This window comes from Tachyglossus aculeatus, chromosome X3 (genome assembly GCF_015852505.1).
Source record: "Tachyglossus aculeatus isolate mTacAcu1 chromosome X3, mTacAcu1.pri, whole genome shotgun sequence".
Classification (NCBI taxonomy): domain Eukaryota; kingdom Metazoa; phylum Chordata; class Mammalia; order Monotremata; family Tachyglossidae; genus Tachyglossus; species Tachyglossus aculeatus.
The window spans coordinates 10,290,877-10,579,234 of NC_052099.1; the positions used below are offsets into that span (position 1 = coordinate 10,290,877).

A 288,358-nucleotide genomic window follows, 5' to 3' on the forward strand; every position below is an offset into this window, starting at 1 on the left:
CTTGTTTGCCTCCCCATGTATAGTAGTTGCATTTGTATGTGTCCGTGTATTTCTACGAATGTCTCTTTGCCTTTGAAATTCTGCCCTGGGTGGGGGAGAGGAGGGATTTCTTCCCGCCTCCAGCCTTTCCATCCTCTAATCCAACCCCCTTCCGTCTTTCCGGTGTTCAACCCTCCAAAAATCCCACCTTTCCCGCTAAACTCTGAACAGCCCCACAGCCACCTTCAGCACTCTTGACTTCTCCATAACACTATGTTGTGGGTATAGGACAGGTGTATGCCTCATTATATCACATTATTCATTCTGATTCCCTCTATTTGTTGTTTTTTATGTCTGTGTGTCTCCCTCCTTCCCCCCATTAGTCAGCTTCTTGTAGGCAGGGAATACATCATTTGCTTCTGTTGTACTGTGTGTTGCACCCATTGGATGCTCAATAAATACAATTACTGCTAATGATCGTTTCTGAAAAGTGACCTGGAGCAAAGGTTGAGGAACCTGGTCTCCTGTGCTCTTCCTGCTTCTAACACTCTGGATTTGGGTCAGGGCATGAGTTAAGTTCACCAGCGTGGGCACAGAGACCCTCTTCTAGACCTTATGCTGATTGTGGGCAGGGAATGTATCAGTTGTACTGTTGTACTCTCCCAAGTGCTTAGTACAGTGTTCTGCACACAGTAAGTTCTCAATAAATACGATTGACTGACCATCAATTATCGATTTGTTTCAGAGGGATAAATGTGCGTATGTGCTAGGATTTAGCAATCAATCGATAGGGTTTACTGGGAGCTCAGCCCATCATATCCCTTGGAGTAAAGCCTTTCCTTTCTTCCTTATCTTGGGAAAACTCCACTGGCTCTCTAGAAATTTGCATTTTTGGAAAAAACACAGGTAAAGGGGTTTTCTTCGATTTCCAAGAACCAAAATGTTTATGCACTGAGCTGCAGCTCCGTTTTAATATGTTACTAATGGGTTCGAAGGCTACCTCCTCCCCCGCGGCCCCCCAATTTGGTTTTTATCAGGTTATTTCGTAATATTACTGAATCCTGTTCCTTCGCTGCGAGGGTGTTCTCGTTTGGCATTCCGATGAGAAGAGTCTAGTTACAACCTTCCCTTGGAGCGGGGAATCTTCGTGCCAGTCACCTACCGCTTTTCCCCTTGATCCTCAAAACATTAGTTACGCCAACTGGGAATTGAGGCGCAGCTCATTCACCCCGCTCCACGGCATGGTATTGTTCTTTTGCCTTTATCTTTACTCCTACAAGTTCGGCGGGGAGAGTTATGGTTCAGAGGAGCTTCTCTGCCCGCTCGATCCTTTTTTTTGTTTTTCTTTCCTCCCAAGTGGGGGGAGGGAGAGAGACCCAACCCGCAGCTGCGGGGTAGCAACATTGTAATCTCTAGGAGGACAAGACCCGCGTGCAACCTTGATCCAGGCGGCTGGGAACAGCCGCCCCTCCGCGCTCCTTATCAAGCCTAAGCGATTGTTCCTGAGAAATGGGAACGGAAGGGGAAAAGGCAGCTGCCCCATTGCCCCTTCCCGCACAAGGGTTTCCTAGGCCTCCCCCGGAGTCGGGAGGGCCGGGAAGGGGGCGGGATCTGGGAAGGGAGCGTTGTCATTGGCCAGCCTTCCCCCCCACTTGGGCTGGCCCCGCCCCGCCCCCCGTGCGTCGTTATAGGAGGAAGGGGGTGGGCCGTGGCGCTGCTCGCCAGCAGCCGGAGCCGACCGAGTGAACGGCCGTGGCTCCACCCGGGCCGCCACTGCCCTCTCCTCTTGTCTGGGCAGCAGGACCAAAGCCCGATTGCCCGCACCGGGGAGAAGGAAGAGTTTCCTTCTCTTCTTGGCGCCGCCGCCGCGGGGGAAGCAAGGTCCCCGAGGAGCGACAGCTGAAACGGGGCGTCTAGCGTCCCCGTACCCGGCGCTCTCTCTCTCGCTCGCCCGCCCCACGGGGGGTTTCCCCCCGTCTCTAGAGTGGCGGAACCGATCCTCTCCGAGGAGGAGACGGAAGAGGACGGCAGAGAGTCGGCGGGGTGACGGTCGGTTGAGCTCCGGGACCCTCCTGGGTGGCTCCCCTGGCGAGGGGACCCCGGAGCTGCTTTGCCGGCCGGAGAGCGGGGCGGGGGCTCAGCTCCCGGACAAGCGCCACGAAGTTGACGGCTCGGATCCTTCCGGGGGTCCCCCCGGCGCGCGCGGGCTGGGGGTGGGGGGCGGTTAACGGTTGGTTTCCCCACCGGGGGCGGGAGGCGAAGAGCGGGCCGGAGCGGCGAAAACTTTTCCTTCCGATCTCGGCGGGGCGACGAGGGCAGGAAATCCGGGATCGACCTCCCCACCAACCCTCCCCTTTCTGCTTTCTTCTCCTCCTCCTCCCTGCCTTTTTCCGTCTCCCTTCCCCCGCCGCCCCGCTCTCGGGGGCAGAAGTTTGCTGCGGGGGCCGCTGTTTGGTTCCGGTAGTTGGGGGGAAAGGGGAGAAGGCGGCGGCGGCGGTTCCCGGGACTCCGGTTCTGCGGCGTCCGGAATTCGCCCCTCTCCGGCCGGGGGAGGAGCGGAGCCTCCCGTTGGAAGATGAAATTGAGCCGCCAGTTCACCGTGTTCGGCAGCGCGATTTTCTGCGTCGTGATCTTTTCCCTCTACCTGATGTTGGACCGAGGCCACTTCGACCATCCCAAGAGCCCCCGGCGGGAGGGCACTTTTCCCAAGGTAAAGGACGGCCGAGATCCTCTAGGGGAAGGAAGAGAAATGGGGTTACTGCAGGGGACTGTATCTCTGGGTCCCGAGAGGAGTGACTAGGGTGGGGGAAGGAATGAATCTCGAGGTTGCCGCGTGTGTTTGTGTGTTTTTTTTTTGGGGGGGGAGGTTAGTCTAGGCTTACTAAGAGGTGGGGGACGTCCAAGAATTCCGGGACATGTGTAGTTCTCTTGGGGGAAGGAGGGGGTTTCAGGGTTTTTTTCTGGGTCTCGGGGAGTTTGTGGGTTGGGGTGATCTGGGTCTCTGCGGGGGTTAGGGGTCTCGGCCTCGGGGGGCTTGGAGATTTGGGGGAGTGAGTCTGTGGGAAAGACTCTAGGTCTGTTTTAATGTGGGTTAAACGGAAGAACGAGATCTTCTGCCTTTTAGTGACCACCTGTTGTAGTGGGCATACCACTCCCAAGAGCTGTTGGGGTGGGAAGTGTGTTACTAGGGCATTGAGGAAGAAGTGGTGTGTGTGTGGGGGGGGGGGGGGAAGGGATGAGGTCTATGGACACCCTCCAGGCTGGGGGGGGGAGTCTGGATTTTTTTTTTTTCTTTAACTCCTATCCCTCTGGAAAGGAAGGGAGGTGCAGCCATTTGTCTCCATCTCCAGGTGCAGGAAGGTGGTGCCTATTGAGGGGGTCAGAGAGACAGGGTGATTCAGGCAACTTGCAAGAAATGTCACTGCCTCTTTGTGGCCTTTTGGGGAAGAGTGGGACAGAGTTGTAATTTGGAGAAGCGTTGGGGTAAGGGGGAACCTGCATGCTCGGTGAGTGAGTGCACTGAGGGATTTAGCCATGGCCCCCGATTTTCTCCTATTCCTTGGGGCTGTCCGTTGCCTTGGGGAGTTGCATTTGCGGCCAAGGACAAGGAGTGTGGCCGCTTTGCTTTGCCTGTCAAAGCCAAGCGAACAACCCTCTCCATCTGCAATGAACAAACGGTTAATCCTACAGCCTGAAGCTAAAGCCCGTTCCCTGAGAGTACCTTGAAATGGATCAATGAAACTAAACCACTGTCAATGGAGACAGGTTTGTTTTTTAAAGAACATTTGGGTTGTAGGAAGGGCTATGAACCTATTCGATTTTAACAATCTGCTGGGGGTGGATTCTTGTGTCGTCAGCTTTTTTTTAAATCACCTCTAGGTTACATTTGTGGTAGAGTGTGAATTAGGAAGAAAGCTTTGCTATACTTCACTTTGAAGCTATGGGGCGCTCAAACCTATGCTGTTTTCAAATTGACTCAAGTTTCTTTAAGGATGTGAGTTCAGACTCTTCAAGTCAGTAACGGAAATGTAGAAAAAACCCACTTTGGTTTCGAGATGTAAAAACTTCATGCTGTGGCTGGGGTGCAATGACCGAACTGTGGTGTACAAATTCAGTCTCAAGTAATTTACCATTAGAGTAAATTCCGTAGGACTAAAACTGGGGAGTTTCTAGTCCTTTGAAGGAATCAAAATAACTTGAATCTATTTTTTTATTAGCTGTAAATTGATCCAGAAGACTTCATTTGGAAAAGAGGGAGGGACTCTTTTTGTGTGGGTACTTATGGTGCTGAGAAACAACAATCAAGCTTCTTGTGGGCAGGGAACATGTCTACCACCTCTGCCCCAAGCGTTTAGTACAGTGCTCTGCACACAGTGAATGCTCAGTATGTAGTGGGAAATCCTTGCATGAACGGATGGGAGGTAGGATGGAGCTCCTCTCTGTCCACTGCCCTTGAAAATGGCCCACTCTGTAGTGTACTCTCTGAAGTGCCCTGCACATAGTAAGTGCTCTGTAAATACTACTGATTGACAGTCCAGCCCATATGAAATCTTTAAATTTACTGTCCATAGGAGTCCCTACAGAGCACTGATGCATTTTTTGGTAGAACCGATTCAAATGATTTTCCAATTAGTGAATGATGCAGAACCTTGCTATCTCTTGGCTTTGCCCCAAAGAGCAATGTGAGGGGAAGATGTGCTTGATACTTTTTAAATAGTTGATTGCCTACCAAATGAAATGATCATGTGTGAAGTAACATTTAAGTCAGGAATCTTGATGTGAATCAAGTGTGTGGGTTGTTTTTTTTTTAAATTACCTCACCCTTGTAGCATATGGTAAGGTAGAGGGGTGGATGTGAAAAGAAATAGTAGCTGGAATAGGGGAGGAGAGAGAGATAAATCAGTGTGTAGAAAAGCACTGTGTTCCAGTTAGGTGAAGAGAAAAAGGCTAATGCTAGATGACTTGTGGTTTAATAAGTTAGTCACTTTAATAGTATAACTTGCATACTTCTGTGCTCTTTAAGGAATCTCTAAAGTGCCCTCACATATCTTTTGTAATTATCTCTGAAGTAGATCTCATTTCTTAAGTTTTCTAATTACATTATTTAGCAGTTTAGGTGACTTTCATTTAGTGACCATCACTTAAAATGGAATTCAAAATATATCGATTGAACACTGCTCCAAAACATAAAATTTGGCTTAAATTCTCCATCGTTCACTCGTTTTTATAGTTCTCTCTTCTCAGAATTCTTTTTCTGGGGCTATGTCCAGAAAACATGCTAGCTGACCTGAGGGAGCACTTGATGATGATGATGACAATGATAATTGTGGTATTTGAGTGTTCACTATGCACCAAGCACTGTACTGAGTGCTGGGGTAGATAAAACAATCAGGTTCCACATGGGGCTCACAGTCTATGGGAGGGAGAAGAGGTATTGAAAACCCATTTTACAGATGAGAGAACTGACGCCCAGAGAAATTGTGATTTGCTTCAGGTCAGCCAGCAGGCAAGTGGCAGAGGGAGGTTTGAACCCAGGTCCCTTGATTCCCTGCCTAGACTCTTTCCACTAGGCCATGCTACTTCCCTGGAGGAATAATGGTCGACCTCTTTATAATTTAGGAATGATAATGCAGTTTGTGGCCCTTGTTCCTCCTTTTCCCTCTGGTTTCCTGTCTTTCAATACACCCTGAGGGTAAACTGGGGAAAGGACAATACATTATATTTGCTACTTTGATTAAAAACCTCTTCCTATTCTTTTGTAGCACTGTTCCCATCTCTCATTCTTGCAACTCCTCATCCTTGTGTTCCAGCCTTATGTGTCATTTAGCAGACATTGGAGAAACTGTAGTATCGAGGTCTAGTGGGAAGAGCATGGGCCTGAGTTCTAATCCCGGCTCTGCTGCTTGTAGGCCCTGTGACCTTGGCAAAGTCGCTTAACTCCTCTGCCTGTTGCCTCATCTGTAAAATGGGGATTGACTGTGAGCCCCATGTGGGATATGGAATATGGACTGTGTCCAACTTAGTGCTTAGTACAGGGCCTGGCACATACTGACACCCCCCCCCCCCCCCACCACCACACACACACACACACACAAAGACTTAAAAAAATAACTACAGGAACTTGAGGAAAGAAGAGCTGTCATCACTAAAGATGGAGCCAAAGGAATAGCCTTCTGCTCCTAAGGGATAGTAGTATGTTTTGGGGGAATAGGAAGGCTATTGTATGCTTTATCCAGAAGACCATTCCTTTGGATCCAACAGTGGCAGTGGCTTTGTAGCAGGATCAGCTCAGGGAACGAGCTTTGGATCCAAAGCAGTGGCTTTACCTTGCTACCTAGCAAGACTCTGTCTTCTCTTAGGAATGGAAAGTCATTTGGTCTTCGGGAGCATCCCTTCTCTTCTGGTTCTCTGGAGAAAATGGTAGAAGTAAATAACTGGAAGCTATTCACTTCCTGGCAGGAGCTGTATGAAGCTGAAGGAGATACAGCTGGTGCCATCTGGAGTCTGTAAATTCTTTGACATAAGTCTTGCACCTGCACAGTAGATTATAGCTACCTGGCTACCCAGCACACATCAGGTTTCGGGGAACCACTTTGTATATATAAATATTTTCTGCCTCGAGTACAAGATAAAAATGGAAAGGAAGCTAGCCTTCATGAATTCGTATTAAAGAAACAAAAACTCCAATTTCTTGATTGATGCCTCCTGGTTTTGTACAGCTGCAGGCTTTTAGACAGATGGCAGTTTTTCATTTTGAAAGGAGGGCTGAACTTGAGGTGACCCAGGACAGGGCATTGGGGAGTGAGGAAGGCAAAGGGGGAGAAGGAGGGGAGAAAGGAAGGACACTTGAAAGCAGGGACTGTCCTGTTTTAATTATGGTATTTGTTAAGCACTTGCTTAGTACAGTGCCTGGTACATAGTACTGGGTTGGCTACAAGCAAATCAGGTTGGACAATGACCTAAGTTGATACTTAACTAGTATTACAAATTGGAAAGAATAGCAACAACAGAAAGCTCATGTGGGGCTCATTCATTCAATTGTATTGAGCACTTACTGTGTGCAGAGCACTGTACTAAGCACTTGGGAAGTACAAATTGGCAACATATAGAGACAGTCCCTACCCAACAATGGGCTCACAGTCTAGAAGGGGGAGACAGACAACAAAACAAAACATGTGGACAGGTGTCAAGTCATCAGAATAAATAGAAATGAAGCTAGATGCACATTATTAACAAAATAAATAGAATAGTAAATATGTAGAAGTAAAATAGAGTAATCTGTACAAACATATACAGGTGCTGTGGGGAGGGGAAAGAGGTAGGGTGGGGGGATGGGGAGGAGGAGAGGAAAAAGGGGCTCAGTCTGGGAAGGCCTCTTGGAGGAGGTGAGCTCTCCGTAGGGCTTTGAAGGGCGGAAGAGAGCTAGCTTGGCGGATGTGTGGAGGGAGGGCATTCCATGCCAGGGGGAGGACGTGGGCTGGGAGTGGATGGTGGGACAGGTGAGAACGAGGTACAATGAGGAGGTTAGTGGCAGAGGAGTGGAGGGTGCGGGCTGGGCTATAGAAGGAGAGAAGGGAGGTGAGGTAGGAGGGGGTGAGGTGATGGAGAGCCTTGAAGCTGAGAGTGAGAAGTTTTTACTTGATGCGTAGGTTGACTGGCAGCCACTGGAGATTTTTGAGGAGGGGAATAACATGCCCAGAGTGTTTCTGCACAAAGATGATCTGGGCAGCATTGTGAAGTATAGACTGAAGTGGGTCACTCTCAATCCCCATTTTACTGATGAGGTAGCTGAGGCACAGAAAAGCAAAGTGACTTGCCCCAGGTCACACAGCAGATAAGTGGCAGAGCTGGAATTAGAGAACCCATGACCTTCTGACTCTCCTGTGCTCTAACCACTAGCCATGCTGCTTATTAGTCTCTCCCAAATGTTTAGTGTGATGCTCTGAACACAGCAGGTGCTCAATGACTGTGGAGAGAAGTTGACAACTTTTCCTCCTGTTGAGGTGAGGATGAATCTCACAGGTGCTGGGGATGGCTTGGGTTATATAGGGCAGGGGGCAAAAAGGGGAGTTGATAACTCAAACTTATTTTGGCCTTTGTATGTCATTCTTTTAGGAACGCATTGCAGGGTCAAGCTTGCTTTTGAATTACAATATTGTATTGTTCGTTCACAAAATTATAGTATACCACAGAGCTTGTCTATTGTGACCTCTCATATTTCTGCTGTAGTTTGGTTTTTGGTCCTCATATATTGCTTTGTATTTGTCCGTATCGATCTTCATCCTCTTGCTTTAATTCATCAAGGATAATACGTCACCTTTTAGATATTAGGTAGCGGTTTGTCCTGTTACGGAAGCAATCCATAGCATCACTTGGAAACCCTCTAGACTGTAAGCTTATTGTGGGCAGGGAACGAGTCTACCAACTCTGTACTGTACTTACTCAGGCGCTTAGTACTGTGCTCTACACACAGTAAGTGCTCACTAAGTGTCATTGATTGCAACCTAGATCCATTTAACCTTGTTTTCAGGAGAGATTTTGAACATATTCTAATCTGATATTTTTGGATTACTGTACAGTATCGCCAATGATGCGTAGTGCTTTAACCATCCCATTGTCTGTTCAGGTAGCTCTTCTCATCCCAGGGTCTGTCAAAACTCCAAGGTACCCTCATGGATTTTGAGAGACTCCTATAGTTCGCCATTTGAGTTGCACAGTCATATTGAATGAAGATAATCAAATCTCTTCTGATCAGTACCAGACTCTGTATATTTGCATGTGTAAGGAAAGCAGTTTTATTCTAATTATTTCCCAAATCCCTAGGATACATTTTGACTATGCCCTAAGCTAAGGTGCAGTATTTCAAAGTCCTTGCAACTGAAAAGAAAAAAAATAACTTTTGACCCCCTTCTAGTGGAGAAGAAAAAAACCTGATTGTCAACTTTTTTTTTTCTGTTTAAGGTAGTGAAATTCCAAAACACCGTGCTTGGCTATTCCACTCTTTCCATTGTGTTAAAAATACCTCTGTGCACTTATCTGTTTATTCTTTCTTCAGATCAGTGATGTAGAGGTTAAAAATTTTCTTTGATAGTCATCTTGATAGAGCCATCAAGCTCTTTAATGGGGTGTTTAAATATTGTACACCTCTGGATCGTATAGCTAATAACATTGGGTGGATGAGTTTCAGCTGGCTTATTGCATATGAAATACCTTAATTCTTTGGCTGTATGTTCAATTAATAGTTTTAAAATAACAGTAAAGATTGACTTCAAGGTCTCTTTATTGAGTCATGACAGATAGCTCTGAGCCAATTACCATAGTTGGAATTTGGGATTGTTTTTCCCTAGGTGTTTTATCTTGTACATGCTCACATTGATGCTCATCTGCCTTTTTTTCAGTTCACCCACTCAGCTTTGACATCTTCATGCAGTTTATTCCCCACTTTCATGAGGTTTCTCTTAGAACAGCTTGGGGTCATCTAAATACAGTCTTGGAGGCTTCTCTGCACACTTGCTCTTCCAGATCCTTTATGAAGATGCTAAAAAAAGGAAAAAAAACCACCCAGAACAAAATATTGGTCCTAGCACAAGTCCTTGGGAGACCACAGCAGAAGTAGTGGGATCTCAACTTTTCAGAACTCTTATCATTTTTTTGGATGTCTTTGCAGGGCATTCCAAGCTGCTTTTTTCCTTCTGCTTTCATCTGTGCTCTTCTTGCCTTCCATTTTTTTTTGTATTTCTTCCTTAACCCTTTTTGTTTCTTCATGATCTTTTCACTTTTGCCTTATTTGCTGACAAGGCTATGTAGGAACATATTTCTGTAAATTGCTTCATGTGATTGAAATTGGGGCCACTTAGCTGCCTAACACTGAACTAAGACCAAAATTAGCCATTCAAGGAAGTGGAGTGATGAGAAATTCCAGCCAGTTGAAAGCTCTGTGAAAGCCACAGTAATTATGGCCAAACCAGATTCTCAAACAGGACAATGTCCAAAGTTTATATTTAATCAATATTACAAATTGGAAAGAATAGCAACCAAAATTAAAACTGCAATTGTCAGGCTTGATTGAGAAAGCAATCACTGTGGTCACCTTAACCTTTCCTGGGGGGAAGTGACTGGAAAAGACCGCAAATTAACTCATCTTAGCTTCCTTTCACCCCAGGTGTAAGTTGAGATCAGTACTTTACCAATGAAACTCTTCTAGTGTGGTCTCATCCAAGAGTGGCTTTGAAGCACCACATAACACAGGAACCTCAGCTAACTGCTTTTTCTTGAAGGTCCTCAAGATAACTCCTAGGCAGAGGAGCCAGTTGCCTCCCAGGATGTCCCAATAGCTTCTGAGGAGTGTAGGGGAAACCAGCTCCTTTGAGCTATGGGTACTGTAGTTTGAGCATCTGTTTGCTTCTGGGCAATTCTTCTGCCAAGCATATTTTGAAATGGTTTTAAAACACAGTGCTTTGGCTGTGACCTTGCCGTCTAACAATTCCTCTCGTACGGTTGTATTTGAAGCATGGTAGATAGTCTGCATCATGCTTTGAAATCGATATTTCCACAATTATTTCTAGGCTTCTGTTGGCAAGGACTTGGTTTTTTTTTTTTTCTGTTTGTTTTTTTTGAATTTTGATTGCAGCAGTGTTCTGACCTGGTGCAAATAGCTCTTTCCCTTATTGTTGTGATGTTGAAAAAGACTTTTTGCGTGTTGGTGCATAATCAATCTGTTTTGGGTGACTCCGATGGGACTTTTTCATGTCCAATAACATCATTTTAATATATTGAGATTATCCTAGACAGAGAGCAATTGGGATTTTCAGCTTTCTTTTCACAAATTTGGTAATGAAGTGTTCTTGATCACTCTTTCTCTCTCATTACACGAGTAAAGTTCCCTTGTGTCTTTTTGGAAGAATATTTTCTACTTCCTGTTAATGTAGAGGCTGTGTCGAGGCTCACAGCATGACCTAGTGGAAGGAGCACAGGCCTAGGAACCAGAGTACCTGGGTTCTAATCCTGGCTCTGCCACTTACCTGCTATGTCATCTTGGACAATCACTGAAATTCCCTGTGCCTGTTTTCTCATCTGGAGAATGACTATTAAATATTTGTTCTCCCTCCTTCTTTGACTCCGAGCCCCATATGGGATAGGAAGTGTCTGACCTGATTATCTTGTATCTACCCCAGTGCTTGGCAAATAGTAAACACTCATCAAATGCCACAATAATAATGGTAACTCTTATTAATGTACTGACTGTGGCAAATGTGTTGCTATTCAGAGAAATATAGCTACCAGTGCCACTACATCCTTCGAGATAGATCCAGTGTAGATTCAAGATAGCTCCAAGTCTCCTTGCTTTACTGAGGAATACAGTTGTCCTTAATAGTGGGTTTTCAATCTGTGTTTTGGATAGACTGCTATTGCAGAATTAGGGAATGTTCTTTCAACAGTATGCATTTGTCTGCGTAGAATACTGTATACTAGCTGAAGAAGCAGCTGTATGCGTGTCTGGCGTTGGGAAGCAGCGTGGCCTAGTGGCTAGAGCACGGGTTTGGGAGTCAGAGGTCGTCCACCACTTGTCTGCTGTGTGACCTTGGGCAAATCACTTCACTTCTCTGTGTCTTATCTCATCTGTAAAATGGGGATTAAGAGCATGAGCCCCATGTGGAACAGGGACTGTGTCCAACCTGATTACCTTGTATCTACCCCAGAGCTTAGAATAGTGCTTGGCACATAGTAAGTGCTTAACAAATACCATTATTATTATTATCATCATTATTATGATTATTATTACTGGTAAGTAAACAGCAAGGATCTTTCGATTGTATTTGAGTGCTTACTGTGTGCAAAGCACTGTACTAAGTGCTTAGCACTGTACTTTAAGAATGTAACCCCTTGCTAGCTATCCTTCTTTGGGCAATAAATTCTCTAAACCTCCTAATTTCGTAGATGCTGTTTGCTTTCACTTTCACAATTAAGATAGCAAGTCGTAGGTATCAAGATGTGTGTGTTCCTCTAGGCTTATTCTTAGCATACACTGTCGCCCCAGAGGATGACTCTTTTTTGACCCAGAAATCTGCTCCTGTTCTTTTTTCAATTTATGCTATTTTGGTGTTTTGGGCAATGTAGTGGAACATTCAGTTTGCCAGTCTTAATGGCCTCTGGTTGCAATGTCCCCTCCATTTTGTCCAGGATGACTCTTGCATAATTCCCTACTACCCTGATCCCTGGTTTGACACAGTTTCAGCTTGGCTAACCCTACAAGAGCATGTACCCCATTGTACTTCACTACTGAGCACCCATTCATAGCTACACTAAAGTAGGGAGAAAGGATTTTGAGTGGCACTGCACAGGCAAAACTGTTCAGTCAGAAGGAAGCCAAATCCAACTAAATCAATCAATTGCATTTATTAAACTCTTATAGTGGGCAGATTACAACACAACAGAGTTGGTAGATACATTCCGTACCCACAAGGGATTTACAATCTAGAGCAGGAGACATAATTTAAATTCAGTCACAGATATGTACAGAAATGCCGAAGGATGGAGACACGGTATAAACCCAAGTTCAGGGGTGATGCACAAGGGAGAGGGAGTAGGGGAAATGAATTGGGGAAGGCCTCTTGGAGATATGATTTTTATTAAAGGTTTTTGAGTGGGGAGAATGATAGTCTGTCGTGACAGGGGAAGGAGAGGCAGGATAATAGTTACAGTATTTAAGCGCTTACTATGTGCCCCTCACTACTAAGTGCTGGGGTAAATTGAAGCAGATCAGGTTGGACATAGTCCCTGTCCCACGTGGGGCTCACAGTCTCAATCCCCATTTTACAGATGAGATAACTGAAGCATAGAGACATGAAGTGACTTGCTCAAGGTCACATAGTAGACAAGTGGCGGAGCTGGGATTAGAACCCATGACCTTCTGACTCCCAGGCCTGTGCTCAGGATGTAGGCAAGGGGTTGGTGGAGGCTGTGAGCCTGTTGTTGGGTAGGAACCATCTTTATATGTTGCTGATTTGTACTTCCCAAGTGCTTAGTGCAGTGCTCTGCACACAGTAAGTGCTCATTAAATACAATTGAATGAATGAGATAAAGATGGAGGTACAGTGAGCAGGTTGACATTCCAGGAGCCAAACAGGCATGCTGTGTTGTAGGAAGAAATCGATGAGGTAAGATGGGGGGGGGTCGAGGTGACTGAGTGCTTTAAAGCTGCTGGCAAAAAGTTTCTGTTTGTGGAGGTGGATGGGCAGCCACTAGAGGCTCTTGAGGAATGGAGAGACATGGAGGGAACAGTTTGGAGTGGGGGAAGAGAAAGGAGGTAGGGAGGTCAGCAAGGAGACTGATGCAGTAGTCAAGAGAGCAAAGGATGAGTGCTTGGATCAATGTGGTTGCAGTTTGGATGGAGAAGAAAGAACAGATTTTAGTGATGTTGTGAATGTTGAACCAACAGGATTTGGTGACAGATGGAATGTGTGGGTTGAATGAGAGAGGTGAGTTGAGGATAATGCCAAGGTTATGGGCTTATGAGACAGGGAGGATGGTGGTGCTGTCTAAAGTGATGGGAAAGTCAGGGGAGGACAGAGTTTGGGAATATGAGTTCTGAATGGAAAGGAATAATAGTGGTGGCATTTGTTCTTACTGTGTGTCTAGCACTGTACTAAGCGCTGGGGTAGATATAATATTAGCAAGCTGGATACATTCCCCATTCCACATGGAGATCACCCTCTAAGGGGGAAGGTGAACAGGTAAAGAATCCCTATTTTTACAGATGAGGATACCGAGAAGTGATATTCCTAAGGTCACACAACAGACTCTTTTCACTAAGCCGAACTGCTTTTAAGAGACAATACTGTTGATAAAGAAGACTTCAAGATCTTGAAAACCTACCATCCATTAACTTTCCTCACACAATTATATCATCTTCATCAATGTCATAGTAAGCCACATAAAAAATGATCTCACATTGCATTACAAACTGAGAACAAACCAGATTTTGCTCAGAATACTTGACTACTGAGCACATTCTCTCCCTCATCCAGCTAAGAGAAAATATTGAAAGTACCAAATCTAAGTTTGCTTAATGGCCTATTATAAGAACTCAATGATGTTTTCAATGAGCTCAGTGAACCCAAAACCAACTTGACTGAAATAAATCAACCGGGGGAGATGAGCTGCAATTGCAAAATAGAAATCATGGTGTTCAACAACAATATGCTGTGTAAATCTATATGAAAGAGTCAAGCCGGGAGACAGTCTTGTTGTGGTTGTTGAAGAGTGAACCAACAGCCTTATTGGGAAGAAGAAATGGTATCCAGTACCGAGGGCATAGGATTGATCAGTTGAACTTTGAGTGCTTAGTGTGTGCAGAACACTGTACTAAATGGTATTTAAGTGCTTACTTTGTGCCAGGCACTGTACTAAGTGATAGGGTTGGAGACAAGCAAATTGGGTTGGACACAGTCTCACTTCCCAATTTGTAGATGAGGTAACTGAGGCACAGAAAAGTGAAGAGCCTTGCCCAAGGTCACACAGCAGACAAGTGGCAGAGCTGGGATTAGACCCCACAACCTTCTGATTCCCACACCCGTGATCTATCCACTAATGCCATGCTGCTTCCAGTTGCTTGGGGGAGAGTACCATATAATGGAGTTGGTAGGTCCGTTCCCTTCCCACAGTGAACTTACAGTCTAGAGGGAGCTTGCAGTCTAGAACTGATTTAGTTCTCCCCTTCCAGATGTACTTCAGGACAAGTCTAGAGGAGGATGACTAACATGCTCCTTCAGCATGCAGATATAGGTATGTTGAGGAATTAGGATTGGTGTTGCCAAAGTCTTTTATAAAAATGTCTGATTGGGCAGCTGGGACAGAGAATTGGTAGCCAGAGACCAGCCTCAACTCATTTCTTAACTGTATTCCTGGACAGGATTATTTCATTGCAAATGAATGTTGATTTCACTGACTTTTATTTTTCCCTCTTTGTAGAAGTCCGATTTTTTCTTACCTGATTCTCATGAGAAAACAGTCAAATGTTTTGGCAAGTCCTTGTCTAGAAAATCTTGGAATGCTCAAGACAATGCTTGAATTTTTGTTGTTAGCAGTATTTAAGGCAATAGAAATGCTACGTTTTGATGGAAGCTTTTGTACTAATAAAATCTATGGCATCCAGTTCTACCTCTTAAGTCAGCCTCAGTGGTTCTTGGGAACTGCAGTACAATAGAGTAGGTAAACATGATCCCTGCCCTTTCATTCATTCATTCATTGTCATATTTATTAAGTGCTTACTGAACAGAGCACTGTACTGCTTGGAAGGCACAATTCAGCCCTCTGGGAGCTTACAGACTAGAAGGGGGTTTACAAACTGTAATCTGTAATGGTACTCCACATCTGAACAACAGATGAGGAGCAGTGCAATCAATCAATCATATTTATTGAGTGCTTACTGTGTGCAGAGCACTGTACTAAGCGCTTGGGAAGTACAAGTTGGCAACATATAGAGACAGTCCCTACGCAACAGTGGGCTCACAGTCTAAAAGGGGGAGACAGAGAACAAAACCAACCATACTAACAAAATAAAATAAATAGAATAGATATGTACAAGTTAAATAGAGTAATAAATATGTACAAACATATACATATATACAGGTGCTGTGGGGAAGGAAAGGAGGTAAGATGGGATGGAGAGGGGGACGAGGGGGAGAGGAAGGAAGGGGCTCAGTCTGGGAAGGCAATCTACTGGATAGGGCACAGGCCCAGGAGTCAGAAGGACCTGGGTTCTAATCCTGGTTCCTCCACTTGTCTGCTGTGACCTTGGGTAAGTCCCTTAATTTCTCTGTGCCTGTTACCTCATCTGTAAAATGGGGATTAAAACTGTGAACCCCATGTGGGACAGAGACTGGATCCAACCTGATTACCTTGAATCTATCCCAGCATTTAATACAGTGCCTGGAACATAGTAAGTGCTTAATAAATATCATAAAAAAAATATAGGTTTCAGGAATGCCATTTTCAGGTACAAAAGTATTGCTATCAATGTCTACCAGTTTGAGTGAAAAGCCCAATGGTTAACCTGCATTTTTTTTTTTAATTCTTAATAGGCATTTTGAATTTTCAGTTAGCAAGCATGAAACTTTCCTCCTATCTGTACTCTTTTGCAAGGATGTTTAGGAGGAATAATTTAGGAGCATTAAAACCTGTCTTTGCATGCCCATTAACAAACTTGGATGTAGATCAGAAAGTAATTTGGAAGTCAGTTTCCTACTTGTTGGTTGGCACAGATCTCTGAAACTTTTTCCTTATAACTAAAATGAACACCACCATTGTGTGTGCTAGACTGTTTCAAGGAAGAGCAACTTCAGGAAGATTTTTCTTTTTTTCAATGGGGCTGTGGAGAGAGTTTTTTGTTTCTTTTGTTTTTTTTAAATTGAGGAAGGGTGGGAGTCTGCTCTGTTTAGTTGGGGTGACCTTGGAGTAAGTTAAATTGGATCAGAAGTATAGTTTGAAATGGAGAGTAGCTTGGCAGGTATGAAGCTATTAGGCTCTGAAGCTTTTCTTTCATGAGTGGTGATAAATAGGTGAAAAGCCTAAATATCTAATTAGGACCAAAATTAGGCTTTCTGTGCTTGGAGCATTACAGTGGAGGTGTGTGATATGAGATTCCAGTCACGACCTAGTTTAAAGCTGTAAATGCTAAGCTTGACTGTTGGATTACTAGAAACCAGTCACCATAGGTTAACTAATACAGCCATTTTAAGGCCTTGCCCTGCTGGAAAAGGGTTTAAGGGTTTGCTCTAAAAATAACTCCAAAATAGCACACCCTATCTTCCCTTCACCCAGATATAGCTGAAGAAGAGAAATACTGTGCCACATGGAAGTCTTTTTCTGTTGTGGTCTTAGCTGGGAGCAGAAAATCAGCATGGCTTAGTGGATAGAGCACGTGCCTGGGAGTCAGAAGCACCTGGGTTCTAATCCCAGCTCCCCACTTGTCTGTTGTGTGACTGACCTTGGGGAAGTCACTTAACTTCTCTGTGCCTGTTACCTCATCTATGAAATAGGGCACACAGTCTTAATCCCCATGTGGGACAAGGACTTTGTCCAACTTGACTGACTTGTATCTACCCCAGTGCTTAGTACAATGCCTGGCACAAGCAGCATGGCTTAGTGGAAAGAGCCCAGGCTTGGGAGTCAGAGGTCATGGATTCGAATCCCACCTCTGCCACTTGCTGGCTGTGTGACCTTGGGCAAGTCACTTCTCTGTGCCTCATGAATGAAGACTGTGAGCCCCATGTGGGACAACCTGATGACCTTGTATCTACCCCGGTGCTTAGAACAGTGCTTGGCGCATGTAGTAAGTGCTGAACAAATATCAATATCATTATTATAAAGTGCTTCACAAATACTAAAAAAAAAAAGCAGATCAGAAATATAGTTTAACAGGAACCTCAACTAACTGCTTTTTGAAGCTCTTCCTAAGAGCTATTCCACCTCCTTCCCAAGGGGAGGACTTTCATACTCTTGGCAGAGGAGCTCAACTTCTCTCAAAATGTCCCAATAGTGTTTGGGTTTTTTTTTTTTTTCGGTACAGTATTTGAGCTTATGTGCCAGGCACAGTACTAAGAGCCGGGGTAGATACAAGTGGATTGAATTGGATACAGTCTTAATCCCCGTTTTACAGAGGAGGAAACTGAGGCACAGCACAGTGAAGTGACTCACCCAAGGTCCCATCTGACAAGCGGCAGAGCCAGGATCAATACCCAGGTCCTCTGCCTCCCTGGCATGTGCTTTTTCATTAGGCCATGCTGCTTCTCTGTTCATTTGGGGGAGTTTTGTGCTTGAACTTTAATTTTCCTGTTAGACCGGTTTTGAACGGGTTTTAAGCTATGCTGCTTCGTCCGTGACCTTGCTGTCTAACAAGTAGAAAATTGATTGAAATATAAGTAGTTGCATGGGGTTGGAAGTGGGAGAAGTGAATAAATAAAAAAAAATAGGAGGTTACTTTCCATGGAACAAAAAGACTGGACAGAGAATTGGGGAAACATGAGTGATGAAGAAGGCTAGGTTCCAAAGGGAACCTAGAAGATTAAGTAGTTGTCTTTCTACTGTATCATTTTCACTTCTAAAACGTGTTAGATTTGTTGCGGGCAGGTAATGTTTCCTGAAACTAATTATACAGAGGCACTAGTTGAGCCTGGACAACTTTATTTCTTTTTTTTTTCCTTTTTTTTCCCCCCTTCCCCCTTTTTTTGGTTTCATTCACTCATTTTAGCCAGGGTATTTGCTGGCGAGGTATGGGGTCAGTTGATAGTTTGGAGTCATTTGTTCGGGAGGAAGAAAGCTTATGCTCTGCACCTAGTGAGCGCTCAAATACCATTGATTGGTTAAAGAGCCAAAGTTATCTTAAATTCTTCTCTCTTCCCCCCCCCCCCCCCCCCACCAAATAATAATAATAATTATGGTATTTAAGTGCTTACTGTGTGCCAAACACTTTTCTAAGTGCTGGAAGTAGACACAAGGTAATCAGGTTGGACACAGTCCCTGTCCCACATGGGGCTCGCAGTCTTCAGCCCCATTTTACAGAAGAGTTGACTGAGACACAGAGAAATTAAGTGACTTGCCTAAGGTCATACAGCAGACATGTGGCGGACATTATGCTGCTGCCTCCTCACACCTTTTGATTCAGTCATATTTATTGAGCACTTACTGTGTGCAGAGCACTGTACTAAGCACTTGGGAAGTACAAGTTGGCAACATATAGAGACGGTTCCTACCCAACAGCGGGCTCACAGTCTAGAAGGGGGAGACAGACAACAAAACATAAACAAAATAAAATAAATAGAATAGTAAATATGTACAAGTAAAATAGAGTAATAAATCTGTACAAACATATATACAGGTGGGGAGGGGAAGGAGGTAGGGCGAGGGGGATGAGGAGGGGGAGAGGAAGGAGGGGGCTCAGTCTGGGAAGGCCTTCTATAGGAGGTGAGCTCTCAGTAGGGCTTTGAAGGGAAGAAGAGAGCTAGCTTGGCAGATGTGTGGAGGGAGGGCATTCCAGGCCAGGGGGAGGAACCTGATAGAGGGTCCCCTCCCCATGTCACCATGAGGGTGGAAGGACAGTACTCAGTCAATCAATGCTACTTATTGAGCACTTGTGTACAGAACACTGTACCAAGTGCTTGGAAGAGTACAGTATGATAGTCGGTAGACAGTAGATGCACAAATGGGACCGGTCTCTCTGAGATACCCACTCCCCTCCTCTTACTGGGAATGCTAAACCCTTTATTTGCCTCAATTTCCATTGTTAATGGAATCCCAGAAACTTGCACCTGGAGCAGAGGATGTCATCCTGTGGATGACAGCCTATTTGGACAGTAGTGGTAATGGTATTTATCAGTTGATTACTGTGAGCAGGGCATTGTACTGAGTACTGGGAAAAGTACACAGGTGAGAATTAGACATAGTGCCTGGTCTTGCCATTGCTTACCGTCTACAAATAAGGTGAGGTAAGGTTTGGTGCCAAATACAAGGAAGGGTGAGATAATGTACATCATACCCTAAGGATGACTATTATTATTATGTATATGCCAACTCCAGTTCTAAGCACTGGGGTAGATACAAGATGATAAGGTCAGACATAGTCTTGGTTCCACAAGGGGCTCACAGTCTGAGGGAGAACAGGTATTGACTCCCCATATTACAGATGAGGAAACTGAGGCACAGAGAAGTTGTGTCCAAAAGTCAAGTAGCAGAGAAGCAGCATGGTGTAGTGGATAGAGCATGGGCCTGGGAGTCAGAAGGTCAAGGGTTCTAATCCCGGCTCTGCCACTTGTCTGCTGTGTGACTGTGGGCAAGTCACTTCATTTCTCTAGGCCTTGGTTCCCTCATCCATAAATGGGGATTAACACTGTGAGGCTTAAGACTGTGAGACTGTGTGGGACAGGGACTGTGTTCAACCCAGTTTGTATCCAACCTGATTTGCTTGTATCCACCCCAGCGATTAGTACAGTGGGCACGTCACTTCACTGTGCTTCAGTTCCCTCATCTGGAAAATGGGGATTAAAAGAGTGAGCCCAGTGCTTGGTACATAGTGAGCGCTTAACAAATATCAATTATTTTTTTATTACAGTGCCTGGCACACAGTAAGCGCTTAGCAAGTACTACAGTTATCATCATTAGCAGAGCTGGGAGTAGAACCCAGGTCCTTTGACTCCTAAACCCAGTCTTTCCACTAGACCATGCCGCATATCCAAAAACAACTGAAAAGACAATTTTTAAATTTATATTTAAGCGCCTACTATATATCAGCCACAGTAATAAGTGCTGGGGTAGATACAGGATAATAGGGTTGGACCCAGTCCCTCTCCCACTTTAGAGATCACAGTCTTAATCCGCATTTTCCAGATGATGTAATGGAGACCCAAAGAGGTGAAGTGACTTATCCAAGGTCACACCCAAACAAGTGGCAGAGCTGGGATTAGAACTCAGGTCCTCTGACACCCAGGCCAGTGCTCTCGCCACAGGCCATGCTGCTTCATTGGGAGTGGGAGCCCTGAGGGTAGAAATAGGAAGGTGGCAGAGCTGTCCAGTAGTTTTCCTCAGCATTTTGGCAAGAAGAGAGGGTGGAGCCCCTCTGCTGCCCTGTGAGAACTAGTTGGTGAGAATTATCTGCATGGCTTATCCAAATCATATTTTGTGTGCTTTCTTATCTTGAATACAGGGTCAGCTTTCAATATTGCAAGAGAAAATAGACCATTTGGAGCGCTTACTGGCTGAAAATAATGAGATTATCTCAAACATTAGAGACTCTGTCATCAATCTGAGTGAATCCGTGAAGGATGGTCAAAAAACCCCAGAAGCTAATAACTTCAGTCAAGGATCCTTCTCTGAGCTTCTGCCATCTGCTCCAGTCTCTCTCCCAGTTGATCCCAAGGATTGTTTATTTGCATCAAAAAGTGGAAGTCAGGATTCCGATGTGCAGGTAAGATACAAGAGGATAATTTCCCTGAACTTGCTCATCTTTAGGACTTGTAAGAAGCTTCTCCTTTCCTCCCTATACTGTGTATTTTTTTTATTTCCACTTGAATTGAAGCCCTTTCTTAGCTGCTATTTCTGTTTCCTAGAAGGCTGTAAGAGCTTTAGTGATATTTTTAAAATGACTTTCCCCAAAGTCTTCCTTTGTGGGGGGGGGGGGGAGAGGGGAATGTTGTCTCCTTAGCACTTTGATCTTTTGCTCTGCCACTAGGAATATCTGAATTCTCCTCCTAAAATATGAATGTTAACTAGGTTGAGGTATCTTCTATTTTGGGGTCTGTCATTAACAGGCATTTAATTGAATGCAGGAGATTTGTTATATTGATCTTCAAATATGGAAAGGATAAGTGAATATATAGGTGTGGTGAAGTTATTTTCACTCTTTTCAGTTTTCCTAAATAGAAAAATGCCCTTAGCAATACTCTTGACTGTTTTTTTGAAATGTACCAAATAACTGAAACGTTAGAAAAACTTTCAGCACTATTCTAATTTTAAAAACTTCATAATAATCAACCTTTTCCTTTGTGTTTATATATAGTTTATATCCCACAAACAACCCTCCAGCTCTAATACCTGAGTATATAAAGTGGAATACATCTCAGATGGTGAACCTCCATGAGGGAATGTAATTTAATCCTCCATTGTACTCTTCCCCAATGCTCAGTGTTCTGTGTATAGATGCTCAATAAATATTATTGAATGAAGGAAAACCATAAAATATATAAAAGACTAGTTTTGTAGTGTGGTCTTGGAAGCACAAATATATATATAAAAGAAATTTTTTTGTGCCAAGAGGCTTTTATCCGATGACCCAGAGTAGGTAACTTTATTCAAAAAGAAAGAGCCACATACGAAAGTGTTGAGAAGCTCCAAGATGGTGAAGATGTATCTGCCTAAAACTACGAACCCAGTCACTTTCCCAAATTCTAGCATTCTCATTGTGTAAAAATGCATGACTAGCATGTAAAACCGAAATTGCTGAAGTTTTCAGTGAACTTAAACATTGGATGTGACATGCAAATTTGTGAGATGGTGCTAATTTGTGAAAAGCAGCTTTGCCTGGGAATCAGAAGACCTGGATCTTCTCGGATCTGCCGCTGGTCTGTGTGACCCTGAGCAAGTCATTTCACTTTCCTGTTCCTGTTACCTCATCTGTAAAATGGGGATTAAGACTGTGAACCCTTTGTGGGACAGGGATTGTGTCCAACCCAATTATCTTGTATCTACCCCAGCATGTAGTACAGTGCCTGGCATATAATAAGTGCTTAATAAATTCCATGATACAAAAACACAAAAATCAAAAACACAGACCTCCATCAGCATATGTTTTGTATAATTCAGGTTGATCGGATTGAAGATGAGTGGTTGGCTGCGATACTGTATACCATAGATTGGGAAAAGCACACTCATCCAAGCACACAGAATTTATTGGACTCATCTTTTTTGATGGTTCAAGTGATGACTTGTTTATGAAGCCTTCAGCTCCTACTAGGTGGAAAATAAACCTTACTGAATCTCATCCATGATAACACTTCAATGAATCTGAGTTATTGGGATCACAGACTTTTTGGGGATTTTTTTTGTTTGTTTTTTTTGCTTCACCCTATCAAGATAATTGCTTAAATTGACCTTTGATCTTTTTAGATGTTGGATGTCTACAGCCTTCTTCCATTTGACAATCCAGATGGAGGAGTTTGGAAACAAGGATTTGATATTACATATGATGAAAATGAATGGGATAGTGAACCACTTCAAGTGTTCGTCGTACCTCATTCACATAATGACCCAGGTAAAAAAAAAAAATAATAATAAATTTGACATTTTCTTGTTAAGCAATTTAAAATCTTCTGGGGGTGTCTTCTCCAAAGACTTCCCAAATTTTGATCTTTGGTGTTAAAATGTGTTCCATTTATTATTGGTAATCTTCATTAGTGTATGACAGTTATGAGAATTGAGGATCCCAAGAAGACTAAGCTCCTTGTGGGCAGGGAACGTTTCTACAAATACTGTTACGTTGTACTCTCCCAAGCGCTTAGTAAAGTGCTCTGTGCACAGTAAGCTCTCTAATACCACCGATTGAGGGGGGTGGTTCCAGAGTCCCCTTGAGTTCTCAACAGAGATCCTAGACCAAGGGTGGCAACCTGTGGTTCTGGTTCTTCTTGGAGACCAATTTGGCTCTTGGGCTTACTATGTGCCAAGCACTATTCTAAAGTACTGGGGTAGATACAAGGTTATCAGGTTGTCCCATGTGGAGCTCACAATCTTAATCCCCATTTTACAGATGAGGTAACTGAGGCACAGAGTAGTGAAGTAACTTGCCCAATAACACACAGCTGACAACTGGAGGAGCTGGGATTTGAACCCACAACCTCTGACTCTGACACAACCTGTCCTGCCGTCGACCCCCGGCCCACGTCATCCCCCTGGCCTGGAATGCCCTCCCTCCCCACATCTGCCAAGCTAGCTCTCTTCCTCCCTTCAAGGCCCTACTGAGAGCTCACCTCCTCCAGGAGGCCTTCCCAGACTGAGCCCCCTCCTTCCTCTCCCCCTCCTCCCCCTTTCCATTCCCCCTGCCTTACTTCCTTCCCTTCCCCACAGCACCTGTATATATGTATATTTGTGTGTGTGTGTGTATGTATTTATTACTCTATTTTACTTGTACATATCTATTCTGTTTTATTTTGTTAATATGTTTTGTTCTCTGTCTCCCCCTTCTAGACTGTGAGCCCACTGTTGGGTAGGGACCATCTCTATATGTTGCCAACTTGTACTTCCCAAGCGCTTAGTACAGTGCTCTGCACACAGTAAGCGCTCAATAAATACAATTGATTAATTGACTCCCAAGCCTGTGCTCTTCCCACTAAGCCATGCTCTATTGACCCCCTGCTCCGTGGAGGCCATAGACCCTGGGCTTGAGGAAGTTGCCATTTATTTTGCTCCCATAGCTTTTTTGGGCAGGAAATAACTGTCCCCGGCCAACCCCTCTGAGCTTAGGTAGAGCCAAAATAAGACTCCTCTCCCTAACTTGGTGGGGTTCCCCATCTTCAATCTATGGCTTTACCTCTGTACCCCAACCCCCAGCCATGGGATCAACCTCTTTCCTTCCCTGCCATTGAGCTGCTCCCCTTCCCCTACCATGACACAAGAAGAGGAGGATGTGAGATTGACTTAATTTCACCTAGGAAGTGGTGGCCCAAATTGGCAGTCCCTTTCTCATCCCCTTTGAGAGGGAAGAGGCATTTGGGTAAATCAGTTGCCTCCCTTCTTCCTTCCTCCACCTACTTACAAGCACAGCTGTTTTGATTTGTTAGATCCACAGGTTCCCCTGCTCCCAAGACCACCTCCCCTCCAGCTGAATGCCAGCTAAGTTTTCATTCATGTTGTATAGACACCTTTCAGCAAATCTGTTTCATGTGTAAGCATGCTGCTTTGTAACTCTTAGCCTGCCCTCACCCCTTTAGAAATAAAAGTAACTAGGAATAAGTTGCTCCCTTTCCCCTCTCCATTATTCCCTCGATGGAATGTCATTGGATTAGTAGGAGCCTTTTAAGGATGCTACACTATCCTCCACAAGGAGAACTTCAAAGAGCTTCTCTCCTAGCTCTAGTTCGAGTCCTGGAAGACTTAAGCTAAACCAGTGGAAGCAGAAACTGTCATTCATGTTCCTAAAATGGGGGTGGGGTGTGCAACAGCATCAGTGGTATGAAGTGCTTACTGTGTGCAGAGCACTGTACAGTACAACAGAAGTGGTAGACATGTTCCCTGCCCACCAGGAGCATATAGTCCTAGAGGGGGAGACAGGTATTAAAATACGTTACAGGTATGTTCACAAGGGCTTTGGGGCTGAAGGTGGGGTGAATACCAAGTGCTGAAAGGGTACAGATCCAAGGGCATAGATGATGCAGATGGGAGAGGGAATAGTGGGGGATGAGGGTTAATTGGGGAAAGACTTTCATTTTGTGACTCTACATGTATGATGTTTTGCCCCACTCCTTTCTCTCACTCATTCAATTGTATTTAACGCTTACTGTGTGCAGGGCATCATATGAAGTGCTGGGGAAAGTACAGTATAACAATAAGCAGACACATCCTCTGCCTATAGTGAGTTTACTGCATAGCTTACAGTTCATCCCACTTTGCTCCATAACCCCCAACTCACTGCATCTTTGTGACCTATTTTTTTCTCCTTGTATGTTCCCCTGCTCCCTTCATCCCCCACCCCCCCGGTCTGCCCCATGCCCCAAATGGTCCTACTCATCTTTTCCCCCGCCTGCCCCCCCCGCCCTTTTTTAAATAATAAATATTGTCTTGTCCTGGTCACTCAATCAGTGGTATTGATGGAGCACTTACTGTGTACAGAGCTTTGTACTCAGCACTTGGGTGAGTACAATACAGCAGAGTTGGTAGACACATTCCCTGTCCCAATCCAGACCCCAGTCAGGACCCCAAAATCTGTGGAGTGGTTCAGGTAGGGGAGGATAACTGAGAAGGAGCTACCATAGCTCTTGCTCAGCTGATGTCCCCCCACGTCCTCCACCCCGCCCATATGTAACAGATGTGGGTAGCAGCAAATGAAAAAAGATAATGCCCATTGTTGGGGCCCAGGTACTTTTCACGAGCGGTAATGTAAACTCTTGACACTAAATTATTTTTGTTTAGTACTTTTCTTCCTAGAAACTCTTGTAAGATACTGTATATGAATCCTGACCTCTACATAAATTAGAGGCAGGAGGCATTTTTTACGTTAGGGCTATTGAGGCATAGACAAGTATCTAGATTTGTTTGTAGTCACATAGTGAACTAACTTAAAATGGGTTCAGAACCGAAGTTTACTAATCTTCTTCTGTTCCTTTTGCTCTTCCTGCTAGATCACTTTGCCACCTGCCTTGATCAGACAGTTTGGCTCACATAATGGCCCTGTTTTCTGAAGCAGATTTAACTTTGTCCATATTTTGACATTAGAAAAAGCTTCTTAACTAAACCCAGAATTTGCACAGATGGTTTAAAGTAATTATCCTTGGTAATTATATTTCAAACTTAAATACCAAATCACCTGCAGGACTTGAATCATGTAGATTTCAGTTCCTCAGTGTTTTGAGGGGCAAACAAAATGGAAGCCATATTAAAAAAAAATCAGTAAATACCTTTGAAAATAGGGTTACTGCATTCAAAAAAATTCTTTTTCAATTGACAGAGGTCCTGGGATTTTTTTTTAATGTCCTAAAATAGTTTTTGCACAATAGTAGATAAGCCACCAGGAGCCAGGATGGCTTGGTGGAAAGATTTCTAGTCAGGCTCCACCCCTTTCCTCCTGTATGCCTTGGGCAAGTCACTTCTCAGTGCCTCAATTTCCTCTGTACTGTAAGCTTTTTGTGGCCAGGGAATGTCTGTTGTACTCTCCCAAGCACTTAATACAGTGCTCCATACACAGTAAGTGCTTGATAAATAAAATGGACTCATCTGTAAAGTGAGGATAAAATAGCTCTTCTCTCTCTTTGACTGTTACCCTTTTGTAGAACATAGACTGCTGGATCTGGTTACCTTGTGGCCACCCTAGTGTTTAGCATATAGTAAGGACTTCATAAATACCATTATTATGAATGGGATAATGAACCACTATGGGACTGGAGTTTTATAAAGATTCTCAGCTAGCATGAGTCACCCTCTAGACTGCAAGTTCTTGGGGGGAGAACATTTCTAACAACTCTATTGTATTGTACTCTTCCAAGTAATTAGTACAGTGCTCTGCACAAAGTAGGCACTCAGTAAATTTGATTGAATGAATTCAAGCTCCACCCCTTCTATGGGGTTGTCCTGGACCCTGGATTGGGTTGAGAGGGACTAGAATTGGGCTGGCTTTTGTTTCCTGTAGCTGGGTCTAGCAAACATGTCTGTGCCGTCATTATCAGCAGCAGTGGTAACATGTATTGAGCACCTTGGGCTGGTGGATAGAGCACAGGCCTGGGCGTTGGAAAGATCTGGGTTCTTATCACAGGTCTGCTGTGTAATCTCGGGCAAATCACTTCCCTTCTTTGAGCCTCAGTTACCTCATCTGTAAGCCCTATGTGGGACAGGGACTGTTTCCAACCTTATTAGCTTTTATCTACCTCAGTGCTTAGTACAGTGCTTAGCACATAGAAAGTGCTTGATTGATACCATAAAAAAAAACAACTGAAGGGCATAGAATCTTTAATGCTTTAAGCCCACTACTGGATTTTCATTTTTGTTGATGAGCTGGGGATGAGCCAGTGCTTATTTTCATGAATGTCTTAAATACTATTTGAATTTTTTTTTTTTTTGTTCTCATTGGAAATCTGTATGTATAATGTTTTCCTCCTGCACCCCCTCCCCACCCAAAATTGTTATACAGTCTGGTATTATTGAAAACTAGATGTAACCCAGAATTCTTCAAAGCTGTTTGAGTGTCTGAAGTGGAGATAATGTAGAATTCAAGGAAACAATTATTCTGTGAAAAATAAAGCCATCATTTTCTTCATAAAAAAATTCATCAAGAAAATGAAAAGAATGTGCTCAAACATTCCAAGGCAAATGTTGATCTTTTTAACTTCTCTTCCTTGTAAAATACTGCTAAATGAATGTGTAATTAGGCAATTTACTCTCTAAATGAGATTTATGAGATTTGTTTGAGTTTTCTACAGCAACAATTTAAAGCAAGTTTCAGCTCAGACTGTCTCAGTATTGCATTGCTGTCCAATCCAGATGGAGATGCTTTTCACAGATTTGTTTAAAATCCAAAGTTTTCATTCATTCAATCATATTGAGTGCTTACTGTGTGCAGAGCTCTGTACTAACTGCTTGGAAAGTACCATTTGGCAACAGATACAGTCCCTACCCAACAATGGGCTCACAGTCTAGGAGTTTTGGCCTTGTGCCGCAGATAGGTGCAATAAGGCACTTTTTGAACTGTGTGCATGACTTCAATGTATGCACTTGTTCATTTTAAATTTATGAATATTTATGAAAAAAATATTCAAACTTTTCTGATTTTTTTTGGAGTGACATTACTATAGCAGGTGTCTTTCAAGCAGCCAATTTGTTATTGCCTGAAATTTATTGAATTCATTTAAAATGTGCCCTCTTTCAAAACACACTTGGCATTCTGATCTACATGGCAGAGTATGAATTTTTTTTTCCATACATAAGCCTATGTAAACTAAGATAATGCAAGACTGAAAAAGTCAGCAGGAAAACTGCTGGTAACTTTGTTTAATATTACCTTTGTGAAAAATTTCAAACCATTGACCATGAAATTGAAAGCTAGTTGATATATGTTCATGTTGCATTTAATAAGGTGATTAAAACACAATTACCACACCTTTGTATCTACAGTCTACTTCTCTATTTTGTTTTAGATAAACAGCTGAAATATTTAATTTTCTTGTCAAGAAAGGACATTGGGAACAGAATAGATAAGAAATACATGAATTAGAGGGTGGGCAGTGAATTGTCCTTTATACATCTTTTAATATTCATAGCATATTAATTTGGAGGTGAATGGATTGTTCCAGTTTTCAAAAGTGGATGACTCCAAATTTTCCATTTTTGGAGGATTGTTAAACGAATTTGATATTTTTACAGGTCGTCATACTTCACAACTTCCAGGAGAATAATCCTTTTGAAATAAGAATATGTGGGCAATGTGGCCTGATGGGAAAATCATGGCACAGGGAGACAGGAGACCTGGAGTCTTGCCCTGGCTCGGCCATTTGCATGCCGTGTGATGAACAAGCCATTTAACATCTCAATGCCTCAGTTTCCCCATCTGTAAAATGGGGATAAAATACCTGTTTAGACTGTGAGCCCCTTGTGGGACAGGGGCTGTGAATGACCCGATTATCTTGTATCTAACCCAGCCCATAGTAAGGCCTTGGCACATAGTAAGATGCCTGTCTACTTACTTTGTTTTGTTGTCTGTCTCCCTCTTCTAGACTGAGCCCGTTGTTGGGTAGGGATTGTCTTTATCTGTTGCTGAATTGTACTTTCCAAGTGCTTAGTACAGTGCTCTGCACACAGTAAGTGCTCAATAAATACAAATGAATGAATGCATGAAAGTGCTCAATAAATGCCATTATTGTCACTGTATGGAAACAGTATTTAAGGACCTCAAAATGTTTAGGGTCTGTAATTCATAATCATAATTTGTATTAATGTCTGTCTCCTCCTCTGGACTATAAGCTCCTTGTGGGCAGGGAATGTGTCTACCAACTCTCTTATATTGTGCTCTAAGTGCATAGTGCACCGCACACAGTAAGTCACTCACTGAACTCCTTATCTTCCCTCCCAAACCCTGCCCACTCCCTGACTTTCCTGTCACTGTAGACAGCACTACCATCCTTCCCATCTCAAGCCCGCAACCTTGGCTTCATCCTCGACTCCACTCTCTCATTCACCCCTCACATCCAGTCCATCACCAAAACCTGCTGGTCTCACCTCCACAACATCGCCAAGATCCACCCTTCCTCTGCATCCAAACCGATACCTTGCTGGCTTAATCTCTCATCCTATCCCGACTGGATTACTGCATCAGCCTCCTCTCTGATCTCCCATCCTCCTGTCTCTCCCCATTTCAGTCTATACTTCACACTGCTGCCCAGACCATCTTTGTGCAGAAGCGCTCTGGGCATGTTACTCCCCTCCTCAAAAATCTCCAGTGGCTGCCTGTCAACCTACGCATCAAGCAAAAACTCCTCACTCTCAGCTTCAAGGCTCTCCATCACCTCGCCCTCTCCTACCTCACCTCCCTTCTCTCCTACAGCCCAGCCCGAACCCTCCACTCCTCTGCCACTAACCTCCTTACTGTACCTCGTTCTCGCCCATCCCACCGTCGACCCCTAGCCTGGAATGCCCTCCCTCTGCACATCCGCCAAGCTAGCTCTCTTCCTCCCTTCAAAGCCCTACTGAGAGCTCACCTCCTCCAGGAGGCCTTCCCAGACTGAGCCCCCCTTTTCCTCTCCTCCTCCCCATCTCCCCACCCTATCTCCTTCCCCTCCCCACAGCACCTGTGTATATGTTTGTACAGACTTTTTTACTCTATTTTACTTGTACATATTTACTATTCTATTTATTTTGATAATGATGTGCATTTAGCTTTATTTCTACTTGTTCTGATGACTTGACACCTGTCCACATGTTTTGTTTTGTTGCCTGTCTCCCCCTGTCTAGACTGTGAGCCCGCTGTTGGGTAGGGACCGTGTCTATATGTTACCAACTTGTACTTCCCAAGCGCTTAGTACGGTGCTCTGCACACAGTAAGCGCTCAAATATGATTGAAAGAATGATTGTGCTGTGATTGTTTCAGCAATGAGAATACCCCTGACCTTAATCTTACCAACTGTAGTGGTGGTTTTTCCTCTTCCGCAGCCCTCCCTTGTTTTTGTTGTTGCAAATATCAACTACTACTTTTCTTGTCATCTGCTCAAACCATAGGACCAAAGGCTATTTTAATCTATTTGATGTTTAGACATTTTAGGCAACTTGAGTAAAAACCAGTAAGATGGGTTTGGCTGCTGCAAAGGATAGCTGACTTGCTAATATGATTATGGTACTTGTTAAGTGCTTACTATGTGCCAAGCACTGTTCTAAGCACTGGGTTAGGTACAAGTTAATCAGGTTGGACACGGTCCCTGTCCCTCATGGGGCTCACCGTCTTAGTCCCCATTTTACAGATGAGGGAACTGAGGCCCGGATAAGTGAAGTGACTTGCCCAAGGTCACAGAGCAGGTAGGTGGTGGAGCTGGGATTAGAACCTGTGACCTTCTGCCTCCCAAGCCCATGCTCTATCCACTAAGCCATACTGCTGCTACATAATAGAAAACTGGGTAATGCAGGACAGCACGTAGAATAATTTAATAGGCCCCAGCACTGCACAATAAATTACTCTTGCTAACAGGAAATGTAACCACAGTCAGTTTTCAAATTGGAAAGAGTCTCCATGTATAGTAAGTGAGCTGAATTCAGTATAAATGCTAGTTTTCAACTATTTGGAAAGGAAATTGCTGCAATGATTATGTGAGCACCAGTGCATGTGCCTTTCTAATGCTGTCCCGAGAAAGCTGGCAGATTTCGTCTTATGATGTGGCTTTGTGGGGAGCCTGTATGGGCTATTTTAATAAGTAGCTTGTGACATTTTTTTTTAGATGACCACTTGGATTTCAAAAACACAGTGCACAGAAATCATAAGCAAATTGGGGAGTTTGGAAATGAATGCTGGAGGCAGTCAGGAATAGCTTTGTCCGGTTCTAATTCTTAATCAAAAATTAGTCGTCTTTGATTCGGGCATTGAAGACCATTTTAAAAAGGTTACCTTAAAGAAAATGAGTCAACACCAGTATTTCTCACCTCTTCAAATGGGGTTTCAGAGGACGTTTTGAGAACTGATGACACATTTCATTGAGGAGTAATGGATCTATATGGGGCTATTTAAATGCCTGCATATGTTAGGTGTAGAAAAAATATATTGCTTTGGGCTCTATTTTCAAAAGGACATAGTGGTCCCCAAGGAAACAAGCTTTAATTGAAATCTTGAAAAAAATATGCATTTGAGCCAGAGTAGAGTGTTTTTTAAAAATAAATATGGTTCTTTGGAAAATGTCACATTAGGGGGTGGGGGGAGCCCGGTGGTGGAGGGACTCTGAATTGAATGACAGTCCTGGACTAAGAACTTTAATATTTAAAAGCTCAAGATGGGGGGTGGGAAAGAAAGGATGACTGTATTTTGCTTCCCAGGATCTATATCACTCAATGGTATATAGTGAGCATTTCCTGTGCACAGAGCACTGTACCAAGTGCTTGGGAGAGTACACTATAACAGAGTTGGTAGACATGTTCCCTGCTTTGCCAAAACCTGTTCCTATGTGTGCAGGATTTTTTTTTTTTAAATGGTATTAGTTAAGCACTAACTATGTGCCAGGCATTGTACTAAGTGCTGGGGTAGATACAAGCTAATCAGGTTGAACACAGTCCCTTGTCCCACACGGGGATCACAGTCTTTACCCTACTTTACAGATGAAGTTACTGAGGCACAGAGTAGTGAAGTGACTTACCAAAGGTCACCCTGCAGACAAGTGGCAGAGCTGGGATTAGAACTCAGGTCCTCTGACTCCCAGGCCTGAGCTCTCACATCATGCCCATGATAATATTGCAGTGCACATTGGTGCATCATTTCTAACCTCTTGCCCTCAGGGGGTGATGTTCAGAAAGCATATGCGAATAGTTTTGAAACCTTAGTAACAGATTTGAGGGAGGTTCACCATTCACTTAAAAGAATGGGAGGGGTCTTTAGCCCCTTTCTGTCTGATTTTTTTGGGGGGGGGGGGGCCCTTTATCTGGTCTTGGCCCCTGCCTTCTCTGTTTGGTCTTGCCCACCCCCCACCCCCCTTCTAACTAAAGCTCTCTAGTGAAGTCATTAATCAATTGATGGTGTTTGAGGGCTTGCTGTGTTACAGGCACTATATTAAGCACGTGAGATACCATACCATAGATTTGGTAGACACGATCCCTACCCCCAAGGAGCCATTACAATAGCCAGATTGAATTTTCAGTGGCTCTCTTCATTAGTCCACACAATATGTGGGTAAATGGAGATTCTAAAAAGAGATCTTCCGTGACTAAGCCTTCATTTCCCCTACTCCCTCTCCGTTCAGTGTTGCAACTCACACTTGAATTTGCACCCTTTAAGCCCTCGATACTCACCCTACCCTCTGTCCCACGGCACTTATTTATGAATCTCTAATTTATTTTAATGGCTGTCTTCTCTCCCTCTAGACTATAAATTCCTTCTGGGAAGGCAAGATTTCTACCAACTCTTGTTAAATCGTACTCTCCCAAGAGCTTAGTACAGTGTCCTGGACCCAGAAAGCACTCAATAAATGTGATGGATTGATTAAACATTTTTCTGAGTACAAGAAATGTAAAATGATTATTCCACAAGCAAAAAGAAATATTGTATTTGCTATAAAGTGGTAAATATCTTTAATTCTGTTATTTGAAGGATTCCAAGGACTCAAAATTGTGCATAACTAACTAGTTACTCTGAGCTCAAAAACTGTTTGAAGGGAATTCCACTTCTGCTCATCTCCACTTTCCTATGCAGTGCTTAGAACAGTGCTTGGCACATAGTAAGTGCTTAACAAATACCATCATTATTATCATTATTATTATATGCCACCTAAAGCTTAGTAGTAAATTCAAATTTCTGGCTGAATTTTAAAGAACTGTTTAAATTAGGGATATCCTAAATTGTCAATAATTGCAGTTGACAATTTTTAATGTAGTAAAATTATATTAAGCCAGAAATTGTTGGGAAAATGATAGTTGTGGTCACTGAATGGCCATCTGGCTTAATTTTATATAAAGCATAATACTCTCATGCATAAAACCTAGAGCTTCAGTTTTTCAGTACAAATGTCATTTAAAAATAGTATTAAAGTATAATTTAGTCAGATGAAAATTAAATTAAAGAAAATATATTTATTTTAGTTAACCCTTGCTAATACGTAATTAATATAAAAGATGTCATCTCGATTCAGTAGGTTATAAGTAAAGCATCCATCACATTTTAAATCCTTCCAGGTTTTCTTAAATTTTAGTGCTCATGTATCCTTTGTGGGAAATTAAGACTTAATATTAAATTAGGAATAGCCAAGATTTTTGTTTATTCTGGGTATTAAAATCCTGGAAGCTTTATCTTTTACTCACATTGTAAGCCTTTCATAATTACTCATAGCTCATATACCTTAAGTACCCGGGATTGGATTAAAATAGAAAAAGCCAGTAAAAAAATTTGATTTTGAGACTTTAGAAATTCAGAAATCTGTGGCGTAGCTTGTTTTAGTTTGCTACTGAATTTCCCATAGTAAGAATTGTAGTTCATATGTTCACCATTCAACCAATCCTACCTCTTTAAAAAAAAAAAAAAATCACCTTTTGCTCGGTTATACACCAATGGCTAATTGCAGTTTTATAATAATTTACAAAAAGAAAAAGCAAATTCAGCATAAAATGGACTTCTTGATTACCCTATTGTGTAGCAGCAATAAAAGCTAATTTACTGTTATATTGCACAATATAGAAAACTGTATGAGGCTGTCTTTCAGTTAATTCTCCATTAATTGTGTTTTATTATGATAGTATCTATTACAGATGAGTTTCATGGTAGTTTTTAATTCATAGCTCTGCTTGTATTTCTCTCAAATGTCATTGAAATATTTTGTGTGATTATTGAAGGGCAAATGAAGTGTTGAAGGTAGAATGAATTCATCAATCTAGCCAAATTCCTGGTGGAAACTCTCCAGTACAAAACACCTGAAATGGACTCGACTCACAGCAAATTATAGCTCTGATAAATACAGCATACATGGGAAATAAAAGAAATGGTCCAGTTGAATTTATTTTATTTTTCAGCTCCCTTGAAGCTAGTGTCTTTTGTATTATCCCATGTAATCTAAAAAATTGTTCATTTTGAAAATAATTCCAACGTAATTTTTTCTTAATTCTTAATTTCTTAATTCTTAATTTTTTCTTAATCCAAGTGCCCAACGATGCATTAATTTTGGGCTTTAGATTAAATGTCATCATCAGCTCAACATGTCGAAGACTGAGCTCCTTGTCTTCCCTCCCAAACCTTGTCCTCTCCCTGACTTTCCCATCTCTGTTGACGGCACTACCATCCTTCCCGTCTCACAAGCCCGCAACCTTGGTGTCATCCTCGACTCCGCTCTCTCATTCACCCCTCACATCCAAGCCATCACCAAAACCTGCCGGTCTGAGCTCCACAACATTGTCAAGATCCGCCCTTTCCTCTCCATCCAAACCGCTACCCTGCTCGTTCAAGCTCTCATCCTATCCCGTCTGGACTACTGCATCAGCCTTCTCTCTGATCTCCCATCCTCGTGTCTCTCTCCACTTCAATCCATACTTCATGCTGCTGCCCGGATTATCTTTGTCCAGAAACGCTCTGGACATATTACTCCCCTCCTCAAAAACCTCCAATGGCTACCGATCAATCTGCGCATCAGGCAGAAACTCCTCACCCTGGGCTTCAAGGCTCTCCATCACCTCGCCCCCCCCTACCTCACCTCCCTTCTCTCCTTCTACTGCCCAGCCCGCACCCTCCGCTCCTCCACCACTAATCTCCTCACTGTACCTCGCTCTCGCCTGTCCCGCCATCGACCCCCGGCCCACGTCATCCCCCGGGCCTGGAATGCCCTCCCTCTGCCCATCCGCCAAGCTAGTTCTCTTCCTCCCTTTAAGGCCCTGCTGAGAGCTCACCTCCTCCAGGAGGCCTTCCCAGACTGAGCCCCTTCTTTCCTCTCCCCCTCGTCCCCCTCTCCATCCCCCCGTCTTACCTCCTTCCCTTCCCCACAGCACCTGTATATATGTATATATGGTTGTACATATTTATTACTCTATTTATTTATTTATTTATTTATTTATTTTACTTGTACATTTCTATCCTACTTATTTTATTTTGTTGGTATGTTTGGTTCTGTTCTCTGTCTCCCCCTTTTAGACTGTGAGCCCACTGTTGGGTAGGGACTGTCTCTATGTGATGCCAATTTGTACTTCCCAAGCGCTTAGTACAGTGCTCTGCACATAGTAAGCGCTCAATAAATACGATTGATTGATTGATCTGTGCAGTAAGACCTTGAGTACCCAATCATGATAATTCAGATAATTGATAATCCAAAGAGACACTTAAATGAGGTGTAATACTGAATAATCTGTATTAAACTAAACAGCCTAATCATAGTAGTGGTAGAGAAGGATTGAGAATGAGTGAAAAGTGACTTGGGTTTCCTTAGCATACAAACCAGAGTCCAATCTTTAGACTATGATGAATTCATTAATTGAATAGCATTTTTTTTGGAGAACCTGCTGAGTGCAGAATACGGTACTAGGCACCTAAGAGAATATCATGGTTTCTGCCTCTGAGTACCTTAGCATCTATTGGGGTAGATCTTTGAAAGAACCCAGTTCCCCAAACTCTGGCATGGATTTCTCCAATCCACGAAATTGAACTGTTCCCCATGGCTGCATTTTTTGCTGCGATAGAAATCTATCTGGCTTTTTGCAAATACTTAGTCCCACTGATAGCTTCTGAGAATAGAAGGGCACGGAAAGAGGAGGGTGGTCATGTCAACTTTTGCCTTTAAAAACCCATAAACTTATTCAACTCATTATCATCATCAATCGTATTTGTTGAGCGCTTACTGTGTGCAGAGCACTGTACTAAACGCTTGGGAAGTACAAGTTGGCAATATGTAGAGACAGTCCCTACCCAGCAGTGGGCTCACAGTCTCATTCTCAAACCTATTTATACTTCTGCCTACATAACATCCACTGGTAATGGATTCCATAAAATTACCACCTGGGCCACTCTAACCACTCCAGCCAAGCACTAATGTTCATATCTATCCTCTCATGCATATATTCATTAACTACGTATTTGCACTTATCTTGTATTTTAGTGGTGTTTTTCCTTATTCCCTTAGTTCATAGAGCAGGAATTTTGTCTTGTTCTTTTGTCAATTCTGAGTTTTACGGGGATGTTTTCACCAAGTAAACATTCATAGTAAAATCTAGATTGTCTAGCTGTTTTAGGCTATAAGATCGTTGTAGGCAAGTAATGTGTCTGTTTACTGTTATATTGTACTATCCCAAGTGCTTAGTACAGTGCTCAAATACAAATGACTTTAATATAGACAATTTGGGGTTTCTGGTTGAGGCTCCAAACCTTACTGCCACCCTTCCCTTGTCAGACTCCACCACCATTTGCTTGGTGTGAGACTAATTGAGAAATTATACCTCACCTACCTTCTCTCCTTCTACAGCCCAGCCCGTACCCTCCATTGCTCCTCTGCTGCTAATCTCCTCACTGTACCTCGTTCTCACCTGTCCCGCCGTTGACCCCCGGCCCATGTCATCCCCCTGGCCTGGAATGCCCTCCCTCCACACATCTGCCATCTCTCTTCCTCCCTTCAAAGCCCTACTGAGAGCTCACCTCTTCCAGGAGGCCTTCCCAGACTGAGCCCCCTCCTTCCTCTCCCTCTTCTCCCCCTCCCCATCCCCCCCCACCTTACCACCTCCTCCTCCCCACAGCACCTGTATATATGTATATATGTTTGTATGTATTTATTACTCTATTTTATTTGTACGTATTCTATTTTATTTTGTTAATGTGTTTTGTTGTCTATCTCCCCCTTCTAGACTGTGAGCCCGTTGTTGGGTAGGGACTGTCTCTATATGTTGCCAACTTGTACTTCCCAAGCGCTTAGTACAGTGCTCTGCACACAGTAAGTGCTCAAATATGATTGAATGAATTATATAATAAGTCAATTAGCCATACCTTACTTTCAAGGAGCAGACACTCTTATAGTGGGGGGAATGACAAATTACTTAGGAAGTAGTAGTAGTAATAGCAATATGGTATTTAAGTATTTACTATATACCAGGCTCTGTTCTGCACTGGGGTAGATGCAAGATAATCAGGTTGGACACAGTCCCCCTCCCACATGGTGCTCACAATCTTAATCCCTATTCTGCAGATGAGGTAACTGAGGCACAGAGAAGTGAAGTGACTTGCCCAAGGTCATACAACAGACTAGTGGCAGAGGCAGGATTAGAACCCAGTTCTTTCTGACTCCCAGGCTCATGCACTCTACACTAGGCCACGCTGCTTCTCTGTAACAGTTCTCTATAATAGTAATAGTGTTTAAGTGCTTTCCATGTGCAGAAGGATAAACTAAGCAGTGGGGTGGAGATACATGGTTGAGAATTGGACATAGGCTCTGGCCCTCCAGGAGCTCACTATCGGTAAGGTTGGGAAGGGCTTGGGGGCAAAGTAGTTGAAATGAAACTGTGTAAGTATAAAAAAGCATAGAAGACAAAGCTGAGTAGATCAATTGTATTTATTGAGCACTTACTATGTGCAGAGCACTGTACTGAGCACTGGGGATGATTACAGTACAACAGAGTTGGTAGACACGTTCCTTTCCCAAAATGAGTTTACAGACTATTAATGATTATTATGGTACTTGTTGAGCACTTAAGTATGTGTCAAGCACTGTTCTAGGCACTAGGGTAGATAAAATTTTAATCAGGTTGGACACAGCATGGCCTAGTGGCAAGAGCTCAGACTTGGGAGTCAGAGGATGTGGGTTCTAATCCTGGCTCCTCCACTTGTTTTCTGTGACCTTGGGTAAGTCACTTAACCTCTCTGTGCCCGTTACCTCATCTGTAAAATGGGGACTAAGACTGTGAGCCCCATGTGGGACAGGGACTGTGTCCAACCTGATCACCTTGTATGTACCTCAGGGCTTAGGACAGTGCTTGGCACATAGTAAGTGCTTAACAAATACCATTATTTTTTTTTTAATCCCCATCTTACAGATGAGGTAACTGAGGCCCAGAGAAGTTGTGACTCACCCGAGGACACAGCAGCTATTGCCTCATGGTCCCTTAGGCACAGAGCATATCAAATGCCAGACACCTGGTGGCATAATAGAACAAATACGAAGCAGTACCAACACTTATAGTAATAATTGAGGTATTAAGTGCTTAGATGCTAAGCATAGTTTCTTGTTGTTTTAGCAATGACAAAATGTTCTATTAATGCTGAAATACGTACCTTATTTCATTTAGGAATGTAAAACGTGTGAAGATTTCATCAAATGGAAGCCAATGTAGACTTAATTCCATCCAGATTTATGTGGTGAATTTCCTTTTAATTTAGGTTGGTTGAAGACTTTTGATGACTACTTTAGAGACCAGACTCAACATATTCTCAATAACATGGTGATAAAGCTGCAAGAAGACAACAGAAGGAAATTCATGTGGTCTGAAATTTCTTACTTTTCAAAATGGTGGGATGGAATAGATATTCAGAAAAAGGATGCTGTTAAAAGGTTTGTTTTAAGAAACCAACTTGAAACTATCAATATTCATGGGGTTGTGAGGTTATTTGGCAAAATTAATTTTATACTTATGCTCTCTGACTATGCTTTGTGCTATAGAGAAGCAGCGTGGCTCAGTGGAAAGAACATGGGCTTGGGAGTCAGAGGTCATGGGTTCTAATCCTGACTCCACCGCTTAGCTGTGTGACTTTGGGCAAGTCACTTCACTTCTCTGTGCCTCAGTTCCCTCATCTGTAAAATGGGGACTAAGACTGTGAGCCCCATGTGGGAAAACCTGATCACTTTGTATCCTCCCCAGTGCTTAGAATAGTGCTTTGCACATAGTAAGCGCTTAACAAATACCATCATCATCATCATTATTATTATTATTAATAATTGAAAACTTTTTTGGGGAAACATGTCTTTTCAGAGAGAGGTGGTGGTTGACTTCTTTTGTTCAGCTTGGAGTGTCAGTACATTTTTAAAAAGCCGTCCTTCATTCCGGTTGTGAAGTTGATATTGGTTGCAACCCTCCTTCAGTTGGATCATTCATTCATTCATTCAATCGTATTTATTGAGCGCTTACTGTGTGCAGAGCACTGTACTAAGCGCTTGGGAAGTACAAGTTGGCAACATATAGAGATGGTCCTTACCAAACAGTGGACTTCCAACCTAGTCTTATTTCTCTTCTTTCATGGGAGCTATTTTGGGCATTGGTTTAGTTCTTTGATACGCAGAAGCATGGCTGAATATAGATCTTCCTTCAGTTTATTCTAGTGGGATTATTCTAAAGCTAAAACTTTGTCCAATTCAAACCAGTCTTTCATTTAGGTTCAGAAAACCTTTGGACCCATCAACATTTTCCACTGGCCCAGGGCAATTTATAGCCATCCTACCAGTATAGGTTCACCCCATCCCTCTCTTGGCTACAGCCACCATTATTCTTGCTCCTGGTTAAATGAATCCTAGAATGCCAGTGTATGTCCTTTAAAAATGCAGATTCCTATGAAAATCTGACAAGCCATAATAAAAAAGAGTTTAAATGCTTTTTTTGGACTGCTGCCAAGCTCCAGGTGTTAGGCAAGGACTAATTTGCACTCCATAGCTAACTGTAGAACTGGTAGTATGTGTAGTTTGCCCTGTTCTGTTTTTCTTTGTATTCAAATAAATGGAAGTAAATATTTGATGTGTAACTAAAATCCTGTTTGCAGAGGAGCTAACTTTTGAATTCCATAGCTAACTTTTCTTTAAAATCAGTTCTCCTATTGGAGCACAGAGCTTACATGAAGCATTCTTTAAATACTCAACAGAAACACAGTTTAATTGATCAGTATAATTTGTTCTGTTTGACTTATTTGACTTTTAAACTCCACCTGAATTCCTGTGTTTATTTCAATAGATTTGGAATAACTAAAAACATTTAAAGTTGTATCTGGTGGTTTTTAATCAGTGACATTTGGAATGAAAACATCTGTGATTGTCTTAGAAGCACCTTCTCTCTAAAGCTCTTCAATGAACCTCACTGAAAATTCATTTCAGTAGAGATTTAAATCCATGTTTGTCAGAAAATTTTGCATTCACTTCTCAAACACTTGTTTTTCTGAGAGTAACAGGTAGGTTGGTGAACAGTAAATTGTGAACAGTCTGGGAATGGTCTTGAAAATAAGAATCGTTAAATACATCATGACATAGACCTGAGTGCCAACTTTTCATCTGGATCTGGGAAGAATGGGGAGGAAAGGGGTTGAAATAGGAGAGCCAGGGAGCGGAAGACTAGGGAGAGGGAAGAGAAAGGCAGACCAGGAGGGAGAATTTGGAAGTGGGGAGGAAGAGGAAGAAAAAGGGATATTATTCACCTTGGCTGCTCTTCAGTGAATGACCACTGTTTCATCCGCAGTGGATAGCCAAGGTTGCCTTGGCAGATTTGGGTATCGGGGGGGAGGGTAAGTGTTCACCTCTTCCTGGTGCTTTGGGCAGAACTCTGAGGAAACCTTCACCCCTAGTCCTGGTGCCTGTAGAAGACTCAGAAAATGACAACGGTGGGGCTGGTATCCTTTTCTTCCTCCTGCTGTTGGCAGTGGGCAGATGGTGGCATGTCTATCTCTACTCCATCTCTGAACTTTTTGGGGCTCTGTGGGGGGCGGGGGTGGGGACTAGCTATGGGTGTCCAAAAAGCTTTGGGGATGAATTCATTAACTTTGCCCCTTAGATGTCAAACCCAAGAGGGTAATCGCCTCTGTCCTGCATGAAGCCAATTCTTGTGGTATAGACTAGGGTGGCCAGGCCTCACAAACTGGAGAGATGTAAACCAAAAACATAAAATGGCTGAGAGCCACAGATCGACCAAAATTCCTAGAGCCCAAATGGCCGGTAGGCATTCCGGAGGGAAAGGAGGTGGGTGTGTATGGTGACATTGAGCAAGAGATGGCTGGGACTTGTTCCACATGTGGGGGCTGAAGGAACAGCAATCAAACGTGTTAATTGTATTGTGTGCAGAACACTATATTAAGCACTTGGGAGAGTACGTGCAACAGAGTTGGTAGACATGTTCCCTGCCCACAATGAGTTTGCAGCCTAGAGGAGACAGACGTAAATAGCCGCACATAAGCCTTTAGTTTGATTCTGATGGTATCCAATACTCATATTCATTATCCCACTGAAGAGCCCACTAAGAAGTTACAGCAGGTTGAAATATTGCAGCAACTTGGAAGTTGGGGCATGTGCTCAGTGAAGGAATGTTTTGAATACTGAAACAACTGATTTGTCTCGCTTAAATAGGCCTTTACCAATGTCTCTCTTGTGCAGGCTTTTCAGACAACACAGGATAAAACTAAAAAGAGTGTGATCCCAAGCATGCGGTCCCAGACTTGCTATCATCAATCAGTAAGGGTACCCTATCTCAATTGTTCCAAATACGTGCTGCTTCTTTCTCCAAAAGGCAAATTTAACCTTCTCGGTCCTATCGCATCCTGGGTGACAGGACTTTTGTCCTCACACTTAGATGATATTTTTCTAGGACACTCACCTGATCTTAAAATTTAAAGAAAAACGAATAAAAAAGAAAATTAATCAAATTAAGGGTAAATACACTAAAAGCAGTATGGTGGAAATCTACCTTGAAGAGAAATCAACTTTTTGCATCCTGGCTATCAAGGAGGATAAACTTCAATTACCCTTCAAGTATTTTATTTCCACTGTTAAAGACAGACTACCGAGTTGGCTGAACTATCAGCCTGACCCAATCATGGCATTTATGTCATTATAACTTTAGAATAAATTAGATTTTATAAAGCCACACTTGATTTGCAGACCTTTGGAAAATGGTGGTATCCATTTTTCAAAAGTTACTGTAAAATCCTGAAAATGCAAAATGAAGTAAGTTGAAAACCATTGAATCTTATGAAGAAAACCAGCAGGATGTTGCAGTTTGACAAAAGCCATTTGTATGTGCATTTTTATTAGGGGTTAATATGAATCCAGCTTCTTAAACATTTTTTTTTAATTCCCTTTGAGGTCAGGTTTCTGCAGCCAAAGTTAAATACAGAATTGATGCAATTATCAGGATTCATTGCTTTCCACCAATTATCTCCTTAAGTATCTGCTCTCTTTATATCCCAGTTCTTGCTCTTTGCTCCTCCCACGCTAACCTTATTAATCTCTCTCTCTCTCTCCCCCTCCCTCTCCCCCTCTCCCCCTCTCCCCCTCTCCCCCTCTCCCCCTCTCCCCCTCTCCCCCTCTCCCCCTCTCCCCCTCTCCCCCTCTCCCCCTCTCCCCCTCTCCCCCTCTCCCCCTCTCCCCCTCTCCCCCTCTCCCCCTCTCCCCTCCCTCTTTCTCTCTCTCTCTCTCTCTCTCTCTCTCTCTCTCTCACACACACCATGTCATTACAACAGCTACCTTCAGCACTTATATGTGTAGTGACATAGTTCATAATATACATAGTAAGCACTTAACAAATATCATCAGTAAAAGTGAAGTACAGCTTCCCATAGAAAATAGTGTAAAGTGTATTACTGTTTCCAAGTTCAAAACATAATACAATACACACACACAGACAGATTCAGGTCACCTACAGCACCAGAGTTGTGTTCTTGTGAAATGTCATGAAAGGAAAAAATTGGGCTGTAGTGCTTACCTGTTCCTGACACCAGGCATGTACACATAAGCAGTTTGTCATGCAGCGCACCAGGCACAGTGTCATTGTCAAAAGACTGGTTTTTCATTCCCTAATCACATCTTAGCATTAACATTTTTGAAAACATGCATTATAATAGGAGTGTTTGTGTTTAATAAAAAAAAAGTAAGACTGTGGTAAGAAAACAATGTAGCTTCATGGTCAAATTGGGTCTTCCAAGTCGTGTGCTTGGGGTGACTTTTTTGCTATTTAAGCTACTTTTATAGTAGTTCTAAAACCATTGAATTAACTGGAAACGAGTCTTGGTAAGAACAGTAAATATCATTTGGCTCCAACTGCTTTATCCATATTTGAATTTTTATTTCTTAATTCACCTCTAAAAATGATTCCTAGTTCATCCTTTTCCCCTTCCTTATTATCCTGGATATGTGATTACACATTCATATGGTTTTCTCATGTGAAATTAATTTGTCTCTGAAGCTCACTTAATGATGCATTATTTGCTAATAAATTGCCTGTTGCAACTTCCCCATTAGGGAAAAGCTCTGTGATAATCATGTACCTGTGATGAAACTCTAAATCAGTGATCATGGTATTTAGGAAAAATAGGAATGATTAGGATAAAAAAATTGCTAATTTTGTAATGTAATCTTTGTAATCTTGACCCAATCACAGAAGTTTTGAGGGGACTGTGACAGAACATTGCCTGGGAAGTAGTGACTTGCACTCTGGAGTCCTAGTAATGTGATGAATTTGGGGTCCTGGGGAACGGGACTGGGCTTTCATATTGTTTTTTCCTCTAAATTTAATTAAAAAAATTCTCAAAGTCATGAGACATCCTCCAGAACAACTTAAATTTAGGAGAAAACATTAGACAGCTTCATCCTTCTGTGTAAACAGTAGGGAATCTATTCTGTTTTTCTAGATCAGTGGTGGCCAAACTGTGATTTGCCTTCACTTGCTGGGCAGCTTGAGCACATATGCTTTTTTTATTTATTATTTTGCCATTGTGACAGGCTACAGTGTGCTGCTGTTCTAGCCCATTTGGTGTGGGCCTGGGCACAGTAAAGGTGCAGTGAATGACCTCAGCCCCTACCCTGGGTGTCTCTTGATTGCCACTGCTGCTTAACAGCACTCTTCTCATTCATTCATTCAGTTGTATTTACTGAACACTTACTGTGTGAAAAGCACTATACTAAGCCCTTGGGAGAGTACAATACAGCAACAGGCACATTCCTGCCCACGATGAGCTCAAAGTCAATAGAGGGGGAGACTGACATTAATATAACTATTATATTATTATATTAGTCTTCTAGACTTTGAGCCCATTGTAGGCAGGGATTGTCTCTGTTGCTGAATTGTACTTTTCAAGCGTTTAGTATAGTGCTCTGCACACAGTAAGCGCTCAAATACAATTGAATGAATAAATAGATTAAATAAGTTTTAGACATATGTGTGCTGTAGAATTGGGAGGGAGGATGAATGAAGGAGCAAGTAAGAGAGGCACAGAAGGGAGTGGGAGAAGGAGAGGAGGGCTCAATCAGGGAAGACTTCTTGGTGGTGATGTGCATTCAATAAGGTTTTGAAGTGGGGGAGAGTAGTTATCTATCCAATAGGGAGGAGGGTGTTTCAGGCCAGAGGTCGCCAGTTAGATAAATGAGATCAAGGTATAGTGAGAAGGTTAGCAATAGACTCTCCCCACCACCTTCTCTCCCCTCACCCCGCACACACACACACACAAACACACACCTCTCCCAAGATCTCCCACTCAGTGACATCACCCTCACTCTCCCAAGCATACCTCTTTACCCTTTAGGTTAAATAATTTTTTTTTCCCCATCTGCTACTTTTGACCATACTATGTTTCTGGCTTATGACTCTTCAGTTCATGAGCCTTGGACATCCATGTTCTGGATCCTATGCAAGTCACCCCTTCCCCCCTTAGAAATCATAAGTAGATTTTCATGGATGGGCAGCCTTTTTCCCCTTCAGATCTAACATTTCTTATCCCTTTCTGTATTATGACGTGTATATCTATATCAAAAGCTGGTCAACTATTGGCTAGAATCCTGATGAAAGGACAGGAGTAGGATCTAAAAGCATCAGGGCCATCGATTATCAAAAAGCAGACTTATTCCAAGAACTGTAATCAGTGATGATGATAGTCCTCTAGAAGGTCTCCGGAAGTATGCCTTTGTAAATATTTTGAAGTGAGCTGCTTTTAAATATTAGCTTTATAGAAGTGTGAATTCCTGGGGAGTACCTTTTAATCCAGTTCAGAGAAATTGGTTTAAATGAAGGTGTTCTCTAGGGAGAAAACCCAGTGTAATAGTACTCTGACAAACCACTGATTGTGATCAGTTAGTGTGGTTTTATACCCTAGGTCATATCCATTAAGGTTCACTTAGGCTATCTGCACTTACTGTGGTTAAAAGAAAACCAACAAACTTACCACAGAAAAGTGTTGTTTAATTTTTCAACTATTAAATGGTGCTGTAATGTATGGCTCAATCAGTGTGTTTTTTATTGAGTTCTTACTCTATGCAGAGCACTATACTAATGTTTTGCTGGTATTTTAAACTCATTTCTAAAACTGGCATCTTCTGTCTCAATTCCGTGCCTCCACCTGGCTTTCCCATCATAATGGATACAACCACTATGCTCCCTGTCTTTAAAACCTGGAATCTCCTTCTTGTCCATGACACTTTGCACTCTCTAGTTTATTGCTAAATCCTGCTGATTTTTTTCCTCCACCACACTTCTTAGATCCACCCATTCCTCACCGAGTCTCTGCGCTGGTCACATTAGCCTCCTTACCGGTCTCCCTATTTCCAGGTGTTATTGCTCTAGTCCTTGCTCCAATCAATCAGTTGTATTTATTGAGTGCATACTGTGTGCAGAGCACTATCCTAAGTGCTTGGGAGAGTACAATATGAGAGTTGGTAGATATGTTTCCTGCTCACAATGAGCTATCTAGAGGGGGAATCAGACATAAACTACTGATGTACATAAGTCCTGTGGGGCTGAGGGATGGGTGAAGAGGTGGATGGGCAACCACTGGAGATTCTTGAGGAGTGGTTAGGGGAGACATGACCATGTTTGAAAGCAGAAGGGGGGAAAAGTCATTGGAGAGTGAACAGTTGAAGATGGCAGTACTGGAGGGGGCAAAGGCTTTGATAAGGTGTGAAGGGATGGTGTCGGAGTTGCAGATAGAAAGGGTGGATTTTGAGAGGTTGCAAGAGATTTCTTGAGATGTTGCTGGGAAAGATGGGAGAGTTGAAAAAGAGGCAGGAGGAGGGAGAGACTGAAGAGCAGGGGAAACTTTGAGGAATTTGAAACCAGGCGTGATCTCCCTAAAATGCATGGCTAGATCATTAAGGCAAGAAATGGGGGCAGTAGGGGGGCAAGGGTGTTCATGCTTCATTTCCTGACCGTTAGTTTTAAGGTACTCTGGCTCTCTCCCTTTAACTTATCAACACTTTGCACTCACTGCACTTTTTATTTCTCCATACAAGCCTTCTCACTTTGCCTTGTTCTCGACTCTCCTACCTCTGACCCTTTGTCCACACCCTTCCTCCTGCTTCTATCACCTCCATCACTTATATCAAAGTTTATGTTTTCTGAATAGATCTTTCGGATTGTTATAAACTGGATTGTTCTAATCCCAGCTCCTCCACTGTCTGCTGTGTGACCTTGGGAAAGTCACTTAACTTCTCTGTGCCTCAGTTACCTCATCTATAAAATGGGGATTGAGACTGTGAGCCCCATGTGGGACAACCTGATAGCCTTGTATCTACCCCAGTGCTTAGAACAGTGTTTGGCACATAGTGAGTGCTTAACAAATACCATCATTATTATTCTAAACTACACACTTAGTTTTTGATGGGTGAAGCTGGTGAGTCTTAAATGTTTGATCAGTTCAAGTAGCATGCCTAGTCATCTCTTCTCAATAGAATCTTTTTTATGATAGAGGAGGGAACTGCGATGTGACATTAGCCCTCTTTCATTTCAGAAGACTGATTTCTTTGTGGTAATAGTTAGGATTCTGGTACTCTAATAGATTTGGCTACTGGGCTTACATATATCAGTTTCCTCAGGAAGCTTTTAAGTAATAGTTGAAATTACCAATCATTTTTGCTATATTACCTTCCATTGTAATTATTTTGAAAATAGCCATTATAATTGTCACAGATGACTTTTCAATGGTGGAGAATATTACCAATTCATAAGCTCGTTACATTGGCTGTATAGTCATATTGTCAATCACTCACTAAATTCTGACACCTAGGGAGAAAGAGGCTAGAAAGAGGAGGAACTAATTTAATTTTGTACTGCTCATAAAATAGTGCATTCTGGTATACAATTGTCTCTTTTCTTTTTTTTCCTTCCTCTTAGAAAAGAGCATTTTCTTAGTGGTCCTTAATATCATTTCTGGCATGCAGTAGAAACCCTCTGCTCTCAAATTAGTCTACATTGGTTCCTATTTTTCTATTGTATAGTTCCTACTACTAATAGTGTTTAAACTGCCTTTTGGTTTTGAAAATTGGAGTGATTTTTTTCTTATCAAAGCATCTTCCAATTTTTTCTCCCACTCCAACATAACTGAAACAGCATTAGTGACTTTGTAGGTCTTAAAAGGGTTGTGCCCCCATCTGCCAGTTTTTCACTTCCCTCCCTTTTAAATCTATTTTAGAGCAATCCTATAAATCATATTTTTCAAGTTCTGTACAAAGCTTGATTAATCCTTTTGTAGGAATTAGTGGTGAAATCATGCAGAGCACTTTATCAAGCTCTTGGGAAGGTACAGTTGAGTTAGTAAATAGTATCCCCCTGCCCTCAAGGAGCTGACAATCTAGCAGGGGAGACCGACAATAAAATAAAATACAGGTAGGGCAGCAAAGATAGATTATTGAATTTGATAACTAGATGAGGCTTCAGCAGCACTGAGCACAAACACCAGACCAGCCTGCTAGGGGTAAGTATTTATATTTGTCTGTATCCCCCACTAGACTAAGCTGGTTGTGGACCAGGAACCTGTCTCATACAATCCCAAGCACATAGTACAGTGCTCTGCACACAGTAAGAACTAAGTAAATGATTGACTGGCTAGTAGTAATCAGTATTTAGTGAGCTCTCATGGGGTGCCTGTACCTTACCCTTTTACACCAGGTCCCTGCAGAGCAGCATGGAAATCAATCAATCAGTGGTATTTATTGAGTGCTTACTGTGTGCAGACCGCTGTAAGCACTTGGGAGAGTAAAGTATAACAGATATGGTAGATAAATTCCCTGCCCACAAGGAGCTTCATTTGCAAACTGTGGAAACCAAACAAAAAATTGGATGTAGAATCGAACATGCATGTTACTTGGGTACACCCAAGTCCTGAGGATGGCTCAGAACTAAAGGGTGGGTATAATAAATATATATGCCATTGGGCTGGTGCATCTCAGAGTGACGGGGATTTATTGGGGAAGGCTTGTGGGAGGAGATGCGATTTTAGAAGGTTTTTGACAAAGGGGAGAACTGTGATCTGGTGCATTTGTGGGGAGTAGAAGCTGTAGGCTGACGGAACCACATGAGTGAGGAGACAGACAGGAGAGTGGGAAGTGAGGTACTGTCAGAAGGCAGGCAGTCCATCATGGTTGGCGAGCAAGCCTCTGGACTAGAGTGCCCCTGAAAGAGCTACTTCTAGTTGAGGTTGCTACTCCTGATGTCTACCTAATGTTCCCAGTCTCACTGCCACTTTGCCTATCACCACTTGAACCGCAGGGGTATCATGGAAGATGTATAATCATAGTCAAAATCGTATGGGTGATTCAAATCCTTAAGTGGTGTCAGTGGAGGTGGCAGCTGCATCATGGCTGCCCCTTCCTTTTAGGAGTCTGACAGGAATTTGACTCCCTTCACCTCCCTCTCAGAGCCCCGTGGATCAACACGGAAGCCATTTTCGACTACCGTGCCTGCACTGTCACTTTTACTTTCTTAGACGAAGTTGTTCTATGACTGAAAGGCAAAGGCGAAAAGGAAATTTGTTTGATCATTTTAAAAACAATCAAACCCAAAGTATGTTTTAGGTTTGTTAATTGAAAGTCTGAATCTATTCAGGTTAATAGTGTGGAAACATGGGAATTCTTGGAAGGAATTGTAGATGAAATTGGAAAGCATGCTTAAGTATTTTCTAAAGGAGGTTGAGGGTTGAACATCAATCAAATGCATGATCTCCAACCTCCAGGAGAAATGGAACAAATATAAGGGTAATAATTCCTAAATGTGTCTGTCAAATTGCATATTTAAAATTTCTCCACCTCTACCCCAACTTGGCCCCTTAGGTTTCAATTGCTGAAAAAGAAGGACCCATGCTAATGAGCCCTTAGCAGCCTGATTAGTCTGTTCTGTTTATCTTCTGGAAGTAAGCACAAGAAATAAGCACAAAAGAATCTCATTGACCAGATGGCAGTTTTTGAAACTTTTCACAGCACAGTCAGCTCTCATTTTCATAAACATTTTATTTTTTCATTTTTAAAAACAAAGTCTATTTGTGTGTGCTCCTAAATGAGTCTGAGGTGATTTTAGGACAACAACCTTTCAAATAAAAGCATACAGCTGGCTCCCTTCTGATTATTTAAAATAAGTTACTTTGGATTTGGTCTTTTTAAAAGTAAATTCTTCATTTTCTTCTGGTGAAGTTTACCTGACCTATAGTAATTTTTGCTGAATCCATTAGGGATTCTGATAGAATGTATAGACACTAATGACACTATGGTGTATGAAATCCAACTAGGCAATATACATTTTAGTTGTTGTCCTTCATGTCCAAAGATGCCAGTGATGGTGAAACTCACCTAATGAATTTCTGTGTGAAAGATTCAATGTGGGTCCACAATCCCAGCCATATTGTGTGCACAAAATGCTGCCCCTTGTCACATCCGATAGTTATAGGTGCCTGGCGAGTTCTTGCTTTTTGCTCCCAAAGAGCTGCTCCTATCTTAATTGCAGTGCTCCAGGCTGGTCTGTCTACAGCAGTTGACTTCTAGTTTTCAGCAGCATTGTTTGAGGCTTTTTTTTTTTTTTACCATGTCCTAAAACATTTCCTCTGTTCTTCTAGCTTTCCATTTCCCATTTTCAGCTCCCCATACAGCTGTATCCTGCTGTCCCTTCCTCTTCATATCCAACAGATGATCACTCTTCCGATCTTCAAAGCCTTATGGAAGGCATATCTCCAAGAGGCTCTCCCTCCCCGCCTAGGCCCTCATTTCCTCTTTTCTAATTCCCTTCTGTGTCACCCTTGCGGTGGAATCGCACCCTTTATTCATCTCTCCCTCAGCTCCAAAACACTTATGTACATATCTGTAATCTATATGTATTGTCTCCCCATCTAGACTATAAACTTGTGGGCAAGGAATGTGTCTACCAAATCAGTTATATTGTACTCTCTGACAAACTTAGTACAGTACTCTACAAACAATAAGCATTTAATAAATATGATTTTCAGAAAGTCATTTTACACTCTCCTCTGGAGTACATTTGTTCAGCCCAGTTTTCATCTTGGTTATGTAGAAGGATAGTGTACGTAATTCAAAGATAGAGGACCACCAAATATAACATTTGCTAACTTCTCTTAATATGTTTTTCTATGCATATGTATCCATATCTATGATGGAGTAACATATTGAGTATCGTATTTGATCGTTGTGGGTAGGGAATGTAACAACTCCGTTACATTGTACTCTCCAAAGTACTTAGTACAGTGCTCAATAAATATGGTTGATTTGGCTGTGTATCTATTGGAACAAGTGAGTTTTGTAGGATTTAGTCATTCTTGCAGCAATATTTGAAGTGGATGGCTGTTTTATTTTTTAAGTAAAATTTCTAAAATGTACATTTCATATTTCCTTTTCCCCAGGCTAATAGAAACCGGACAACTTGAAATAGTGACAGGTGGCTGGGTCATGCCTGATGAAGCTTCTCCACATTATTATGCTTTAATTGACCAACTTATTGAAGGACATCAGTGGCTAGAAAAGAATTTAGGTATGCTTATTATCCCCTCTTCCAGTTGGGTATTTTCTTCTATCACGCATTCAGGATCTTATTTTGTTATACATATTAAAAAACATGGGAGGATGCATTAAGATTATCAGAGCTACATAAAAAAAATCGATATTTTGCACAATGAAGTCCCTGAAGGTGGCACTAAAATAAGCTCCTAAAATTAAAAAAAAAAATCAAGCTGGTTTTGTGAAATTCATTTGTAAGAAATAGTGTCCAAAAGTTGGGTGGATTTTTTTTTTCTCTTAAGGTCAAGCTTGGTTGCAAGGTAGGTGTATCAATTTTTTTTACCCCCCCAAAAAAAGGCTTGGTTGCAAAAACCTATACTTCTACCCCTTCTGAGTAACTGCTTCAAATGCCTAACATTCTCTCCACCCATTTGCAGAATGGGGGTTCATCTCTCTTCGTCACTTAGGAGGCATATGATTATTGTATCGAAGGGAAGAATAGAGGTGAATGGGATGTCTCTGTCTGGGCTAAAAGGCAATGTTTGATTTTTGATCTCCTTTTAAAAATACTAAATTTCTGTTTGTCAACAGGAGTGAAACCTCGATCTGGTTGGGCTATTGATCCTTTTGGACATTCGCCGACAATGGCTTATCTTTTGAAACGCTCAGGATTTTCCAGCATGCTTATTCAGAGAGTTCATTACTCAGTTAAAAAATACTTTGCTACCCAAAAGACCCTGGAATTTTTTTGGAGACAGAATTGGGGTATGTAGAGCTCATTTAGAGAGAAAAAATTTCTTAAACTGCTGAATGTGCTGTTTAACAAAGTACGAATATTTGTGACTAAAACTTAAGAAATATGCGATTTTATTGGCTAGGTCTGAATAGCTATAAAGTCGACTTGGCAAAGGATGTCTTTAAGGGGTATGCACATTTAATAGAGATTATGATCTGCACATGCTGTAATCTGACACTTTGATTGCCGGCTTGAGACTTCAAGTAGGACTTTCCAATGAAAATGATTAATGGGCATAATTTTTAATTAACACTCAATATTTGACCATTTAAATAGTTATTTGGTATTAGGTACAACTCTGTGAAAATCATTGTAAAGTCAGGGGGCAAATTGGGAGATCTCAGAGTAAAAAGAATCCAAGACCTAGAAGCATATCCCAATATCAATCATGGTGTTTATTGAGCACTTACCGTGTGCAGAGCATTGTACTAAGTACTGGGAAGAGAACAGTACAACAGACACATTTCCTCCTGTCCACAAGGAGCTTACAATCTAGTGGGGGAGATTGACAATAAAATGAATTACAGATACGTACATAAGTGCTGTGGGGTTGAAGTGGCATGAATATCAAGTGCTTAAAGGGTACAGATCCAAGTGCATAGGCAATGCAGAAGGAAGAGGGAGTAGGAGAAATGAGGGCTTAATTGGAGCAGGTGTCTTGGAGATGTGATTTGAATAAGGCTTTTTAGGTGGGGAGAGTGGTGGTGTGTTGTATATGAAAGGGGAGGGACTTCCTGATCAGAGGCAAGATGTTGGAGAGGGTTTGGCGATGAGATAAATGAGCTACAGTGAGTAGGTGGGCAATAGAGGAGTATAGCTTATGGGACTGGGTGGTAGTAGTAGGAAATTAGTGAAGTAAGGGAGGAGTATTGTATTGTACTTTCCCAAGCTCTTAATACAGTGCTCTGCACACAGTAAGCACTCAATAAATATAATTGAATGAATGAATAAAAGGGAATGGGCTGATTGCTTTAAAGCCGATGGTAAGGAGTTTCTGTTTGATGCAGAGGTGGATGGACAATGATTGGAGGCTCTTGAAGAGAGGGGAGGGTTTTTTTTTTTTTTTTTAAGAAAAATGATCTGGGCGGTAGGGGGGTCGGCGAGGAGGCTGCTGCAGCAGTCAAGGCAGGATTTGATAGGTGCTTGGATCAGTGTAGTAGTAGTTTGGAAACACTCAAATACCCATGAAGCTCATAGTGGGCAGGGAATGTCTGCTAATTCTGTTGTACTCTCCCAAGCGCGTAGTACAGGGCACACTGCATTGTAAGCGCTCAGTAAATACCGTGAATTGAATGTGTTCATTTATTCATTTTTCCATACTCTTGCAGTTACCAGTTGCTTTCCCTGTTGTTGCTGCATGTATACAATTTGTCTGCTTCCCATAGATTGTAAACTCTGCAGTTGAAGGGACCATATCTTGTACTCTCAGGGGCCTATTGAATTATTTGAAAGAATGCCTCCATCTATGGTATTTTTTTTTGAGCACCTACTATATGTTGAACACTGCATTAGTCATTTAAGAGAACACAACAGAATTAGTAGATATACCTACCTTCACCGGGCTTACAATCTAGCAAATGAAAGGGAAGCTGAGGTACAGGTCAGATGTGCACCACAAATATTGTTCCTGAATGAGATCCACCTGATTTCTCCATTCATTCGATCGTATTTATTGAGCGCTTACTGTGTGCAGAGCACTGTACCAAGTGCTTGGTAAGTACAAGTTGGCAACATATAGAGACGGTCCCTACCCAACAGTGGGCTCACAGTCTAGAAGGGGGAGACAGACAACAAAACAAAACATATTAATAAAATAAATAGAATAGTAAATATGTACAAGTAAAATAGAGTAATAAATATGTACAAATAGACAGACGTTGGCAATTATTAACTTGTGTTGTAGTGGAAAGATCATGGGCCTGGGAGTCAGGACCTGGGTTCTAATCCCAGTTCTGCCACTAGTGTGCTGTATGGTCTTAGGCACGGAGAAGTTAGGAGATTTCCTCATCTGTAAAATGGGGATTCAATACTTCCTCCCTCTTAAACAGTGGTATGGGGACTGTTTCTGATCTGATTAACTTGTATGAATCCCAGCACTTAGAACAGTGCTTGGCACACAGTAAGCACCTAATAAATGCCACTTTATGAAATGACCGTCTTAACTGTGCCGAAGCCCCGTATTATGGTGACTGCATGAACCTGTGCAAGGCCTAAAGGAGACCCTCACGTCTGGAGGTGGTCCCACAGAAACATAGTACCCCTGAGGCTGCAGGAACTTGGAGCTGGTTGAGGGTGCTGGGGATCATGCCCCTGTTTTTCCGGCAGCCCATGGGGGCCTTCATGCCTCCACAAATTCTGTGGTGGATATGTAGGCTGTGCTCTAGCCACCACAGTGCCTTGACCCACTTTCCAGGAGCTCAAGCGCTTAGTACAGTGCTCTGCACACAGTAATCAATAAATACGATTGAATGAATAAAGATCTCTAGTTTGGGGGTTGTTAGCCTGCTTAGAATGTGACCAAACTCCCCTGTGTATGTGGAGGAACTGCCACAAGGCTGTTGTGAAATAAATTGAAATTCCTCTCCTAGTTTAACAGGTGGGGAAAACATGAGGCACAAGTTAGCTGATTTCAATGGTGAGATGATTATACTACATTGTTGGCTGAGTAGGACTGAGAATGGTGAGCTCTATCAGGACTACAAATTGCTGAATTTGAGGGGGGAATTAAAATTAATTTTGATTGTGTGAGATTTTCTTGGATAGTTCCTAAGGCTTTCCTGGGCAACTTTATATTTGGTAACAGTTTTCATTTGGATTGTTAAATTGTGTTCAGTTTTCTTAGCCAGATTTGGCCAAACATTTCTTATTCCTGAAGATGGAGGCAGTGGGACACTTTACAATTTAGATGTAGCATGAAGGAATGTCATTGTCAGTCTGGTTTTGTGTATTATTTGAGTTAGACTATATAGGGGGTGAAAAGTATATCTTTGTGACTCATGCTTTTGACTAATAAAAAATGATTCATAAGATGCATTTGCTTTAACCATGAATGATCTTTCTCTTGCTTTCTTAGAATGCACAGAATGGTAGTTCCTGCCAAATACGGCATGAAAATTGCTATGTAAAATTCCCAACCCTCTGTTTATAAAAAATATTGACATTTTTGGAAAGGAATGGGAGACAGCCTAGGCTATGGTCAGTGTACTGGGAGTTGAGTTGGTGAAATGTCCTTGGAGGGGGAAAAAACATAGCTATGCTTGCTAATCATTTCTAAAATTGGAAGACTGCCTTCCTTTCGTTGCTGAATTTAACATGTAAAAATGTAAGCAGCGCTTTTGCTCCTTGAAGCTTTTCTTATTTCCAAATAACGCTCTGAGAACAATGTTCCATGAACAAAAATCACAAATGACTTGTTGTACAAGTTGACCATGAATTGGAATGTAAATGAAATGTTTTATTTTTCTCCCTATTACTCTTTCATATATTATTTATGGCTTCTGCATCATTTATGGACTTCTTAGGTTTGTAAGATTGTCATGAAACAACCAGTCATATTTATTGAATGTCTACTGTGTGCAGAGTCCTGTACTTTGGTGAATAAAATAGAGTAAATAGATATGATCCTTACCCTCAAAGAGTTTATTATAGTGTCTGGGAGACAGACACTGGTAAACTCCTTGAGGACAGAGATATTGTCCATTTACCTTATTGTGTTTATAGACAAGAGGAAAATGGAAAAGGGGATATGTACACAAGTCCTTAAGTAATAGGGTAGGTTTGATTATGAAGTGCCAAAGGAGGTTTTGAGTCCAAAGAGCTGATGTGGCAGTTTGAGAACACTGCTTTGCATATAGTAAGTGCTCAAATACCATTGATTGAGAGCTATAACCTGGGGAGATAAGGGATTAATTGGGAAAAGGCGTTTTGGAGGAGATGTGATTTCAGAACCAAATAAGTATTCTTGACAAATTTCATCAAATAGGCTATCCTGTTAAGTATGTAAGTGCTTGTAATGAATCATTTCTAGGTATAGAAAATGATTTATTTCTGTCATGGTCTTTAGTCCCTTCAAGGCCCTACTGAGAGCTCACCTCCTCCAGGAGGCCTTCCCAGACTGAGCCCCCGCCTTACCTCCTTCCCTTCCCCACAGCACCTGTATATATGTTTGTACATATTTATTACTCTATTTATTTTACCTGTACATATCTATTCTATTTTATTTTGTTAATATGTTTTGTTTTGTTCTCTGTCTCCCCCTTCTAGACTGTGAGCCCACTGTTGGGTAGGGACCGTCTCTATATGTTGCCAACTTGTACTTCCCAAGCGCTTAGTACAGTGCTCTGCACACAGTAAGCGCTCAATAAATACGATTGATTGGTCCTATAAGGAAGGTACCTTAGCAATAGCTAAACAGAATTCTCACCAATCAATTAACCTGGCAGGAAAATGAGTAATATGTCATATGTCAAAATTGCAGGATAAATACTTTAACTTCAGAAACCCTTTAATCTGGAAAATTTTATTTGATTTGTAGTCTTTTTAAAATTAACACCAAATGAAGATCATTAATTTTAAATCCAGATATGTGGAAAAAATGGCTAATAGTCTATATTTCATTGAAAATGGAGTTCAGACGGGGAATGGGATTGGAATGTTTTGGTGCTGGAAATAATTGACCTTTCAAGATTGCTTTTAGAATCCTTGTCCAACATATGGGTTTTCTGGGCTGTTAATGTGGACTGCACCCGAATCAAAACTAAATGATGAAGTTGTCAAAGGCCATATCTTATGCTTTGGCAATGGACTGGCTTCTTGAGGTGTTCTCTCCCAAGCGCTCAGTACAGTGCTCTGCACATAAGCAGTCAATAAATACCATTAAGAGCAGAGAGTTGGGTTGAGGCAGTGGTTGGGTCCTGCCTAGCTTATAAGCATCAATTACAGGGGATAACAAATTATAATACTAAACAAACCCTTTACTTCAGAGACTCCGGTGGTTTTTAGAGCAAACTGAGTAAGCAAACACTACTCTGTTCTTCCCCTAGTAAAGCAAACACGACAGTGATTTTGCCAATGGGCTTGAGCCAGGATTGCCTGGTTTGCTAGTAATACTAGAGCCACAAGTTGAAAAGCATTGCTTTTTGTCGGTAGTTGAACTTCCTCAAAATTGATGTTTTGCTTTGATGTCAGTTGAATTTGCCTACATTTTTTTTTTTTAAAAAAAGGTAACTGCATAGACAAGTTTCTTTTCAGGTGAATATTAGATATGAGTTCATTAATTCATATTTGAGGGCTTACTGTATGCAGAGCACTGTACTAAACGCTTGGAAAGTGCAATTCCAGTCTTTGGTAAGAAACACCACAACTTGGAGATAGGAATGTTGTAGTCCAGGCTCCGCCACTCATATGCCTTGTGACCTTGGGCAAGTCTCCCCGGCTCTCAACACTCTCTGCTACTCCCATCCTTTCCAGCAGTATCCTCAGAGGAGCTCTCCTCCCTCCTCTCATGTGCTACTCCGGCCACCTGTGCTTCTGACCCCATTCCCTCTCATCTCATGAAATCTCTCACTCCGTCCCTTCTCCCCTCCTTAACTTCCATCTTCAACCGCTCACTTTCCACTGGTTCCTTCCCCTCTGCCTTCAAACATGCCCATGTCTCTCCCATCCTAAAAAAACCCTCTCTTGACCCCACCTCACCTTCTAGTTATCGCCCCATCTCCCTCCTACCATTCCTTTCCAAACTCCTTGAACGAGTTGCCTACACACGCTGCCTCGAATTCCTCAACACCAACTTTCTCCTCGACCCCCTCCAGTCTGGCTTCCGTCCCCTACATTCCATGGAAACTGCCCTCTCAAAGGTCACCAATGACCTCCTGCTTGCCAAATCCAACGGCTCATACTCTATCCTAATCCTCCTCGACCTCTCAGCTGCCTTCGACACTGTGGACCACCCCCTTCTCCTCAACACGCTATCCAACCTTGGCTTCACAGACTCCGTTCTCTCCTGGTTCTCCTCTTATCTCTCCGGTCGTTCATTCTCAGTCTCTTTTGCAGGCTCCTCCTCCCCCTCCCATCCCCTTACTGTAGGGGTTCCTCATTCTTGGTCCCCTTCTGTTCTCGATCTACACTCACTCCCTTGGTGACCTCATTCACTCCCACAGCTTCACCTATCATCTCTACACTGATGACACCCAGATCTACATCTCTGCCCCTGCTCTCTCCCCCTCCCTCCAGGCTCGCATCTCCTCTTGCCTTCAGGACATCTCCATCTGGTTGTCTGCCCGCCACCTAAAACTCAACATGTCCAAGACTGAACTTCTTGTCTTCCCTCCCAAACCCTTCCCTCTCCCTGACTTTCCCATCACTGTTGACGGCACTACCATCCTTCCCGTCTCACAAGCCCGCAACCTTGGTGTCATCCTCGACTCCGCTCTCTCATTCACCCCTCACATCCAAGCCATCACCAAAACCTGCCGGTCTGAGCTCCACAACATTGTCAAGATCCGCCCTTTCCTCTCCATCCAAACCGCTACCCTGCTCGTTCAAGCTCTCATCCTATCCCGTCTGGACTACTGCATCAGCCTTCTCTCTGATCTCCCATCCTCGTGTCTCTCCCCACTTCAATCAATACTTCATGCTGCTGCCCAGATTGTCTTTGTCCAGAAACGCTCTGGGCATGTTACTCCCCTCCTCAAAAATCTCCAGTGGCTACCAATCAATCTGCACATCAGGCAGAAACTCCTCACCCTGGGCTTCAAGGCTCTCCATCACCTCGCCCCTTCCTACCTCACCTCCCTTCTCTCCTTCTACAGCCCAGCCAGAACCCTCCGCTCCCCTGCTGCTAATCTCCTCACTGTCCCTCGTTCTCGCCTGTCCCGCCGTCGACCCCCGGCCCACGTCATCCCCCTGGCCTGGAATGCCCTCCCTCTGCCCATCCACCAAGCTAGCTCTCTTCCTCCCTCCAAGGCCCTACTGAGAGCCCACCTCCTCCAGGAGGCCTTCCCAGTCTCAGCTCCCTCCTTCCTCTCCCCCTCGTCCCCCTCTCCATCCCCCCCGTCTTACCTCTTTCCCTTCCCCACAGCACCTGTATATATGTATATGTTTGTACATATTTATTCCTCTATTTATTTATTTTACTTGTACATATTTATTCTGTTTTATTTTGTTAAGATGTTTGGTTTTGTTGTCTGTCTCCCCCTTCTAGACTGTGAGCCCACTGTTGGGTAAGGACTGTCTCTGTATGTTGCCAACTTGTACTTCCCAAGCGCTTAGTACAGTGCTCTGCACACAGTAAGCGCTCAATAAATATGATTGATTATTAACTTTTCTGTGCCTGTTACCTCAACTGTAAAATGGGGATTAAGACTGTGAGCCCCACATGAGCCATGGACTGTTTCCAAATTGATTAACTTGTACCTAACCCAGAGCTTAGTACAGTGTCTGACACAAGTGCTTAACAAATACCAATAAAAGAAAAAAATACATGTTGTTTTGTGTCTCATTTTAGATTTGGGATCTAGCACAGATATCCTTTGCCATATGATGCCCTTCTACAGCTATGACGTCCCTCACACTTGTGGACCCGATCCCAAAATATGCTGCCAGTTTGATTTCAAACGACTTCCCGGAGGCAGAGTCAGTTGTCCCTGGAGAGTTCCTCCCGAAGCAATTCACCCTGAAAATATCAAACACAGGTAGGAAAACTTGTATGTAATTTTACATTGGATAAGTTTTTTGTCCCCCCCCAACTGCAGCTGATGGCGGTGGTTGTTCTGGATGGCCACCAAGGTTGCCAGGCAACTAAAGAATGTCAGATAGCATGTGACTACTGAAAGTTTTAATAAAGTTTTATTGGTAAGGCCGAAGACCGAATAGGGGGTAATGCACCCGGCGGGCTCATTTCTTTAAGGGAAAAGGCCTCGAGTGCCCAATGCAGTGAGCTCATATACTACTGTTTCTGATCGCAGTGATTGGTAGATTTGAAAACAGCGGGGACTGGATTGGTGAAGATTTGGTGCACATTTGGTGCAGAGCTGGGTGGAGTCTATCTCCTTATTTGGTTTGGTTCCCTGACCCAGCCCATGGGCTGCAGGGTCTAAGGCCCATACCAAATATGGCAACAGGACCGCGTACATTCAAACAATATCTGCAACCTATCCATGGTGCATGGGGTTCCCATCACAGCAACATTCATGGCATAAGTATGTTAATTGAAAACTATTACAATGCGGTTAATTGCATCATGAATTAGGCTGTCCAGGATAATCAAAGTGCATCTTTTGCACGGTAGGTACTGCATTTCATTTTGCAATTGGTACTCTACAATTTGCTTGTATCCACCCCAGCGCTTAGTACAGTGCCTGGCAATAGCACTTAACAAATGCCACGCATGTTATTATTGCATTGCAATGTTGATGTCATCTCAGTCTCACAATACACAGTAAAAGCTGGGTTATCTGGCCTTTTACCAACTAGAAAACTCTAGTAACTAGCATTACTGATAGCCCCATCATAGGAGTGATCTTGGCAGAACAATATATTGTGGTGATTGCTTTCACCTAAAAGGCAGGGTTTACAATGACCAGCATATGAGTTATTTATATGGGATTTTCCTGGAACCTCCATAAATTCTCCAGAATATAAGATTTCTTTTCCCCCCCACATCTGGATTTTCAGTGTGCATTTCCACCAGATATCTGAACTTTAAGCATGGCTCAGAAGTAACTAACAAGCTTCTTTAAGGACTTTTATTCTGGATCATATAGTTTTCATTCACCCTCTGGATCACTATGCAAAGTCCTCTCCCAGGGGTGGTTCTCTGGGTCAGCTCTGACTTGGCAGCCCTGCTTCCCAGTTTATCAGCACCTCCCATTCTCCCTGCATGTGGTATAGCAAAGCTCTTACTGTACAAAATTCCACTGCCCAAGATTTTTTTCCACACATACCTTTTTGGTTTGTGTGATGGAGTCTCGTGACAGGAAGGTCAGGTGAGCCTCAGTCTTGAGAATTCAGGACCAAGTACCTACGCAGAAAAACTGATTGTTATTTTAGTGGCTTGTGGAAAAAGATTCGCACTCTCTCGTCCCTTCTGGTCCATGTTTGGTCTAGGGTACGGAGTGCAGCGAACAAGTGCTTGGGCTAATTGAGAAGTGCACGTGCAGTCTTTGCCCTTATTTGTCTCTAGCTTCCAATTGGACATAAAGCTCATATAAAATGGGGAAGTAGGGCTTCTCTGACTTGTAGGGGCTAAATATTCCAATTTGAGCCTAGAGTCCCAGTTCCTCTACTGGCCTTGGAAACCATTTGTGGGCACAAGAAGACATGGCTGGCTCACCCAGCCGATCAGTCATCTTTGGAGGCATGCTTTGGAGCATTTGGGTAATAGCTTGAATCTGTAAGAACAGATCGGTAAACTCAGTACTTCTAAAGAGAAATGGAATGGAAAAATGTAAACTGGTCAACTCATTTGTAGTTCTTCAGGATGATCTTAGTTCACAATGGCTTCATGTACAATCTGTGACAGGCATACACAAAATTTACCCATGTTCCTTTACTATTAGTGGTAGTTTTGAGGGGGAGGTGGGTGAAAGCATAGTTGTGGTGAGAGATGTTTTGTAGTTCACTTGATTCTGGGTTCTCAGCCACTTCTGCCTATTCCTGCCCCACTTTTGGTTTGAAACCATCTCCAGAGCAGTGGTTGATTAAGATTTTTCAGAACATCTTTTCAGGATGAAGTTTTGACACTGTAGGGAAAGGAATATTTGTTTATATGAAGAGCAAACACTGCACCAAGTTTGAGTTAAGTAAATATCTATTGTAATGAAAACAGGGACAAATGTTGTATTTAAAGAGCAGACCTAAGTTTTGTAGCTGCAGTTTTTATTAAGCACCAAAATAGAGAACAAACTATTTCCTAACAATCTACAATCAGAAGTGAAATTATATGCAATATGTACCTTTAAATGGGCATTTAATTTCCAGATGAAAGCGAGGTTTCAGAAATGCTGTATCGTGGTTCCCCCCCCCCCCCCCGATAATGATCAGATCATTTCATTTGATATGGCCCTAGTTTTCTCTCCTCTTCTCCCACCTTTCAGCATTATTCTGTCTGCTTTGCAGATAGGTGAAAATGGTAGTCTTTGTAAAGCTTGTAAAATTGGGGGCTTAAGCTAAAGTATATCATTACTTATGTTTCTGACGGGAAAAATATATGACCTAAATTTGGAGGAAAGAGGAAATAGCTTTAGACCTTTTTTCTAGAACTAATCACTTTGCTCTGGGTAATTTGATCCTTGTGTTATTTTTACTTTTATCTTTACTGTTAAGAGTTTCTGAATTTAAAAGCTGGCCTGTGTTAATGTCTCCTATTATAAACGTGCATTCAGAATTCCAGCAACTATTTTCCTTTGACTTTTGTTACAACATAAAATGTTAATTTCATTAACAAAGCCCCTTTGAAATTCACAGGGGCCAGATCTTTTGAGCGTTAGATTATTAAAGTGATCCAAAGTTGCATAAAATAATTCTTAACTGCTGGTGTATTTAGAGAAAGCTAATTTAGGGTTCAACTCCACTGTGTTTTTATTACCCTGTTATTGTTAGGCATTACATATAGCTGAAAGGCATATGTTTTCTTTGAAAGACTAAGCAAGGTTAGTATATGTTTTTCAGAATTGTAATAGGTCAGAACTGAATGCACACTAGGTTGCGTGTGTGTGTGGCAATCTCTGTGTTGGATATGGTATATTGAAGCTACCTCAGTCATGCAGCTACTTGAGAGAAGATGGGATGCTATTGTACAGTCAAGGTCAAAAGGGAATGTAGATGGGATCTAGAAAAAACTGGTAGTGCTATTCTTGTTCTGAGTAATGGGAATTAGTTTATCAACCCTTATTTCAAATCAGGATTATTTTGCTTTTCTCATCTTATTGACTCATAGAAGAGCTAGGGGTATGTCATTTTTGGCAAACATGTTTGAGCACAGTAAATATATAAAATAAACTTTGAACATCACTGAGCACTTATATTGAAAGTTTTACATTAGAAATTTGAGGACTTTATGGAAGATTATATTCATTGTCATATTTAGCGAGTGCTTACTGTGTGTGGAGCACTGTTACCAAGCGTTTGGGAGAGTACAGTATAACAAACCGACATTCCCTGCCCACAGCAAGTTTACAGTCTAGAGATTATCCTATATCTAAGGTAATCTAAAGAGCATATAATATCATTCAAGTGAGCTCCTGAGCAGGGATTGTCACTGTTTATTGTTGTACTCTCCAAGTGCTTAGTACAGTGCTCTGCACACAGTAATTGCTTAATATGATTGAATTAATTCAATACTTTGTCTTGTTTTCCCTCTAGTAAGTCACCCCACTGGTTCATTCTAAATTTTATGTTCATATTTTTTTTAAAGGGCCTGGATGATTTTAGATCAATACAGAAAGAAGTCAAAGCTTTTTCGTACAAAGGTGCTCTTGGCCCCACTAGGAGACGATTTCCGTTACAGTGAGAGCTCAGAATGGGATCAGCAGTACCAGAATTACCAGAAGCTTTTTGATTATTTGAACGCACATCCTGAACTCCACATTAAGGTAATGTGAAAAATTTACTTAATGATCGATTTTAATGTTGACCATTCTTAGGTAAAGGTGCTCTTAAATATGGTGCCCCTAATTTGCGTATTTTTTTTCTAATTCCTACATCATTTAGAATGTGTAAATTTTACTAAATTGGTAATACACTAAGGTAAAAGCTAGCATGTGTGTAAACTTGAGTTTGAGGTTTTTTGTTTTGTCACGTAATCAAGGCTTTACTGTCATAGCTGAACTGTTACACAATCTAAATCTAGATTGTGTTTCTGGAAGCATGTTGTTAATGATTTCCTTCTGAGGATCCAGACTAGGTTCTTATCAGCAATGGATAGCAGACCCTTGGTTTTGTGTTTTGGGTTTTTTTTTTCCACTTGCTGAATATGGTGATGGAATTCAGTAGCCTTTTTTTTCAATATTCCATATGCTGTGGAAAAGCCTTTGCAGATGTCTGAGTTCTGTTTCCTCTCCATGCTTTATTGACTGTGATGCCATCAGATATGGGAAGCCTGACCAGCTCTTTACATATTAGCCTTCACTAGATCTTCACCCATTGTGGTCTGCAGTGTATTCAGGATATTTTTGAAGTATTGTTGGTACATATATAAAATTCCTTCCTTGCCCATGATAGGGTGGGGTTATAGCTCTTAAGAGCATGAATCCGTGTGTGAGTCCTTGAAGAGTTTATTCAGAGATTTATAAAATGCTGTAGTTTGTTTTGCAAAGCCCTGGAAATCCCTTAGCCTTGGCAGTCCACCACTCATTTTTTTTTTTATGGTATTTAAGCACTTACTTTGTTCCAGTAACTGTACTAAACCCTGGGGCAGATATAAGCTAATCAGGTTGGACACAGCCTGTGATCCACATGGGGCTTACACTTTTAACTCCCATTTTACAAGGTGAGGTGATTGAGGCACAGAGTAGTTAAATGACTGCTCAAGGTCACATAGATAAATGGTAGCGCTGGGATTGGAACCCAGGTCCTCTACTCCCAGGCCTGTGCTTCATCCACTAGGCCACATTTCATATGTTCTTTACTTTGATTTATAGACTTCAGTATGCATCTTTTATATTAGTATCTCAAGGAGCCATAAGGTGTTGACAGTGCATTGCTTTCTTTACTGCAAGTGATTTTTTTTTCCAATCGTGAGTCCTTTTCATTGAAAATATACATGTATTTTTGGTTGTAGAGGTCATTTTTCCTTTGCATGGAATTATTTGATTACAAGCATATCTACTGCATGTTTTATGTAGTGAGTTTTTATTGAATGCATTGTTTCTCATCACATAGTTGAAAAATCGTATTACCTCTAGTTATGCTTTAAGTGAAGTATAAAATTCCACAGATTTGAAGAAATCCATATGTACAGTATTCCCCTTTCTAGTAGCATAATCCAGGTATTAACTTTAGGTTCCTTTTGGGTCTCTTCTATATATCTGATGTCATATAGCTGGTCACATGTTCAAGCACTGAATATTTCCTGATTACAAAGTCATGGTTCTCCTAGGGATAAGGCAATATTGCTCTTTGGAAATGGTAATTTTCTTTACCAGACCTTCATTGGAAAAAATAAAAATAAAAGCTTTGTATATTTCCTGAAGGACAGGCACATAAATCTGCCATGGTTTATTTGATATGCAGTCCAATGAATGAATTGGAATCTGTTGATTTTGGTGAAAATAAGTGTGGGATATAGTAGCCCAAATCACTCCTTGGATATAAAAATTTTTACCACCATAATTTTATTTCCCATATAAATGGTCAGCAATTGGAAATTGGAGATAATTGGTTTCTAACCTGTTGTTACAGATACGCTTTGGAACATTATCAGATTATTTTGATGCCTTGAGTAAAACAGTAACTTTGGATGAAAACAATAAATCAGCATTTCCGGTATTAAGTGGGGATTTCTTCACTTATGCTGACAGAGATGATCATTACTGGAGTGGATATTTTACATCGAGACCTTTCTACAAACGAATGGATAGGATTTTGGAGTCCTATTTAAGGTAAAGGCAACCACCCTGAAAGAGCTCTTTGCAAGTTAAATACCAATAAAGCAAATTAGTTTCATGCTATTGTGACGATTTTATCTGAAAAGTAACATCAAAAACCCCCTCATCATTACAGTATACAATGAAGCAGATTATAAAGCATCTTTTAGGAGATCTGGATCCCCTCTCTTGCCCCTGGTCACTACTCAACAGTGTAAAAACATCATCAGAAGCTGGGATTAATTAAAAAAAAATAATACTTATGCTATTAAAGCACTTACTATGTGTCAAGCACTGTTCTAAACACTGGGGTGGATACAAGGTTATCAGATTGGACACAGCCCCTGTCCCACATGGGACTTGGTCTCAATCCCCATTTTACAGATGAGGTAACTGAGGCACAGAGAGGTGAAGTGACTTGCCCAAAGTCATACCGCAGACAAGTGGCAGTGCTGGAATTAGAACCCAGTTCTTCCTGGATCCCAGGCCCATAAACTCTGACAAGAATCAATTTGTAGGGAGTAAAACAACGTTTCTCTAAATTATGGAATATTCATTCAATTGTATTTGAGTGCTTAATGTATGCAAAGCACTGTACTAAGCACTTGTACAATAGAAAAATAAACAGACACATTCCCTGCCCACAATGAGCTTACAGTCTCAAGCTGTAATGAAATCTAGAGACACTTATGTGCCCCTTGGAAAATTCATTTTTTGATATAGTTCAGAGCTATGTAAGCTTGATGGCTGGTCGAAATACCACATTGGTGTGCCTAAAGTGGATTTACCTTTCTTCCTCGGCCGCCTCCTGGCCCATATAGTTGTACCATAGGGGACATGCTCCATTTTAGCATTGTGCTAAAATTTACTCTGACTCGCTTTCTTGGGAATTGCTGGGTGAATGTATGTGTTAATGAACTTCGATTCACTCAGGGAAACCTCAGGACTTTGTGTATTCATTCATTCATTCAATTGTATGGAGCGCTGACTGTGTGCAGAGCACTGTACTAAGCGCTTAGGGAGTACAGCGTGGCTCAGTGGAAAGAGCCCGGGCTTTGGAGTCAGAGGTCGGGTTCGAATCCCGGCTCTGCCACATGTCTGCTGTGTGACCTTGGGCAAGTCACTTAACTTCTCTGGGCCTCAGTTACCTCATCTGTAAAATGGGGATTAAGACTGGGAGCCCCCCGTGGGACAACCTGATCCCCTTGTAACCTCCCCAGTGCTTAGAACAGTGCTTTGCACATAGTAAGCGCGTAATAAATATTATTATTATTATTACAAGTTGGCAACATATAGAGACAGTCCCTACCCAACAGCGGGCTCACAGTCTAGAAGGGGGAGACAGACAACAAAACAAAACATATTAACAAAATAAATAGAATAATAAATATGTACAAGTAAAATAGAGTAATAAATCTGTACAAACATATATACAGGTTCTGTGGGGAGGGGAAGAAGGTAGGGTGGGAGGGATGGGGAGAGGGAGGGGAAGGAGGTAGGGGGAGGGGAATGAGGTAGGGCGGGGGAGAGGGGAAGGAGGGGAGTCAGTCTGGAAAGGCCTCCTGAAGGAGGTGAGCTTTCAGTAGGGCATTGAAGGGAGGAAGAGAGCTAGCTTGGAGGATATGCGGAGGGAGGACATTCCAGGCCAGGGGGAGGATGTGGGCTGGGGGTCGATGGCGGGATAGGCAAGAACGAGGCACAGTGAGGAGGTTAGCGGCAGAGGAGTGGAGGGTGGGGGCTGGGCAGTAGAAGGAAAGAAGGGAGGTGAGGTAGGAGGGGGTGAGGTGATGGAGAGCCTTGAAGCCGAGAGTGAGGAGTTGTTGCCTGATGTGTAGGTTGATTGGTAGCCACTGGAGATTTTTGAGGAGGGGAGTAACATGCCCAGAGCGTTTCTGCACAAAGATGATCCGGTCAGCAGCGTGAAGTATAGATTGAAGTGGGGAGAGACAGGAGGATGGGAGATCAGAGAGGAGGCTGATGCAGTAATCCAGTCGGGATAGGATGAGAGATTGAATGAGCAGGGTAGTGGTTTGGATGGAGAGGAAAGGGCGGATCTTGGCGATGTTGCGGAGGTGAGACTGGCAGGTTTTGGTGACAGATTGGATGTGAGGGGTGAACAAGAGAGAGGAGTTGAGGATGACACCAAGGTTGCGGCCTTGTGAGATGGGAAGGATGTTAGTGCCGTCAACAGTGATGGGAAAGTCAGGGAGAGGGCGGGGTTTGGGAGGGAAGATAAGGAGTTCAGTCTTGGACATATTGAGTTTTAGATGGCGGGCAGACATCCAGATGGAGATGTCTTGAAGGCAGGAGGAGACACAAGCTGAAGGGAGGGAGAGAGAGCAGGGGCAGAGATGTAGATTTGGGTGTCATCAGCATAGAGATGATAGTTGAAGCCGTGGAAGCAAATGAGTTCACCAAAGGAGTGAGTGTAGATAGAGAACAGAAGGGGACCAAGAACTGACCCTTGAGGAACCCCTACAGTAAGGGGATGGGAGGGGGAGGAGGAGCCCGCAAAAGAGACTGAAAATGAATGGCTGGACAGATAAGAGGAGAGCCAGGAGAACAACTAGATTGTGTATAATCTAGTATCCACAGGAATCTGCTGACTGTAAACTTTAGACTGTAAGCTCCTTTAGGACAGGGATTGTCAACCAATTCTGTAGTGTACCCCTCAAGCACTTAGTACAGTGCTTTGCACACGTTAAGCGCTCAAATACCATCGATTCAACTGAATCAATCACCCGTACTGCCTTTGGGCCTGGAATCTATCCCAAAGGTGATTTTTGGAGTTAGGGTATCCCGCAACTTATCCAACTGATTGGCATTCACTCTTTTTTTGCTGTGGGATGCATCCCCATCTGGTAGGTTCCCAGCATATGCCAAGTGGAAAATAAACTGAGATTTCATACCTTCTGGAAGTCTGAAAAACATTATTCAACCCCTTGAACACCCTTGTCGTATTCAGATAATTCTAAAATCTTGTGTTCACCTCTTTTTTTGGGTTCCGGAGCAATTCATGAGCTGTTTTCTCATTGTTAAAGTACTCACTGCTTTGTGTTTTCCAATATTGTTAATATTATTTTAAGTGGAATTATTATGGATTTGTGTTTCACAAGAGACCTTGGACCTTGCAGAAGCATTCTGGACGTTCTTGAGTGGTGTCAAACATTTTTGAAAAATATATAAGCTTTCTAGTATGAACTCAGGAGAAATGTTAAATTGTACATGAAGTTGTTGTTTTTTTTTTTCTTTGATATATCATTAGGGCTGCTGAGATTATTTATTCTTTGGCATTAATACAGTCCCAAAAGTACAAAATGAACGTATTTCCTTCATCAGCACATTATAAATTATTGACAGAGGCCAGAAGAAATCTTGGACTATTTCAACATCATGATGCAATCACAGGAACATCTAAAGACTGGGTGGTTGTGGATTATGGCACTAGGTAATGTACTGAATAAAAGGTGATTCTTTGATTATTTTAAGTCGATTCAACAATTTTCTAGTTTTCTGTTTTAGAAATGTCTTCAATATAGCTGCCAAAATGCTTATCAGGCAGCTGCTTTAGTAATGATAATACAAAGACATGCTTCATCAGAGGCCTGACAGTGCCAGAATCATCTCTCAAGAAACCCAAGCTGACAGAGTACAAGATTAAGAAAATCTTTTGTGCTCAATAGCTTCCCATTTCACCCAAACATTTTCCTTCACTATTAAGCTTTGTCATTGACTCTATGTATCTGGTTGTAAACCTGTAGGATTGTGATACAAATAAAAATCCTGTGAATATTGAAATACAAAAAGATTTTCACAGGTTTCTTCGTTAACTTTAGTCCCAGCCTGCAGGCCATATTTTGTGCACTGCTACACTAGAAATTCAATTAAAATTCACATGAATTGGCTAAAGGACTTCATATAATTAAATCATAATAATAGATTTAAAAATTAGACAAAGCATTTGCTGTTTTTTTAAAAAATGAGCATTCCATATGCCAGTTCACACCAGTGATCCATACAGCCCGGTATTCTGTCTCTGCCTGGAGGAACCCTGTGTTGGTTGTTTTGTCTTAACGTCCATTCTGATATTTAATAATCTAATGTCTTTAGTTTCCCCTTTCTACATTCCCACCCATTCTTCTAGTATCTACATATTTGTCTAAATCTCTCTTGAATGCACTGATGTTTTTTCACTTGCATGGTTTCTAGTATGCCAGGTGTACCATTGTTTTATATAATGACAGAACTTTGCTTTTGCTTTCTCTTCCTTCCCTGATGTTGCCCAACACTTTATCAACTGCACTGGGTCGTTGATTTAAAAACACAGTTGACAGACTTTGAAATCTCTTTCCTACATCATGAAAGGATTGTGGATTATATTTTCTCCAGGTGCAATATCTTGGACTTGCTCGCACAGAAACTCATCCACCCTTTTTGGGCCATTCACTTTTTTGTTATGGTATTTGTGAAGTGCTTACTATGTGCCAGGCACTGTACTAAGTGCTGGAGTAGACGCAAGTTAATCAGGAGGGACAAAATTCATGGTCCTACAAGGGGCTGACAGTCTTAATCCCCATTTTGCAGATGAGGTAACTGAGGCCCAGAGAAGTTAAGTGATTTGCCCAAAGTCACCCAGCAAACAAGTGGCAGAGCCAGGATTAGAACCAAGGTCCTTTTCACTCCTTTTACAGGTTTCGCTCTATCCACTAGGCAATGCTTCTTCTTGTAGTTTATCTCCATTTGCCTGGCATTTCAACACTAAGAGCTTCGTGTCACCTGCCAATTTAGAGATTTCCCTGCTCAGTGTTGATTCCAGATTATGAGGCTGTTAAACAAAACCATTCAATTACCCATCAGTGGGGGACCCCACTATTTATTTAACCTTTTCCATTTTTAACAGCAGCATTTACCCCCACTCTTTGTTTCCTATCTCTCAGCTTAGTTTTCTGTCCATAACAGACTGTTCCCTCCAATCCCATGATTATTCAGTTTTTTTAAAGCCATTGGAATGAAACACTTGTCTACTGGTTTCCTTCTACCCTCATGTTAATCGATACCTTTGAACAACTCCTTTACATAAACCATGTTGTCTTTCCCTAGTAGGTTGTGCCTTTCTAAGTGCCCACTACTTCTAGACATATTTATTCTACTAATTTGCCACCACTTATGACATGAAATAGTGCTTCGACTTCCCCAGAGGTGGTTAGAATTTAGTAGTGAATCCTGTCAGTAGTGTGCAAATGTACTTCAAGAAAAAAATAACAATTTTGTAAAGGAACCTGAACTTTGGGTGGCTCAAAGCAATTTGGCTTTAGTCTTGCCCTGTGATTTTCTTTTTTTCATTTTTCCCTTTGTACTCTTTACTTTGAGTAAATGTATCAGGAAAAATGTTTACTATTCTTGAGATTTGTCAGAAGTGATTTAAGGATGAATTAAAAGCAGAGATGCCATGAGAAGGATTGCTTGCTCCCTGAGCAGAGGCTTTGGGAAGATTGGGATACCAAGAGGCAGATTGAAAATCATCTACAAGCATTATAAGTGACAAATGCATCCCCGAACCCAAGGACGATCTTTATATCGACAGACCATTGAGTGAATTGAGGAATCGTTAGTAAAGGATATGACCTGCTTCCTTGCTAACTGAGATATCATTGCAACACTTTACTCTCCTCCCTGGCTACTTAGAATAAAAGATCTAGTTAAGGATTTCAAAAATCTATATTTCTTTCCAATCTGACAACAATGGCATCTGCGGGTGGTAAGAGAAAGCCAAGCAACCTGACCAATCAACCTCGGAACAGATAGGAGAGGATCAAGTGGGTGAGGTGGTGTTTTTCTCCACTCCCATCAACTGTCCACTCCCTTCTGACTCATTTCAAAGTTGATCGGTCATATCTTTTTTTTTGCCATGCTGCCTCAGGTGACTTTTCAAGGTTCATTATTCAGTGGCTCAGTGGAAACAGCCCGGGCTTTGGAGTCAGAGGTCATGAGTTCAAATCCCGGTTCTGCCACTTGTCTGCAGTGTGACCTTGGGCAAGTCACTTAACTTCTCTGGGCCTCAGTTTCCTCATCTGTAAAATGGGGATGAAGACAGTGAGCCCCACGTGGGACAACGTGATGACCTTGTATCTCCCTCAGCGCTTAGAACAGTGCTTGGCACATAGTAAGCACTTAACAAATACCAGAATTATTATTAATATTCTGCCTTTTTTTCTAATTAAATATAGGTGCATTGGGCTCAGTGTCATGGAAGCACATTTGTAATTCTATAGATCCTTGATGAAATATTAGACTGAAATAAATTTTTTGCAAAACTGAAGTTGTCAACTGAAGTTCCTCAAGTGATGAAACTTTGGTGTTAATTCTATACAATTTTCCATTTGACATGATTTTATCAAAACCAAAACATTGGAATTGTATTTTCCCAAGCACTTAGTTTAGTGCTCTGCATACAGTAATCACTCAATAAATACCACTGAAGAATTGATTGACTTGGAAAAATCCAAGCATTTTGGTTTCTTCGTCAATGTGCTGACTACTAAAATCAGTCATTGGTATTTGAGGGCTTAACAGTAAGCACTTGGGAGGTGTACAACATTCATTCATTAAATCGTATTTACTGAGCACTTACTGTGTGCAGAGCACTGTACTAAGCTCTTGGGGAGTACAAGTTGGCAACATATAGAGACGGTCCCTACCCAAAGTACAATACGGTAAACAGTATCTGCCCACAGCGAGCTTATAGGCTGGAGGATAGCTTACAGTCTAGAGGTGCATGACAGTTTGAAGACATGGTCCCTACCCATGCTGAGTTTACCAACTGAAAGAAAAGGTTTCATTTCTGTTGATTCAATTTAGACATGATGTACAAAAAAGATAAGTACTCCTTTAGGAATGCTCAAGGTTTAAGTAGGCTATATATACTGGAGCATCTAAGGGTTTTCCTCCAGATTACATTCTGGGTAATGATTCATCCTTGGTGGACAAGTAAAAAGGAACATGATATTGGGAGAAAAATTAGCTGGCCTGGCAAAGGGTTTTTAAGAATTGATCTGCATCATATTCAAACAAGTCTTTCATCCCTCAAAGGCACAGCATACAATATGGGTACATTCGGGCCTGCCATAGCATGTGTTTTCACTATGCTTTTTGGCTAAAATGATGTTAGGCAATTAGAGAATGCTCTTCCAACTGCATGATCCAGTTTGGACGCAGCGTGTCCCCTTATCAGAAGGAGCTGCCTGTGCGCACGCCTGTGAAGCTGGCTTCGGTTTCACTCAATGCGAGGTTTTGCAAGAAAGCATCTCTTGCGTTCTAGGACAACTGGATGTACTGTTGCTATTGCAGTGAGAGTTAATATGTACTGGGAAAATCTTGGAAAGGGGGAGATTTCCTTACTCGGATCTTCATACTTGCATTCATATAGGTTGCAGTTTTCATGATCATCTTAAATGCTAGTCAAACTTGCCAATGGGAAAACTTATTTATTTCCTTAATAATTTAGTCATCTAGTTCTGTGATTTTTTTTTTAAAGGTGGTGCAATTAAATGGTAAAAAGATTGTTTTAACTTTTAAATTTTTTCAACAGAACCTAATTTCTTTTAACAGACTTCTTCATTCATTAATGAATTTGAAGAGGGTAATCAGAGAGTCTGCTCATATTCTCATTCTGAAGGACAAAGAGACCTATTCCTATAATCCCTCAACTGAATTCCTGAAAATGGTGAGTTGACTATCTCGTAGCTTTGCACTCTCTCACAAAAATATATTATTTTATTTTTGGCTTGGAGTGGGAAGCTTTGGTGTGAAGCTTTGGGCAAAGAAATACATTGAAGTAAAACAACTGTTTGACTGCATTACTTAAAAAATTTGCCTTGTAAATATGCTTTCTCCCCATGAATTCTGTGGTAAAAGTGCATATAGCTCTTCATTTGAATTACTTTCTGCCTGCCCTGGAATAGATAGACCTCAGATACTGAGGTAGGTATGAGGGAGGGCAATAAGCTGAGAGGTCAGGTGGAGTGTAAGAAAGGAGAGAGCTGGGCAGAGTGGGAGGGGGACAAATAAGGAAGAGAAGCCAGCAATTATGAGATAAGCAAAAGCATGGAGCAGGACAAAGGTTGACAAAAGATAGGCAAAGACAGGGAGGAAAATTGAGAGCTGCTAAGAGAGGAATTCGAGGTAGAATTGAGGGGAGGCACAGAGAGAGGACAAAGAGACCAGATTGTTGAGGGAAAAGATGAGGGGACAGAATGAGAGATAAGTGTGTCTGTGTATATATAGAGAGACTTGTAAAAGATGAGAGGAAGAGATAGACAAACAGAAGGGTTGAAAGCCATATGGTGAGAGGAGAGTGGGAGGGAGTTTCAGAAAGTGAAGGAAAGAAAAGGGACGGAGAAGAGGAGAAGGAAAACTAGATTGGGCATTACTCATAATAACAACATGGTCCTGAGCTTTCAAAATTGATATTTCTGATATTTGAGATACGGTTTTGAGTTACATCTGATTGTGACAATGGACAATCTCTACTTCATATGCACATGTAAATATTGTCTCATAACAGCATTGCAAATTAGTTCTTCTCAATTTATTTTCTATCATGCCCCTTGGTTTCATGATCTTCCAGAAGCCTCTGCTCTAAAAAGAATTAGTCCTTTCCTGAATGTTGCATTCTAGGTTAATCATCTTCCGCTGTTGTTTCCCAGAAGTCTGTTGCTGTGCTGCATCATTTGAGGTTGCTCTTCAGTCCACATCTCCCCACTCCCCAAGAATCTCCAGTGGGTGCCCATCTACTTTGGCATCAAACAGAGACTCCTTACCATTGGCTAGAAAGCACTCAATAAGATCACCCCCTCCTCCATTATCTCGCAAATCTCCTATTACACCCCAGCCTGTAGGCTTCACTCCTGATACCAACCTACTCGCTGTATCTTGATCTTTCCATCTTGCTGAATTCCCTTGCCCTCACCCTGCTTCTGACCTGGAACTCCCTCTCTATATGCAACAGGCCACCACTCCTCCCCACCTTCAAAGCCTTATTCAAATCACATATCCTCCAAGAGGCCTTCCCCAACTAAGTCCTTATTTCCCCTACTCCTCCTCCCTTCTGCATCACCTGTGCACTTGAATTGTACTCTTGAAAGACTTGATATTCACCCCACCCTTGGCCCTACAGGATTTATGTACACATCCTTAATTTATTTTGATGTCTGTCTTCCTCTCTAGATTGGATGCTCCTTGTGGGCAGGGAATGTACCTACTAGTTCTGTTTTATTTTCCCAATCACTTAGTACATGCTCTGAACACCATAAGTATTTAAATACCATTGATTGCAGAGCACTGTAGGAAGCATTTGGAAAAGTACATGTAGTATGAATGTGACTATATATGTATATGTATGTGTGTGTGTATATATATACGTATGGGCACACATACACACAGAGTTTCTTTAATTTTCCTAGAGAATTTTGATCTATAATGCTGGTTATTTGGATTTCTATCATGACAGTATGTTGCATTTTTTTTTCCTACTTGGTTTACCGCTAAACTGAAAGGAAATTCTTCAGATGATTTTTTTTTTTTCTCAAAATGACATGGAGGGTTAGCCAGCCTCTTTTTAAATAAATAGATAATAATTATGGTATTTAAGTGCTTACTATGTGCACTTGTTACAACACTGTTCTAAGCACTGGGGTGGATACAAGGTAATCAGGTTATCCCATGAAGGGCTCACAGTCTTAATCCCCATTTTACAGATGAGATAACTGAGGCACAAAGAAGTTAAGCAGCTGGCCCAAGGTCGCAGAGCGGGGATTAGAACCCACGTCTTCTGACTCCCAAGCCCATGCTCTTTCCACTAAGCCATGCTGCTTCTTTAGCGGTTGCAGGAAAAATAAGTGCCTGGCACACAGTACTTAACAAATGCCATAATTACTATTATTACTATTAAAAATAAAGTGAGTGGTAGGCAACTAAAATTGCACAATTGATTGCATTAGCAAAGAGTGAGGGCCAGGTTGAACCAGGCTAGAGCCGTAGCTGATATTTAATTCTGTTACATTGATATGGAACTGGTCCATCCTGCTCTTCTGCTCCAACTTGATATCAACGGCAGGCTGAGCACAACTGTTCCCAAGAATGGCAGTAATCCATGCCAGATAATCTACTGGCTAGAAATGTTCCAGGGTTTTCTTTCTTTGGCAATAGTCATTGTAAAGCTTACTGCCTGGGTTATTTAAAATAAAGGAAAATATATATTGATGAAATGGCTCTCTGCAATCCACCCAATTTTCTTGTTTCTGCCAGAGGTATGTGTAGTTGGTGATAATATCAATCAGGGTAGATACCCCTTGTTTTCTCAGTGTGTTATTTTTTTTTTCCTATAGCATTTGCTGGGTTTTGCTTATTGGATCAGTCTCACGACCAAGGATCTATGAAGATTTCATTTTTAGTGGTAGATGAGGTGTTTCTCATCACTTCATGCCTTAAATTCTAAAATGCGCAGAAGAAATTTGCCCAGAGATTAGTTTTACTATGGCTCTTGGTATAAAAATACTTCTCTAAAAATTCCTGACATCAGAGAATTCTGAGTAGTTGTTGATCTTTGAGCTTGACATGAAGAGGTTAGTGTCTGTATCTGCTTATGATAAGGGAAAAGCTACATTTCTGAATGGTGTTGTTGGGCATTGCCTAAGATTGTTACTCTCTAATGTACAAGTCCGTAATCTAAAATTGATTCCTTCTTATAGGAGGATGATCAACTTTCACAGGATTCTCTGCCTCACAAGACTGTTATAAAACTGAGTAATGAACCAAGGTAATATATTTTTCTCAAATTCCTATGTAATCACTTAATGGTTACTTTTTGGGTGGTTTTGTTTTCTTAATACTATGGCTTAGTGTATAGGAAAAAAAATGTGCAGCACAACTCTTTCACCAGGGTAATGGTTTTGTTGGTTTCTATGGGAATAAAATTAATTTAGGTGACTTTATATTCTATTAACTTCTGGCTTCACTAATTTTAGTGATCTGGGAAAGGAGCATAAACATTTTTCTCCTTTTAGAGGAGTTGAGAAGCATGAGGTAAAGATGATTTGTCCCTTTCCTTTCTCTTATGTTTTTTTATGAAATGAAATTATATTGGCGGTAAATTGAGTTATTTTTGAAAGTTTCCACAGGCGGGTTTTGTTAGTTAACGTTTTTATTTGAGAAGCAAAGGCTACAATAAGCTCCATTTTGTATATGCATTTTCTCCTCATTGACACATCACTATTGATTTACTGTGGTCAATGTGGAAGGTCAGGTTTGGCAGAAACGAAGTGGAACAGATAGAATATTCTGTTTGCATGGTGGTGATATTTTTGTTGTCTGTGTATATTTTGGAGTTGTTAAACATTCTGTACCTGATCAGTATCCCCAGAATTATTTCATTAGTTTGATTTTTTTTTTTTTTTTTGTCCGCGTAGCAAATCAAATAGAAATTTTGTCAGGAATTGGTGTAAGTGTTTTTTTGCAATCAGTCATATTTATTGAGTGCTTACTATGTGCCGAGAACTGTACTGAGCACTTGGGAAATTGCAGTATGACAAAGTGTAAGACGTTCTCTGCCCACAAGGAGCTTGCAATCTAGAGGAGAGGACAGATAGTAAAATAAATGATAGATATGTACATAAGTGTTAAGGGGCTGAGGGTGAAGTGAATATCAAAGTTGGCATAAGGGAGAGGGAGTAGGGGAATGAAGGCAGCTGAGAGGTTGAAGAGAATTAGCATGGAGTAGAAGCCATTAGAGTTAGCAAGAAGTTGATCATTGGTGACCTTTGAAAGGGTAGTTTCTGTGGATTAAAGTGGGCAGATTGAAGGGGATCAAGGAGATAATTGGAGGAGAGGAAGTGGAGGCAGCAGTTGTAGACAAGTTGCTAAGGGAGTTTGGAGAGGAGTGGTAGGAGGGAGATGGGGTGATAAGTGAACAGTTGAAGAAGGCAGTCAGGGAGGAAAGAAGGGAGGGAGTATATTTTGAGAGGAGGTAGGAGATATCTTGAGATACTGCTGGGAAAGTCAAAGAAGCAGCAGGAGGATGAAGAGGAGCATGGGAAGTTTTAGGACGATCATGCCTAATGCTTTCAATTTTATCAGGAAAGTATGTAGCCAGGTCGTTAGAGACAAGAGATGGGGGATGTGGGTTGACAGGAGGTTTGAGGAAGGATTTAAACATCTGACACAATTGGTGAGGGTAGTCAATAAGGATAGAGAAATAATGTTGTCTGGTGGAGCAGAGAGCAGAGTTCAAGCATGTGAGCATGTATTTGAGGTGGATGAAGTCAGCCAGATATCTGGATTCCGGAGAGCAGTGCTCTGTAGATCGTTCATAGGAGCAGAGGGAGAGTATTGTGGAAGTGATCCAGGGCAGTGGATCAGTGGTATGAGATTAAAAAGGTAGTGGAGTGAATGAGTTAAGTAGAGAGGGTGGTGTTAAGGGTGTCAATTTGTGTATCAGAGGAAGGTAGTTTAGGTGTGGAGACTAAATGGGGCATGATGACTAGAAAATTGGTGGGAGTTAAGGTGGGAAATCTCTGTAGGAGAACAGGGCAGAGAAGCAGCATCGCCTAGTAGACAGAGCGCGGGTCTGGGCATCAGAAGGACCTGGGTTCTAATCCAACTCTGCCACTTATCTGCTTTGTGACATTGGACAAGTCACTTCACACCTGTCTGTGCTTCAGTCCCCTCACCGGTAAAATGGGGATTAGGACTGTGAGCCCCATGTGGGACAGAGATGGTGTCCAACCTGATTACTTTGTGTCTACCCCAGCACTTAGAATGGAGCCTGGCATATAGTAAATGCTTAACAAATACCATTATTATTTTAAGCAAATTCAATTGAAAAGCTAATCATTACATTGGAAGTTTACAGTCACTTGAAAAATTTTGGTATTGAATATGAGACAAAAAGTAAGGCATGGATCTTAAAAGAAGAGTCTATTGTATATTGACTAAAAGTCCAGGGCCTAAACAATAGGCTAGTAACTCTGCAGAATTGGCTGTTAAATGAGGAATTAAAACCAGAAAGACCAAATGAGGCTTGTCAACTGTTTTTGTTTTTTTTTTAACCACAATACCATGGTTTTCAGCAGGACCAAACAGCCTCCAAAATAAGTTTTCATGGGTCAGGCTTGAAAATGTTCATTAAGCTGACGGTCAATATGAGTTCAAGGTAAAAGATAGGAATGCTGAAGCTGTACCCTAATTGAAAATAATTTGCTAAATACTGAATAGGAACAATATTTCTGTGCTGTTAAGAAAATCTATTTGCATCTAAATAGGACAACTCCCATGGCCACCTTTATGAACAGATATAAATAAGCATGTGTCCTGTCCCTTCTGTTTCCTGCCTTTCATAGCTTTTGACTGCTGCCCAAGATCTCCATATTGTTGGGAGACTAGGGAGCAGAGCAACAATGGCCTCTCCATTCATTGCCTCCCTCTCTCTTCTTCTTTCTTCAGCACGTTCCTCTTTCCTCAAAATATCCCAAATCTTTAACTGCCTGAAATACTTTAATTGCATTCTTAGTTCGAACAAAGTGAACTAGTAGGTGATAATGAAGAATTCATCTACAGAAATGATTTGGGCTGCTTGTGAATCTTATATATTGAACATATGATGAGTAAACTAAAATGGAAATTAGAATGTTTTTCATTAAAATTAGCCAGTTGGAATTTTCCCTGTTTTAGAACACAGCACATCTAGTTCTTTGGAATAAAAGTGGATAGCATTTTCCTCTGCAGTTTTTCCATGACTACTTTCACCTTGGCTTTCTAGGAGTTTATAATAGGTTGGGACCATTTTTTGTACTCTCAAACTCCTAACTATTGATGATCATATTCATTTTTTTAGCCACCAGAGCAGATTTTTTAAGTATTTGTTGTAATAGTAGTAGTAATATTTGAGTGACCACATAGTGCAGTGCACTTTACTAGGCACTTGGGAAGTACAAACTGAACATGCCTGTTCAAAAAGAGTTCCACACTAACGGGAAGCAAACATAAAAGACATTTGCAACTACAGTGGTCAGAATAATTAACTGAAAAAACATCTATGGACTCTTTCCCAATCCTCCTAGATCTCTCAGCTGCCTTTGACACAGTGGCCTATCCCCTTCTGCTGGAAACTCCATCTAACTTGGTTTCACTGACACTATCCCCTCCTGGTTCTCCTGCTATCTCTCTGGCCACCCCTTCTCAGTTTCTTTCTCAGGCTCCTCCTTTGCCTCCCACTTTCTGACTGTGCAGGTGTCTCAAGGTTCATTCTGGATCCCCTCTTAGTCTCCATCTCTAACCACTCCTTTGGGAAGCTCATCCACAACCATGACTTTACTATTTCTATTCTGGTGGAGTCCCAAATCCACCTTTTCAACCCTCACTTTTTTCTTTCCCTGAAGTCTCGCATTTCCTCCTGCCTTCAGGACGTCTCTATTTGGATGTGCTGCCTACACCTCAAACTTCCAGAGAAGCAGTGTGGCTTAGTAGGTGAAGACAGGCCTGGGAGTCAGGAGAACTTGGAGTCCAATCCCTGCTCCACCACTTGTCTGCTGTGTGACCTTGGGTAGTCACTTCAGTGGGCCTCAGTTACCTCATCTATAAAATGGGGATTGAGACTGTGAGCCCCATGTGGGACAGAGATCGTGTCCAACCTGATTTGCTTGTATGCATCCCAACGCTTAGTACAGTGCCTGGCACATAGTAAGTGCTTAACAAATACCACAGTAATCACTAGTATTACTGTTATTATTTGCCTGTTCTAGTAAGAGTATTGAGCACTTACTAAGAGCTTTGAAAGAATACACAGGAGGGGAAGTAGACAAAGCCCCTGTCCCTCAATTACATTCCAAAACAACTTAGCTGGAAAAATAGTTGAATGAATCAAATAGTCGATTTGCTCTTTCCTTAAAGAGGCCAAGATATTGGGGAGCCATCAGTAGGACTTTGTGAAGAGCATTTGTGCTGGACCTTATTCATTTCCTCCTAGGATAGTTCTAGTGACCTGTACAGTTGTCATTAAAGACTTGGATTCCATGCCATGTGACATTCTCAAAAACAGCTAAGTTGTCAATTCCCTTTTTGGTGATCTAGAGGATGCTGGAAAGTTTTAAGAGAATCAGAGATTGAGCTCCTGAACTCTGGTGAGCCATTTGGTAATGGGGATGAGTCACAGAGCATGGGGCAGGGAGACAGAAGGTCATGGGTTCTAATCCCAGCTCCACCACTTGTCTGCTGTGTGACTTTGGGCAAGTCACTTAACTTCTCTGTGCCTCAGTGACTTCATCTGTAAAAAAAAAAAAAAGGGGGGGGGTGAAGAGTGTGAACCCACTGTAGGACAGGGACTGTGTCCAACCTGATTAACTTGTGTCTACCCCAGTGCTTAGAACAGTGCTTGACATATAGTAAGCACTTAGCAAGTACCATAATTATTGTTAATAGCAAAATAGTGCCTCCATCGCTCCTCTCTTTGTGGTCACTTGTGTTCCTTCTTCTTATCCACCATCAACAACAAGATGAAATGCCCATTCCAAAAGTTTTTCATAGCATGGTAGTAAGCACTTGGGAGAGTACAATAGAACAAAGTTGGGAGACACGTTCTTTTACCACAACGAGTTTACAGTCTAGAGGGCTTTCTCTCATTCTCCATTATCGTTTTGTTTCCCGCTCACCCCTCCATTCAATCAATTGATCAATTAGTGGTATTTATTGAGCACTTGTATGCAGAGCACTGTACCTAATGCTTGGGAGAGTACAATATAACAGAAGTAGGGCAGAGTATAAAGATATGTCCATGATTTAGGGGTGGGGTGTAGATCAAGGCATAGATGACACAGAAGGAAGAACAAATAAAACTGGTCTAAGCGCAAATTCTGAAGAAATCCCTTCTCCATCCTGAAGAGCGACCATTTATCGCCATCATTTATTCTTACCATTTATACACTTTTCTATTCATATCTGAGCATTCCTTCCAGTCCCAGCATTGTTCAATTTTATTTAGATTGCAAAATTGAAATGTAGTTTTAGTGTGTTTATGTTTATCCATGTGCTTATTTACCCTTTCAAAAGTCCCTAGCAGATTATAGAGGTGAGATTTCTCCCTTCAAGAAGCCATCTTATCTTTCCTCCAGTAGATTTTGTTTTTCTGAGTGTCACTGATCCTAGAATCACTGATTCTATTGAATTTCCCAGGTATGGAAGTGAGATTTACTAGTCTTTAATTTCTAGGATCATCTCTCAATGGTGTTACTTTGGCAATCTGCTAGTCTTCTGGTTCCATTTGTAAAATGTTGCCGGAAATTCCACAGTTTCTTGTTCAAATTCCCTCAGGCCTCTTGGGTGGATGCCATCTGGTTCTGGTGATTGATGTGATATCTGTATTATTAATTTGGCTTAAAACATCCTGTATTGTCACCACAATCTGATCCAGCTCCTCTGACCTGTCTGCTGCAAAAAGCAATTTGGAAAGAACCTCCATAATATTTTTTGCAGGAGGTACCAAACAAGATAATTTACGATATCTTCTTTTCATCCCCGGTACATTTTTCTGCCCCACAGTCATTAATTGGCCCCATGATTGCTTAGTCAGCTTCTAGGTTTTGATGTAGTTGATATATTTGGAGAGTCATTTGATATTAGATTTTAGCTCTTCAAACTCTTTTTTTAATGATGGTATTAAGCACTATGCCAAAAGATGGGGTAGACATGAGATAATCTTGTATCTTGGGAAGCATATGGCCTAATGGAAGAAGCATGGTCTAGGAGTCAGAGCACCTGGGTTCTAATCCCTGCTCTGCCACTTGCCTGTTGTGTGACATTGTGCCTTCATTCATTCAGTAGTACTAAATGCTTGGGAGAGTCACTTAACTTCTCTGTGTCTATTTTCTCAGCTGTAAAATGGGGATACAATACCAGTTCTCCCTCCTACTTTAACTGTGAGCCCCATGTGGGACAGGGACTGTATCCAACTTGATTAGCTGGTACTACTCCATACTTAAAACAATGCTTGACACATAGTAAGTGCTTAACAAATGCAATAGTTAAAAAAAATTGCCCCTCATTTCCCAAACATTTCTATGCTTTAATAATAATAATAATGATATTTGTTAAGCACTTACTATGTGCCAAGCACTGTTCAAAGCACTGGGGTAGATATAGGGTAATCAGATTGTCACACGTAGGGCTCAGTCTTCATCCCCATTTTACAGATGAGGTAACTGAAGCACAGAGAAATGAAGTGTCTTGCCCAAAGTCACACAGCTGACAAGTGGTGGAGCTGGGATTAGAACCCATGATCTCTGACTCCCAAGCCTGTGCTCTTCCCACTAAGCCATGCTGAAAAATTCTTCATCACCTAAGCTCTGAAAGTAACTTGCTAATTGTTTCCAGAATTTCAATAATCTGGAATTGATAATAATAATAATAATAGAGAAGCAGCATTGTCTAATGGAGAGAGCATAGCCCTGGGAACCAGAAGGCCATAGGTTCTAATCCTGGTTCCATCTGTAAAATGGGGAATAAGACTGTGTCCAAGCTGATTAGCTTGTATCTACCCCAGTGCTTAGTATAGTGCCTGGCATGGAGTAAGTGATTAACAAATACCATAAAAAAAATCAGAATACTCTGTTTTTGCTAAGTGCGTCAGGCCTTTGGCAGTTGAATAGCCACTGTGGATTTCTTTATCAAGTTTCACAGTGCAGTCAATTCTTCTATAAACCTGGTGATGCTTCAAGCATGATAGACTTTCCAAAGCAGCAGCCACTTGATCATTCTGAGGTGAGGTGGCTGGGTTAAAAAAGAACTTCAGTGGTGATGTACCTGATCCTCTCCGAGCATTCCAATTGCTCTTTTCAGGCAAAACATGCTGACTCAGATCTCCTCCTCAGTGGCTGACATTGATATCACATCAGCACAAGCCGCAGGATGCACAGTGCGCTCTCTCTTGGATTTCTGTTATGAAGTCATGACCATTCTGGATTGAATGATGCCTTTTGGTTTGGCATTTGGAGTGAGAATTTGAAACTAAGTGAACCGCTGTCACTTGAATCATAGCACAAACAACAGATATAATGCCAAATGGTGGTGGGGCAGAGGCAGGTTACAAGGGTACAGCGTGTGCACACACATGTGCAAAGTGGCTCTGAAGGAATTCACAGAACTTATATAATTGCAATTAAATGGAGTACAATGATGATAACACAGTGTTCATTTGTGTTTCTCTCACCTATTTGTGTTGTTGCCCCAGCTTGGAACTCCCTCCACCCCACTTCTCAAATCTCTGTCATAGCTTTTCTCATCTTCAAAATGCTTCTGAAATTCAGCATCCTTCAGGAAGCCTTCCTGGGTTAATTCATGACACTTTAGTCATTTCAACCCAACAACCACCCTTAATACTTGTGTATTTTATTTTATTCCTCAGCCCATGTGTGTATACAAGTATATATATTTTTATTTATACATTCAATTATTTATTCAGCTGGTTCACCCTGCCTTACTTGTGCTTCTTCCTGTTAGATCCTTGTTCTTCCTCCTGCTCCAACTGTTTGTAAGTAATTTTGATCTGTGCGTCTCCCCCATTGGATTGTAAGTTCCTAGAGGGTTGAGAACATGTATCCTGCTTCTGTTGTACTCACCCAGGTGCCTATCCCAGCATTTAGCACTCATCAAATGCTCAGTAAATTCCATTGATTTGATTCATTTGACTGAGGTCACCTATTAATGCCCATTCCAACTATATGATTCCGGGATTTACTTTCCACTGCTTAATTTAAGAATGCTAGTAATTTTGAAGTGAAATAAATGAAAATAGTCTTTATTAAGCCAAATTAATTTACAGAGCAATTTCACTTTGCAAATAGAATTTTTCACACTCCAGAAAGTCTTAGAATGTTAGTTAAGTAGACTCCCCGCTACTTTATTTTTTCCGGTACTTCCTAAGCAGTTTCTAAAAATGCTTTTTTTAATCAAATGTTTGATTTCAGCCCTTTTTGAGTGTTAATTCTCCCAGACAAATCTAAAAATATCTGTTATTGGAAGCCTGCACCTGTGAAAATTTTGGAGGGGAATGCTTCTTGAGGGCCAGGATGGGGCCAGCTTCCTATTTTCATCATACATTCCCAGGCATGTAGAACAGTGCTCTTCCAAATATATGAAAATAAATACTGATTTTGATGATACATAAGAATTGGGGAAGGTTCAAGTGAAGTTCTCCATTATCCTTGATTTTTCACCTGTACTATACCTTGTGAGACTCAACTGCTACCTTTCTGGTCAAAGTATTCAGAATAGAGCTGGTAGTAATCTTTATGGTATTCATTAAGCACGTATTATGTGTCAAACACTGTTCTAAGCACAAGGGTAGGTACAAATTGTCGGACACAGTCCCTTTTCTGCATGGGGTTCACAGTCTAAATAGGAGGGAGAACAGGTATTTAATCCCCATTTTACAGTGGAGGAAACTGAGGCACAGAGAAGCTATAACTTGTCCAAGGTCACACACCAAGCAGTTGGCAGAGCTGGGATTAGAACCCCAGGCCTCTTGAGTCCCAGGCCCATGCTCTTTCCAAAAGGTCATGCTGCCTCTCAGTATTATTCTAGTAATAGTATTTATGATGCACTTAGTGTGTGCAGAGCATTGTACTAAGCACTGGGCAAGGGTATACAGTGAGAATAAGACAACGAATCCTGTCCCTCTAGGGCTTACAATCTATTTTATTTTGTTAGTATGTTTGGTTTTGTTCTCTGTCTCCCCCTTTTAGACTGTGAGCCCACTGTTGGGTAGGGACTGTCTCTATATGTTGCCAATTTGTACTTCCCAAGCGCTTAGTACAGTGCTCTGCACATAGTAAGTGCTCAATAATTATGATTGATGATGATGATGATGATGAATATAGTTGGGGGGGGGGACTGGAGACAGACACAGCTGGAGCAATGAAATGATAAAGCATGATAAAACATCATCCAAGTCAAATACACAGCTCACACAATTCAGTAAGGAACTGTGGTTAGAAAAACAGCATTTCAGGTTCCTCATGATTCGGTGTCGAAGGCATACCCGTAGCCACAGCAACAGCTACCGTGGCCACTAGCCTCCCTGGATTTATATGAGGCCTTAAGTTGGAGGTGCGTTCTCTCTCCCATTGGGGTGGTAGAAAGCAGGGTGGGATGGGGTCTCCTTGATGATACCCCTTTGCCAAAAACTCAAGGATTCCCTGGCTTCAGCTCTTGCTGGAGGAGCGAAGGGGTTGTGCTGAACATGCCTACTAGCGTGGTGATCTTGCATTTCAATAGGAGGATTGGGTATGGTGTCCAAAGAAGGCAAACTGTTCCTTTTGCTAAGAGATGGAGAAAGTTGGGTTTATAACATTTGGAATTTCAGGAAAAACAAGTTCTAATCAATGTAGAACTACAAGTGTAGAATTATTGGGGAAATCACAGTGAGATTTTGCAAAGTTTCCACTGGAAAATATTAAGTGCTTTTTGAAAAAATCCCAAAAGGAGATGATTATTTAGCTCAAATCTAGGTGATGAGCCTTTTCATATGGCATATTATTTCAGTAGCCCAAGAACCTGGTGATTCATGAGAATCAAAGTTGCCAGGGTAAATTACTGTGATTAAGTAGTTATGTTTTAATTTTCCCTGACACATTCAACGTTAAACACTTAAACTGTCAGGAAGTTGATGCTGAGTATTGATTTTTGAAATGCTTAGATTTTGCTTTAACCTCAATCTCTAAATGACTGACTTGGGAAAAAAAAAAGTTTTTTTCTGTATTAAAAGCTTTCTCACACAGTTGTCCAGTCAATCAAATGTTGAAAAAAGCCAAAGTGGTTGGTTACCCAGTTCTAAAGCATGGAGTTAGAATAGTCTTGATATGGTTGTGCAGTCATACATCTTAATTCATGTTTTTTTTCTCTGTTCTACAAGTGGATGTGGATTAAAAAAAATGTAGCATGTAAATAGGTATGAGGCTGAAGGAGGAATGATGAGGGACACATTACACCTTTGCCAGGACTTATACTGTTGTACCTATTTGATAACAAAATAGGTTCCTCATGATTCAGTGTCGAAGGCATACCCATAGCCACAGCAATGGCTACTGTGGTCACTAGCCTCCCTGGGTGTACATGAGGCCTTAAGTTGGAGGTGTATAACATTTTGAGGTTATACAGTGTTGTTAAAAGTTAGAGGGGAAAAAAAAGCTGTGTTCATGATCTGGTCCTGAGTAGGGTAAAGGACTAAATAACCTTTTGAGGTTCCCTTGATTTCTTTAACAAGGCACCAATGTTTAGTGCATTTATGTTCAACTGTTGTGTTTCAAAAGCTTAACTTGATTTTAAAATATAAATTTATCTGCTACCTTTGCTTAGTTATGTTTCCTTATTCTACTTCAATCTGTTTGTTTTTGTTCCTCTCCCTTCTTATATGTTGAAGCAGTGGAGAATAAAGAGCACATTTTGTATACCCTAGTTATTCCAACTATAAGGAGGACAGTAATAGAAGCCATACCTTGAAAATGGCAACTCTGGCTATGTAATCCAGCAGCATGGCTCAGTGGAAAAAGCACGGGCTTTGGAGTCAGAGGTCATGGGTTCAAATCCCAGCTCCACCAATTGTCAGCTGTGTGACTTTGGGCAAGTCACTTAACTTGTCTGTGCCTCAGTTACCTCAAATGTAAAATGGGGATTAAGACTGTGAGCCCCCTGTGGGACAACCTTATCACCTTGTAACCTCCCCAGCACTTAGGACAGTGATTTGCACATAGTAAGCGCTTAATAAATGTCATTATTATTATTGTTACTATGAAATCTTACTCATGTTATGACCTGGAGTTATGCCTACATTAAATCAATAGTTAAGCTTACTCATTGATGAGTAGAATGCTGTTAAGCATTTCATCATGCTTCATAAAAGTGCACATGGACAGAGAGAAATAAGGGCTGATTGAAGAATTATCAGTTGGGGAGAAGGTGCCGGGGGAAGATAGAAAAATTCCCCAAATTAATGTTCCTCATGAGGGGGAAAGTTGATACATCTACAGAATTATTAAAGATCAATGGAGTTTCAATAATCTGTTAAACACTTTATGAATATATTTTAACATAGTTTGTAATAGATTGGTCAGTCATGTGGTTTTATACAGTTACAGCCTGGCTTTCAACTAGCTTGTCTCCTGTCCCATTCTAATGTGGATCCAGATGCTCTTTTGTGTCCACTGAAAAATATTCAACAATAAGCCTCCCTTGGCTGTGGTTTCTGCCCTTGAGTTCCATGGCTCAGATGCTGCATCAGACTTCAAGCTGACCTGGAAGGGAAGCGACTTTGCCACTAATGACCTGGCCGGTGTATTTTATTGATAAAATTGAAAGCATCAGGTGTGATCTCCCTCAAATCTCCCCTCCTCCACTCCAGTCCCTCCTTCCTCCTGGCCCCTCTTCAACGCTGCCCATCTTTCCCAGCAGTATCTCAAGAGAACTCCCTCCTCTTGTCAAAATCAACCCCCTCTACCTGTACCTCTGACCCCATCCCTTCATTCCTTATCAAAACATTTGCCCCTCTCCCTGACTGCCATCTTCAACCATTCACTTTTCACTGGCTTCTTCCCCATGCTTTTAAATCTGCTTATCTATCCCCTATCCCTTTGCCCCATTGGCTCCTTCTAGTTATTGCCCTATTTCCCTCCTACGATTCCTCTTCAATCTCCTTGAGTAAGTTGTCTACACCTGCTGTCTCAAGTTCCTCCTCCTTCAATTTCCCCTCCTCCAGTTGCAGATTATTAAAATGTGCCTTATAAATGGAACAAGGAAAATCATTTTAGCAAAAGTACTTCTTGATCCTGAAAAGTCAGGAAGGACTACAAGCCCACCTTAGACTTGAGAATATTTCACAACTCTATGGTGACACAAATTTTAAAGAGACCCTTTGGGCTTAATTATTTCCTTAATTGGAGAGGAGTCTGTCTTATAGATTTAAAAAATTATTACAGTAATAATGATGGTATTCATTAAGCGCTTACTTTGTGCAAGGCACTGTTCTAACACCTTAATCTCAGATTTGCTGAAAATGTATGACTAATTGAAAGAATTGTTGAAAGAGGGCTTTGGCCCACTGTTTTTCCTCATTCTTTGTAATGTATGTTCCTTGTTCCCTCTAGTACCAATTCAGGTAGCTGATTTGGATTGGTATGCCATCACCGGGATCATGTGAACACATTAAGAAAAAATTGCTTTTGAAGATGGAAAGTGCTTCTATATTCATGTCAACAGTTTTTCATTATATAAACTTCTCATGTGGTAATTTATTAGGAGAGCTAGATGAGCTCTAGTAATAGTTTTTCTGCTAGATTCACCAAGAAATTTTAGAAGGGAAAACATTTTGATCAACAGAAATACAGGTTAAAGCTCATTAACAAAGAATATCATGATTTGTTATATACTATCATTACTAATTTTTAATTCCAGTAAACTTTCATTAACTTTAATATATATTCCTATCCCATTATAGCCAACCCCAAATAGGTAGTAGGAGTGATGCTGTTTATTGCCCATCTATTTGGTGCAGCGCACAGTACTTTGCACTTGGGAAATACAGTATAAAGAAGTGACACATTCCCGCCCACAAGGAGCTTGCTAGGAGAGAGAACTATGAAAATGTTCACAACTGGCGTGGTCAGAAAAAAATGAGTACCCAGATATACATATGTGCTAAGAGGCTTGTTTCCCTTTCTTATTTTAACCCCAACATCCAAAAAATTCTGAAATTGAAGATTCTTGAAATGAGGATACCTGTAACTTTAAAGAACAACTTGGTGCAACATGAACCAAAATGATGAATTAAAAAATTTGGAAGGAACACTTAGAACATTGATATTTCTTTTGTACCAACACTGGAAAAATCCCCTCAAAATACAAAACTTTCCAGAAGTCAAAAGCCCCAGTTAAGAGCTTATTGATGTAAACGAAACTCATGGGATTTTCAAATATTTGGAGGCAAATATGGCATCTTATGAGATTTATTTCTATTAGTGTCTGTCTCCCCCTCTAGACTCCTTGTGGGGAGGGAATGTATCTGCCGACTCTTTGTTGTACTCCTCCAAGTGCTTAATACAGTGATCTGCACTCAATAAATACAACTGATTGATAGACCGAATGAATTAATGTATGCCTGAGTTGGTAGGATGATCTGGCTCAGGTGCTAGGAAATTAATTGGGGCAGAATTGGTAGACTAAGTGGAATTTTAGGAGGGCTTGGAATGTAGGGAGTTCTGTACTCTGCCTGCTGTAGGGAGGGAAGAAATCCCAGCACGAATGTGGGAATTGAAGCCAGAGTATCAAAAGCAAACCACAGCTAGAAGGCTAACTTGAGAGTGACTGAAGACAGCAAATTGGGGAATAGCTGATAAGGACAACAGATAGGTAAGAATGGGCCCAGATAGAGAACCTCCAAGACAATTGTGAGGAGTTTTTGTTTGCGGAGAGACATGCAGCAGCATGTTTGATTGACTAGAGGGGAGACAGGCACGGAGCTCGGAGACCAGCAAGGAACGTAATGCAATAGTGCCATAGTCGTAAGTGTGATAAGACCAGAGCTTCTACCAGGGTGGCATCAGTTTTGATGGAGCGGTAGGGGCAGATCTCTAACAAAGAATTCTCCAATTCTGATAATTGCGTTTATAATCTGTTCTCATTTACTGACTCCTGGTCTTCCTTAAGGCCATCTACAATTCTTTTTGAAAAGCATTAGTTTTAAAATTCAGTGCTGGCAATCATTTTTAGCCTCCATTTTCAAGATTGCAGGTTAACATACATAAGTATGTTGTTCACGTGCTCTCACTGAAAGGACATTGTTGTCCCTTTGCTCTGCCTTCACTGAGTGTATTACAAACCTGAGAGTTCAGCATGGCTTGAAGGCATTTGTTTGAGAGCAGTATTATTAGAGATCCTAGAACCCATTGTAACAAGTTCATTAAAAAAAAAAATGTGGGTGCTATGATGATTTTTATTCATTATAAAGGAGGTTTAACTGAGTCCTGAATTCTGGAATTACTATCCATTTTTACCTTTAAAGGAAAATATGGCCCTGGTTTTATTAAGGTATAGGGGTACCCAGCTCTGATGACAGCTCTGATTGTAGCTTGTTGCGGGGGAAGAGTTAAGTGAAGAGCTCTGCTCCTCTTAGATTCTCCCAGCCACCAGTAAGGAATCTCCAGGCCGATTGGAGTTTAAAAACTACAGTCAGATATGTCAGTCTCAGCTCGGCCACTTACATGCTGGGTGACCTTGAACAAGTCACTTAACTTCTCAGTTTCCTCATCTATAAATGGGGATTAAATACCCATTCTACCTGCTACTCCATGCGGTATGGGGACTGTTGGATAATCAGACCTGATTACCCTGTGTCTACCCCAATGCTTAATACAGTGCCTGACACACAGGAAGTGCTTAATACCACAGTTATTATATAATATTATTCTATTTGCCATTTGCCTCCATTCAGCTACAGAGCCTTCTGCTACTACTCACTGCTAGTCTTCATTGTAGCTGAACACACAGGACACAGTCTCTGGGTAGAAATATATTATATCCCATGGAGGCTCACCAGGATCAAGTGGTTTGTAGTTGTATGCCTTGAGAGATTGGTAAATTTTGAAAGTATATTTCTAACTGAACGAGTAATCCAGAAAAAGGCTATATGTTCCTAAATAGTTTGAGATCAGATAAGAAATGTATTTTCATTTATTCAGACAAAAATACCATCTTGACAGAAAAGCGTGTCTCATCCAATTACTCATAACTTAGACATCTCTTTCTGTCACTTGAGAAAATGGCTGTCCATATGATTTCTGAATTGATAGAAATAGAATATTTGAAAATCTCAAACTGTCTAATGGTCCTTTCATTAGTAATCTTTTTAGAATAAAATGTGACTTAAAATAGACAATATTAGACTTGGTGGCAGCAAAACAATATAGGAGTAGAATTTTTGCCTGCTTAAAATCCTGTGTTACTGCTTAAGAATGTCAAGTTTTACATTAATCAGAATTGACGGTATCATTTTGAGTTACTGGCAGACCTTTATTTCTTATATCACACAGGTCTGATGCTAAAGTTTTAAAGTTCTTTCTAAAGCTCAAACTTAATTATTACTGATGATTTATGCAACATTCTAAAAGCGCTTCATCATTCTAAACCATAAAATGCATAGTGTTTGAAAATTCTTGGTTGTAAATTAATATTAGTGTCTCCTCTAAGGACCCATTTTTAGCTCACAAATAGCTGAAAGTGTCCCAATTCCAAGGACAAATATCTGTCATTCAAAGAGAACACTACTGATGAAAACATACAATCCATGGGTGCCAGCAAGGAGGAGTTCTTGAGGAGAGAGGAAACATGGACTGAACAGTTTTGGTTTTTAAGAAAAAAAAAAAAAATCCACGGGCAGCTCTCTTCTGTCCCAGGCTGTTAGATGTGTCCTGGGCCAGCTGAGACAGCTCAGCAGAGAGAAATCTCTGTCCTGGTAGATGTTTGGTATGTCCCATAAACTATGGTAAAACTATGCAGTTGACTGTGTGCCACTTAAACACTATGATACTCATCCCAGTCCAACAGGACTAATGTAAATATCCTTGCACTACTATTTCCCCTATCTGTAATTTATTTTAATCTCTGTTTACCCATGCAGACAGTAAGCTCCTTGTGGGCAGGGATTGCATCTACCAACTCTGGTTTACTGGACTCTCCCAAGCACTTGCTACAGTGTTCTGCACACAGTAAGCATTCAAAAAAGACCATTGATTCACTGATGAGCTTTGCACTAGGTGGTCTCTCTCCACTTGATGCCACGAATGTCATAAAGGGCCAGTTCATGGGCTACCAGGCCTATCCTTTCTTGATGACAGCCATTATCAATGTTGTATAGTATCCTGATATTCTGGGACATAATGGTTATTCTCTTGGACTGTTGTAGTTTTGTAGTGGTTATAGCAATGTAAAGTTGAAAATCACCAGCTGTGGCCTCTGATGAGCCTAATGAGATTGTGAGGCAGGCGATCTGTGGAGCTCTTTTTCTATTCCTATCCACTTTGAGGGTGAAGAATGCATTAGTAAATCAGGTTTCTCAGCTCCCCAAGATGTCACATAGCATTGCCGTTGCTTCTTTAGCGGTTCAACAACCAATATCCTGGGCCACCTACTAGTTTTATTAGAATGGGTTAAGGGGGTAGACCACAATTAACAGAACCTGCACTTAATTTTTCTAGTCATTTTGATAGGTTGTGCTGAGCCTTCCCAACCCTCTTGGCTCATTGCGGCAAGATGAGGTACCAAAGTTAGGGGTGCAGTCGGTGTCACCTTCCCCACTTTCCTTTCCTGCCTTCTCTCCTCCTCTTCTTGGATCACTGTCCCTGCCCTCAAGGAAGCCGCAGAGTATCTCTAAGGAGGTAATAAAGGTCAGTTCTCCAATTGTATTTCCTTTTGTTCCATTTATTAATGGTGTTAGGATTCTTGAGCAATTTGCAACTTTTAAAAATGTGTTGCCAGCATATGAATGTGGAATTGCCTAAATGGACCACTCACAGGAATGTGTTTGACAAGCCTTCAGTAGATGTTTGATTTTTCAGGTAAATTGGATGATGCCCAGTGTAGTAAAAACTTAGGATACACTTTTTTGAGGTAATTCAAAGGGTGGGCTTAATGAGGCCCTTTTGTACCAGATCTGCTGTAGCCGCTTCTTAAGTTTTGAGGACAAGTATCTAGGACTAATATTTCATCACTGATAAAGGTCTCTAGGTGACCTTTCAACAAAGTCATTTGGAAACACTCAAAAGCAAGGTTTGTATTGTCTTAACAATAAGTTAATTTTTCACATTGGTGTTAGGAGGAAGGTCTGAATGCATTTTTTTAAATGGTATTTGATAAGCGCTTACTGTGTCAGGCACTGTACTGACGGATGGGGTAGATATAAGGTAATCAGGTTGGATACTGTCCATGAGGCTCACAGTCTTAATCCCCATTTTACAGATGTGATAACTGAGGTACACAGAAGTTAAGTGACTTGCCCGAGGATACAAAGCAGAAAAGTGGCGAGCTGGGATTAAACCATTCATTCATTCAATCAATCAATCGTATTTATTGAGCACTTACTGTGTGCAGAGCACTATACTAAGCACTTGGGAGAGTACAACAATAGACCAGATCTGGTCTGTCTTGCCTCCGACCCCTTTCCCACATCCTACCCCCAGCCTGGAGCTCTGTCCCCATTCCCCCCTCTCCTCCCTTCTCCCCCACTCGCCATATACACCCGACCACTGCTTTCCCCACCTTCAAAGAACTATTAAGGTCACATCTCCTACAAGAGGCCTTCGGCAATTAAGCCGTCTTTTCCCCCAGACTCCCTCTGCCTTTTTTGTCATCTATGCCTTTTGGGCATTTGCTATTCACCCCACCTTCAACCCCACAGCACTCATGTACATATCTTTAAATGATATATTATAAATTACTTATATCAATGTTTGTCTCCCCCCTCTAGACTGTAAGATCATTGTGAGCAGGGAATATGTCTGCTAACTCTGTATTGTACTCTCCGAAGCACGTAATACTGTACTCCACACATAGGCACTCAAATACTATCCATCGTTTGATATATCAATGTCATCTTTTCTACCTTGATAGTTGAGAACGTCTGAGACTCATTTGCGTATTCTATTTGAATTTTCTCTTGGTACTACTTTTTAAAATATTCATAATTGTCCTTTGAAATCATGCAGTATGCGCTGGGCTCAGTAAATGTTGGCTTAGTTTACCAGTTAAGCTGCCTCTCCTCAGTTGGTCTTTGGCTTCTACCAGCCACCCTCTGTACCTCTGTGTGTGTACATCTGCTCTGCTGTTAACTAATTATATAGGTGATTAGCCTCCTCAGCTCTTAACACACAGGTAGATGAGTGTATTAAACTCCTTCTTTATGGTACTTTGGATACAGTCATCTTTACACAATCACCCTATTTCAGTGAGCTTGCTCAACTTTCAGATTTACAGAATCATCTTTCATTGTGTAGTGCTTTTAAACATATTTATACCAAAAATGTGCCACATTATGCCTCATCTCATCACCTCTGTCTAGGAACAGCATTTCTAATATACTTATTGATGGGGTGGGTACCTTTATGCCACCCCAAGTGACTGGTGGGTGGACAGTGTCTTTAAACCAGTGTACAAAGATCAGCTTCTGTCATGTTTTTAAAAATGGGAAATCAGGAAGATATTTCAGTGAGAGACTCCTTTAAGATTTGGGGCTTAAACTGAATGTGTCTGATGGATCTTATGACTTAAAAATGATAATTGAGGTTAGGGTTTTCCAAGATGTCCAAATTTAATTGAGCAATATTCTCAGTGCTGGTCCTGGAAGATCTACATACATAGACTCCTTCAATAATTAAAAATCCAATAATATACTGATTCTTTAGCTTCTAATAGAATATATAGACAAGAGCATGAATGTGCTGATTGCATAACTACAATTGTGTTATATAAAGATGGAGTTTAATTCAGTGTTCATTAGTTGATCTCTTTAGTTAATGCTGAGCTAATGGTAATGGGGGTTTTTTGTATTATGTAGAACCTTTCTCTACAAAAGCAATTGGAAACCAACATGAGATCTTCAGAATAATCGTTTTATCCATTCTTTCAGTGACACCTAACAGAAATTTTTGTGCCAGGCATGAACGGTCAGTCCTTAGCTTCATCCCAGATTGGTATACGTGCCAGTGACTCTGCTGCTTATGGGACTACTTCTCCATAATGGGTGGGATTCTGGTCATTGCTGTGAACATCACTGCTGTGATCCTGTACTCCTCCATCCTTCTCCATTCCTCTTAACCGAAGACTGCCCAGAGGTGTCTCTCTGGTGATCCAAACTTGAAAATGGCCATGGCTACATTGTGCCTGGACTTTCCTTCCCCAGGAACCATTTTTAATTGTCATTGCCTGAAATAATATAGTGCTAGATGACTGTAGAATCATTTTTTTAAAAAAAACAAGCAGTGGGCTAGGAAGCTCGCAGAATGGTCACTCCCTAGGAGACTCGTAATTTGCATCAGTGAGCAAAAGGAGTTGTAGATAATAGCTTCTCTCACCCTCCCTCCTTCCTATTCATCCCCGCCCTTCCCATGTGATTCTCTTGCTAGCATGTTTCCCTGATGCAAACTCTGTCCCCAGCCCCACATCTATTTTTACAGAAGTGGATGTTGGATGTGCTTTAACGCTCCATAAACAGAGAAGATGGCATGAGAGGATGTCAAAGTGAAGTGGAAAAAGAAAATAAAAGCAGGTGCCTGTGCTTAACAAGGGAAAATGGAGAAACATGATGAAATGAAATTAGCAGTGGTCTGAAGAAAGAATGTGAAATAGAAATTTAAGGTGGGGAAAAAATTGAACCATGAAAGTGAGAGGTAGTATTGATTTAAAATAGGATAGTTGAATAGTTTTGGACATAGAGGAAGAGAAGCTAAACAAGCTAAAGTTAGAAGTGATAAAGATTAGAAAAGAGTCAATTGTAAGCAAGGGTTTTCTAAAGTGCCAATTCATAATGCTGTTAGCATGATGTACCGCTCTCTTTTCTCTCCAAATCTTTGATTCTAAGTTTATTTGGGTATAAATAGTGAGTTTTGGAACATTTTTACATATTTATCCTCTCAAAGTTGTACTTTTTAGGAAACTCAAACCACAGCCTCACTTATTTTGGCTATTGTAGAGAGGCTATGGAATTGATTTGGAACTACTCTAAGAGCTGCCTGCTACATTTAACACAGATGAATCAGGAAAGAAATCTGGAAAGAGAGAAATGTCTGAGCAAACATTTAAACATCAATCTTATTTATTGAGTGCTTACTGTGTGTAGAGCACTGTAGTAAGTGCTTAGGAGAGTACAGCACAACAATCTCTGCCCTCAATCAGTTTACAGTCTGAAGGGGGAAACAGACAAATAATGGATATGTACACAAGTGCTGTATGTATAAGGTACATATATACTTAAGGGGTTATAAATGAAATGGCTACCCTGTGTGGACTAAAATAGTGAAGGCATAATTGCTATCTTTGGAATATACATGCTTGTAGCTATATCAGAAAAAGCTTGCATAGATGAGGAATTAATGTTCACACAAATCCAATTAGGTTGCCAACTAGTGTTGTGCAAATGTTCTACAGCCTTTTACCAGGAAAAAATTTGCCTCAATTTACCATAGTGTTACAATCTTCCAGAGAAAATTGCACACTTTAGGTATTTGGGACCCCTCATGAATAAACTTAAAACCCTTAAGTAGCACAAATATAATTTCTTATTTAGTTGTGCCGACTTTATGCATTCTTTATGACCTTTCATTTATTCCTACATTCAAGGCTTAGATTATATCAATGAAGAGATGTGATTTAGGAGCTAAATATTTCAGTTTCACTCTCATTCTGATCATTGAGACCAACTGGAAATTTTAATCTGTATGTAGATGGGGGGGTGACATATATATATATATATATATATATATATATATTCTCAAACTACATTAACATGCATGTATTTATAGTCAGTTCTCTTATAATGCTATAGTTGTGGTCTTAACCTCATGTTAAGGAGAAATTAAGGTACAGAACTTAGAGCTTGACTGATGCTTGACTCTTTCTCTGTATTATATCCAGTCAGAACACTATGGAAAAAAGGTTCTCTAATTTTTAAATAAAATCCAATTCAAATCATGTAATGGAAACCTGTGTTAAGGCAGAACTGACCGCATTAGCTGCCAGTCTCTGAATTGATTCATTCAGTAGTCTTTATTGAGCATTTACTGGGTCCAATCATTGTACTAAGCACTTGGGAGAGTACAGAATAACATTAAACAGACACATTCCCTGCCCACAATGAGCTTAGACTCTAGAGTAAGGTAGAGGGGGTAGATACAAAGGACTAGATCCTTAGCCCTGAAGGATAATTTGGAAGGCGAAGAAAGAGAAGGTTAGGGCTAGTAGTGTGGTGAAGATGGGACTTGACACCATGGTTTCTCTCTTCACCAACTAAGTAGTTGGCAAAGTCATGAGGAAGTAGAGAAGGAGGAGGTGAGGGTTCCTGGAGACTTCAGGAGGGAGTTAAAGGTTTGGAAGGTCAGACCCAGAATCAGTCAGCAGATAGGCAGCAATCAGAGTAATCTTCCCCCACCTGTGTGTTTGTACTTTTTCTTTTGACTCACCTGTCCCTATATTGGCTTTGCCTCCAAAAAGAGGTGTCTTCTGGGCCATAATTCTCCTGCCTCATGACTCCTTGCAACATGGTTCAACATATCTTAATTTATTATTCTTCCACATTTTCATTATCTTCATCTGCCATGTCCATTACTGAACCCCTTTTGGTTGCTAACATTTTGTACATTGGAAGGTAGATTTTAACTCAACAATAGTGAACATGCTGAACCAAAGCAACAGGAAGGCAGTAAGCAGGTAAACCATTTGTCTTTTGTTTTGGTCTTTTTTTTTTTTTTGAGGTACCCTTTCCTTTCTCTGACCCAGAAAGGGACACGTCTGAGGAATCATGGATTCCCCAATTCCTGGCATCCTCAGAAGTTCTCCTTTCTGAGTCAGAGAGAAGGGTGACATCACTTTTAGCACCTGGATATCACAGGGGTGGATACAAGTAAATCAGGTTGGACCCAATCTCTGTCTCACATAGGGCTCACAGTTTTAATCCCCACTTTACAGATGAGGTACCTGAGGCGCAGAGAAATGAAGTGACTTACCCAAGGTCACGCAGCAGACTAGTTGGCAGAGCTGGGATTAGAACCCAGATCCTTCTGACTCTCAGGCCTGTGCTCTGTCCACTAGGCCATGCTGCTTTTCACTAACAGGATCTTTCCTAGGAGAAATGAATTAATAAAACAAGACAGTGCTTTTGTGACATAATCTTCCCCCAAATTCAAATATGGTTAACTCAAAAAGAATGCAAATTGAGATGTATAGTTTAAAAAAATTATTTGACAGCCACAAAGCTTTCTGAATAATTACACCAAAGAAAATTAGAATGCTCTCCCCCTCCATATCACATGTTTATACTCAAAAGACTATAATTTTGCTGGTGGTTTTAGAGCATTTGAGCTGATAATGCCCCCTCAGCATAGTCTAAGCCTGAATCTGGTATACAAAATATAAAGATTTTGTACTGTACCATTGATTTATTTTCTGATAATACCAGTGGGATTTGGATTTAGTGAAAGCTTTTAATCTTCTATAATCAGGGTGCAAATAAATGAGAACACCTTTAATAAGCTCACTCACAATTATTTTTGCTACATTTTTTTTTTAATGACAGATTAATTTTGTTACTTCTTTGGGTACTAATTTGTAAATGTCAAATTATGGCTCCAGTCTTTAGGTATTAAAATGTCATAGTGCTTCCTCTTTCTAATCTGTTTAGCCTAGCTTTGGGGCTTTCTGACTTTTTTTTTTTTCCCCCTAGGTGAAAGGAAAGACCTCTTTTAAAGGCCTTGTATTACTGTGTGAGAGGACTATACTTACAGGGAATTGACTTATTTACCTTGAACTGATTTACAAGCATTTTGTAGAGAAAATTGCATGATTCTATAATAATGATGGCATTTGTTAAGCGCTTACTATGCATGAAGCATTGTTCTATATTGTAGTGTTCACTGAACAATGTTTTGCTCTTGAACCAACACATGACTGAGATGCTGAGCATGAGTGTTGAGTTTTGAAATATTCTCTCTAAAAATATATAAACAATCACTGTGAAAATGTAGCCTTTTGCCTAAAATTAGTATTAAATCTATAAATGTGTATTTTTCCTTATTTATGTTAAATAGTATTAAGGTTAGAGAGAAAGGTCTTGAAATATTCAAAATACACTATTGTGTTGTATTATTTGCTTTTAATAATAATAATGGCATTTATTAAGCACTTACTATGTTCAAAGCACTGTTCTAAGCACTGGGAAGGTTACAGGGTGATCAGGTTGTCCCACGGGGGGCTCACAGTCTTAATCCCCATTTTACAGATGAGGTAACTGAGGCACAGAGAAGTTAAGTGACTTGCCCAAAGTCACACAGCTGACAATTGGCGGAGCCGGGATTTGAACCCATTGACCTCTGACTCCAAAGCCCGTGCTCTTTCCACTGAGCCACGCTGCTTCTCTTGTGTATGTGTCTAGAAATGTTAGGGTTCTGGTCATAAACATATCTTGTGTAACTTCAAACTAGAAGCTTACATTTTAGGGAACTCAATAGAACACAACATCCTCTGTGCAATGACTCTCAATTCTACCTCATTAACCCAAACCTCTCTTCTCTGCAATCCAGCACTTCTTCATGTCTCCAAAACATCTTGACATGGATGTCTATCCCAAATACCTTAATATGCCCAAAACCAAGCTCTCCATCTTCCCTCCCAAATCCTCTCCTCCTCTTAACTTTCTCACTACGAACTGTCTTCCCCATCACTCAGGCCTGTAACCTTGGCATTATCTTTCACTCCACCCTCCCTTCCAACCCCCATGTTCCCTGTGTTGCCAAATCCTAATAATAATTGTGGTATTTGTTAACCCTTTACTATAATAATGATGGGTGGTTGTTTTTTTAAGTGCTTACTATATGCCAAACACTGGGGCACAAAGATAAATCAGGTTGAACACAGTCTCTGTCTCACATGGGGCTCACCATCTACATGGGAAGGAGAACAGCTATTGAATCCTCATTTTACAGATGAGGAAACTGAGCCCCAAAGAAGTGAAGTGACTTGTTTTAGGGCACCCTCCAGGCAAGTGGCAGAGCTGGGATTAGAACCCAGGTCCTGAGACTCCCTGGCCAGTGTTCTTTCCACTAAGACATGCAACTACTGTCAAAAGAATCCTGTTGATTCTTCCTTTCTAGAATCTATACCCTCATCTCCATCTAAACAGCCATCACGTTGGTCCAAGCACTTATCATATCCCAGCTTGAGTAATGCAATATCTCCCTGCCTGCAGTCTCTTCCCCTTCCAGTCTGTACTTCACTCTGTTGCCCAGGTCATTTTTCTAAAACATCTTTCAGCAAATATCGTCCCATTCCTCCAAAACCTTCAGTCATTACGCATTCCGCTCTGCATCAAGCAAAATCTCCTGTCCACTGGCTATCAATCGGTGCTCTCCCTCTTAATTATCCACTCTCTTCTCCTAGTATGTCCCAGCTCACGTTCTTTGTTTTTCCCAAATCAACCTGTGCCTCATTTTTCTCTCTCCCACCGATGACCTCTTGCTCACACCCTAACCCTCCTTCCTGGATCTCTTTTCTCTCCCAGCCAACAGGCCGTTACTTTCCCCACCTTCAAAGCCCTTCTAAGATCTCATGTTCTCCAGAAAGCCTTCTCTCATCTCCCCACTTTATAATTGTGGTGTTTATCAAGTGCTTGCTATCAGTAAATGGTATTTGAGCACTTGTGTGCACAGCACTGTACTAAGCCCTAGGAGAGTACAGTATTATGAGCCAAATGCTGGAGTAGATGCAGTGCAATTTAGATCGACACATTTCTTGCCCCACGTGGGGCTCACAGTCTGAGAGGGAGACCAGGTATTTGTTCATCATTTTACAGATGAGGAAACTGAGGCACAGAGAAGTTAAGTGACTTGCCCAAGGTCACACATCAGGCAAGTGATGGAGCTGGGATTAGAACTGAGGTTTGCTGACTCCCCCAGTCCTGGGCCCTGTCCACTAGGCCAAATTGCTAAGCTGCTTTATTTATCCTGCCTCCTACTCATTGACACTTCACTTCCTGGCCATCCAAGCCCTTAAGTACTCACATCACAACTTCTCTCTTTTCTCTCCCCCTCTTTCTCTGTGTTTATATCTTCATACTCTATTGCTTCCTCCTGTCTTTAGTTTATTTTAGTATCTGTTTTGCCTGCTAGAGTGTAAAGTCCTGGAGGACATGGACTATGTATAGTAATTCTGTAGTACTCTCCCAAGTGCTTAGTACAGTGCTCTGTACAAGTTAGGCATGCAGTATATACTATTGATTCACTGTAACTTCTTTTTTTTTTTTTTCCAGGTATCTTGTGATCTACAATCCTTCAGAGCAAGAGCGTTTTTCAGTGGTTTCCATCCATGTCAGTTCACCAAAGGTTAAAATACTATCTGCTTCAGGAAAACCTGTTGTGGTTCAAATTAGTGCCGTGTGGGATGGGACTACTTCAGTTTCCCATGAAGCATATCAGGTATTGTAATATAAAATGAACCATTAACTCTGTGATCTTTTACCTATGCATGTGAAATATTTCCATTTTAATGGCTGTTGATAGAAAGATAAAAAAATTGTTACTTATAAACAGATGACTTGAGATTTGGGTTTTGATGCTACCAAGGTACGGTAGTACATTTCAGAAGTTGGAATAAAAGCCACGTCATCACGTTGGCTAATTCTCTAATGCTATGCAGTGCCTTATCGTCAGTCAGAGAAGATATGTTCCAGCAGTCAGTGCCATGAACAATGGCAAAGAGCTGTATTGTGATAGCACACCTGCTGAAATTTATAGGTGTGGAGGGGGATACCCAACTTCAACATTTCTGTGTTGAGAAATCTTTTTGCAATGCAGAAGAGATTCTGTAGGATCAATCAATGGTATTTGCTTACTGTGGGCGGAGCACTGTACTAAATGCTGGAGTGGACAGTGCAACCCAGTTGGTAGACACGTGCCCACACCACAGTGAACTTAGAATTTAAAGGAGGAGACAGACATTAATGTAAATTAATAAATTACAGAAGTTCAGTGGGACTGAAGGTGGGTTGAATACCCAGTGCCCAAAGGGTACAGATCCAAGTAGGATCTTAGATGTCACCGTCTTCAAAAAGATGAGAGACGACGCTGAGATGACAATCAAGGCACCTCCTGGCTTTCCATTGTTGGCGAATGCTAACCAGAATGCCCCTCGACAGACTAGTGATGAATGCTGTTCAATGTGTGCTCCCATAATTACAAGATAGCTTTAGACCACAGGATGAAATAGCAGGCATGTTTAAGCACAAATGCCAGAGACAGGAAAATTTCAAAGAGCAACACCAAAACATACTGTTCTGTAGACCATACAAAAACATTTGGCACCATCAGTGGACCTGGGCTCTGACAGCTAATAAGGAAATTTTGCTTCCCGAGAAACTTTTAGAGAGACTAAGATTATTCTCTGTTGGTATAGCTAGACGTGTCAGAGCAGAGAGTGACCTGTCTCACCCATTCCCTATTGCCAGTGGAGTAAAACAGAGCCTTGTAAGTAGATCAACTTCATGTACAATGGATGTGAACTCTGAATGTACTTTAAATGGATTTTTACCAAATTAGACTATCACCTCCCTTTGAGTAATAATAAGGGTATTTATTAAACACTTACTATGTGCCAAGTATCATGATAGGCACTGGGATTGATAGATAATCAGAAAAGAAGTAGGCTCTGTTTCGCATGGGGCTCACAATCTTCAAAGTAGGGAGGTATCTTGATGGATGAACTACATTAGACTTTAATTATATCTCTTTTTGGCCTGAATTAATTTTGCATGGTATTTATGTTCAGAACACTGTTCTAATCGCTGGGGTAGATGCAAGTTAGATTGGACGCAGGTCCTGTCCCACAATGGGGCTCACAATGTAAGGAGGAGGGAGAACAGGTCTGTGGCTTCATCTTAATGTACATGGATATTATAGATCATTTTTGAGTTATTTCAATAAAAATAAAATATCTAAGCATCACTGCCATTATCAATGTTCAGATTTGTGATCAGGGAATATATAGCCTATCCTAAAACATTAACATCTTTGCAAATATTTTTAAACAAGGAAAAATAAATTAGGTTGTTCCTTCTGTCTTCTTTATAAAATCACATTTTGTGTTTTTAATTGATATTTAGATGACAGTTGATCATCACATTGCTACCACAGTTATGTGAAATTTGTCTTAACAAATTGAGTGCTCTTCTTAGAAATTACCTTGATTCCTTCAAAAATAATTTGTAAAAACCAAGAAGGAAAATAGTCTTGTTACATATGGTTGCTGTTCTTTACCCAAGTGTAATTGTGGTGTCAGTATAATGAAGTCTTCTCTGGAATTTCAGTGAGCCAATCACATTAAACAGGAATGCCAAGTCACCAGGAAGGTTAAATTTACATTATTTGAATGTTCTTCAATTCGAGTCGTACTATCGAAGACACAGCTCCTCAGGGAAGCTAGCTGTTTCTAAGTACTGGTTTCCCTTGCTGACCGTGGTTCTTCCCTTCTATCATTTTGAAAATCCATGCTCAATTCTTTGAATACTATGTTTGCCATCATATATGGAATTCACCATTTTCTGGGATTGTGGATAACACTGCCTGTCATCTTCAAATAGCTAACTTCTCTCTTGCTACTTCCAGTACTGGGATGGCATTAATGTCTGTGTTGCTTTATCAGTAGTAAAGAAGCTCTATGGCCCCACATACCTACTGCTTTGGCACAACAGCAGGGTACATTTGAAAACCACCATTTTGTCTGGAAAAAAATGGAAATCAATACCTATTTTCCCTCCTACTTAGACTGTGAGCCCTTTGAAGGACAGGTACTGTGCTTGAACTGATCATATTGCATCTACTCTAGCGCTTAGCACAGTGCTTGGCACATAAACGCTTAAGAAATACCACCATTACAGATGGCTAGAACACTATAATGAACTCCTGAAAAATACCTTCCCCAGTTGAGGTGGAGACCCTTCAAGATACGGATAGCCAGCATGACTGTGAAAGGCATGACCTTACCTCTTACTGTAAGCTGCTTCTGGGCAGGGGATCATGTCGTACTTTATCAAGGGCTTAGTACAGTGTTCTGAATTATTAAGCACTTAAATACCACTGATTGATTTGTAAAATGGGGATTAAATACATATTCTTCCTCTCACCTTTAAGCTGTGAGTCCCATGTGGGACAGGATCTTGTCTGATTTGATTGTATTGTCACGAAATCTGATTTTGTGTGTTTGATATTCATTTAGATGAGCTGATCATCACATTGCTACTACAGTTCTATAAAAATTTTTTTAGCAAATTGAGTGCACTTCCTAGAAATAACCTTGATTCCTTCAAAAATAATTTGTAAAAACCAAGAAGGAAAATAAAATCTTATGTATGGTGGCTGTTCTTTACCCATGGGTAATTGTGGAGTCAGTATAATGTCTCTCCCACAATGCTTGGCAGAGAATAAGCACTTAAATACCATAATGATAAATCTCAAAGCTGGAGTCAAGAATATGCTTCTGAGACACCAAGACATGAGCAGTGGGGCCTAGTGGAAAGAGCACGGACCTGGGAGTCAGAGGACCTGGGTTCTAATCGTCCAGGATGTGCCTGCTGTGCGACCCTGAGAAAGTCATTTTATTTCTCTGTACCTGTTACCTCATCTGCAAAATGGGGTTTCAATGCCTGTTGCCTCTCCTACTGAGATTGTGAGCCCTGTGAGGGACAGGGACTGTTCCTGATGTGATTACCTTGTAGCTTCTCAGCACTTAAAACAGTGCTTGACTCATAGTAAGAACTTAAATACCACAGTTAATATTAATGCTGTTGTTTTTCCAGCTCAACAGGCATTAGAAGTCTTTGAGTTGATGATTCCGAAACTGCTATTTACAGATGATTGTGTGCTAAAGGCAATGTGCATAAGACATGCAAATGATTAGGAACCACTTTGCAGATTCCGTACAATGCTCAGGTTTTTCTGAAGAACACTGAAGTTATGTAGCAGCTTAAACCCAGGAAATCCTGTACTCATTGCAAGATCTTCAACAGTAACGTAGAACTTAAAGCTCACTGAATTGGGCTACCCAGGCATTATAGTGTCCAAAGATGTACAGATAGCCGAAGAGACTTTCCACAGACTGCAAGGCAGAGTGTGGACATTTAGGCATGTTACATACCAAAGTTAAGGTCTGTGTTGCCATGATGCCTGGAATGACTACAGAAGATACACCCAATTTCTGGAAAAGTTTTGCCAACGCCATCTAAGAGCTATACTTGACATCAAGTGGCAGGACAAGATTACTTTTTTCTATGGTATTTGCTGAGCACTTTCATTCATTCATTCAATTGTATTTATTGAGCACTTACTGTGTGCAGAGCACTGTACTAAGCTCTTGGGAAGTAGAAGTTGGCAACATAGAGATGATCTCTACCCAACAGTGGGCTCACAGTCTAGAAGGGGGAGACAGACAACAAAACATATTAAAATAAAATAAATAGAATAAATATGTACAAGTAAAATAGAGTAATAAATATGTACAAACATATATACAGGTGCTGTGGGGAGGGGAAGGAGGTAAGGTCGGGGGGATGGGGAGGAGGGGGAGAGGAAGGAGGGGGCTCACTCTGGGAAGGCCTCCTGAAGGAGTTGAGCTCTCAGTAGGGCTTTGAAGGGAGTAATAGAGCTAGCTTGGTGGATGTGCGGAGGGAGGGCATTCCAGGCCAGGGAGAGGATGTGGGCCGGGGGTTGAAGGCAGGACAGGTGAGAATGAGGCACAGTGAAGAGGTTAGTGGCAGAGGAGCAGAGGGTGCAGGCTGGGCTGTAGAAGGAGAGAAGGGAGGTGAGGTAGGAGGGGGTGAGGTGATGGAGAGCCTTGAAGCTGAGGGTGAGGAGTTTTTGCCTGATGCGTAGGTAGATTGGTAGCCACTAGAGATTTTTGAGGAGGGGAGTAACATGCCCAGAGTGTTTCTGCACAAAGACGATCTGGGCAGCAGCGTGAAGTGGGGAGAGACAGGAGGATGGGAGATCAGAGAGGAGGCTGATGCAGTAATCCAGTCAGGATAGGATGAGAGATTGAATGATCAGGGTAGCGGTTTGGATGGAGAGGAAAGGGCGGATCTTGGCAATGTTGCGGAGGTGAGACCGCTAGGTTTTGGTGACGGATTGGATGTGAGGGGTGAACGAGAGAGCGGAGTCGAGGATGACACCAAGGTTGTGGGCTTGTGAGACAGAAAGGTTGGTAGTGCTGTCAACAGTGATGGGAAAGTCAGGGAGAGGGCAGGGTTTGGGAGGGAAGACAAGGAGTTCAGTCTTGGACATGTTGAGTTTTAGGTGGCGGGCAGACATCCAGATGGAGATGTCCTGAAGGCAGGAGGAGATACGAGCCTGGAGGGAGAGAGAGCAGGGGCAGAGATGTAGATTTGTAGATGTAGAGCACTTATGTGCCAGACTCCATACTAAGCCCTGGGGTAGATACAAGCTGATCAGGTTGGACACAGTCCTTGTTCCCCATGGGGCTCACAGTCTTGATCCCCAGTTTACAGATGAGGTAACAAGCACAGAGAAGTGAAGGGACTTGTCTGATGCCCCACAGCAGACAAGTGGCAGGATCGGGATTAGGACACAGGTCCTTTTGACTCCCGGGCCTGTGCTCTATCTACCAGGCCCTGCTGCTTCTCCCATGATTATTTGGTCCTGCAATAATTCATTAACATTTAAGCAATGCTCACAGGAGAACAGATCTGTCACGGGAGAAATACGAGGAAAACAGATGACAGTAGTTGGTGTATGGTGAGCTGAAAGGGGACCCACAGTAGCTAGGAAGGCAGAATAAATGCATTTAAAGACATAAGTGAATCATAGTTTTGAACAATGCAGCCTAGCAGTAGGCAAGCCAACCTGGAGAGCAATGTGAAGATCAGGATACGAAGAGTCGGGCTGGATAACAGAGACAGGGCCTGTATGGGTTAAGCCCATGAACACAGCAAGGAGCTACTTTTCTGTGCAAATAACTTAGAGGGCAGTGTCAGTCATACATCAGATGACTAGCATCTCAGTAGGATAATCTTTGAAAGTGGACAGCTCTGCATACACATACAGCTACACTCATGTCTATGTAGATAGCCTTATTCCTAATTCATTTTCATCATATAGGAAATTTGTTATGGTGATAACTGTCCCAAATGGGACAGGGACTGTGTCTGATTTGATTATCTTAATGTCTACCTCAGTGGTTAACAAATTCCACTGTCATTGTCATTATTTTTTTTATTGTTGCAGTGAACTTTAAAGCTGTAATCAACTTAGCTCTTGGTAAAGCTAATGTGAAAGAGAAGCACAGTGTGATCCCAGTGTTGGAAGAGTGCAGCCAGTTTGAAGCAGATGTTTTCTTATGGTATTTGTTAAGCACTTACTGTGAGTCAAGCACTGCTTTCAGTGCTGGGAAATCAAATCAGGTCAGACACTGTTCATGTCCCATGTCCCAGGAGGGTGAAGAGGTTTCAAATCCTCATTTTACAATTGAAGAAACTGAGGCACAGAGAAGTTAAGGGACTTGACTGACGTCACACAACAGGCAAGTGATGGAGCTGGCCTTAGAACCCAGGCCTGCCAACTTCCAGGCCCGGGCTCTTTCCACTAGGCCATGGTGCCTCCCAGGCTTAGAATGCTTTCTCCCCAATTCACACAATCCCTGAATTTTACCTGACATGACCCAGTCATGTCAGCTGCCATTTTGTCGACCTGGGTACTTCCAAGAACTTAGCTACCACTGTTGGCAAGAGAGAAGAAAATTGGTTTTCACTTCAGCCCCCCATAACGTATAATATAAAGTCTTATTTTTCAGAAAACAAGAGCAATATTGGAAACAAATTTTCTTAAACATTCTATTTGTTGAACACCAGCCTTTTCATTTTAACAGATTTCCTTCTTAGCCCATCTACCACCCTTGGGACTAGGAGTATATCAACTTTTGGAATTACTTAGTTCAGAATCACACCTGGCTGATTATAGCATATATTTGAGTGAAAAGAGTTCTGCGAAAGTCACTCCTGACAGAATCTTCAAGATAAAGGAGATGCAAAATGCAATGGATGATATAACTTTGGAAAATTCCTATATTAAACTCTGGTTTTCTGGATTATCTGGATTTATGGAGGTACGTTGAACCAAGTAGTTTTTGTTAGTCATAAAGATCTAATATGAACACATTAAAGTGGCTCATCTGGAATGACTATTAAAGTAAGTGTATTAACAAATGAAACTATGCTAGAGAATCATTTTGCCAAAGGATGAATAAGAGGCTCTATTAGGGTCTAACTACAGTAATCCAGGGGTTTGCAACCTTTTCGTGCAGTATAAACCAAACAGATTGAAATTATGGAGCATTCACTTTGCAGTGAGCCAATCATACGATTTAAAGAGTGAGGGGAGGAGAAAAGGAAGGAAAAAGGGAAGAGGGAAACACTACAAATGTCTTTTTAGGAAGAGTGCCAGAGTTAAAAAGCACTTGCCATTGTTGCATCTCACCTCCCTCTCCTCCTCCTGGGCTGTCTCTGCCACCACTCCAGATCTGGTGAGCACTGGGGGGGTGAATGTTTTCCTCCAGTGCTGTGGAGAGCAGCATCCACATTTTGAATGTCCCCATTTTCTGCCTGGCTTGACTGCCCTGCCTCAGCACAGCTACTGATTGCATGGGGCTGGGAGAGAAAGAGCGAGAAGAGCACCTCTGGTTTACACCATCTGGTGGAGATGGTGAGACTCCACTGGTTCCCGAGTTGGGGCAGAGGTCAAGGAATGGAGCTGCCATCTTGACTCTCCCTCTGCCTTTTTCCTGCTCAAAGGGCTGGAACGAGTCAGGTGTTTCCTGCCCAGAAAACTGTTTAAGGTGCAGTTAGTCGTCACCCTCACAGTGCTGATTCTGCCCATAGAATGGATGTCTGTGCTTGAGAGCAACATCTAGTTGCCATTATTGAGCCAGACCATTGGTCTATACAGACCAATATTCTGTAGCTGACAATAGCAACAGGATGTTGGGAGGAACTTCTTGACATCCATCCTCTTACTTCAGGATGTACCATCTGTCAACTATTTCCCTTCAACATCCCCTAACTTTCCTTCGAAGTCATTATGAAATCCAAATCCTCGTGAACCTGCTGATATTGTTATGTCCAACTACTTTCTTGCACCTTTCTTGCTTTCATTATGACCTTCCTAAGGTATGAAACATGCAGATGCACCACCGTTTCTGTTCTTGGGTTCATGTAAGCATTCCTCCAGTTTGCCATTGTCCCTGTGGTAAACAGGGTAGCTTTAAACATAGGACAGCCCTATGACTGTCCTGGTTACATTATAGCCATCCCAAGCCACACTTTATATCCTGGTCTTATCTCTCTTTGGATTGGTTGTAGATTTTAAAATAGTCAAGGCAGGGAAGAGAATGCCTGTAGAATGAACTCACACATGCTTCAGAGGAAGACAAGAAAGCATAAACTTTGGTATCAGGGCCCACTACGTTTCTCTACTCCTCTGCACCTACTAGGATATAAATCTGGCCCTAGTGGTAGATCACTAATATCCACAATTGTGTAGAAGATTAAAATTGAGAGATTATAGTATGCCCTCGGGAAGGGTATCGATGTTCTGAGCAGTGACTTGCGACTTTCTATCCTTAGAAAATGTATACAAAGGAAGGTGGGAAGAATCATCATTTGAAGGTAGAGTTTGCGTGGTATGGAACTACGAATAGTAGAGACAAGAGTGGAGCTTATCTTTTCCTACCGGATGGGGAAGCCAAGGTAATGAATCATCCTTTTGGCAGACATTTTAAATTATCATTGCCCAATTCACCCTCTGGAGTACTTTTGGATTTTACATAGCATCAGTTTAATGATGCTTAGTAGTTTACCAAGTGAGATGGAGATAGCTATTTTTTCTTGACGGCTGCAGAAAATGTGCAGGTCGATAGCACATAATTTCCTAAACTGGAATTCAGTCAGAACTCCAAAATTAAGCAACTCCTGTAGAAAGTCCTTGTCTTGTCTTATGCTGTCCAGTCATCTTCGACCCATAGTGATTTCATGGACACATCTCTCCCAGAGCTCCCCACTCTCCATTTGCAGTCGCTCTGGTAGTGTATCCATAGAATTTTCTTGGTAAAAATGCGGAAGTGGTTTACCATTGCTGCCTTCTGCACAGTCAATTTGAGTCTCCACCCTCGACTCTCTCCCATGCCGCTGCTGCCCAGCACAGGTGAGTTTTGACTTGTAGTATGATGCCTTCGAGTCGCTAGTCCCTGCCCAAGCTAGAAATGGAATGGGTATGCCTCTGCTTGACTCTCCCTTCCAAACTTGAGACTGGTAGAGTACTGGAAACTCTCCAGGTGCCATCTTGAGAGGGTAGGAAAGTTCTAGGGGGACCTTTACTGGCAACAGATAGTCAAGTCCTTAATTTAAAGAAACTTTGAATTTTACCACAGTCTGCTGCCTTTTCCAGCATAGATAAAATAGAGCCCTATATTTCTTCTCAATCAATTGTATTTATTGAGTACTTACTGTGTGCAGAGCACCATACTAAGAGCTTGGAAACAAAACATAACATACAAACATAACAGAATTGGTAGTCACATTCCCTGCCGACGATGAGCTTATCCACCTTTCACCCCCGAGAATCGTTTTTCCTAATTTTTGCACATAATTATTGGTGGACTACTTTTTCCAGTTCTTCATTCTCCACTAGAAAGATATAAAATACTTGCTCAGTTCATAGTAAATTATATCATTTTTCTGAAAATTTTTTATGTTTTGGAATCTAAGTTATTTTAAAATTGCCTAACTGATAAACTTTATCCAGAATCTTAGTTTATTTTGATGTACCTAGATTTTAAAACCCTGACATAATACTTCTGTAACTGTAGAAATCATTCATATAGGTAATTAAAACTAAGAAAAGACTTTTAAAATCTGACTTATTAAAACCCATTATACTCTTTATTGTAGTCTATGCAACCCTTTAAAGTTTTCTTTTGCTCAGTTTTTCAACTGAATATTCTTTTAACCTTCCTAATATTTAGACTGTGAAGAGACACAAACATGTTTGATCAAAAGGTAATCTTGGAAGAAGATTACACTTCTGCAAATGAAATTACCTAAAATAGTTTGCAGTGCAGATTTTTTTCTTTGCAAGATTATTAACAGATTCCAAGCTAATTAGTCCCCTTATTCACTGTTTCAATTACTTAGAAGTTAATATGCTTTTCATAAGACTCTCAAACAAGTGTTCTCATCTACCACATAAGTTGTTTAACTCCAAAATTCCCTCAACTTTCAACCTATGTCCCTAGAGTAGAGCTGATGGTGTCTAAGTAGAGTTTTTTCAGGTGACCCTTCAATTTGGTTGGGCAGTTCTCTAATTTACACTTTGCTTGAGTGCAAGCAGAGTTCAAAGAAACCCTATTGGAAAAGTACCACGTTCTGCAACTTTGTTCACGGGAATCACCAAATGTTGGTTTAATTTACCAAAGAAAAATTCTACTCTTGTGCTTTTAGGTGCATCTTTGGCAGTAATGTATTTAGTTTGATGTCTTATTTCAATACCTCTGTGTCTTCTGGCACTGTTTTAATAAATTACACTTTGGGGGGTATCTTCAGTGTTCGGTATGCACTGACAAATAGCTAAGTGTGGCCATTCTCTATCTCCTACTATTCCTCTTGAAGGAGAGCTGTTCAAACACTTTTGGTTGAACTGTTAGGGGTAACGCTACCTTTGTACTCCTGCTGATGCATACACTTTTTTTATTTGGCTAGGGTATGAGTCAAAGTCTGCCTGAACCACACAGTTTGAACCATTTCCCACCAATCTCAGGCTATACTTTTGATACGTGACAGAATCAGGGGCTTGTAAGAGAAAGGACACCTCCTTTCATTGTTTTTTGTTTTTTTTTTGAAAGCAGAACGTGTTGGGGGATCCTACTAATATTTTAAAGGTCTGAAAACTTGATTTTGTGTCAGATTTCCAGTTGTGGTTAATATTTTAAAGTATGCCAATAATTTAAAAATGCCAGTTCATCATTCCTTGCTAGTAATTATGTGAATTTTTCTGCTCGCAATGGGAAAGTTTTATGATGGAGCAAAACCGGTTCTTTACTGAGTGAAAAATGTGTGTAATTGAATAATTACAATTGGGTATTTGGCAATATGCATTGATGATTTTGGAAATACCTTTAGGCACATGCATTAGAAAAGTGAAGAAAAGACAACTTTTGGCTGAATGTGTTTCTCACTATATTGCATTTTTTCCCCTTCAGCCCTACGTGCTTACTGACCCACCCGTCATCAGAGTGACACATGGAAAAATGTATTCAGAAGTTACGTGCCTCTTTCTTCATTTGACACACACTGTGCGACTATATAATGTACAGGGTAAGGTGGCTCTAGAAATAGAAATGTGCAAATTGTTTTCCATCATTTTCTATCAGTTTTTATTTTCTATCTGCTTTGGTTCCTTTTAATGCTCCACTTTTTCCAGCCCGAATAGTTGGTTTGAATCAGGGTGATGCCGATTCACAGTAAAACTTCACATTTTCAAGCTCTGCAAATGTGGAATTTGCAATAATTCAGACCCATTTCCCGTCATTTTTCCTCCTACAATAACCGGATACTTATCCTTGCACACACTTGCTCCTGCTGGCGGAGTAAGGAGGTGGGGAAGGTGAGCCGGCTTCACCGACTGGCTGGGAGCAGGGTCATGGAGGGTGAAGAGCGACATCTCAACCACGGTCGTTTCCCTCAACCCCCTTCAGCCTCCCCCATGCTTCCTGATACCCTCTCTCCTCTCCTTCCCTCCGTGTGCTGCAACAAGCAGGAGGCAGTGCCAGCAGGTCGGGTGGGCAGGATGGGCAAAAAAAAAAAAAAATCAACCTGACCTTGCCAGCCAGTCAGTGAGCCGGGAGAGCTCCTCTGTGGGTTCAGAATCCCAGAAACCATCAGTGGGGGTTGTGGGGAGGAGGGGATGGAGGTAAGGGAGTCAAGAATGTGCATATTACTCCAGCCTGTACCTTCAAACACCTCTTATAGGAACTGCACAGAGTTAGGCAGACTGCTTAAAGGAAGTGGGTGGGAGGCAGAGCCTAGTCAACAATTTGAATTTTCATTAATTCAGATAGAACATTCCCCTGTTACTCCAAATGCATGAAGCATATTGTATTCCAGGATAATACATTTGAGCCCAAACTGGCAATGATAAGAAAAGTCTCTTAATAAAGTACCTGTCTACAATAAAAAAGCACTTCTAATGAGAGTAGTAAAAGAAAATAAGAATGCCATTTCCTTAAAATGTGAACATAGAAGGAAAGTAAAGTAAATAGGATACGTTTGTCTTGTAATTTCAGGTGTTAAACCAGGTATCGTAAACCGTGGGGTAAGATTAGTCATTTCTTTTTTCTCTCTGAACAAAAGTAGCCGGCCATTGTGCTAATAAGTGTTTAGAGTGTGCAAGGCAGATACTGGAAAACCAAATAAACCTGCCATTTTTGATGGCTGTGTATTCTGTTCTGGAAAATGGGTTAACCCAAACAAGAGGTTCCTTTCCTTGAAGTTCCACAAATATATGTTTGTCTTCAGCTCTATTTCCTTTTGTTTCAGATCTAGTACAGAGTATATTAGGCTCTCTTTTTTTTTTGTTTTTTGTTTTTATGGTAGTACTTACTGTGTGTTGAACACTGTTCTAAGTCCTGGGGATAGATATAAATGAATTAGGTTGGACATAATCCCTGTCCTGCATGGGGCTCACAATTCAAGTGGGAGGGAGAACAGGAAAACTGATGCACAGAGAAGTTAAGTGACTTGCCCAAGGTCACACAGCAGAGTTTGGGATTGGAACCCATGTCCTCTGACTCCCAGGCCCATGCTCCTTCCACTAGGCTGTGCTGCTCCTCTTAGTATGATGTGAATTATATAAGTATGAAATACTTCATGTCAAATATTCTTCCTTTTTTGGCTAATTAGGCCAGACTTAGTGACAAAATTTTGAACAATCTGTGCTTTTTCTCCTGTCTCAGAACTATTCTGGCCTTGATGCAGCAATAACACTTGTATAATTTTAGGTCTTTTTATTAGAATGTATCCATCAGTATAAAAATAAGCATAAACATTGCCATATTGCTTGTAAGAGCAGGGTAGCTAGGGATATACCACTTAACATCTCTATTCTCTCAGTTATCTCTGTTTTTCTCTCTAATAACATTACTAGCCTATCATCAGTGAATTTATCCTGATCCTTTCTTAAACTGTGTCTCCCCCCCTCCCCCGCCCCATTTAGTTATCCCTCTTTATGCCTTGGCAAAGTTTTATATAATAATAAAAGTAATTGTTATTTTATTTCTGATAGTGCTCAGCATTATTTTAGCTTTTTTTGGTGCTGCTGCACATTGGACTGATGATTTTGAAGGAGCAGTTGATAATTCAAAGCTCTCTTTCCTGAGTGGAGCCTAGAGCCCATTTTATTTTGTAGGTATATATATACCTATATATAGGTATATATATACAGGCCACATCTGCAAGTTTCCCCGTTAGTTGGACATTCCAATTTTCCCTTCTCCTTTATCTCAGGTTCCTCAAACGATTCCCTCGAGAACCCCCAAGCACACCTACGGCTTCAAGCCATCTCTCCCCCTGGATAGCTATGCTAGCTATGATTGTCGTTGTTCCCTGTCAGAACTCTGCATGGGTAACACATTCTATTTCCTACATTTGTTTTTTTTCCCCCCCATGATTCCATTGGCCCACAAGGTTAATTTCTTTCCATTTGGGCCAAAAGCCCGTTAAGCGGCTTCTCCCCTCAGATGTATTTTTACAGACTAGAAGATGCTTTCAGGAGTCCTTCCAACTTCACAGATGTTTTCTTGATATTCAAAGTTCACTTAGTCTTTTTAAGGGATTTCATTGTCTGAGAACACTAAGTTCTGTCTCGCAGGTGGGTATGGGTCTAGTCAGCTCATCAATTAGGTATCCCTTCCAGGTTGCCTGAGGAATCGGAGCTGCTGTTGTAAAAAGCTTCAGGGTTGACCTGTTCATGAGACCTGGGACTCACCCAGGAGGGTCCAAGCCCCACTCCCCAGGGGTCTCTGAGCAGGGCAGCCCTCCCTCTCCAGATTTCGGCTCCTCCAGTGAACTTCAGAAGAAGCTTCTCCTTCAAGGTAAGTCTGTCCCTTTGCCCCAGGGCAGGGCAGGGGGTTGTAATCACCCCCTTCCCTCCCCCCGCCCCCTCCGGGTACCGTAGCAGACGGGGCACTCTTTGGTGAGCCCGAGAAATGCTTAACAGGTTCTCCTTTACTTCTGGGCTTCTGGGGGGAAGGGGTGGGGCCATCCTCTCTGTCTCCCCTCTAGTCTGCAAGGGTCAGCGTTCTCCCCCACCCCCAAACCTCCCCTCTCCACCCAATGACCTTCTGGAAGCAGGGGAGGAGAGAGTCCCCAGTGTGGAACCAGTTGTAGGCAGCTTAGTAGTGTGCTCACCCCTTCCACCTTGGGGAGAAGCTAGAGCCCAGCCCCCTTATTTCAACCTCCCCCTGCCCCTGCTAGCCATTCTTAGGGTAAGGGAAGGCTTTCACACTCCCCTTAATGAGCGTGGCTACCACCCCCAATTTATGAATGTCTTAAACCAAGTAGACATAACACATGCTGATGAGGACATGACTTTTTAGGGCTTTATCAAATGATATTGTCAGGTTTTATTTTATTCTCTTAATTTGGGTAAAAATCAGGTTTAAATTTCCAAAACTTGGGGTTTATTTCAACTTTGGTTTTCATGATTTACGTACAACATCTGCATGCCAAATCCTTCTTTGGTAAGATTACTCCTTTGGGACATTTTCAAATGATTCAAATGGCTAAGCAAGGTAACATCTTCCTGTTTGCGTATAAAGCAATCTTAAAGCAGCCTCTCTCAGATTAGGGTGCTAAACTCCAGGATCAGTCCAGAACTTAACAATATCTAAGTCTTGGTTTGGAAGTGAGGGCTCTATTTTGGAGTGAAAATAATGAGGATGTTCATATAAAAGATAAGCAGAAATTAACTATGGGTACCAGTTACCCAACTAGAGAGTGGTGAAAGGGGAAGTTCTGCAAGAGGTTAAAAAAAAAATTAACATTTGAAAATGACCAAATTTCCCAATGTCACATTTCAAAATATCCCTTGTATTGGACTGTGGGCACGCTGACATTTCATCACACAAATACACTAAATCAACTTGTTGCCTGGCAGAGTACGGATGGATAATTAAATGTTCCTAGTTCTATTCAACAGTGGAAATGTTGAAAAGTTAATTTTTTAAAAAAATTCCATTTTGGTGTACAGTTTTGCCTGATTGAGAGCAGCAGCAAAATAACCCCATATCACTTTCATTGAAGGCTCCTGAATTTCCACTATTTGTACATATTTTCTATCTTTGAAATATTCCCGGGAATTCTCTAATCCATTGGCAACCTCTATCGTAGTGGATAGAACAGTGATCTAGGAATCAAGAGTACTGGGTTATAAATCAGTCGCATCAGTGATTTGTGATGGGACCCAGGGCAAATTATTCTTTGCCACAGTTTTCCCCAATCGTTAGTTGATTAATAGTGTTCTTTTAAGTATACTTCACCGGGATAGTGAAGGTATTGAAATAATATCCTGTATGCCTTTTTAGAAAAAAAGAACTATAAAATATACTGACTTTTTTTTGGTTCAGTGATTTTGAATCATATAGCTTATAAATTTCCCAGAAAAAAATGAAAGGATTAAAATGAAATATAATTTTATTCCCTATAGTAAAACCCTTTTCTGTCCTATTTCATGATGTACTTTCAGGATTTTGGTTTTAAGTATAGTACAAATTTGATGCTTAACTTTAAATTACATTTAGAATCCCAAAATAAGATCATAGTTCTTGATATAATAGGAACTTTTTCCATCTGTGTTAAATTTTAAACCGCACCTGCCTGCAAGTACATAATATACAGTGACACAGAACTACTATGATCTGTTAGTGACATTTTCTAGCTGTGGTTTCATTTTTCTTCCTTGCTGTAATTATTTGACTTGGGTGCCCTACTTTTTGACATCAACAGCTGCCTTGAAGTATTAGGTTGCCATGGGTTACCAATGTGTCATGTACATTTTCAAACACTGACAGAAGGGTTCAGACCCCAGATCTGTTATGATACATGTCTTAAAGTTTTCTCCAAGGTACACATTTTTTTTATGAATACCAACCATAGTGCTGGTTATCATTCTGTTGTAACCCTCAGGAGAAAAACTGTAAATTAATACTTTTGCCTTGTCCCCTGCCAAAGTATTATAGGAACAGTACTTGTAATGGATTTTGCTAAAAGGAAACAAGTAGCCTAAAGTCAAAATATAATGAGCTGCCATCTAAAATGTATTGCAAAAGGGCTTTCTTGGTTGGAATGATTGAATAATTGCAGAACACAGTATTTAGCAATCAGAGAGAATGTGAAGTTTTTCTTTGAGGTAATTTTGAACGTAAGCCTCACTGATTCAGTATAAGACTCTGCTATTGGGAAGCAGTAAAACAAGCTTGGTCCTCTGAGACTGACCTATTAAAGCTCTAGATGAGGTGAGTTCCTACAGCGCCACCATGAAGCAGTGGTTCGGCAAACCTGCCTTCAAATATCATTGTTATAATAAAAATAAATTATGGCATTTTATTAAGCACTTACTATGGGTTGAGCACTGGGGTAGGTACCGAGGCTATCAGATCAAACAGTCCCTGTCCTATGTATCTCATCCCCATCTTTCAGATGAGGAACTGAAGCACAGAGAGGTGAAGTGATTTTCCCAAAGTCATACAGCAGGCCAGTGGCCAAGCCCAAGTCTCCTGATTCCCCTGTCCGAGTTCCACAAGGTCATACTGCCTCTTGACTAGTCATTGCACGTGCCTGCACCAGGCAGGCCGCAAAAAAAAATCACGGAATTCATTCAGTTGTATTTATTGAGCACTTACTGTGTGCAGAGCACTGTACTAACACTTGGAAAGTACAATTCAGCATTAAGGAGAGACAATCCCTGCCCACCCCGGGCTTACATCTATTAGTTTATACTGCTAACAGGACCTGATCAATTAGCAAATTCATTGATGGAAGAGAGACTTAGTTATCATCAACATCAGTGGTATTTATTGAGTGCTAACTGCTTGCAGTAAGCTGTACTGTACTAAGTGCTTGGGAGACTATAATAGAGTTGGTAGTCATGTTCTCTGCCCTCAGCGCGCTTACTGTCTACAGGGGGATTATTATTGGTCTTTTTTGGCTGCAAAGTACTTGGAAGGGCTCAGACAGTTATGTCAGGGGATTGCTTGGTCATGTGTGCCTCAATTTTTTTTTTTTTTACATGGCCACAAGAAGCTGAGAGCAGCTTAAATGTTGTCTTTTGATTTTTGATGGATGTGGCGGTATCGGGATGCCTGTGGCAGAATCAAACTCTCCCCCCTGTAGACCGTAAGCTCATTGTGGTCCGGGAATGTGTCTCTTTATTGTTATATTGAACTCTCCCAAGTGCTTAGTAAAGTTCTCTGCACCCAGTAAGCCCTCAATAAATAGGATTTAGTGAATGACCAGTGGTGTGTGTCTCTTAGTTGGGTTTTTTCGACCAACTCAGTAACCACTAACTTAGGTAGTTTGTTAGAATGAGACCTGTGTCCTGCAAACTCTTGACAACAAGGAAATTTCTTCTGGAAAAGATAGAAAACCTGGGGGGGTGAGGGGTAGAGGGGTAAACTGTCCACCTCATGCAGACCTGTTCTATGTGGAATTTATGCCAATTGCACCAGCACCATCACCTAAACAAATACAGAAAGCTGCTGGTGTCAGATGAAGTCAATGATGGCATCTGATGCACTGCAGCTGAAATCATGCATAATAATAATAATTTGGGTATTTGATAAGCATTTATTATGTGCCAAGCCCTGTACTAAGCACTGGGGCAGATAAAAGATAATAGAGTTCGACACAGTTCCTGGCCCACATGGGGCTCACAGTCTAAGTAGCATATGAAAAGTTACCGCACCTGAGTTTTTCTGTGATGCTGTTCCTTTGTGAGGTTTTACTGTCACCAGCAAATTGACTTGTGAACAATTGCTTGTGAAATATATTCTGCAACACTGCAGAATTCCTCTCTTTCCAGATTCGTCCTTGGGGGATATGTCCAAGCTAGTGTCTAGTACAGTGCCATGCACTCTATAGGTGCTCAGTATGCAGTTGCTTGATTTGTTCCTAGACCTGAAAACAAGAGGCGAGCCAACTGTTCCTGTTCATTCAGAAGACAAGGACAATTTGGTGGTTATTCAGGTTTTACATTGTCTCTGGGAGCACTCATAAAAGTATTTCCCTGTAAAATCAAATCATGAAAACTTAGAAAGTATATACATCTTTTCAGTAGTGATTTATAATTAATACATTATACTGGCTTTCTCTTGCACCTGTACCTTAGTGATTTGGCTTTTAACAAAATGTTAAGCTTACAGTTCAGGAAGTCACATTCTATTTCTAGTATTTTTTAAAAAATCATAGATTTGCTTCCTTTCCTTTGCATAATGCTCCCATACACTGTGGCATTAGTTTTTCCTGGTCTGAGTAGTGTTAATGATACATCCATCAAGCAATCAATCAATGGTATTTAGTGCATGCCTACTACGTGCAGAGCACTGTACCAAGCGCTTGGGCTTACTGCTGAGAAGCAGTGTGGCTTAGTGGAAAGAGCACAGGCTTGGGAGTCAAGGGACATGGGTTCTAATCCTGCCTCCACCGCTTGTCTGCTGTGTGACCTTGGGCAAGTCACTTAACTTCTCTGTGCCTGTTACCTCATCTGGAAAATGGGGATTGAGACTGTGAGCTCCATGTGGGACAACCTGATTACTTTGTATCTACCCCAGTGCTTAGAACAGAGCATGGAACATAGTAAGCACTTAATACCGTAATAATAATAATAATTCCAATACAACAGAATTAGCAAACACATTCCCTGCCCATAACAAACTTACATCTTCATGTTTTTAAACAACAGAATTGGGTGGAGGTTTGGTTTGGTGAAACGGTATGCATGGAAGTATTGAATTGTCAATTTAAAAAGGAGCAGACAGTGCAAAATATTTTGCAGAATTAGCTAGTCGAATGTATTCCAGAGAAGAGTGTAGGGATCGTAGTGGGTGACAAATTGAATTACTCAAAAGTATGACACTGTCATTAAAAAGGCAAATGTTATGTTGAGTAGTTTTTTTGATAAAAGTAGCGAGAAACAAGCCAAGTAATTATTTCATTTGATTGGGCACACTTCTATTTGAGTTGTATGTTTTGTTTGGGGCATCAAATTTTTAACGAGACAGACAAATTAGAGAATTCTAACCATTAATGATAAGAATAAGAGCTGTGAGTAAAAGTTAGAGGAAATTCTAACCGTCGCTATTTCAGTAGACTGAGAAGTTACATAAATTATAGAGGAGACCTAAAGCCATTACTCCAAAAATTATTAAATGTAATAGTTTGAGAAAAATTCAAACAGTGTCTGGAAAGAATCAAAGTAGCTCAGCATTTGAAATGATTATGATCTTAGGCACCTTAATTATGAGCTTTAATTCCATTTTTTAACAAATTAAATCCTTAAGGTGTGTGACAGGCTAAACTAACCAGGGCATTGTTTCACCCAGGGCATATAAGAACATAGGCAACAATCTCCAAAATCATTAAGCATCTCTAATGTAAATGGACCTGAGCTTCTAGATAGGCTGTGCGCCTCTTAAAGCTCCTAAAATAATAACAAAATTCCAGGGGCGGTTTTAAGGGCAAAACATGAACATTTCCCTATAGAATGTTTACAGTTTTCTCTGTGTGGCTAGGGATGTGTTAAAGCACCTGAAACTACAGATGGATGTAATAGAAACAATAGGTACAGAGAAGGGCAAATGAGATGATCGGGGGGTGGAAGAGTTTTCATTTGAGTAGACTGAAAAGGTTAGGACTCTTCCATCTGGAAAGACAAAGGAATGATTGAAGCCTACAAAATCATCAAAGGGATGGATAGGGAAACAGTTGTTCATTAAATATCTTAAAAATAGGGTGAGGGGTTGAAGCTTAGGGGGTTGTAGTTCAAAACAAATGAAAGGAAACACTTTGTCACATAGGGTGGTGAGTAAATGGAATTTGTCTGCAGATTCTAGAGGGGTTTGAATAAATTCATGAATGAGCTGTACATAATGGGTTACTGGAAAGAAAATTAGGGTTAGAGCAGGGGAAAATTCAAGATGTTGTATGGTACTTCTCTGACCGTGAGGAGGAATTTCACAGAGGCCAGCTCTCACACAGTTTCTCCGAATAGCCTCTTACTGCTATCAGGTGCAGAATATTGGTTCTCATGGTCTGACCCAGTAATTGTATTGCTTAGATTCCTTGAAGAACATAAGACGTTAATCAAAAGTTTTATTTCTTCTGGTTCTTGGTTTTCGCTGTAGCTAGCATGAACGATCCATAACCACGTGAACCCCTAGACTGCAAGCTCCCCTCTAAACTATAAGCTCATTTTGGGCAGGGAACATGACTACTAATTCTGTTGTACTCTCCCGAGCGCTTAGTACAGTGCTCTGTATGTAGTAAACGCTCAATAAATACAATTGATTGATTAGTTTGTCCGTGATTACGGACTCTCGGTCAGAGACGGTGGATGAGCCTCAGTCCTGAGATGTAAGGACCAAGAGCCTGTAGAGAGGAATAGATTATAGTACTAGTGGCTGGCACAGTATCACTCACACTCCCTTGTTTCTGTCAGTCATGGCCCTGCTAGGGCACGAATTTCAACAAGTAGGTGGACGAGGGCAGCACATGTGCTGTCTTTACCCATGTTAACCGGCTAAAGGTAGAAACAATCAATCGATGGTATTCATTGAGCATTGAGCATTTACTGTAGGCAGATAACCAGTCCAGAACCCAGGTCTCAATCAATCAGTGGTATGTACTGAGCATTACTGGGTGCAGAACACTATAGTAAGCGCTTGGGCAAATACAGCATAAGAGTTGGTAGACACATTCCCTGCCCAAAACGAGTTTACAGTCTAATCTCTCAATTACTAGAGCAGTGCTCTTTCTCCGGACCCAATAAGCAGCGCAAGAGCTTTTCTATAAGACCATAAAATAACTCACCAGTTACCTAAGATCTAGGCCTGCATCGTAATGTGGGACTAGTAATAAAGATAAATCAATTAAATTTTAAAGATTACTTGGATTTTTGTCACTATGGCCAAATTGGAAGTATGGTCACTGAAATTAGAAGGCCTTGATTTGCATTTTGGAGAAGATCTTGGACAGTTTTCATTTTGTATCACAAGAGTATGCATGCAGGGGACTGCATCAGTAATGCGCAAAGTAGTTGTGAAGCAGTGTGGCCTAGGGGAAAGAGCACAGGCCTCAGAGTCATAGGATCTGGGTTCTAATTCTGGCTCCACCACTTGTCTGCTTTGTTCATTCAATCATATTTATTGAGTGCTTACTGTGTGCAGAGCACTGTACTAAGTGCTTGGGAAGTACAAGTTGGCAACATACAGAGATGGTCCCTACCCAACAACGGGCTCGCAGTCTAGAAGGGGGAGACAGACAACAAAACAAAACATGTGGACAAGTGTCAAGTCATCAGAATAAATAGAGAGAAAGCTAGATGCACATCATTAACAAAATAAATAGAATAGTAAATATGTACAAGTAAAATAGAGTAATAAATCTGTACAAGCATATATACAGGTGCTGTGGGGAGGGGAAGGAGGTAGGGTGGGGGGATGGGGAGGAGGAGAGGAAAAAGGGGGCTCAGTCTGGGAAGGCCTCCTGGAGGAGGTGAGCTCTCAGTAGGGCTTTGAAGGGAGGAAGAGAGCTAGCTTGGCGGATGTGTTGACACTGGGCAAGTCATTTAACTTCCCTGTGCTTGTTTCCTCATCTGAAAATGGGGATTCAATCCCTCTTCTCCCTCCCACTTAGACTGTGAGCCCTATGTGGGACAGGGACTGTGTCTGATCTGTTTATCTTTGTATCTAGCCTGGTGCTTAGTACAAGGCTTAGCACATAGTAAGCATTTAACAAGTACCAAAATAATACAGATACAGTGAGTAAGTCGGTGAAATGTGTGGGCTGGGTTGTGGCAGGAGAGTAGTGAGGTGAAGTAGGAGGGGGCAAGGTGATTGAGTACTTTAAAGCTCATGGTAAGGCGTTTCTGTTTGATGTGGAGGTGGATGGACAACTACTCGAGGTTCTTGAGGAATGGGGAAGCATGGACTGAATGTTTTTGTAGAAAAAATGATCCGAGCAGTAGAGTGAAGTGTGGACTGGATTGAAGTGAGATCGGGAGGCAGGGAGGTCAGCAAGGAGGCTGATAAAGTAATCAAGTAATCGATAGGACAAGTGCTTGGATTAACGTGGGGGCAGTTTGGGTGGAGAAGAAACAGCGGATTGTAGTGATGTTGTGAAGGCTGAACTGACAGGATTTACTAATAGAGTGAATGAGAGGAGTTAAGGATAATGCCAAGATTATGGGCTTGTGAGACAAGAAGGATGGTGGTGCTGCCTACAGTGATGGGAAAGTCAAGGGAAGGACAGGGTTTGAGTGGGAAGATAAAGACTTCTATTTTTGACATATTAAGTTTGAGGTCATGACAGGACATCCAAGTAGAGGTGTCTTGAAAATATAAAACTGCAGAGAGAGAGAGAGAGAGAGAGATCAGGACTGGTGATGTAGATTTAGGAATCATCTGCATAGAGGTGGTAGTCGAAGCCATGTTGTTAGCATTATTATTCATATCATTATCTTTCAATCTCCCCACTATGCTTGTTCAGTAATACACATTATCCTTCTCGTTAGTACCTCAAATGGGCTAAAGGGGGTACCGAGACATTCAGTGCTCCACAGAATCATTGTTTTATTCACAATTTTACAGAGTGATTCTATAATGGTAGGATTCATTCTCTCTACCTGACCTGATAACCAGAGGAGGTTTGAGAGGTGGAATTTCCAGTGAGTGTGCAGTTATTTACATAGATATGTCATTACCTCCTCAGCAATATCAAGTCCATTAACAGAATCTATAAACGTAGGTCATCCTAATTGAGAAAACACTGTGTTCCAAAGCACCTCTGCTGTAGTTAAAGCAGTGTGTTCAACCTGTCCAGAAAATGAATCCACTATTGCTAACAAAAAAAGCATTTTCTCTAGATGCTAGGTTACTAATCAATATAATCAATTTTCAGTCATTGTCAGGGTCCTTCACTTGGCTGATGCATTAGAAGATTTCTGATCTTTACTCTATATCCCTGAACTTTAGCGTGGGTTAAGCTATTGTGTATCCACACTTGGATGTCTTTAATAATTCTTGGCCATCACAGTACAGTCTTTAGACCCTTTAATGAGCTACTGATGCCTTTGTTTATAGTTTCATGGCAGGGTTGTACTGTCTGGAACCTATTTGTACAGAGAACCTAGTTGTACAGAGAAGCAGCGTGGCTCAGTGGAAAGAGCCCGGGCTTTGGAGTCAAGGGTCATGGGTTCAAATCCTGGCTCCGCCACTTGTCAGCTGTCTGACTTTGGGCAAGTCATTTCACTTCTCTGGGCCTCAGTTCCCTCATCTGTAAAATGGGGATGAAGACTGTGAGCCCCCCGTGGGACAACCTCATCACCAACCTCCCCAGCGCTTAGAACAGTGCTTTGCACATAATGCTTAGTAAATGCCATCATTATTACTATAATTATTATTATTTGGGAAGGCACTACTTCCTATTTCCTTGGGAAGCCTCCGATTTGGGAAGCTGCTACCTAAGGAAGCAGAATGCCTAGTGGAAAGCGCAAGGGCCTTGAATCAGAGGACCTGGGATCTAATCCCGGCTCCGCTGCTTGTCCATTGTGTGACCTTTGGCAAGTCACTTAACTTCTCTGTGCCTTAGTTTCCTCATCTATAAAATGGGGGCACAGTCTCCGTTCTCCCTCCTGCTGAGCCTCAAGAGGGACAGGGACTCTATCTGACCACAGCACTTAGAACAGTGCTTGACGTAGTAAGTGCTTAATAAATATCATTATTATCATTACTTGTGTACAGTAGGACACATGAGCATCACTGGGGAGTGTTTAGTGTTAGCACCAATCTTCAGTGATTGTAATAATGTAGTACATTTCTACATTATTTCATTTCTGTACCTTCTAATAGTAGCAAATCAATTTTCAAATTTTATATTTTACACATGTGAAACAGCACTAAAATATTTGGCCATATACATAATATAAATATATGTATATTCATATTATATTTATTCACATTAGAACAAAACATAGTTGTGTTGATTTAACAAATTCCCAAATTCAGTTTATCATAAACTTTGTGAGATTTTTCCACAAATTTAAGTGTTCTATTAGTGACTACACCGTGGGAGTTATTCATCTTTTAACAATCCAGATGGAGGCACTGCCTTCATGTGACAGTGCTGTACTTAACAAAGAAGTTATTTTGATAAATTATAATAAAGCCCAATGCATGAGCTCAATGTTAATAACATTACTCTGAGAATCTGACCATAATATGTTTCAAGATTATCATAGAAGCTTCTGCAAATGAAAGTTTTCATGGTTTTAAATGATGAAAAAGGACCTTATAAATTTCAATCATCCATAATTAGGGACTGTTAATATAATTGTCCCCTCTTTAAAATGTATCTTGTCAATTTAACCTTAATTCTCTTCTAAAGATTTCACAATCCTGCTTAATCCCTCTGACCAAAATTCCTGCCTGCCACATCCCTTTCATTTACTATGCACAACATTCCAACCCTCTATCACTCCTCCAACGTAATCATTATGGACATGATGAAGGGTCATCAAAATTTTATGATGCTCTTCTCAGAGGGAATAGTGAAGAGACATCTTGAACCAAGGCCCTCCAAAAATACCAGATTTACAATTTAAAACCTTTTTTTTGCTTCATCTCCACCTTCAATATGAATATTGTCACAAATGCAACTAAATTAAGGCCATCCTGGAATTAAGTTCTCTGTGCTGTCTTATCTAATCTCTGGAAGTCCAGCTAGAATGAACAGTACAAGTTTTTTTTTCCAGACTAAATGTATGAAATCACATTAAAAAGAAAAAACAGATATCCAGATTTAAACATATTACCGCACACTTCTTTTTTGCCTAAATATAATATAAAGCCCCACTTAGTTTGGTTAATTTGAAGACCAAGAGCTTTACTCTAGCCAGTAGTGAAAATGATATTCTCCCTTTCCAAATTGTGTTTATTTTCTACTAAACTGATCGTGATCAATTAATAGTATTTATTGAGTGCTTACAGTGTGCTAAGTTCTTGGGAGAGTTCAATAGACATGAATCAGTACAATAGAATCAATAGACATGACCCATGCGGTCGAGGAGTTTGCAGTCTAGTGGGTGAGACAGACCTGAAGAGTAACTTCAGATAAGAGAAAGCTATAGGATATAAATAAGGGGTTATGAGGGCCCAAGTGCTTAGGTGATGTAGAAAAGCTGAAGTGACAGGTGGGGAGATATGCGGTGTGGGAATGAGAGGTTAATCAGGGAAGGCTTTCTGGAGGAGATGTGATTTCTGAAAGGCTTTGAAGATGGGGCTCGGGGGGGGGGGGGGGGGGGGGGGGGAGTGCTTTGGACCGTTGCATGTGACTAAGGGAGTTCCAGGTAGCTGGCAAGGCCTGAGCAAGAGATTGGTGGTGGAAGAGATGAGGAGGCGGCAAGGTGACTAGGTGAGTTTGAGAAAAACAAAGAGTGTGAGCTGGGATGTAATGGCAGAAGCTGGTGAATAAGTAGAGTGAGAGCTGATTGATAGAGTGCCGTGAAGTTGGTGATGGTGGTGGTGGTTAGGAGTTTTTGCGCACACAGTCCGGGAATATAGGAAAATAATAGTTTATACAATTTCTATAGGTAAAATTTGAATTGTGAGAAGCAGCATGGCCCAGTGGGAAGAGTGTGGGCCTGGGAGGCATAGGACCTGAGTTCTAATCCTAGTTCTGCCACTTGTCTGCTACGTGGCCTTGGGTAAGTCATGTAGCTTCTCTGTGCCTCAGTTACCTTATCTGTAAAATTGGGGTTAAGCCTAATTTAATCAATCTTACTTACCGAGTGCTTATTGTGTGCAGGGCACTGTACTAAGCACTTGGGACAGTACAACCGAGTGCTTAGTAAAGTACCTGGCACAGAGTAAGTGCTTAACAAATACCATTTAAAAAAAAATAAAATATTTCACCACAATAGGAAAATACTGGAAGACTGGCTAAGGCACTCAGCTCTGATTCAGGAAAGAGAAAGAAAAAAGAAACCATTTTTCTCAACCTGGAGACTCAGCTTTTTGCAGTTTGGGGACATTTTTCAAAAAAAGAAATACAGCCCTGTCCATGTTCCTAAAATTGAGTTTTTTTATGTTGCAATTATTCCTTATCGTTGCTGATTTATGGAGAATGGACATGGTAAAAAGAAAAAAATGAGGCTTATTTTCACATATTATCTCTTGTTTTTCCTCTTTGGCCCCATGAATCTATTTTTCATAAAAAATATGAAAGGCACCCATATCAAAACATTTTCACAATTTTCATATTCTATGATATTTTTCAGTTCTTGTGAGCTCAGTGAATGCTGTTTTCTCATGACCATTGGATTTTTCTGGGTCTTTTAGCCTGACATATGCCCTGTATTCTTGCCCAGCTTTATATGTGGTAGAGATCCTATTGCTACAGAATGACTGTTGGTGATTGTGAGAAATTATTCATTTTATCTACTCAGGGTGCTTTTCGTAGATTTTTTCCCCAGGGGCAAGAATTGAATGATGACCTCACTGGATAAAATATCGATACCCCACTGTTAATTTTATTAACTTGAGAAAAAAAATTCCAGAAAGAAGAAACAAATAGGTATAGAATCCTAAGTAATGAAATAAACATAAAAAGAGAACCAAGAATCCTACAAATTCTTCCATTAGAATTTGAGCTGATTTTGTCTTTCATTGGAGTAATTTGAAAAATAATGCTTAGCAGGTGCTGCTTGTGACAGCTTGGCCAGAATTACTCTGTAATTACCACAGTACTAAATTTGTCTTGTTCCTGATTTAAAAAAAAAACTTTGGTCTGAGTATTATTGCTTAATCTCAGTGATTGTGTTATCAAATGTCTTGTCTCAATTCTTCAGTAGAATTTTGAGGGTTTTTACATGATTTGGATAAACTGTAGTAACTTTTATTAATATAACAGACAGGCTTGCATTTTAGTTTTTGAGGAAACTACTGCACGTCATACTTTGAGATATATCCTTGCGATTGTTTTTCTTGCAGAGATTGGGGGTGGGGTGGGTTTGTGTAGTTTTTTTGATATCAACCTTAATGATCTTTTAACTGATGGTTGAGTATGAGCTTCTACCATATTTTGCCCAGATATAAATATGCATCTAATGTATAATTAGTCCTTTCGTGTGTCTTGCGTATCATCTTTAATTTGCATCCCTTACCTTAATTTGTAGCTATGCTTTATATAGCACTCCAGGTGAACCAACAAGGATTCTAGGAATCTGGCGAAGAAGTGTTCACGTGTGGTAAAGGGAGAAAAGAAATTCGGAATTGGCACTCCTTTCCCTTGTAAATCCATATTACTCCCTCACAGAGATCTCTGCTCTCTTGACCCCATCCATCTTTCTGAGCGCCTCACACCCCACCTCGCCTCCCTCTCCACCCAATCTTGATGATCAGATTGCTGCTCTCAACTCTACCCTTTCTACTCAGCTATACTCGCTCGGTCCCCTTTCCCTTCGCCGCTCTCATACCACTAACCCACAGCCCTGGATCACTGCCACTGTCCACCTCCTTCGCTCTTATGCTCGAGCTGCCGAACACTGCTGGTGAAAGTCTAAACACCATGCCAACCTCGTTCACTTCAAGTTTATCCTTTCCTGCCTTAACTCAGCCCTCTCCTCTGCCAGACAAAACTATTTCTCCTCCCTTATTGACACCCATGCCCATCATCCCCGTCAGCTCTTCTGTACATTCAACTCCCTTCTCAGGCCCCCGGTTCCTCCCCCCACTCCTTCCCTCACCCCCAACAACCTGGTCTCCTACTTCATTAATAAAATTAAATCCATCAGGTCTGACCTCCCCAAAGTCACTCCCCCCCCCGCCTTCTCTAACCCCCCGGCTCTGAACACTCTCTGCTACTCTCCCATCCTTCCCAGCAGTATCCTCAGAGGAGCTCTCCTCCCTCAAGTGCTACTCCGGCCACCTGTGCTTCTGACCCCATTCCCTCTCATCTCATGAAATTTCTCGCTCCATCCCTTTTCCCCTCCTTAACTTCCATCTTCAACCGCTCACTCTCCACTGGTTCCTTCTCCTCTGCCTTCAAACATGCCCATGTCTCTCCCGTCCTAAAAAAAACCCTCTCTTGACCCCACCTCACCTTCTAGTTATTGCCCCATCTTCCTCCTACCATTCCTTTCCAAACTCCTTGAACGAGTCGTCTACACGTGCTGCCTCGAATTCCTCAACACCAACTCTCTCCTTGACCCCCTCCAGTCTGGCTTCCGTCCCTTACATTCCACGGAAACTGCCCTCTCAAAGGTCACCAATGACCTCCTGCTTGCCAAATTCAGTGGCTCATACTCTGTTCTAATCCTCCTCGACCTCTCAGCTGCCTTCGACACTGTGGACCACCCCCTTCTCCTCAACACGCTATCCAACCTTGGCTTCACAGACTCCGTCCTCTCCTGGTTCTCCTCTTATCTCTCCGGTCGTTCATTCTCAGTCTCTTTTGCAGGCTCTTCCTCCCCCTCCCATCCCCTTACTGTGGGGGTTCCTAAAGGTTCGGTTCTTGGTCCCCTTCTGTTCTCGATCTACACTCACTCCCTTGGTGACCTCATTCACTCCCACGGCTTCAACTATCATCTCTACGCTGATGACACCCAAATCTACATCTCTGCCCCTGCTCTCTCCCCCTCCCTCCAGGCTTGCATCTTCTCCTGCCTTCAGGACATCTCCATCTGGATGTCTGCCCACCACCTAAAACTCAGCATGTCCAAGACTGAACTCCTTGTCTTCCCTACCAAACCCTGCCCTCTCCCTGACTTTCCCATCACTGTAGACGGCACTACCATCCTTCCCGTCTCATATTCCCGCAACCTTGGTGTCATCCTCAACTCCGCTCTCTCGTTCACCCCTCACATCCAAGCCATCACCAAAACCTGCCGGTCTCAGCTCCGCAGCATTGCCAAGATCCGCCCTTTCCTCTCCATCCAAACCGCTACCTTGCTCGTTCAAGCTCTCATCCTATCCCGTCTGGACTACTGTATCAGCCTCCTCTCCGATCTCCCATCCTCTTGTCTCTCCCCACTTCAATCCATACTTCACGCCGCTGCCCAGATTGTCTTTGTCCAGAAACGCTCTGGGCATGTTACTCCCCTCCTCAAAAATCTCCAGTGGCTACCAATCAACCTACACATCAGGCAGAAACTCCTCACCCTGGGCTTCAAGGCTCTCCATCACCTCGCCCCCTCCTACCTCACCTCCTGTCTCTCCTTCTATAGCCCAGCCTGCACCCTCCGCTCCTCTGCCGCTAATCTCCTCACCGTGCCTCGTTCTCGCCTGTTCCGCCATCGACCCCCGGCCCACATCATCCCCCTGGCCTGGAATGCCCTCCCTCCCCACATCCGCCAAGCTAGCTCTCTTCCTCCCTTCAAGGCCCTATTGAGAGCTCACCTCCTCCAGGAGGCCTTCCCAGACTGAGCCCCCTCCTTCCTCTCCCCCTCGTTCCCCTCTCCATCCCCCCCATCTTACCTCCTTCCCTTCCCCACAGCACCTGTATATATGTATATATGTTTGTACATATTTATTACTTTATTTTACTTGTACATATCTATTCTAGTTTATTTTGTTAATATGTTTTGTTTTGTTCTCTGTCTCCCCCTTCTAGACTGTGAGCCCACTGTTGGGTAGGGACCGTCTCTATGTGTTGCCAACTTGTACTTTCCAAGTGCTTAGTACAGTGCTCTGCACACAGTAAGCGCTCAATAAATACGATTGATTGATTGATTTAGCTTGGTTTCTTTGTATTCTCTTGTCCTTTCAAAATAGTGGGCTCCATCCATGTGTCATTTTATTAAATGATCTTGTATCAATATTTTCAAAATATTGGAAAGGGGGGAAAAAATCCTTAGCAGAGAGAGGGAAAGGATCCAGTACAAGCCATGATGTCTGGTTTGTCAGGATTATAAATTTTTACCTGTATTGAGCCCAGAGGATTTAGGTATAGATGAGGGGAGGGATGTCAGAACAAGAATAATTGATGGGTAATGAGTCTAACAGGAAGAGGGCCTGATGACAATGGTGAAAACTGGTTTAGGCTGGTAAGAATGTCTGGCTGATGGGGCAGTGGGAGCTAGCGAAGGTGTGTGTTCTTTTGCACAGATTTTGCTCACGGTTCTTCCCTGGCTGCCTGGCAAGAAAGGACTCAGCAGGAGACATTCAATATGGGATGTAGAATGGAAACTACTAATGACAGCATATTGCACACAGGCGTTCCATTTCCCCCTTCCCCCGTCCCCCACCCCCTTTCAAATAGCATGCATATTGTAAACATTGATGTAGGTAATTAATGTAGATAGATTCCAAAATAGTATTGATTCTTATATAATTGGCAACAATATTTGCCCAGACTTGGAATCATTATGCACAAATACCAAAATTTCATGATCATCTACTGAAACATTGCATCATATTCTATTAAATCAACATGCCACTGAACAATAGCCTGTGATAATCACACAGTAAAATATGAAACTTCTAATATCCACTGAAACTATACCCAGCTATCCGGAAGGTAACAACACAATGAATTGACATTCAAGTAATTACTGTACCTATTGGTACATATTTAGGTTGGGTGTACATTGTATCTCATCTCCCCTATTAAATTTTAAGTTCCTTGGAAACTGGGATGATATTCTTTTAACAAAGATGACAAAGCGTTGAGTTGACATTCAAGTAATTACTGTATTGGTACATGTTTAGGTTGAGTGTACTTTTTTTAAATCTCATCTCCCCTATTAAATTTTAAGTTCCTTGGAAACACTGACCATTGTTCTTTTAACAAGTTTGCTGCTCTGCACTTATGACCCCTCAGTAAATATATGTTGACTGGGCTATTTGGATTTGGAAAAATTCTGGAATGTAAAAACAAAAAAAATCCCTCACCATTTTTACACTGGTCATACATTAGTCATAATGTATTTCTTCCTTTGAATTCAGGAATAGAAGGCCAGTCAGTGGAAGTTGCCAATATTGTTGACATTAGAGGTGAATATAATCGTGAGATTGCCATGAGGATTTCTTCAGACATTAGCAGCCAAAATAGATTTTACACTGATCTGAATGGATACCAGGTAAATATGTCATCAAATTGTAAGCATGTACTGAAGTGTGAGTATATCAGTAATTTCTATATGTGAAATTTTGTTTGTTTTTGATCATTTAATTAAGGAAATCTTTAGACATTGGGATTTTTATTTTTAAGTATGTATAAAATCTAATTTTTTATTTAAAAGCATAACATACTGTTAGATCAAAACTGAAAAGGATAATGGACAGAATTCATAGCAGAGGATCTGTTGTGGTGTCTATTTCTGATTACATTTCATAATTTATTTTGATATTTTAGAGTGCTGGGGGGCTGTTGGCCTTGGGCCACTAAATGTCAGCCATCTGCTTGAATAATTAATATGAAGTTGAGTCTAAGGTTGTCTCTGCTTTAAAAAAAAATGTGACTTTTTGAAAATGCCAGATAACTGTCATACTATGTGAAAGCTAAATGTGCCTGTTAGGAAAGGAGTAGTTTAAGCATCATGGCAGCCTATTGGTTTTTCCCCCCAAGAATTGGGCCTTAAGATACGCTAACTTATTGCAGTCATATTTTTAAACTACAGTCCTAATAATGTACCATGTTTATATTTCAGTGAGTTGAATTCTTGAATGAGTTTTGTTTATATTTCTGACAACTTAAAAAAAAGCTTTGAGAACTTTGACATGTGACGTTGTCAGATATCTAATTTCAAGGATATATTTCCAATTCCTTTCTGTATCATAGAAGCCCCATTTTATCATGTTTTCACTATGCCTTTGGAATAGTAGAGTGCCAAAATTCATTTCAGAAAGTCATGGCCAAAATTGAGAGCACTGTATAGTTGATGCTGCTTGCAGCAGTCCCCATCTCTTAGAGGACTTATAGATGTGATTATCTTGTTGTGTAACCATTTGTTTTAAACAATTTAAATGTAACTTTTTTTAAGAAACACTTCCCCAAGTATTAACTGAACTGTTAATTTTTGAAAAGGGACTCTGCATTTATAGTAATTAAATTTCCCTGGAATAGTTCCATGCTTGAGATGTTAGCAGTGGAAATGATTTAGGTCTTGTTCTGTGTATTGCTGTCCAAGGAAAATTAAGTCCTATCAATAAATATTCCCTTTTCAAAACTGAAACCATAGAGGTATAGAAGTGTGATTGCATTATTTTCTTAGCTTTTCTAAGAAAGGTAACCTTTCTCTGCCTCATGTAAACAATGGTCAGTAAGAGAAGCAGCGTGGCCTAATGGATAAAGCACAGGCCTGGAGTCAGAAGGACCTGAATTCTAATCTCAGCTCCACCGCATGTCTGCTGTGTGACCTTGGGCAAATCATGTAATTTCCCTGTGCCTCAGTTACCTCCTCTGTAAAATGAGCATTAAGATTGTGAGCCGTATGTGGGACAGGGATTGCATCCAAACTGATCAGCTTGTATCTACCTCAGCGCTTAGTATGGTGTCTTTATACCATATAAAGAGCTATTTGATTCCCTAAAGCTCCCTGGCAGAATATTTTCCATTATAACCGAAGATAGTTGTAGCTTTATAAATAAATCAAGTATTCAAGATCCTTGTGATCATTTTATTTTTATTTTATTTTTATTTTAAAAAGTCAGTTTATTCCTCTTTGATGCATAGATAAAATTGTGTTTCGGGTTGGTTTTTTTTTTTCTTCTGAACATCTTGGCAAGCTTCCATGGCCTTTCCAGAGCCTCTAGAGAATGGTAGCAGGACTACTCCTGGCCCTGCTTCCATAGTCCTAGAATTTCTTCATTGGTTTGGAACAGATAAACCTGATGCATTGAAGAACTGCCCCTTTATCTAGTCAGGCAGCTTGCTTAAGCTTGTCCTCCTAATCTCCTCGAGAGGGCTGGTAGAAGATGCTATTTAGTGGGCAGATTACTTAAGCTTTGTCATTAAAACCAAAATGCCATCCCATCATCATCATCATCATCATCGATCGTATTTATTGAGCACTTACTGTGTGCAGATCACTGTACTAAGCGCTTGGGAAGTACAAATTGGCAACATATAGAGACAGTCCCTGCCCAGCAGTGGGCTCACAGTCTAAAAGGGGGAGACAGAGAACAAAAAGTTAAAGCACCAATTAGAAATGCATGTGTCCCTGTGTTGATAAAAATTATACCTTCAGGAGGTCAAGAAGCTCCCTATCGATAGAGGAAAATCAGTTAATAGTCCGTTTTGCCTTGGCATAAGAAAATAGGAATGGTTTCTTTTGGGTCCATTCAGTAGTCATTTAATTATCATTTAATGCCATAGAGAAGCAGTGTGGCTAGTGGTATTTTTATGGTATTTATTAAGCGCTTACTATGTGCCAGGCACTGTACTGAGCGCTGGAGTGGATACAAGCAAATAGGGTTGAACAGTCCCAATCCCCATTTTACAGATGAGGTAACTGATGCACAGAAAAGTGATGTGACTTGCCCAAGGTCACACAGCAGACAAGTGGCAGTCAGGATTAGAACCCATGACCTTCTGACTCCCAGTATATACAGATACAGATTTGTGGATATGTAGAGCTTTTCTTTTAAAAAAAAAAAAAAAAAAAGCTATTCCCTAAGCATTCCAAGAATGACTTTTTGAAAGTGGATAAAAAACTATTCTGTTTTATGTTGATTACAAATGCAATATGTGAGCTGAGAAATGAATTCTTAATAACTTCATAATTTGTTTTATGTAAATCTTGAGGATGTGAATAGAGTTCTGTTCATTCTTTTTCTCTGTAGTCTGTCTAGTTTAACAAATAGGAATGTTTTCCACACTCTTACAACTCTATGTCCAACTTAAAAATCACTTCACCTTCCTGGCCCATAAGAAGCTTACAGTCTAGAAGGTTCAGGGCCAGGAAGGTGTTTTACCGTTTTATTGTAATCTCCCAAGCACTTAGTAAAGTGCTGTACATATAGTAAGCACTCAGTAAATACCATTGATTGATTTATTGAGTATTTTTTGCCTATCCCTTTGAGGAACATTTCAATTTTTCAGGAGTACTTGTTGAATTAGACAAAAACAGATCATTTTAGAAAGGAATTCCCTCTGGGCTGTAAGCTCCTTGTGGACAGGGAACATGTCTGCCACCTGAGTACAGTACTCTGCACAAGTAAGCATTCAGTAACCATTGATTGATCGATATGGTCTTAGAGTGATGTAGTAAAAAAAAAAAGTAGCCATGTTAATATTTATATATCAATAGAATTTGGTAAAGATAATTTTTGTATTACAGATTCAGCCTAGACTGACAATGAGCAAGTTGCCTCTTCAAGCAAATGTCTACCCAATGACAACAATGGCTTATATTCAAGATGATGACTTTCGTTTGACCCTTCTCTCTGCTCAGTCTTTAGGGGTTGCAAGTCTGAAAAATGGTATGTACTATATGGCAGATATTTAAAGAAAACAGTTTTAAGCTCATAAGACAGAAATGTTTGATATTAATATAGCGCTATATTGCTCTACTGATAAACTGCAGTTAATGTAGTGGTTTGTTGGTTTTTATGCTATTCTCCCTTTACAGAAAAATGTGGGTTTCTTTCTCTCAGAGAATGAAATGATACGTATGGTCTAGCTGTCCTAGCTATCAGTGTGGGGTGCCATAGTTTGAAAGAGCACATTCAGAGGTTCTCCGGAGTTAATACCGGACTGCAGAAATTGGGAGGGTTGTCCTGGACATTTCCGTTACCATTTTCCACACCATCAGTCTGGATGGTGGAAAAGAAAGCAGTTCCACTTATCCACACCTCCCCTGGTCACCCAGTCAAGCTGTGTGTGTGCACTTGCTGATCATTAGCTGCCTGTACTCTCTTCCTCCCTTCAAGGCCCTACTGAGCTCTCACCTCCTCCAGGAGGCCTTCCCAGACTGAGCCCCTTCTTTCCTCTCCCCCTCGTCCCCCTCTCCATCCCCCCATCTTACCTCCTTCCCTTCCCCACAGCACCTGTATATATGTTTGTACATATTTATTACTCTATTTATTTTACTTGTATATATCTATTCTATTTATTTTATTTTGTTAGTATGTTTGGTTTTGTTCTCTGTCTCCCCCTTTTAGACTGTGAGCCCACTGTTGGGTAGGGACTGTCTCTATATGTTGCCAACTTGTACTTCCCAAGTGCTTAGTACAGTGCTCTGCACACAGTAAGCGCTCAATAAATACGATTGATTGATTGTACTTTGTTGTAAAGTAATCTTGTAGCTCAAAAATCTTCCTAACTGAATTACAAGATACCCAAGTGTTAATTTTAACCTTAACCATTCAGCTTTCTCTTGATGACATAAATGGTGGGGAAATACAGTTTCCATTTCTCCAGTTGGCAAAAGGTTTAATACTAGAAAAGTGATTCCTATATTTTGGATTTCCAGTGTAAATTCCTTTTCTGTTCTAATTTTTCTGTCATCGTTTCCCAACCTTCTTAAATACATTTCTCTTTTCTCAATTCCGGATTAACGCCAGTACATACATTTGAAATGCTTAAAAAAGGACTAGACCCTTTTTATGCATGTGTTTCGATTCTAAGATTAGCATTAGTCAAAGTTTTAAAAGGCATCTGTTACTAGCAAGAAAGTAATTTTAAAGAACATCTGGCAATGCATAACTGTTTGCCTGTAGCGGACACACTAGAGTTCCTGTGCTCTTCCAGGCTGTGGAAACATGCCCACAGTAAGAGAGGTTCCCTGAGGTTGCAGAGGAGTACAGCACAAACTAAATTGAACCCATTGACATTGTCACCATACAGTGTTGTAATAACATCAATCCAATGTTTTGTTCCTCAGGCCAAATAGAAGTCATCATGGATCGTCGACTCATGCAAGATGATAATCGTGGCCTCGGACAAGGTGTCCAAGATAACAAGATCACAGCAAATTTATTCCGAATTCTACTGGAAAAAAGAAACGGGGTGGATATGGTAGGTGGAAATACATGGGTTTCATTGCAGTTCTTTTACAAGGCATTTCAATCATATACTGACACTGTCTTTGAGAATTTGTCATTAGTACAAAACGTACTGATACTCAGATATCTGAGAAATGAAAATATTCTCTGCTAGAACAACACAGAGAGCAAGCAACTGCATACAGTCTTATAAACTCTGGCTTAGGCTTGCATGATTTCTTTTTAGTCCTTGAGGGTTTTCCATTGCTATGTTCTTGCCCTCTCTGAAGTGCTAGAACCTTGCAGAGGCAGTGAGCTGAGTGATGGCAGTATGTCTAACTCAGATATATTTCCTCATATTTAACTTGCCTTCTGACATATTTTTAGTGAAATACATACTTTTTTAAAATATTGGAACCTGAAAACTTAGTAAGTGCTTAAGTACCATAATTGTTATTATTACAACTTACCCCCAAGTTTATTCTGCTATGTGACTTTGGGCAAGCCACTTCACTTTGCTGTGTCTGTTACCTCATCTGTAAAATGGGGACCAAGACTGTGAGCTTCAATTTACTGTATCCACCCCAGTGCTTAGTATAGTGCCTGGCACAGAGTAAGTGCTTAACTAATACCACAGTTATTATTGATGATAATTGATTTTTTTGTTTTTGTTTTTATGGTATTTGTTAAGCACTTACTATGTGCCAAGCACTGTTCTAAGCACCAGGGTAGATACAAAGTTGGTAGATACACAGTCCATGTCCAACATGGGGCTTACCGTCTTGACCCCCATTTTTCAGATGAGGTAACTGAGGCACAGAGAAGTGAAGTGACTAGCCCAAGGTCAGACCCCAAACAGTCGAGCTGGGACTAGAACCCAGGTCCTTCTGGCTCCCAGACTCGTTCTCTATCCACTAGGCCATGCTGCTTCTCATCCTCACTAGTTCCTAGTAGACCTGACATATCAGTCTAATTCAGCCTTTATGGGTTGGGAGACACACTTGCTCTCATCCTCAATTTCACAGTGCATGTGTGGTGAAATTAAAGATGGAAGTGATCAGAAGCCATATGCTGTCATCTTGATTTCACCATACATTCTTGGGGGTGCTTTGAGCACATGTGCTCACCTAAGTCAAATAAAAATATCAAGGTAGCAAACACTTTTGCCCATATTCATAATGTATTTGAAAGTCAATAGCAGCCCCTTTACAAGCAATAGTCATGACCAGGATTTGTGATCTTGTGGGTGGCCCTTCAAAATCCTTTTGAGCCATTACGACTGGTTAAATTAACTTCTGACAAGAAGGTAGAAAAGGAATTATTAAGTGGAGTTGGAAAGGAGTTAAGTAAACTCATTGTGGGCAGAACGTATCTGCCAACTCTATTGTACTCTCCCAAGTACTTAGTATAGTGTTGTACACTTAAGTGCTCAGTAAATACCACTGATGATGACATAGCCTTGGTGGGTATGTTCAAAGGAGAGCAGAGGTTAATGACCAAACTTGTGGGAGAAAATTAATGGGTGGCTAGCCTGGTTTGAGATCCTGGTGATTCCGGGCCTGACAGATTTTCAAGCCCAGATGCCCATTGGAAGAAGAATATTTTTGTGTTTTCAAAAATGTTGTGTGGTCTCATAAAAGAATGTATAAAAAGTCAGCAAATGTAAGTATCTTTCACTTCAGTGCTGGCTAGATAGAAAACACCCATTTATAGGAGCTTCAGAGTATTCTAATGAGGTGGCAAATATCTTCTCAGATATATTTAAGAACTTTTAAATTCCAGAGCCAATTTCTGGGAAAAAGTACATGAATCTGCGAAATTGACATGTTTCCAGGATTTGGAAACCCAGAACCCATCTGTGAGCAGGTGATTCCCAAGAAATTACAAATAACCTAAATGTACCAGAGAGATAGCATTTCCCAGGACATTTGCATACAGTGAAATTTACTGAGTAAAATTATTTTGTTGTGGTATTTAAGCACAATATGCCAAGCACTGCACTAATCGCTGGGTTCGGTATAAGCTAATCAAGTTGGACACAGTCCATGTTGCATAAGGGGCTCCCAGTCTTAATCCCCATTTTGCAGATGAGGTACCTGAGGCCCAGAGAAGTGAAGTGACTTGCCCAAAATCACACAGCAGACAAGTGGCAGAGCTGGGATTAGAACCCAGATCCTTCTTACTCCCAGGCCCATGCTTTTTCCACTAAAGGCACATTGCTTCTCGTAGAAAAATCTATGGGGGAAAAAAATTCCAAGACAACTTTTAATACATAATTTTAGCTAGCACTAATGATTCCGGAAAGAACACGCCATGAAAGGAAGGCATCTGGGGCTTGGGAGGATTTGAACTACTGCCAAGCTGATGAGTCCTGCTGTTCGGCATGTTTTTGGCATTCTTCTGTAGCTTTGTCTCTTCTTTATTACTCATCACAAGATTTTTGCTACGATGAACAGGCAACCCTCTATCTGCAGTGCTGCATGAGATCATGAAATGATATGGTTGTGTGCTTTGTGAGTTGCCTTCTTCCAACAGTTCACCCTTCATTTTTCTTAGAGGCTGAATTTCAGGTACTGCAGGCTTTCGTTTCACAAATCTGGTAAGGCACCTCTATTCTAAACCAGCGAGAGAAAATGAAAGCTATGTTTGCTACAAGCAATTTAAGATACTAAGATGTCTTCATTCCTATGCATTATGACTATAATGCTGCATATCTTTCTAGAACTTTGTCTTCTGGCTTGCCTAAATTGGATTGTTCTAACTGGACACTTTCATCTGGTACCTTTTCCCCCATTCTAAGGAGAAACCGTTCATTTCCACTTAACAATAGTAGATTAGTATAGGTTCTGCTTATACAGCTTCTAGTTATTCACTACTTAAACAACCAAACCTTTGAATAGCTTCAAACTTTGTCAATCAAAAAATAGTTTTTATTGAGCACTTACGGTGTGCAGAGTACTGTATTAGGTGCTTGTCAACAGTAGAATAATGTAATTGCTTTTGGGGAGTGAGAAGCATACTTAAATTACTGCTTACAAGAAGTTCCACCTGGCAATTCTCCCCCAACACTTAGTACAGAACTCTGCACACAGCTCTTAATAAATACTATCATTACTACTTATGTTATGGTTAGAGCACATGGCTGCTTTATAAACTCAAATTATTCATTCATTCAATCGTATTTATTGAGCACTTACTATGTGCAGAGCACTGTACTAAGCGCTTGAGAAGTACAAGTTGGCAACATATAGAGACGGTCCCTACCCAACAGTGGGCTCACAGTCTAGAAAGGGGAGACAGAGAACAAAACAAAACATATTAACAAAATAAAATAAATAGAATAAATATGCACAGAGTAATAAATTCATACAAACATATACATATATACAGGTGCTGTGGGGAGGGGAAGGAGGTAAGGTGGGGGGTGAGGAGGGGGAGAAGGAGGAGGGGGCTCAGTCTGGGAAGGCCTCCTGGAGGAGGTGAGCTCTGAGTAGGGCCTTGAAGGGAGGAAGAGAGCTAGCTTGGCGGATGTGCGGAGGGAGGGCATTCCAGGCCAGGGGGATGACATGGGCCGGAGGTCGACGGCGGGACAGGCGAGAACGAGGCACAGTGAGGAGATTAGCAGCAGAGGAGCGGAGGGTGTGGGCTGGGCTGTAGAAGGAGAGAAGGGAGGTGAGGTAGGAGGGGGCGAGGTGATGGAGAGCCTTGAAGCTGAGGGTGAGGAGTTTTTGCCTGATGCATAGGTTGATTGGTAGCCACTGGAGATTTTTGAGGAAATATGAGCATGCACGTGTGGCTCTTTCATTTGTTCAGCTTCAGTGATAAAGCTTTGAAGACATTCATTTTCTCCTATAAGTCTTCTAGTTGGTGAGTTTTATGAAGTGATAATACACCATTTGATGTTTTTGCTTGTAAATATTGTGTATGCACATACCACGGGTGGCCACCTGCTGGCACTTCTTCACTTGCTGAGCAGCTAGCACCCATGCTTTATTATTCATTATTTCAACACCACCACCACGTTGGTGACAGGCTGTAATGAGTCACTGCTCCTGGCCTTTTAGCTGCACATGCATATTTTCATGCAAGAAAACTTTCTGTGGCTCTTAGAGATACAGTAGTAATCAACCGATCATATGTATTGAGAGCTTACTGTGTGTAGTGAACTGTGCTAAGGGCTTGGGAGAATACAGTATAACAGAGTTTGTAGACACTTCCCCAGCCCACAATGAGCTTGCAGTCTTGAGGAGGATACAGATATAATATAAATAAATTATGGATATGTACATAAGGGTGGTGGGGCTGAGGGAGGAGTGAATAAAGGATACAAAAACAAGCACAAAGACAACACTGAAAGGGAGTTGTAGAAGAAGAAGAAATGAGGGCTTAGCTGGGGAAGGCCTCTTGGAGGAGATATGCTTTTACTATGGCTTTGAAGGTTGGGGGAGTGATTGCCATATATGAAGAGGGAGGACATTCCAGGCAAGAGGCAGGATTTGGGTAAGAGGTCAGCTGTGAGATAGACAAGACAGAGGTTCAATGAAGAGCGTGGCATTAGAGGAGCAAAGTGTGCAGGCTGGGCTGTAGTAGGAAATCAGGGAGGTAAGGTAGGAGGGGGCAAGGCAATTGACTGTTTTAAAGCTGACGATAAGGAGTTTCTGTTTGATATGGAGGTGGGCAGGCAACCCCTGCATAAAATGTACAGAGAGATGCAAATATAGTGGAACAACACTAATTTTTTTTTCATTTATCCTAATAGACAGAAGAAAAGAAGTTAGTCAGCTTTCCATCTCTCCTGAGCCACATGACTTCTTTTTTCATGAACCACCCAGTAATTCCAATGACAACAAGTGCCGACATCAGTATCTCTCATATTCTGAATGACTTTTCTCCACTCGTTTCATCACTGCCATGTGACATTCACCTAGTTAACCTGAGGACAATCCAATCCAAGGTAAGCTGCTAATTCTTTTTTTTAAAAAAAAGAACAAGCCTCCACAGTGTTGTTTTTGTGAAAACATAATCCATTCTTTCAGAGTAAAAAATGTTGTGTGGCCCTAGTTGCTTTAGTTTTAGGAGTTGAAAGGCCTGTAGAATGCACAATAATTCATCAGATTCATGTATTTCAGTTCCTGCCCTTAATAGTAACTAATTCACAGTGCATCAGAGTTCAGTTAGAGCCACTGCCAGGATTAAGCCCAAGAATTGTACATTGTGGGAGGAATGGAGTTAAGTAGACTCTTCGTGATCTCTTTTAAGGCATTCAGTTTAGGCCTTAAAACCTGAAGTTCATTCAGTCTTACTTAGCCAAAATGCATTTGGTTGGACATTCTTACTCAGAACTAAATGTTATTGTCAAACTGGGGGGAAAATAACTTGTGGCATTGTATTTCTCTGGGGTTGGCTTAATGGGAAAATAGTTTCCTATTTTCATCACTGACCAGAATGATGGAGTAGAGAGCATTCTCGTTAAATTTAAAATTGGTGTTATTTACACCAACCTAGAAGAGACTGAAAATGACAGAAAACTTGACATTGGCAAATTGGAGAAATGGGGGTGGGGGAGAGGAGGAAGAGTTTACCAACTGCACAAAATACCAGTTGGACTTTGCCTGGAAAAGTATGCTCAAAGAGACATAAAAAGGCATTTGGCCAGTGAGAACCATAAGGTAATCCTACTTGTTCATGCTAAGGCCAGACACTTGTTATGGGTTTGAATAACTCAATTTCTGTTTCTGTAACTCCAGTGTGTGTATTGTTTATATGAGTTTTCCCACATATGTCCATGCATGTCTTTCTGTTGATTTTCCAAGTGTGTGTGTTTGTCCACATATGTCTGCTCCAGCCAGAAGGACTGAGGCAAGCAGGAGGTGAGAAGCAGCTCTGTGATTCTCAGCCTCCCTCTTACCCCATGTACTAGGGTGGCCTAGTAGAAAGAGCAAGGGACTGAAAGTCAGAAGACCCAGGTTCTAGTCCTACCACTGGCCTGCTATGTGAGCTTGGCAAGTCACTTAATCTCTCTGGGCCTCAGTTTCATCATCTGTAAAATGAGAATGATAGCGAACCTCATGTGGGACAGGGACTTGTCCACTCTGATAAGCTTTTTATCTATCCCAGTGCTAATGGCGTAACAAATTCCATAATTACTATTAGCAGAGATGCCATGAAGAGAGAACTCTCCTGAGAAATGATTGTGTGAGTCTTGTTAGGTACGGAAGAGAGCAAACATTTTCTTTAAAGACATGTATCCCCTATATTAAAAGTAAACCTCCCTCCAGCCCATGGCTCTTTCCAGTTATCACTCATCTCCCTCCTACCATTCCTTTCCAAACTCCTTGAACAAGATGTCTACACCTGCTGCCTCCAATTCAAGGCTCAGTTTTTGGTCTTATTCTATCCTCCATCTACACGAACTCCCTCAGTGAACTCAGTGGCTTCCACAGCTTCACCTACCATCTCTACACAGATGATTCCCAAATCTACCTCTCCAATACTGTCCTCTCTCCTTCTCTGCAGGTTTGCATTTGCTCCTGCCTTTAGGACACCTTTACTTGAACGTCCTGCTGACACCTAAAATTTAACATGTCTGAATCAAAACTCTCATTTCCAACCCTCTCCTCCCCCCATCTTTCCCGTCACTGTAAATAACACTGCTATCCTCCCTGTCTCACCAACCTTGCTGTTATCCTCAATTAATCTCTCTTATTCAACCCACATATTCAGTCAGCTAATCCTGTCAATTCTAGCCTCATGGCATTTCTAGAATCCACCCCTTCCTCTCCTTCCAAACTGCTACCACACTGGTCCAAGCACATATTATATCCTGCCTGCTTTGATAATCAGCATTATCAAAAAATTCATTCTGCACACATCTCCCCACGCAGCAAAAACCTTTGCCCATCTATCTCCGCATCAAACAGAAACTCCTTACTATCGTCTTTAAGGCACTCAGTCAGCTCTCCCCCTCCTACCCTTTGATTCTTGCCCCTCCCTCACCTCGACAACATCTCTGTATATTTCCTTGTGCTCTTCATTTCAACATCTGCTTCTGCCTTGAGAACAGAGATCCTGTCTACCAACTTTTGTATTGTACTGTCCCAAAGCACTGAGTACTCTGCTTTGCACACAGTAACCACTCATTTGATCAATTTGAAGTAATTCATGTGTCCCTCATTGTCTTAAAGTATTGTCATTCTCTACTCTTAGGGAGATGATAATTGGAGCAAGTTGAGATGGGTATAGATTTAAAGTAGTTGGTAAAGTAGATTTAAAGTAGTCGGTAGTTAACTTTATCAGCTATTCTACTGCTGCTAACTAAAGAAAATGGTTGTCCACCTTGAACTAGCAGAATGGTGTTTGTCTCATTGAGTTAAAGAAGTTGTTGAGAATATCTCATTTGGAGGAAGCTGTGCTATTTAGTGATGTGTGGCTTTGCTTCTCTTCCACCCTGTCTTTTTTTTTTTCCAATCATGCACATTGTGTTCCTTTACTTTTAATCTGTGTTTTCTATTGACTCTTCAGAATGAGGTGCAGTTTTCCCATTTAATAACTCTGATTTTTACAGGAGGTTTTAGCCTTCACAAGATAGAGAAGTATCTTCTTAATGTTTCCTGAAAGCTACAATTTTTTATGTTCTGTTTGCTTTTTTGAAGAGATTGTATTTTTCTGCATACGTACCTTCTCACTTAGAATTGGAAAAAAATGTTGGGTTTTTTGTGGTTTTATTATGGCCATTAGAATACGCCACCTAGAAAATGTTATTCCAACTGGGGATCGGTTCAGTGGCTCAGAACTTGTAACCGGGCATTTCTAGCCTGTCCATCTGCCAGTGCATTAAATCCACTGAGAAATGAGCCACCATGTGTGCTTTTGGAGGAGAAGAATTAGTTGAGGTAATTTTTCCCCTTTGCTACTTGGCCAATCTGTAACTTTTTGCAACGTGTGCATTAAATAAATGACTTCAGAGGAAGCTTTGGTGGGAGAATGAAACCATGGTAAGAGGTAACTAGGTTTTGAATCTCTCGTTTAATCCCCTCATCAGTCCAGATTTCACAGAAGTACTTGAAGTTAAAAATGATCAGGAAAGGATTTCGAAGTTCTTCAGAATCAACAGAAGAGTGTTTGAGGCTAAAATCAGGGCACAGTTTTTTTTTTCCCCAATGCAAATGTACAAAAATCTTTTGCAACACTAAATGGGAAAGTCTTGGGCTTTTAGCTGAGAAAAGGAAAAGCCAGACATGCAGGCTTGAGTCCCTAAGTTGAACTGAATATGTGCAGTGCATTTTTCCAAAATCCTGGGAATCTGTGCATAGCCACACCTATGTAGTACCCCAAATCTGCTAATCAATTCCTGACTTTATCCAGAATGAATTCAGAACATAACAAAATTAGGATAACTCTAGAAATTTCCTCCCAAGACCTATCATTTGATTCCTCATGGGTACTATTCTGTAGGTGTGGGAATTCAATCAATCAGTAGTATTTATTGAGCACTTACTGTGTGAAGAGCACTGTACTAAGCGCTTGGGAAGTACAAGTTCCCAAGACAGTCCAGAGACGGTCCCTACCCAGCAGTGGGCTCACAGTCTAGAAGGGGGAGACAGAGAACAAAACAAAACATATTAACAAAATAAAATAAATTGAATAGATATGTACAAGTAAAATAGAGTAATAAACATGTACAAACATATACATATATACAGGTGCTGTGGGGAAGGGAAGGAGGTAAGACGGGGTGATGGAGAGGGGGATGAGGGGGAGAGGAAGGAGGGGGCTCAGTCTGGGAAGGCCTCCTGGAGGAGGTGAGCTCTCAGTAGGGCCTTGAAGGGAGGAAGAGAGCTAGCTTGGCGGATGTGCGGAGGGAGGGCATTCCAGGCCCAGGGGATGACATGGGCCGGGGGTCGACAGCGGGACAGGCGAGAACGAGGCATGGTGAGGAGATTAGCGGCAGAGGAGTGGAGGGTGCGGGGTGGGCTGTAGAAGGAGAGAAGGGAGGTGAGGTAGGAGGGGGCGAGGTGATGGAGAGCCTTGAAGCCGAGGGTGAGGAGTTTCTGCCTGATGCGCAGATTGATTGGTAGCCACTGGAGATTTTTGAGGAGGGGAGTAACATGCCCACAGCGTTTCTGGACAAAGACATTCCGGGCAGCAGTGTGAAGTATGGATTGAATTCAGAGACTGTAACTTTCCATTAGTGATAACGGATGATTAAATGTCATACAAGATCCTCTATCAGTATTAAGTAGTCTTTCTCATTTAAAGAGGAAGGAAAAAAAAGTATATGGCAGAGGTGGTGTAGGTGATATATTAGCATCATTAGTTCAGTGGAAAAATCTTCAATAATTAAGGGTGGTGTTTTTATTGCAGCCATTGGTAAGACTTTTGACATATATAGATCTGATGGTGCAAACATGGTAAAAATAGAAAAGCACAATAGTGTAAACAGGATGTTTCTTATACTATCCCTTAACAATAGTGAACTCGAAGTGCATGATGATAAAGATTTTCAAACAGTTGCTTTATGGAGAAATAAGGACAGCTTAAATATTTGAAGCTATGCTGGACTATCATTTTTGCCTCAAGCATTTTCCTTGAAAAACAATTCATGAATCCTGTATTGAATTAAAATAGAGACAATGCTTTGTCTTAGCTTACCATTCTGAGGAAAGTGGTGGAATTCTTCTCTGCAAGCCAAATGACAAATTCTATTTTCACAAAGAGAAATTCCATTTTCAGTGAATTTAATTTTCCAATTCCAATAATGAATTTGGAGCTACTTACAGAATTATCAGGATCTCCTGGTAGCATTCTCTGAACTGCTGCCAATGCTTCCAAATGCAAAGCCCAAGAAGTGGGCAGAACTCCCGAGTTTTGGTTCTTGGATGAGACAGTGGTGAAGGGCTTAGAGCTAAGCAACTTTTGAAGAGAGGTGGAATTTTCTCAGGAGCAGCAGTCTGCTGGCCTACACAAAAAATTAAATTGTGGTATAACACTTTGAAAAAAAAAAAGAAACTAGGAGAAAGCTAGTGAGTGAGGAAATGACAGGATGGTAGCTTAAGGTCCATGGCTATGCTGGGGTAGGGACCAAGGAGGAATGCAGTTGGAATCTTTCAATATTTTTGAGGGAAAAAATAAGGGCAAATTAGAGGGAAATCGGCAGATGTGAAGGTTGGCTAAGAGGCAAAGCCAAAATATAGAAATTCTTCTACTCTAACACTAGAATTCTGAAAAGTAACAAAAGTAGTGTGTGGCCAGCGGAGTACTAACTAGTAATTAGCATCACTGAGACATGCTGGAGGGAAGAAAACCCAATGGGATGCAGTGGTGCTAGGCTATATCACCACCAGTGTTATTTGAGCACTTACACCTGTGCAGAGCACTGTATTAAGCACCTGGGAGAGTACAATACAACAGAGTTGGTAGACATATTCTCTGCTCACAATGAGCCTACAGTCTAGAGGGGGAGATAGATGTTAATATAAATAAAAAAATGTATAAATTTAGATATGTACATAAGTGCTGTGGGGCAAATATCAACTGCAGAAAGGTCACAGATCTGAGTACAGTACACTATCTAGAAAAGAAAAAAGTGAGTAGAGAGCTAAGGGTGTGTTACCATAGTAACAGCAACAAAAAATTTTCCTCTCAGCCAGGCCCCATCCTGATCTCTCTAACATGGCAAGCTGAAGAGGAAGTAACAGCATGCCATTTTGAACTTTTAGAGCAGTGTGGTCTAGTGGAAAGAACATTGGACTGGGAGTCAGAGGACCTGGGTTCTAATCCTGGCTTCGCCACCTGTCTGCTTTGTTACCTTGGGCAAGTTGCTATAACTTCTCTGTGCCTCAGTTTCTTCATTTGGAAAATGGGGATTAGATACGTGTCTCTCTTCCCTCTTAGACTTGTGAGCCCCATGTGGGACAGGGGCTGTGTCCAGCCTGATTAATTTGTATCTACCCCAGTGCTTAGAACACATAGTAAGTGCTTGACAAATACCATGATTATTATTATTAGAGTGTGGGGGTGGTTGTGGCAGTGGCTGATTTCACTTGTATTCTAACCAGCCTCGCCCTGGGAGGTGAAGAGCATGAAACTGCTCCATAGATGTATTGTTCTGCAGATCCTGTGTTATTTATTCTTGTCCTTGTCTTTTTATGGGTTTTTTTGTTGTTGTTTCACCTTTCCCTATGTGTCTTTCTACAACTCTTTTCTCCTCTCAAGCTAACCTTCTCACTGTCCCTAGTCTCACCACTCCAGCCTTCAGCCCCCTCTCCCAAAGCTGTTCCCCCAGCCTGGAACCCCCTTCCTCTAAATCTGACAGACCTCAACGCTCCCTTCATTCAAGTCCTCCTAAAAATCCCACCTCTTCCAACAAGCCTTCCCCATATAGTTTCCTTCAACCCACGTCAAACAAACTCACCTTTAAGCTCCAGCACATAGCACTCATTTATACCCACCTTGAGCATGTTTGGATATGTCACTCAACTGTACATTCAATTGCTTTGATAATTAGTAAATATGTTTATGCCTGCCTTCTTCATTAAAGTGTAAATAGTAATAACAATAAATAATTGAATGTTCAATTGAATAATCTATTACAAAAGACGTCGAATGGGGGGATAGCTGTCGTTTGTCTGATTTGGAAAGCATTCCAAGCCTGGATCAGGAAACAAAATCACATAGTAAGTGCTTAATAAATACCATTACTCCTAGGAAAGTTGATTGATATGGTGGCAATGGTGATATTATCAACTGAGATGTGAAGGGAAGTGGATTTAGGGGGAAAGAGGAGGAGTTATGTTTTAGACTCAGTGATGGCAAGGAGGAGGGGGGAATGGACCGGGAGTAAGTCGAGGTTTACCTCTCTATCCCTGACCTATCTCCCCCTTTGCGGTCTCACTTTGCCTTCAGGACCTTTCTATCTGGATGCCCCGCTGACACCTCAAACTAAACACATCCAAAACAGAATGCCTCATCTTCCCACTCAAACCCTGTCCTTCCCCTGACTTTCTTATCACTTTAGACAACACCACTATCCTCTCTCAGAAGGCTTTAATCTCGGAATTATCCTCCACTCATCGTATATAACCCATGTACTCAATCTGTCACTAAATCTATGGTACTTGTTAAGCACTTACTGTGTCAAACACTGTTAGTTAACACTGTTAACAGAGAAGTTAAGTGGCTTGCTCAAGGTCACACAACAGACAAGTAGCAGAGCCGGGATTAGAACCCATGTCCATCTGACTCCCAGGCACGTACTCTATCCACTAAGATACGCTGCTTCTAGATACAATCAGATCAGCCTCAGTCCCTGGCCCACAGCTTAAGGGGGAACAAGAACAATAATTTTTAAGGCTCATTGTACAGATGAGGAAACTGAGGCACAATTAAAATGACTTGCCCAAAGTCACAAACAGCAGGTAAGTGTTGGAGCATGGATTAGAACCCAGGCCTCTTGATTTCCAGTCCCATGTTCTTTCCACTAGATAACACTGCTTCTAAATTATCCTTAGCAGAGTAATTCTTTGTTACCCAACCCTGAAGAAAATTTTCTTCCATTTACTACTTTCTTCCAGGTACTACAGCATTCAGCCTAATGGAAAGAGCCTGGGCTTGGAAGTCAAAGTTTCTGGGTTCAAACCCCAGCTCCACCACCTGTCTGCTGTGTGACCTTGGACAAGTTACTTCACTTCTTTGTGCCTCAGTTCCCTCACCGGTAAAATGAAAGTTAAATCCCAGTCCCTCCACCGTGAGCCCCACACGGGCCAGGACTGTGTCCACCCTGATTAACTTGTATCTACCTCAGCACTTAGAACAGTGCTTGGTACAGAGTGAGTGCTTAACAAGCAGTATAATTTTGACTACATGTTAACGACTACATGAAGGGGAGAAGTTAACTGATGCTTCACTACCCTGTTTTCCTAGAACTGGTACTCCCAAATGGTACTTTATCTTAAAAATACTATTTGAGAACATTTGTCCTAAAATGACCTAGAAACAAATAGATTACTGAGGTAAAATTTGATTTAATTACATTCATTCAGCTTCTATCTAAATCTGCATCTATAACCTTTATATAGTCAAAAATTCTGTAGCAGTCCACTCAATACTGTCTGTGGCCATTCTCTTTTTCTACAATCAAATTATTAGCAATATTGCTATTGGATACTGCAATGAAACTTCATAATGCAGATCCTTCTAGCCAAAACTACAATGTGAAGACCACTTTAAACTGTCAAAATGGATTAAAATCAAATCTGTGTGGTGGAGCTGGCAGCTGGCCAAAAAAGAGGTTTTTGTGTGCAATGTATTAAGAAACTTTAACCTGTAGTGATGCTACATTGCGGGCAAGGAACAAGCCTGCTAATTCTGTTGCATTGTACTCTCTCAAGCGCTTAGTCCAGTGCTCAGCACATAGTAAGCACTCAATAAATATGAGTGATTGATTAAAGACAGTGACAGGCATGCAGATAATTTCAGTGGGACTATCAACATAGTGGAGAACCTCATACAAATGCTCCCATAGACATAATTATACATTGCCTAATTTCTATAAACTCTTAGTTTTGTTTCTCCTAATATATTTCAAATTTAACAAACTTAACAATTAAGTCAAACATTTGGAAATCTGAGAAATCCATCATACCATTTACTGTGCAGAGGAATGCAAAGACTGCTAGCGGATCTAGAAAAGGCAAGCCAGTATCCATAGTTAACTAGTCATTTCTTGCATTACTTTACCCTTATGGGTAAATAATGTAGTGTGATTTTAAATGTTTCAATAAACTGAGCTTAATTCAAATTAGCATGGAATAAGTGCAACTCATCCTGTTTAAATAGCATTGGAAAAACAGTGAATAAACCAAATGCAGTACATTTGACAACCTCAGATAGTGTTGATGAATATGCTTATTAAATTTGACTTAGGTACCCAATACCCGTACATGTGATAGCAGCCAGGATGAAGGGCGAGGAAAGGAGAAGAGGAGGAAGCAGGTGCAGAATAAGTGCTTAGTACAGTGCTCTGCATATAGTAAGCACTCAATGAATAACATTGAATGAATGAATACCAAGTGGTAGGGTAGATTAGAGGATCATCTGGTTGGATGCAGTCCATGTCCTTAATGGGTTATGGTCTGAGCCCCCTTTTTACAGATGAGGTAACTGAGGCACAGAGAAGATAAGTGACTTTCCCAAGGTCACACAGCAAACATGTGGCGGTTCATCCATAATGCTTGCTTTCACTATCTATTTTGGATCCAACACTGTTGATGGAAGAAATGGTTATGTACGTGGTGTTGGTCAAGGTACTTGTATTATAAACACAATGTTCTTCAAAAACAGAACTCCTGCATTAAAGGAGAACTGACTGTTCATAAAAACGGGAAATTTGTTATTATAGATGTGATTAAGTCCTCATTAATGTTGAATCAACTTCAATATCTGTAAACCCAAGACCTGTTCTTAATTGAAGAACAGCCTGTTTAGTTCTTCTCTGAAGACACAAGTGCCACAGCAGGATCTGGATAGCTCAGAATGGGGCTTACCTTTGCTTTCAAAGAAATTCTAGGTGTTTTTGAGACTTAAGGGAACTAAGACTCATTTGCACAATGAGCCAGTGAGAGTGCTAGGAATATCTCTTCTATTTTTAATGGTATTTTTTAAGCACATACTACATGTCAAACACTATTCTAAGCACTGGGGCAGGTACAAGTTAATTAGGTCGGACACGATCCCCATCCCGCATGGGGCTCCCAGTCTGAGTAGGAGGGAGAGCGGTAATTTAATTCCCATTTTACAGTTGAGGAAACTGGCCCAGAGAAGTGATTTGTCCAAGGTCACACAGCAAGCATTGGGCAGAGCCAAGATTAAAACCCAGCCTTCCTCATCCTTGAGACTGTAAACTCATTGCAGGCAGGGAATGTGTCTGTTGTACTCTTCGAAGCACTTAGTACAGGGCTCTGCACACTTAAGCACTCAATAAATATGATGGGCTGATTGATGGGAAGGACATTGAGGATAAGACCAATAGCTACAGCATGGATCTCACAGTGTGGTCTGTTGGGTTTCATGGTGTATTGACATTGTGTTTGCTTGCAGGTCGACCTCGGCCAATCGGGTGAGGCAGCTCTGATCCTTCACAGAAAAGGATTTGATTGTAGGTTCCCTAGCAGAAACATGGGACTCCTTTGCTCGACTACTCAGGGAAAGGTATGTTGAGAAGTTGAGCTTTCTTATGCAGTTGCTAAAAGGGTTTTGACCAACCCGTTTCACTGATACCTTCCAAGACACAACTAAGGGTCATAGTAATGCCTCTCACTTTGATTTCCAATTTTAGGCACTGCATTTTGAGAGAAATGGGCAGATATTAGAAAAGCATCAGTGAAGGTGCAGCATGACCTAGTAGAAAGAGCACGGGTCTGGGAGTCAGAGGACCTGTGTTCTAATCCTGGCTCCGCCACTTGTCTCCTGAGTGACCTTGGGCAGGTCACTTAACTCCTCTGTGCCTCAGTTGCCTTATCTGTAAAATGGGGATTAAGACTGTGAGCCCCATGTGGGACAGGGACTGTGTCCAACCTGATTATGCTGTATCTACTCCAGCTCTTAGTATGATGCCTGGCACACAGTAATCACTTGATATCATTTTAAAAAGTACAAAATGATTAAAAGCTAGGAAAATGAGACCTTTAAATGAAAGCTAAGGAAGTCAATGAGAGATTTCAGTCTTAACAACAAAAGTCTATTAAAAATCAGAGTGGACCTAATGAAAATCAGATAGTAGACCTAAAAGGAATAAAATACACTACATTTTCTCATCCCTCATTATTTGGTTTTGAAGGGAAGCAAATTTGTGGAGGAACCTGGAGTGCATGTGCTGTATGCATTTATAACCTCTTGCAGAAGTACTCACCCTTAGGGGGTGGTCAAGGGGAAACATCACAGGGGGTGTGGAGATGGGAGTTTTAGGGATCTAAACATTTGCAAGTGAGACTGTCAGGAGACTGTCCAACTGGAGGGTATGTGAATGGCTGGGGGAAGAGGGGAATCTCAGGATTCAAAAACTTGAGAACCACCACTAGCCTAAGAATATAAAGTCCAGAGAAACTGGGCATAGCTAAATGTTGGTGAGCCAAAGCTGATTTTGCAGACTTGATAACTTTTGGAAGCTACTTGCAAAACTTCATTACTCAATTTGACAAAGCCTGGGTTATAAAGAAGGTACTGAGCAACTATTTGCTGCTGAGAAGAGAAAAAGGAAATATGAGGCAAAGAAGTTTTTAATGTAACATTGTCAGCCCCTGAATGAGTTATGAAGAAAGAGCGAGGAATTGTCTTTCCTGGAGACCTTTTACATTAGAATAAATTCATCTGCCTTTGCCTATTGGAAATGCCTAATTCATGCCAGGACTCAACCTTGGCACCTGTGGTATTGGCAGGCCATAGCCCAGGCCCTATCAACCAATTGATCAATCATATTTATTGAGCATTTACCATGTGCAGAGCACTGTTCTAAGTACTTGGGAGGGTACAATATAAGCAGTATAACAGACATGTTCCCCGTTAATGGCAGAAATATCTTCACACCTTCAAAAAAGTCATTCTTAATCTAAAATTAAAATTGACATAACTATTTGAACCCCATGCCTCTCATTTACCAATTAAATATTGGGTTTGGGTTTTCGCAAATCCTGAGAGAACAGGCATTTGTGTTGTACAGTGGACACAGGAAAATACTGTTGACTGACTAGACCGACTGGAGTTGAATTAAATGGGATCTTGAGGTTCATTCCAGTTCTGATTCTGTGAATTTGGCCAGTTGTGTTCTTGAAAATGATAGAAAGCCTAAATGACATTTGCGTAGGGAGACCATCTGTATTCAAAGTCTATCTGCTTAAAAGACCTATTTTTTTTTTTTTTACCTCAAAGGAATTACATTTTGAAAATGCAGGGACTCTGTGGCCTATCACTGGCCTCCCTCCCTCCTGCTCCATTCCCAGTGGAGTTTGGATCATTATTCAACTGACCCATGAGTGTCCTAGGGTTTCCATATGCCCAACTGGACCTCCAGGCAACCTTCTAAATGAGAGCCTGTCCACTCTAAGATTGAGGTCCCTGTAACTTTGAATTTGTATCCCATTTTTATTTTCCCAAATTTCCTTCACATCAGTGATCTCAGTTTACTCCTCCAGTGCCCTGGTAAGATTGGGAGAGGCATACCTTATCCCCCATTTTACAGATGGAGAAACTGAGGGACAGAGAGGGAAACAGCATGGCATAATGGATAGAGCACATGCCTGGGAATCAGAGTTCTTATCCTGGCTCCACCACTTGTCTGCTTTGTGACCTTGGGCAGGTCATTTCATTTCTCTGTGCCTGTTACCTCATCTGGAAAATGGGGATTGAGACTGAGCACCCCACATGGAACAGGGACTTTGTCCAACTCGATTTCCTCGTATCCACCCCAGCGCTTAGTACAGTGCCTGGCACATAGTAAGCACTTAAATACCACAATAATTATTATTATATAATAATAAGAAATGACTTGCCTAAGGTCACCCTGCAGGCCGGTGACAAAGATGGGACTAGATCTATGGCTGCTGCCACCCAACTCTAAGGTCTTTCCACTAGATTACTCGGCCTGAGTTGGCATCCTCTGGCTCCCTGTCATCCCACCTTCCACAACCCATTCTGAGCTGCAGGCTGTTCATTAGAGGACTTTCTCATTAAGAGTGCAGACTTCTTTGGACCACAGTCTTATATCTCCATAATTACACTATTGTGCCATTTTTTTTTAATAACTGCCCATATGACGTGGTCACTGAAAGTTCCAAAGTGTTGCCTTGCAATAGCCTAAATTTGTATTGAAAATAGTACAACAGAAAAGATCGTGTCTACATTCAAAGACCACCTGTCGTAAAGGCCACTTTCTTGGGGATCTGAGTGATCACCATAAACAGATTTCACTGTAATATCAAAGGACTTCATTGGATATTTGAAAAGCTGAAGTTGCTGAATGAATCTTGGGAATAACATTGCCACTGAAGCCTTTGAAGTAGTTTGTTCATGTGCAGTACTGAACTACTGTGTGGAACAGTTCACAGAACAGGTCTGATCAAAGCTGGAGATAGTTGTTGGCTCGAAGCATTTTTTGAGGTGGGGGCAAAAAATTAAATAAGAATAGGCTGAGTTGATGAGATCAAGAAAACATATATTAAGGTTAATTTTAACCATCCCTAATTATAACTTTATAATTGGATTGCTGTGTTCAGGTCTTTTTTAATGTATTATCCAAACCTAAATATTCAGAGTCAAGGGTAACAGGTGAAATTAGTTTATCTTAATGCCCATCAAACATTTTCATGGTATTCATTATATGCTTACTGTGTGCCAGGCACTGTACTAAGCGCTGGAGTAGATACAAGCCAATCAGGTTGGACACAATCCATGTCCCACATTGTGCTCACAGTCTTAATTCCGGTATTACAGATGAAGTAACTGAAGCGCAGAGAAGTTGTGACTTGACCAAGGTCACACAGCAGACAAGTGGCAGAGACAGGATTAGAACCCAGGTCCTGACTCCCAGGCCCGTGCTCTATCCACTAGGCCATGCTGCATCTCAACTCATTTTCCACCCAACAGGAAAAATAAAAATGCCTAGTTTATGTTGCAACTGCTCCTGTCAAAGCACTGGTTATAACTCCACCAAAGTGGTCTTTTGGCATATTCCTACATCCTAATTTCCAAGAGGGAGTGATTACAGGAAAGCTGAACATCTGGCTTGCACACAAGGTGACCAGAAATCTGATATATTGGTGGGGGGTGGGGTGGGGGGGGGGAGGCTGCAGGGAGAAAGATCTGGGGGAAGGAGAAGAAAGGATTGGAGAAATTTGTGCAGCCCACAGATTTTTCTTTGAATTGATCTAGCTAGAAAATCCCTCCCCCTTCATATCTGGCAGACCACTGCTCTCCCCATTTTCAGTGCCCTTCTGAAATCTCTGGGGGCCTTCCCTGATTAACCTTTCTCCACACCCTATTCTCCCCGCTCCCCCAAAACTGCCACTTTGGTACTTCCAGCATCACATGGGTACCTTTGATGCCCCCAACCCAGAGCACTTATGTCCATATCTTTATACTCTTATATTTTCCTACCTGTAACTTATTTTGGTTTCTGTCTAACTTGCTAGATCACAAACTCCTAGTCTAAGTTCCTTGAGAAAGGAACCTGTATATATATATATATATATATATATATAGCACAGCACCTGTATATATGTATATATGTTTGTACGTATTTATTACTCTATTTTACTTGTACGTATCTATTCTATTTATTTTATTTTGTTAATATGTTTCGTTTTGTTCTCTGTCTCCCCCTTATAGACTGTGAGCCCACTGTTGGGTAGGGACCATCTCTATATGTTGCCAACTTGTATTTCCCAAGCTCTTAGTACAGTGCTCTGCACACAGTAAGTGCTCAATAAATACAATTGATTGATTGATTAAGGGGATCATGTCTTCTCTCTTCTACTCTCCCAAGCCCTTAATACTGTGTTCCTCACAGAGCAAGCACTCAATGCTATTGATCGATTTAATTTTGTCTCCTTTTGCTTTTTTCAGATGTTGGTACACAAGCTGTTTAACAAGTTTACAGTTGAAAGTCTCATACCTTCATCACTGACTTTGATGCATTCACCTCCGGATACCAGAAATATAAGCGAGATAAATCTGAGTTCCATGGAAATCAGTACATTCCGAATTCGACTAAGATGAGCCTGATTTTCAAATCGAGAAGAATTGGCTTTTATATTTTTTCCATTTGATGTGCAATAATGAAGCACACTGTTAATTCCAGCTTCTGAATACTGTGAGACCAAGCATTCTTCATTTTTTTTTAACCCAACACAGTACGAAAGCCATACTATAAACAACATTTTAGTCTTTACATGAAACACCACCATCGGTATAAATTAATGCAACAAAGGAAGAAATCTCTAAGGACATTAACCTCTCAACAACAGATTGAATCTCAGGTTAAATGCTAATTGTTTCTGTTTGGGGGTTGTGAGGAGGTTCTTAAAGTATTTGTTTTGCTGATCCATGAATTAATTTATGTAAAAATTGCAATGTTGAATTCCCCATAACAGTTGTAACTGAAATGAAATAAATAAAGCTGTTGGGTAGGAGCTAATGGCCAAATAGTTGCAACCGTGCATAAGAGTGACAAGAATTTAAATGTATTCCCTGCTGTGGAGATTTGAATTATGTGGTAAAGTGCAATCTAAGAACCTTTATGATACAAATAATTGACTTTCATACCTTTCTCCTCTCTACCTTTTCTTCGTGCTGCACCCCACCCATATATAGTGTGGGAGATTCCAGAATTTGAAGATTCACCTTGTAGTAGGAAAAAAAGTAGGCATAGTTATATGCTTTTTCATTACCTGACAAAGTAGGTGCCATTTATTCACTGTCACATCAAATGTGAAGTAATCCCATCAATACCATATCCATAAGGTGTTTTTTCTTTTTAAACTCGTTTAAGTACTGATGTTCTCACGTGGGGTTTTCTATTTCGAGATTACCATATCAAGATAAATGTGCCTTATTTTTTGATATGTCTTGCTAAATCTTTTTGGTGTCCACATTACTGTGCTTTTGTGTAGGGGGGGTGGGTAGTTTATATAACAGTTAAATTGTGTACCTTTCATTTGACAATGCTGGCTCCACTCTGATCTTTGTTGTCATTAAATTTGTGCTGATGTTATTCTAAACATTTTGACTATTTGAATGTACTAGGATGTCAGAAAAAAAAAACAGGAAGAAAAATACTGTTAATCAAAAATGTGCTGCTACTAAGGAAACTGCAACTCGATGCATAAATTTCAATGGGTAAATTCAAGCAATCCCTGCATTTCACAGATTGTCAGCTATCACTGATTTGAATGTCAGAGTAAAGCACCAGGGCTCATCTTGACATTAACCTTATTAAGGAATTTCTTTTCATCTGTTTCAGATGGCTTTGGGGTAGTGAGATCAAGTTGATACCCACAGGCCATGTGCCAAAGTGGATCATCTTTTTTTATTAATACATATTTTGTGATTTTAGTGAATCCTGTGATTCCTATGGATTTTAGATTTTTTTCTAAGTTTGCTGTTAATGTACTTTTAGCTTCCTGTCGATTCTCACTTCCCTAAATGATAAAACTGAAATCTTGTTGCTGTTTCCCTGGGTGGTTTGAGCTTGGATTTCAAACTGTGGCTTTCTACTCACAATTTAACTACTAAGAATCTGGTTAAAATTACTTTATATACAGTAAATAAAATCCCCTCTGCCAGTGTAATGTCGGTGTGGATGACTTCATGCATGAAACATGGATTGTTGTTTCCTTGATAAAATCTTTGAAAATTCTTCCTTTTTGTTGAAATCTACAGATCTTAGAATTGCCAGCATAAAGTTCCAATAAAAAGATCAGTGCTTTCATTGCATCTTAAAAATTTCAAACCTTCCTATGGGAGATCACTGTGTTCTGTGGTAAAGTGGTTATTTGTAATCTTTAAATTCTGATCAGCTGTAAAGGCAAGCATCTTGATGCAATAAAATTATTTTTGCCTGTTGTAATTATTTTCCTTATTGATCAGGATCTTGTATGAGCTTTTCATGTGTTGTCACCAAGTGTTCAATCAAAGTGTTAAAGATATCCTGCACCAACAGGTTTCTGCTTTTTCTACTTCATTTTAAGACAGAACAACAGGAAAATGAACCTTCTTGTCAATTCTGATAAATCGGTTTTAATAATTCCATATCCTCTGATGTTTGCTTTTAACTCTACTCCTTTGGTCGCAAACTCGGTGACTGGTGGTTGCTTATGCATTTACTATGAATGTACAGAGACCATCTTGCTCATTACATCTTCCTCTTTTTACAATTTTTTCCATAGCTATTAATGTGTGAGAACTGCGTGTCCTCATTTTCCGTAAATTATGATGAAAAGAAAATGCTGTAAAAGAAATGTTGTGAAACATTGTAATGACTTTCCATGTCAGTTATGCCTCTTTTGAAATGTTTTAACATTTCTTTGTCCTAAAGGTCTTTGCTTTATGACCTTGCTCATACTTAAGGTCATCTTAATGACCTTGCTCATACTGTCCTTGTAACAAATAGGTGGTTTTTGATATTTTCTCTTGGAAGATTTTATATCTTTTTGGGGAAATGTAATATAAGATCTCTAATAAAAGATAATCTTATGGTGTCTCTGCTGTCTTTTTGACTAGTTTATTTCCACATTTGCCCACTCTGACTCTTTTTGACTAACCATCTCTCTCTCTCTCTGCTTGTGACTGTTTGAACACCTGGTTCTGCTTCCTCTTCAACTTCAATACTGGCACAGTGGGACCTAGAGCCTGATTTTTCTGTACTTTTTCCCAGCCTTCATTGACTTATTCCAGGACCTTGCCTCCCCCAGACAGCACATTTCTCATTTTGCATGTTTCCTAAAGTTTTCTAAAAGGTGGTAGAGGTGGGGGAAATGATTTCTAAGGAACTTATTTAAAAAGTTAAAAGCACTAAGTGTTAAAGTTCCCCAAATCTTCATCTTCCAAAGTACTTCCCAACTGGGCCAGTGTATCCCTCACTTCTGGATTTCAGCCTGCCACTGGGTTTTGTCTTTCTGGACCTGATCTCTAAATACATCTTGAGGTATTCACACTGGTTATGCCAAAATGAGCTGTAAGATAAAATCTTGCTTATTTCTCTCCCAAGCACTTAGTTTAGTGCTCTATACATAGTAAGAGCTCAATAAATACAATTGATTAATTATTTCACCTACAGGAATGACTTTTACTCCAAACAGAAATATGAGAATGAGACAAAACTCTTGTCTTTGCAAAAAAGTCAACAAAATAAGCCTTACACTCCCTGTGGAATATATTCTTCATGGATCCTTTAATGGATGAGGCAGAAAACCCTCTTTTAGGAGTTCAGAATTTTCGCTATTTTAATCTGTTGGAGTTGCAATTGAGAAATGTATGTATGTCATTAAAAAATAAGCCTATGGCCTTAATGTAATTATTAGTCAACCTAGACAGCTGTTCAAAATGCATTCAATGTGATAATGCTGCATTATAGTAAAATGTCTGTGGTCAATAGCATACCATCAACTGCAACCGTGTATTACATTACTATTATTATTGTATTTATTAAGCACCTACTGTATGTCAAGCACTGCACTAAGCCCTAGGGTAGATACAAGCTCATTGGGTCAGACAGTCCAAACAGGAGGGAGAACAGGTATTTAATCCCTATTTTGCAACTGAGGAAACTGAGGCACAGACAAGGAGTGGAGCTGGAATTAGAACCCAGGTCCTTTGATTCCCAAGCCCAGGTTCTTTCCACTAGGAGAAGCAGTGTGGCCTAGTGGAAAGAGTATGGACCTGGAAAGTCCATGGCCCAAGCACTGTACAATCTCACTCTAGGGGAGGCAGGTGATAAATAAATTACCAGCAAAACACATAGCAACAGGAAGCTACCTGTCGGGATGTGGTCTCAACAAAACTAATGCACACATTTGCTGCTTTCACATTATACAGCATTTCTTTCTAACCAATAAGTTATTTTGACACGCAATAAGTACGAGCAACTCTTCACTGGGAACTCTTGGAAAATAATTATTTCATTTCTTTCTTCAAACAGCACCTAGGTCCACTAATGCATTTCACAGCAAATCCACCCATAGAGGATAATGATGTGGTGTTAGTCAAACAGATAGCAAGAGAATATTGATTGTCTAGTACCTTAGAGGAATGGTATATTTTATCAATAAGCACTGTCTCTGATGGCCATCAAGGAAGGACAGAGCCACTGCCATCTAGACTTCTAAAATATCCCTAGTTGATAAATGTGCAACATAAGTTGGTTTCTGTAGTGTAGTGGTTATCACGTTCGCCTCACACGCGAAAGGTCCCCGGTTTGAAACCGGGCGGAAACATTGTTTGGAGAAGCAGCAGGGCTCAGTGGAAAAAGAGCCCGGGCTTTGGAGTCAGAGGTCATGGGTTCCAATCCCAACTCCACCAATTGCCAGCTGTGTGACTTTGGGCAAGTCACTTAACTTCTCAGTGCCTCAGTTCCCTCATCTGTAAAATGGGGGTTAAGACCGTGAGCCCCCCGTGGGACAACCTGATCACCTTGTAACCTCCCCAGTGCTTAGAACAGTGCTTGGCACATAGTAAGTGCTTAATAAATGCCATTAATATTAATATATATAAGCCCCATCGCTCCACAAAATGAACTGCAATTTTCCCTTCAGTAGGAGAAAAGAGCAAGTTCAAGATTAGTTATGCATTAAACAGTCCATTTGAGGAGACTAATTAGGAAAAGAAAGACCTTGAAATGGAAGTTATGGAAAAAAGGAAGCTGATGAGCCGTTTTGGGAAGTCATTTGCCCTTTCTGATCACACACAATAGCATTTTGACTGCCAGTTTCTGGAGAAAGAGTGGACGTTAATCCGAGACCTAGGCATAAGGTCCAGAAATGTCTTGGCACCACAAAAATGAGACACTATTCAGTGCATTCAGAGCATTTTGGATGCTCTATTTTCTCTGGCAAACTGGACTTCTAAATTGATTTTGAGAACAAAGTGTTACAAAACAGGACTGGGATAAGGGGTTATTTTATCCCTGGATCTTGAAGTCCTGGCCAGTTTAGAAGGGGATACAGACATATAACCCCACAGAGGTTATAATGAGTCAGTGTCGTTGTAAACAGACCGGCTAGCAAAAGTGTATGAATTCCATGAAATCTTTCCCCAGCTCCTGGAAGCCAAAAATGAGTGCTAACAACATATTGATCAAAATGCAATCCATCCAAAAGCCATCTTGGTTTAATATTGGATGTTCTCATTCATGCATCATTAATCAAAAGCAAGAAAGGAGTATTTCTCAAATAAGTTACATGCCTCTTGGTTTTAGTACTGTGCTCATTTACAGAAATCCATATGCTGTATTTTGCTTTTCTACAGAAAAAATAGGTATTCTCTCCCCACCAGACTTTGGCATCAACATGCTGGCCTCAACCACAAAATAATGTTACCAATTACTTTACCAGAGGACAAAAGCAACATTAATGTAGAGCATCTTTCATTCATTCATTCAATCATATTTATTGAGCGCTTACTGTGTGCAGAGCACTGTACTAAGCACTTGGGAAGTACAAATCGGCAACATCGTTCACTGAAGTGGTTCATCTCTGAAGAGAACACAACTCATCCTGTCTTACTAGCTTCTCTTTACGATGAAATAGTAATTTTTAATGTTTATAGGATAAAAATTATAAATCAAAGGTGTGTATCTTTGGCAGGGGCTGTGGGGGGGGGGGGGGGCCGCTAAGCATGTAATCCCCAATGAATCACATGCCCTCCTGAATAATAATAATAATAATGATGGTATTTGTTAAGCGCTTACTATGTGCCAAGCACTGTCAAGCACTGGGATAGATACAAGGTAATCAGGTTGTCCCATGTGGGGCTCACAGTCAATCCCCATTTTCCAGATGAGGGAACTGAGGCACAGAGAATCAATCAATCGTATTTATTGAGCGCTTACTGTGTGCAGAGCACTGTACTAAGCACTTGGGAAGTACAAGTTGGCAACATATAGAGACGGTCCCTACCCAACAGTGGGCTCACAGTCTAGAAGGGGGAGACAGAGAACAAAACAAAACATATTAACAAAATAAAATAAATAGAATAGATATGTACATGTAAAATAAATGGAGTAATAAATATGTACAAACATGTATACATATATACAGGTGCTGTGGGGAAGGGAAGGAGGTAAGGCGGGGGGGATGGAGAGGGGAAGGAGGGGGAGAAGAAGGAGGGGGCTCAGTCTGGGAAGGCTTCCTGGAGGAGGTGAGCTCTCAGTAGGGCCTTGAAGGGAGGAAGAGAGCTAGCTTGGCGGATGGGCAGAGGGAGGGCATTCCAGGCCAGGGGGATGACGTGGGCCGGGGGTCGACAGCGGGACAGGCAAGAACAAGGCACGGTGAGGAGATTAGCGGCAGAGGAGCGGAGGGTGCGGGTTGGGCTGTAGAAGGAGAGAAGGGAGGTGAGGTAGGAGGGGACGAGGTGATGGAGAGCCTTGAAGCCGAGGGTGAGGAGTTTCTGCCTGATGCGTAGGTTGATTGGTAGCCACTGGAGATTTTTGAGGAGGGGAGTAACATGCCCAGAGCGTTTCTGGACAAAGACAATCTGGGCAGCGGCGTGAAGTATGGATTGAAGTGGGGAGAGACAAGAGGATGGGAGACCGGAGAGGAGGCTGATACAGTAGTCTAGACGGGATAGGATGAGAGCCTGAACAAGCAGGGTAGCGGTTTGGATGGAGAGGAAAGGGCGGATCTTGGCAATGTTGCGGAGCTGGAGACCAGCAGGTTTTGGTGACAGCTTGGATGTGAGGGGTGAACGAGAGAGCTGAGTCGAGGATGACACCAAGGTTGTGGGCCTGTGAGACGGGAAGGATGGTAGTGCTGTCGGCAGGTTTTGGTGACAGCTTGGATGTGAGGGATGAACGAGAGAGCAGAGTCGAGGATGACACCAAGGTTGTGGGCCTGTGAGACGGGAAGGATGGTAGTGCTGTCAACAGTGATGGGAAAGTCAGGGAGAGGGCAGGGTTTGGGAGGGAAGACAAGGAGTTCAGTCTTGGACATGAGTTTTAGGTGGCGGGCAGACATCCAGATAGAGATGTCCTGAAGGCAGGAGGAGAAGTTAAGTGACTTGCCCAAAGTCACACAGCTGATGTGGCAGAGGTGGGATTAGAACCCATGACTTCTGACTCCCAAGCCCATGCTCTTTCCATTAAGCCACACTGCTGAAGTGACACTATCAAATGTATTTATTGAGTGCTTACCATGTGCAGAGCACCGTATTAAGCGCTGGGGAGAGTGCAATACAACAAAATTAGCAGACACATTCCTTGCCCTTAACACTGCCTCTGCAGTGATTACCGGTAGATAGTCAGAGATAAATGATGCAAGGCATCCTCCTTTATGGCGAGAGAAGCTGTTTTTGTCACAGATAAACGTAATCAGTACAATCGATCAGGTTCTAAATTTTGTTTCCCGTCATCAGAGTCTCACAGTTCAAGTAAGTCATCCATTCCTGTTCCATCTGGCTCCATTATGTGGAGCACGATAAGGGTGGCACTCTAAACAATCGATAGTTCAGAGCTACCAGTAGGGCCAAAGTTGCTTTCTGTTCCTACAGTTCAGCCATCTTCTTTGTTGGAGTGTTCTGAAAACGTTTTTGGCACTCCCCTTCTACTCAGTGCTGTAGGGGGACCTGAGGACGCTTAAGTGAAGTACTAAATTGCCATTGCAGAGCCTTCATTTTTTCCCCTATTGCACTACGTCAGGATGGATTTGACAGCTTCACCTTTCTATCTGGGCCATGTAGCCCGGGTGTCCTTAACCAGTTCTGGGAAAGTTCCTCACTCAAACTCACTCCTGAGAGGAAGGACTAGAGACCCCCTGTCTCTTGGGGACATCTGAGGAACTAACTGGCTGCCGGTCCCTATGTTCAGAGTATCAGCCTGGATGCCTTAAAGGACCTATTGTCAATCAATCAACTGTATTTAGTGAGCACTTACTGTACTGAGCATGTGGGAGAGTATAGTACAGCAGGGTCTAGGAGACATGTTCCCTACCCACAAGGAGCTTATAGTCTAAGAGGGAGACAGACTTTAAAATACATCATGGGTATGTACTCAAGTGCTGTGGGGCTGAGGGTGAGCTGGATAAAGGGTTCAAATCCAAGTGCAAGGGTGACGCAGAAGGAAGAGGGAGTAGGGAAAATGAGTAAGGAAGGCCTCTTGGAGGAGATGGGATTTGAATATTGCTTTGAAGGTGGGGAGAGTGATCATCTGTCGGATATGACAAGGGAGGGAGTTCCAGGCCAGAGGCAGGATGTGGGTGAGCGGTTGGCAGCGAGACAGACAAGTGTTTCCCCACTCCTCAAGAACCTCCAGTGGTTGCCCATCCCCTTCCATAAACAAAGACTCCTCACCATTGGCTTCAAAGCATTCAATCACCTTGCCCCCTCCTCCCTCACTACGCTGCTACTACAACCCAGCCCTCACATTTCAATCCTCTAACGCCAACCTTCTCACTGTACCTCCATCTTGACTATCTGCCACTGACCTCCTGCCCACGTTCTGCCTCTGGCCTGGAACACCCTCCGTCCTCATACTGGACAGACAATTACTCTCCCCTTCTTCAAAGCCTTATTGAAGGCACATCTCTTCTAAGAGGCCTTTCCTCTTCTCCCACTCCCTTCTGTGTCGTCCTGACTTGTTCCTTTTATTCATAAGCTTGTTGTGGAAAGGGAATGAGTCTGTTATTACAGTTAACTCCCCCAAGTGCTTAGTACAGTGCTCTGCACACAGTAAGCACTCAATAAATACGATTGACTGACAAAGGAATTTTTCTGTTCCTTTCTTCCACAGACCTACTCATCATATTAGAAACTTGTGTACCAAATTGGTTGGCTAGCTGACAAGGCTACCCAAATGCTGTAATTTATTTGTATTAGTGCCTGTCTCCCCTTCTAGACTGTAAGCTCATGTGGGCAGGGAATGTGTCTGTTTATTGTTATATTGTACTCTCCCAAGCACTTAATACAGTGCTCTGCACACAGTAAGTACTCAATAAATATAATATTGAATGAATGACAATGAAAAGCTATGTAGTGATATGTGCCTTCTGGAGGGGTTTGAGAGACGTGGCTGTCCAATCAGTGAGCTTCCTCAGATCTACTCCTGTCCAACTCGTGGCTTTGGGATGGCTCTACAAGAGGCACATTAAGCTTCTGAGAATGATAATTTGTAGGGGTTCCCCCCCACCCCCAACACTGGACCTTTAAGGTGTAGATGTTTTTACCAATGAAGAAAAAACAAAGAGAAATGAGGCAGCACTTCAGTCAGTGAATGATGTGAGAATCAGGGGAGGATCTAGCAGGTGGAATGCACTCTAAGGCAGCAGCCTGGCTTCCAAAAAAGAGCCCAGGCCTGGGAGCCAGAGGACCTGGGTTCTAATATCAGATCCAGTAATAAATAAAAAAATAATGATGGTATTTGTTAAGCACTTACTATGTGCCAGGCACTGTTCTAAGCACTGAGGTAGATACAAAGTATTCAGGTTGTCTTACCCGGGGCTCACAATCTTAATTCCCATTTTACAGATGAGGTAACTGGGTACAGAGAAGTTAAGTGACTTGCCCAAAATCACACAGCTAAGTGGTAGAGTCAGAATTAGAACCCATGACCTCTGACTCCAAAGCCCATGCTCTTTCCCTTAAGCCCTGCTGCTTCAGTACTTCCTTGCTGTATCACCTTGGGCAAGTGACTTCTCTGTGCCTCAGTTTCCTCATCTGTAAAATGGGGACTTAATACTTGTCTTCCCTTCTACCTAGATTGTGAACATGTCCACCCTGATTATCTTGTATCTACCCCAGGTCTTAGCATAGTGTTTGGCTCATAGTGAGTTCTTCCTGTGGGCAGAGAACACGTCTACTAACCCTGTTACAGTGTACTCTCCCAAATTCTCAATAAATATGATTAACAAATGCCATCATCATCCAAGGGTTAGAGACTCCTCAAAAAGCATTGCTGCATTTCCCTACTAGGTTGCCTTTCTTACTATTAATGAGGATGCACACAGCAGTAAGGAAAAACACATGACAATTAGGTGGTTTGATGGCAAGGAAAATCTCTGGTGCTGACTGGAAGAATTCCTTAAGCAATAAGTGCAACACCATGTGTCAAGAAGACAGGCCAATTTGGGGGAAGTTTTGGGTTTGTTTTTTTTAAGATGGTATTTGTTAAGCACTTACTATGTTCCAAACAACATAGTAAGAACTGGGATAGGAACAAAACAATCAGTCTGTATTCCACATGGGGCTCACAGTGTTAATCCCCATTTTACAGATGAGGGAACTGAGGCCCAGAGCAGTGAAGTGACTTGCCCATGGTGTCACAGCAGGCAAGTGGGATTACAACCCAAGTCCTCTGACTGCCAAGCCCATGCTACTCTTTCCACTAGTTCCCGAGAGCTTAACAAATAAATTTGTACTGAGTTGCAAAAAAAAAAAAAAAAAGGCTACATAAATATTTTTCTTTGCCTGCTTCAGATCATGTTAATCAGGGAGGCTTTGAAAACAATATTTTTGTGGGTAGCCCAAATTCGTCCATACCCATTAGTTGCTCAATTAGGCGAAACAAACCATCACATGCCAGAGGCTTAATTTAATTTGCTGGGGATCTGCAGCTAACCATATCTACAAAGCCCAGCATTTTTTTTTTTTTTTTTAGAAATTACCTCAGAGTAGTAAAACAAAAGCTCTTAATCATCATGGAAATACTGAAGCAGACAAAAAAAAAAGTCCCACCATGTTTTCAGAGAGATCCTGGGGTGAGGGGATTAGCTGAGTCTGTTGAACACACATGCTGTCACTCGGCTTTCTACAGCTCCTTCACTTCATTTTCAGTGCAACAGAACAGGTATAGAAAAGTTCAGGGATATGCCCAAGGTCCCACAGCAGGCAACTGGCAGAACTGAGATTAGAACCCAGGTCCTCTGACCCCAAGACCTATGGTCTGTTTATTGAGAGTCTCTTTTACCGATGTGCAAAGTATGAGCCTTTAGAAGGCTATCAGTAATGGAAGTGTTAGTTATCAAAAGGAAGAGGTAAATTTAAATAAAACATGTGCTGAAGTATGCATGTCATTTCAAACTCTCCTCCATGTAAACCAAGAGGCTAAGGACAAGAACCACCAGGTTTCTTCAGAGGGCCCCAGTGGAGGGACATGTTTACTCTGTATCTAACGCTATTCTGAGTGCTGGAGTAGGTACAAGTTAATTAGGTCAGACACAGCCCCTGTCCCTCATGGGGTTCACAGTCTAAGTAGAAGGGAGAAAAGGTTTTACAGTTTAGAAAACCAGGACACTGAGAAGCTAAGTAACCTGCCCAAGGTCACACAGGAGATAACTGTTTTGGACTTAACATGTCCAAAACAGAATCTTCCCACCCAAACCCTGTTGTTCTAACTTTCCTATCACTGTAGACAGCACCACCATCCTTCCTTTCTCACAAGCCTGTACCCTTGGCATTATCCTTGACTCCTCTCTCTCATTCAACCCATATATTCACTTTATCACTATATCCTGTCGGTTCCACCTTCACAAAAAAAATAAAAATCGCTAAAATCCACCCTTTCTTCTCCAAACTACTACCATGTTAATCCCATCACTCATTCTATCCCGCCTTGATTACTGTAACAGCCTCCTTGCTGGCCTCACTGCCTCTCCTCACTCCAGTCCATACTTCACTCTGCTGCCCAGATCATTTTTTTATAAAAAAATGTTCAAATCCATGTTTCCTCACTCCTCAAGAACCTCCAGTTGTTACCCATCCACCTCTGCAAACAGAAACTCCTCAACCTTAGCTTTAAAACAATCACCTTGCCCCCTTCTGCCTCACCTCACTACTCTCCTACTAGAATGCAGCCCGCACACTTCGATCCTCTATCGCCAATCTATTCATTGTACCTCCATCTCGTTTAGCTTGCCACCCAGAATGCTCTCCCTCCTCCTATCGGACAATTACTCTCCCCTCCTTCAAAGCCTTAAGGTACATCTCCTCCAAGAGACTAAGCCCTCATTTCCTCTTTTCACACTCCCTTCTGCACCAACCTGACTTGCTTGCTTTATTCACCACCCTCGCAGCACTTATGTACATACCCACAATTTATTTTTATTAATGTCTGTCTCTTCCTCCAGACAATAAGCTCAGGGCAGGAAATATGTTTGCTATATTGTGTTGTACTTTTCCAAGTGCTTAGTACAGTACCTTGCACACAGTAAGCGTTCTATACAACTGAACGATTGAGAACAGGTATTGAATCCCCATTTTACAGATGAGGAAAATGAGGCCCAGGGAAGTCCAAGGTCCCACAGCAGGCAACTGGCAGAACTGAGGTTAGAACCCAGGCCCTCTGACCCCCAGGCCTATGCTCTTTCTAGCAGGCCACTCTGCTCCATAAACACATGCACTCTCCTCCCTGCTATTACCTCCAGCATGTGGGGAGGGATTATGTCTGAAGGGTAACAATATTTAGTGTTGCAATTGAGCAGTAAGTAGGATAGGCTCTGAGAGAGTGTGCACGAGAGAGAGTGTGCATGCGTGAGAGAGTGTGCGCGCGTGAGAGAGTGTGCGCGCGTGAGTGCGCGCGAGAGTGTGCAAGAGAGAGTGTGCGCGTGAGTGTGCACGCGTGAGAGTGAGTGTGTGAGTGTGAGGGAGACAGTGAGATTGACAGTGAGTGACAGAGAGACTGAGTGAGAGACAGAGAGAGACAGAGAGAGGGACTTCATGTTCTTCTACCTCCATATCCCTCCACTGGTTTACACCAGTGTAGTTTATGGACATATAATGTGTGCAGTATATCAGTATGCTCTTTCGGTATGTGTCTGTATTCATGTATATGAATATACGAATATAAACGCACATACTAAAAAAGCATGCTGATTTGTCCTAAAGAGAGGGCAGTGAAAGACAGGAACAGGAGACCCAGGAGGTGGCAATAATCTCTTAGTCTTGCGTGCTCACATGTCCAAATACCGGCAACAGGCTGAAACTCTTTGCAGGTGGTTGGCCCATGTGAATAAACATGATAATGTTAAGAAATTAAGGAGAGATAAATTTAGCCCAAGTCTTCGGGAAAGCATCCTAGTGGTGAGATCTATTGGACTGTGAAATAGTCTTCCAGAGGAAAGGGCAGGGATCTCCATCATTGGAGACATTTAGGACCAGAGTAGCCCAAGTTTTTTCTGGATTATTATCCAGCTGGGAACCATTCGGCCCTGGAAGCAGGTGGGGGAGAGAGGAGGGACACATAAGGGCAGGTGGGGTAGAGTTTGTGAGCCTCACACTGGTGGTTCTGAATTTCTCAAGTTCTGGTCAAATGCTCTAAATATTTTAAGAAGCCCATTTTAAGGCAGGGTGCATTTGGTGGATGTGATCATTAGCTGATGTTGCGGAAATGTCTGGGATTCAGGGTCAGGTGGGAAGTTTAGAGCAGACAGGGCTGAAGTGACACTCCTCTTACCTTCCCGAACAATCTGGACATGGTTCAGAGGGCAGGAGAGATGGCGGAGGAGCTGGAGGAACAGGGGGACACCTTGCAAATTTGTCACTTTTTATTAAGTCTGAAAATTCTGCCATAAGAATTTCAGGATACTCCTTTACCTGCCCGGCAAAGTTCCCAGCTTGATCAAAAAGCACATGTTCTTGAAGCGGCACTGTTTTCCATTTTTTAAAGCCAAGAATGCATGTGGCATCTGAGAAGCATCTGAGAACCTTTGGTTCTAGACTGTAAGCTCATTGTGGGCAGGGAATGTGTGTGCTTGTCGTCGTATTGTGCTCTCCCATGTGCTTAGTATGGTGCTCCACACAGTAAGCACTCAATAAACACATTTGAATGAGTGAAATATGATTGAATAAATGAATGGGTGGCCACCTGGGCTGCCTATTTGAAGCCTTCATGCCTGGCATCCCTTCTCCTACCAAGTCTTTGCCAACGTGCACATATTTTAATAATATATTATAAATTACTTATATTGTCTGTCTCCCCCTCTAGACTGTAAGCTCATTGTGGGCAGGGAACATATCTGCCAATTCTGTTGTATTTTAGTCTCCCAAGTGCTTAGTACAGTGCTCTGCACATAGTAAGTGCACCATAAATATGATTACTAGTCTATGACGCAGAGTTCCTTGTGGGGAAGGAATAGGTCTACCAAATCTGCAATATTGTACTCTCCTAAGCTCTTACCATAGTGCTCTGCACATAGTAAGTGTGGAGAAGCAGAGTCACCTAGTGGAAAGATCATGGGCCTGGGAGTTAAAGAACTTGGGCCTTAATCTTGGCTCTGCCATGTACCTGCCATATGACCTTGGGCAAGTCACCTAACTACACTGTGCCTCAGTTGCATTATCTGCAAAATGGGGATTCAATACCTGTTCTCCCTCCTACTTGAGGCCCATGTGGGACCTGAGTATCTTTTATCTACCTCAGAATATAGTACAGTACTTGACATATTAAGTACTTGAGAAATGCCATTATAGCAATTTTGTACATATCTATAAATCATATATTATAAATTCACTTATTTTAATATGTTTCCCCCTCTGGACTTTAAGCTCCTTTTGGGCAGGGAATGTGTCTACCAACTCTGTCATTTTCTACTCTCCCAAGTGCTTATTACAGTGCTCTGCACACAGTAAATGCTCAATAAAAGCCGTTTATATGAAGTGCTCAATAAATATGATTAATTGACTGAGAAAAAGGCCAGTTGAACTCCCCTTCCAATTGGAAATCAGAATGGGACCAAACCTGCCCACCTTTAGCAAGCTCAGCAAAACAGGTCCTTTTATCTTGCCAGTTTCTCACAGAACTGACAAGAGTTTGTCTGTCAGGAGAGGCTGGAAGGACTGGAAATCAGAGAGGGGACTGAACTGTTCCATGTCCCCAAGGGGAAAGTGGTCTTTGAGTGCTGGATGGGGCCCATGTTGGATCTGAATGGACTTTTCAGATTCAATCAGGGCCTGGTTTCCACTTAAGACTCAACTCCTGGTGTTGCATTGGCAAGTGAGAGCAGTAAAACAGATGATGAACTGTTTTCCTGTTGCATGTCATTCAGTCCCCCCGTCCCCAAGTGATTCATTCAGTCATATTTATTAAGTGTTTACTGTGTGCAGAGCACTGCACTAAGCACTTGGGAAAATACAACAATAAACAGTGACAATCCCGGCCCACAACGAGTTCACAGTGATTCACCTCAGACTGAATGAGAGGGATTGGGAAAGGCCTTGGCAGATGGGGGCTGAATTGATAATAATAATAATGCACTGCACTAAGCCCTTGGGAGAGAATGCCACAACAATATAACAAACATATTCCCTTCTCACAATGAGCTTTTAGTCTAGAGGGAGCATGGGAGGGAATTGATTGTGTCCCTAGTTCAGCAGCCCCATCCGCATGCAAGTTTATCTGTTCACTTTTGCTTAACCTTTAATACGCAAGGAGATGAGAGCCCTCTCCCACCCACCCCCCAACGTTTTTTTTTAATGGTTTTCGTTAAGCACTTACTATGTTCCAGGCACTGTTCTTAGCACTGGAGTAGATACAAGATAATCAGATAGCAGATATGTTACTGTCTGAGGCAGGGGGTGGTGGAGGGGCACACCTCCTTAGGCCCAACCAGAAGGTTCAGAGGGTGGGATTCACATAGAAATGATAAGAGCCATCACTGTAGTGTGGCAGGATTGGGTAGGAGATGGAGAGAGACAGGAAGGTCACCCAAGGATAGTAGAAGAGTGGCTGAGTCCTCCCAGGGCAAAATAAAAAATAAAAAAATAAAATCAATGGTGCTTTGGGAGAGTACAACATACCAGAGTTGGTAGGTACGATCCCTGCCCCCAGTCAGCTTACAGTCTAGACAAAACCAATGCATGCGGTGCCCAGGGTTGTATTAAACTTCTCACGTGCCCAGGGTCCAGTGGATTTTGCAAGACTCCCATGTGACACATGACATCATTATGTCTGGCTGCCATACCAGGACATTGGAGCCAACTCCCTGGCTCCACAGATTCAAGCCTCAGGAGGAGCCTCTCAAATTGGCACAGTGGCTCCTCCACATCATTCTCCCAGCCCAGGAGGCATTGGTCCACTCTCAGGCCTGGCCCTGGCACAGCATGGCTCCCACCATTAACAGTCACTAATCCCCTGACTATTAAGTAATTAATACTAAAGGATAGGGTGAGTAGCTCATTCTGATAGGACTATTAGCTAGCTAATGGACAGGGCTTGGGGTTAAGGCTTTTTTGTTGAGTCCGCCTGAGGCAGCTCCCTCACAGCCAAGGGATTGTAGGGACAGGGGAAGCAGCAAGAGGAAAGGATAGATGAAGAAAGGGATCCTCCACTTCCCCTTCTCTCCCAACAGTCTGGGGCTTTCTCCCCTTTCAGACTTACTGGAGCTGAGTCTGGATTCAATCAATCAATCGTATTTATTGAGCACCTTCTGTGTGCAGAGCACTGTACTAAGCGCTTGGAAAGTACAAGTTGGCAACATATAACTGAACTCCATAGTTTGGCCCAAAGGGGACAGAGTTCTGCTGCAGGAGAGAGTGGGGATTGGGAGCAAAGCATGCTCCAACTGGATTGCTGAGTTTGGCTTTGAGTGGGGGCTGTATTGTGGGGTGTTTGGTGGTGGTGGGGGTGGGGAGAGGCATACCCTCATGAGCCTTTGCATTAATCAGGTTCTGACTGTGGCAAACTCATCCAGATCCTTTTTTACTCAAAGGCAATATACAATCTGAAAAATATTGACTTTATAATAATAATAATGGCATTTATTAAGTGCTTACTATGTGCTAAGCACCATTCTAATAATAATAATGATGGCATTTATTAAGCGCTTACTATGTGCAAAGCACTGTTCTAAGTGCTGGGGTGGATACAAGGTGATCAGGTTGCCCCACGGGGGGCTCACAGCCTTCATCCCCATTTTACAGATGAGGTAACTGAGGCATAGAGAAGTTAAGTGACTTGCCCAAAGTCACACAGCCGATAATTGGCAGAGCCAGGATTTGATCCCATGACCTCTGACTCCAAAGCCTGTGCTCTTTCCACTGAGCCACACGGCTTCTCTATATTTTGGAACTGACAAAGGCCATTTGTCTTGCCAGTGTAGACATGAATTCTTAACCACACGAGTACATTTTCTTTTGGTAATGCCATAAATCACAACCGTTACCTGCCTTGCCTCACTGTCAGACTGCCAAATCTCTGGAAATTGCCACAATGCTGCTGTGGCATAGCAGAAGGGTGGGAAGACAGACACTGAAGACTGAGAATGTCCAAAATGTAGTCTGTCAATCAGGTAGAGGCTGTGGGAGGAGATTAGTGGCACATAGGACCACACAACAGATAATAATATAGCAGTAGCATGGCCTAGTGGAAAGAGCGTGGGCCTAGGAGTCAAAGGACCTGGGTTTTAATCCCACTCCGCCATTCATCTGATGTGTAATCTTGGGCCCCTCAGAATTAAATGCATGTTCAGAATCCTTTTCACAACAGAACTGAGCTAGAACACAAAATAAAATCAATAGGAACAACATCAAAATTGCCTTCTCTCTGGGAAAGTGAACTTAAACACTATATGAGATATGCTATCAAGCTTCAATACCTGCTCTCCCCCTGCTTTACACTCTGAATCCCATTTGGGGCAAGGGCTGCACTTGGCACAAAGTGCTTAAGAAATAGCACAACTATTATTATTATGTTAAGTGATTTCCTTTCCACCCCCTTCTCTCATAGTAATTATTCACATTATTCTATTCTGTATTTTCAAAAAGAGCAAGATCAATGAGTCCTTTCGTTTGGGTCATGATATTTCAATATTTTGGATGTCAGTGAATGCAAGCTGAGCTCGTGTCACTGGGGCTGTTTAGCTTAAAATCCAGAACTTCCCTGTCCAAGGATGATTCACATAGCTGCCTGGACCTTGTAAATGCTTTCCTCTTCCTTGCCGCTCTGCCACCATACATACGTTCCATACTATTAATTACCTTGTATATACCCAGCACTTAGTACACTGCCTGGCGCATAGTAACCACTTAAATACCACAATTATTGTTATTATTATTAAGGTCAGAGGAATCAATCAATCAATCGTATTTATTGAGTGCTTACTGTGAGCAGAGCACTGTACTAAGTGCTTGGGAAGTACAAGTTGGCAACATATAGAGACAGTCCCTACCCAACAGTGGGCTCACAGTCTAGAAGGGGGAGACAGAGAACAAAACCAAACATATTAAAATAAAATAAATAGAATAGATATGTACAAGTAAAATAGAGTAATAAATATGTACAAACATACATACAGGTGCTGTGGGGAAGGGAAGGAGGTAAGACGGGGGGGATGGAGAGGGGAACGAGGGGGAGAGGAAGGAGGGGGCTCAGTCTGGGAAGGCCACCTGGAGGAGGTGAGCTCTCAGTAGGGCCCTGAAGGGAGGAAGAGAGCTAGCTTGGCGGATGGGCAGAGGGAGGGCATTCCAGGCCCGGGGGATGATGTGGGCCGGGGGTCGACAGCGGGACAGGTGAGAACGAGGCACGGTGAGGAGATTAGCGGCAGAGGAGCGGAGTGTGCGGGCTGGGCTGTAGAAGGAGAGAAGGGAGGTGAGGTAGGAGGGGGTGAGGTGATGGAGAGCCTTGAAGCCGAGGGTGAGGAGTTTCTGCCTGATGCGCACATTGATTGCTAGCCACTGGAGATTTTTGAGGAGGGGAGTAACATGCCCAGAGCGTTTCTGGACAAAGACAATCTGGGCAGCAGCATGAAGTATGGATTGAAGTGGGGAGAGACACGAGGATGGGAGATCAGAGAGAAGGCTGATGCAGTAGTCCAGACGGGATAGGATGAGAGCTTGAACGAGCAGGGTAGCGGTTTGGATGGAGAGGAAAGGAAGGTATGGAGAGAGAGAACAGAGGACAGAAAAGAAAAATGCAGGAGGGAGGAAGAAAGATGTGAAAGAAAGGGCAAGAGGAGCCCAGTAGGATATAGAGATGCAAAACACAAGAAGGAACAGAAGGATTTGGGACAGTGGGTACCACAGCACGTGGCACACAGTAAACACTTAACAGGTGCCATTAAAAAAAAGTAGATGGGTGGGAGAAAATGAGAAAGCAGAGTGAAGTGAGAGACTGACAATGGGAAAATGAAGAGGTGGGATTTTCTGAGTTTGGGAATGGCCTAGTGGAAAGAGCATGGGCCTGGGAGTCAGAGGACCTGGATTCTAATCCCAGCTCTGCCAATTGCTTTCCATAATAATAATCATTATAATAATAATGGTATTTGTTAAGCACTTACTGTGTGCCAAGCACTGTTCACGGACAAGTCACTTAGCTTCTCTGTGCCTCAATTTCCTCAACTGTAACTGTAAAATAGGGATGAAGTACCCGTTCCTCCTCCTATTTAAGACTGAGAGTCCAGAGAGGGGCAGGGACTGTGACCAACCCGATTAACTTGTATCTATCCCAGGGCTTATAGTAGTAATTGAAACATAGTAAACACTTAAATATCATAATAACAATAATAAAAATAATTGATTCATCCTCACCATCATTATAGTATCTCTCTTTTAAAACTCCTCCAACCTCAATGTCCTTCACCCAAAAGCCTTCCTGAAGCATTTTCCCCAGCAAATAAAAGGCCCCAGATGAAGCCTTACCTTCCCTATCAGTACAGAGTTGACTCCTCTGGTCTATCGTACTGAGAGCATCCAAGAACACTTGTGACTGAAACCTCTACCTTTTTCTGATTTGCAGCTGGCTTTTTTCTCTGCCGTAATTGCAGGAAATCAACTTGCTACTGAGAAACCTTTTCGGAGGTGCCAAAACACAGATGTGCTTTCATTTGGATTATAATATTGGGTCACAGAACACTTTGGATTACATCACCGCCTCACTTCCACAAATGAGGATAGTGTATGTATATGTGGTTTTTTTGGGTTTTTTTTTTTTTTTTTTGTGTGTGTGTGTGTGTGTGTGTGTGGTGTGTGTATAATGGTGGGGCAGAGGGACAGGACTAATTTAGAAGGGATTGGTTGGGAAGTTAGTAAATGCTTAATAAATGCCATTTAAAAAAAATAAAACCTATGTGCCAGGCATTGTTCTAAGCGCTGGGGTAGACACAAGGTAATCATTCAATCGTATTTACTGAGCGCTTACTGCATGCAGAGCACTGTACTAAGCATTTGCAGTGCTTAAAAAAATAAAATAATGGCATTTGTTAAGCGCTTACTAAACTTGCCAAGCACTGTTAATCCAGTTGGACACAGTTCCTGTCCCACATGGGGCTCAGAGTCTCAATCCCCATTTTACAGATGAACTGAGGCCCAGAGAAGTGATTTGCCCAAGGTCACACAGCAGACAAGTGGTAAAGCCAGGAATAGAACCCAGGTCCTTGAATCCTGTCCTTTCCGGGCCTCCCCTGGTTTGGAAAACAAAGTGATGGCCCATTTGTTATGGCATTTTATTAAGCATTTACTCTATGCCAAGCCCTGTACAAAGCACTGGGGTAGAAAGGAGATAATCCTGTTGGACACAGTCCCTGTCCCCTCATAGTCTTAGTAGGAAGGAGTAGGATTTGAAAGACCACCACTTGCCAATGAGTTGCCAGGCACTGAAATGATGGTGAGGTGGGCTTTCAGCACTAATGGTGTTGGCAGGATTTTTAAAATAATCTTAACAAAACAGGTTCAAAGAGATCAGAGATTCAGGAACTGCCTGGAGCTCTGCTCACTGGGGAGCCTGAGGGCCTCCAACTCAGTGTAGCTCCAGGGCATGGGGCCACCTATCTGGCCTGAGGGGGGAAGGCTGAAGAGACTGTATCAGACCAATTATTGGGTACTTACTGCTGGAAAGGGGTTCTAACCTTGAGAGGCTAGGGGGTCAGTGGCCCTCCTAAATGAGTTTCTCCTAACTTGGCTGATCAAATGGGTAAATCAGAATTCTTAGCAGGACTGCATCATACGGGGGTGGGGGTTTGCTTTGAAAAGAAACATGGCTCCAAAAGTAGAAAACAAGCCAGAGACCTGCTGTCCCGCAGAGGGACATAAGCTGTCAATGACCTGCTCAACTGGGGTAAGGCTCCGCTCACTGTGTTTACAAGTGTTGGGCTCCAAACCTGAGCTCATCTCCCAACCGAGGGTTTTTCTTTAGACTTTAAACTCACTGAGGGCAGGGAACGTGTCTACCAACTGTTGTACTGTACTCTCCCCAAGTGCTTAGTACAGTGCGCTCAATAAATACGATTGAATGAATGAATGAATTCTCGGACACCCCCTTGAAAACCACCGGAGGAGCAATATGCAGAGAGGAGTGGATTAGGGATGTCTGAGAAAGCAGATTCACAACTGTGCCTAGGGAACTTCCAGTCTTAATGCAACAGACCATGTGTCTGATTAGTATTGGTCCCGAGGACCTAGAGATTTGGTCCTGGTTTATCTAATCATTTCAGTCTTCTCTAGGTGTAGAAGTGGATGTATGCTAAGGGGACTCTTCTTGGAATTTACATTCCTTTTAATATGCACCAGGCACACATGGTAACTGGGTTGCCCTGGATCTGTAAGTCTTCTTTCATCAAGGGCTGATCAAAATTTAGTGCTAGCAGGTTTAAAGGGACAAGCTTTTAGGCCTGGAAATGTGCATATAAATAAAAATGTTGCTGTTGTTGCTCCATTGTTAATGAAGGAAAAATGATCCATGTCCTCTTCCAGGATAACCGAATGTCTGAATGTATTTATTTCGAGATTTAGGTGCGGGGAGAGCAGGCCACAAATCACACAGTGGCCATTAATGAGCCTCTGTCCTTACCTGTTAGGCTTATTAACTGCCAGTTACCTACAGTACTATATGCCACTTGGGGAAACGAAACGGATGCTTCCACAATGCATAGACTGAGAAATATAGGAGTTGATCAACTGTGCAGTGGAAACCAAAAAAATCTAATTAGAAGATGGGCATTGGGGAGGTCTGAGCCATGGTCTAGTTGGGGAAAGGGCACCCACTGCCTGTGACGAGACTAAACGTGGTCAGTCATCTGATTTTAGATTGGACTGTCCATTTTTTAGCTGGCTTACCCAATATACCAGACACTTTCATGACCAAAAAAAAAAAGAGTGCCAAATCCCTCTCTCTCTTCCTCCCCCCTTCCTACTTCCCTGGGATAGGCACAATTCAATCAGATCAACAAAGTCATTATTTGGGATTCACAATCTAAGGGGGAAAGAAAACTGAAATTGAATCTCCATTTTGCAGATGAGGAATGAAAACCCAAGATCACTTGCCCAGGGTCACAAAGGATATGGGTTCTAATGTGACCTAGTGGATAGAACATGGGCCTAGGAGGCAGAAGGACCTGGACTCTAATTCTGGCTCTGCCATTTGTCTGCTGTATGACCATAGACAAGTCACTTCACTTCTCTGTGTCTCAGTTACCCCATGCAGAACAGGGACTGTGTCTAACCTGACAAATTTTTATCTCCCCCAGTACTTAGTAAAGTGCCTGGCACACAGTAAGTGCTTAAATACCACAACTATTATTATCATTTTCTGCTATTTGACCCTGGGCAAGTCATTTCTCTGTGCCTCAGTTACCTCATCTGTAAAATGGGGATGAAGACTGTGAGCCTTATGTGGGACATGGATTGTGTCCAACATGATTAGCTTATATCTACCCCATCACTTAGGACCTAGACTGTGAGCCCACTGCCTAGACTGAGCCCACTGTTGGGTAGGGACCGTCTCTATACATTGCCAACTTGTACTTCCCAAGTGCTTAGTACAGTGTTATGCACACAGTAAGCACTCAATAAATACGATTGAATGAATGAATGAATGACAGTGCCTGGCACATAGCAAGCCCTTAACAAATACCATCAAAAAAAAAAAAATGTGACAGAGCAGTGATTAGAACCCAGGGCCTCTGACTCCAGCTCCATGCTCTTTCCTCTAGGGGGTCCACAAAGGGGTTCTCTGTACTCTCTGTGTGTTGTAGGAGATTGGCAAAGGGGCATCCTGTATTCTCCAGTGCTGTCAGTGGATTATGTGGAGACAGAACTACTGACAGGTAGCTTTACTTAGTGAGAAGCAGCATGGCATTGTAAATAGAGCATAGGCCTGGGAGTCAGAAGGTCATGGGTTCTAATCCCTGCTCTGCCACTTGACAGCTGTGACCTTGGGCACATCACTTCACTGGCCTCAGTTACCTCATCTGTAAAATGGGGATTGAGTCTGTGAGCCTCACGTGGGACAGGGACTGTGTTCGACCCAATTTGCTTCTCTCCACCCCAGCACTTAGTACAGTGCCCAACATGTAGTAAGCACATAATAGCATAATTATTAAGTGCCCCAGCTGCTTCCTTTAATTTCAGTTTTTGGCTCCCCTTTTCACCTTTAGAACAGCAGGAACCATCCCAGACTTCTCCCCTTAGAGAGACTCTTGAGGAGTTTCCAGGCAAAGATGAAGCGGGGAGACTAAAAATCTCTTGTTTTATGATTAATTAAAAAGAACTTTGCAAATACAAAAAATTGCCCAAGTAAATGAAGAAATGAAGTTGCACAAATGGGCCTCCATATGTTAATTGTGGCTATTTCTCCTAGTTGTTTCACTGCTGTAACAACCATCTCCAATTATCATTTGCTTTAAGGCATCATAATCAATTGACTGTACCATAAACAACATGTTGTAACGGTGCCACGGAAATATCATTTAGCTGTACAAAATACATCTCAAAGTCCCTCCTTTTCATCACACAACTCCTTCAGAGTGGCTGCTCAGATTTATTGGGTCAAGATCTACTGAGAGATCCAAAAATATTCTGTTCTTTCAATAAAAGGGATTTGGGGAGAATAGTAAGACTTTTATTCCTATAATTAAGCAATATTTGTTTGAGGGAAACAGGTCACTTGCTAACCTCGGGGTTCTTACACTAAAACATTTTTTTAATGTACCTGTCCCTCTTTCTACTCTTTTCTTTCCCCTCTCATCACCCTTACCAAAAAAACCCAAAAAACCAACCCCAAATTAAGATATTAGAATCAGGTCATTAGATAACAGTTTATAAAGAGATTCATTTCTGAACCTAAATGTCAGGATAAGACCCTATTTTCATGATTTTTTCCTGGACTCTCCCTCTAGACTGTAAGCTCATTGTGAGCAGGGAATGTGCCTGTTTATTTTTATACTGTACCCTCCCAACTGCTTAATACAGTGTTCTGTTCACAGTAAGTGCTCGATAAATACGATTGAATGAATCACCATTCTAAAAAAAACCTCTCTTCTTCACTCCACTGCACTTTCCACTTAATCTCCCCATCTCCCTCTTAACCTTCCTTTCCAAATTCCTCCTGCAAATTGTAAAATGGGGATTAAGAGTGTGAGCCCCATGTGGTATAGGGACTATGTCCAACCCAATTTGTTATATACATTCCAGCACTTAGTACAGTGCCCGGCACATAGTAAGTGCTTAAATACAATAATAATTACTATTTAATACCATAAAAAACTCAAACCCACTGCCTCCATATCTAATAAAAATTGTGGTATTTGTTAAGCACTTACTAAGTGTCAAGCACTGTTGTAAGCACTTGGGAAGGTACAAGATAATCAGGTCTGACTCAGTCCCTGCTCCACACAGTGCTCATAATCAAAGAAGGAAGGAGAACAGGTACTGAAGTCTCATTTTACAAATGAGGTAACAGGTACAGCGAAGTTAAGTGATTTGCCCAAGATCACACAGCAGACTTGTGGCAGAGCAGGATTAGAACTCAGGTCCTCTGACTCCCAGGCCAATGCTCTTTCAGCTAGGATATGCAGCTTCCTTACAGGATGCTGTCATTACTGTCATTGACTAGACACTCCCAGAGTCACACACTACTCCTTTGACCCCCTGCAATCTGGCTTCTGCTTCCTCCAGTCACTAGTGACCTTCTTCTTGCCAAATCCAACAGCCTTTTCTACATCCTAATTCTCCTCGACCCCTCAGCAACCTTCTACACCTTGAACCATCCCTCTCACTCAGAAATACTGTCTCACCTTGACTTCGCTGACACTGTCCTCTCTTGGTTCTCCTCCTAACTCTCTGGCTGCTCCCTCTCAATCTCATTGGCTGGCTCCTCCTCTGCCTCCAACTCCCTAACTGGGAGTCCCTCAAGGCTCATTTCTTGGTCTCCTCCTATTCTCCATTTATACCCACTCCCATGGAGAAATCATTCGCTCTCATCGCTTCAACTATCATCTCTATGTGGCTGATTCCCAAATCTATCTCTCCAGTTCTGACCTCTCTCCATCTCTGCAGTCTTGTGTTTCCTCCTGGCTTCAGGACTTCTCTATTTGGATGTCCCGCCAAAACCTCAAACTTAACATATCTAAAACAGAACTCTTCTTCCTGCCCAAACCTTCTCCTTTCCCTGACTTTTCCACTGCTGTAGACTGCACCACCATTGCTGCTTGTCTTTTAAGCCTGTAATCCTGGTATCATCAATTCATCTCACTCAACCTGCATATTTAGCCTGTCATCAAATCCTGTCAGTTTTACCTTCACAGTATCTCTAGAATCTTCCCTTTCCTCTCATTCATTCAATCGTATTTATTGAGCACTTACTGTGTGCAGAACACTGTACTAAGCGCTTGGAAAGTACAATTCAGCAGTAAAGAGACAATCCCTGCCCACACTGGGTTTACAGTCTAATGCTGATTCACAGACTTACCATATGTCATTTCAACTATTGCCTAAGCTTCTTTGCTGAACTTCCTCCCTCTTCCCACTCCAGTCCATACTTTACTTGGCTGCCCAGATCATTTTTCAAAAACAAAAAATCTTTCACACCTCTCCCCACTCTCCAAAAAGGTCCAATGGTTGCCCATTCATCTCCACATCAAATGGAAATGTTAGACCAGTGGATTTAAAGGCACTCAATCAGCTCTCCCCCTCTTTCTTAGTTTTGCTCATCTCCCAATATACCCCAGCCCACACACCTGCTCCTCTAACATCAACCTACTCACTGTACCTCCATCTCATTTCTCTCACTGACAACCTCTTGCTCATTTCCTCCCTGTAGCCTGGAACTCCTTTCCCCTTCATATACGACAGACCACCACCCTTCCCATCTTCAAACCCATACTAAAATCACATCTCCTTCAAGAGGCCCTCCCAGACTAAGCCCACATTTCCCCTATTTGCCCTCTCTTGTGTATCACCTATGCACATGGGTCTGTATCTCTTAAGCACTGTTACCCCATCCCCACAGCACTTCTGCTGCTGCTCTGCTATCTGTAATTTCTGCTTCCCTATCTGTAATTTCTTTTCATGCCTGTCCCCCCTCTAGACTGGAAGCTCCTTGAAGATAGGGATAATGTTTCCCAACTCTATCTTATTATTCTCTCCTAAGTTCTTAGAACAGTTTTCTTCCCACGGCAAGTACTCAAAAGCCTTTTAGTGATTGAGACTGGGCACTTAAAATAAAAATACCAGATGTGAAGGCACCAAATGCTATATCAAAACCAGGCAGGGGGATGACAAACTGAAAACCAGACTATTTCTTATAAGACTAGACAAATGGTCCCCCAAATAAGGAATGATCTATAGCTTTTTAAAAAATCCAGTTCTGCACATTCTCAATTGAGTGAGCTGCTATACAGCCATCCTTTATATTCAAGACGATTCTGTTGCTGGCAATATGTCGCAAAACATGAACACAGGTACACGTGATAGAAGCAAAGGATGGAAAGTAAACAAGAAACAGAACACACCACTGCAACTCCAAAACAACAAGGCCCTCTAGGAAGCACTAGCAGCCAGAGGTGGGGTGAGGGGTCAGTGCCTACTTTCAGAATGGGCTCAAATCTCTGCTGTGGAAAATGGAGAAAGAAGAGAATTGAAGATATATTATGAGGAAAAGGACATTTTTCAAAAGCCATGTTTTTCAAAATGGTTATTGGTACAGGACATGACCCATTAAAACACAACTTGGGATTTCTCTCTCAGTAGTTCTGGAAATGAATCGACCCAGAAATAGTTTTCCCACCCTGCTTCACTGATTGAGAATTTGAAGCAGGGCTGCTAATCCAAATCAGTAGTATGTATTGAGCACCTGGGTGCAGAGCATTGTTCTAAGCACTTGGGAAAGTAGAGTAGAATTAGTAGAAGGATCTGCGCTCAAAGAGCTTAATTTATTTGGCCACTGAACCAGAATTCAAATTCTGGCCCTAGCCTTTAAACAGCAAGAGGATAAGACAGAGTCCACCATTTTAATGGTTTGAGCCACATTGATGTAGTGATTATTCTAAGCAGAATACTCATCTCCCTATACATTTGATAAGCAAATAGTGGAAAGAACACAAGCCCGAGAGTCAGGAGACTTGGGTTCTAACCCCAGCTCTGCCACATACATGCTATGTATCCTTGGGCAAGTCACTTAATTTCTCTGTGCCTCAGTTTCATCTGTAAAATGGGGATTCAATCTCCATCCTCCCTCCTATTTAGATTGTGAGCCCTGTGTGGGACAGGGGCTGTGTCTGACCTGATTATCTTGTATCTTCCCTAGTGCTTAACAAAGTGCTTGACACCTCATAAGCACTTAAGGAACAGGACAATCTATATTGTGGCTTTGGTTGAAGGGAGGGGTCAGTATTGCAATTTTCCCTGGGGAGGCAAATAAGAATCAATCACATTTATTGAGCACTTACTATGTGCAGAGCACTGTATTAAGCACTTGGGAGAGTACAATATAACAGAGTTGGTAGACAGTTGGCACATTGTAAGCACTTAACAAAATACCATCATTAAACAAATCCCCTGAAACGGAGGGAGGGATTCAGACTCTCCAGTCAACAAAGCCACCAACATGCTCTACAATGGGTAGGGTCGAGTGACTTGACTCTTGCATTTTATACCTCTCAGCAGGAGATGAGGTTGGCAGGAGATCGTAGGAGTGGGTTTATGAAGCAGAGCATGACAGCACATATACCTAGCTTTCTGATATTTTCAACATGGCCCTCTGCTCTGCCAGAAGGCTGCTCCGGTAACTTCAGATTGACCCCCTGACCTCCTCACTGCCTTCTGCATCTCCTGAAGTTTGCCCACAGGCTGGCCACATCCACCAACATCCCCTTCCACCTATTCTCCCTTCCTTCCGAGTCCACCGAAGTCTCCTGGATAAATTTATGAAGAGTGCCACATGTCCTCAAAGAACTAAGTACCGTATTGGGAAGACAAAAAAGGAACCAGTTATAAATATTATTTCAATATTTTTTGCCCCTCAATAATCATTAGTGCCTTCTGTTCTCTTGTCAAGGTTTACATTTAAGAAAGGGTGTGATCTGGCTTCCTTAGTCTAACCAGAGTAAAACCAAATTATTAGTATGCAAGGAGATCATTCCAAGATATTCACTTTAGCCTGTCCTTTCAGTGTGTCTTCTTTTGACATCTTCACCCTGGGTATCCAGGCAACAGGAGCACTTCACAAAAACAAAAGTCCCACAGATCCTGCTTGCTGAATTCCATCGGAATAATAAAAAAGGCCACTTGTTCCAGTCCTTGTTGGAGACTATCATTTTTAAAGAATAGCAAGAGTGCTAGATAAAGTTGGGGTGGGGGACTGTGAGCCCGCCTTCTAGACTGTGAGCCCACTGTTGGGTAGAGACCATCTCTATATGTTGCCAACTTGTACTTCCCAAGTGCTTAGTACAGTGCTCTGCACACAGTAAGCATTCATCAATAAATACGATTGAATGAATGAATGGGGGGGGAGGGAAGAAGGGGGCTCACCCAAAGGCTGGTACATTAAATGGCAAGCAGGGCAAAATGGGAAGTCATTCATCCAGTCACAAGCCTTTGTCCAAAAAGTCTGGCAAGGGGAAGTTTGTACCATATAGCGAAGGCACCTCCATCACAGCTGTGCTGTAGACCTCGCCCCTCTTCAAGAAAATTTCCTGTCTGGGTAGTTTCAAAAACACTTTTTGCCCCAGTTCTGAGTCCACATGGATATCATACTTATTAAATGTATCATAATTGTTACACTATTAGAATTTGGGAGAAAAAAAAAAAAACCTTTTCTGCCTAGTTCCAAGACCACATGGAGCCCAGTTCTTCCTCCAGAATGTGCAACATTCCCCATTGGTTGCTGTCTTTCAGGCAGAGAGGAACAGTGAAGCCTAGTGGAAAGAACACAGGCCTGGTAGTCAAAGGACCTGGGTTCTAATTCTGGCTCCACCACTTGTCTGTTGTATGACCTTGGGCAAGTCACTTCACTTCTCTGTGCCTCAGTTCCCTCAGCTGCAAAATGGATTCAATATCTATTCTCCCACCTACTTAGACTGTGAGCCTCATATGGGACCTAATTATCTTGCATCTACCCCAGTGCTTGGTACATACTAAGCACTAAATACCACAGTAGTAGTAGTAGTAATAAAGGTACTGATTAAGCCCTTACTGAATGCAGTGCACTATACCAAGGGCCTGGGACATATACAATAGGAACAGGAGATGCACTGCCTGTCCACTGGGAAGCTACACTCTAAGACCCGACTGAGAGCTCACCTCACCTCCTCCAGGAGGCCTTCCCAGACTGAGCCCCCTCCTTCCTCTCCCCCTCCTCCCACTCTCCATCCCCTGTCTTACTTCCTTCCCTTCCCCACAGCACCTGTATATATGTTTATGTTTGTACATATTTATTACTCTATTTTACTTGTACATATCTATTCTATTTTATTTTGTTAATATGTTTGGTTTTGTTCTCTGTCTCCCCCTTCTAGACTGTGAGCCCACTGTTGGGTAGGGACTGTCTCTATATGTTGCCAACTTGTATTTCCCAAGTGCTTAGTACAGTGCTCTGCACACAGTAAGCACTCAAATACAATTGATTGATTGATTGATGGGGAAACGCACAGAAATGTTTCCAAATAGAGTAATCAGAATATTTGACTGTGGAGTTGATTATAGAAACACACACAAACACACACAGTTCTAGAAAAAACAAATGAGTGCTAAAGGAAGTATTTCCTCCTGCCTTTACAAAATCTCTTCTTGGATGGTCCACCAACACCTCAAAATTAACATGTCCAAATCAGACCTCAATCACCTACCCACCCAAACCCTGTCCTCCTTGTGACTTTCCCATCCCCGTAGACAACACCATCACCTCCCCTGACTCAAAAGGCTGTAACCTTGGCATTGTCTTTAACTCATCTTTCTCATTCAACCCACATATCCATTTTGTCACCAAATCCTGTCGCTTTTACCTTCACAAATATCTCCAGAATCCACCCCTTCCTCTCCACCCAAGCATTTATATCCTGCTTTGACTACTGCATCAGCCTCCTTGCTGACTTCCTGGGCTCTTGTCTCTCCTCTCTCCAGTCCACATTTCACTCTGCTTGCCTATATCACTTTTCTTAAAAACGAAAAGAAACAGTCCACATTTCTCCTCACCTCAAAAACCTCCAGTGGTTAGTCATCCATCTCTCCAACAGAACATCCTTACCATTGGCTTTAGAGGTGTTCAATCAGCTCTCTTCCCCTGCTACCAAAATCCACCCTGCACACTTCACTCCTCTAATGCCAACCTTGATCTCATTTTACGCTCCATAAATCCTTTGCACTCATTCTCCCCTTGGTCTAGACTCCCTCCCCCTAAATATATAACAGACAACCACTCTCCCCTCCTTCAGAACCTAACTCCTTTCCCTGACAAAACCCTCACTTCCCCTATTCACCCTCCATTCTGCATCATCTATGAACTTGAATCTGTACCCCTTAAGTACTTTGATTTTCATTCCACTCCTACAGCATTGATGAATATATCGACTTGCAATTTACTTTAATATCTAGCTCCCCCTTTACTCTGTAAACTCCTTGTGGGCAGGAGTGTGCCTTCCTACTCTATTGTAGCGTACTCTCCTAAGTGTTTAGTACAATGCTCTGCACACAGTGTGGTCAGTACTATTGATTGATTTATAAACTTGGAAGATGGGTGTTAAATCAGGGAAGGTGACCAGATTTGGGGAGTACTCAATCTGAGATGGGGACAGGGCCTAAAGGGAGGAATTTAAAAAGAGGGCAAGGGCAGAGGGAGAGAAAGGGAGACAAGAAGCTAAGGGGAACAAGTAAAAAAGGGGAACACAAGGAAAGTGGTAACAGGAAAACAATGGATAGTCATTAAAGCCCCACAGGACTTATGCACATATCCTTTTACTCTCCCATTTCGCCTATCTGAAATTTTAATCTCTGTCTTCCCCTGTGTGGTTTATAAGCTTCTTTATGGTATTTAAGCACTGTGGTTCAGGCACTGTACTAAACACTGGGGATAGATATAAGCTAAACATATTTGACAGTCCCTGTCCCACATGGGGCTCACAGTCTTAATCCCCACTTTACAAATGAGTTAACTGAGGCACAGAGAAGTGAAATAACTTGCCACACAGGTCACACAACAGACAAGCAGTGGAGCCAGGATTAAAAACCATGACCTTCTGACTCCCAGGCCTGTGCTCTATCCACTCTACCATCCTGCTTCCCATGGCAGTCATTGAGGTGGTAAAAGTGGATTAGGTTTCAGGGTCTCTCTGACCAGGGCCACATATTCCTCTGCTGTCCATCTAAGACCCAGGGCAGGCTGCTCCACCACACAAATGTGTCGTCGTCCCCCGTCCCCCCCCCCTCCCCCCGCCCCCGTCACTCTCCTGCCCTCCTCAACATTTGCATAGCTGAGCAATCTACAGCACTTAAGTATGCCGTTTTGTTTAGCCTTTGCATTGTCTATCTGCAGCTCCAGGCACCATCTTTGATTCTCCCTCTCTGTGCACCAATCTTCTTAAAGCCTCTGCTCTGAGAGAGATACTCCATTTCAAATTGCTGTGAGATACACTGACTAATCTTCTGCTCTCTCTCTTAGAGGACCATGGTGTAACCAAATCATCTGAGATTTGCTTCATTGTGTCTTAAAACATCTCTTTGGTCTTTGTTTACAATTTTCCCATAGAGCAGCTGTTATGATGTCCCAGGGGTGGCTAAGCCTGGGAACTGAAGAGTCGCAAACCAAAACCGTAATATGTCCAAGAACTGCAAATCCCACAGATCAAGAAATATTCTTCTAACTGGAATGCCAAACAGGTGTTTGGGGATGGAGAGCAGGCATTCCCAGGGAAGGGGGTTGTTGACAGCAACCAATAAACAAACTGGGTCAGGGGCTGGACACTGTAGTGAATAGAGCATGGGTGTGGGAGTCAGAAAGCTGTGGGTTCTAATCCCAACTCTGCCACTTGTCTGCTGTGTGACCTTGGGAAAGCCACTTTGCTTCTCTGGCCCTCAGTTCCCTCATCTGGAAAATGGGGATTGAGTATGAGCCCCACGTGGAACAGGGACTGTGTCCAACCTGATTTGCTTATATCCCCCTATTGCTAAGTACTGTGCCTGGCACACAGTAAGTGCTTAACAATTACTACAATTATTATTATTATTACACCCTTCCCAGCCATGGCCAAGTGGTTTGCATCCCAATTTACACACTGATTTTGGCCCTCTTGCTGGGAGTTCAGAAAGTGAACTGTGCAGGTTATGTGTGCAGAAAACCCAGGCAACAAGACACTGCCCCAACCTTGGGTGGCACAGTGGAAAGAGCACAGGACTGGGAATAAATTATAATAGTAATATTAATGATTTAGGTATTTGTTCGGAGATTCTTGTGCCAAAAACTGTCCTAAGCACTGGGATGGATATTATACAGATCAGACATAGTCCCTGGCAAATCAATCAACCGATGGTATTTATTGAGCACTTACTGTGTGCAGAGCACTGTACTAAGTGCTTGGGAATTTTGGATTGGACAAGGTCACTGAACATGCCACTTTTATAGTTGAGCTACACTTGCAGAGCTACCACCCTAGTTGTGGCGAATTGCAAACAAAGACACACATTGTTGATTCGGAAGACTATGGTATGTGGAAAAAAACAGTGCTTTTAAATTAAAAAGGGGGGAGAGAGAGAGAGAGCACATTTGCTTTTATATACTTCAGGCTGCTTTTCTTAAAGTAGCATTTTAGTGAAGGAGTAAAAAATATTTGCTTTCAATCAGCCATCCTGTTTTTCCCTAAGTGGCTCCCAAATATTGCGGGCGGGGGTGGGGTGGGGGGTGGGGGGGAAGAGTCTGACTCAGTGTAGCCAGTTCCCAGTAAGCCGTCTTTTAAATTGCTGTTCCTCAGAAGCAGTGGGTGCAGAATGCCCTATCAGTTCTTTTATTCACATTACTAAGCCTAGCTTCTGGAGCCCCAAGCGAAACCACTGAATTTCAACATCTTGTTATACAAAATTTTTCCCCTCTGTCTCTTCCTCCCTCTGCCTGCAACACTTGTTACAGTGATTAGACTCTGGCAGATCACGTCACTCAAATTTGTCAGAATTTGAATTTATATTTTGATTATAGTTTTCCCACCCCACCCCCACCCCTAGCAGGAACCCCCCAATTCAAAGACTTAAGGTTCTGTTCTGTCTTTGCTCAAGCAAAACAGTCGTGTGGTAATAAACGGGGTGCAAATTGAGGATAGCATAAGTTAAAATGATTGAAAGTTAAAATGATTGAAAGTTCACAGTTACCTGTGCCACAACCCTGTGTTTTCTTTCCTGAATGCGTAAAAAGAAAGCAGGTAACCTGGTAATCTAAATGGAATCAATCGTATTTATTGAGCGCTTACTGTATGCAGAGAACTGTACTAAGCGCTTGGGAAGTACAAGTTGGCAACATATAGAGACAGTCCCTACCCAACAGTGGGCTCAGAGTCTAAAAGCACTACTAGATCGAAGAGATCAAAATGGAAAATAATTTGAGACCAAGAAATTAAAAAAAAAAAAAGATGCTGTGGCTCTCCATTCATTCAGTTTTTCCATCTCTCAGAGACTGGATCCCTTTTGTTGGAAAGTACAATATGACCCATGAGAAAGAACTTTTCCATTTAAAAGAACTACCTTAGCAGACAACCTGCTGTCTGAAACCTCACTAGTCTAGAAAAGCAGACAACCAACCTCGATTTGCAGGGTCTAGGGGACGAGTTTTCAATTTCACAAATTCTCGGTCATGCAGCACAGAGTGGAAAGGAGTCCAAAATGACAATATTCGAAGCACGTTATTAGGTGGGGCTTCTTGCCAGGCCCCCGGCTGATACTAGTGAGGATAAACTGACCATCGTATGGGGAACAGCCAGAGAAAATAACTCCTCTTGTAACTGGGATCTGCCAAAAATCCATCTCATCTCACAGCCCCAGTACAATAATTGAGACAGAAGGGCTGTGTAACAGAGCAAGCTTTTGGGAGCAGTTATCACAAACTTCGCCGAAGCCCACCGTGGAACTCCTCTTCCCACCCTACCCCTGACAGCTTTTTACGAAAATAGAAGGCTAGGTCACCAGAGTCCAACTGGCTCACAGTTCTCAGTTGGACTGACATAATCCGATCAAGAGGCAGGTATAAGCCTAATAATGATAATGGTATTTGTTAACTGCTTACCATGTGCACTGTACTAAGCATTGGAGTAGATACGAGACAATCAGGTCCCATATGGGGCTTGCAGTTTAAGGAGGAGGGAGAACAGATGAGGAGAAAGGCACAGAGAATTGATTTGCCAAAGGTACACAGCAGGTAGGTGGCTCAGGCAAGCGCTCTGAAACAATTCTTACTGCATCCCTGATTTTGATGACCACTTTCCCTTTTAAATCAATGGTGTTTATTGAGCACTTACTCTGTGCAGAGCACTGTACTAAGTGCTTGGGAGAGTACAATATAACAGAGTTGGTAGACACGTTCCCTATCCACAAGGAACTTACGGTCTAGAGGGGGGAGACAGACATTAAAATAAGTTACAGATATGTACATAAGTGCTCTGGGGCTGAAAGAATGGTGAATACAGTGTAAAAATTCAAGTGCAAGGGTAATGCAGAAGGGAGAGGGGATGGGAAAAATGACGGTTTAGTCAGGGAAGGCCTCAGAAGAGATGTGACATTAATAAGGCTTTGAAGGTAGAGGCAAGATACTCTGTAATGTTAGGAAACATCAGGGTTCAGGACTCTGCCTGAAACACCCACCCTCTTCAAATCTGACAGATCACAGCTTTTCCCACCTTCATAGACCTTCTAAAATCATATTTCCTCCAGGCCAGAGAAGCAGTGTGCAGTACAGAAGCAGTACACTGCTCTGCACACAATAAGTGTTCAAATATGATTGACTGAGTGAATACATTCTAATCAAATTTTTATTAATGTCTGGCTCCCCCTCTATACTGTAAGACCCGGTTCTAATCCCAGCTCCACCACTTTTCTGCTGTGGGACCTCGGGCAAGTCACTTCATTTCTCTGGTCCTCAGTTACCTCATCTGTAAAATAAAGATTAAGATTGGGAGCCCCATGTGGGATAGGGACTGTGTCCGATTTGATTAGCTTGTGTCTACTTCAGTATTTAGAACAGAACTTGACATAAAATAGGCATTTATCCAATACCATCATTATTATTATGGGCAGGGAACATACCTACCAACTCTGCTATATTGTACTCTCCCAAGCACTTAGTACAATACTCTGCAGACAGCAAACACTCAGTAAATACCACTGTAAGCTTGTTGTGGGCAAGGAACAGGTCTACAGACTCTGTTATACTGTTATAGTGTACTCTTTGAGAAGCAGCGTGGCTTAGCAGAAAGAGCAGGGGCTTGGGAGTCAGAGGTCGTGGGTTCTAATCCCAAATCTGCCACTTAGCTGTGTGACTTTGGGCAAGTCACTTAACTTTTCTGTGCCTCAGTTACCTCATCTATAAAATGGGGACGAAGACTGTGAGCCCACGTGGGACAACCTCATTACCTTGTATCAACCCCAACGCTTGGCGCGTAGTAAGTGCTTAACAAATACCATTATTATTACTCTCCACAAGTGCTTAGTACAGTGTGCTGCGCACAGTAAGCACTCAGATTCAATTGACTGACTAATCAGTTCAATGAGTTTGTGTCCCAGTACAAGTCAACAAGAAGTGACATAGGGAAAAGAGAAACAACAGAAGGAAGATGATTACTTTTTCAACAACAGAAATCATTAACTGTATCAAGAGGCTTGGAGTAAAGTGGGGAGACAGGGCCCCTCTCCTGCGTCCCACTGCACTGCTGGAGGAAGCTGTCTTTGAAAGATTGCCAACATGACCCACACCTCTTGTGCCTATTCAATGACAGTTTAATATTTTGTAGGTCATTACAAGTTATCTTGCTGGGGTTTCCAGCTATTAATCACCAAAGCCTGCCATTTTTTAACTATCTGTAATGTAATCTAACAAATTTACACTGAAATGAAACTAACCCTTTCTGCCTTTGGTAGCTTTGCATGAAGGATATAAATATTTCTAGCCAATTGCCTCTATATGTCACATCCAATTCCTTTTAAGAACACACAATAGCTTTTGCTTTGGTGATCACAATACATACTCCATGTCATGCAAGTTATGAGCCAAGAGAACATCTCACCAATGCTAGGTGACTTTCACAATCAAGAAGAGAAACCTTCAGCTTCATTAAAAATTAACCACTGACCTTGGTCTTCTTGTCTTCTTTCCTTCCCAGCACCTGAGAAGAGCTTGTAGGACGGAAGTTTCTGTAACCAGTTGCTCAAACACTTGGCCTTGAGACAGGATCAAAATCAAGCCTCTATGGGAGGAAATAAACTCACTTTCAGCTAAGAGACCTGCAAAGACTGCTCACAGCTTCAGCCCAGCGGTTCATCAGCTCATGCCCTCGGGGAAATCATTCCAAATTAGCTCCACCTGATTCCTTCCCTAATGCATCTCACCTGGCCGAGCTACTCCACCCACAGCCTCAATCACCTTACCCCCACCTACCTCACCTCGCTATTCTCCCTTTATTCATTTCCCCCTCCCAGCCCCTCGGCACTTATGTAAATATCTGTAATTTATTTATTTATAATAGTGTCTGCCTCCCCCTCTAGACTGTAAGCTTGTTGTGGGCAGGGACTGTGTCTGTCTATTGTTGTATTTTCTTTCTCAAGTGCTCAGTACAGTGCTCTGCACACAGTAAGTGCTCAACAAATACCATTGACTGACAATCCCTGGAACCTGTCGAGGCACCAGGCCAGTTGTAATTGGTAGTTATACTGTTGGGGGAACAGGTGCATTTTTTCTGTTTGGCCACCCCCGTTAAAGAGAGAACCCCTTGAAGGTGGGGACATGATCCTCTGTGCACTGCAGGAGCTCAGTCATTGATGCTGACTAGCAGAGACAGCATAAGGGTGGACCATGGTATGCAAATTCTCTTATGCCACTTATAGCAGTGCAAGTCTCAGTGAGCTAAATGCCCCTCAATGCAGCTGTTGAGTGCCCAGCAAATTAGGCAATTCTGAAGGGATGTCCTCTCTCCTCCGTCACACCCTACCACCCCCCCCACCACCACAATGTGAACAGAAGGAATCAAATATGCCTTCAATGATCTAGCCCTTCCCTAGCCATGATTCATTCATGTAACCTGAAGCCTCAGTGACCATCCTCTTCATCAAATAATTAAGGAGGATTCTACAATAATAACATCTTGAATGGGGTAGCATTTTTATCTTCCAAAGTCCTTTCACATGAGTTATCTCCTTCAGCCTCACAAAATCCCTGTGAGGTAGGGAGAGAAGGGTATTATCCCCATTTCACAATTGAGGAATCTGAAATTCAGAGAGATGAAGTGACTTACCCAAGGTCACACAGCCATGGGGCTCAGAGTCTTAATCCCTGTTTTACAGATGAGGTAATTGAGGCACAGAAAATTGAAGTGACATTCCCAAGGTCACACAGCAGACAAGCGGCAGAGTTGGGACTAGATCTCAGGTCTTCTGACTCCCAAACCCATGCTCTTTCAACTAGGTCACGCTGCTTCTTCCACTATCTACTAAGATAAGTTGGAAGGGAGCAGTTCTGATGATGGGAAGGAAGGGAATTGAGAATCAATCCTGCTACTTGACATCAAATCAAGATATTAATTTGATTTGATTTGATTGAGGAGCAGAGCAGCCCCAGTGAGGGCTTTGGGAAATGAAGATTTGAAATCTATCAGAGACTGGTGTGTGTGACTGATCTATAGAGCACAATCGAAAGAAGATTATACCACCAAGGATCAATTACCATGAAATAAAAATTGAGAGGGTGATGGCTTGCAGAATCAGGCCTGGGGCCTGTCCAGGGCTATTCATTAAGCAACACTACCCTGACTGGAAACAGTGGTTACTGTGTAACTTGGAATTACACCAGGAAACATCGAAGGGTTCAGAAAGCAAAGGAGAGAAGTTGTTGTTCATCGATATAAGGTAAAGAACGAAATGTCTAATGGCGAAGGGGAAGGGGATGGTCAGGGTGGAGATGTATAGGGCTTTTGGACAGCATTTATGGGGTTGATGGGGGGGCGAATCTGGCTTTGGCAGAGTGCTGGTCAATGGTAAAGAACAGTTAACATAGTTTAACAAGCTAAAGATGTTGCTGTGGCACCTGAAGAAGAGAACTTTAAACAAATTCCTACCTTTCTCCTCTTGTGGGACAGCAAGCTTGATCCAGGAGAGACTGGGCCTGTCAGGCACCTCACTGTACCCCAGCAAATACCCCATTGTGGTCTAGAGGAAAGAGCCCGGGCCTGGGAGTCAGAAGACCTGGGTTCTAAGCCCGGCTCTGCCACTTGTCTGCTGTGTGACCTTGGGCAACTTACTTCACTTCTCTGTGCCTCAGTTTCTTCATCTGTAAAGTGGGGATTAAGACTATGAGCCCTTTGTGGGACAGAGACTGTGTCAGTACCAGGCACATAGAAAGTGCTTAACAAATACTGCAATTATTATTATTGCCATCATTATTATTATTATAAATGGGGATTAAGACTGTGAGTGCTATGTGGGACAGGGGCTGTAGCTAGCCGTATTATCTTGTATCTACCCCAGCGTTTAGTCCAATGCCTGGTGTACAGTAAGTGCTTCACAAATACCATTAAAAAATGGAAAATGATTTCTGGCAGCAAATCTTTGCACCAGGAGAAGAAAGTCTCCCCTTGTGGGACAAACTGTAAGCTCCCTATGGGCAGGGAATATGTCTATCAATTCTGTTGCATTGTACTCTCCCAAGCACTTAGTACAATGCTCTGCACACAATAAGTGTCAATAAATACCATTGGCTGATAGATTTGCCAGAGACTGTGTCTGACCCTACTGTGAAATATCTATCCCAGTGCTTAGGACAGCATTTGGCACATAGAGAAGCAGCATGGCTCAGTGGAAAGAGCACGGGCTTGGGAGTCAGAGGTCATGGGTTCAAATCCCAGCTCCACCAGTTGTCAGCTGTGTGACTTTGGGCAAGTCACTTAACTTCTCTGTGCCTCAGTGACCTCATCTGTAAAATGGGGATTATGATTGTGAGCCCCACATGGGACAACCTGATCACCTTGTATCCTCTCCAGCACTTAGAACAGTGCTTTGCACATAGTAAATGCTTAACAAATACCAAAATTATTATTATTATTATTATTATTAACAAGTACCTAAATCATTACCATTACTATTATCATTATAATTTATTAGGGGGAGGTTACAAATGTATGTTCTACACACAGTAAGTGCTCAGTAAATATGATTGAATGAATGAATGAATAAATGAATGTGATAAAAACCTAGGGGAAAAAGGAAAGCCTAAAAGGAGAAAAAAATCATAGGGCTAGCAAGGACCTTTGGGGAAAACCCTAATCTTTAATAGCAATAACAATAGCACTGATTAAACCCATATACCGTGGTGCAAAGCACTGAACAACAGCCAGGTGGAAATTCCCGGACATTGATTCAGGCACAGCCTCAGGCTTAGGGAAGGTTTACAATCATAAGGAAGAAAGGCAGACTAAAAACAGGCTAAACTGTCCCAGTTCCACATTGGGCTCTCAGTCTAAGAGGGAGGGAGAACAAGTATTCTAAAGCACTGAGAGGTTAAGTGACTTGCCCTAGGTCACACAGCAGGCAAAGGACAAGAGCATGGCCCTGGATTCAGGAGACCTGAGTTTTATTCCTGGTTCTGCCTGCTTCATCAGTGGTGAAGGTTTCTAATCAAAGGAATACCTAGGTTATTCCCGAAGGAATCCTGTGTAACAGCTGGCTAATGTGGGCAACGAAGACCACAGCAGTTACCAAGATGACTATCGGCTGCTTTATGGTGCTGTTTGCAAGTGCTGTGCCCCTGCCTGGCTACTTGCTTGTTGCACTCTATGCCCCAGTGGAAATATGACTAGGAGGGACTGTGCAAAATGCTACTGATAAAATCAAATCTTCCTTGCAAATTTTTGATTCTGAAGCCTCAGGACTGAGGCTCGGTTATCATTTCCATTGTTCCATCAATCACCATCATCATCCTTCTCTTCATAGGACTCTTAGATTAGCAACACCTAAGGAAATCTGAGGGCCCAGAGTTCTACCACATTTGTACACTGAAAGATTCCATGACAGTTAGGAATCTGTTTCTCTCATTGGCACGTTAAATGTAATTTGGGCAGGAGAGAAGTCTTGATGGTCTTCCCTTTGCCACTCCCGACTCTCTGACCTCTCAATCCCTAATATCTTGTGATTTTGAGGGTACCAGACAAGGGGAGTGGGGAGAGGGAAGGGAGAGGGAAGAAAGGGACCTGCACATCTGGGAAGAGGCAGGGGTGGCTATGGCAGGACGATGCTAAAAAAAAATAAAGCTGTAGAAGGAAGGATTGGCATTCGGGGGTGGTGGTGGTGGGTGGTGGTGGTGCTGGTGTGTGTGTGTGTGTTTTGTTTCTCAGGGGAGTGCAACGAGACAGGGGAACTCTGGGGATGGAAATGTGAAAGAGTTAAAGTAAGGTTGGGCAAGTGTGGAGGGGGATGGTGGAGCAAGTAAAAATAAGTCACTAAAAAGGCTTACTTGGGTGGTGAGTGGCAGCATCACCTTGAATTACATTAGGCATACCTGTGAGGGAAAGAAAAAGGTGCCCATGAATTCATCATCGATGGTATTTATTAAAGGCTTACTATATTGGGGAAGCAGCGTGGCTCAGGGGAAAGAGCACAGGTTTTGGAGTCAGAAGTCATTGGTTCAAATCCTGGCTCTGCCACTTGCCAGCTGTGTGACTTTGGGCAAGTCACTTAACTTCTCTGGGCCTCAGTTACCTCATCTGTAAAATGGGGATTAAAGACTGTGAGCCCCATGTGGAACAACCTAGTCACCTTGTAAACTCCCCAGAGCTTAGACCAGTGCTTTGCACAGAGAAAGTGCTTAATAAATGCCATCATTATGATTATTATTATCATGTGCAGAACACCGTACTATGCACTTGGGAGAGTACAATACAAGAGAGTTGCTCATATTAAGCTTAAGGTCTAGAGGTCAGTCAATTGTATTTGTTGAATGTTTACTGGGTGTAGAGCACTGTACTAACCAGCCTGGCCTAGTGGAAAGAGCATGGGCCTGGGAGTCAGGAGTCCTGTGTTCTAATCCTGACTCTGCCACCTACCTTGTATGGGACCTTGGGCAGGTCACTTGACTTCTCTGTGCTTCAATTCCCTCATCTGCAAAATCGGGATTCAGTTCCTGATCTCCCTCCTGCATGGACTGGGATTTCCATTTGGGATCTGATTATCTTATTTACCCCAGCTAGCACTTAACACAGTGCTTAACAAATACTATCATTATTTTTTATCACTATTATTATTAGTAGTAGTATTACTATAAGCCCTTGGGAGAGTACAATATGAAAGAGTGAGCAGATACATTCCCTGCCCACAACGAGCTTACAGTCTTAACGAGGCCTATCTGACACTTACCCCATTGGAAAAATAAAAAAAGATAATATTTGTTAAGCGCTTACTTGTACCAGGTACTGTTCTAAGCACAGGGCAAGATACAAGATAAACACGTTAGACACAGTCCATGTCCCAAATGGAGCTCAGAGCAGTAATCCCATTTTACAGATGAGGCAACTGAGGCCCAGAGAAGTGAAGTGACTTGCCCAAGATCACACAGCCGACAAGTGGCGGAGCTGGAATTAGAATCTAGGTCCTTCTGCCTCCTAGGCCTGTGCTCCATCCACTAGACCATGCTGCTGAAGTGCAACTGGAGCACAGTTTGATCCACCTAACATCTTTATTCAAAGGTGGAGAGGAATTGCTCTGACTGTCTTTAACCAAATGGTGTTGGGGCAGCCTCTTCACAGTGACAGTGGAGTTGGGAGGGATTGGTTCTCTGGTTCTCAGGCCTGGGTCTTCTCTGAGCTTGTGGACAATCCCCTTTGGGCAACCTGGGTGAGCCATCAGTCCCTGAAGGGCCACTTCTCTGTTGGTTATTTGATTCTTTTACACCACAAATAGGATTGTTGACCATTGTTGCCCTTTACCGGAGCAGTTTCTATTTTCAGTGTCTTGAAACTGGATTTTCTCATTTTAAAGACAGCAGAGGCAAGGTCTGTCCTTGGATTGATTTATTTCAGGGTCTTTCTTTGGCAAGTAGAAGTGACACTTGGATCCCAGCCAAATGGACAACAGAAGTGACAGCAGCGTGGCCTAGTGGATAAAGCACGGGCTTGCCACCACTTGCCTGCTGTGTGACCTTGGGCAAGTAACTTCACTTATTTGTGCCTCAGTTTCCTCAGTTGTAAAATAGGGATTCACTGCCTGTCCTCCCTTCTATTTGACTGTGAACCCCTTATGGGACAACCCTGATGAACTTGTAGCTACCCCAGTGCTTGATGTATAGTAGGCATTTAACAAATACCATTAAAAAAGCCCATTCAGCCTCACGAGAATAATAATAATAATAATAATAATAATAATAATAATAACAATAATAATTCTGGTATTTATTAAGCACTATGTGCCAGACACTGTAGTAAGTGCTAGGGTGGGTACAAGGAAAGCAGGTTGAAAACACAGTCCCTGTCCTGCATAGAGCTCACAGTCTTAACCCCCATTTTACAGATGAGGTAACTGAGGCACAGAGAAGTCAAGTGACTTGCCCAAGGCCACACAACAGACATGGATTAGAACCCATGGCCTTCTGACTCCCAGGCCCGTGCTCTATCCACTACGCCATGACCGTTCCCTGCCCTTGCTCAGTCCGGAATCAGCAAGCTTCCCATGCCTCATCTACTGGAGGCAAATTGAGTTCCTCTTTGTTCTGTGAGCTTAGAAATGCACCTTGGCTTAATGTGAACTAAGTGGGTGTAACGCTGTGGACAGGATCCAATTACTAGGGTGATGCTCTTGGCAACATTCAAACAAGTCTACATACAGTAATGCCATTTTTACAGTAGCTCTGCTTTTGGCTGAGCTAAAACCCCAACCAATCTCTTCTACATTTAATTTTCCCTTCCTTATTTATCCATTCGGTTCATCTGGTCTTTCCTTGTAAGGGGGGAGGGAAGGTCGGGAACTGGGATGGTGAACTATCTCACTGTTTTCCGCTGAGGCAGAGAAACGGTCCCTGTGGACCAGCTGGGCTTAGAAGACAACCCAGCTACTGTATTACATCTCTAAGTCATCCCTTTTCACTGAAAAACTAGATCTGTTGTTTTGATAGATCTGCAGTCCAGATAACTGCCAGGCAGTGCTTAACAAATACCATTATTATTATTATTATTATTATTATTATTATTATGTAGGCAGGTACAGTAACCAGCCTAACCAGTAACCTGGAGGCTCCTGTTTGGAAGGATGTAATTAAGGACTCTTTCACTAGAATCTTCATTAGATCTAGGGGACTTTAGGGCAATCGTAGGGGGAGGTTGGAGTCCGCTAGACTGTAAATTCCTTGAGGGCAGGGATTATGTCTACCTTCCAGGTACTTAGTAATAATAATAATAATCATAACAATTGTTTTTTTAAGTGCTTATTCTCTGCCAGGAACTGTACTAGGCACACTTTTCTGCTATGTGACCTTAGGCAAGTCAATCAACCTCTCTGTGCCTCAGTTTCCTCATCTGTAAAATAGGGATTAAGATTGGGAGGCCTCTGTGGAATGCAGGCTGTGTCCAACGTGATTAGCTTGTATCTACCCCAGTGCTTAGTACAGTGCCTGGCACATAGTAAGTGCTTGAAAAATATGACGGGGGTGAGAGAGAGCTGATTGGGTGGTTTAAATCCAATTGTAAGGAGTTTCTACTTGATGCAGAGATGGATGGGCAATCCTTGGAGGTTTTTTGAGGAGTGGGGAAACATGGACTGAATATATTTTTAGAAAAATGATCTGGTCAGCAGAGTGAAGTAAGGACTGGAGTGGAGAGAGACAGGAAGCAGGGAGGCTGATGGAGTCATCAAGGCAGGATAAGTGCTTGGATCAGTTTGGTAGTAGTTTGGATGGAGAGGAAGGAGTATATTTCCACAACGTGGTGAAGGTGGAATCGACAGGATTTAGTGACAGACTATGTGGGTTGATCGAGAGAGATGAGTTGAGGATATTGTCATGGTTACAAGCTTGTGAGATAGGGAGGTTGGTGGTGCTGTCTACAGGGATGGGAAAGTCAGCGGGGAGACCAGGTTTGGGTGGGAAGATATCCTCCAAGAAGTCTTCCCTGACTAAGACCTCCTCTCCTCTTCTCCTGCTCCCTTCATTCATCCTCCCTCCTTTCCCCATAGCACATATGTATATATCTGTAATTATTTATTTAGATATATTATTGTGTGTCTCCCCCTCTAGACTGTGAGCTTGCTGTGGGCAGGGAATGTGTCTGTTGTTATATTGTACTCTCCCCAGTGTTTAGTACTGTGCTTTGCACACAGTAAATGCTAAATTAAAATGATTGAATGAAAGATGACGAGTTCTGTTGGGGACATGCTAAGTGTGAGATGTTAATGGGACAGAATAATAATATTTGTTAAGCACTTACTATGTGCCAAGCACTGTTCTAAGTGCTGGGATAGATACAAAGTAATCAGGTTGTCCCACGTGAGGTTCACAGTCTTAATCCCCATTTTAGAGATGAGGGAACTGGGGCACTGAGAAGTTGAGTGGCTTGCCCAAGGTCACTCAGCAGACAACCAAGTAGAGTCATCCTGAAGACAGGGGAAAATATAAGACTGCAGAAAAGGAGCAAGGTCAGGGCTGGAGAGGTAGATTTGGGAATCATCCACATAGAGATAGTAGTTGAAGCTGTAGGAGCTAATGAGTTCTCCTAGGGAGTTGGTGTAGATGGAGCACTGAGAAACTCCCACAGTTAGAGGGTGAAGGCAGAGGGGAAGCCCACAGAAGAGGCTGAGAAAGAACAGACAAAGGGATAGGAGGAGAAACAGGAAAGGACAGTATCAGTGAAGCCAAGGTTAGATGCAGCATGGACTTGTGGAAAGAGCACAGGAGGGGAGTCACAGGACCTGGTTTCTAATCCCAGCTCTGCAATTTACCTGCTGTGTGACCCTGGGCAAATCACTTAATTTCTCTGTGCCTCAGTTCCCTTGCCTACAAAATGGGAATCCAATACCTGTTCTTCCTTCTACTTAGATTGTGAGCCCCATGCGGGCATGATTATCTTGTATTAACTCCAGTGCTTAGTGCAGTGCTTGGTGCAGAGTAAGTGCTTAACAAATACCATAATTAAATATTAACATCATTATTATTAGATGCTTCCAGGAGAAGGGGGTGGCCCGCAGTGTCAAAGGCAGCTGAGAGGTCAAGTAGGATTAGGATTCATTCATTCAATTGTATTTATTGCATGCTTACTGTGTACAGAACTCTGTACTAAACACTTGGGAGAGTACAATATAACAATAAATGGACACATTCCCTGACCATAATGAGCTTACCGTCTAGAGAAGGAGACAGACATTCATACAAGTAAACAAATTATAGATATGTACATAAGTGCTGTAGGGCTGGGTTGAATAAAGGGAGAAAGTCAGGGCAGTGCAGAAGGGAATGGGAGAAAAGGAAAGAAGGGCTTAGTCAGGGAAGGCCTCTTGGAAGAGATGTGCCTTCAATAAGGCTTTGAAGTGGGGGAGAGTCATTGTCTTGGATTTGAGGAGAGGGCATTCCAGGCCAGAGGCAAGACGTGGGTGAGGGGTCGGTGGTGAGATAAACGAGATGGAGGTACAGTGAGATAGCATTAGAGGAGTGAAGTGTGTGGGCTGGATGGAGGAGACGCCCTTGGATTTGGCAAAAAGGAGAGCTTTGGTGACCCTAGAGAGTGTGGTTTTTGTGGGGTGAAGGGAGCAGAAGCCAGATTGGAGGGGTCAAAGAGAGAACTGGGGAAGAGGAAGTGGAGGCAGTGGGCACTGATTGACTGACAGGCGCATGTGTCTCCTGATGGGTAAATCAATTGTGGCCCTGACTGACAAGCAGATCTGGCCTTGTGCTAGGTCCTTGGGAGCCTTCACCACTGGGAAAATATCGGGACGGGGAAAGGAGAACCCCTAATTCCACTGGAACCTTTGAGACCAAAATCTACTCTCAATTCACTCTACTTGAACAGATCAGTCTTGGTCCTCTTTTGAAGCCAGAGTAGGTACACATGACTTGCATACTGATGAGATGAATGAATTCATTACTGAAAAGCTAGATTAAGTTTTGCAGCTGTTCAGCTTGGGGCCCAGGTTCAGAGGTTGGCCAGAGCAACTGAAAATCCTTTCCAGATCAGGGCAGTTTTCAAATGCAATCTTTTGTCATAAGGAACATTGTGAAATACTAAGATAGAGAGGCAAATCAAAATGATTCGCACAAGCATGGGAAGAATGTCAAGTTTGGGCAACCAATCGCTTAAGTGGAAAGGTAGAAATCCGACTTTATCCTTCCAGCCGCTTGACCTTGAGGGTAGTGTTATGTGGATCCAACGCAGCTACTGAAACACAAGAGCAAGCATTCACACCTAGGATGTCAAAAGAGCTTTACACATTGTAGATCAAATGCAGAATGCTCACCCCATGACCAACCCTCTACAATCTCCACAACAGCCCAGAAGGTATGTCTGTCTCATTCATATTCTCTCTCTCCCTCTTCTAATATCACACAAGCAAATCTTTTTTGTTTCCTGGTGTTACTGTAAATATGAACCTGACACCCTTTTAGACTCACTCTTTTCTGTCCTTGGAGTTCAATCCCTTTCCTTATTCGATCCAAAACACATTACTAGCAGAGATGAAGCAGATATAAATAATCATGATCTCCAATATCCCGGTGGGATGGTCCATACTTTAGGTGGCAAAACTTTTTACTGATTTTTACTTGACTTTCTACTTGAGCAGCAGCGTGGCTCAGTGGAAAGAGTATGGGCTTTGTAGTCAGAGGTCATGGGTTCAAATCCCGGCTCTGCCACTTGTCAGCTGTGTGACTTTGGGCAAGTCACTTAACTTCTCTGTGCCTCAGTTCCCTCATCTGTAAAATGGGGATGAAGACTGTGAGCCCTACGTGGGACAACCTGATCACCTTGTAACCTCCCCAGTGCTTAGAACAGTGCTTTGAACATAGTAAGCGCTTAATAAATGTCATTATTATTGTGTCATAGGTTCAGATGACATCATGTGGTAAAGGAGTCTAGCAGAGGGTGACAGAATGATCAGAAGAGAAATGCTAGAGCATGAATAACTGGCCCAAAATACTAAACTCCTTGTCACAACTCGAAGGGCCTCTGTCTACTGAGCACGGATACTTCTACGTGAGTGAGAACAAAATTGAAATTCCAATTAAACAAGATCTGGAAATGCGAGCTGTGGGGAGACAGGTGTGGTGAGGGAGAAGAAAATAGAAAAGACAAGACAAACACAAATGGAAAAAAAAGTGAAAACCAGATGCATGAAAGAATGGAAGAAGAATTCTTCAGCAGGGGATAAAATCCAGGCCTGAATGCCTTTTCAGAGACAGACAGAGCCATGTGAGGAAGATTTTAACCCCCCAGGTTTGAGCGTTATCCTCTCAACCCTCTCCTCTCCACAACTTTCCCATCACTATAGACAACACCACTATTCTCCCTGCCTCACAAACCCTTGACATTCACCCTACTCTCAGTCCCATGGCAATTATGTACATATCTGTCATCGATTTATTTATATTAATATCTGTCTCATTATGAGCAAGGAACGTGTCTACCAACTCTGTCGTATTGTACTCTCCCAAGTGTGTAGTACAGTGCTGTGCACACAGTAAGTGGTCAATAAATACCATTGACTGATTGATTGACAAGCCCATAATCTTGTCATTTTCTCAACTTATGTCTTTCTTTCAAGCTGCATATGCAATCACTGAGTCCCGTCAGTTCATTCATTCACCGGTTCCTTTCTCTCCATTCAAACTGCTACCAGGCTGACCCAAGCACTTAAATTATATTTCGACTACTGTAACAGCCTTCTCGCTGACCTCCTTGCCTCCAGCCTTTCCCCTCTCCAGTCCGTACGCTGCTGCCCTGATCATTTTTCTAAAAAATAATCCTGTGCAAGCCTCCCCACAACTCAAAAAGCTCCAATGGTTGCCGATCCATCTCCACATCAAGCAGAAACTCCTCACCATCCATTCAGCAATCAGTCAATTAACTGTATTTATTGGGCACTTTCTGTGTTCAGAGTACTGTACTAAGTGCTTGGGGGAGTCTGACATAATGGAGTTGGTAGACATGATCTCTGCCCACAAGAAACCCACATGAGCTATAAAGCACTTAATCAGCTCTCACTCTCTCTCTAACCTATGTTCATTCCTCTCCCACTATTACCCAGACCGCACGCTTCACTCCTCTAACACCAGCCTACTTACTCATTGTGCCTTGAGATCTTCTCTGTCTCATCATAGACCCCTTATTCACATCCTCTCAACTGCCTGGAACTCCCTCATTCTTCATATCAGACAGACCACCCCTCTCCCTCTCTTGGAAGCCCTCCTAAAATCTCCTCCCTTATTGACACCCATGCCCATCACCCCCGCCAGCTCTTCCGTACATTCAACTCCCTTCTCAGGCCCCCGGTTCCTCCCCCTCCTCCTTCCCTCACCCCCAACGATCTGGCCTCCTACTTCATTAACAAAATTAAATCCATCAGGTCCGACCTCCCCAAAGTCTCTTCCCCCCTTTCTCCAACCCCCCGGCTCTCAACACTCTCTGCTACTCTCCCATCCTTCCCAGCGGTATCCTCAGAGGAACTCTCCTCCCTCCTCTCAAGTGCTACTCCGGCCACCTGTGCTTCTGACCCCATTCCCTCTCATCTTATGAAATCTCTCGCTCCATCCCTTCTCCCCTCCTTAACTTCCATCTTCAACCGCTCACTCTCCACTGGTTCCTTCCCCTCTGCCTTCAAACATGCCCATGTCTCTCCCATCCTAAAAAAACCCTCTCTTGACCCCACCTCACCTTCTAGTTATCGTCCCATATCCCTCCTACCATTCCTTTCCAAACTCCTAGAACGAGTTGTCTACACGCGCTGCCTAGAATTCCTCAACAACAACTCTCTCCTCGACCCCCTCCAGTCTGGCTTCCGTCCCCTTCATTCCACGGAAACTGCGCTCTCAAAGGTCACCAATGACCTCCTGCTTGCCAAATCCAACGGCTCCTACTCTGTCCTAATCCTCCTCGACCTCTCAGCTGCCTTTGACACTGTGGACCACCCCCTTCTCCTCAACACGTTATCTGACCTTGGCTTCACTGACTCCGTCCTCTCCTGGTTCTCCTCTTATCTCTCCGGTCGTTCTTTCTCAGTCTCTTTTGCAGGCTCCTCCTCCCCCTCCCATCCTCTTACTGTGGGGGTTCCCCAAGGTTCAGTGCTTGGTCCCCTTCTGTTCTCAATCTACACCCACTCCCTTGGTGACCTCATTCGCTCCCACGGCTTCAACTATCATCTCTACGCTGATGACACCCAGATCTACATCTCTGCCCCTGCTCTCTCCCCCTCCCTCCAGGCTCGCATCTCCTCCTGCCTTCAGGACATCTCCATCTGGATGTCCGCCCGCCACCTAAAGCTCAACATGTCGAAGACTGAGCTCCTTGTCTTCCCTCCCAAACCTTGTCCTCTCCCTGACTTTCCCATCTCTGTTGATGGCACTACCATCCTTCCCGTCTCACAAGCCCGCAACCTTGGTGTCATCCTCGACTCCGCTCTCTCATTCACCCCTCACATCCAAGCCGTCACCAAAACCTGCCGGTCTCAGCTCCGCAACATTGCCAAGATCCGCCCTTTCCTCTCCATCCAAACCGCTACCCTGCTAATTCAAGCTCTCATCCTATCCCGTCTGGACTACTGCACTAGCCTTCTCTCTGATCTCCCATCCTCGTGTCTCTCTCCACTTCAATCCATACTTCATGCTGCTGCCCGGATTATCTTTGTCCAGAAGCGCTCTGGACATATCACTCCCCTCCTCAAAAACCTCCAATGGCTACCGATCAATCTGCGCATCAGGCAGAAACTCCTCACCCTGGGCTTCAAGGCTCTCCATCACCTCGCCCCCTCCTACCTCACCTCCCTTCTCTCCTTCTACTGCCCAGCCCGCACCCTCCGCTCCTCCACCACTAATCTCCTCACTGTACCTCGCTCTCGCCTGTCCCGCCATCGACCCCCGGCCCACGTCATCCCCCGGGCCTGGAATGCCCTCCCTCTGCCCATCCGCCAAGCTAGCTCTCTTCCTCCCTTCAAGGCCCTGCTGAGAGCTCACCTCCTCCAGGAGGCCTTCCCAGACTGAGCCCCTTCTTTCCTCTCCCCTCGTCCCCCTCTCCATCCCCCCGTCTTACCTCCTTCCCTTCCCCACAGCACCTGTATATATGTATATATGGTTGTACATATTTATTACTCTATTTATTTATTTATTTTACTTGTACATTTCTATCCTACTTATTTTATTTTGTTGGTATGTTTGGTTCTGTTCTCTGTCTCCCCCTTTTAGACTGTGAGCCCACTGTTGGGTAGGGACTGTCTCTATGTGATGCCAATTTGTACTTCCCAAGCGCTTAGTACAGTGCTCTGCACATAGTAAGCGCTCAATAAATACGATTGATTGATTGATTGATTGATCTCTCTTCCAGGAAGCCTTCTCTGACTAACCTCTCAACTCTCCCACACTATTTTCCCTTCTTTTTACATCAGCTATGCAATTGCGTTCATATCCCCTTCCACTTTCACAGTTGCCTCAACCCCACCTTCAAAGCACTTATGTACATTTATTTTATTGTCTGTCTCCCTGACTAGATTGTAAGCTCATTTTGGGCAGGGATCAGGTCTACCAATTGTATTGTGACTTTCAAAGTGCTTAGTACAGTGTTTTGCACATAGTAAGTGCTCAGTTAAATACCACTGATTGATTGGTATGTCCATCCTTAGCACTTGACAGTCATGTATTCAATTTTTTATTTGGATCCCACTAGGGGTCGATACCTTTATACCTGTCTCCCCCATTTGGGTATAAGCTCCTTGTGAGCAGAGATGGTCTCTCTCACATCTCTTGTACTTTCCTAAATATAGTGTGTGTTACTCAGGTAAATGATGGTTTATTTATTCTTGTATTGAATAATTCAGTCACAAGGATTTAAACCATTCTTCCTTGGGCAAACAAACCTGGTCCATTATATCTATACAACATATTTTGGGGGAGAATCAGATGGGGAAATCATCTTTCTCAAAGAAGAAAATAAACCTGGTTCCAAACTTTCTCTTGGGATAGAAAAACAAGCTACCTTCTATATTTCAAACTTTAAATCACCCACTCAATCTTCAGACCAAGCACAATCAATATCGCACTTCAGCTGATTATAATCACTTTCTAGACACCTTAAAAGATAAGTTTGTACAAAACTGGTAAAGCCTTATACTGCTTTAAACATGCTTACAAGCTTCCCTTCTATGGGTATATGATTATGTACCTCTTTGAACAAACAAGTCTCTGATGAAATCAAATCCTGTTTCTGACCTTCAACTTTCATACCCTCTCTATTAACTCCCAATTATTCTTCCTGAGGTCCAAAATGGTGCAGATTAAGTTGTTTCTTCGCCAGCATTCTGACTCAGACTAGCAGACTTGTTCCCAATGTGCATAATTATCTGTGAGCGTTTATGTTCGGGAGTAACCTCTTTCTTTGCCTGGAATGTGGATGTGAACATTTCAAGACAGAAGATCATTAGATCCAAGGGTACCAATTTTCCCCCAAAACACCGAGGACGGGGAGACCAATTGTTCTAAACTCAGCAGCGTGGCCTTGTCTAAGGACTCCCCAGTCTTCCCTGGGGCTGTAGGGCCATATAACACAGTCACAAATCCCCAGCATAAACCGTGTCTCATTATCTGCCAGTATTATTATTATTATTATTTATTGTGGCAAAACTATTTTTACAACAGTGGTCACCACTTCATTTCCTAAAGATGTTTTGCAGGGAAAGGGATAACAGGAAGCCTCGACTACTGCTGCTGGTGCCATGTTTTGATTCTCCTGGATCCTGCAGAGAATTTGGGAAGGTAGCAAACAGGTGGGTTCTCCTCCTCAAGGCTCTCAGTTCTGGGTCCCCTTCTATTCGCCATCTCCATCCACTCTCTTGGAGAACTCACTCACTCCTATGGCTTCAACTACTATCTTTACATGGATGACTCCCCATTCTACTTCTCCAGTCCTGATCTCTCACCTTCTCTGCAGTCTCACATTTCCTCCTGCTTTCAGGACATCTCTACTTCGATGTCCTGCCAACACCTCAAACCAAACCTGTCCAAAACAGAATGCATCTTCCCACCCAAACCCTGACCTCCCTGTGGCTTTTCCATCGCTGAAGACAGCACTATCATCCTCCCTGTCTCACAAGCCCATAACCTTGGCATTATCCTTGACCCCTCTCTCTTATACAACCTGTCATTCTACCTTCACAGCCTCTCCAGAATCCACCTCAACTATTGCATCAGCCTCCTCACTGACCTCCCTGCCTCCAGCCTCTCTCCCCTCCAGTCCATACTTCACTCTACAGCACTCATGTCCATACCCTTATACTCTTCCATTTCCCCAAGCTGTAATTTCTTTTAACATCTCTCTCCCCCTCACTAGACTTAAGGGCAGGAATCAGGACTTAAGAGTCTACCAACTCTTTTGTACTGCACTCTTCCAAGTGCTTAGTACAGTGGTCTGCACACAGTAAGCACTCAGGAAATAACACTGATCGACTGATTGATTGAAAGGGGAGAATCAACTCAGAGTGGCAGTTGTAATAATTCAGCCGGATTTAAATAATGCCTTATCATTACATTTGACCAACACAGGTGCTACAAATAAATGCTTCTAATACCTTTTTTAAATTAGGCTGTATATATTGTAATCAAACGTAATCTTTAAATCTATTTCAAAAACCCCTTCCAGCTCAAACGCTTTTTTCCCACCTCATCCTCATAGGGCACAAACTCACTGCAATATATCCCAAGTGCAGGCCAATTTTTCAAATATCTGGTGTGGATGGGTTAACATTGAGGCAATAAACCTAGTATGAATCTAAATATTACATAAAGTTCTCTGAAAATTATTTTTGAAATGTTCTTTCATGATTTTTAACTGCAGTGACCTTAAAGTATGTAACAAATAATAACAAATTATCCTGTGCTTGGTTATTCATGACTTCTTGCGAGATGCTTAGAGCAATTCTCCACTCAAATAAATTTTAACCGTGACTAGTTTCCTCATCTGTAAAATGAGGATTAAATCCCTGTTCTCCCTCCCCATTAGACTGAGTCCTGTGTGGGACAGGGATTGTGTCTGACCTGATTTTTTTAAAATGGTATTTGTTTAGCGCTTATTAAGTGACAAATGCTGCTCTTAGTACTGGGGTAGGTCCAAGTTAATTAGGTCAGGCACAGTCCCTGTCCTGCACTGGGCTCACAGTAGGAGGGAGAACATGTATCCCCATTTGACAATCGAGGAAACTGAGGCACAGAGAAGTTAAATGACTTGCCAAAGGTCACACAGCAAGCAATTGGCAGAGCCAGGATTAGAACCCAGGTCCTTCAGGCTCCCAGCCCCATGCTGTATCCACTACACCATGCTGCTTCCCCAAAAGAATGGAGACCCTGTTACGTATAGTGCTATGTAGTTGAAAACTGAAAGCCTTTCTTTATCAAACCTTTCAGAACCTTAAGCTTTAAGTGACAAATACAGCCTTCATTTTCCACATGGAGAAACTGAGGTTCCCTCATCAGCAGATTCTTCAAGAGTACAGAATACGCAAGTCAATGGCAGTCCTCAGATAGAGACTCCATCCATCGATCCTCTGTCTGCTGCACTAATCACGGAAACATCTAACATTTCATGCTGAAATTTGAATGTTAACTTCTCTCCAGATGAGAGGGAGAGGTACTATATGGGCTGTGGGTGCAGGACATACAAAAGTTCTCAACAGCCACGTAGGGAAGCAGCATGGCTCAGTGGAAAGAGCCCGGGCTTGGGAGTCAGAAGTCATGGGTTCTAATCCCGGTGCCGCCACTTGTCAGCTGTGTGACTTTGGGCAAGTCACTTAACTTCTCTGTGCCTCAGTTACCTCATATGTAAAATGGGGATGAAGCCTGTGAGCCCCACACGGGACAATCTGATCACCTTTTATCCCCCCCCCCCAGCACTTAGAACAGTGCTTTGCACATAGAAAGCACTTAACAAATGCCATTATTATTAGTATTATTATGTTAGGGCTTTAGTGATTTTAAAAAAAACTGTGCTAGAGCCTCTTCTAGATTTTCCCTCCTTTGGTCACTCAGATCAACCTTTTTTGACTTCAGTCTGAAACAAAGAAAGATTCCTGGAAGCCTGTCAGTCTGGGCAATATTTTCTTGATCTATTAGATGGGAGAGGGAGGAGGATGGGAGCGAAATACTGGCAGTGTGCTGGGGATATCGAAACAGCACACGAGACAGATCTCAGGAGGGAGGCACAGGAGCTGGAAGAGTTTTCAGGTAATGTTTTTATGTCCTGTAACCCATCTAGGCAACAGATGTTGAGTCTCTTTGAGGAAGCTGGGACCGCTTTGAAGTTGTGATGGGTTGCAAAATTCCCTGGAACAGATGTAAACCATAAAGAACCACAGAAAGTGAATGGTATATGTTTGTGTCATATTATAGCTGTATTATAATGCATGTCCTTTGAGGTTTTAGAATCAATCAATGGCATTTGAGTGCTGTGTACTGAGCACTATGCTAAGAGCTCAAGAAAGTACACTGTAATAGAGTTGGTAGACACGATCCCTTTCCAATAGGTGCTTACTGTCTAGAGAAGACAGACATTACAATAAATTACAGGTAGGGGAAATGACAGAGTGTAAGGATATATACATAAGTGCTGTGGGACTGAAGGTGGACAAATACCAAGTGTTTAAAGGATACAGATCTAAATGCACAAGCAATGCAGAAGGGAGAGTAGGGAAAATGAGGGCTTAGTCTGGGAAGGCCTCTTGGAGGAGGTGTGATTTGAATAAGGATTGGAAAAGCATGGAGAGTTGTGGTCCGTCGGATATGAAAGGGGAGGGAATTCCAGGCTAGAGGGAAGATGTGAATGAGGGTTTGGCGGTGAGGTAGGGGAGACCAAGGTACAGTGAGTAGGTTGGCATTAAAGAAGTGAAGTATATGGGCTGAGTTATAGTAGGAGATCAGTGAGGTGTGGGGGAGAGCTGACTGAGTGCTTTAAAGCTGACGGTAAGGAGTTTCTGTTTGATGCTCAGGTGGATGGGCAACAACGGGAGATTTTGGAGGAGTGGGGAGATATGGAATGTTTGGTGTTTTCGAAAAATGCTCCAGGCAGCAGAATGAAGAGCTTGACTGTAGAGCGGAGAGAAAGGAGGCAGGGAGGTCAGCAAAGAGGCAGATGCAGTAGTCTAGGTGGGATATGACAAGTGCTTGGGTCAGCATGGCAGTAGTTTGGATAGGAAGCAACGTTGCCTAGTGGAAAGAGCACAGGCCTGGAAGTAAGATGACTTGAGTTCTAATCCTGGTTCTGCCACTTGTCTGCTGTACAACTTTGGACAAGTCAATTCACTTCTCTGGGACTCAGTTACTTTATCTGCAAAATGGGGATTAAGACTGTGAGCCCCATGTGGGACTTGGACTGTGTCCAACCTGATATCTTGTATCTATAACAGCACTTAGTACAGTGTGTCACATAATAAGTGCTTAACAGATACCATTAAAAAAATAGATGGAGAGGAAAGGGCAAATTCTAAAGATGTTGTGAAGGTAGAATAGAAATGCTTGTGGGGAATACAAATGTTTCCCTAAGATAATAGACAGGAAAGATGCAGATTAAAGGGGGCATTATTGAAGAGAATAGGACAAGCATGGAATTGTTACCTCTGCATGCTTTAACACAGTGTTTGGCATATAAGTGCTTAATTCTATCATCATCACCATCACTCTATACCACCAAGACAAAGGGGCATCCATTGAAGCTTGCAAGGGGCAGGCTCAAAACAAAGGGGATACTTCTTCACTCAGTGGGTAGAAAACAGAGAATTCTTTCATTCATTCATTCAATCATATTTATTGAGTGCTTACTGTGTGCAGAGCACTGTACTAAGTGCTTGGGAAGTACAAGTTGGCAACATATAGAGACGGTCCCTACCCAACAGCGGGCTCACAGTCTAGAAGGGGGGAGACAGAGAACAAAACAAAACATATTAACAAAATAAAATAAATAGAATAAATATGTACAAACATATATACATATATACAGGTGCTGTGGGGAGGAGGAGGAGGTAAGGGGGAGTGGGGAGGGGGAGCAGAAGGAGGGGGCTCAGTCTGGGAAGGCCTCCTGGAGGAGGTGAGCTCTCAGTAGGGCTTTGAAGGGAGGAAGAGAGCTAGCTTGGTGGATGTGCGGAGGGAGGGCATTCCAGGCCAGGGGGATGACATGGGCCGGGGGTTGACGGCAGGACAGGTAAGAACAAGGCACTGTGAGGAAGTTAGTGGCAGAGGAGTGGAGGGCGCGGGCTGGGCTGTAGAAGAAGAGAAGGGAGGTGAGGTAGGAGGGGGCGAGGTGATGGAGAGCCTTGAAGCCGAGGGTGAGGAGTTTTTGCCTGATGCATAGGTTGATTGGTAGCCACTGGAGATTTTTGAGGAGGGGAGTAACATGCCCAGAGCGTTTCTGCACAAAGAATCTGGGCAGCGATGTGAAGTATGGATTGAAGTGGGGAGAGACAGGAGGATGGGATATCAGAGAAAAGGCTGATGCAGTAATCCAGATGGGATAGGATGAGAGCTTGAACGAGCAGGGTAGCGGTTTGGATGGAGAGGAAAGGGTGGATCTTGGCAATGTTGCAGAGATGAGACCGGCAGGTTTTGGTGGCAGATTGGATGTGAGGGGTGAACGAGAGAGCGGAGTTGAGGATGACATCAAGGTCGCGGGAATTTCCCACAGGAAACTGTACAATAACCATATTGGATCATTAGAGGGAAATGGCAGAGATGTTGGACAAGAGAAGGGTTCAACAGAGACATGAATGATAGGTACCTGATGGGTTATTAGAGGGAAAAGTAAGGGATGCTGAATTGTTCAACCAGAATCATGTTGCTGTTCTCCTGAGCATCTTTGGTGATATGGTTGGTGGCAATATCAGGCTGGATGGACCACTGGTCTGAACCCTCAAGGCATTGTTTATGGTCTTGAAAAAGCTCTTTATGTGTTGGGTGTATGTTTTTTATGGTATTTGTTAAGTGTTTACTATGTGCCAGGCACTGCTGTAAGCACTTGGGGTGGATGCAAACTAATCATGTTGGACACAGTCCATGTCCCGCAGTCTAAATCCCCATTTTATAGATGAGGTAACAGGCACAGAGCAGTGAAGTGACTTATCCAAGGTCACACAGCGGATAATTGTTGGGGTCAGGATTAGAACCCAGGTCCTTCTGACTCCCAGGTCTACACTCTATCCACTAGGCCATGCTGCTTCTCTAGGTATGTATGTTCGCTGGCACATTATCGCTGCTCGATACACAGTAAGCACAAAGCAACATGTAATCATGAGGCTTGAATGCTCCCTGTTGCTACCACTCCTAGAGCCAAGAAAACCCAATTAGAAAAGATTCCACCATCCTCTGCACTTGAGTCTGTGCAACATGCCATTTCCTGAAATGCTCTTAACTTGGTAGGGGAGGGTTCACAGAGGTTAGCTGATTTGGATTAAACTCTTGCTCAATTTGAAACTCTGAGAGAGAGAAATTCTATTACTGCAGACATTTCATTTGGTACCCTCTGGGGCTTCATGTTGTCACGCTTTATACTTAACATCCCCATGCCACCACTCTGAGCTATTATTAAGCAGTCTGATCTGTGGGTTCCCACACCTGCCTCCCAAGCACTCTAGATAATATCCAGATCTGCTGTCTCTTTCCTCTGACCTGATGAAGCTGGTCTTTACGTAAGCTAGCTGGCTGCTGGAAATTCCATCATCAACAGTGAGAAAACCATTGTGTTGTCATTGCTGCTCCTTGGAAATAATTTAGTCACAACAAAATCCAGGAATATTCACTCATTCAATTGTATTTATTGAGCGCTTACTGTGTGCAAAGCACTGTACTAAGCAATTGGGAGAGTACAATATAACAACAGACACATTCCCTGCTCACAATGAGCTCACAGTCTAGAGGGGGGACACAGACACTAATATACATAAATAAGTAAATTACAGATATATACATATGTGCTGTGGGGATGGGAAGGAGGATGAATGAAGGAGGCAAGTAAGGGCAACCTACAAGGGAATGAAAGGAGAGGAGAGCTTAGTCAGAGAAGGCTTCTTGGAGGAGATGTGCCTTTAATAGGGCTTTGAAGTGGGGGAGAGCAATTATCTGTCTGATATGAGAAGGGAGGGCAATCCAGGCCAGAGGTAGGATGTGGGTGAGAGGTCGGCTGTGAGATAGATGAGTTTGAGGTACAGTGATAAGGTATTAGAGCAAAGAAGTTGTGGGCTGGGTTGTAAAAGGAGAGTAGCGAGGTGAGGTAGGAGGGGCCAAGGTGATTAAGTGCTTTAAAGCCAATGGTGAGGAGTCTTTGTTAGATCAGGGGTGGATGGCAACCACTGGAGTTTCATGAAGAGTGGGGAAACATAGTCTGAACGTTTTTGGAGGAAAATGATCCCAACAGCAGAATGGAGTGTGGACTGGAGTGGGGAGAGACAGGCGGCAGAGAGGTCAGCAAGGAGGCTGATATAGTAATCAAGGAGGGACAGGATAAGTGCTTGCATTTATGTGGTAGCAGTTTGGATGGAGAGGAAAGGGCAGATTTTAGTGATGTTGTGAAGGTAGAATTGACAGGATTTAGTGGGTTGAACAAGAGAGAGGAGTCAAGGATAATTAATGCCAAGGTTATGAGCTTGTGAGACAGGAAGGATGGTGGTGCCATCAACAGTGATGGGAAAGTGAGCAGGAGGGGAGGGTTTGGGTGGGAAGATAAGAAGTTCAGTTTTAGCCATATTAAGTTTGAGGTGACAGGAGGACATCCAAGTAGAGATGTCTTAAAGGCAAGAGGAAATGCAAGACTGCAGAGAGGGAGAGAGATCAGGGCTGGAGATATAGATTTGGATGTCATTAGCATAGAGGTGGTAGTTGAAGCCGTGTGAGCAAATGAGTTTTCCAAGGGAGTGGGTGTAGATGGAGAATATATTTGGGAATGGTTGTCTGTGCTTTGCTCTTTTTTTTTTTCAATGGCATTTGTTAAGCACTTATTATGTACCCAGTACTGTATTCAGGGCTCTGGTAGATAGACATTAATCATGTTTGACACAGTCCATGTCCCACAAAGAGCTCACAGTCTTAAATCCCCATTTTACAGTTGAGGTAACTGAGGCCCAGAGAAGTTAAGTGACTTGCCCCAGGTCACACAGCAGACAAGCAGTGGAGCCAGGATTAGAGCCCAGATACTTCTGCCTTTTAGGCCCATGCCCAATCCACTAGGCCACACTGCTTCTAACCATCCTGGTTTCTCACCATCCTGGTTACCTTTGCAGCAAGATCTGAATGATCTTCTTTCAAGGGGACATAATTTTCTGTTACATCAAACACAGAATTCTGGGTTGTAGCAGCTAAGCCAATGAAGTTCGGCTTATACAGAAGTACATGTCTTGCCCTTTGCCTACAGGAGGGAGGGAAATGAGGAAGGAAGGAAGGAAGGAAAAAACAAATCTTAAACATGTCTGGCCTGAAGTCACAGCTCATAGCATAATGAGTAGAAACAAGCAGACAGAGGAGTCTCCAGGGGCTGGGAAAGCTGACGACCAGTAGGGGGAAAAATGGAAGAGAAACTAGAACAGAGGAACTCAGACAATTGCAAAGAAGAATTAGTAGGCATGATCCTTGCCCTTAAGGAGTGTACAGTCAAGCTGGGGAATCAGACACTAAAACACATCACAGGAATGAGAAGGAAAAGTGGATATGCACATGAGCTTGTGTTTAAGTAGCCTGGTATGTAAAATAAAATCAGAAATGCTACAGTAGGTTGAGTGTGTTTAAATGCTGAACATTTATTATAAGAGATGCTTTTCAAGATATCTATATTACCATATTCCTACTTGAATGCTTTGAATAACAACACCTGATACTGATCCTAAGCCCTCTGGTATTTCCTTTTAAATTCCTGGAATCCATTTTGTGAAAAATAAAGACACACAGTCAGATCTAATATATAATGTTCAATAATTCTGGGCAAGAAATTTTTGTATTAAATGTTGAGAGTATCTTTTTTTAATCTGGAATCTAGGCTTCTACTCCCTAGACTGTAAATTCCTTGTGGGCAGGGAACATGTCTACCGACCCTGTCAAACTCTTTCAAATGCTTAGTACAGTGCTTTAGCACAGTTAGAGCTCAATAAATGCCACTGATTGAAGTGCTGAAGAGGCAGCTGGGGTAGATGTAAACTGGAAAGATTAGAAATTAATTGGGGAAGGCTTTCTTCTCAAAGGTGTGATTTCAAAAGTGCATTGAGGATTGGGAGAATTGTGTCCCTTCAGACACAAAGGGGGAAAAAGGGCATGAGCAAGAAGTTGACATTGGGAGAGATGAGAGTGAGGCACAGTGAGTAGGTTGGCTTGAGAGGAACCACAAGTGCAAGCTGGGGTACAGTGGGAGAAGAGAGTGGAGAAATAAGAGGAAGAGAGCTGATGGAGTTGATCTTTCTAATTCTGCCTTCATGTCTTGCATTTTCTCTAAACTAGTCTTAGACATCATTTTTTAAAAGGTAGTCAGCCACTAACCTTAGGCATACTGTCAAAAGGAAACAACACAGCAAGGCTTTTCATAGACATAGGTCATCCTCTAGACTGTAAACTCACTGTGGGCAGGGAAGATGTCTGTTTATTGTTATATTGTATTCTACCAAATGCTAGGTACAGTGCTCTGCACACACAGTAAGCCCTCAATAAATACAATTCAATGAATGAATGACATTTAGGCAAATATTACAGAACTCAAAGTGGGCAAAAAATCACCAAGGCAAGTTCATTAGTAGCACTGTTGCAGAACCTAATCAGATTTGCTGTAAAAAGGTTCATTTGGCACCTTTCCCTACATTTCCCTGTTCCCTGATTTCAGGCTGTGAGATTTCTGAGGGATCCTCAAAAGATAAGTGGACCTAGGGTTGTGTTGTTCTTCCTCAATAGCCCCTCTAGTACTAGCCCACTGTTGGGTAGGGACCGTCTCTATGTGTTGCCAGCTTGTACTTCCCAAGAGCTTAGTACAGTGCTCTGCACACAGTAAGCGCTCAATACAATTGAATGAATTAAGAGCTGGCAGTGTTAACAAAGCAGTGGAGCTGAAATCCAAGCATTTTTTTCCTAAGCAGTCATTTACAGTTTTAAACCCCTAGCTCCAAATGCCTACCTATCTAGAAGGAGTTTCCAGATGCCTAAGGCAGCTGACTGATCTCTGAGGAGGCAGTATAGTTTTGGGCATAAAATGAGAACCTCATATAAAACATTGGTGATGATGACATTGCCGTTACTTCTCTTAAACATGTCTTTTCTTCTGGATGGATCTTTGCCTTGCTTTTTCCAAGAAATCTCCTCCTCCCCTTTTCCTGTTTTTTCCCTTGCTCCCCTCCCTTTCTTAGACCTGTTCTGGTTGATTTTTTGTGGGTTGTAATTGTGTGTGAAGCCATTTTCAACTGCAGCTGCAACCCAGTGGTAGAAAAACCATATCGAAGACCTGTCACCGTTTTGAAATATATGAAACCACTTCACTTTCAGAAGTTGAGCTTTAGTGTACTGGGAGGGGGTAATCTACACCATGACATCTGCTTGCATGGTTGTTTGGAAAAAAAAAAAGACAGATAAATGGAGGAGGAGGAAACCTGACAGGTAAACAGCACCAAGACCTTTAACATAGAGCCACAGTTCTGAACATTTTCTGCCATAGTTTGCTAGTAAAGTCTTCTCCTCTCACCTTGCCACTTTTCCCTCTCTATCCCACACTTAATCCTTTCAACATTCAGTCCTCCCCACACTCACCTTCAGGCTTTCACCAGGACAGGGCCAACTGAAACTAGATGGAGGTTCAGATTCCGCTCATGTGGCAGAGCCAGTGTTAGAACCCATGATCTTCTGACTCCCAGGCTCGTACTCTATCCACTACGCCAAGATATTACTATTACCTGTTGTAAAGAACCTCTCCAGTTATCTTCTCTTAACCAGGCATTCTGGCCAGGACTACTTTAAGCATTGAAATTGGAAATGCTAATCATGGGGTGCGTGTACTGCTCTCCTTCAGTAGTTAGAGAATTTCAAAGCTTAAATCTACTTTGTTGGCCCTTTCGGTGAATATGTCTTTTCTGTCTTCATTTACTCACTATTATGATCAGTGCAATCTCAAAACAACAATTTATTAATCAGCTGTGCCAGAGAATGGAGCACATGGTTCTGTAAATGTTCTGAAATGGTGAATTTCCTTTTCAAGAGATACTAAGAATTAAGAGGACCTCTGAGGCTACACTGTTAACAGTGTCCAAGTAAGTTAAGTTTAGGTCAAAACTTCTTAATAGTGTCCTTCTGCCTCCACATCTTAAAGGATGTCATCAAACCACAGCACCTGTATATATGTATATGTGTGTGTATTTATTACTCTATTTATTTTACTTGTACATATCTATTCTATTTATTTTATTTAGTTAATATGTTTTGTTTTGTTCTCTGTCTCCCCCTTCTAGACTGTGAGCCCACTGTTGGGTAGGGACAGTAAGCGCTCAATAAATACGATTGATTCATTGATCAAATTAGGTTTATTCACTTGGGAAAGGCTGTCAATTTTATTTTAGAGGAGGCCAATTGTTAGCAACAGAATGGATATCGATTGGCAGCCTCAAATATTTAACTCAGAAAGCTAACGAAGAATTGACAATATGAACGAAACACAAAAAAAAGCCCAAAGACCTGGGAACATCTGGAATGAATAAAAAAGAAATAAAAAAGACAACATGCTCTTCAAATCTTCAGGGAATGCTTTCCCTTTTCTCCAAAGTCTCAGATATTGCCTTCTAAATCACACAGCTATTTAATACAAAATGAAATATACATCGAATGACTTTACAAACTGATAGATCACATGTCTAACATGTTATAGCTTATGTAACACTTATTGAAACCAATCTCACCAGGAAACAAATACAATTGAGAGATTGATTCAAAGCTGTACTAAAATCACATCACTTAAGAAGCTTTCCCCAACTAAGCCTTTATTTCAATCAATCATATTTATTGAGTGCTTACTGTGTGCAGAGCACTGTACTAAGCGCTTGGGAAGTACAAGTTGGCAACATATAGAGACAGTCCCTACCCAACAGTGGGCTCTTCTCCCTCCCATCTGCGGCACCTGTGCCTTTGATCTGTACCCCTTAAATACTCGATATTTACCCCACTCCCATAGCCTTTATGTACATACCCTCATACTCTGTCATTTCCTTGATCTGTAATTTATTTTCATGTCTGTCTCCCCATGAAAACTCTTGTGGGAGGGGACTGTGTCTACCAACTCTTTTGTATTTTTACTCTCCCAAGTACTTAGTACAGTGCTCTGCCCAAAGTAAGCTCTCAGTCAATACAAATGATCGACTGAAAAGATAAATTTACGTTGGCAATAGCTTCACCCCTCTAGAAGCTTTCAGAAGGCCCAGTTGCCAAAGCCAAGTTGGAAACTAAACCTGAATCAATGAAATCCAGACCTCAGTTGAAATATTATCCAGGCAATCAGATAACGACCCACCTTTTCTGAATAACCCAGAAGCTGTGTGCCTTGCATTTTTTTTTTTTTTTTTTTACCAGAGATGTACCAAGGGGCACTATTTTTGGGCAGGGTAAGTAGTACAGTGCTAAGTGCTTAGTACAGTGCTCTGCACACAGTAAGCACTCAATAAATATGATTGAATGAATATTTCTTTAAGCATGCAAGCAGGTGACTGAGCCTGAGGTAAAAACATTTTAACCCAAAGTTTTCAGGACTAGTACTGTTTGCTGAGTTCTGGTCAAAGAGAGATAGTGTGGGATCTGATCTAGTGTGAAAAATGGTAGGGAACTTGGGGTCTAACATGGGGTTAGACTGTGAACTTGTTATGGGCAAGGGACAAGTCTCCCAACTCTGTTGTACTGTAGTCTCCCAAGTGTATAGTACAGTGTGCTGGACCTAGTAAGTGCTCAATAAATACCATTGATTGACCGATTGATAGACAGCAATTCAGAGATGCAGAAGACGGGCTGTTAAGATATATAGTTCTGCTGAGGATGACGAGGCTGATGGAGTCTCTCAACAGGAATGGCAGAAAGCTGCCCACCTTTTTCAGAAGGCTTCCAGATTGGGAACATTAACTCACAGTTAAGAGGATGATTTTGGCTATGCGGCGTATCTGTTGGAAAACCTGCCCTAATGAGGCATTCCATTTTCAGTTTGGCTTCTCCTGCTACGGGAAATATTTCTGTCCCACTCAGACACCTGCGTATGCACATTCAACTGATATACAATGGTAAAAGACTTCTTATTGCCCATGACCTTCCAAAAGGCCATTGGTTTTGTTTACGGCCTTTAACTCATTTTACCTGTTGCCTGCCATGCAGTTGGTTATTCTAATGCTTTTTTTTCCATTATTAGTTTTATTACACTCTTCGTTGAGAGTAGGTGTATATAAGATAAAGTGAATACGGTTGTAGTGGCTTTGAAAACCCATTAGTAAGCAAATTGTTATGCCAATTCTTCATTATGATTTTGAAGAATCAAAATGCTCTTCCATTCCTAGGGAAAATGTCTTGGTTCTTTTGATGAAAATGTGATTTTTTTTTGGACTGCATTACTACATACCTCTGTTTGTTGTAAAGAGCTCAGAAAGGAACACCAAACATTGGTAAGAGACTAGTCCATGTATTATAATATGAAACAGCATGGCTTAGTGGAAAGAACAGAGGCCTGGGTGCCAGAAGACCTGGTTCTAATCCTGGCTCCTCTACTTGCCTACTGTGTACCCTTGGGTAAGTCACTTAACAGCTCTGTGTTCATTCATTCAATCATATTTATTGAGTGCTTACTGTGTGTGTCTCAGTGAGTTCATCTGTAAAATGGGGATAAATTGCCTCTTCTCCAGCCTTCTTAGCTGTGAGCCCCATGAGGGTCAGGGACTATCTAAATTTCCTTCTCTAATAAAAACTTCCCCCACTCCCTCAGATCCAATCAATCAGTTAATCACAGGCCACATACCACATTGGCACACCCTAAGTTTTGACCAGTAGGTTAGGAAAGTTTCAGGCTGGCAACCTAGCCAGATACCTCTTCAGCCACTCCCTCTTCCATCTTTATCCCCCTCCTCCCCACACCCCTCCACCGGTTCTGTCAAATAAAAATGGGGTGCTGAATCAGCTTGCACCTGGCAAGCCATACTCACAACCAAAAATTTATAGTGGCAACACAGAGCTAAACACTGTCAAAGGGATTCTGTTACCTAGGGATGCTGACCAATGTTGCAATAGTAGGCAAGGAAGTAGAAAACCGAATCAAAAGGAGGAAGGAGAGGGATTAGGTGGGAAGGAGAAATTTGGCTTTGGTTTTAGCATTCTTGCCTAGCCCACCCTGCTTGCCATTGATGTTCTGCTCAGGAGCAGTGGGAATGGATAAATAAGTATGGTAGCAGTATGAGCACAAAGGGGTGTGTTTTGGGATCACAAAAACCTTGCGTTGGCTCTGCCCTCCTTGTTTCATTGCTAACCCTCTCCCTCTCCCCCATTTTTAAACAATAATTAAAATGCAAAAATAACTGGTACAACAGGGCTGAAACAAACATGGGAAAGTTCAAGCATGTGCAAATTAAGCTTCTTATGAAAAGTTCAATGGCTTTGCCCAGAGTTATCTCGAGCAGCAGACTCCATAATGTTTGACATAGTGATGCTGCAGTGAAAACAGTGGTTTTGAAACTTCTGGGCTTCTGTGTGACTAAATTTGCAGTTTAAAGTTAAATTCTCAAGTCCGAGGAAACAGCTTGCTAATAGTCAGCATTTAGCATACATTAATTATTCTTTTTAACATAAATGAAGAACAGTGCTGAAGACGTTTCATTTGTGGTGTACCTCCTCAAAATACTTTGCTAAACACGTTTCTTTTGAAGTGTACCTTCCGGGACATCTAATTGATGGATGAACCGTAACCACAGAAAGTTGTGGAAAGCACGTCTTGTTTGCTCTTCCCCAATTACACCGTTTTTTTTTTAATGGTACTTGTTAAGCGCTTATTATATGCCAGGGACTTGACTAAACTCTGGGATAGATACAAGATAATCAAGTTGGACACAGCCCTTGTCCCACATGGGGCTCACAGTCTAAATTAAGCTCACACTCTTTATTCATTCATTCACTCAGTTGTATTTATTGAGCACTTACTGTGTGCAGAGCACTGTACTAAGCGCTTGAGAGAGTAGAATATAACGATAAGTAGGCACATTCCCTGCCAACAATGAGCTTACAGTCTAGAGGGGGGAGACAGACATTAATATAAATAAATTATTCCTCCCTGGTGGTACCTAAGTTTGTGACTCTCCTGCTTTTCTGTCTCTGATAGATTGCTCCTGCCCTTCCCCCTGGTTGAAACGCCAGTCCTCTTCAAATCTGTCAAACCACTTCCTTCCCCGCCTTCAAAGCCCTCTTCAAATGTCCCCTCCCAGGTAGACCACCTCATCAATCACATTAGAATTTGCATATATCTGTTTATATTAATTCATTCAATCGTATTTATTGAGCACTTAGCCCATTCACTTATTCCTTACTTTTGTCTTTCAATTCTGTCCATGCTCTTATACTAGTACCTATTACATGTTTGACATTGTCTCCTCCATGGGATTTTAAACTCGAGGGTGGAGACCATGTCTTTTAGTTTTATGGCCTTACATGTCTAGCAGTGCTGGGTACACAGTGAGTTTAAAAAATGCTGTTGCTGCTATCTTAGAATGGGTTGGTTTGTCTCAAGAAACAGCTGAGAAGCAATGTGGCCTAGTGGAAAGAGCCCAGGCCTGGGAGTCAGAGGACCTGGATTCTAATTCTGGCTTTGCCACTTGTCTGCTGTGTGGGCAAGTCACTTCATTTCTCTGAGCCTCGGTTACCTCATCTGTAAAATGGGGATTAAGATTGTGAGCCCCATGTGGGAAAGGGACTGTGTCCAATCTGATTATCTTGTATCTACCCTAGCGCTTAGTACAGTGCCTGACATATGGTAAGCTCTCAACAAATACCATAAAAAGCAAACAAAAAAGCCACCAAACAGCACTTAAAAAAAAATCTCACAATGCTTTCATTTCACAGTAGCTGTCTACTGGGGTCCAGCCAGAAAAAAATACATAAAAATAAAGTACAAGAATCAAAGTGGCTGTTCAGAATTTAGATTTCTGTATAATTGTTAGTAAATTTTAGCAGCTGGAATGTATCAAGTTTTTAATTTATCAGGTGATGTATCTGTTCAACCATATGCTGTATCTGGCTTGATTTTGATATGATTTACTACTGTCGGTGATCACTTTGATTCAATTGCCGATGTATTTACAGAAATTCATGAACAGGTGCTTGTGATTCAGCAATGGATCCACAACCTAATTTGGTATGCTAGTTAGTAGGTTATGCATCGTATTTATAGGAACTCCGGTACATTCATAATACAGAGGTTTTTGTGGGTTTTTTTTCCTTTTCCATGAGCAATCTAGGAGTTTTATCAGTGAAATTATTGGGCATTCAAAGCCATGCACATTTCTGAATTCTAAATTAAAATTCCACTATTGAGTCATCTTCTTGCTGGGGAGAGGAGGAGGAGGTGGAGGAGGTAGAGGAGGCAGGGGGGAAAACCTTCAAGAAATTCATGTATGTATTTCCAAGTGTTTCCAAGCCCTCTGGAGGCTAGAGGGGACAATCTCAGGATTTAGTTTTGGGTTTCTTTTTTTTTTTTTTTTTATAAAAGCTATTTGTTAAGCACTTACTATATGACAAGGACTGTATTAAGCGCAGGGACAGATACAAGCTAGTCAGGTTAGACACAGTCCAGGTCCCACATGGGGCTCACAGTCTTAATCCAAACTCTCCCAGCTTCAAAACACTTATGTACATATCTGTAATTTATTTATTTCTACTAATTTCTGCCTCCCCATCTAGACTGTAAGCTCACTGTAGGCAGGGAATGTGTCTTTGTTTTCCCGTACTCTCCCAAGCGCATAGTACAGTGCTCTGCACAGTAAGCACTCCATAAATACGATTGAATGAATGAATGAATGGTGACTGAGGCACAGAGAAGTGAAGTGACTTGCCCAAGGTCCCACCGCAGACAAGTGCCGGAAACGGGATTAGAACCCAGGGACTCTGACTCGTAGGTCCGTGCTCCATGCACTAGGCCCTGTTGTTTTTCTAGTTGGGCAAGGAAGGGTTGGAGCCACTCCCAAATTACGCTGAATTTGGACGGCTGCTCTGGAGGTGAAACCTCTAAAATCATCTGGTGTGCTGCCTCGGTGTAAACTGTAACGAGCAGAAAGTCAGAATTTGGGAACATTGATCTGAAAGCAGAAGCATCGGCAGTCTGTTTTCACTTGACTTCTGCCATTTTAAAAGAACTGGGGAAAAATCAACTCCACCCTGTAAACCGCTATTCAAAAAATATGTGTTCAACAGATAGTCTAATTGCTTCATTCACAATAGCAGGATATGCTCTCTCCCCTTTGGAGTCAGCAAACTGCTTGCTGTTTACTCATTCGTTGTATTACTTGTTGGAGATCGGGGCTGAATATCAATCATGGGCACTTCTTGAATTAAACATTTCTTTCTTTCATCTCTGTCACAAGTGTTTTATTGTCCTGCTTTACAGGACTCCAGTTTGCAAGATGTCAGCTGCAGGCCCGTCTTCTTGATGCAAACTAGGAAGCCCCACAGAACCTATCGAGGAATTTGGAAGTACCGCCTCACTGTAGCATGGCTTAGTGGATAGAGCCTGGACCTGGGAGTCAGAAGGACCTGGGTTCTAATCCCGACTCTGCCACTTGTCGGCTGTGTGACCTTGGGCAAGTCACTTCACTTCTCTGGGCCTCAGTTACCTCATCTGGAAAATGGGGATAAAGACTGTGAGCCCAATGTGGGACAGGGACTGTGTCCAAACCAATTACCTCGCATCTAACCCAGCGCTTTGTACAGTGCCTGGCACATAGTAAGCGCTTAACAAATACCACAGTTATTATTATATGGTGTGACAGCATCGCTTCCTTGGCCTATAAACTCTGCCTTTGCTGCCTCCTCTCTCCCTCTCAGACAGACTGAGAGGGTGAATGGGATTATAGTTGAGAAAGGGCTTTGAGCTATTTGGAAGAGGGCCTCTACATTAACCCAAGGTAGCGATGTTATTTTACACGAATCATCTTGTATAGGAGTGAGCCTGTTACCTGGTGCCTGATGATGACTATCTGTCAGCGGTGATAATACCCATGATAAAACAAAGCTACATTAAGTGCTGTAGTTTCAGAGATATGTACAGTAATAATAATGGCATTTATTAAGCACTTACTATGTGCAAAGCACTGTTTGAAGCGCTGGGGAGGTTACAAGGTGATCAGGTTGTCCCACGTAGGGCTCACAGTCTTAATCCCCATTTTATAGATGAGGGAACTGAGGCCCAGAGAAGTGAAGTGACTTGCCCAAAGTCACACAGCTGACAAGTGGTGGAGCCGGGATTTGAACCCATGACCTCTGACTCCAAAGCCCGGGCTCTTTCCACTGAGCCACGCTGCTTCTCTGTACAGTATTGAGTTATGCTCATTATAAGTACTGCATATGAAATAGAAATGCTGTCTATTAGGTACGATATTCAAGGATCTACCCTTTAGCTTCCATCTACAAAAACTTTTGTTGGTCCAGTGGAAAGAGCTTGGCTTGGGATATCAGACCACTTGGGTTCTAGTCCCAGTTCTGCCTGCTGGGGCCGTGCCATCAGTCAATCGAAGAGAAGTGGCATGGCCTAGTGGATAGAGCACGGGCCTGGAAGTCGGAAGGATCTGGGTTCTAAGGCCGGCTCTGCCTCTTGTCTGCTGTGTGACCTCGGGCAAGTCACTTCACTTCTCTGTGAGCCCTGTGTGGGACATGGATTGTGCCCAATCTGATTACCTTGTATCTACCACAATGGTATTTATTGGTCACTTACTCTGTGTAGAACACTGACTAAGCACTAGGGAAAGTACAACAGAGTTGATCGATGGACCACCACTCTCCCCACCTTCAAAGCCTTAAGATAATGTCTCCTCCAAGAGGCCTTCCGTTTAACCCCTCATTTCCACTGCTCCCTCTTCCTTCTGCATCACCTATGCACTTGTATCTCTACCCTTTAAGCACTTTCAGCACTACAGCATTTCTGTACATATCCATAATTCATTTTAATGTCTTCATCTCCCTCTAGATTTTAAGCTTCTGTTATATTGTATGGTCCTAAGCGCTCAGTACAGTCCTCCACACATGGCGCTCCAGAAATACCACTGTAAGCTTGTTATGGGCAGGAAACGTTCCACTAATTCTGTTGTATTGAACTCTCCCAAGCACTTCTTATTACAGTGCTCTGCACATAGTAAGCGCTCAATAAATTCTAGTGATTGATTGGTTGACTTTGAGAATTTCACACGTGCTGCCCATTTGCTCAGGGAGCTCTGTGTCCCGGCAGGACTGTAAAACCACAAGCACTAGAATCAATTCCTCTACCCAGGTTCTTGGCTCTGAAGCCTCAGCACTGAGGGTCATTCCTTGTTCCTGATGGAATCCTCCTTTGAGAGAATCACATAGCTATCGTGTCAATGGCAAATGATTATTCCAGATCTGTTGCTTCAAAACCCAACACTAATTTTCCGTAGCCATCCCAATGAAATCCTTTCAAAAGAGTTTCTCTCAATAGGTTTCAAATGAATTCAACTTGTTCAATCTTAATATTGTGGTTGTTTGGAGGAACAAGTATCCTAGAATGTGACAAGTGTAAAATGTTTTCTAGACAATCACTTGCATAGACATCTTCACTCCCACAGAGCCAACACTAGTTTTATTAATTTTTTTCCTCTGCTTTTATCACGTTTCTCACCCTGCATCTGTCTGTTTCTCTCCACCCCTCCTGGCTCCTTCCAGGTCAAAATCCTTCCAAAATCCTTTGGTGCTTTCTTGCTGTTGTATTGCACGCTCCCTAGTGCTTAGTGCTCTGCATACAGTAAGTGCTCAATAAATAACACTGATTGATCAATTGATTTTGCCCTTAACAATAATAACAATAAAAATAATAATGGTATTTGTTAAGTGCTTACTGTGCGCCAAGCACTATTCTAAGTGCTGGGGTAATCAGGTTGGACACAGTCCCCATTCCATACGGGGCTTACAGTCTTAATCCTCATTTTACAGATGAGGTAACTGAGGTCCAGAGAAGTGAAGTGATTTGCCCAAGGTCACACAGCCGGTAAGTGGTGGAGCTGGGATCAGAACCCTCGTCCTTTGATTCCCAAGCCTGGGCTCTTGCCACTAGGCCACACTGCTGTTCTGATGGCCAAGGAGCAGCAGCGGGGGTGACTGTCTCTCAGACTTCCCTGATTCAGCCTCTGCCAAGACAAACACCTGACACTTTGACCGCTCCCAGTCTCCAAGGACTACAAAGGGCAAAAGCCAATCAACCAACCAATCAATCAATGGTATCGAGCACTTACTGCTTGCTGAACGCTGTACTAAGCTCTTGGGAGCATGCAATACAACAGAGTTGGGAGACACATTCCTTGCCCACAAGGAGCTTACAGTCTAGAGGGGGAGACAGCCAGTAATATAATTTATATTATAATTTATAATGGATCCGTGGTAGTCTCACTTCCAGGAGGAGGTAGGACAGAAGAGGACAGAGTCACACATTTATGGGGCTGAACACAGAGAAGCAGCAGTGGATAGAGCAGGGTTCTGGAAGTCAAAAGGCCCTGGGTTCTAATGCCGCTCTGCCACTTGTCTGCTGGGTGACCTTGAGCAAGTTATTTCACTTCTCTGGGCCTCAGTTCCTTCATCTGTAAATAGGGGATTAAGACTGTGAGCCCTATGTGGGACATAGACTGTGTCCAACCTGATTAACCTGCATATACCCCAGGACTTAGTACAGTGACTGACACATAGTAAGTGCTTAACAAATACCATTAAAAACAAACACACACATGTGCACCACTGTCCTTTGTGTCTGCTGAGACTTTGACACTTAGGCCAGAGTGATTTCTAATTTTGAACACCTGCCTGGTGGAGCAACAGTCACAGTGCTTGCTAGAAGGCCTAAAGTGGGGGTTGGGGTACACAGTGAAGCATGGGACTGAGAGTCAGAGGACTCGGGTTTTAATGCCGGTTCCACTCTTTGCCTGCTGTGTGACCTTGGGGGAGTCACTTTACTTCTCTGGGCCTCGGTTTCCTCAACTGTCAAATGGGAATTCAATACCTGTTCCCCCTCCAACACAGACTGTGAGCCTCATGTAGGACAGGGACTGTGTCCAATCTGATCAACTCATATCTATCCCAGCGCTTAGAACAGTGCCTGACACAAACCATTAAAAAACAGAAACAACCCTGACCAAATAATGGATTTGTCCCACGAAGGAGCATGGAAGCAGAGTAGGCAGGCAGGAGATGAAAGGAGGCTAGTTGGGCAAAGATTCACCTGGGCTTTTGAGGGCTGAGGTTTTTAACCTAATGCTGTTCACAGGTACTTCTCTGTGCCTCAGTTACCTCATCTGTAAAATGGGGGTTAAGACTGTGAGCCCCATCTGGGACATGGACTGAATCCAACTTGATTAGTTTGCATTTATCCCTCTGCTTAGCACAGTGCCTGGCACTTTGTAAATACGTAATACCATAAAAAAAAAGATGGGGAGAAGGCATCACCCTGCTGGTGATGCTGAAAGGTTGACTCTAAAAAGTGACCTTGGACAAGTCACTTCACTTCTCTGGGCCTCAGTTACCTCAACTGTAAAATGGGGACAAAAGTGTGAGTGCCATGTGGGACAGGAACCGTGTCCAACCTAATTAACCTCTATCTACCTCAGTGTTTAGAACAGTGCTTGGCACATAGGAAGTGCTTAACAAGTACCATTATTATTACTATTATTATCATTAAACAGCCTTTTCTAGGCTATGGAAAGTAGTCTAAACCGCTTGGGATGTGTGACAATCTTCCTTCCTTTCTACTGCGGTGGGAATGTGCTGGGCCACCGGACAGGCTGGACTTCCCTCACTTAGTGACTGTTTGCTTCTAGCCTTGTAGGAAAAGCAGCATGGCCTAGTGGATACAGCACAAGCCTGGGAGTCAGAAGGTCACGGGTTCTAATCCCAGCTCCACCACTTGTCTGCTGTGTGACCTTGAGAAAGTCACTTTGCTTCTCTGTGCCTCAGTTCCCTCACCTGCAAAATGGGGATTGAGACTGTGAGCCCCATATGGCAAAGGGACTGTGTCCAACCTGCTTAGCTTGTTTCTACCCCAGCATTTAGAACAGTGCCTGGCACTTAGTAAGCACTTAAATTCCATCATTAGTGTAATCAATCATATTTATTGAGTGCTTACTGTGTGCAGAGCACTGTACTAAGCACTTGGGAAGTGTACCCTATTCTGGGAGATTTAATTCAGCATCAGCCCTTCCCTTTCTTCACTTCTTGTCTACTCTGACTCCTACAGAGCTGGCAAATCCCAGAGCAGCTCAGATGTCTATCGCATTTTACGTTGGTTTCCCCCAGCACGTCCGCTCGCAACGGCCGGAAGGAGCAGGGTATTCGGCAGGGTGTTTTGCTGGCTCCTCAGCTGTCCAGGGCATGCTGATGACAGCACTCTGGATAGCTGTAATTGCAGACCTAGACCGTTTATGCCAGTGATTGAGAGTGGCTGAGCAGCTGCAGTTGCCAGGAAAATGATAATATGAGCATGAGAATGGCAGTAAGTCTTTCCGGTCCCCGAACCAACTTCTCCTTCCTAGTTTACTCCTTTTTCCTCAGCCTCTCCTGTTGTTCTCTCGATTCCTGAGGAGCCGGGGAACGCCTCTCCATCCACCCACGTCCATGAAAAGGGGATGACCTTCAGTCCCCATTGGGAAGATGAGGTCCTAGCAGCCCCAGGTCCCTGAAGATTTTGGCTCCCGATGAGGCTGTAATTAAAACTGGGGGCTTCTCGCTAATTCCAAACTGGAGAACTAACGTCTGCACATTATGGCGTAAGTGATGGGATGCCAGCTCTGTAGTAGAATCTAGGGTGGATCAGCCTGCCACCTGGGATTAAAATGAATGATGGGCGACACGCAGTGTTCGCTGTTCTCAATCCTCCCACCTGCTCTGTTGGAGTGTGGCTCATTTTATCACTGCCGTCTTGCGGGTCTTTTATTTTTGCCAGGCTATCCCTCTTCTTTTCTTATCTTGTTGGAGAACAAGTGGCTATTTGTTCCCCTCTCATCCCTGCAGAGATCACTCAGTCTTACACCCAACACTGGCAGACACAGAGAACACCCAAGGAATGACTGCGGGCCATGTCGACTGGGTCTTTGTCAGAGATGGAGCCGGCTCAGTTGGGGGTGGGGTGGAGGGAGCAGTTGGTGTGTGCTGATAAATCCACCCCAGGCCCCGTTGCAGCTTTGGACCTGGGTTTTCTCCAGCTCCACTGCCCCTTTGTCAGGAGAGTGACTGGTTTGCAGAGACAAGATGGTAGTGAGATCTGCCCAGCTGGGAAAACTTGCCCAAGGTCACACAGCAGACATGTAGCGGAACTGGGATTTGAACCCAAGTCCTTCTGACTCCCAGGCCAGTGCTCTATCCACTAAGCCACAATGCTTCTGGGAACCACTTGGGGGACAGGGCTTGCACCCAAAGTGATGATCTTGTACTAACTCCAGCTATTATCAAATGACAAGACCACCTTAGAGGAGCAGTAACAACCCAATCATATGCAAAGGTTCAGAGAAATCCACAGGTGACTCTACCATCTCTTTCATCCCTTCCAGAGAATCTGAGTGGAGTCTAGTTACCTGGCCTATAAGAAAAGCCAGCAACAAATGGGGATCAAAGCACTTACCCTGCTGAGACAGGAGTAAATAGCTCTTTTTTTGGAAGCCAATGAAGGTTTTTCCAGGCTCCCTGGAGAACAAAGGTTCCATTTAACAGAGAAAGCAGCATGGCCTAGTGGATAGAGCACGGCCCTAAGAGCCAAAGGACCTGGGTTCTAATCCCGGCTCCACCGGATGCCTGCCATATGACTTTGGACAAGCCATTTAACTTCTCTGGGTCTTAGTTTTCTCATCTGTATAATGGGGATTCAATACCTGCTCTCCATCCTACTTAGACTGAGCACCGCATGTGGGACAGCGACTGTCTCCAACATGATTAACTTGTATCTCCCCCAACATTCAGCACTTAGTAAAGTGCCTGGCACATAGTAAGCACTTAAATACCATTATTATTAGTAGTAGTAGTAGTAGCGTGCTTGACATACAATAAGCACTTCAATCAATCATTAAATCATATTAACTGAGTGCTTACTGTGTGCAAAGCCCTGTACTAAGTGCTTGGGAGGGAAAAAAAATTGGTGGACATGTTCTCTGCTTAACAAATACCAGCATTATTATGCATTATTATTTATGAATTTAATAAATGATATTAACACTGCCTCAAAAACTGAGACGTTTTCCTCTTACATACCAATATGCTTAAAATTCCTTAAATTCCTTGGGTGAAAGGTGCTCTCTGAATGCCCAGAGTCACTGCTACATTGCTGATGCTGCTGAAATACGACTTCCTTGTTGGTTGGTTTTTAGTGGTATTTGTCAAGTGCTTACTGTGTGCCAGGCACTGTACTAAGCACTGGGTGTAGATACAAGCTAATCAGGTTGGACACAGTTGCTGTCCCACATGGGGCTCAGAATTTTCATGAGGTAACTGAAGCCCAGAAAAGTGAAGTGACTTGCCCAAGGTAACACAGCAGACAAATGGCAGAGTCAGGATTAGAACTCAGGTCCTTCTGACTCCCCGGCCCATGCTCTTTCCATTAGGACACATTGTTTCTCTAGTTTCCTGGTGAATTCTGTGTGCACTAATCCAAAGAACCCAGAAAATTACAATGGATCCCCTGTCATTTCCACGAACTGGTGAGGTTTTCTAGCTTTCTTTCTTGCCCTGGACCTAAGCAAGGCTGTCTACTGGAGCTCCATTAGTGGCATCCTTCAAGAGGGGCATGCAAGGTCTTTGGCTCCCATGAACAAGAGGACTTAAATCTTAAAGCTGAATGTGGATGTTCCTCTACAGACATCAAATAAATCAGGTGCAAACCAGGATGCAGATAGGGAAGATGAAAGGGCACATTTCCTCAGCTGTCCCTTGAATGACAAATTGTTCTATTGACATTTTTCAATGTGTTCTGCCTTGTGGGGATTTTTCTCCTTTGCTGTCCATTTAGAGACTCTGATGGTCTGTGAGGAAGGAAACAAAGAACTTGGACTAAGGGTAGCCTGGGCAAGACAAGAGGTGAGAAAAAAAACTTAGATAATGTGCTATTTAATTACCAGTGAGAGAGCCTGTGCCCTTGAGAGGGGAACACGACTCCTCCATTTCCTTGAATAAATGAGACCAGAGGTCAAAGAACTTTCTAGAATGATCCATCTGGGTGACAGAAGCAGGAGGGAAGACGAAACAAAACACTTCTGTCTTCTTTCAGATGTTCTGTTCGAACTGAGGTCCTGTGAAATCCTCACGCAAGTGTCTGCACACAAAAATCCCACCAGCTAGATATTTGACCAGGGCATTGCTTAATCAATAACGGAAACTCAAAAGCATTCTCTTCCCCTTTAGGTGTCTAAGATGAAAGGAGACCCTTGCTGAATGTGACCGTATTATTAGATGGCTTTCATTCCTGCCTGCTGTATTGGTTATGCCTGGCTTTCGACCATTTACCAGAGCTGAAACTCATCAATGTTTTATAAACTGTGACTAATCCCATACACAATCTCTTTTGAGGGGAGGAGGGGAGGACAGAATTTCCCATATTTGCTTTCTGTGTTCAATTTTTTTTTTTAAATCACTTGAGACCGTTCCTTGTTGTGAAGCTGAAAATTGATAGGGCCATTACAGAGGCCTGTTCTTCCAAGGCTTGGATTGCTTAGAAATATTTTCCTTGGAAATAGCAACAAATAAATCTGTGCCTCTGCAGCCTGGAGCCTGTGGTACAGTCTGGCTCCAGTGTCCACCTTGTTTTGACAGAGTTGTTGCCGTAGAAAAATATTGACGGCTTCATAAATATTAACTGTATCATTGTAATAGATGTGTAGTGTTATTTATAGCTGGTGTTTATTTTCTACCCTGCATAATTTAATATTTTCTTAATTCACAAATGTGACTGTTACGAGTTTGGGCAAATCTAATTTATAGTGAGCTTTAGGGAAGGGAGAAAGCAGCAATATTCCAGGCTGAGTTCCACTTGCTGAATTCTCTGACAACACTGCAGAGGCCGATACTACCATTAGGAGCATAGAACAGACTGCCTCTCTTTCCCTTGAGCTCTTGTGGAAACCAGATCAGTCCTCTGACGAAGTTTCCTGTGCCTCAACTTCAGTAAAACCACCTTTATGGGATAGTAACTAGTCACAATCTGCCTCTGCGAAAACCTCAAATTCCCACCCTGCTCTTCACTCCCTGGTCACTGCATCCCATGCCACTGAACTGAGGCATTGTTTGAACTTGTTCCTGAGATCTTGAGCCTATTTTTAGCTTTACGGTTTCAGATGCAGGTGTGCACTAAGCCAGGAGGTGATGGATTGGCTTTACAGGGGGTAGCCAGAGCTTCTGCCCCTTTTGTATAATAAGTATAATGTTATTTGTTAAATGCTTACTATGTGCCAAGCACTGTTCTAAGAATTGAGGTAGATACAAGTTAATCAGGTGGGACACAGTCCCTGTCCCACATGGGGGTCACAGTCTTAATCCCCCATTTTACAGATGAGGGAACTGAGGTCCAGAGAAGTGAAGTGATTTGTCTGCTGTGTGACCCTGGACAAGTCATTTCACTTCTCTATGCCTCAGTTTCTCATCTGTAAAATGAGGATTAGTACTGTGAGCCCCATGTGGAACATGGAAACTGTCCAACCTTATTAGCTTGTATCTACCACAGTGCTTAGTACAGTGCCTGGCACATAGTAAGAACTTAATCAATGCCATTAAAAAATGTATTGCATCTATAAAAAAGGGCTCAAGATGGGTTTAAATAAGGGCATGAGGGCTAGCGATGGCTAGTGGGTTTGTATGATTTGGGGTGCTGGGAATTGTTGGAGGAAGTTGGATTTTGGGAAGGCATTGCATGTGAGGCACACTGCAGCCTGTGAGAATTTAGGATGGAGGGAGGGTGCTCCAGGCTTAGGGGGACAGTGTGGGTTTGGGGATGAAGGTAAGAGTGGAAACTGGGGTACAGTTAGAAGGTGGGCCTGAGATAAACAAAGAGCAAGCAGGGGGAGTTGTTGGGGGAAGAGAGCGGATATGTAAGATGGGACAAGTGGGTTGAGAGCTTGGAAGTTGAGAGTGACAATGGAAGGGAAGTCCTGAACATGATCAGTGGGGATTTAAGCATTGTTACCATTTCAAGATTGAACATGATTAAAACCAGTGTTTACTATGTGCCAGGCACTGTAGTAAGCACTGGGGTAGATACAAGATAATCTGGTTGGACATCGTCCTTGACCCACAGGGGGCTTACAGTCTGAGTAGGAGGGAATAGGATTTTTTAATGGTATTTGTTGAGCGCTTACCATATGCCAGGCATTGTACTAAGCACTGGGGTTAGTACTGTGAGCCCCATGAGGGACAAGGACTGTTGCTTGTATCCGCCCCAGAGCTTAGTGCAGTGACTGGCACATAGTAAGCACTTAACAATAAACACAATTGAATGAATGAACTAACAAATATCACAATTACCATGATTATTATTAAGAGAGCTGTCTGAGGTGAAATATATTTCATTTCAGGAAAAGGAAATTGGAAGGAGACTGACAATCATGGTTTCTACACAAAACTGTTTGCCATATAAGTAAGTATGCCACCTGCTTGGAGTGGTGAGACAAACTCAGCTGCCAATTATATTGTGATGTTTTCAGTGACCTGTCACAATATGGTGTGATGAAGACACATCCAAGCCCTAGTCTCCCTATGGGTCAAAATCCCCTAATACCTTGTTTTTATATAGCACCTGGCTTCTGGCACATCAGAGGGCAACAGAGAACATGTCCCCCTGATTACATATCCCTAGCCCCCAAGGGGATTTGGTGTCTGCTGTGCAAATGCAGTCATAGTTGCCTGGGAGAGCAAAAAACACGAGCATGCATTAAGCCTAATGAAAAGTAAGAAAAATGCCAATGATGAATTAAGAGAGAAAAGGCTTAGATGAGCCCTCTGAGAGAGCGTTGTGGATGACACAGAATGAGACATTCATTTATTCACTCAAATGTATTTATTGAGCGCTTACTGTGTGCAAGGCACTCAGGGGAGTATAATAAACAGCAGACACAGTCCCTGTCCACAACAAGCTCACAGTCTAGGGGGATGAAATGATGGAAGGGTGGACTGGAATGTGATTAAATAAAAAAAATGAAAACTGTATTTTTCCCTTTCCATCGTGATTGGGAGGTAAGGAAGACAGTGGTTGTCTTTGGTCCCTCTGATCGCCAGTAAATATTCAAATTTCTAGAGTTACACAGCCCATTTGGAGGAAAAATATAACACCAACAGGATGCATCAAAATGTTCAGGAAGCTCAGAAACGAACTTTTGTTGGCAAACCTCCCAGTTCAGTCATGCCCCACACTTATCGTGAATAGTGGATTCCATTTCCATGAGAGGAGAAATTATGCAGGTTTTTCACCACACCTTTGCCAGGTGTAACTAACAGAGTCTTCAACACCCATTACCATGTCTATGTTCTAATGCATACGTAGTTACCACTGTTCAGGAAACCTCATGGCCTTGGGTCTCTCCCCATGATGTGCCTAATTACAGATTTCTATCCAACTTAATAACAGCCTTTTAGATTTCGGTGTAGGAGTATGGACAGATTACCTCATAGAAGTAGCTCAGTTTGGTAACTGCAAACCCAAGCAGTGTGGCTTAGTTGAAAGAGTGTTGGCCTGGGAGACAGAGGACTTTGCCTGCTGTGTGACCTTGGGCAGTTCACATCATTTCTCTGGGCCTCAGGTTCTTCATATTCAAAACAGAACTCCTCATCTTTCCACCCAACCCCTGCCCTCCCTTTGTATTTTGCATCACTGTAGGCAGTACCACCATCCTCCATCTCACAGGCCCATAACCTTGGCATTATCCTCAGCTCATCTCTCTTATTAAACTCACATATTCAATGTCACCAAATCCTGTCGGTTCAACCTTCACAGTACTGCTACGATCCACCCATTCCTCTCCATCCAAAATGCTACTACGCTGATCCAATCACTTTTCCTAACCCTCCTTGACTACTGCTTCACCCTCCTCACTAACCTCCCTGCCTCCTGCCTCTCTCCACTTCAGTCCACACTTCATTCTGCTGCCTGGATCATTTTTCTACAAAGCAGTTCAGTCCATGTTTCCCCACTTGTGGAGGGCCCCCAGTGGTTGCCCATCCACCTCCTCAAAGAGAAACTCCTTACCATTGGCTTTAAAGCATTCAATCACCTTGTCTACTCATATCTTACCTCATGGATCTCCTACTACAAACCAGCAGCATGGCCTAGTGGAAAGATCACGGGCCTGGGAGCCAGCGAACCTGAGATATAATCCTGATTTTGCCACTTGTCTGCTGAATGACATTGGACAAGTTGTTTAACTTCTCTGTACCTCAGTTATCTCATTTTTAAAATGAGGATTAAGACAGAGTCCCATGTGGGACATGGACTGTGTCCAAACCAATTATCTTATATCTACCCCAGCACTTAGTACAGTGTCAGGCACATGGTAAGCACTTAATACCATTAAAAAAACCCAGCACATTTACTTCATTACTAACACCAACCTACTCATTGTACCTCAATCACATCTATCTCGCCTCTGACCCCTCACCTACATCCTCCATCTAGCCTGTAACTCCCTCCCCCATCATATCCAATAGACAATCACTCGCTCCACCTTCAAAGACTTATTAAAATCACATCTCCTTCAAGAGGCCTTCCCCAACTAAACCCTCATTTCCCCTACTCCTCTCCCCTTGGCATCGTCCTTGAATTTGGATTTGTAGTCTTCGTTCACCACTCCTTCAGCCCCACAGAACTTATGTAGATATCTGTAATTTATTTTAAAGTCTGTCTCAACCCTCTACACTGTAAGCTCCTTGTGGGCAATGAACATACCTATCAACTCTGTTATATTGTACTCTCCCAAGCGCTTAGTACAATGCTCTACACATAGTGAGAGCTCAATAAATATGATTAATCGATAAAATGCAAATTCAATTCCTGTTTTCCCTCCTGCTTAGACTGTGAACCCCATGTGGAACAGCAGCTGCGTCCCATGTGATTATCTTTGTTCTACCCCAGCTCTTAGTGCAGTGCTTGGCACATAGTAAATACTTAAATATCACAAGCAACTACTATTAATTTTCAAGTCTCACCCCACACATGAAAGAAATTCCAAAACTGTAATTAGTGTGTTGGTTACTGTGTTGGGCAACATGAAAATTCAACCCTGTGGCCAGAAGATGACAGCATAAAAATGAGTCACCAGAGCCCAGTTGTGGGAATGCCTTATTTCCTCTTCTCCTTCATTCAAAATACATGAGTGCATAGTGAGTATATGTGAAATGGACTTCCTCAGGGTTTTTGGGTTTGTCAGTCCTGTACATGTAAACTTGTCCTTGTAGGTGAAAACAGTATTACTGATGATGAGATCCTAGCCCCATAACTGGGAATGGCTGGAAAGACCTAAGTGTAACTAACTCGATTCCTCGTACAATTGTGTACTGAAACACTTGTCAAATGCAGTGCCTGGCAATGCTTTCATCTCTGCCTTCCAATCTTTCAGGCACTTTTTTTTTAATGGCACTTACTTGTAAAACGCTTATTATAAGCCAGGCCCTGTACTAAGTGCTGGGGTAGATACAAGATAATCAGGTTAGACACAATCCCTGTCTCACATATGGCTTGTGGTGTAAGTCAGATGGAGGAGGATTTAATCCCCACTTTATAGATGAGGTAACTGAGGCAAAAAGAAGTTAAGTGACTTGCCCAAAATCACACAGCAGACAAGTGGCAGAGGCGGGATACTAGAACCTAGGTCCTCTGACTTCCAGGCCCATGCTCTTGCTTAAGGAATGCAGCCCCTTTCTTGATTGCCACCATCAGGACATCACTCCATTACCTCACACTGTTTGGGACTATGTTTAATTATATCTTTAAAATTTTTTTGTTCTGCTCCTCCTCTCTGCGTGGGCCCCATTTTACAGAGGAGGTAACTGAGGCCCAGAGAAGTAAAGTGGCTCAGTGAACCCGGAACAATCTCCCAAAGGACACACAGGTTTTCTTGTTTCTGTTTCTATTTCCATGTCTATCTGAGCATTGTTGGATAGGATACTACCTATGTAGTAGACTAACAATTCATAAGTTCTGCATTGTTGATCAAGATCTTTGATTGTGTGTAGGGTGTCATAAGGACAAGCTGCTACCTAATTCGAGTCTATTTTGGGCAGATAGTAAGTAGTCCAAAGCCCTGTACTGATTCAGAGAAGTGGTTCACAATTATCAGCTTGCTGGTATGTGTACACCACTCCAGAGTATGGTTGTCAGCAAACAGCAATTCCTGTTTTGTTGGTGCTTGGAGCCTGCCTCAATAGGAGTTCCTGAATCTTTTTCCACCCCTCTTTGGAAAATAAAAAGAACAAAATGCAAGCTTTGCTTAAAAGAATTCACAAAAACCTTGGTGGATCTGAGAGTTGACCTTCGATAGCTATGTTTTCTCTGTAAGTTTTTCTTTCTCTAAACAGTAGAAACATCTTGAAGATTTAAAAACTCTATTTTGTCGATATCCCCCAGATATAATTCTGGGCTCCTAGATGTTTTCTAGTACCGTCTCTGTAATAATACATTGGATCTCTACTGTTCCTTTCTTCCAGAGATCTCAAAGTGCTTTCACAACTGCTATCCCTTCATCCTCATCTATGCACTTGTATCTGTGACCTTTGGACGTTTGGTAGGCACCCCATCCTCAGCTTCACAGCACTTATGTACATATATTATAAATTATTCACTTATATTAACATCTGTCTCCCTCTCTAGACGGTAAGCTCTTAGTGGGCAGGGAAATGTGTCTGCCAACTCTGTTGTATACTCCCAAGTGCTCAATACAATGCTTGGCACACAGTAAGTGCTCAATAAATACTACTGACTGATTGATTAGTCTCTTCACTCACCACAGGTAGGGAAACTGAGGCACAGAGGGGAAAGGGAGAGAGACTTGCCTCAGTTGGCACACTGCGTAATTAACAGAGCCAGGACCAAAGCCCAGTTCCCTGCCTCACCTTCACACTCTTGTTACTTCCCTTCCTCTGCCCCTTAGCTCCTTGAACATTTAGATGACACCATCACCGACCACCCACCTCTTCAGTTCAAGCTCTCCCTTGGTCCCATGGGTTTCATCAGCACTGAATTCACAGCACCTGGAATTCACAATTAGGTTTTCACTCTGCCTTTGAAATCGCCCCTGATCTGCATGTACAGAAAGGGTCTCTTTTACAGGGGCCTACCTCTTTTCCTCCTCCCCTCTATCCCTCCCTTCCATTCAGGCCTGATGGTCCCTAAGCAAATAGCCTTTTCACCACTGGGTTAGGTACACAGTGCAACCTGACAAGGTCTTGGGAGGAAAGACGGATGCTCACGAGGGAGCCGAAATCTGACTTGTGCTCTTGAAACAGAGGCTCAAGCCAAGTCCATTTGCAGGCTGTCACTGATAGTTGGCAGAGAGAGATACTCAAGCCCACCGAGGTCTCAGCAACATGGGACTTTGACTGATTATGCAGGGTAGTGAGCTCTAGCGCTCTCCAGAAGAGCATTCAGCTGCTGTCTTTTCAGAATGCAGGTCTTCCTTACCCTCCGGAATGAAAGCCAGCAAATTAACCCTTCAGGGCCTGGGAGCAAGGCAAAGCCACTGAAATTTTGTTTTAACGAGATTATGTATTTAATCCACACAAGAATGTCTGTTTTATTTTTTATTATTCCATCAGAGCTATTGCCAACCAGGAGGTAAGAGGGCCACAAGAGGCTCATTATTTTTCCATGGATTTTTTTTCCTGTGGCCTCTTATTTACTTTAAATAAGATCCTTATGTTTCATCCAGTCTGCTGCTTAGAATTACGTCTTACTAGAGACCTAAAGAAAGGAATTGCTTTTTCCTCTCAGATTTCACTCTCAGTTGTCCAACTGCAACCCCAGTGACAGTGAAAATGATGCACTTTCCCCAAGCACTTAGTACAGTGCTCAGCACACAGGTAGCACTTCCTGCCTAGGGAGTGGTATCAGAGTGTGGTATTTGTTAGTGCTTACTACATACCAGACACTGTTCTAAGTGCTTGGGTAGATCCAAGTTAATCAGGTTGGACACAGTCCAAGTGGGAAGGAGAACAGGAATTGAATCCCCACTTTTACAGTTGAGGAAGCAGGCACAGAGAAGTTAAGTAACTTGTCCAAGGTCACACAGCAGGCAAATGTCAGAGCCAGGATTACAACGCAGGCTCCCAATTTCCCTACTAGGCCAGGCTGCTTCTGTTGATTGGTTGCCAAGGATTAGCCTTTTCCCTAGCTAGGCCTTTCATGGAGCATCAGCTCTCTTCCTTGGCCAACTGGGGCCATGTTGGACTTAGGCATAGAAGAAGCAATCTACAACCCAGTGGCAGGTGCAGCCTATTGAATTGGGAATTAGTAGTAGCAGGAGAAGTAGTAGGAGTAATGGTATTTTTGAACACCCATTAGGCACAGGGCACTAGACCAAGAACTGGGGGAAAAAAAAAAATTTTGACTATTGCATTATAGCCTACTCACTGACCTCCCTGCCTCCTGTCTCTTCCCATACTTCACTCTGCCCCCCGGATTATTTTTCTGAGAAACCATTCAGTCTACGTCTCCCCACTTCTCAAGAACCTCCAATGGTTAACCATCCACCACTACACCAAGCAGAAACTCCTTACCATTGGTTTTAAGGGGCTCAATCAGCTCTCTCCCTCCTACGTTACCCCCCACTGATTTCCTACTACGACCCAATCTGCAAACTCCTCTCCTCAAACTCCAAGCTATTCCTTGTACCTTGATCTCATCTATCTCATTGCTGACCCCTGCCCATGTTCTCCCTCTGGCCCAGATCTCTCTTCCCCTTCGTATCCAACAGTCCACCACTCTCCCTGCCTTCAAAACCCTCTCCTCCAAAATATTCCCTGACTGACCCCCTCATTCAGCCAGTCACCTGCTCAACAAGCCCCAAGAGGTCCAGTGGTGAGGTCACATTGCCAAAGGAGGGATGGATGGGAGCTCCAGGGCCATGGGGGAGGGGGAAAGGAAGGGAGCAGGGGTGGCAGAGAAGACCCTGGAGGCCTGGTAAAAGGAGAAATGCCACAGTGCAGGGAGACATGGAATATAATGCAAAGCCTGTAAGGCCGAACAGCCAGAGGCATAAAAATATGAGAACGCCACAGCCAGGGGAGAAACACTCTCTGAGGAATGGAAGGTCTTACATAATTGCTTTAATATTTGATGTTACAACCATCAATTTGTGGTTTACATGTCTGCTAGAGCTCAGAGGGCCTGGAGAAGGGAGGGTCCAGAAGGAGAATTAACCCCAACAGCTGCAGAAACAGCCGAGACAGCAGCTTGATCGAAATCAGCTGGTAATTTGGGGGCTGGTGGTTATTTTTGCAAATATGGCATTAATCTACCAACTCTTTTGCATCATAACCACCCCCAGCCCCAGACTATATAGCACTGTGCTCTGAACACAATACATGCTCCGTAAATACCACTGATGAATTGATAAAGTAACTGAAGGAGCGAGACCCTGATTTTGGGCTGCTTCAACTGAGAGCACATAATGTATATCCTTTGGGAGAGGAAGGATAGGAGGCAGTAAAAAGGACTTTTTCTGCGGGGCCCGGCCTTTGACCAACCTCACTGCCTCTGTAGAAGCTTATGTGTGTATACATTTTTGTGTAACACTACTAATATTCATGTTATCTTTGAAAGTACAGGGCAGTGAGCGTGTGTGCATCCAATCTCATAGGTAATATCCACATACATATACACCTGCACAAGCTTTTACAGATGTCAGTGTTGAGAAGCAGTGTTGCCTAGTGGATAGAACCTGGGCCTGGGAGTCAGAAGGCCCTGGGTTCTAATCTTGACTCCTCCACTCATCTGCTGTGTGACCTTGGGCAAGTCACTTCACTATGTGCTTGTTACCTCATCTGTAAAATGGGGATTAAGACTGTGAGCCCTATGTGGGACAGTGGCTGTGTCCAATCTGATTTGCTTGTATTCACTCCAGAGCTTAGTACAGTGCCTTGCACATAGTGATGGTATTTATTAAGCACTTACTATGTGCAAAGCACTGTTCTAAGCACTGGGGAGGTTACAAGGTGATCAGATTGTCCCACATGGGGCTCACAGTCTTAATCCCCATTTTACAGATGGGGTAACTGAGGCACAGAGAAGTTAAGTGAAGAAGTTAAGCACATAGTAAGTGCTTAACAAATACCCTTCTTATCTTTGAAAATACAGCATTTTAGACTGTAAGCTCCTTGTGGGCAGGGAACATGTCTACTAACACTGTTACGGTGTCCTCTTCCAAGTGCTTAGTACAGCATTCTGCACACAGTAAGCACTCAAGTATGATTGATTGATATGTAGGTGCAGCAGTAATGAAACTGCTACAATTGAATGCACATTGTGTGGCTGCAAAGATAAGCTCCTCAAGGACAGGGGCTGTGTATGTCCCTCTTATTGCAAGCTCTCAGACACCTAGTAAAGCCCTTTGCACAAAGTAGAAGTTTACTAAATACCACTGAAAGATTATTACAGTGATGCATCTGCCACTTGCAGGATCTGTCTGTGTCTGAGCCTCCCTCTTGGTATTAAGAGATTAGCAAAGCTTTTATGTGGGGAGAGCCACCCCTCTTCCCCTTGCTGCCTGCCCAGCTGGTCTGTCTGCATCTGTGGTCTCATTCATTCAATCATTTATTGAGTGCTTACTGTGTGCAGAGCACTGTACTAAGTGCTTGGGAAGTACAAGTCTCCCAGCCATTCACTGTTCTGTCTCATCGTTTGAGATAGTAAGGAACATTTCTACACTGATATAGGATTCCAACGTGCCGACCAACTCTGTAATCATGTCCCCTCCCAAGCACTTAATACAGTGCTCTGCATGCAGTAAGCACTCATACCACTGATTGATTGATAGAACTGAAAGGGGGCACACTTAAGCAGAGAAGACAGACCAAACATTTTAAGGAAATATTTAAGTGAGCACCAGCCCACAACTTTCCCAGGAAATTTATTTCGCTGGGAAATCAAGGGCTGTTGGCTTTGAAAATCCATTTGGGCCTCATGACCTATATGGAGCAATAAAAATCGATAGTTCCATCAACTTTAAGGTGAAGCTTCCCCCCAATGTTTTATGGGGATACTTCTGAAAGACATTAACTAGCCCAGGAAGGAGGAAAACAACAGCTTAAATGGTGTTGAAGGGGACATCTGGGACAGGAACTCTGTCTGACCTGATTAACTTGTATCTTCTCCAGTGCTCAGAAGAGTGCTTAACAATATAGTAATTAATTCAATCGTACCTACTGAGTGCTTACTGTGTGCAAAGCACTAAGTGATTGGGAGAGTACAATACAACAAAAGCAGACACATCTCCTGCTCACAAGAGCTTACAGCCTAGAGGGGGAGAAGCCCTAAGCAAATACAATAATAATAATGATAATAATTATAAGGGAAGGATGGTCTGACAAAATGAGTCCCTCTTGTCATTGTGAGGTTCTCTTAGGGAGCATTCCAAGAATAATAATAATTATGGTATTTGTTTAGCACTTACTGTGTGTCAAGCACTGTTCTAAGCACCAGGGTAGGTACAAGCTAATCAGATTGTCCCACGTGGGGCTCACAGTCTTAATCCCCATTTTACAGATGAGGTAACCGAGGCACAAAGAAGTGACTTGCCCAAGGTCACACAGAAGTACTTCATAAGAACATAAGCTATGCTAATGGTCTATTCAGCCTCATTCACTCTGGCAGAACATCTCTTTCACTACTCATTTTGGCTAGAACTTTGCCAAGGAATCAAGCAATGAAAATGTGAGCCTCTTGGATTCCAGTGGGCCACAGTGTTGGAAGAAACCTTACTGGATCAATCTACTCTTACTGCTTTACCTACTAATGGGTTAATGCTTTATAGCCCACTTTCCGAGTGCAAGGCAGAAGCAGGCAAAGCTGGAAACAGAAACTGTCTTCACAGGAACCTCAGAGGAGAACAGGTGACACTTTGTTTAGATCCAGTCATTTACCTCTTTCTGGGTTAAGGCAACAGAAAGCAAGCACTCACAACATTTTCTTTTTCTTCAGAGCTTCCAAGGCAGCGGCAGAAAAGAGGTAAGGATTTAGGGTTCGGAGATTGCTGGAAAAGTCCAAAATGCAATCGATCAACCAGGAAGTAGCACTGGTGTCAAGGAGTTCATAGTGCTATGAGTTTCCCAAGCATTCTCTTTGTCTGCATGGGGAAATCTCACCAGATAAGAAAATTGTGGTATTTAAGTGCTTACTATGTATGTGCCAAGCACTGGTCTAAGCTCTGGAGTAGATACAGGTCCCACACGAGGCTCACAGCCTAGGTAGGAGGGAGGGCATGTATTTAATCCCAGTTTTGCAGATGAGAGAAACAGACACAGAGAAATGAAGTGACTTGCCTAAGTTTACACAGCAGTGAAGTGGTGGTAAAGAGAATAGAACCTAGGTCCTCTGACTCCCAGGCTTATGCTCTTTCCACTTGGCCATGCTGCTTCTCTTGAAGATTTGGGAGACAAGAGAATAACTTGACCCATATGGGGTCCAGAAAAAAGAAAGAAAGATTCCTGTTCTGGAAATAGCCTCTTTAACACATCTCATGTAAACATGAACATTACCTGCATATTTACATTTGTATATTCAATAATTTAGTTGGCCATTTCATACTGATACCTAGTCACTACTTTTTGTCATGCCCTTGTCTTTCCTCCTGCTCCCACTATGTGTAGATCAATTTTGTCTGCCAGTCTCCCACTTTAGTCTATACACTCCTTGAAGGCAGGGAATGTGGGTTTTGCTCCTGTTGCACTTCCCGTGGTGCTTAGTACAGTACTTTGTACTCAGTCGCCACCTCAGTTAGTGCCACTGATGGAGGAATGTAACATTTTAGCGCTAAACATTCATTATTGGTCTACAGCACTACAGAAATTCAACGTTATTTGCTTGACATTTGCAGAGAGCTCATACTGTACTGTGGGAAGAGAGGAGTGAGAGGCAAAACATGCAATAACATTTTTTTCCTTTTGATTTCTTGAAAGAAAAGCAACTTTTTGTAAAACCAACCACCAGGGTGAGTCTTTGTCCTTGAGAAGGTGATCTGAGTAAAGGAATGCTGGAAGGAAGGTTCTTAATGATCAATTATGCTGAGGAACAGACTCACATTTATTGTGTTCATTCCTGAGAGAATGAACAAAAGGGGTGTTGCATTTAATGTTTTGAGGGGAAAACAGCAGTTTTGTCATTTAATTAGCTAGCCACCACAAAAAGGAAACATTATTAGGCTATTTGAGCCTACAGGATTTATTTTCTTTCATGTATTTGGCTGGGGAAAGAGTGCTGTTCTCAACAGGAGCTCTTGGGAAAGGGAACAGAAGACAGGGCCAAGGACAGAAGAGAGCTAATCACAAGCAGGGTTTGACTCAGAAAGAATTGGGGAAAAATCCCAGGGACCAGTCAGACAGCCTTGGGGAGGAGTTCTTTCCTTTCTCTCACTCCCTCATTTTCTTTCCTTCCTTCAAATCCCCCAAAGCAGCCTTTAAATGATATGAGGTGCAATAGGACACTGTGTGTCTTCACACAGAGAATACTGTTCAGCCCTCTCTGAACAGGTCATTCTACTTTGGGATGAGAGAGGCCCTTATCCGCTCCATTTTTACCAGAATGAGTGTTTTCATTATGCAGTTTAGCTAGAACATCACTGGGGAATTAGGGAAAGTTCCAAAGCTGCAAGTCTCTCTGGATTCAACATGATATAGTTTTAGAAGAAACAAATGTGTGCACCTGGGCAGAGCTACATCCAGTGAGTATTGCAGATCGAGTTTTCCTTAATGTGAACTCCTGCAAAAAAACACAAATCCTGCATTCCAGGAGAACTTAGAGAAGCAGCGTGGTCTAGTGGATAGAGCACAGGCCTGGGAGTCAGAAGGACCTGGGTTCTACTCCTGGCTCCGCTGCTTGTCAGCTGTGTGACCTGGATGAGTCATGGCTTCTCTATCCCTCAGTTACTTCATCTGTAAAATGGGGATTATGGGTGTGAGCCACATGTGGGACAGGGACTGTGTCCAACCTGATTAGTTTCTATCTACCCCAGTGCCTAGTACAGTGCCTGGCATATAGTAAGCGCTTAACAAAAATACCTTTTTTTTAAAAAAAACAAAACAAAGAACTGTGTGTACCTTTCAGAGATGCTATATAGGAGCTGACAGCCCAGTTAGTCATTCAGGCAATCCTGATCCTTTAGGGAATTTGGGAAACCCCTGGGAAGCCTATTATGGTACTGAATGACCTTCACCAGTCCTTCCACAACCTGTTCTGGAAAGACCTGATAGTAGTCTGATGCCTTAATAGGCTAAGTTGAACAGTTTAGGTAGGTCTCAACCACAATCACACCAGATCTTGGATTCAGATCAACTGTCTGACCCAAGGCCCGCCTTGGGTTTTTCCTTTTTCCTTTCCTTTCCAGTTTTTCCCTTTCACTGAGGCTTCACCTGGAGCCACACACAATGTGGAGGTGCTTGGAAGGAACTTCTCATCAGCCCTTGCTCCACCTAAGTAAGGGTGAGGAAACATTAGCAGTGAGAAACTCCTGCTGCTCCATTTCACCACTGGATCACAGAGATGATTATTATTCATTCAATCATATTTATTGAGTGATTACTGTGTGCAGAACACTAACACGCTTGGGAGAGGATAATGCAACAATAAACAGACACAGTCCCTGCCCACAACAAGCTTACAGTCTAGAGAACAAGCTTAGAGCCTAGAGAAGGAGCTTATTTGTTAAGCACTTAACTATGTGGTAGGGTACTAAGTGCTAGGGTACATACAAGTTAATCAGGTAGGACACAATCCCTGTTCCACACGGAGCTCACAGTCTAAGTAGACAGGAGAACAGGTGTTGAATCTTCATTTTGCAGTGGAAGGAACCGAGGCCCAAAGAGGTGAAGCGATTTGCCCAAGGTCACACAGCAGGCACATTGCAGTGCCGAGTTTAGAACCCAGGTCCTCTGACTCCCAGGTCCATACTCATTCCACTAGGATGTGCTGATCCACAGCCTAGGGTGCTGGTGGGGAAAGCTGTCCAGTCACCAAATCAGAGTTTCCCATCAGCCCCTGCCACAGCCCAGGAAGTGTAAAGACACACTAGCAACATGAGACCTTCTGGAACTTTAGAATGCTGTGGAGGCCAGAGTGTGATTGGCTGTAGCCTAATGCTCTAATGCTTTTACTTCATTTATCTTTGTCCTGTCTCCTGTTTTTGTTTCACCATTTCTTATGTATCTATCAATCAATGGTATTTATTGAGTGCTTACTGTGTACTGTACTAAGTACTTGGGAGACTACAGTACTAAGTACTGTACTAAGTACTTGGGAGACTACAATATATTGATAGACACAATCTCCATTCACAAGGAGCTTACAGTCTCCCAAATTACAGATTGAGCAAGCAGTAGAGTATAAGGATACATCCATAAGTGATGTTGAGCCTGGGAGTGAAGTATCACAGTGCTTAAGGGGTACAGATCCAAGTGCAAAGATAATAATAATAATAATAATAATGGCATTTGTTAAGCACTTACTATGTTCAAAGCACTGTTCTAAGCACTGGGGGGATACAAGTTAATCAGGTTGTCCCACGTGGGGCTCACAGTCAATCCCCATTTTACAGATGAGGTAACTGAGGCTCAGAGAAGTTAAGTGACTTGCCCAAGGTCACACAGCAGACATGTGGCGGAGCCAGGATTCAAACTCATGACCTCTGACTCCAGAGCCCGTGTTCTTTCCACATTAGAAGGGAGGGCAAATATGGTAGGAAAATAAGAGGTCAGCCAGGGTATGGTGCCACACCCTTCTCTTCTCCTCCATTATATTTTTTCTTCAATTGTGAACCCTTTGGTACCTAGGGACCATGTCTAATTCTCACCCATGTATTTTCCACAGCTCTTAGTACAGTGCTTTGCACAAAGTAGGTACTTAATAAATTCCATGATTACTAAGAGAACTTAGAAGAGATGCCTGCCTGGGTAAGGAATTCTATCAATCAGGTGGCAATGCCCAAGTTCATATTGCTATTGGGTTCATAATAATTGTGGCATTTGTTAAGCACTTACTATGTGTCAGACACTGTACTAAGCACTGAAGTGGATACAAGAAAATTGGGTTGGACACACTCCCCGTCCCACACAGGGCTCACAGTCTTAATCCCCATTTTTACAGATGAGGGAACAGAGGCCCAGAGAAGTGAATTGACTTGCTCAAGACCACACAGCAGACAAGTGGCAGAGTCATGATTAGAACCCAGGTCCTTCTGACACCCAGGCCCATGCTCCATCCACTAGGCCATTCTGCTTTCCCTCTGTGGTGGTGTTGAGTCTCTCCTGGCTTCCCCAGGAGCCCCAATAAGAGTTGACAGAACAACTCAGCGATTCTCAAAGCATGTGTGCTAGGGCTCCAGTAAGGAAAAAAAGCAGATGTTGAATTGAAGCCCTTGCCCCTCTCCAAATTTGGGATTGGTTTTACTTTGTACCCTTCTGGTTTGTCAATCCTTTAGGGATATGGAATAATAATGATAATAATAATGATGATGGTATTTAAGTGCTTACTATGTGCAAAGCACTGTTCTAAGCACTGGGGGGATACTAGGTGATGAAGTTGTCCCACGTGGGGCTCACAGTCTTCATCCCCATTTTCCAGATGAGGTAACTGAAGCACAGAGAAGTTAAGTGAGTTGCCCAAAGTCACATAGCTGACAAGTGGTGGAGCCAGGATTAGAACCCATAACCTCTGACTCCCAAGCCCGTGCCCTTTCCACTGAGCCACGCTGACACAGAGACCCTACCCACCCCCAAAACACAAACACACACTCACAAAAAACACACGTCAGGCTGGCCTTCCCCCCTTACCTGATCCCAAGGCACAGAAACTTACCGTGACCTTTAGAGTGCAGTTTGCAACTATCAATCACTCAACTGTACATTGTGGGCAGGGAATGTGTCTTGTTATATTGTTGTACTGCACTCTCCCAAGCGCTTAGTACAATGTTCTGCACATAGTATGCACTTGATAAATACAACTGAACACACTGCATGCAGAGCACAGTATTAAGTGGTTGGGAGAGTACACTATACCAGAGTTGTTAGAAATGCTCCCTCCCCACAAGGTGGTTGCAGTCTAGAGGGGGATGCCTGTCTCATTACTTTACAGATGTGTACATAAGTGCTGTGGGGCTGAGGGAGAGGTGAATAAAGGGTGCAAATCCAAGTACACTTGGATTTCTGCCTGGAGCAGGGAGGAACTTATAAACTATCCCCTCTACATACTGTTTATGCATATTGGGTACCTTGATATCCACCCCACCCTCAGCCCCACAGCACTTACCTACCCATAATCTATTTTAATTTCCGTCTCCCCCTCTAGACCGTAAGCTCCTTCGGGGTAGGAAACATACCTACCAACCCTCACTCAGTACAGTGCTCTGCACACAATAAGTGCCCAATAAATGCCATTGATTGATTGTTTGATGTGTCATACTGAGTTTACAATTGTTTTCCATGTCAGGTGTGTGATATTCTTGCTTTATGGATCTGTCCTCCACAACTTAGATTGTGAGCACCTTGTGGTGCCAGAACTGTGTACCGTGTTTTTCACATTGTCAGTGCTAGCACTAATAACACTAACACTAATTTAGCCCACCCCACTGCTCCAATTGAGGATCCCATAGAGGCTGGATTCCTGTTGATGTTTTTTTTGGCAATAGCCCTGTATTTCTAGCCCATAGTCAGCTTGCCATTCACTATGACTCCATAATCTTTTTCTGGAAGCAGCATGGCTCAGTGGAAAGAGCACGGGCTTTGGAGTCAGAGGTTCAAATCCCTGCTCCGCCAATTGTCAGCTGTGTGACTTTGAGCAAGTCACTTAACTTCTCTGGGCCTCAGTTACCTCATCTGTAAAATGGGGATTAAGACTGTGAGCCCCCCGTGGGATAACCTGATCATCTTGTATCTCCCCAGCACTTAGAACAGTGCTTTGCACATAGTAAGCGCTTAAATACTATTATTATTATTATTATTATTGGTGCAGTGACCAGTCCATTCCCAACTTGGGGTTTTGTAGGGTTTGTTCCTCCCAAACTGCATTGCTGAAATCTAGTCAGTTTGTTCATAACCACTTCTCTGAACTCTTAAGATCACTTGGAAAATTCTGTTCTCCTCTAAGGGGCAAGCCACCCTCCAAAGTTTGGTGTCTCTCCACAGCCCAGGTCATTCAATCAGTGGTATTTATTGAGTGCTTACTGTGTGCAGATCACTGCATCAAGAACCTGGGAGAATACAACAGTGTTGGTAGACAAGTTTCCTGCCCACAAGGAGCTTTTTTTCAAATGGTATTTGTTAAACCACTTACTCTATACCAGCCACTGTACTAAGTGCTGGGGTAGGTACAAAATAATTGGGTTGGACAAGGTCTATGTCCTATGTGGGGCTCACAGTATTAATCCCCATTTTACAGATGAGGTAAATGAGGCACAGAGAAGTGAAGTGACTTACCCCAGGTCACACAGCAGATAAGTGGTGGAGCTGGGATTAGAACTCAGGTCCTTCTGACTCCCAGGCCTGTGCAAGACCTGACTCTGGCAGATTACCATGAAACAGCCAAGATCAATGCTGCCCCATAAGTTGATAACTGTTCTTGGAGTTGATCCTCCTACTAACTGTTCATTTGAGACCATATTTTCCCACTTTATCGATGAGCTGAAGGGAAAAATCTGAACCAGAAAGTTTGAAAAAAATCCAGACCTCCTTCAATCCATCAAGCCTATTACTCTGTCCTAGAAGAAAGTTAGATAACAACATGCTAGTGGTTACCCAAGACCCTGTTCCTTCAGGGTGGTTGCAAATGGATTTTGAGATGATTTTTTCCTATCTTTCAGAAACTCAAATGGCCCTGTAAATCACAGAGCTCCATGAGTATCTGGTTCCCTGAAGGGTCTGGTTGAAGCCAGAGTTCTTAAAAATAATAATTATGGTACTCACTAAGCACTTGTGCCAAGCACTGTTCTCAGTTAATCAGGTTGGATAGTCCCTGTCCCACATAGGGCTCACATTCTTAATCCCCATTTTACAGATGAGATAACTGAGGCCCAGAAAAGTTAAACAACTTGCCCAAGGTCACACAGCAAACATGTGGCAGAGCCAGGGTTAGAACCCAGATCCTTCCAACGCCCAGGATCCATGCTCTATCCACTAAGCCATGTCCTGCCTATCTAGCGCAGGCAGATTCTCTCAGAGGCTGGGGGAGAAATCCTTATAAAGTTAAGACTTTGTTGGAAGCTGCATTCACTCCAAGAGGCACATACAAAGATGTAATCTCACAGTGCGAAGTCCAGGTTGCACGACTTGCCTGGATTGACACCAGCCACTTTCAGTCCAGCCAGAATTATGGCAAATACATTTACGGTCTGCCAAAACTTGAGGCTTGAGAGGATAAGGAGCTGGACATGGTTTTCCCATTGACGAGGGGGTGTGGGATTTTTTGCATTTGTCTCGCTACCTTTTAAACACTTGACATTCATCCCATCCTCAGCCCCACAGCACATAAGTACCTACCCATAATTTAATTTGTCTCCCCCTCTAGATTGTAAGCTCCTTGGGAGTAGAGAATCAATCTGCCAACTCCACTATTCTGTATTTTCCCCACGTGCTTAGTATGGTGTTCTGCAAATAGTGAGCACTCAAATACCATTTTTTAAATGGTATTTAAGTGCAAGGCACTGTTCTAAGCTCTAGGGTAGATTGACAGTATTGCAGGTTTTGAATGTCATCTTGGGAAGGTCAGAATAATTAAGTGACAGGTTTCCTGCCCACTTGGAACTTACACTCCAACACGGGAGCATTTCCAACCACAAACAGGCATTGTTTTTGCCTCCTGAAGACTGAGCCAGTGTTTTCAAAATACAGTCACAAGTCAGTTATCTGAATGAATCAAGCCTGAGATGAAGCAGCGTGGCCTAGTGGATATAGCACATTCCTGGGAGGCAGAGGACCTGGGTTCTTATCCCAGCTCTACCACTTGTCTGTTGTGTGATGCTTAGGCAAGGCACTTCATTTCTCTGTGCCTTGATTTCCTCACCTGTAAAATGGGCATTATGACAGTGAACCCCATATGGAATAGAGACTGTATCCAACTTGATAAGCTTGAACCTACCCCAGTGCTTAGTACAGTAAATAGTAATTGCTTAACAAATACTACAAAAGAACAATTCTGAGTTAGGAACGAGATTAAAGTTGGCTTTCTTTAGCAGATGTTTAGCCAATTTTATTCAATTAACAGCTTTATTTTTTTTTTGGTTTATCTGAAGGAGTCTCAGGGAGATTCAAATAATGGGTGTCAGATCATCGGTGTCAGAATCCTTGGAGGCAAGATTAACGGATGTGCCATGCCACAGTTCACCAAAGGAGGAAATGGGAAGATTTCCCAAGAAGTCTGCAAAAGAAGCCCTGGTGGGGTTGTAGGCATATCCTTAGACAACTTCGAGTTAAAAGATCATGATTTCATACCATGCACTGACAGAGCACTCGTGGCTGTAGACCAAATGGAGAACAATTTGGGCTGAGGAAAAAGGATGAAGGCTAGAGAATGAGAAGCAGGTCAGATGGCAAGAATCTTATTAACATGATGTTTGTTTTCTATTGTATTTCTCAGCCCAATTATTGGACAAAGGGCTTCTCAAGCCTTTGCAAGTCCAGAGATTGGAGGTTGAGTGGAATAGAGGGAGTTTTTCTTTAAAGCAGCATGTTTCTTTTCATTCCAATTCCCAAGCAGCAGGGTCAGCCACTGTTCAGAATAACTGAATACTAATTGACCTGTTGAGCATTAATGTGCATTATCTTGTTTACACCAATGTTCTGCCAGCAGCTTGTAAATCACTTTCTCCCCCACAATCTGACATGGGTTTGAAGTGTGTATCGGTAATAAGGGAATCATACCACCCTCCGGCTATGCTAAGTGCTAGAGAAATTAGAGGGAATGAGTGAGAGAAACACACCCTCCGCCACTCTGTAGCATGAATGATCTCCACAAGTCAGGAATAGTGCAGCCGTAACTTCCCTCCAGGTTGGGTGCAATCCGACTCTATAATTAGGCCGACATCTTAAACGCGCTTTGGGATTCTTTTTCTCCAGTTCTGCCTGGCGTGTGCTTGCTCTCTCTCTCTCTCTCTCCCCTGTGCAGTAGCAGAAGCTAGGCTGAACTCTAAGCACTGTCGGAGAGATATAGAGACTCAGAGCCGACAGAGAAACGTCCGAGTGTGGCACCCCATGGGCTGTGTGGATCAAGTGGTGGTAGTAATAATAATAATAATAATACATGACAGTTTTTGTTAAGTGGTTACTATGTGTCAAGCACTGTTCTAAGTGCTGGGGTAGATACAGACTAATCAGGTTGGACACAGTCCCTGTCCCACATGGGGCTCACAGTCTTAATCCCCATTTTTACAGTTGAGGGAACTGAGGCACAGAGAAGTGACTTTCCCGAGGTCACATAGCAGACAAATAGCAGAGTGGGGATTAGAACCCAGGTCCTTCTGACTTCCAGGTCCATGTTCTATTTACTAGGCCATGTTGCTAGTCACCAGTGTCCTGCCTTACAGGTTAAGGGAAGTGAGTTTTCTGCTTTTTCAACTCATTGTATCATTGTTTCTTCCCAGTCCACTAGGTGGTTCACCACTGTATTTCTGACTTTACCAAGGAAGGATGGGAGTAGTCCACTTGACATGTGCATTAGATAACCTTTGGGTCCTAAGTTTATGAGAAGGGTATTTATCGTTAAAAAGTTTGCTCTGTTATTGGAAGTGAGGTTTCAGTTCTCCATTTTGGGTCTGTTGGCTTTTCTTTTTTCTTGGCATTCACCCCAGTGGTTCAGGGGGGCCAGAGTCATATCATTGATATGTGACAGACTCATAAACCTATCCCTTCTTTCAGGCAGGGCTCAAACCCATCCCAAGAGGAGCTTATTCTTAAGGAATCCAGGAAGGCTATTCCTCAAGCTCCCTTATGGGTCTCATTGTAATGTTGAATCACCTTGAATGGCTCTGGTAGATGGGCAACAAAGAATTCCCCACCCCACAACTTATTTCTTCAAGGGTAACAGCCCTGACACCTCAAAAATTAGCAGTTCATATAATCCTGGCACCTCTGGGAGCTTGGATCGCTGCCTGCATGATCCAGAAGCAGTATGGCCTAGTAGAGAAAGCACAGACCTGGGAGCCAGAGGATCTGCATTCGAATCCCAGCTCCACCACTTCTCTGCTGCATGACCTAGGGCAAATCACTTAACTTCTCTGAGCCTCAGTTCCCTCATCTACAAGATGCCAATTCAATAAGTGTGCTCCTTCCTAGACTGTGATCCCTATGTATTACCTGATTATCTTGTATCTATCCCAGTGCTTGGCACATAGTAAGCACTTCAATACCATAATTATTTACACTTCAATTAATCAGTGATATTTGAGGGCTTATTGTGTGTAGAGCACTATATTAAGTGCTTGGGAGAGTCCAATACAACTTCACACTGCAGTTGGAGTCCTATCTCCTCTTATCAAGAGGATGGTGTATTTCCTTAAGTTTCAGAATCACTTTCATTCATTCAATCATTTATTGAACACTTACTGTGTGCAGAGCACTGTACTGAGAGCTCTAGGTAAAGGATTAGAGGAATTTGAGAAAGATGAAGGGAGACGTGGGAGAAACGGACATTACAGGGATGGGGAAAGGGGTGTTGGGAAGGTTATGGGGAAGAAGGAGGTAAGTGCTGATTGTAGCACTAATCATAGAAGAACTGAGTAGGGGACGAAGATCACATTTGACAGAAAAGAGGCAGCCAATGGAGGATAGGTGTATGAAAAGAGGAAAAAACCTCTAATAACAAGGAAAAAGAATGAAGATTCCATTAATCATGTTCTGAGTGCTTACTGCGTACAGAGCACTGTAAGCACTTGGGAGAATACAATATAATAGAGTTGGTAAATACATTCCCGGCCCACAGCTAGTTTATAGTCTATTTGGGGAGAGAGACGTTAATATAAATTATCAATGTGTACTTAAGTACTGTGGGGCTGAGGGAAGGATGAAAAAGGGAGCAAATCTAACTGCAAGGGTGACACAGAAGGGAGTGGGAGAAGAAAAAGTGAGGGCTTAGGGAAGAAATATGCCCCATCACTCTGACAGAGTTTAGTTGAGTCTGCCATGATGGAATACTTTAGCTTACCTTACTTCACAACAGAATTTCCATTCCCCTTGCAGCAGCTGTCCAAGGAAGGGAAACAAAGTAGGTAGGACTTAATCTACTCTCCTTTCCAGGCTGGCAGATGGGCCAGAAAAAGATATGCCCTTCTCTTTCTCTATACCTTTTGACTTTTTTCTACTCTAGAGAGGGGGTGCAAGAATTGAAAACAAATCAGCCTATTCCCTACACTCCCCCAAAATACACACACGCGCGCGCGCGCACACACACACACACACACACACACACACACTCCATCACTTATCTTGTGTGGTTTTTAGGAGTATGGAAGGTGATGGGGGAAGGGGTGAAAGGTAGGAAGGGCAGCTGTCTGGATGAGAAGTTGTCTGAGGTACCATCTTCAATTTTGTGAGATACCAGTAAGCATGAGAATGCCTGTGAGAGCAGAAAGGTCCCCAGAATATGTCTGTGAGATTTATACAAACTGTTTCATGTAATGAAAAAGGCTCATCAGCTTGAGAGCTTTCATTCTGGGTCCATCCCCCCCCCCCCCAGCCCCCCTTCCTGAGCCAATGTGCCCATCAATGTAAGTAATTTCCAGCTTGAACTTTTAAATAACAGAGGTGGCAGTTGTCCTTGACAGACGGCAGGCAAAGAAACGAGACTGAAGAGAAAACACAGAGTCTGAAGGTTGGAAAACAGGAAGCCAACTAAATTCTCAGGGGTTAGGTCCTTTATTTCTCTTCCAGTTTGTCAGCAAAATGAGATAAGAATCCAGCCTATCCCCTGCTGAATAGGAACCAAAGTTCTTTCAGGTATGAATGATAATGCTGGGGAATCTTATTTCCACCAACCTGTCTTAATCTATTTCTGGGGAGAAGGACTTGCTCAGTGTCTGAAGTGCTGCTCCTTAATGGCATTCCTTTCTTCCACAGAAACACACTGCGGCTATTTCTGATGCATGATCATGTGGAGAAGAACAATAGCAGAACCCGCTTCAGGACAAAGAGATTAAATCCCCCCCCCCCCCCACCTTTAATCTGGCTGGGCTAGAGAATAAGTGGTTTCTGTGCACCTTTTTCATTAGTATAAACAACAGTAGAAGCAATACACACCTCTATGTCCTGAGGAGATTCAGGACTATCAGGCCCATGACCTTGGTGTCTCAGACCTTTTAAACCCCTCCATTTTAGCTGGATGGCAAAGAGCCATGATAGAATGTATTTTCCTTTGGTGAAGGGGAAAGTTAACTGGAATAGAGGGCATGAATCTTTTTTTCCCCCAAAACTCCAAACTATAATTTTACAAATCCTAAACTGCAAGAAGGGAAATTGAGTAAATTGATTCTTTTCCCCCTTTCCTTTAGTTTGAGAGTTTGCCTCGGAAGTGAAGGGGACTTTTAAAGGTCTTAATTCTATTCTTTCTGACAATATTCACTTGAGGTCAAAGTCCAGGACTGCTTTAAGGATGCTGAATTTCAGGTTTCATATTAGTAGTCTCCTAGTTGCTCAGGCAAGAGAGGCATCTAAGCAGGGTTTCTATGCAACAGCCACTAATAAAGTTAACAGAGAAGGGGCCTTTCTCACTGCAAGAATTAAGGTCAGAAAAAAGTCACCTCACAGACTGCAAAAAAAAAGAAAAAAAGAAAATCAATTCTAACGGTCTGAGACACCTTTGACTCTCAACTTTGGTACTGGAGAGAGTCTAAGCCTTTATATTGCTAATGTTACATGTATGTCCACATCAAGACACTTTGGGCTTAGGCATTCAGAAAACATATGAACAAAAAAACACAACTGTAGTCCTGAGAATACTGGGGATTTTACATTGCTGTAAGGCTGGGGATCCTTCAAATGATTAAGGCATGGAGAAACTCCCATCATAATATTAGGAATGAGTCTCTCTAGCTGACCTTCCTCAATGATACCAGAGTTCCTATCAATCCATGCTTCAGCCCGGGGAAGGAGTGGCAGCCATGAGAGATGTCCCCACTCTCCTGAAGTCCTGTCCCACTCCAAGGCCCAGCTGTGCAGGAAGGATACTACAACTCCCCAGGCACTGGGGCTCCCACACTTCCCCGCTTTGCCCCTCCAATGGCAGAATGAGGTCTGAACGCTGAGATAGTCACCTCTGTGGCCACATCCGTAACTCTTATTCCTGTTGGTCTGACCTGTGAGGAGCCAAAAGTCCTCCTGCTCCTTTTGTCATCCATCTTTGTCTTTTCTTACAGATTTGTAAGCAAATCTCCAACCACCTCTCCATCTCATTCCTAGCTTGCGAATGCTTGAGGACCTCAGTCCATTTCTACACCTCATTCAGGTATTTCTTTCCCAGCATTTGGTACAGTGCTTTGCACAGATTAAATGCTGAATACACATTATTGCTACTGAAGTATAATAATGCCTAGTTATTGTTTTCAAAAAGATGTTACTACAACAAAATCCTATCTATACACATGGGAATGGAAGAAAAACCTAGGAGCTACTGATACTGCTCATCAGATGCTTCCTGAAAATGTTTTTTCCACAATTTCAGGGGAACATGGAGAATGTGGGGAGGTTCCATGGGAGAGTAATAGTCACTGTAAAAGTTGGGAGCAAAGACTTGTGAGGATAGGTTTAATGCAACAGGGCTTGTTCTGATTGGGGAGGAAGAAAAAGCTGAGGAATGATTCAATAATGGTTTTTAAGTGTGACTCAGATGCAATGATGGCTGAACAAGGAGAAGTTGCATCATGTGGGGTCTAAAGAAGAAGTTCCAGAATGAAGCAGCATGGCTTAGTGGGCTGAGCCTGGGTGTCAGAAGGACCTGGGTTCTAGTTTGAGGCTCTGCCACTTGCCTGCTGGGTGACTTTGACAAGTCACTTCACTTCTCTGTGCCTCAGTTCCCTCATCTGTAAAATGGGCATTAAGACCATGAGCTGCATGTGGACAGGGACTGTGTCCAACCTGATGATCATCATCTGTCTACCCCAGTGCTTAGTACAGTGCCTGCCACATAGTGTTTAAACATCATAAAAAATGAGTATCTGAGCAAAGTTATGGAATTTCTTTCTCTAGAGGTCATTTTAGAGAGCATTGGGATTTATGAATATCATTTTTTTGTGAACTGGAATTTTCACCTATTTAGTCTGCCTTATACACCTATCAACAATGGTAGCTTTGTTCTTTCTTCCTGCCCCCACTATTTGTTAATAATTTGTGTCTGTGTCTTTCACAAGCAGCAGCATGACCTAGTGGAAACAGCATGGACCTGGGAGTCAGAGGACCTAGGTTCTACATCCAGCTCTGCCACTTATCTCCTGCATAACCTTGGGCAAGTCACTTCACTTTGATTCAGTTCCCTCATCTGCAGAATAGGGATTCAATACCTGTTCTCCCTCCTAGACTGTGAGCCCCATATCTACCCCAGCAGTTACAGTGCTTGACACATAGTAAGAAGCTGAATACCACTATTATTATTATTATTATTATTCTGTCTCCCACAGCCTGTACACACCTTGAAGGCAGGGAATGCATTTGTTACTTTTATTGTATTCTCTCAGTTGCTAAGAACAGTTTTCTAATGCACAGTAGACACTCAATTAATATCATTATTGAGGGAGGGGGAGAGACAGGGAGACACACTCACCTGCCTGGAATGGTTCTGAAGGCAGGGGATTGAATTAGATGGGTCTCTCAGGGTTCCTTCTAACCCTAGAGTTCTAGGATGGCACAATTCCATAGTGATTGGAGAATTAAATGCCTCCATGCTGAAAGAAAAGCAGTGATCTAAAAACCCCAAGAGTGCTGCTTGGTTAAAATAAAAATATTGTTCTCTGGTGAACTGCTTTGGAGGTTAACAAGCTGAACTTCATTCTAGTTTAATTTCAGTAAAAATCAACAACCAGGGGGATGGGGAGGAGGGAATCCAACAATGTATTTGCTCCTTTGATAAATATATCCACAAAATAATTGAGAAATTTTGGGTAGAAGATGATGGTGAAGATAATCCAGGTTTCAGTTGTCTTAGAATTGGGATGAGTTACAGAATATTAGCCTTCACTCTAATTGCTTCTATCCACCCCAGTGCTTAGAACAGTGCCTGTCACATAGTAAGCACTCAAATACCATAGTTATTATAATCCCAATGTTCCTCTAGCAGGATTGGGTTAATTTCAGTTCCTCTCAGAGGCTGGCAAATGCCCATGTCTAGTCCCCACAATTCTGCCTTCACATTCTCTGACCAATCATCTTTTCTGCTAAAAAACTTGCCTCCATTAAGTGACATGATGTGGCTAGAACCCTATTGAAGTACCCTTCTAGACTGTAAGCTCCTTGTGGACAGGGATCATGTCTACCAATTCTATTGTATTCTACTTTCCCTGATAATAATAATATTTGTTAAGCACTATGTGCCACGCACTGTACTAAGTGCTAGGGTGGATACGAGTAAATCAGATTGGACACAGTCCCTGTCCCATATGGGGCTCTCAGTCTCAATCCCTGTTTTACAGATGAGGTAACTGAGGCCCAGAGAAGTGAAATGACCTGCCCAAGGTCACACAGCAGACAAGTGGTGGAGCCAGGATTAGAATCCATGATCTTCTGACTCCCAGGCCCATGCTCTATCCACTATGCCATGCTGCTTCTCATGCTCAGTACAGTGCTCTGCTCATAGTGAGCACTCAATAAGTACCACTGACTGATTGATTTTTTTTTTTTCCCTCACAATGTGAATCCGTTCTGGTTTACTATCTACAATTTAGCCAAAATAGATGTGATACGGGAAGAAGTGGAAATACGGGTGTGGTGTCGGTTGAGGTGTTTATTTTACTTGTACATATCTATTCTATTTATTTTACTTTGTTAGTATGTTTGGTTTTGTTCTCTGTCTCCCCCTTTTAGACTGTGAGCCCACTATTGGGTAGGGACTGTCTTTATATGTTGCCAACTTGTACTTCCCAAGCACTTAGTACAATGCTCTGCACACAGTAAGCGCTCAATAAATGCGATTGATGATGATGATGCTAAGCTTCCCAGACTCTGCCTCAGTTATCATATTACATCACACTGTACTTTGCATCTGTGTCCTTGCATCTTGACAGTATTTAATGCAGTATTACTACTGCATGAAGAAGGCGGCAAGAGTGCAAAGCATTCTGTTAACAGTCAACAATTTAATACTAGAACACAATTTTCTCATAGCTGGACTGTGGCAGTTGATAGGGTCAGCTCCTTGATATAAGAAGAAAAAGTGACAAAAATGCAAAAAACAAGAGAGAACAAAAAATTCATCTTCCCAGCTTGGTTTTGACTGTGCTTTTCTGAAACCTGAAAGTTCAGCCTTGTGGTGGTCCCTGGCAAGGAAGGATTTAGATGTTAATTCATTCAATCATCTTTATTGAGCACTTACAGGGTTCTGAACACAGTATTAAGTGCTTAGGAAAAATACAAACAATAAAACAACGTCAAGAAAGTGGGGCAGCCCCCATCCCCCCAGCCAGAACAGTGTCAGGTGTGGGGGGGGGGGGGGGGGGGAGTGGAGGTTGAAAATTTCAAAGTACACAGCTAGCCCCTGCCCACTTTTGGGAAGAGAGACCAGGGAGAACTCAATGGCTCTGAGGTGAGGGGAAGGTGGGGGTGGTATCAGGTTTGGGGATTTGGACGGAATCAGAGTGGAAGGAAAATTTTCCCTGCCTCAAGGCAGTCAAATGTCTGAAGCCAGCCCTGATCTCTGGCTTAGATATTAATGGCAGTTTGGTACTGGTTCAAAAAGGGAATGTGACACTTGCTGAGAGGTAGAGTTTTGTAAAAGGAATGTTGGGCTGGAGCCCTGTAATGAAATGCAGTACAGATTTCACTCACAAGAGGGGAAATATAAAGCTTGATTTTGCTAGAAATCTTGTTGGAACTGAAAACTACATTTGGCTGTCTTTCTAAGTTTGTAAAAACAAAAAAACCCCCAAAACCCAAAGCCCAAACCCCCAAATAAACCCAGGCTATGTGACTCTGGTTGCCTCAGATCCAGATTGAAAAGTGCAATGAGAAGGCATTATCTGGAATCTCTAAAAGATTGCTATACATTCAGTTTCTCCTCAAGGGCTAAAATGCCCATGAGGCCAAGGGACTAAGCAGAACAGAAGAGAAATGGCCTGCTCTCTGGCAGGCAGCTTTTTTTTTAGTGATACTTGTTAAGCACTTACTACATACCAAACACTGTAATAAGTGCTGGGGCAGATACAAGCTAATCAGGTTGGACTCAGTCGATCCCCATTTGACAGATGAGGTAAGAGGCACAGAGAAGTGAAGTTAGTCACACGAGATCACGCAGCAGACAAGTGGAGGAGCTGGGGTTAGAACCAGGTCCTTCTGACTCCGAGATCCATGCTCTTTCCACTAGACCTTGGCTGCTTCTCTGTTACACGATGAGAAAACGCACATGAAATCAAATACGCTGGACATGTAGGGTAATGTAATATCATCCCTGCCACATTGAGGAAATCCACCTGAGCCTACCTGAAATTGAAGCATTTTCTCTGGGGGCACCCTGATCCCTCGCTCTAGTCTTTGCTTGCCCCCTCACAGAGATATTCATTCATTCAATCATATTTGAGTGCTTACTGTGTGCAGAGCACTGTACTAAGTGTTTAGAAAGTACAATTTGGCAACGAATAGAGACAATCCCTACCCAACAATGGGGATCACTTCCAAGCCACCAAACTCGGCAGTAGGCACCGAGGAAGAGTGGACAATAAGTAAAAATTATGGACAGAGGGGCCTAGTGCTGTATTCATACTAGACGGGGCCTCGGCTACATGAAAACCAAAGGAAAACCCTACTTGGCCAAGTGTCATTGGTGGCCAAGGAACTCTTGATGATGTCAAAACCTACACATGAAATGGAATTTTCTGGTATTGTTTCAATCCCCATCCTGTTACACTTTGGTTGAAATTCTCAAAATGCCTTATTTTCCTCACGTGAATCTTTTCAGCCAAATATCAAGTCAGAATTGTCCTAGTGGGATCAGAGGTGAATAATAGTAACAATGAGTCATCACAAAAATGATCATGGTATTTAAGTACTTACTATATTTCAAACACTGTACTAAGCACTGGGATCAATACAAAATAGCCAGGTCAGTCACAATCCCTATCCGACATGGGGCTCACTGACCAGGTAGTAGGGAGAAGGATGTAATCACGATTTTACAGATGAGGAAGTCTGAGGCCCAGAGAAGTTAAGTGACTTGCTCAAGGTCACACAACAGGCAAGGAGCAGAACTGGGATTAGAACCTGGGTCTTCTGACTCCCAGGCCTGGGCTCTTTCCACTAGTCCACCATGAAGGAATTGTAATGGCTGATGGTCTGCATATGAAGCCAAATTCCAGAAATGGTTATAGAGAAAGAGAAATTTTGTCAGGGAGGGATCATATGCAAATGATCCAGTTGGCAGAAATTTGCCATCTCACATGTCATCCTTTCAAAGTGTGTCCTGGGCTCATAAATTTCAATGTGCCATACAAATGTTTAAGCAGTGCTACATTTCACAAAGGCAGACACCAGCCTACTGCTATATTTTTTAAGATATTTCACATCCCCTGTGTTATCACTGTTAATTACTGGCCAGCTCATCAGGAGAAATTCAACCCTTAAATGCAGCCCAATTGAAATTCTGATTCAAGAGAAGAGAGCCCTTTGAGAAGGAGAGGGTCTATAAATTCAGTTCAGTGACTTTCTCTGCATATAAAGTGACCCTTTTCATTGACCCTGAAATGAAACTAAGTTGAGAATTGATGGGGAAGAGAAACGTTGGGCTCACTGAAACCATATTTTTTCATTATTTTAGAGTTTCTAAGAAATTAGAGGCATTTTTCTTTTGCTGAAATGGCATAAAAAGAAATATTTCTAGGAAAGGAGAGTGAAATAAAGCATTCTACTGGGAATCAGGAGACCCAGGATCATTTCTAAGTACTGACTTTGGGTGACCTTGAGCCTTTTATGTACTATCTTCCTTTCCTTGGGAATGATAACACAGCCTTTCTCCTCTCCACCAACTCTCTTCTGCACACTGGGTGCTGGGACTACTCATGGACCATGAAGACCTCTGACCCCAGCCTCAATTTACTGGGTGGGGGAAGGTCATAGTCTCTTGCAGAAAAAAACCCCAAGGGATTGTGGGGCTGTCACTTCTGGATGTTGTCTGGTGGGCAGAGACTAATTACCATACTCATTAAGCACCTACTACTTGCCAAGAATGGTTCTAAGCACTGGGGTAGATGCCACTTAATCAGGCTGAACACAGTTCCTGCCCCTCATGGGGCACACAGCTTAAGTAGGAAGGAGAACAGGAGAACTGAGCCACAGAAAAGTGAAGCGACTTGCCCAAGATGACACAGCAAGCAACTGGCAAAGCCAGGATTAGAACCCAGGTCCTCCCAAGCCCATGCTCTTTCCACTAGGCCATGCTTTTTCTCCAGGCACTTGTCATAACCTGACTTGACCACGGCATCAGCCTCCTCCCCGATCTCAACTCCAGCCTCCCCCCACCACCCCATCTCAAGCCCATAGTTCACTCTGCTGTCTGGACAGTCTTTCTAAATCATCATTCTGCATCTATTTCTCCTCTCAAAAATCCCCAGTGCTTGGCCATTCCTCCTTTTGAAAAAAGACATTTGTTGTTAAGTGCTTACTATGTGCCAGGCACCATAAGCAGCACTGGGGTAGGTACAAGCTAACTGGGTTGGACATAGTCCCTGTCTCACAACCTTATTCCCCATTTTAACAGAGGAGGGAACTGAGACACTGACAAGTTAAGTGACTTGCCCAACGTCACACTGCAAAAAAGTGGCAGAGCAGGATTAGAACCCAGGTCCTTCTCTCAGGCTTGTGTTCCATCCACTAGGCAACACTACTCTGAGGGTCAGAAGTTTCTACTTGATGCAGGGAGGAATGGACAAGCACTTGGAGTGCTTCTGACCATCAGCTGTAAGGCACTCAATCAGCTCTCTCCCTACTTCTTATCCATTCTTCTACTACACTCCACCCTCATCTGTCCTGCCTCTTTGTCCACACAGTCTCTCCTACTTAGGGCACCCTCTCCTTTTCATCCCACAAATTTCTTTATAAGCTCCTTGAGGGCAGAGATTATGCCTTCTCCTCTAGTGTATTCTCCCAGAGTACTTAGTTCATGGCTCTACACATAGTAGGAGCTCAAATACACTAAATTCAATAAATTGGGAAAAAACAGAAGCAGAAGACATGTTTCCTGCCCTAGAGGGGCTTATGCTATAAAGGGGAGTGAGACAGAGAATATTTACAAATAGTGGGAGCAGTAGGAGGAACAAGGATCAGATCAGGAGTACAGTGAATATTCCATGATGAAATATAAGATTTAACCAGAATAAGTGATTGAATGTACAAATAAATATACATATATTACATTCCAATGGGTGGCAAGGGATGTGTCTTCTGCTGGCCTAGAGGAAAAGAGGTGCTGTGTGTGTGTGTGCACGCACACATATAAAAGTACAAACTAGCATTCTTCCACCTCCCAACAACCTCTTTTCACACAAATAAGGAAATTCCATTAACTTCAGGCTTAATCAAGTAATTTGGAACTTGAATTCATGGAAAGGGTTAGAAGTTATCAGAAATGCAATTTGCATTGCTCAGTTGCCACCCGTTTTCCAAATAAAGCTAAAGTCTGGTGAATCTGAATATGCACTGCACACTGAAGGGGAAATTTCCATTCTTGTCCATGGGTCTGGATCCTGTATGTGCTTTGATCATGACTTTTACATAATCAGTGTATGGAAATCCAATTATTCCTCCTGGAAATCTGGATGATCCTCAGTAGGCTGTAATACTATATTACAGCTATTAAATTCAGTGAATACATTGTTCATTAATCCACCTGATACTTTCCCAGAGGAACACTGAACATTGCTCTTCCAGCACGACTACAAACAACCCCCCAGCACCCCCCCCCCAAAATAAAACAAATCTTCACCTAAGCTTGGTTGTGTTTTAGAAGTAAAACATAAAAAAGATAGAAGATCAGTCCTGTAGCCACAGCAGTCTGGCTGACAAAAAGAAGAGTGGGTCTTCACTCCATATCTTCTTCAGGTGACCCTCCCCAGACTCAAGAAGGCAGCAAACCTAGCTGTGTAGAGAGCATAATTGCCTTCCATTCATCCACGCTAATCTGTCTCTACCTCCAGGGTCCTCTCCCCTTTTGGGGTGCTGTCTGCCTAGTGATGCATAGAGGAACATAGACTAGAACCCTGCTTGGGCTGGAAATCTGAGGCGCGGCCATTGCCCCATGTGCAGCCCAGCCCTGGAATGTAATATCTGTGTCTGCAACTGAACACTAATTGAGCTCAGGTCTGACTTGAAGTGGGCCTGGGCAGGGGTGTGAATACTGGCCGAGAAACCCATAGAGTGAGGTCAAAATAATTTTTTGTTTTGACTGGGGCTCACTTATCAGATGAAGCCTGGGCTCCAAATGGCATGAGTTGGTTGAGGAGAAGGGGACTAAAAAGGTTACCTCGGTTAATGAATCTCAAATGGGAAGGCTCAGCTTCATCTTAGACCAATGGTGTACGAATGGCAGAATAATAATAATGTGGTATTTGTTAAGTGCTTACTATGAGGTAGGCACTGTACTAGACAAATGATAATTGAGTCAGACAGTCCCTGTCCCACATAGGGCTCACAGTCTTAATCCTCAGTTTACAGATGAGATAACAGGCACAGAGAAGTGAAGTGACTTGCCAAAGATCACACAGCAGACAACTGGTCAAGTTGTGATTAGAACCCAGGTCCTCCAGCTCCCAAGCCTGTGTTCTTCCCACTATGCCCTGTTGCTTCCCACAGGCCAGACCAAACCTATGTGGGACTCTCTGTCCCAAAGATATACAGGATTACCCGGTGGTCTAGTACTTAGCATTCAGCATTCTCACCACCACAACTTGGGTTCGATTCCCAGTTAGGGAAGATTACCTTTCTGTCTTTAGACTGTAAACTCATGGGCAGGGAAGTCAGAAGGACGTAGGTTCTAATCCTGGCTCTACCACTTGTCTGCTGCATGACCTTGGTCGGGACACTTCACTTCTCTGTGCCTCAGTTACCTCATCTGTAAAATGAGGATTGCGACTGTGAGCCCCATATGAAACAGGGACTGTGTCCGATCCCCTTAGCTTGTATCCACCCCAGCATTTAGTACAGTGCCTGGCATGTAGTATGCACTTAAATGTCACAATTATTATTTGTCTACAAACTCTATGTTGTGCTCTCAGTACAATGCTCTGCACACAGTAAGAATCAATGAATACTATTGATATACACCAAGAGAAAACAACAGCCCTAACTACTTGAGAAGGCTGGTAGTAAACCAATGTGTACATCAGTCAACTAAGAGCCATAGGGGAATTCTAAGAACTGTGCTACTCTATATAGCAGCTCAGTGAACAGGTGATAGACTCCCACAGAACCTTTCCTCAGTTCCCCCAAGATGACCTCTAAAGGGCAAGGAATTGAGTTGTTGAGCAGTATACTTCAAGCCCAGAGAGAGTCATGGTACAGTTTTTTTTATGGTATTGAAGTGCTTACAAAACACTGAGGTAGACACAAGATAATCAGTTGGACACATGGTGTTCAGTTTAAATCCTCATTTTACAAATGAGGGAAATGAGGCACAAAGAAGTTAAGTGTCTAGCCCAAATTCACGCAGCAGACAGTGGTGGAACAGGGATTAGAACCCAGGTCCTTCTGACTCCCAAACTACATACCTTCTCTAGGGGAAACTCCCTCTCCTTCACATCCAGCAGACTATTTCTCTCCCCACCTCTAAAGCCCTCCTATGGTCACACACATCCATGATGACTTCCCTGATTCATTTTTCAATAAATACCACTGATTGAGGAAAGATAAATCCATTGCACCACAATCTAGTGATCACGCATCTGCAGTTCAAAGTAGGACAAAGAGGTGGAGGGGAATGAAGGCTTTCTGAAGGCAGGGCTTCTGAATACATATCAGAAAGACAAATCCACACATATAGAAGCATTCACTCAGTTGACATCATCAGCCCAGAGCATCCAGCAATGGCAAGCAAATGTGGAGAAGTGGCAGTTTACATCTCCCTCCTCTACATCACATACCTTGTTGGATGTGATCACAACTTGGGACTTCACACAGTGACAGCCACAATAGAAGTCTCCATCCAATGAACAACAGCCAGAAGGAAGCTCAGAGCACTAGCAATGGAGCTTAAAACAGAGGAGACATTCTCTACCTTTTCTTTTCAAACATCTCCCACATTGAAGAAATCTGTATTGGGTGTGCTGCTATTACCACCAACACAGCTGCCTGCACTACTTACTGCAACGTGGAAATGGGTGTGGTCATTTATCAGACACTGAACAGGTGAACACAATTTGCTACAGTCTCAGCTTAATGAGCAAACAAAGTCTGAAACCTCAGCATGATGCGGTCTTTGAGAAACTTCTGGAGAGTAATGCAATTGTGAAAAAGGGATGGAACTTAAAATTAATTAAATTTCAAAGTCTAGAGGTCGAGCCCTGAGAAAGTGACTCTTTGAAAGAAACAATATTGTGGCTCTTCAGCCGCCTACAGGAAACACAGGGGCTTTGGCTACCTCCAGAAAAAAATAACCCAATTAACTCAAAAACAAGTGTGATCAGTTAAGCAATTAAAATAGACATTCACCGAAGGTAACTTTGTGTCTTTCTTTCTGGATGTTATTCCAAAAACATAAATTAACTCAGAGAGTGGTTACCACTCAAAATAGCTCTCACAGTCATCTTTTATTACCTGAGAAATTCCTTCTGCCCTTAGTTTGCTCCTGTGTATAGAATTGAGATCCAGGCAGACTTTACTGCCTGCTTTTTCCTATCTCATTTCCCCCAATTCCGATGGTTTTTATTGCAGCTCATGCAGATGAACCTGCGGATCAAGGACCTTTCCCTCGGGGAGAAAGTGCCACATTTTCAAGTTCAAGTTATTGGCAGCTGTATTTTACTGACATGTGAATTCTGCAGGCTGGAAAATGTCAGTCATTCAGCTTAGTCTTTCTGTTTTGCCTGTGCAATCAATTGTACAGTGAGAAGCTCAAAAATCCCTCATATCAAATGAAAAATCAGAAGCAATTTACATTTTTTTCTGCAAGAATCATTTGCCTCTAGGCAACTGAGCACCATTATTACTCCTGCAGGTTGCTGATATATCATTATGTTTTTAGACGCAAGTGGCTGGATGAACCCTAAAAGACAGGTGTTGGACTTCATTTTGGCTCAAGACCAAACAAAAAGGATAGAAAAGAAATGCAAATATTAAATCCCTGATGGACCCTGATTTGGGGTGAAGGAGAGTTTGGGAATTATTGCTCACAGGGATTTTTCTGTGATATCAGAGACTTCCTCCCTTGAAGGGATTCAGACTTAGGGGACTGAGCTACTTTTCAGGAGGAATTTCTCAGAATCTAATCTTTCACCATGACACTGACAAGCATTCAATACTTTTTTATAGCATTTGTTAAGTGTTTACTGTGTGCCAGGCACTGTACTAGCACTGGGGTAATTACAAGATGATAAGGTTGGACACAGTCCCTGTCCCACATAGGGCATGAGAAGTAGCATGGCATGGGGCTGGGAGTCAGAAGGTCATCAGTTCTAATCCTGACTCCGCCACTTGTCTGCTGGGTGACCTTGGGCAAGTCACTTAAACTTGTCTGTGCCTCAGTTACCTCATCTGCAAAATGGGGATTGAGACTGTGAGCCCCAAGTGGGACAGGGACTGTGTCCAACCCGATTTGCTTGTATCCACCCCAGCGCTTAGTACAATGTCAGGCACATAGTAAGTGCTTAACAAATACCATTATTATTATTATCATCATTATTATTGGGTTTACAATCTCAATTCCGATTTCACAGATGAGGTAACTGAGTCACACAGTAGAATATGCCACCCTGTTATGGAACCTCTGGCAACCTCTTGCTCATGACCTCCCTCTTGCCTGGAACTCCTTCCCTTTTTGCATCACTGCTCTCCTCATCTTCAAGGCCCTTCTGAGATCACATCTCCTCCTGGAGGCCTTCCTTGATTAATCTCCCCACCTTATTCCCACCCTCCCCACCCCCCAGACTAACACTTCAGCACTTCCACAACACCTAAACACTTTGGTACTTACCCGTCCCAACATCCACCCTGTAGCATTCCTGTACATATCCTTAAACTCGGTTACTTACCTCTAACTGTAATTCATTTTAATGCTTTCCCCTGCCACTAGAGTGTAAGCTCTCTGAGGCCAGGGATCATGTTTAATATCTTTGTTGGACTGTCTCAAATACATAGTTCAGTTCCCTGCACAGAATAAGCAATTAATAAATAATATTGATTGTTGCACACAGAACTCAGTGCCAAGCACTGAGGTAGGTATCAGATAATGGGATTGGACACAGCCCCGTCCTACCCAAGCTAAGAAGTAGAGAGAGCAGTTATGTTTCTAGTGCTTTGAACAGTGCTCTGCACATAGTAAGCACCAAATACATGCCACTGATTGATTAAAAGCTCCAAAATCCACCCTTTCCTCTCCATCCAAACTGCTACCACGCTGATCCAAGCACATATCCTATCCTGCCTTGACTACGGCATCAACCTCACCATCGGCTTTAGGGCACTCGATCAACTCTCTCCCTCCTACCTAAGGTCACTCATTTCCTACTACAACCCAACCCACACATTCCACTTCTCTAACGCCAACTCGCTCTATGTACCTCAGTCTTGTCTATCTCACCTTGCCCAGGTTCTCCTTTTGGCCTGGAACTCCCTCTCCATATCTGACAGTCCATTCTCCCCACCTTCAAAGGCCTATTAAAAAAGCACATTTAAAAGCACATCTTCTCCAAGATGCCTTCCCCATTAAAGCTCTCATTTCCTCTCCTCTCACTCCCTTCTGCATCACCCTTACACTTGAATTTGTTCCCTTTGTTCACCCCTCCCTTGGCCCCATAGCCCTTATGTACATATCCATAATTTACTTATTTACATTAATGTCTGAATAGTACAGTGTTCTGCACACAGTAATCACTTGATAAATATTGATTGATTGGCCATTGATTGAATCAGTTAACAGAACTTTAAAAGGGGTGGTCAGGAAATTTAGACTACAGGATTCAAACAGCATAACTAGAGGACTAACTAAATAATGGAGATATACAGCAATAGACAGTCCAGCAGCAGACTATATGCTTCTTGAGGGCAGAGATCACTGGACTTTCCCAAGTGCTTAGGATGGTGCTCTGCACATGGTAAGTAATCAATAAATTCCACTGATTGATATTATACTGGGTAGAAAAGCCACAAATACCCACCCCTGGGGAAGGTTTCACATGGGTGTGAAGCTCCTGGGCCTCAGAGAGCAAGCCCAGGCTGGCTGAACTGAAGGAGCTGAGCAACAGCACTCAATAAATACCACTGAATGATTTCATGGCCACCCTCAGGATACTGAAAAGAGGGAAATCCCCTCAACTGTTGTTTCCTCATCCCTCTGCTTTCCAATGCCAATGAGATGGGGAAGCTGGTGTAACAAGGCATAACATCACAAAATTAGCTTGGGTCTGTACTCTAAGCATTTTGATACTCACCCACCCCCGGTCCACGGCACTTATGTATATATCATTGTACTCTCCCATTTCCCTTATCTATGATTGATTTGATTGTTTGTCTCCACCTTTAGTCTGAGAGCTTCATGGGGGCAGGGAATGTATTTATCAATTCTGTTGCATTGTTCTCTCCCAAGAGCCTCCCCAAGTGCTAAACACACAGTAAGTGCTTAAAAAATATCACTGATGGACTGATTAAAAAGGTAAATAGCTGAGGTGAAAACCAGGAGAGTACTGAGTCTACAAAGGCAAACCATTAACCACAGAGGAAGCAGTGTGGCTTAGTGGCTCTACCACTTGCCTTCTGTTTGGCCTTGGACAAGTCACTGCACTTCTCTGGGCCTCAGTTACCTCATCTGTAAAATAGGGGTTAAGACTGTGAGCCCCATGTGGGTTAGGGACTGTGTCCAATCTGAGAAGCATCGTGGCTCAGTGGAAAGAGCATGGGCTTTGGAGTCAGGGTCATGGGTTCAAATTCCAGCTCCACCAACTGTCAGCTGTGTGACTTAAGTCACTTAACTTCTCTGTGCCTCAGTTACCTCATCTGTAAAATGGGGATTAAGACTGTGAGCCCCCCGTAGGCCAACCTGATCACCTTGTAACTGCCCCAGCACTTAGAACAGTGCTTTGCACATAGTAAGCACTTAACAAATAGCATTATTATTATTAATTTCTATCTACCCCAGTGCTTGGCATGTAGGAAGCACTTAAGTACCATAGTCATTATTATTATCATTACTTTAGGCTCTGTCACCACTTGTCCCTCTTTTATATTTTGATAGTTTCCCTCATCTCTGGAAAAGAAATCTATCATCATCTTTGGAATATCCAGAAGTCAAAAATAATGTCAATTTGGAAGTGGTGTGCAGTGCCAGAAGTCAGAGCTGGGTCAACTCAGCTCCAGGATAAGAATAAAACTCTGAATGCGTATTTGGGTGGGGAGGAGGGGGGACAGCAGTATGGGGTGATAGCATGGGGCCCGGCAAGAGGGGGGTTCTGCTGCCCACCCTGAATCCCCAGCCCCTGCAAGGCACTGTTCGATAGCCAGCAGCTGCAGCCCCACCTTTCCCATTTTATTTTCCCTCAGGTCCTGGGCTTCAAAGCCTTACTGAAGGCACATCTCCTTCCAGAGGCCTTCCTCTTCCCCAGCAGTATCTCCCCTCCCCTGAAAAGTCACTGGTTTCAATCATGCTCCACGGGGCACTGCATAGCTCAACTGGAAACGTGCTGAGTGTTTTAAACAGCAATACACTAATTTTCTGCCGTGGAATTCCACCTTGAACAGCTTATGGTAAGGAGAAGAGTGGAAATGGGAGCCCATGTTCTTTCCCAATCACTGAGGAAACATTGCTATCGTCTATTGTGCAACTCAGCTGCAGGACTCGTTATTGTTCTCCTTATTACACCTCAGCTGTGTCAGCCTAAGTTTCTGAAAAGATTTAATTGGTTAAAAATAAAGGACCCTTTCCAGTGAGTTTTCTGCCTCTTTCGTTCTTTCTCATACAAAGGGATGAGAGTCAAAGTGAGAGGGTAATAGCCATTCTGTGGGACTTGTGAGCAGATGCCTTCACAGAACTTTCCATCACTGCTTCCATTCTCCCACCGAGAGACTATTCAAAGACTATCTGGGAAGCCTATAAAAAGGATTACTCCTGGAGTTAATTATGGGCATTATTAGAAGCAGACTCTTCTAACAAATTGTTTATTTTGTGTTGCATTCTAGCTTGTATCGTGTAAAATGGTTATATAGAGGCATATGGATGTGTGCACCATAAACATGTTTCCATTATATACAGAGAGCCAACAAAATTCACAGAAGTGGAAAGAGGAAAAGCCAAGACACAACGAATGCACAAGTGTATGTATATGTGCATGTGTGGTGGGGGTGTGTGTGGCAGAGGACACGTGTGTTTATATCAGCTTTCTGATATCACTGCAGGTAGGGAACGTGTCCAACTCTGTTGTATTGCACTGTCCTAAGTGCCAAGTACAGTGCTCTGCACACAGTAAGCACTCAGTAAATACCACTGATTGATTGACTGTTATGCACCCTGAACACAAAGTTGTTGGTGTCCTGGTTTACTTGCCATTCTGTTTATGTATGCCCAAAGGATAATTCTTCTATCCATTTTCTATGAATAAACCCATATGTTGGCAGTGAGAAGGTTTTTTTTCATTTTGTCTTCTTTCAGTTAATTTTAACTTCATTATTAAGATGAATTGTAATGATGTTTAAAACCCAGAGGCAAACTGGCTTCATTTGATTTCTTCTAGTAGATGAGAAAAAACTGTTAGCAGTTGCAGTCTTCTGTGAAATGTGTCCCATGCTCTGTGCTTACATTTTTAATGTGCCTTTCAAAATAAAATTGATTTGCTTCTTTCTTTAAAAATATAAAACAATATATATTTTATGAGGAAATGAATACTTTTTGGATTTTTATTTTTGGTAGGAACTGGCAAGAGAAGTTACCTAGTGAGAAAACAGTGGAACCATCTCAACTAGTTATCTGCAATATGAAGTCACGTCTGACTAGTCTGCAATATGAAGTCATGTATAACTAGTTTGTGACTCAGTATTTCGGGCCCGGATGAGACTCCTTTGGGGGTGAACTGAACTCTGTATGCCCCAGATTTGCACAGGAGTTCTGGCCAATTTCAGAAAAATAAATGTTTCGGAATGGCGATGACCCTGGCTAAACGGGGCAGTCTACATTGCCTCAACCATCAGCTGCTCTTGCTCATTTTACACACTTGGACTGACATGGGGTGTGGGGGTGTGGGGGTGTGTGGGGGGTGCCCCAAAGCATTCTGGGACTTGTAGTTCTGCTGTCTCAATGCTGGGGTACTTCAACTACACACTTTCCTGATTCCCACTCTCGCAGTAACTGAGGTGGGAGAGTATGCAACTTGGGATAAGGTTCTGATGTCCCAGCTGCCCACAGTAACAATATGATTGTCAAGTCTAGTTCTAAGGGATTCAGTGCATCATAGGGTGGCCCTTCACTTGGCTTTATATCGGATGGTCCAGTTTCCAGCTGGTCTGTTCCCCATCCGATTCAGCTAAAGCACCCTGGTGTTCGCCTGGCATTTTTCTTCTAATAATAGTAATAATTGTGGTATTTGTTAAGTGCTTATTATGTGCCGGGCTCTGTACTAAGTGCTGGGGTGGATACATGCAAATCAGGTTGGACACAGCCTCCGTCCCACTTGGGACTCATAGTCTCAATCCCCATTTTACAGATGAGGTAACTGAGGCACAGAGAAGTGAAGTGACTTGTCCTAGATCACACAGCAGACAAGAAGCGGAGCCAGGATGGGATCAGCCCCTGCTACCGAGTGCTGCCGCTCAGAAGCAGGACCCAAGAGACCTAGGAAGGGAACCCAAAAGCTCTGGAACAAGGGAGGGAGTCACGGATCACTCCAGAGCAGCATTCTAAGTTCGGGTGGCTTTGAACAGACTCCCACACAATGGCATGCCTGAAGCCATTATGTTAACGCCGCCTGATGTCATGTGCATCTGTCTGTCTGTCCAGTACTTGCGGGGAGCCTCTGACGACCATCCTAGTTCACCAAGAGTCTGGCCTTCGCCCTCGTGCCTTTTTACTATTTGTCTCAGTCTGAATCCTCAGTCTCCCCCTTGTGAAGGGACAGTAGTAATAATAGTTAATATGACAGGTGAAATCCCCAAAGACAAGGTACTCTAAGAAACATCCTGGGGAGGATTACTGCTTGGATTTCAAGCATTCTCATGAATTATTGAATAATGCGAATCATGTTATCTGGTACTAATCTTGTTTTGATAATGGGCACCTTATGCAGCAGGGGAAGTGGTGGAGGGGTGGGGGAGGATGAGGAAGATTGTGTTGGAATGTAATCCAAATCACTGTCTTCTCAGAACCAGTATGTATGCCGCACTGTCAATCCCCGGAAGTTTTTATTATAATGCCCCCTCCCACCCCCACCCTGCCCAAATCAAGTCTAAGAAGCCTGGGGGAAAGGTGTCTATCAATCTGTGGGAATCCTGCAGCAGTGAGGGCTGAATTAACCAGATGTGCTTTACGGGGGGGGGGGGGGGGGGGGGGGGGGGGGGGGGGGGGGGGGGGGGGGGGGGGGGTGAAGATATTCACTGCTCTGTTTTCATTCACGCTAAGGCTGCGGCTTCTAGGGCTTGAACTGCTCCCTCCGCCAGCTCTTTGGTTAAAAATCTGCAGCCTCCCTTGCTGGTCTAATTATTAGCAAATTGCTCTTGCTAGATCAATGGGTATGCTTTCAAGTCTAATAAGAAAGAAAAAAATGTTCAAAGCTAAGATATTTTTAGTCCTACAACGTGACTGATTTTCTATATAGTGCTGAAGTGGTTTTTTTAAATCTCTTTTTAAATTCCAATTTAGATTTCAGGTTTGAAACTTGCTTTCACGAAAGCGTATTCTCTCAGGGGTACACCCTCCCTCCTCCTTCCCCGCCCTCCTCCCGCCCCCGCCATCATCTCCCGTAATTCCCCGTGCCAGATCTTTCTTCATGGAAAACATCCTCTACTCCAAGCGGTGGGGAAATCCCAACGACCTCCTCCTGCCTTCTGCCCTCACTGCTCTTGTTTCCACCGGGAGAGATGAAAAGGAAGGCGAGGTGGAGAAGGATGGAAGTGGTGGGGGAAGAAGAATTGGCCTACAGGAGACCCCAAATCTCCTCAGCTTGAAAGCAACAGGTTTCTCCTGCAGATTCATTGTATTAATTTTATTAATTGCTCCTGAATAGCTCTCCACATAAATCATTCATGGAGACTCACAATTCAAAGGATGATCTCTTCTTGAAAGCATTTTTCTTTTAATTGGGGAGGAGGAAATTCAACCTGGAGTTCTAGGAGTTTGGCATGGAACAGAATGTCCTTCCTTCTTTTTGGGTTTCATATTAAAATGCCCCCCTCCATCTTCAGACCACGATTAGGCAGAGTGAGGAATAATTTAAACTATCCTTGCAATTAAGGACAACAGTTAGCCCCCAAATTGATTGCTCACGGCCCCTCTCCTGGCTACAGACAGAATGAAAATATTTCACTAGTTACTCATCTCAAACCATTATACCCTGGGAGTAGCTATTTGCAAAGCCAACTTCAATCAATCAACTGGTCAATCAGTGGTATTTATTGCACACTTACTGCATACAGAGTAGTGTACTAAGCGCTTGGGAGAGTTCAATGCAACAGAGTTGGCAGACACATAAGCTCACAACGAGCTTACAGTCACAGTTTGGGGGCCTGGAGCTGCTCCCAGCCAAGCCATGCCAGGCCACATGGTCATGGACAAGGTGGGACTAGGGCAGTGGTAAACACCTCTGGAGACTTGAGCCAGTAGCTGAAATGCCATGGGTCACAGTCTCCTCAACTTGCCTCTAGGTCCAAGAATTTATGATGGATCTTTTGGGGGGGAAGAGAGGTCCCTAAGCAGAGATATTATATTCTAGAAATGCCAGTTTCTAACAGTAATCATTCAATCCATCTTATTTATTGAGTGCTTACTGTGTGTGGAGTACTGTACTAAGCACTTGGGAGAGTACGATACAACAATATAACAGACACATTCCCTGCTCACAATGAGCTCACAGTCTAGAGGGGTAGGAGGTTAAAGAGATGAAGTCAGACTCTGCGCACCTTAAGCACACAGTGCTCTGAACACAGTAAGCAGTCGATAAATATGATTTACTGAGTGACTCAGGGCTGGAAGGGGCCTTGCAAAGCTACCTAATCGATTCCTTAGCTTCTGGGTGGAACTTTCTGCCTCACCCCAGACCACCTCCACAGCCTGGTCACCTGCTGCGGATCTGGATTGTTGGCCCAAACTCCCTGTCTCCCTCCCTCCATCCCTCCCCCACGCCCTCTCTTCCTTTCAGAGTGCCCTTTCCTGTCTTCTGTGTACTGTGGTGATGGCAGGCTTCCAGTGAGCCGGGGAGGGAAGGAATGATGAATGATGAGCACAAACATGGCCCCCATCTGTCTAGTAGAGGCCAGAATGTCAAACCTGAAACCTGATTTGATGGGTGGGGTGGGGAAAGGACCAGTTTCCATCTCTCCCCCACCCCAACAGTTACAGTTACTGCCTCTCAGAGTGACCTGACAGTGGGCTAAGTGGAAATAGACTGATTTCATTTTATGAATGGTGACATTTAGAAAGTGCCTGGAACCAGCCAACATTTTTCCACGTTTTTTTCCTGGTGGCCTCATTGTAGCCTAATTGGCAGAGATATTGGTGTTGTCCTAATTAGTACTAATTGGCAAGTCTGCCAGTCAAAGCCAGAGGCAAAATGGGCATGGGAGTGCCTCCCCCCCTTCTAGGCTGGTGCGAGTAAAGGAATTTGGCAGCACTTGGGGTGGGAGGGGACCTCGTGCAGCCTCCACCTCCCTCCCCTCCCCTCACAAGCACTGTCTCCAGTCATCACCCTGCCACCCCCATCTCTGACACCTCTAAGCCCAAAACAAGAGCCCTGGGCACTAGAATTGTCAGTCTGACATCTTCTGGGAGCTCTGAATTCAATTAAAAAGCATTCCCCAGTTCGTGAAGAAGTTGGTTATGATACCTGCAAATCACTCAATAGCTTTCCTCCGGGAATCTCACATGACAGGAAGGTGGTGAAGAAGCTGCTATTTTTAGAACTCTAGATGTGTTTATCTCATTCAGCATCCAAGCTGCAGTAACAAAGTTGTGATTAGAAATGCTCCAGAGGAGAAAAAAGAGACATTTGCTCATCTCTAGGCACTTTGGAACTCAACACTGTATCTTGCGAGCCATTGAATCCCTTCCAAATGGCCTTTGTCAGGGTATCTATCACCAGGCAAAAGGGAAATGAGGCAAGCGCACACAAGTCATTATTTCTATGAAAAGTCGGATCGCGTAATCCTCTTTGGTCAGAGAACCGTAGCTCAGTCTCACAGAACGGAATGCCATTGCAGCTAGTCCAGTAAAGGCATTAATGGATCTAATGCCTGGTTATCACAGAAAGCTCTCAGTCTTTCCAGCATTAACCCTTGGTTGTGGGTGGAGTTGAGGAGAGGGACAGAAACTCTACCCCAGCTATGCCGTTGGTTTGCCTTACCCAGTCCCTACAGGGCTTGGAAGAAATTAATGATAATGATGGTAGTTGTTAAGCGCTTACAATATGTCACACACTGTTCTAAGTGCTGGGGTAGATATGAGTTAATCAGGTTGGACACGGTACCTGTCCCACGTGGGACTCACAGTCTTAATCCCCATTTTACAGGGCACAGAGAAGTGACTTGTCCAAGGTCACAGAGCAGACAAGTGGTGGAGGCAGGATAGTTCCCTAATATCTCATCTCAAAATATGTTCAGAATATTTAGTCCAATGGGCCCTGCTCAAATTGATCACACCGACCTATACCAGATTTGATAACATTTAAGAAGTGATAGTCTTAAATGGCACTCGGAGCCAAAACTCAGCATGTGTCAAGAAAATTGAAGTGACCGTAGCCACCCCATGAAGCACCTTGAGAGGAGAAGACTTTGTATTTCAGGTCATTTTGTAGGAGTTGAGGTCAAAAAGTAGAAGAGGTCCTGAAGATTGATAAATGGAACTCCCTCAGACCCTGCATCCTACACTCTCTCTCTCTCTCTCTCTCTCTCTCTCTCTCTCTCTCTCTCTCTCTCTCTCTCTCTCTCTCGCCTAGTGGACAGAGCCCGGGGGCTGGGAGTCAGAAGGACCTGGGTTCTAGTCCTGTCTCTGCCACTTGTCTGATGTGTGACTTTGGGCAAAACACTTCACTTCTGTGTGCTTCAGTTACCTCAACTGTAAAATGGGGATTAGGACTGTGAGCCCCATGTGGGACAGGAACTGTGTCCAACCTAATTATCTTGTATCTCCCCTAGTGCTTCATACAGTGCCTGGCACACAGTAAGTGATTAACAAATATTATTAAAATACACACACACACACACACACACACACACACACACACACGTGGTGGCATGATTCCAGATGGTGCAGTTTTCACCCAGCCTGTCTTCTGACTGGTTTTGATATGATATTGTACATTTTTATGTCTGGTTTTCAAATTTTGGCACCAAATTTCCCACTGCTGCAGTTGTTACCACAGTAGACTTCATTCAGACCTAAAGAATTCAGAGACTCTGGAGCAAATGGGAGGGTCAGAGTACCCTGGAGAAATGCTAGAGGTTTGGGCTGATTTGATGATTTCCACACAATGGGGGCTGGGTGATGTTATCACGTCATGCTGTGTGCCAGAGGACCTTGAGTGATGTACTCTTTGGGGAGGTGTTGTCACTGGAAACAGATGGAGTGTGATATAGGTTCAAATATGAGGTAGAACTTGACCTACCCAAGCTAGATGGAATGTAAAATCCAGGTAACAAACCAAGCCTAAATTTGTTGCCTTCCGGGGGCTCCACTATTTTCTAACTAAAAGACATTTGGTTTCCACTTTTGCTGGAGCCATGTAACAATGGGTTTAGATCAGAGGTGGTGCTTTTGCTACCTAATGAAAAGCCCTCCCTAGTGAATTCACCTGGGGCCTGCTTTCATTTTTGGCTTTTAACACTCATCCAGCACCTCCTGCTCCCCGACACACTCCCCTTATCCCTTTACTTCTGGCCTTTCACTGAATCTGTAAGTTCCTTGTGGGCAAACTATGTCTACCTACTCGGAGCATACTCTCCCAAGTGCTTAGTACTGTGGTATGCACACAATAAGTGTTTAATAAATACCACTGATTGATTGATTATTAACAAGAAGCACACATCCTCTTGACTGATGCTTCTGCTCTCTTGACTCTTGTATAATGGCCTGCTGTCCTTAGGAGAACAGAATTCTGGTCACCTTGGGTGTGATGGCTTGAAAATGGGAGGGGCTGGAGGGGAATAGAGAGAGAGGGGAAGGGGAGAGAAGGGGAAAGAATAAGAGGGGATAGAAATAGGAAAAAGTGGAGAGGAAGGGAAGAAGGTACTCGCTTTTTTTAAAAAATGGCATTTGTTATGTACTTACTATGTGCCAGACACTGTACTAAGCGCTGGGGTAGATACACGCTATTTAGGTTAGACACAGTCCATGTCCAACGTGGGGCTCACAGTCTTAATCCCCATTTTACAGATGAGGTAACTGAGGCACAGGTAAATTAAATGACTTGCCCAAGTTCACACAGCAGACATTGGCAGAGCTGGAATTAGAACTCAGGTCCTTCTGATTCCAGGCCTGTTCTCTAGCCACTACATCATGCTGGTCACCTTACTGCCCCCAGAGGCCACGATGGATCTTTCTTGAGGGTCTCTACCACGACTTTGCTCACAAGCCTTCCTTAGTGCCTAGTACCTGAGCAGTATTTAGAGCTCTGAAATCACATGCAATGTGATAGATGTTCACAAATGTCAATCAACCAATCAGTCAATGGTATTTATTGAGCACTTACTATGTGCAGAACACTGTAGTAAACACTTGGAAGAGTAAAATACAACAGAATTATCAGACACGTCCCCTACCCAAAAGGAGTGCAAAAGCCATGCAGAAAACCAAGCCTGATTCCATTGCCTTCTGGGGACTCGACCATTTTCCCACTAAGCGGAGGCGTTCAGCCTCCGCTTTTGCTGGAGTGCTTTAACAATAGGCTTTGATCAAAGGTGGTGCTTTTGCTACCTAAGAAAAAACCCTCTCTAGTGAATTTTCCTGGGGCCTGCTTTCATTTTGGGCTTTCAACATAAATTTTGCCCCATGTGGAGAAATTCAGCAGAGTGTACGCCAGCCTATAAACCAAGAAAGCCTATTTTCATCAAGGATGTGGAACTCTGCATATTTATGGACAATGGCCCCATGTAAATCACAAGACTACAAAACCAAAGGCATTAAAAACTCCACATCTTCTGTGAAATGCTGCAGCTGATGCATTTTTATGGAGAAACAAGTTTAAGCCAGGGTTTGGGTTCCACTAGGTGCCTGCAATGTTTTTTTTACCTTAATAAAGATGTCTGGGGCCGAAAAGAATTATCAACTCATGTCCTGTTTTTCATTTCAAAAATACATTCTCTTACAAATATTCCCTGGATTACAACCCTAAGCATCTAATAAACACTGAATCACTTCATCAGTGACCTTATTTGTGGTTGAATACTTTCTTCAGGATCCTGTGGGATAAATGGGACTTAGCAAATTTTCCGAAAAACTGGGTGGGTGAAATGTGTTCATTTGTTCCAAGAGACTCTGATGACATAAAACAAGGATCCCGAGGTCGGGTTAGCTTAGAATCACTATCCAATCCCTTCTGACTCCTTGCTTCTTTGGTAACCCCACCACGGGCTCTTAACTTCTCTAGTTGCAATATAATTAAATGGCACATTTTAGGTTAAAATGGACCAGGAGGGTATTTCTTACTCCTCTCCCACGACTTAGAGAGCCTGGGCTGCAGCATTTCAAACCCAACCTCTACTGTCTGTCCTGTTAGTATTTTTATCTGGCTGGGAATGACATACCTGTTGAGGCTCTGCTTTTTTATCCTCTCCCATATTTCAAAGCTTGTTTCTGCCTCAGACCTGACACCGACAATCCTTTGTGTTTTCCTTGGTGCCTCAGATGCTAAATGGTCCGGCCCAGTAGCGGAACATTTGGAAATGTCTTCCAAGCAACTTAAAGAGCAAACGGAGGTTCCTGTGGTTAACTGTTCTGAAGGATTTTCATCTCCAAAAGCCATGGAATGAATTCAAAGATTCCTTTAAAATCAGCAGAAGCCACCCTGTTCACTTATGGGAGGTTCCTGGTCTCCCCTGGCCCGGGTGAGACAGCATAAAAAGATCTTTAGGAGTCAGTCAGTTCCCCTGTCAGATGACAGATGACCCTGTGTGGGGAGAGGGCAGGGCACATTAAAAAATAAATTATTTGCAAGTCAGTTAATATTAAAGACCTAACTGCCTTGCATGAGCGTGTCATTTAAATGCAATTGGACAGTTAGATATTAAGGAATGATTAAAGAAGCCATGCTCTCCTGTTGAATAAGCGAGCTGGTCTTCTGGGGCCTAGGCAAATGGCCCCAGTGAAAAGACACATAGAAATCCAAATAACTTTTTCTCTGGCATTTTGCCTCAACAGAAGTAAATCGGGATTAAAAGACTCTGGGGTGAGAAAAGGTCTAGTGGAGAAAGTATAGGGCCTGGGAGTCAGAGAGACCTGGGTTCCAAACCTGGCTCTGTCAGTTGTTTGCTGTGTGACCTTGGGCAAATCACTTCACTTCTCTGGGTCTTAGTTTCCTCAACTGTAAAATGGGTATACCAGTTCTCCCTCCAACTTAGACTGTGAGCCCCATGCGGGACAGGGAGTGTGTCCGACCTAAATAACTTGTACCTACCCCAGCGCTTAGAACAGTGTCTGACACATAGTAAGCACTTAATACCATTTTTTAAAAAAAGGAGGCATGGATTAGATTCTCAGAAGAACTCAATGTCAGTTTTCTTTAGGGGATGTGCATTTCTTTATAGCTGTGCCTCCGTTTTTCATATAGTTGATTTTCAGATTTCAAAGTGCTGCCAGTGAAAGAACAATTCTACCAACATTGTCTTGGTGTGGCTGAGGAAATCTATGATCGACACTCCATTCCTCGCCACATGCATGGAACGACAGTCTCTAGCCTTTCTGATTGATGTGTTGGCCACTTGCAGTGCCTGTTGCTGTTTCAAATCTACCTCTTGGTCTTCTGCTCTTCCCAAAGGTGTTGTGGAAGGAGGACTATATCTCTCGTAATTGCCACCCCCAAGGCTGATCCGTCTCCTGCAGTTATCTGGAAGCAACACGGTCTAGTGGAAAGAGCCCGGGCCTGGGAGTCAGAGGACATGGGTTCTAATTCCCGCACTGCCACATATCTGCTGTGTGACCTTGGGCAAGTCACTTCACTTCTCTGGGCCTCAGGTACCTCATCTGTTGCGGGACAGGGACTGTGTCCAACCCAATATGCCTGTATTCACCCCAGTGCTTAGTACAGTGCCTGGCACATAGTAAGCGCTTAACAAACACCACAATTATCTAAATTAACTCCCTTATAAATACCTTTATATAGTATTTGTTAAGCACATACCATGTGTCAAGCCCTGCTCTAATCATGGGGGTAGATAAAGTTAATCAGGCGAGACACAGTCCCTGTCCCAAGTGGGGCACACAGTAAAGTAGGTGGGAGAACAAATATCGAACTCCCATTTTACAGGTGAGGAAACTGAAGCACAGAGAATTGAAGTGACTGTCCCAAGGTCACACAGCAGGCAAGTGGCAGACCTGGGATTAGAACCCAGGTTCTCTGGCTCCCAGGCCTGTACTTTTTTCACTAGGCCATGCTGTATTTCTCTGCCTGTCAAGTATCCTCTCCCCCTTTAATTCTCCTAGTCAGTCAGTCGGTCATATTATTGAGCACTTACTGTGTGCAGAGCACTGTACTAAGTGCCTGGGAGAGTACAAAGTAAAAATATGACAGACACTTTCCCCACCCACAATGAGCTTACAGTCTAGAGGGGGAGACAGACATTAATATCTTTGACCTATTGCTCACCCCAATTCCCCCTACCTGCAACACCCTCCCCCTCAGCTCAGTACAACCAGGATCATTCCCCTCCTTTAAAGCCCTCCCTAAAAGCCACCTCTTCCAGGAGGTATTCCCTTTTCAGTCAGGCATGCCACCCCCTCAACCACCTCAGAATTATATTATTGGTTACGGATCAATTTACCCACTCATACATAGAATTCATTTCTAATCTCACCCTTCCCTACTTTTCATCAATTTCTGTCTGCTTGTCATGCATTAGACTGGAAGCTCCTTGAGGGCAGAAATCACGTTTAATAATAATGATGGTATTTGTTAAGTGCTTACTATGTGCCAATTTCTACTACTTCTGTAGTCCCCCAAGCACTAGAACAATGCTGTAGAGGATGATGAGGTTCCCTGGACGTTGCACCATCTTCTCAGAACCCAAGAATCTTCCAGTTGAATCAAAGCAGAACCATCTTGCTATACGCCCTGTTTCTTCTTGGTTCTAAGAGGAGCCTGTTCTAGACTCTAGACTAGACTGTGAGCCCGTTGTTGGGTAGGGACCAACTCTATAGGTTGCTGATTTGCACTTCCCAAGTGCTTAGTACAGTGCTTTGCACACAGTAAGCACTCAATAAATGTGATTGAATGAATGAATGATTGAGCACTGCCTTCCGCTAACTTACATCTTGGACCTCCAGCTCCGATGTGATTCACAGCAAGAGCTGTATTATAAGGTTTCTGGCTGTAAGCAGGGAAAAGAAAAAAAACTGCAAATCCATTCTTTGTTGGAAGAACCCCCTCAAAGAGCTGGGAGGAGATGGTGCTGTCTGACAGTGTCACTTACCCTCAGCCTGCTATCTAGGCTCTCCACAGGCAGCCTTGCCATAGCTCAGTAATTGTACCTTGAAGGCTGGAGAATAGGATGGGTGATACAGATATCATCGTGCGAAAGAGCTCAACAAATGGACTCAAATCACAGTTTACTGGCTCTGGGGCTTGCTGAGTCTCCTCCACCTAGACTGGCATAGTCCTTTTCTGGAATAAAACAAAAAAAATATTCTAACATAATGTCTGTGACATCATACACCTTCGGCCAGGCACAGAAGCAAAATGTGATGATGTCATGGAGTGGACGGGAAGCTGAAGATCCCGGTCTCCCATCCGCCACCCCAGTCTCTCCGAGAAAGAACTCAACAGCCCTCCCAATCCCCCCCACAACAACCCCTGGCTCACAATTTGGGTTCCACAGTGGCTGTAGGGCTGGGCCGGCCCCTCCCACTTTGACCCAAGATCTCCATCCTCCTTCCTGGAATAACAACCTCCTGTCTCCCAGCTCTACTCCTGAGTATCTGGGAGGAAGTGAGAGGAGGACCTCTGTTGTCTCTCTTTCATCCTGGAAAGCAGGCTTTGGGTTGGGGTCCGGGGAGGTTGGGGGGGGGGGGGGGGCAGTGGTTATTAATGAACTGGGTATAGACCCCCTCCCCCGACCCTTGGAAAACCACGGTTATAGCCTATTATCCATTTCATTTATGGCCCATAGAGGCACACATTTTTGCCTAAAAACTGTAATTTTGTTTCCCTTACCCCAATCTAGGATTCTGCAAAACTATGAGAAGGAGCATGGTCTAGGGGAAAGAGCCTGGAAGTCAGAGGATCTGGGTTCTAATCTAAACTCATCAAATCTTTGCCACCTGCCTGTCACATCCTCTAGACTAGAAATACTACTGACTGCTGTGTGACCTTGGGCAAGTCACTTAACCTCTCCGGACCTCAACCGTCACCTCCCTATACGCCTGGGTACCTACTGCTGCTCCCCCAAGCCCCCCCTCTCTCCGCCACCGCCATTGGGGTACTTGGCATGGAAGCCAGGGAGGTGCTCCAGGTTAGTGACCCTGTCTCCTCTGTTTGGGTATAAGGGAAAAACTGGAACAGTTGTTCCAGTTATCATTTTCTTGCTGGAGTCGTACCTCCGGTCCCTTTATGATGAAGAAATAGTATACAAAATATCCAACGATAACCCGGAGCCGGGTTTTCAATGCATTTCCCCCGTGTGTATTTTCAGGGCCAGAGTGGCCTGATGGGCCAAGCCCAGGACCATTAAATAGAGCCCTGCACACGTGTGAGTATGACACTATCAGTGCCTGAAAATTGCAACTATTGGCCGGGTTTATTTCATTCATTCATTCATTCAATCGTATTTATTGAGTGCTTACTGTGTGCAGAGCACTGTACTAAGTGCTTAGTATGCTCTCCTGCACTCTTTGATTCCCCTGCACTGCATGGCTCACAAGGATTTGAATATTCCTCCTCCTCCTCTTCCTCCTCCCTTCTCCCACCTCCTCCTCTCCAACCTCCCCTGCTCTCCTCTCTCTCCCCTCCTCCTTTTTTCAGATGGCCCTTCTTCCTTCTAAAAATGTCTTTGATAGCCCCCAGGGGAGACTCACTCAGAGGAGCTATTCTCCTCCTTCCTCCTCCTATCCCCTTTTAAAAATCATCTCCCTTGAATAGGCCAGAACTTTAGCCATCAGTTCACAAGAGGTGACTCCACAGTGGACTCCCTCAGGTTTTTCCATCCCGGTAAGTTTAGCTGAGGCTGGTCTCCTAAGGGAGGGCAGATGACATCAGGAACGACTACAACAAAATTGACAATGATTTCAGCATCAGGTGCACTCACAGGAGATATGTCACCAGGAATCTCATCCTCAGATGCTGAGGACAATAACATAAACCCAAAAGCTTTTGCATTTTTTTTTGCTGTGGGGCGGGGGCTGACTCATTAGTTTGCATGCAAATTAATAGATTGAGTATTCCACACACAGACCCTGTAAAGCTTAGGATATAAGGAC

General features: G+C 42.6%; 1 protein-coding gene and 1 non-coding gene across 4 annotated transcripts; both read left to right on the plus strand.

Annotated features, from left to right (window-relative positions):
- The first annotated feature begins 1,748 nt into the window (after positions 1-1,748).
- MAN2A1 (mannosidase alpha class 2A member 1) lies at positions 1,749-159,751 on the plus strand. Of its 3 annotated transcripts, XM_038770502.1 has the most exons (22): positions 2,191-2,689; positions 20,678-20,938; positions 22,636-22,780; positions 38,744-38,915; positions 50,939-51,066; positions 51,624-51,797; positions 59,333-59,519; positions 63,242-63,419; positions 65,227-65,426; positions 68,677-68,859; positions 73,020-73,134; positions 76,160-76,227; positions 101,512-101,677; positions 108,132-108,368; positions 109,885-110,007; positions 112,515-112,629; positions 132,525-132,658; positions 135,860-136,001; positions 137,405-137,538; positions 142,264-142,458; positions 152,601-152,711; positions 157,119-159,751. In XM_038770502.1, exons 1-22 carry the CDS (start codon positions 2,555-2,557, stop codon positions 157,269-157,271), a joined length of 3,456 nt encoding a protein of 1,151 aa, XP_038626430.1. In that variant the 5' UTR covers positions 2,191-2,554; the 3' UTR covers positions 157,272-159,751. The 3 variants fall into 3 exon arrangements, with proteins under 3 accessions (XP_038626432.1, XP_038626431.1, XP_038626430.1); XM_038770504.1 differs by lacking the exons at positions 152,601-152,711; positions 157,119-159,751 and adding an exon at positions 150,077-150,111 and having other exon boundaries at positions 1,749-2,689; XM_038770503.1 differs by lacking the exon at positions 152,601-152,711 and having other exon boundaries at positions 2,189-2,689.
- Positions 159,752-161,412: 1,661 nt separating this feature from the next.
- TRNAV-CAC lies at positions 161,413-161,485 on the plus strand. The gene has a single exon. It is a non-coding gene; the product is annotated as a tRNA-Val (tRNA).
- The last annotated feature ends 126,873 nt before the right edge of the window (positions 161,486-288,358 follow it).

Coding starts and splice junctions, on each gene's coding strand:
- MAN2A1 (XM_038770502.1), top strand. CDS start 2,555: ATGAAATTGAGCCGCCAGTTCACCGTGTTCGGCAGCGCGATTTTCTGC. Junction 51,798..59,332: donor TTTTTGGAGACAGAATTGGG/GTATGTAGAGCT, acceptor GTCTCATTTTAG/ATTTGGGATCTAGCACAGAT. Junction 73,135..76,159: donor CAACTGAATTCCTGAAAATG/GTGAGTTGACTA, acceptor TCCTTCTTATAG/GAGGATGATCAACTTTCACA.